Raw genomic sequence first — 265,511 nt, 5'->3', positions numbered from 1 at the left:
GGCAGGGGCACTCCACGTGGGACAAGACTCCGACACAGAGATCCAGAAGTGGGCGTGGCCAGCTCTCTGCAGGAGGGTGACTCGGCGAGGCGCCCCCCAATTCCCTCCGTGAAATCTCTGCAACCTGGAAGTCGCCCCCCCTCCTCCACCGCCCAGGATCGGACTTGAAATTGCTTGTCCGACCGGGAAGGACAGAGCCGCCTTGTCAGCCGTTTGATCTCCAGCCGGCGAGGACAAGGGGAGTTGTGGGGGCCTGCCCGTGGCCCGGGGACAAGGCCAGGCTGCAGTCCCCGAATGCACCGCCCCCTCCCGGCGCTCTCCTCCAGGAGACCAGCTGGGTCTACTGGATAACCTGGCCTCCCGCGGTCGGCGCGCCAGGCGGCTGGACCCCTCTCTCTTCCCCGGCGGCCAGGGCGGATCGGGGCCTGGTTGGGGCTGGGCTTTGCAGTGAGCCTGGCTGCACCGGCCTCACCCCGCCCCAGGCCCGGCGCCCCAGCTTCAGCCCAGGGATCGGCGAGGCTGAAGGCCTCCAGGCGAGCCGCCTCTCCCGGGGCCTGTTCCTCTGGGGGCACCTGGGCTTTTGTTCATCCTGAAAGCCATGGGTGGGGCCATGACACCAACGAAGCTGTGCTAGGAGCAAGGACAGAAGGATCTCTCTTCCCTTCCCACTTCACCCAAAATAAGCAACTGTACAATGTGCCCTAGCTTGCAGCTTCCAGCTCCGTGGGCTGCAGGGTCCACGGACGGACGCGAGGATGAGCCAAGGAGATGCTGGATGGGGGCGGGTTTGCACCTCCTTCCGCAGGCCGCGTGCAGCTGCCCACCACACACACATGCACCCCTCCACGTGGTCAAAAGTCTGGAAGCGTCTCCTCTCAACCCATCCCGCCCCACCGGAAAAAAAAATATTTCCAGGAAAGTGGCCAGAGTAGGAAAAAAAAGTAGCCCACACCCACCTTTTAATAAACCTCCCAAGAAATTAATAAACTGGCCTTACTCGCACACCCCCGCTTCAATTGGAAAGATCAATTAGCCTTCTGTTTCGTGGGCCCGCAGATGGGAAGGCAGGCCAGAGAGGGTTAGGATTTTGCCCAAAGACACACAGCACATCAGGGGCAGGTCTGGACTTGAAAACTGCGGCAGGCCAGCTGCAGCCTGCCACCTTGGGCGCGAAATTCAAACACGTGGCCCTCACCTTCTGGAGGAGGAGATGGCTACAAGGAAGCAGGACCGGGCCAGAGGCCCAGGGCGAGGAAGGAGGAGGAGCTCGCTTAGGAAACAGGGAGCTTAGGGGCCCCGGAGTCAGCTGCCTACTCGAGCACGGATAGGGACCTGGAAAGGGGCTGCGGGAAGCGGCTGCGCAGCCGGGACTGACCCTGAGCACGTCCTCCCGGACTGCGCGCTACCCCGACGGCGGGAAGGCGCGCGCACTAGTGGCCGGGTGCAGGACCCGAGCTGTCGCCGCGGCCGCGCGCTCAACCTCGCGGCGGCCGACAAGAGGCCTCCCTGCCCGGGCCTGTGCCTCCTCCTCTCCCTGGAGGCGGCCGGGCGCAGGCAGCGAGCGATCCCAGCTGCCACTCCAGTCTCCTCCTTTTCCCTCTGCCCGTCTGGCACGGCATCGTTTGCGCTGAAAGCTGTTAATGTCTGGTCTCACAGCTCCCCCTTTAGTCTGGCTGCGCTCCGTGTCTCGCGTTCCCAGCCAGATCAATAGCTGCCTCTCTGCCGACCTTGACCTCTCGCTCGACCCCACCCTGCTTAGGCTACTGGCTCCAGGCTACCGACTCTGGCTCTCCCTGTGCTTGCTAGATCAGAGGATCGGACCCGGCCTTTACTCAGGACCCGGGGTCAGGCAGGTGTATCCAAAACTCCCTCAGACCGATCTACCCATCTACGAAGCCTTGTTTAGTATAAAGGCCACTGCTCCGACTCCCCAAAACACGCACAAGCACGCACACAGAGTGCGAGAGACTAACCAAAAGAGGGAAGGTACAAACGTGGGCCTGAACCCCTTGACTATAACCTTAGGCTTACTGTGTGCTCTGCCCTTGAGACAGAACTCAATCAGTTAGAAACAAATGAGAGAAAAAGAATATACATAGAAATGTCACAACGCTTTTTAAAGTCCCAAATATTTCCCTGCTGTTTCTTCCTCGGCTTCACACCCCATTCCCAAGGCGACTCCCCAACAGCCTCCATCCCTTTAAGGATAGGGGATTCATTCTCAACAGAGGAATCTTCAGAAATTAAAATTCATTTCGCCGAATCAAAGTGCATTTTTATTAACTTGTGTAGGGTTCTAACTCCCTGTGTGTGCTTTGTGTACTGTGCCACACAGTGGGGGCCAGCTGATTGGACCAGCCCCCATTACAACCCTCCCCCCCAAAAAAGACTTTTTGCTTAAAATTCCTTGAAGGATTCTCAATCCTTAGGCACAGACTGGGGCCTGTGGAAGAGTCTGCAATGTTGTCTTTGCCTTCTGAGCTGTTACATTTCATCTTATGTCTTTACGAGAATTTGGAAAGACCTAGAAGTGTCAGTGGAAACGGGAAGTCCTGGAGTCCTTGCAGGAAGAAACTGACATTTCATTTGTTTTTGCTATTTTCTCCTACCCAGGGATCCTCCCTCTGAAATGTAGACAGATAACTTTGGAGCTGTCTGAGGACCCAACAGCACAGCTTACCAAATTACTTTGGGTTTCATTTCTGGTGCTTAAAAAAAAAAAAAATCCATGTAAAGAGAAGGCGAATCTTCTCATCTTTCACAAGTGTGGGGCAAACTCCGAAGTAAGCTATGCCTGCTGCTGCTTTCTGTTCTCCCAGGCTCTAAACCTTAGCGACTGTGAAGACTCAGAAAATTCAATAAACGCTCGGATGAGAGCACCCACGCCTTCTTCTTGAGAAGAACCGGCAGCGGAAACCCTAAGCAAGCCCGATACATATTAGGAAGGCTCCCAAGATGGTCTTGATGTCTTTCCTCGTGATTTAGAATCTTTTTAAATTAATTTATCAGGTCCAAGATGTGTGTGTGGTTTGTAGAACTGGTTCTCCCCTCCTTCCTTTATGTAGGGTCCTCAGGGATCCAAGTCAGGTCCTCAGGCTTCTCTGCAAACACCTGTGCAGGCTGAACCATCTCTCCAGTGCAGGTTTAGACCTTTCAGAGATCAAACCCAGACTCATGGGTGGCAAGAGAGGCCGTGTTAGCCTTCCTCCACACGCATGTTCTTCCTGCGTGCAGGGAAGACTTTGCAGGACCACAATGAATTTAGGCCTCAGCACCTAAAGGCTAAACAGGACCCTAAAATTTGCCTCTGAGCCTTCTTCTGTTTTTTCAATGTGTCTAGTTTAAGATCCAGGCTTTGGTTAAGATAGAAGTCACCACATCTTTTCTTTTCTATTTCTTTCAACTAAGACTCGGACTTGGTACACAGGAGATTTTCAACAATCATTCAACTGCTTGAAATAGGCTTTAATAGGCACAGGGGTGGGGGAAAACTATACAATAGAGGCATGCCTAACTGCTTTCCTTAAGTCTGCAGCCCAGAAGTCTTAAGTCAGTTTCACTGCTCCTGATTCATGGTTTATTTTCATTTAAAAACATTTTAATAAAAATAAAAAAACAAGACAAAAAAAACCTTGCCCAGCTCCAAGCTCCCTGTAGGAGAAAAAGCCTCACACCCACACTGAACGTTTCTGACTCTGCCCCTGTCATCAGAAGTGATATTGAATGGCTCAGTACGAGGGGATCTGGAACTATTTCTACAGCTTTCTCACCTCGTTTGGAATTTTCTTGCCTTGCTAATTTTAATTCTTTAGTTGAATCATCAATTCAATTTGGGTAGGGAAGCCTCCCTGTTGGGAGCAACCCAGAAGCCTGTACCCTCACCTCTCTGGCAGACCGAGGTCAGAGGGCTGGGTACTTACATCTCCATGTGTGTAGCACGCAAAGGATCTCTCTGCCGAGTTCCTCGGTCTGTCTCAGTGTGTCTGGTGTGACTTAGCATGCAGAAGGGAGGCCGCTGCCCTGAAGATTTCCGTTTCAGACACACACATGGCGCCCACCCCAGAGCCTGAGTTCAGTGGTCTGGTGACCAAGCAACCTGCCCTATTTAGGGCAGAGGCAAGGGTGTGAGGAGGTTCAGAAGAGTGAAAATAGTTCCTTTGGGGGAAACACCAGGATGCAGAAGGGAATTTTCAGTTCCGACTCTTGCTGTCAGGCTGTAGCTGTGAACTGGGGTGACAAGGAGGTGCCTGGTGATGGGGAGGGGGGAGATGGAGGCAGTGTAAGGATCACCTTCCCAACAAGGGTTTGATGAGGCTGTGAGGATTAATTAGTTTGTATCCTTAAGCAGTATGAAAAGGAGGAAGTTTCTGGAAATGTTAAGCTTGAGTTGTAGACAAGTTTGATTCAATTGAGAGCTGCCCCCACCCCCAAGGCCCAGGATGTGAAAACTCCTATCTGTTCTGTAATGCACTACAAAGGAAGTGAGGGGGAAGGAGGGCTTCGAGAAGAAAGGAGAAACATGAGTCAGGCTAGCATCCCTCCCAAAAGACGCAAGGCACAGCTAATGAGAACTCTGCAAGGGGGCGCTTATCAAAAAAAAAAAAAGAAAGAAAAAAAAAGAAAGAAAGAAAGAAAAAGAAAAGCCAGCCAACACCTTGCTTCAGCGACGCCTTCCAGAGCTGGGAAAGCAAAAGGAGAGCTCATCTGTCGTTCAGAAGCAGCCACACGCATGCTTTCTAGTGAATCCAACAAGGATAGCTTGCATCCTAGAAATACGTCGTCGGTTTTCCCCGCTGTTGAGGAGGGAAAGGTTGGCACTGCAGACCCGTTCACAAGCCATGCTGGACAGCACGGGTCCTGGGGGCAGGGGCGGGGGAGGCAGCATCTCGATGGTGTGTAGAAGTTTTCAGATGTTCCATATTCAAGCGGTGGAGGCAGGAGGATCAGGTGTTCAAGGTCATCCCCAGGCACATAGCAAGTTCAAGACCAGCCTGGACTGCCTGAAACTGTATCAAAAAGAAAAAAGAAAAGAAAAGAAAGAGAGGGAGGGAGGGAGGGAGGAAGGAAGGAAGGAAGGAAAGAGGAAAAGAAAAAAGAGAAAAAAGGAAGGAAGAAGAAAAAAGAAAGTAAATATAATACAAAATAAAGCAAAATGTACATTGGTTTGAAGATGCATTTTGGGTACCATTTACAAGGCAGACAATTTACCACAACAAAAGACGATGAATTCCACCCAAGGGAGAACTAAGATGCTGAGTTGCCGTACATTCTGATATTAGTTTAATCTGGGTCTTTAAAAAAAATGATTTCACTGTGATCTTAAGCCTTCGGGATCTTTGAAACAACAATGGCTTCTAAAATATAGATGTGGTGATAATATTCCCCATCTAAACTTGCAACAAACCCCCCTGCCTTGTGCTTGCTTTCTCCGATGAGTCTCTCAGGGAGCACTACCAGGAACAGAGGAGCCCATTTCCGGCCTGTGTCCAGCTCACCCTGAGGATCTAGAGTCTAAACAGGGCAGATTTATGGTCCACTGTTAAAATCTGCATTCAGACCCCAGATGCAGACGGTGGCTTCGTCAGCTGCTGGGATTCAGCACAGGCTTCTGCAGCTTCGTTATTTCTTTCTGCTTAACAGGGACAATTAGAGAACAGAAGAGTGGGGACGCCTGTTTAGGGACTGGTTCGGTATTGTACCCAGACCACACATTCCGGCTGGGAAGGAAGACAGTAATGGATAAAGCATTAGTGGATTTAACACTGTGCGCCGTGCTTGGGGGATCGAATTGTCAATGTTTCTGGCAAGAACTCACACTCCAATTGAAATCTATCACACACCTTAATTAGCTCCGGGTACCTAAATGCACCCAACCCAGAGGCAAGTTGGAAAGCAGAGGAAGAGGGCAGGAGCTGGCAAAGAGGCAATGCGGAACTTGCCTCTCGGGGTTTAGGGCCCCCGGGTTCAGAATGGAGTGCGCACCAGCCACGAGGCTAAGGGGACAAACGTGATTCACCACCCCGGCCCCAGAGAACACAGAGAAAGGACGCTGATGGAAGGCGGTTGGCTGGCTCGACCCTCGCTGACTAAAGAGATGAGAAGAGGCCGTGGTGACACAAAGCTGTCGCTGACAGTAACTGGAGCCTTTTTTTTTTTCCTGAGCCAACCATCCCACCTGGACCTCGGCACAAATTATTGTTTTCAATTACCACCTGTGTATTCCTTCCCATGCAACTTATTGATGTAAAATTACTGCTACAGCGGTATAAATAAGTTATACCGCAGTTGTAAAATGGAAGAAATTTTGTTGTAGCAATTATGTTCAGCAAGATGACAAAATAAATTTCCAGAGCTGTGCCTGCAGTAACCTGGGGAATTTAAACCTCATAATTTCCATTCATTTCAGATAATTTGGAGTAATTTCTATATGTAATAACTTTGTAATGAAAAACAGCAGTACTGAAGTGATTTCGCTCTGTTTTCTCCTCCTATGGTATACATGGCACAAAATAAATGATAAAAATAATATTTCCTCTTTATATGTGTGTGTGTTGAGTAATTCCTTCAGTAAAAATCATAAACGAATACCCAGACTAAATCTCTGTCCACAAAATGAAAAATAAATTGAGTTAAAGAAGTGAGAGAGAATGGTAGGCTTTGGATGTTTTATTGTGACTTTATTGAGTTGTCTGCATCTCAGGCTCTTCCTGATCTCTGAAGGTTACTGTTCCCAAGCAAGAGATGCAGAGAGGCAAGACCCCTCGGCTGTCATGGGAAACCTGCGGGGAGACCCTCCCCAAGACTGAAAGACCTCTCCCAGGTGACCACTTCTCAGCCCAAGCATGTTCCGATAGTCTCTCTCCTGCCTTGGGGAGCAGGCTCGGAGGAATGACTGACTCCCACCACAGTCTTTTTTTTTAAAAAAAGTTAATTTACTTATTCTTTATTTGTGCATACGGCTGTTCTGCCTGCATGCGTGTTTGTATACCATGTATGTAGCTGGCGCCTGCAGAGGTCAGAAAATGGCATCAGATCCCCTAGAACTGGAGTTATGGGTGGTTGTGAGCCCTGTCTGGGTGCTGGGAATGGAATCTGAGTCCTCTTAAAGAGAAGCAAAAAGCCTTAAACACCGAGCCATCTCTTTAGCCTGCGCCAAGTCTCTAACAGCAATGTTCCCTGACACTAGGAAGGACCTGTTAGGTTGGACAGTGGCCTAGTAGGTTCTGACATATTTCCTCTTTTAATTAAAGACTTGGCAAGGTGGCGTTGTGTTCCCCCACCGCTCTGGTGCCCTGCCAGACCTCTGCCAGTGACACATGCGACTGATGTGCACAGCCTCTGAACGCCACACGTTATTCATCAGAAGCTCCCACTGAGCTGTTGGAGGGTGACAGGAATTACAGCATCTGCATTAGCTCCAGGCTCCGTGCAATTAGCCTCCGCCACCACCGTGGCGTCCATCAAGAGCTTCTACTAAGTGAAAAATGGAGGCTAGGTCTAAAGTTGGACTTCAGAAGTGATGGGCAGACCTGTAGGCAGGCTTCTCCTACCAGCCCCAAGGGCTCCCTACTGCCTGGGATGAGAGATACTTCCTAGCCTGCAAACCCTGCCCTCCCCTAGGCTTCCAGGAGGCAGATGGACAGGCACCGGCTGAGCAGTGTAGGGGATACATGATTGTCTCTGAGCTAGGTTCTCCTTGACGCACAGCCTCAGTACACCTGCAAACCGGCAGTCCCGGTCTCCGCCGCACAGCAGCTCCACTCTAGGCACCCTGCGACCTCTCCTTAGACACACTTTAAGAAGCCCTCTGTGACTGAGATGGCAATTCTATTTACTGGCTAATAGCCACGATTCTAGTTCAAAGAAACCTTAACTCAATACATCACTCCAGTGACATCAAACAAAAGACAATGACAGCTGTCTAGATTGGAGACATTCCAGCCCCCCAAAATGTACATGTGCCTGTGTGTCCCTCTTACCAAGTTCACCACGGCAATCCTCCCCAGGCCTCTTGAGTCACAGAGAGACTATCTAAAAACTATGTGAGCCAGGGGTTTGTATCAGCTCATTCTGGAAAGAAAGACACCATCCCCATTAGACAGAGGATGCTAAAGACAGAACCCCAATCCCCCAGGCCTGTCTCCACAAAATCATAGCCCTGACCTCCACCCAGCCAATTCCAACCATCCTCCCAGCAAGAATAGGGTACCAGAGACATCACCAGACCTAGGACTAGAATAGGGGTACCGAAAAGTCTGCAGTTTATCAGGACATGAAGGAGAGAAAGGAAAAGTTCAAAGGTAAACCAGTTCTGGGGCCTGGAGAGATGGCTCAGAGGTTAAGAGCACTGACTGCTCTTCCAGAGGACCTGGGTTCCGTTCCCAGCACCCACATGGCAGCTCACAATGGTCTGCAACTCTAGTTCCAGAGGATCTGACGCCCTCACACAGATATACACAAAGGCAAAACACCAATTAATATGAAATGAAATCAAATAAATTTTTTTTAAAAAACAGTTCTGAACTGAGCAAGGATACCTGCTTGAGGGAAAAGACTGGGCAGGCTTACAGGTACTAAAGTCAAGGCCATGGCCAGGAGAACAAACCACAGGAAGTGGTGAGGGATGGAAGATACAAGTACCTAAGGCATCGTCTCAGACAGAACAAACCAAGGAAATAAGTGGACTTGGAGTCCATGGGGCCCAGCAGAAGATTCTGATGGTGAACTTTCAGTCAGGAAACCTCCTGCTGCTGGAATAGAGTTTGGAAGCAAGCAACGACCTTTTGCTCCTTAGGGTTTATCCTTCCTGGAAAGATGACATGCAGGGTGCGCACCAACACAGCGCCTACATACTCACAGACCTGAGTTCGAGTCCATGTTGCATCTGCCATAAACTAGGTGCCTTGGGGGCAAACAGCTGGCCTGCTAAGTACCCCAGGTTCTCCCATGTCAGGCCCCAGCCTCAGTCAGGAGTTCCTCAGGTAACCACGCAGAAAGCCCCAGTACAGGACACAGCATAGTACAGGCATTTAGCAAATTACAGATAATTCAATGGAGGTCAATGCCCAATGTTCAGTTGTACAGGAACTCACATTCAGCTCAATCCATGGCACACACCTCAACATTGCCATTCAAAATGTGAAATTTCCCCAGATCCTGTGAATACCTTCAGCTAGCGTTGATAAAGCAGCTTGCCATGGTCCGTCTGGGTTACTGTAGCAAAATACCTGGAGCTGGCAATTGACACAGAATTGAAATACACTTCTCACGGCTCTGGAGGGTAAAAGTCGAAGGTCAAAGGTCAGCGAGGATTCCCACGATGGTGCTGTGTCTGCCAGAGAAAATCAATACTACATCGCATATGGTAGAAGGCAAAGAGAAGGGCCCCCCAGTCCCTTTGTAAGGTGCTAACCATTTATGATGAGGGCGCTCTCTTGGTTCAACCCCCTCCTACCTCTTAATGTCACATAATAAGGAAGAAGAATCAATATGAATTTTGAAGGGTTCATGTATAAGCCATCCACATCTGCTCAGTACTATAGACCAGGCTGAAGTTCAAGGATATGCAGAGGAAAAATGACTCAAGTCAGTACCTCCAGCTGCCTAACCCGGCTGAGCTTCTTAAAGCAGACTGTTCAGGCTCCGCCCACTCGCCTCTGTCTGTGACTGACACATTCTGGTGTATCAAAGTCTCAGCTATCTAAGTCTTAACATAAAAGATCAAATACATCTGCAGACTGGAGAAACTATACCCATGGACAGTGGCAAGAAAGAATGTCTCTGTGGCTAGTGGGTGTCCTCTCGGACATGAGGAGGGCTGGCCACCATTATGCCTTTTCTCTTGGTCACCAAGTTTGCAAAGGGCTGCACTTGTGATTTTTATAATCCAGACCCCAAAATTAAAAATTTAAATTTACAGCAGCTGAACCATTTGGTTCAGAGAGGGAAGAACATAGAGAGAGAGAGAGAGAGAGAAAGGGGGAGAGAGAGAGAGACGAGAGACAACTACAACTATTGGGAGGGACTAGACAGAGATTTGGAAATGACAACCGCCATTTCGTTAGGATTATGGGATTAAAGGGGCTTTTGAAACAACTTTATCATCCAAGCCACCTGCCATGGTACTGAAGTCTTAAATCTTGTATGTTTTCTTTCTCTTTCTCTCTTTCTTTCTTTCTTTCTTTCTTTCTTTCTTAGACAAGATCTTTCTATATAGCCTGGGTTGGCCTCAAGTTGTCAATCCTCCTGCTTCAGCCTCCCTAGTGTTGGAGTCACAGACATGTGCCCCATGTCCAGGCTTCACCATACATTGCTGTAGTCTTGTGCAAGTTCTTCATCCAGAATCAGGCAACGGTGATTGCTCTGTGAAACAAGGGAATGTGACCTTGAGCTCCATCCTGGTGCAGAGGGGACTGCAGGACTTGGCTGGATGGGACCTCGCATAAGAAACAGCCCCCTTCCTGTCCTTGCCTTCTACACAGGGCCCTTTACCACCAAGTTGGCTGGTTTGAATGCCCTCTAGGGGACAGCGGCAGAGCCTGGTGGCCTTGCCCTCTTTCTGCACACAAAGCAGCCTGGCTGGGCTCGCTGCCGGCAAGCTCAGGGTACAGACATGCAGACACTCAAAGTGAGGAATGTCCTCCCGGGCCTCCTCCTCCTTCCCACCTTCTGTCATCCGGGGAGATAATTCATTTATGCAGTGCTCACAGAAGACTGACATTTTTAACTTTTTTAGCAGAATAAATTTATAAGGTAAATTAGGGGGTGGGAGCCCGAGTGTCCTAGGCAGATTCAAACTGGTAATTACAGAGGGCCTAATTATGCATTCTCTGCAGAGCCTTCTGGAATGGGGACGGCTACCGGGTGGCTCCTGTTCTTCCTGCAGAGGACAGTCCCCATGAATCTCCTGGAAGCTTTGCACCAAACCTTCGAGAAGCCTTTGCTTCCATCTCTGAGCTTTCTCCAGAGGCCCTCACATCCTCAACTTCCACAAGACAGCGGAACAAATTCTCACCTTCTTCAGAGGACCCTGAGGCCCTCCTCCACCCCAATGCCACCAAGAGCCAGGAGCCCAGATGCCCTTAGACCCTGAGTCTCAACTTAATAAAACAAAAGGCAAAATGGCAAGCAGGGAATCTAGATCTTCCTCTGTCCCGTCTCCCCAAGGCCCATCCTTGTTCACCGACATGTCTGCAGGACCCAGAGCACTGTGGAGACAGGATCTATGCCGTCTTCTTCTCTATCCCACAAGAGCTTGGCTTGGCCTCAGTAAGCCAATGAACAAGCAGACATGGAGGAAGGGAGAGAAAGGGAGGGAGGGAGGGAGGGATAGAGGGAGGTAAGGAGGAAGGAGTGTGGAAAGAAGAGGGGCCAGCAAAAAGTGCCTGTGATCCTCACTGAAGAACACACAAGCTAGTCTCAGCAAAGCCATTGTTTGGCTACAGGGAAGCCACGCCCTTCCCTCAATGCACAGTGCATACCAGCTTTGAAGGAGCAAATACATTTTGAACATGAAGCCCTCTTTTCTATACATCTCCCATTCATTTCCCACTATGCTCTCTGCTCCCAGGCATCTTGTCACTCACTGTGTGTCATTTTCCATCACAAACCCAGTTGTCTCCCCCCTACACCATGTGTCAAGAGTCCTAAAGCCTTTATATCTGTCACTCTCGTGATGCTGTAGCAAGACGCCTGACCTTAAAGTTAAGGGGTTCACTGTGGTCCAGCTTCACAGCTTCATCAGTCTGTCATGAAGGAACAGGACGTGTGGAGAGCGGAGACACTCAAGACACAGAAGCCTGGAAGCAGGGAGCAGAGATGCCCGTGCTTGCTCTTAGCTTCCTCTTCTATTCCACCAGGGCTCCGGCCTGAGTTCCGCATGTGTTAATCTTCTCTGGAACACCTAAGAGGACATTTGACATCTACCCGCTCACTGCCCCACACTGCCGTCCCAACATGGAAATTCATCCACACAGGATTGCAACCTGAAGCAGGCTGGCAGAAAGGAAGCTTGCCCCTGCAAGAGAACATTAACAAGAGCTGTCAGATGCCCAAGAGCAACATCAGCTAGACAGCAGACATCCTGGCCCAAGCCATTCGGACTTACCCTGATGCCCTATCCGGAACCCCACAAGAGTCCCCACACAGCCCCTGCACCTAGTTCAGGCTTCAGTTACTACCACAGGATTCTGTTTAAATAAGAACTCAGTACAGGAAACACTGGGGCTGAAGGACATTCACTGTGGTCCTCAAATCACACCCTCCCTGTGACCACATAACCAGCATCGACATGAAGCCGATTTTAAAGCAAGACTCTCAGCCCTGAACCTTTGCAGCCCCTGAGGTGTCAGCTTGGGGTGTGTGGTCAGGTTTCATTTTCATTGTATAGAACAGTGGCTCTTAACCTTCCTAACTCTGCAACCCTTTCAAACAGTTCCTCGGGTCGTGGTGACCCCCAATCATAAAACTATTTTCATTGCTACTTCATAACGGTAATTTTGCTACTGCTATGAATGGTAGTGTAAATATCGGATACGCAACCCCGGAGGGGTCGCGACCCATAGGTTGGGAACCACTGGTGTAGAGACTGAAAAGGCAAGGGCTCCAGGGCTGGAAGAGCCTCTTCACGGCAGCACGGAGTCCCACACACTGCCTTTGGTTAAGACCTGACCTACTTTCCCCTGAGAACTGCTTCAATGTAACATTCACAATCAGAGCCCTCCAACCTAGTTCCAGCAGGGACAAGGACTAAGGACACCTCTTGGTCCTTCTGGTGCTATGCAGCCTGATCCTAGTGCCCACCCAAGCAGGAGCCATTGCTTGACTCTGCCTCCTAGCAGACCAATAGAGAATTCACACTTCTGACAAGAGCTGGGGTCGCACTCCAGCCACCACCAGCCGCAGCTTTGATCAAACACAGCAGGCTGATATAGCTTAGGGGTCAGACTGTGACCTTCACAGGGAGTGGAGTGCAGGGTGTGGTTCAACAGAGTCCCCTACACAGTACGGGAGCCACGTCGGACAGCTTGCCAAGGAAGCACAGACAGCAGAGGCAGACACTGGTCCTCAGCCTGTCTACCTCCTTGGTCAGGATGAGCCGCACTGTGTTCATCAACCCCTGTATCCGCTGGACTTATGCTAGGAACATTCAAATCTTTGCTTACGCCTTTCTTTTAGGGCTCCCTACCCTGCTAGCTACATCTGATGGACTCCAGGACCACCCCCACAAGGAAGGAGTCAGGGAAGCCACAGTAGCTCTTAAACTCAGAAGTGGCACCTTGCTCTCGTGCTCACAGTCTATTGGCCAGAGATAGTCACGTGATACAATGTAACTGCAAAGGAAGCTGGGAAATGTATGCAAGCAGGTGCATATCAGAGTGTCTATATATTGCTCTACGAGTATGCTGGGATGCTCAGAAGGAAATGCAAGGGAAATAAGCCTTCACAGCTCAACTAGGGACCAGGCCATGGGTGAAGGAACAAGAGAAGGGCCAGGCTTTATCACTAACTACGTCTAAGCTTTTGCTTTCTGGGCCCCTTGGGTTTTCTCTTCCCACCCTCTATCAAGTGTGGCGGGTTTCTTTACCACACACTCACTGAGCTGCCCCCTCCCCACAGGAGAAGGCTGGGGACTTCCTGGCTGCAGAGACATCTTGGTCTAGAGGCTGCTTCCTTTCTGGTGCTTTCTGCCTCCAGGAGTGGACACACCTGAGAGATTTAAAGGTGACCTGTTCACTCCTTACGAAAAGTAGCTCACAGACAGGGCCCCTTGAATCCCAAAACTTGTCCATTAGACATGTCAATCAGGAGTCTTGAAAGTTTTGTCAGGTGGGTGTGAAAGAAAATGTAACGACATCCAGGCTTCCCTTCAAAGCCCTCCAAACAGTGTTTGATGGACAGATCTGGAACAGAAATTCTAAGCTAGAAAGAGCCAGGAGATAATGCAGTCCACCTACCTCAAGGAGGAGTTGGAGGCCAAGAAGTGGCAGAGATGGTACGCACCCAGGGCAATGTGAGCCTGGAAGCAGGCCTGATGCCCTGGTTTCCAGACCTGTGCCAGTATCTCTACCCCCCACCACACACACACACACACACACACACACACACACACACACACACATACCGCAACTTTTCCTTACCTATCTCAATCTGCCAAGGAACAAAAGGGAACCATGTTTGGGGAAGCATAGAAATCAGTCTCCAGTAAGCCTGACAAAGGTTGGAGACAGCAGGTGCAGCTACCCTGCATGACACTGGGTGATGGAATGGGAAGGGCCATTGTAGAGACTCTTCGGCCATAAAAGAGGGCCTCTGCCAGGAGGCAAGAGCTGTCCCTAGGGAAGTGCACTGTCATTGGCAGGATGGTCAGGAACCCACTGGAGAACCCAAGTTTCCCCTCTGTCACCAGTGGGGAAATAAAGGCCACCAGAATCCAGCCTTGTCACAGATTCTGCATAGAGAAATGGGGAGAGGTTGAGCAGGACTGGGGGTGCAGCCACCACGGGGAGAGGGGACCAACTGTAACTCCCTACATATTCCCCTGTGGTTGAGAGGTGAAGGGGATGGAGGGACATCTTTGAAGTTCAGTGACCAGGGAAGAATGATCATCCAGGCTCCAGGCTATGAGGGGCTGGTAGCTAGAGTATTAGACACTACATATTGATGGCAGCCATGTGGAGGTCCCTGGAGGTCTTGGAGAGGTCTTGTGTAGCTCTGAGCACAAGTAAGGATTGGTTAGACCTCTCAGTTCACACCCCCTCTTCATACATAGCAACACTACATGTAGTTTCAATCAGACTCCAATTGTGTCTGATGCCCCACCCCCAGCCTGGCCTCCACATACCCCACCGCCTGACTAAGTTCCTGCTTCTCCTCACTCTGAGCCTCAGTCTGAGATCTAAAAGTCCTTTTTATGCTGTTTGGCTTTTGACAGCTTCACACAAACCTAGACATAGCTGGGAAGAGGGACTCTCAGTTGAGGAACTGTGTCCATACTATTAGCCTGTAGGCAAGTCTACAGTGTTGCAGAAGACATGAAGATGTGTCTTTGACAAGGTGCCTTTTGATGGGTTTAATAAAGAGGTGAACTGTCAATAGCTAAGCAGGAGGTATGGGTGAGATTTCTGGACAGAGAGCACTCTGGGAAGAAGAAAGGGGGAGTTGCCAGTCAGACACAAAGGAAGTAAGGCATGTAGGAGGAGAGGTAAACACCATGAGCCACAGGGCAGCACACAGATAAACAGAAATGGGTTGATTTAAGTAATAAGAGCTTGTTAGAAACAAGCCTAGGCTTAATAAGAAGTCTCCGTGTTGTTATTTAGGAGCTGGCTGCCAGGACAGAAAGACACTCGTTACACTGTAGAGGTATTTTTAAAAATGATGATTGATGTGGGAAGGCCCAAACCACTGTGGGCAATGCTACCACTAGGGAGGTAGTCTTGGGTGCAAAACAAAGCAGGCTGAGCAAGCTGTGAGAAGCAGGACAATAAGCAGAAATCCCCCATGGCCTCTGCTTCAGTTCCTGCCTTCTTGTGATGAACTACAATTAGGACGTGTAAGATTTAACTTAATAGAGCCGAGCGGTGGTGGAGCACGCCTTTAATCCCAGCACTCGGGAGGCAGAGGCAGGCGGATCCCTGTGAGTTCGAGACCAGCCTAGTCTACAAGAGCTAGTTCCAGGACAAGCTCCAAAACCACAGAGAAACCCTGTCTCGAAAAACCAAAAAAAAAAAAAAAAAAAAGATTTTAACTTAATAGCTAATTTAATAGCTCTTCTCTCCTAAGTTACTTTTGATGCTTTTTTACAGCAATGGAAAGCAAATTAGGACACTCCCCCAAATCTGGTATTCCCTAACTCAGTGGTTATTGTTCAGACCAAACCCCGAACATCAGCCTGGCCTTTCTCTTACCCGCTCAGCCAGCATCTAACCCATCACTGCATCCTATCCTACTAATTCTTACCACCTTCCTGGACCAAGAGATTTCCTGCCTGGTGTTTCCGTTTCTGACCCTGTATCTATTCTCAAGAGGAATTAAGTCTTTGAAGTATAACACTGTCTTAAGGTTTCTATTGCTGCAATGAAATACCATGACCAAGTTTTTGCTCCAAGTTGGGGAGCAAAGAGTTTATTTAACTTATACTTCAGTATTGTTATTCATCACCAAAGGAAGTCAGGACAGGAACTCAAAACAGGGCAGGAACCTGGAGGCAGAAGCTGATGCAGAGGCCATGAAGGGGAGCTGCTTAATAACTGGCTTTTTCTAGCTTGCTCAGACTGCTTTCTTATAGAACCCAGGACCACCAGTCCAGGGATGGCACCAACCACAATAGACTAGGCCCTCCCCCATTGAATCAGAAAATGTGTTACAGCTGGATCTCATGGAGGCATTTTCTCAATGGAGGCTCCTTCCTCTCTGATGACTCTACCTTGTGTCAAGTTGACACACAAAACCAGCCGGTGCAACTCTCCCTTTGTCTGCTCGACCTGCAAACACATCGATATCAAGCCACGCCTTCCTTTCTTATTCATCCCCAGGATCTCACATTGAAGGCATAATTTTAAAAGCCCTACAGCCTTTACAAATTCAAACATATTAAAATTTTAGTCCTTAAAATACCCAATCTCTTTTAAAAGTTCAGGTCTCATCTGTGGGCTCCTTTAAAAATCAAAATTAAGTTAAATATTTTCTTCAGGAGGGAAGAACCAGGATACCGTCCGAATCTGAACCAAGCATATTCAAAAGTTATCTCAATGTCCAGTTATCTGGGATTCACTCACAATTCCCTGGGCTCCTCCACGGGGCTTGGGTCACTTCTCCAGCTCTGCCCTCTGCAGCACACATGACTTGTCTTCTAGGCTCCGACTGGTCCCACGGCTGCTACTGTTCTTGGTGGTCACACCATGGTGCTGGCATCTCCAAAATGCCGGTTCTTCTGCTGCAGCTGGGCTGTGCTTTCACCAGTAGCGTCTCCTAGGCTCTACTCACGGTGCTAAGCCTCGCTTCTCTCCATGACCCCTTCAGTCCTGGGCTTTCAACTGCTACCAAGGCTGTACCTTCACCAATGGCCTCTCCTGGCCTCTCACGGTGCCAAGCTGTTCTCAATAAAATACCATGACCAAAAAACAAGTTGGGGAGAAAAGGGTTTATTCAGCTTACACTTCAGCAATGCTGTTCATCACCAAATTCAGGACACAAACTCAAACAGGGCTGGAACAAAGAGGTAGGAGCTGATACAGAAGCCATGGAGGGATGCTGCCTACTGGCTTGCTTCCTATGGCTTGTTATAGAACCCAGGACCACACAGCCTGGGGATAGCACTACTCACAAGGGACTGGGCCCTCACACATCAGTCGCTAATTGAGAAGATGCCCTACAACTGGATCTCATGAGGCATTTCCTCAACTGAGGCTCCTCCCTCTTTGAGGACTCTACCTTGCTTCAGATTGACACATAAAACCAGCCAGTACAAATACAGATCACGTGCAACGCTATTCTAGTGGAAACTACATCATCTTCGAATATGAAATAAAGGCCAGACAACAATCTGTGTAGGAGATTGTGCCCTCATCATACCCTGCTGGCTTCACCATCACTCCCTGCTTTTCCATCACCATTCAAGGTGTGCCTCAAGGCCTTTGCACCTGCCATATCCTGTCCCTGGTCTCCTTTCTTTCAGAATTCTGCAAGCCAGTTCCACAGGTCTCTAACAAGATCTTTCTGGTCAGACTACTTTTCACTGAAATTCCAACATCTTAGATTAAGTGTGGAGATGCCTTGAAAAGGCATTTATCAAAACTGACACAAGAAGAAACAGAGAAAAACTAGAGTCATTTAGCACTGGAGAGGATTTATGACCCTCCCCTTCTTTCCCTGCCTGACCTTACCCCAAAAAGCTATTCTCAAATGTTTAGCCTGTGAATTCCTTTAAGCACTTAAGGAGGGGGTACCAATTTTACACTCATTTCTAGAAAATGGGATAAAAAGGAAACACTACTGTGCTCATTTTGTGAGAATTAACTATGATCAAAACCTAACAAGGATGCTACCAGAAAAGAAAATTGAGGAACTTTAACCCTCATGCACCTAGATGACAGAGTCTAAACAAAAAATTAAAATTTAAGTCCCAAGATGGATAGTCATGAGTAAGTGGGGTGTGTTGACTGATCACTCAACATATGATGTCCTTATGTAGAAAAGCTTCTGGAATATAGTATTAAGGGAAAGATATGAGTGTCCATAGAATATTGCATTTAGGGTAAGAGGAAAAGAAAGGAATGAAAAATAAATAATTAGGCTAGAGACATGGCTCGATAAATAAAGCATGTGCTATGCAAGCTTGAAGTCCTGAGTTTGAATCCCTAGACCTAGTAAAGTAGCAGGCATCTGTAACCCCAGTGCTGAGATGAGGAAGTGGAGGCAGGAGAATGTCTAGAAGCTTGTGGTTCAGCTATTCTGCTATACACAGCAGTGATCAGCAAAGACATCCTGTCTCAAACAAGATGGAAGGCAAGAACTGACATCTGAGGGTATTCTCTGACACAGCTCACTATGGCACACACATGTGAACACACAAAGACACCTCTTACATGTGTGTACTTGAACAAACAGAAGCAGGAAGGTACAGTGGGACGGAAGGTGAGTCAGTTTCTGGGCTAGTTGATTTCCTCTACCCTAAGAGGGAACCACAGCTGCACAGGCAGTTCCTTCCTACAGTTTCAGCCCAAGATCAAGGTGTCGGCACAGCTGGTTTCTCTGAGGCTTTGTCCCTCAACTTAGACAGCATCTTCCTTTATTCAGATACCCATCCATTTGCATGAAGCTTCACCCTTATGATCTAGTGTAAGATAGCCAAGTGTAATGATAGGTGTCTATAATCTCAGCATTGGGGAGGTGGAGGCAGGTGGAGGCAGGTGGAGGCAGGTGAATGCCTGGAACTCAATGATCAACCAGCCTAGGCTAGTTAGTGAGCTCCAGGCCAGTGAGAGACCCTACCAAGAGAGAGAGAGAGAGAGAGAGAGAGAGAGAGAGAGAGAGAGAGCCATAGCATCATAGCATCATAGCATCTGGGGAACAACAGCATGGACCACACACATGTGCACTCACACAGAGACACACAAGCTGTGTCTCCAAAAACAGCCACTATCTGAGGTAAAGAGACCTGCACTTCAGCACATGAATTGGAAGAGGCTGCAGACATTTCCTCCAACTTTGTAGGAGGCAGAGAGGGAGGCAAGGCTGTGCACTCAATACTTGTTGTTGTACATCATGTGATCCTGATCACATTCCCATTCCACATGCCTGAAAAGGAAAAGAAAGTCAACAATAAGCAGAGAGGGGCCTAAAGTTGTCTGTGGTGCAAAGCCAAATTTCAAACAAATGGCAAAGCACACTAAAAGGGAAATCCAGTAACATTTGACACAACATTTAGGTTATACACCCTCAGAAAATGGACCAAAAGCTCTAGAGAAATACTAAACGCTAGCTAGCTGGCTCCCTTTTTGCAGAGAAAGGGATTAGCAATTCTGAAACTACTGTGTGCGTCTAAGATCAGACAAACACGAGAACATGCTGTGAGAACAGAAGCCGGTGCTGTCGCTGGGGAAAAGGAAGCTGCAAATGTGAAAAGGGGGAGAGAGATGTCTATGTGGTGTTTCCGAGGATTGGAGATATCAGTGTGAAGTTACATATTTCAATACAGAGGAAAGAAAGGGGAGAAGGCAGGGAAGGTAGAAGGACGGGAGGGGAGGAGGAAGGGAAGAAGACACTAGAAGAAGAACAAATGATAGATAGACAGACAGATAGATGAAGGATGGATGGATAGATAGATGATAGATGGGTGGGTGGATAGATAGATAGATAGATAGATAGATAGATAGATGATAGATTGATGGATGGATGGATGATGGATGGGTGATGGATGGATAGATGATGGATAGATGGATAGATACATAGATGATAGATAGATAGATAGATAGATAGATAGATAGATGTGAATAGATGGATAAATAAATAGATAGTTGATAGATGATGGATGGGTAGATAGATAGATAGATAGATAGATAGATAGATAGATAGATAGATTGAAAAGGTATACCCCCAATGAACTCATGTGTTTAAATCTTTGCCTATAGGGAGTGACTCTATTAGGAGGTATGACCTTGTTGGAATAGGTGTAGCCTTGCTGTTGGGGCAGACTTTGAGGTCTCCTATGCTCAAACTACACCCAGGGTCACAGTTCACTTCCTGTTGCCTGCAGATCAAGAGGTAGCTCTCTAAGTTCCTTCTCTAGCACCATGTCTGCGTGCATGCAGCCATGTCTCATGATGAGGATAATGAACTAAACCCCTGAAAACTATAAGCTACCCCCAATTGAATGTTTTCCTTTATAAGAGTTGCCATGGTCATGGTGTTTGTTCAAATCAAAAAAAAAAGATAGATGGATAGACATAAATGATAGCTAGATAAACAGAGAAGTGATAAATATTTGATAAATTGATAGATAACAGCTATACAAATAGATGGAAAGATAATAAATGATAAATGACATCTAGATAAACCAACACATGATTGATAATGATATACAGATAGATAATAGATGATAGATAAATGGATGGATAGGTAGATAGACAGACAGGCATGGAGATAGATAATAGGCAGATAGATTATAGATAAATAGATAAATGATAGATGGTTGTTACACTGACGATAGGTAAATAAAAAGGTAGTAGTTAGATGATGGTGATATTTAGATAAAAACCACATGATTGATGATTGATGGATATAGGATGGATGGATGGATGATGGATGGATGGATGGAAGATGAACAGACAGATGCTAAACAGGTAGAGAGTGGGTAGGTAAAAACTGATTATTAGGTTAATAGTATGTTCAGAATAGCTGAGAAATTGTTCAGATTGACAACTTGAGAGGTTTATATAGCATATTTGTTGGAAAAGTGAAAGTTTTAGTTTATTAAGTATGTTACTGAATGTAAATAGCTTTAGTATTAATTTTTCCTTTTATGGCTGTTGCCTGATTATTGCAGAAATAACTTGATTGCATCGAGAGACACCGTTAAGCTGGTTTGCTTCGGGTATTGAATGTGTTAGGTATGATGGCCAATGTTAGCTGTCAACGAGGCAGACTCCAGAAACCCCCAGGAGACAGGAGTCTCAGCATCATTGGGAGAGTATCTTAGTTGTGTTGTGTGACACGCCCATAGTGGGCGGCATCATTCCCTGGCTGAGATCCTGGACTGTGTTAGTGGAGAAGAGGAGCTGAGCAGGGGCAGGTATCAGTCACTTTCCACTTCTTGAGAGAAGGATGCAATACGACCAACTCCTTCAAGTTCCTGCTGCCATGTCTCCCTCACCAGGATGGACTGTACTCTTGAATCTGCATCATAATAAATCATTTCTCCCCTTTGTCAGAGTATTTATCACAGCAACAGTAAAAGAAACTCAAACAGGAGATGTGCCACTGTCTCACAAACTGCTATGCCAATTAAATAAGGAGGCATATATGAACTTCAGGGCCCAGTGTCTAGTATACAGCCGGTGTGCAATGCATGGTTAGTTTGGCTACTGGCATCCATACCCACCTTCCTCAGCATTTGTTCTTCTAGCTACAGACTTTATTTGATAAATTGAACTTAACATTGAGATTCAAAGTCCCAAGAGTGTGCCCAGCTCGGCATCCCCTGGTGTTTAATATGCATTATCTAACTCAATTCACAAACACTGCAAACACTCTCTTCATCCCTGTTGCCTCAGACCCCCTAGCTGATAACCAGAGATCTTGCAATCAAACCTAATTGCACTGATACTATGTTTCTCCTTTCTACAAGTCACTGTGTCCGCCATTGTCAATGTTGCCATCATCTTCAGCACTATCGCTAGCGGGCACCTGAAGAACATGCGTGCTCCAGGGACCTTCACCCCGGCTTTCATATGGTCTACACGAAATGACTTAGAAGTGCACATTGAACACTTTCTTGTTCTTCTCAAACCTTCTTGGATCTGGGATTATTTTCCACCTGCTTGAAATATATTCGTTAGAATTCCTCAAGCGAGGCTCTTCATTCTCTTAAGGAATTGGTGACACAACCCAGACGCAACAGACAGAGACTATGTTAACTATACCTATATTAATCAATGTAGGTCCAATTCCTAGTATACTTACGAGACACTTGGCAAACATTAGATGATGGATGGATGGATTAGCAGATGAATAGAAAATGGATGGGTAGATGGACAGATGATTGATAGATGGGTGGGTAGGTAAATAGGAGGATGGACAGATGATGGATGAGTGGGTAGTTGGGTTAGTGGGTGGATAGTTGAATAAATGAGTAGATAGATGATGTAGGAATAGGTAGATGAGTTAGTGGATGGGTAGAGGATGGATGGATGGATGGTTGTATGGATGGATGATGGATGGGTTAGTGGATTGGTAGAAGATAGACAGACGGATGGATGGATGGATGGATGGATGGATGGATGGATGCATGGATGGGTTAGTGGATTGGTAGACAGTGGAAAGATGGGTGGAAGGATGGATGGATGGGTGGATGGATGGGTGGGTGGGTAGAGGATGAATGTGTGGCTGCATGGATAGATGAATAAATGGGTTAATGGATGGGTAGAAGATAGATGGATGGATGAAGCCTATTGTCCAAGTCCCTTTAACTGAGGAATCTAGACAACATGGTGACTGAGTCCCCTGGGTTGCTATTGGCTACTCCCTCACCCACAGGATTCCATTCTTGTCTTTTAAGGCTATCTCAGACCTTCTTGAGATGATATTCTCTGAGCACCCAGCCACTGTCCTGATGAACCCTATTTCACCACCTGAAAACCCAAACACGGCTTCCCCAGTGTGGATAGTGACTGAAGGAGGCCTGATGTCAGCTACTCCTTGACCTCACAGTGTGGAAGATTTATCATTCCTATTGGTAATGGGGACAGAAGTATCTGATTGTTTTTGTTTATTCAAGACAGTTTCTCTGTGTAGGCCTGACTGTGCTGGAACTCACTCTGTAGACCAGGCTGGCCTTGAACTCAGAGATCCCCCTGCCTCTGCCTCCCAAGTGCTAGGATTAAAAACTTGTACTACCATGCCCAACCAAAGACATGTACGACTATGCCCAAGTGTCTGGTTCTTTAGCTGCTTCTGGAAACATGCTTCCCTCCAGGCCTCCAGGCCCTTAGCCATGAAGACGACAAGTGAAGAGATGATCGGAGACAAAAGATGCAGTGAGGCCAGACACAGTGATGCATCAAGACCAGACACAGTGATGCATCAAGACCAGACACAGTGATGCAGCTAGGCCAGACACAGTGATGCATCAAGACAAGACACAGTGATGCATCAAGACCAGACACTGTGATGCATCAAGACCAGACACAGTGATGCATCAAGACCAGACACAGTGATGCAGCTAGGCCAGACACAGTGATGCATCAAGACCAGACACAGTGATGCATCAAGACCAGACACAATGATGCAGCTAGTCCAGACACAGTGATGCATCAAGACAAGACACAGTGATGCATCAAGACCAGACACGGTGATGCATCAAGACCAGACACAGTGATGTAGCTAGGCCAGACATGGTGATGCACACCTATAATCCCAGACCTCCAGGGACTGCAGCAGGAAGACCAGGAGTTTGAAGCTAGTGTGGGCCATGTGACAAGTTCTAGGCCATCCTAGAACATTGTCTCAAGACAAAACCAAAGATGGACTGAAAGAAAGAGAAAATTGATGCTATGTCATTCAGTGCCCCTGGTCTATATACACTGACATGCTCTCTGGAACTTACCCTTAGTTATTCTTCAAAATCAGATAGATCCTAGCTACCCCGGAAGCACTGCACAGTGGCACTGGGGTGAGACTAAGGAGGACCTCTTCTACCTGCCCCTCCTCAGGCACCTGGCAGGACAGGATGTCTCCGTGCCTCATCTCCACCCACCTTTTTCTTAGTTGGTCATTGCCATGACTTCTGGCCAGATTCTCTGGCTCCCAAGTGACATGGGGAAAAGGTGAGGATTGACTCACAGTCATGCGTTGCCTTAGTATGAACAAGGGACATTGGGCTTTCCCTGGCCTGCCCCACTGTAGCCACTGGCCACCGTCTCTAAGTTTGTAGGATGGGATCATCGCTCTTTCCCCTCAGGAAATGACATCCAGACTCAGTTTCAGGGTCAACCCCAAATCACACTGCCACCGGTCATGGCGCAGAAACAGTGAAGTCTGCCATTGGACCCAAGATTACTATTCCCGGGCGGGGTAAGTAGAAGACTCAGATGTGAGTGGCCTGTCTCTGCCATTGACTGGTGGGGCACTGGAGGGCATTATCCAGTCTCTATGAACGTGAGAACATACTTGGTCAGTGCATGTGGTTCCTATTACTTTAGTACTCATGCAGATGGAAAACAGATGAGCAGGACGAGCAGGCTAAGGCAAGAAGGCAGATTCTGCCGCAGGGAGACCTGAAGCAATCAGCAAGGGCCTGGGACTGAGGGAAAAGACCTGCTCTTTGGTAGGATAAGGGATCTGTGTATCAGCACGTGTGCCACACCGGCATAGAATTATCCACAGTGAAACGTAAAAATGGAGCATATGCAAACCGCAGGAAATCCCAGTTACCCTCCATTGTCCAGTTCCTAGCTTCTCAAACTGTAGGTCATGACCCCATCTGGGGTCACATTCCTGAGAATGGGTGTCTTAGTCACTGTTCTATTGCTGTGAAGAGGCACCGTGATCACGGCAGCTCGTGAAGAAAAGCATTTGATTGGGGCTGGTTTGCAGTTTCAGAAATTTAGACCATTCTCACCCTGACAGGGAGCACGGCAGCATGAGGGCAGACAGTGCCGACGAGACAGATGAGAGTTCTACATCCAGATCTGAAGGCAACAGGAAGAGAGAGAACCACTGGGCCTAGCTTGGGCTTCTAAGCCCTCAAAGTCCACCCAAAGTGGCACACTTCCTCCAACAAGGTCACACCTTCTAATCCTTTTAAACAATGCCGCTCCCAGTTGGCTAAGAATTCTAATATATGAGCCTGTGGGGCCCATTATTATTCAAATCACCACAGTGGGTATGAGGAGGTCACAAAAAACCTGGCAACAGTAAAGGGTTTCTAAATGTGTCAACAAATGAAAAGTAATTAAAAATTAAATGCATAAGGATTCCAAGGAGATGCTGGCCATGCTTGCCTGTGTGGTATCGCATGACCTCGCTGCAACCTTGCTCTGAACACAGCATGCTCACATGATGCTCATACATTGTCACACCGTACAACACCAACCTACCCTGCTGGAGACAGCTTAAGATCAGATTAAAGGCTACTGTTAGTTTCCTGTCTGCTTGTTTGCTTTTCTTCCAATACTGAGGCTTGAACCTAGGACCTCATGCATACAAAGCAAGTATTCTACCACCAAGCTGCAGCTGCAGCCCTATTGTATGTAAAGAGTTTTGCTTCTTATACACTTTTCAGCACATAACATAATGGCTAATTACAGAAAACAATGTTTCTTTACTGTCATTCCTCAACATGTAGGTATCCAGTTATTACATATGTTATAATGTTTGGTTTTAAAAATTACCATTGGAGGGGTTGGAGAGATGGCTCAGTGGATAAGAACATTGGCTGTTTTTCCAAAGGACCCAGGTTCAATGCCCAGCACCCACATGAGAGCTCACAATTGCCTTTAGCTCCAGTTCCATGGGATCTGACATTCTCACACAGACACACATGCAGGCAAAACACCAATGCACACAAAATAAAAATAAATAAATTTTAAAAAATTTACTATTTGTTGCTTAGGCATGATGATTCACACCTTTGATACCAGCAATTAGGAGGCAGAGGTAGGTGGATCTCTGTGAGTTCGAGACCAGCCTGCTCTATTTAAGGGAGTTCCAGGGCAGACAGGACTGTGTCGAAAGAACTTGTCTCAAAAAACAAAAACAAAACAAAACAAAAATTGCTGTTTGCGTTGTTGATTTGAGTTTCATTCAAAAACCTAGCGTTAAATGAATTTTGACTAAGAAAAGAATTTCTAGCAGCTTCTGAAGTGGTCCTAAACTTACTTCTGTTGTACACTGTATTGGTCACCTTTCTGTTGTCTGATAAAATGCCATGACCAAAGCAGCTTAGATTACAAAGCTTATTTGGGCTTATGGTTCCAAGAAGATGAGAATCTGTCATGGAGGAAAGGGTAGCAACAATCAGCAGCCATGGAGCAGGAGCAGGGAGCAAACTGGAAAGGGGCAAGCCTCTCTTTTTAACTCTCAAAACCCGTCCCCTGTACCATACTTCCTCCAGCAAACAGCGCCACCTACTGGGGCCTGAGTGTTCAAATACCCAAGACTATGGGGAACATTTCTCATTCAAACCACCACATATGCTATATATTTATTCAAAACAGCATTCTTAACATTAACAATTATGAAATCAAACTGCTAACCAACTCTGAAGATACTGGAGATTCTCTGCATCCTGCAAACATCCAACATTCACTCAAGATTTAAGTCTCCATGTAAAAATGAGCAAGCACACCCTTCTAATTAATATGCAACTTTGCCTTGATTTTTAACAAATGATAAAATGATATGTATACTATAGAACTATTTTATTAAATTTTTGGTGGTTTATTATTGATAAATGTTTGACTGGTATGCCTATTTTAAACAACTATACATAGGGGCTCACATTTTTAAAAAATTCATGGGTGAGGGCCAATGAGATGACTTAGGGGTAAAGGCACTTGCACCAAGCCTGAGGACCTGAGTTCAATCCCAGGAACCCACATGATGGACAGTGTCCTCCAAGGTGTCTCTGACCTCTGTACATGTACCGTAACCTCCCCACCCCTCAATTAAACAAATACATGTATTTCTGCATTTCTTGGATGAAAAGGATCACTAGTAGAAAAAACTGAGCAAGTGCACCTCTTTGTGTTGCTGTTTCTGTTTGTAAAATGGGAGCTGGGAAGCCCCCTACAAGAATGAAGCAAGGGATGTGGCCGTGGGCAAGCTTGCTTTTAACAACGTATTTGGCTATGGAGAAACATGGTAGAGGGGAAGTGGGGTTCTTCTGCTACTTTCGCAACTTCTGTATCAATAGTTGTTTCCAAAAATAATTTTTTAAACATAAGCACACATACACAAAAATCCTTCAGAAATACAGAGGTCCCTGTGGCTGGGGCAGACGCCTTGTAAAATGGCTTCCAGTCTTCACTCTTGAGAGACTGCACTTGCCGGCAGACCTGCGGCCAGATTGTTTATTGCATCCATAAAGACCCACCTGGATTAACTAAAATTTGTTTTGAAATCTGTTGATAACTATATTTCAGTATCATTAGCTTCCTTTCAATCCTTGAGCTTTGTCTAGGGGCCTCCAGAGAGCACTATTCTGGCAAGAGGCCCCCAGCTGCCCCGGGTCCAGGATGCAAAGCCTTTGACACTGCCCTGGGGCCCAGATAGTCTGTGAGCCACCTGCTTGGGTGAGGAGCTGGGGTCCGGACAGGGGGTTGGTGAGACCGTGAGGCCTCTGACTCCCAGCCCACTTGGAAGGAAGGGAGCTCTATCGGGAGGAGGAAGTTCTCATGTCCCCCTGGCCCATGGCCACCTCAAGTGCATGTTTACTCTGCCAGGTGGAGTCCACACCAAGTCCACTCTGGGGTTGCACGGTGGCCTTTGAGACTGAGAACAATGACACATTGTGGCCCAGCTACAGATAAAAGAGAAAACTTGGCCCAACTGCCAAGAAAAAGCGACTGTCCTTCGATATTAATGCCCAAGGCGTGCCTGCCCACACCCTGGCACTTTCGCCTTTCTGGCCGTTGTGTGGAAGGTGATCCCGCTGCTGCTAATGGAGGTGCAAAGGCCAGCGTGCCGGGCACTTTATTGTCAGCTGCTTCAATAATCTTTAACCTTCGCTGGCCAAAGGGCTGAAACCCAGAAAGACTAAACAAACATGGGTTGGGCTCAGAGGAGGGTGACTCAAGAAAGCCGGGCTGCAGGAGCTAGTAGGCACCCCGTCTTCCCCAAGTCCTAATGATGCCCCAAAGTCCACAAAGAGGGTCTGAACACTTGGAGCAAGGGTTGAAGCCCCACCGCCAGGATGCCGTCTGCATCTCTCTTTGCGGGTGGTGAGATACAGGATACCCTGGTAATGGCTGATAGCTATGTGTTGCAGTTGCAGACTGGGAGAGCTGATGCCACACAGGCCATATCCAGGCCAGGTCTGGAGTTGAGGCTCTGTGGGAGTATTCCATCAAGCAGGGAAAACAGAACAAGCCATCAGATATGCCCGGGGCTAGGGCTGGTCCAGCCCACCATGCAGCCTCAATTTCCTTCCCTGGGCAATGGGTACACCAGCGATTCCTCCCAGCATCAAGGCCAGCTACTGCCTCTTGGGGAGAATTTGTTATTAGCAAGGACATCCCTTGCTTGAGTTCTCTTATTGCCTGGGTAGGGGGCTTCACAGGCTGCATTTTACAAACAGGAAGTGAGACACAAAGAGACGGATTTGCCTGATGGCGATACCAAGTTCTGCAGCCAAGTCTCCATGAAGCCCAGACTGCCCTCTTTCCTCTCCATTACGTATGGAAGTACAAAGCTTGGCCAAGATGACTCAAATCCCACTCTTGGTAGCTATGCGTTCACGTCCTCTGAAACTGTGGGAGACTGTCGCCCATCCATGGTGATTATTCAGTGAAGGGTCAGAGGTCAGCATCATATACTTCCTCAATCTTCAATCACTCGCCGTCATATTTTTTGAGACAGGATCTCTCACTGAACCTGGAATCGTTGATTCGGCCAGAGTGGCTGTCCATGGAGGCCCAGAGAGCCTCCCGTCTCCACCACCGCCCCTCTGAGATTACAGGGGCATTCCACTTTTTCATGGATGCTGGGGTTCTATCTGAACTCAGGTGCTCACACTTTCAAAGCAAGCGCTTCACCCATGGAGCCGCCTCTCCAGCCTGCAGGGACTCTTCTGGCCCCGTCATTAGATGGCTCAAACACAGCACTAGGATCTGAATCCATTTTAAGACACAGAGACGGAAATTCAAGAGTCTCTCGGGGTCCCTTGTCACGTGGAAGCTCACCTTCCCATCTCGTTTCTTATGAGAATAGCTGCTGTGCAAGAGAAAGACAAGAAAAACAAATCCAAGCCCGTCCCACTCTCCAAGGAGCTAGAGCTTGCTGAGAGGGGTGAGGGGCACCAGAGGTTGACAGGGACCCTTTTAGCCTAGAATATGAATCCTCTTGTTGTAGCGCTGGTTTCTCATGCCTCAGCCTTGCTCACACAATGTCCCCTCTCTGACCACCCAGGGCTGAGCCTGCCAAACCTTCCCACCCCTACTGATAAGGTCTCCTTCCACACCTGGGGCAGAAGGTCACAAAAAAGAATCCAGCAGCGGTTGAAGAAGGGTTATGGTCCTGGGGATCTGTACAGGGTGAGGCATGGGGAGGGAGAGATAAGAGTGGACAATAAAAGACAGTCAGGAAAGGGGGGCAGGCAGAGAGTGCGGCCATGGGGTGCCATCGCTTTATGACCATAAGGGACATGCTAACAGCCAGCCACACTAGCCTTATCTCCCCGTTCTGATCTGTAAATGATCACCCAGAGCCCACCAGCGGCCTCCAGGACGACAGCTGCACTGGCCACACAATGGAACGGAGCCATAGGCCACTGGAACTCCCGGGTCAGAAAGGCAGAAAGCCTGGCTTTCCTGCCAACTACCCTGGGCTCTGTTCACAGGCTGGGAGGCTGCAATGCCTGCAGCTGCTTGGTAGCAGGTCACTAAGGAGTCTCTAGAAAGCCAAGGACTGAAGGAATCCATGGCTCACACCAGATGAGGATCCAGGAATATCACACTGCTGTACTTTATACTTATTTTTTATAGGGTTAACCATGGTTGGACCAGGCTCTGGACATCTTCATGGTATTGGCAGCATCCAAACTAGTACAAAGCATGGAGAAGAGGCAACATCATGGTGAATGAGGCATAGTGATCCCAGCAAAAGGCCTGTGAGGTATGTCCCATGTCTGAGCACCATGGGAACGCACCTCCAATTCTCAGAGCGGACCTACACTTCTTGACCCCTGCTGTGCTCTGAAGCCTGCTCAGAACTCTTGACAGTCAGGAGCTGAGCAGGACAGGGACCTTGCAGCCAGACACCTTGATCCCCTCTCCAGAGTCTTCCTAAAATGTGTGGCAAAGTCAAAGACAGGAAGAGAAGCCTCTCTTTTGTGTGCGTGTGTTCTTGTGTGTTTGCATGTGGCGGGGGTGGGGGGGGTGGGGTCTGCATGTGCTCGTGCCTGTGTACACACGTCGGGGCAAGAGAGCCACATCCAGTCTCTTCCTCCATCACTCTCCACCTTAGTTTTTGAGGCAGGGTCTCTTACAGATTAGGCTGGACTGGTGGCCAGCAAGCTTCCTCCTCCCTGCCCCAGGACCCTCCAGTCTCTGCCTCCCCAGCGTTGGGATTACACGCATACACCCCTGCGCCTGGATTTTAAATGGGTTCTGAAGATCCTCATGCCAAGCCATTCCTCTACCCTCTACAACGTGGAACCTCTCTGACACCCTAGGATCAGCAGTCTGGGCCAGAGCTCCCTGGGGCAGCTTCTATAGCCCAGTCTGCCTCGGAATTCACTCCCCTCGGTGTGACTCTGGAATCCAGGATGGAGTCAGGGCTATATTGACTCAGCAGCTTGGCCTTATCACTAGCACCGGCAGGTCCCTGCAGATGGGAACTGGAGAAGAGTCTGGCATTTCTTCTCTGCTCTCATCTTCAGGGACCTCGAAGAGCTGGTAAGAGCTGTGCCCTCCTGTAGCAACAGCTTCCACCAGGAGAATTCCTTGTCCGCCCCCCCCCCCATACACACACACACACACACAGAGAGAGAGAGAGAGAGAGAGAGAGAGAGAGAGAGAGAGAGGCAGAGACAGAACTATGCAATACAGTGTCTCTCTCTCTCTCTCTCTCTCTCTCTCTCTCTCTCTCTCTCGTGTGTGTGTGTGTGTGTGTGTGCACAGAGAGAGACAGAGACAGACAGAACGTTGCAATACAGACACATAATTTAAAAAACAAGAAGAGATGTGATAATGAAATATCTGTGGTGTGTGTGTGTGTGTGTGTGTGTGTGTGTGTGTGTGTGTGTGTATGTGTGTGTGTCTTTCAAGACAGGGTTTCTCTGTCCTGGAACTTGCTTTGTAGACCAGGCTGGTTTCGAACTCACAGAGATCCACCTACCTCTACCTCCTAAATGCTGAGATTAAAGGTGTGTGCCACTGCAGCCCGGCTCTTAATCAATGTGTTTTTAAGTTAAGTTCCTGTACTGCTTGCTTGCTTGCTTGCTTGCTTGCTTGCTTGCTTGGAATATTGCTTTACTGGGTGGCCATGACTGCCAGAGACCCCTAAGGGAGGTGGAGAAGCTGAGAGCCCAGCACCCCAGCCCCACCCTCTCTGCCAGCAACAACAGGACCAGTAGGGTTGCAGGAAGAGGCCAGCATCCTCCCTCTATCCTGTCCCACACAAGCTCACAGAGGCTAAGCTGTCCTCTCTGGCGAGTCACCTCTGTGGGTTTTCAGATCTGCCCCATCAGGTCTCTCTAGAGAGAGGCAAGAGAGTGAGAGAAGCTGCAGGGAATGGCAAAGGAGCCATGGCGCTAGACTCGGGGACCTGAGTACTCTTGCTGTTTCTACCTGAAGCAGCAGCCTGGGGGGGGGGGGGGGGCAGGCAGGAGCCCTCTGTCCCTACAGGAAGCTCCGTGGCTCCTGTACTCCCGCCTCTTCCCATGAGGGCTGTGGGGATGCCTGCAGCTCAGAGGCGCCTGGGGTCCTCCTTGAGCCGGGATCTGAACATGAGGCAGGTGGTTAGCTGCCCTGGATTTTGCCCAGGGGATCGGAAGAGTTCTATGACTCAGAGGAAAGGAGATATGTGACCCTGAGAAGGTAGAAGCAAAGCCATTTGGTTTTGAGCCCAGGCCAGACATGAGGGGTCAGAGCCGGGAAAGCTCACGTCCAAGGGTCTACAACGAGGTTTGAAAAACTGAGGGAACGCAAACAAGCGACCTAGACACACTGTGGTGACCCACACCACCTTCTTCCGTGCCCTCTTTGGAGACACATTTGCATCCATTGTCCTGTGCTAATTAATTAATATGCAGATTCTAGAGAACTACAGTTATTACCAGGGCAACTAGAATAGGAGCATAGCAGAGCCACTAAGACAAAGCGGATAGGATGCCAGGCAGATGCGCCTTGGAAGCTTAAAGATGGGGACTGGGTAACTACTCAGCAGCCTCAACCCCCACTTAAACACTAAATGTGCACCTACTGTGTGCAGAACTCCACAGACACTGTCTATTCTAATCTTCATCTTGAACTCACCTCCCACAAAGTAATTCTGCGTTCCTCTGAATCCTGGGTTTCTTCTAAAATCTCCAGACTGAGGACAGAAGGAATCCGTATTCAGAATAGAATGTGTCGTAAACTTTGTGTCTGGAAGATGGGAGTAGAAGCACACACCTTTGATCCCGGCACTTGAGAAGCAGGGGAGGGAAGATTTCTGAGTTTAAGACTAGCCTGGCCTACAAAGAGAGTTCCAGGACAACCAGGGCTACACAGAGAAACCCTGTCCTCAGGAAACAAACAACAGCAGCAACAGCTCCATGTCCCATCCACATGCTGCCGGCCTGAGTCCGTAGGACCAAGCTTGGAAAGAGAATCCCTGGAAAACAGTTCCTTGGTAATAAGTCATTTGGGTCCAATCTTATGGTATGTGGGGCGATGGCGGGGGGGGGGGGGCACTGTGATTTTTTTTTTCTTTTAACAAAAGCAGAAGGCTAGCAAGGCTCATTTTGTGGAAAGCCAGTTGATAGGGATTTATTGTGGCAACACATGCCAGTGGAAGTGAACAGCCCCTCCGTGAACCCCAGAAGTCTGAAGTCAGATAAGGCAAGCTGCCCTCCAGCACCCCATTGTAAAGTCCAGAGACCTTCCTTTATGTGTGGGGGAAGCAGAGACCATCGTGTGCAAATTACCTCTTGCCACAAGGGGGCGCCACTGAAGCTTATAAACTGGTCCTGGGCTTTGGTGACATAGCAGCAGCTGGTTTCCCCTGGCAGAGTTATGGTGAAAAGAGCTAGTGGTTGACACAAGAGGACTCGGGTGGGCTTGTAGGCCCTGGGAAGGACCTTAGGGGACCCACCTGATCAGCTGAATGGAAAGGACTAAGATGGCAATCAGTTGCCTCGGTGTTTTGGGGTGGCCTTTTAGAGACACAGGAAGGTCAAGGGTGAGCCCTCAGGATAGCTGCAGTGTGGCCTGCAGAGCTGTGCACAGAGAAGCACCCCTCCCCGCCCTGAGGCCTAGAAGCTGCAGAGAGGTCAGAGCCTGGGCCAGCTAGCTGACCACACAGGCCATGGTCAGGGACAGGCCTTTGAAGAAGTGAGAAAACACCCCCGAGCTAAGCACGGCTGAGTTCTCACCTCCTCCCACCAATGTGCCTCTGCTTCCGGGCCTGCTCTGTCCTAAGACCTCCAGACCCTGACCTGTCATGTCCAAAGGAGGACAGCCTTGGCCTCTGACAGCCAGGTAGCTGAGAGATGATCCCTTCCAGAGATTTCCTGGTGACTCTGCGGGGGTTCCACCCTGCCAGGGTTCATCCAGAGGTCAAAGTGCAGAGGTGCAAGCCCCTAGCTATCCCTCGGTGAAGGACCTTGGACTCCCTGGTACCCTCCCCTGCCAGATGTCAGGATCCCACCTAGCCCACTTGCTCAGGAGGTACCCTGGTCTGGCCTGGCCTTCTCTTCTAGAGAAAAGAGCCAAGCCAGGCATAGTAGTGAACACTGTTAGTACCAGCATTTGGGAAGCAGAGGCAGGAGGATTTCTGTGAGCCCAAGGCCAGCCTGGTCTACAGAGAAAAGAGACAGTGGACACTTCTGATGGCAGGTCAAGGACACCTGGCCTGCTTAGCCAGTGTTGCTTTGATGTCCTCCTGCCAATCTTGCCTGCCTACGGGTGTTCGGTAGGTTGCCAGGCTCAAGCCTACCACTGAGTCCTGGGAACAGAGCTGGAGCCAGAATAGCACCTGCTGCCTTGATGCCAATCAAAGTTGGTGTACAGTCTCCAAGACAGGCTGTGTTTGCCCGCCCACGGTGTGCTGGGGCTGGACAGATACACAAGCAAGCACACCTCTCACACATGCTCACACACACACCTTCCAAGCATTTTGAGAGGCCCCGGAAGATGGTCCGTGATGCTGCTGTGGAGGTGTCTGGAGCGTTCTTGTCTGTCTGTGTCTAGCCAGACCCTGGCCACAGTGATGACTGCTTCCTCCTTGGTCCAGGACTTCCTCCCCAAGATGAAACCCAGTGTGAGTCAACTACACTTTTTCCAAGCCTGTCCCTTTTGCCAGCCTGGGCTGGTCACCAAGGAAGCCCCTTCAGGAATCAAAGAAGCTTTATGAGCCAGAGGCCTGGACCCAGTGTCTAACCTCACCTGACTACCGAATCTGAGCAAGTTCAGCAAAACACAGCTTGTAGCTCTGATCCCCAAGTTCTTGTATGTTCACATCTCAGACGCATGTATGAGTGGAAACCCACCTCTACCATCCCCACCAAGCCAACCAGCCTCCAGCTGACCTCACATGCCGCTGCCTCCTAGGAGTCCTGCCTGGATCATTTCAGGAAGCCCACGCTCTCTCTGTCTGACCACTTCCCCTTGTCACCCTCCCATCTATCTACCCTTCGCCTTCAAGCCTCCCTGAGGGCAGAGGCTCGTGTGGACCTGCTGTCCATCATCGGAGCCCACCCAGAGCCGCAGCCTAGAGACAGGCGGGCGTGGATGGAAGGGGAAGGATGCAGGAAGGGCAAGCTGCCTCTGAGCTTCCGCAACAAGAGCTGCATCTCCCAGCAACGGGAGGAGGATGCTGACTTCCCCATATGTTTACCGTTCTCCTCTTCTCCCCAGCCTTAGCCTAAGGAGCAAACTTGGGGTTTGGCAGGGACCCCAGGACTCCGTGCTTCTGTGATCCTTCCAAGGCTCCAGGCGGCATCTTCTTGCTTGGGGGAGTTTGCATCCTGATTTGGGGGAGGAGGGAGCTGGAGACTCTTATGAGGGGATAGCCTCCTCTCCACACAGCCCCTCCCTCCAGACACACCTTTTCCTAGCTCCAGTCCCCTAAGGGACTGGGGGGGGGGGGGAGACAGCATTTGCAAACAGGTCTGTGAGAACCAGTCACAGTGAGCCAAGGGCCTGCTGCCTTGTTCTTGCCCAGTGAGCTGGCTTATTAAGTGGCATAACTGTCTCAGCTTCATCTGGCTGGCTGGCATCCCCAGTTCACTTCCTGTCCTTATCCTGCTCTTGACCCCGTCCTCCTGACTTCTCCCATGACTTTTACAGTCCCCACAACCCTCCAAGCTTCTACCTGCTGAGGCTCTGACCCCTCCCAGGTGCCCGTGAACATTCCTAGAGTCCACTGTGTGGGCTGGCCTCACTCTGGGCCAGACCCAGCGTACCTGGTACACGAGCTACACTGCACACATTCCTGTCCACCAAAACTGGCATGCGTCTGTAAAACCATCTAAGCCAAGCCCATTCTCCAACCCCTGGGAACCTTGGATGGATGTAGAGGTTGCAGCTGGGATCCCATGTCTTTATTGGCAGAAAGGATTGTTAGCCCCTATCCAGCAAAGACTCAGTTAACTCAGAGACCACACACTCCGGCGGCCCAGCTTGAACTGGAGAGTGACAGGCCATCTACAGTGCAGGCATTGTAGGTCCCTGTGTGTCTGTCTCCGCTGCATTCAACCCTGTCTCCAAACCAACACACTTCCAAAGAACCCAGACTCGGCGAGACCTTAATTTGAGTCCAAACTCCCCTCATATTGTCTGTGACAAGTGCTTTTACTCCTGAGTCTCAGCTCCGACATCTGCATGTTGGGGACAGTAGTAAAGACTTTTGTTTCTTTACTCGTTTGTTTTGTTCAGGAGTCACTTCCCCCCTTCCGCCATGCAGGCCCGAGGATTGGACTAAGAAGCTGAAGCGAAGCTGCTCTTCCTTCACGCACTCCTGCAGCCGGGATGCTCTGCCCCTACCACGGGACTACGACATTGCAGAAACTGAACTAAACACTCAAATATTTCGTCACATCTATGAGAAAGTAGTGAATACCCAAGGTTACCCATGGCCTTAAATGTTAATTGGAAAATTCCAGAAATAACTCGAAAGTTTTAAACTTGGTTTTTTTGTTCTATCACATTATTATAACTCTCCTATTTTGTTAGTTACTGTTCATCTCTTATTGTGCCCTGAGACATAAAGTAAACAGCATTATCAGCCCACACATATGAGAAAACACAGTGTAGACAAGGCCAGCGACTCTCTGGTTTTAGGCATCTGAGGGAAATACATCTTCCTGCAGGCTATGCATTCCCTATGGGTAAGAGAGAACTGGATGTAAAGACAATCTTATGTGAACTCAAGAACAAAGCAAAGGGGCACAGAAATGGGCTCCCTGGAGTTTTATCAATGGCCTCCCTGCCTCCCTCACCAATGGCATCCCTTGATTTTAAAAATGGCATTTGTGCCACCTAAGAAGAAACAAAAGGTACTTCTTGCAAGATTTATTTATTTTTATTTTATGTGTTTGCTTGTATATGAGTATATACACTTTGTGTGTGTAGTGCCCAAGGAGGCCAGAGAGAGCGCTGGATCCTGGGTGATTGTGAGTCACCATGTGGGTGCTAGGAACCAACTCCTCGTCCTTTACCAGAACATGTTCTTAACTTCTCGGCCATCTCTTCAGTCCTGAAACAATGAATGCACCTCCCTCCAGAAAGCTCATGTGCTTCCATCGAGCCCCCACTCTAAGGGTAGGACCCCTTAGAATCAGCACAGGCCAGTGATCAAATCCTGAATGAGGCCTGAGCTGAGTCCCACCAGAACCTTCCACTGTCCAGACTGTTGCAGCTTATGGCTACTAGAAGTGTTAGAGATGGGAGCTTCAAGTTTGTATCTGTGGCCAGTGTCAGTCCAAATCCCAGGTGAAAACAGAGGCCATGGGTCACCAGTGCTCTCAGCAGGAAGAGATGGGCAAATCCCAAGAGCCTCAGCTGAGAGATTAAGCTAGACACTGCTGCCAGCAATCTGGGCTTCCAGGCAGCTCCAGAGCCAACAAAAGGCCAAAATGCAGTTCAAAGTTCATCCGGCAAACATCCTTGACACTTTTTTTTCCCCAAGGGGTCTTCTTCACCTATTCAGGTTCTTGATGGATTCACGTATGTGGTGAAAAACCACCTGCCTATCCCTGGTCTACTCATCCAAACGCTATCCTCACCCAGAGATGCTTGGGCACCCCGGGACAGCCAAGCATCCAAGCAGACTGTTGACCGTGGCCAGCCAACAACTTTTCCTTTCTGAATTGCACTGTGCTCAGCCTGCACAGAGTTCTTGGTGTGCTCTGTGTATTGGGGATGCTGACATCACACACTTCCACCCTCTGTATGGAAGGTGCCATGCGTAGCAAGCATCCAACTCAATCTCACTTCCACATGAACAATAAACAAGATTCCAGTTCCAGGTCATCTCAGTTCAAGGTCATCTGCACAGATGCCTAACTTCCCATACCAATGGTTTCACCTCATCTTCTTACCACGGCTTTCCCTTCGATTCCCTGGATTCCTCCAGATCTGGAGGGACGAGAAGAGACTAGGAACGGGGTCTGGCTTCCTGACACACTTCCTCTCGGCACAAATCCCTTGCATGTGTTCGTCTGTGTGTGCCAGCCTCAGGGGGCTTCCCACCAAAACCTCCCCAAGGCAGAATGCCTCTACTCCATCCTCCTCCCTGGACCCACTCCCTCTGCTCTTCAGACAGGCCGTGTTAACTGCGCATGATCCAGCTTATGTGAATCCAGTGGCATGTTTCCCGACAAGTCTGGGCTACCCTGCTTTTCTCCTCTGTATTTCCATGTAGCTCCCAAAGATATCTTGAGCCAGGAGCACATGAACCTTCAGAGGATATGCCAACGTCATAAGCACCCGATAGGAAACAGAGTTCTGGTTGGGAGTTGATAAGCCCCTGAACCACCCGAGGCTACACCAACATAACCTGTGACCCAAGTAGCTGTGAGAAGCAAGCCTCCTGGACACAAAGCAAGGAATTCTGTGCTTTTGCCCATCTGCAAAAGATTACCATGAGACTCAAACATCCACTTCACCTTCGGGACTCTTTCCACAATGGCCAGGGCCCTACCTGTCAATCTGAAATTTAGTCTCCTCCCAGAACGAAGCAAGTAAGCTGGCTGGTGCTGTCGTGAGCAGAAGCTCAGCTAGGATCCAATCCACCCCAGAAGAAGCATTTGTCCTTTTGTTCAACAACAGCCAAGGTTTGCTTATTGAGGGAGCTGAGAACAACATCACCCACACACTTGAAGCTCGCACAAAAGCTAGTTTTTTAGGGATGCCAATTTAGTAGTGAGCATGCTGTAAAGAGAGATTTGCTCTTCAAAAAGCAAACAGACAAATACGAGATGGAGACAAGCAACCCGACGGATTGCCTGTGCTATACAGGATGTAGAGCGACTTTTGCCAGGCCAGCAGAGAAAGCATGTGTGATCGGGTCTTTGCATCAGCTGTGAGATCCAATGTCATCTCGTTGCTTAGGGTCCCCCAGATTGTGACAGGTTCTCTGTGCAAAGACTGTAGAAATTCTGCAGACACTCCCCAGTAGCAATCAAGTTAAACCAAGCCCTAAACTTCCAAGTTGGGAATCATTGTGACAGATCATCTGAGCTTGATAACTTTGTCCATGTTTACATTTGGGGAAACTGAGGCCCATCAAGGAAAATGACTTGTCAGAAACAGTCATGCTTAAGCAGTGGAATCAGCTGGAGAACTCTGTGGGCCTGTCATGGGGTCCCCCCACCCCGCCACAAACCTTGGGAAGCTCCCGACCCTCTGTTTACGACCACGTGTGAGATGGGTTGGCCTGGGCAAAGGAACATGACTCCATGTCTGCAGGCCCAAAGCCACATTCACCCTACTCTGGATCATGTTGGAGGTCTAGCCATCCAGGGCGGTGACACCACACCAAAAGCCATTCACCGAACAGCCCCAGGAAAACAGACCCCGTTTCAAGGGGACCACCCTTCCATTACTGAGACAAGAACAGGCAGGGGGCGGTGAAGGGGCAATTCTACATTGAAGACACGCAGAGCTGGCCTGGGTAGTGTCTGGAATCCAGGCTGTCCGGTTAAGCCCTCCAACAAGCTACAACATGCTGCTGGCATCTCCCGGGTCTCCTGTCTGATCAAGGGCTGGACCAAGGAGACAGAGGAGGTGGATTCCAGAAATTTTATCTTTCAACATCTAAGAGATGGAGCCTAGGGAGGTGGGAGGGAAATTCCTTCCTGTCTCTTTAAGTGGCTTCATTTCTTGAGCAGAACTAAGCAGTCCATTTTAATTCTTTTGAGTCTGTTCTCACCCATCAGACAGCCAGGAAGCTATGGACACCTATTGTGGGCAGACCAGCAGCCATGGGAGCACGGGACTGGATGTACACAATCGTGCATGTATCCCTGTCTCTGCTGGGGACCCCCCTAAGAGACACCTGCCTTTGCTGTATCACCCCCTCTACACACACACACACACACAGACACACAGAGACACACAGACACACACAGACACACACACACACACAGACACACAGACACACACACATACACACACAAACACACACACACACACACACCATCTGCTGAGTGCTTACAGCAGAGAACAAGCCAGCCAGACTAGGATTCTCTGCCATAAACAAGTTAAGATGAGGTCATCAGGTCTCCTGGAGGTGGGTCTCATCTAACAAAACACTGTCCTTCCAGATGGGGACATCTAGACACAGAGGCAACCTACAGGGATCGTGCCACGTCAAGATGAAATTGGGTTGGAGTGAGGCAAGCCAAGCTCTGAGGAAGAGGGCCAGAAGCCTACCTAGCACCAGACGGAGGCCCAGGCAGATCCTTCCTGAGAGGCCTGAGAACCAAGCTGACCCTCAGCTCCTGACCCCAGAACTGTGAGAGCGTCTCTGCTAAGCTGCCTGACGTGTGGCGTGGTGATATTGCAATCTTATCAAATGACTCTGAGCTAAGACGCTGGTAGGAATCGGTGATGGTGGAGCATGCGCATGGCAGGGGACACCAGCAGCTTGACCCACAAGAGGAGAGCTCTGGTGTCGAACACACGTGACAGGAGCCGCACTTCCTGGACGTTGGACGTCATCTAGACTTATGTACTTGATTGATAGGGGGAGACACAGTGGGACCAGAAAGCTGGCTGGCGTGGCGTGTGACCTGAGCCCAGGGTCCAGAACCTGTGCTCCTGGACTGCAAAGACCCCCAGCTCCGCCCCTTATCAATAATACCATTTATGCAAATATCCCACTTCTCTGGACCTCAGTTTCCCCATATGAAGACCAGAACTGTTGTCATCTTTCTCAAGAAGTAATGGAGAAGGTGAAGGACTGGGGAAGTTTCTCTATAGCCTGCAGAGGGGCCACCCTAGGCTGTGTCACTGTCTCATCTTCCAGCCCTAGAGTCCTCTTGAGTAAAACCTACCCCTGGCTCCCACTGCCTATGAGGAGACCCCATTTCCTGCAGGTTTACCCGGTACTCACTAGGCCCCACCTCTCCTTGGACCTGGACATACCTGGGTTTGATCTATATTCCCATCAAACTTTGGGCATGAGACACTGGGTCACTGGCTGTTCATTTCCCCACCTCTCCACAGGAAGGGAAGTTCAGGGACCATGGAACCCTAAAGGAAGTTCCTCATAACTTGGAAACTATACTCAGAGAGAGAGCAACCTGTGAACAGCTTGCTACAAAGCCTCACGGTGCTTGAAGGAGGTGTTAAGTACCTGCCATTGTAGAGAGACTACTGGGAGCTGGGGAAGGGCAGGCACACAGACCTGAGGTCTGCCCTGTACAACTCACAAGCAAGGTCGCCAAGAAGGTGAACGTGGAAGGCGTGTCTTCTTCCAAGCCGGTGCACTGCTCTCAAAGATCACAGGACACTTTAGACCTGAGGTGAGGCTACCTCTCCAGTTCTTGGCGTCAAATGCATTAAATAGGCAGGTGAAAGGGTGGTGCCAGCTGCTGTCAAAGTGGCAAAGCTTTCATCCACCTTTTGATGCAAGCATCTGCAGGGGGCCTGTGTGAGTGACATACTGGTATGTACACACACAGAGAGAGAGAGAGAGAGAGAGAGAGAGAGAGAGAGAGAGAGAGAGAGAGACATAAAATCCAAGAGCAGATAGCGTTACAAGGTTTCCACAGCACCCTAAAGGGCAAGGGGGGATCTAAGTGACTCCACCTTTGGGATGGGCCCTGGTGGCCATCCATGTGCCAAGACAGATGATCGCCAGAGGGCAATGGGGAAGAATACAGGCATGGCCTCAGCTCCATAAGGAGCCCAGGGCTCCTGGAAGTGGTATTTGCTCCCTGGGCAAGTAGTCAAGGAGCCACTCCTGTGCCACCCCACCCAAGGCCCAGGGCAGAGGAGGAGCCAGGCCATCTTCATGCTTGGGGAGCTGGTGGTGAGCAGCCAAGGGATGGCACGGTCACCGAAGGAGAAGGGCAGGAGGCTACCAGTACAGTTTTGGAAGTGAGGCAGAAAGAACTTCCAGGACCTAAGTGACTTGGCCAGGCTAGAGCTCTGTGGGGAGGCAGAGCGAGACGCCTGGCACTTGGGGCAGGCTTGCTTGAGTCAGGTGGGCTCCTGGCAAGGAAACCCTCTCTACTGGAGCCCCTGGCTCGGAGCACTCAGACAAGGAACCTCCCTCGCTCCCATCTCACAGTTTGCTTTCTGGGCAACCTTTACCAGCTGCGAGTTCCATGCTCACAGGAGACTCGGGGTGTCGTACTGACATTTCAACTTCTCCAAGCTGCTTGTCACCTCCATGTTTTATTTCTACGCAGCATGTTAGAGGGTGGTATCTGGCCAGCCACAGAGCCCACTGAGCAGGTCTGGCCTTTTCTTGGGGAACATTTGAAAGGTTCTTGGCAGGACCCCGAATACAAAGCTGGAAACACTCCAGAGAGGGAGGAAGAGAGCTGCAGAAAACACGGAGATTCTCCGAGCGCCTCCTCCGATCTAAGGGAGACCACCTGCTGGCAGCCTCCACCGCCACCAGGTGCATACAGGCAGTGGAACAGACCTGCAAAGACAACCAACCCACGGGAACTATGCGATCAGAAGGAAGTGGCGGGACCCGGCTAGAGAGGAGCCAAGCCCTGGTAGCACCTCTACTGTTTCTATCTCTGCGAGACGCATGTCTGATGCCGAGTGCCTCTGAGCTCCTATCTTGTCCCCTCCAGAAGGGAGGTAGTTAGAAACAGGTCACAGGGCTCTTTGCTTTGTCAAAGACACTCTCGGTAGGCTAGGAAAATGCCACCTGGACAGGAGGGATTAGTGTTGTCATGAAACCAGACACAGTGTAAGGAAAAACCCAAATCCCCGAATCACCAGCAGCAGGCTGCCCCCTGAATGGGACAGTTCCCCGACTGAGGACCCAGGCAGGGACCTACACTGGCCACCTTCCCTGACTCTGTTGCTGGAGACGTCCAGGTGAGCAAAGGCCACACTATTGAGAACTCACGTACTTGCCTGTGTTCTGCAAAGCTCACAGGACAGAGCTTTGGCCCTGGGGGAGGGGACATCACTTAGTGTGGGCTGGAACTCAAAAGTGACAAGTGGATTGGACAAGAAGCAAGTCAGCTTTTGGAGCTTGAAGAAGGGTAAAAACTCAAGTCAGGTGTAAAAGGCGGGGGAAAGATGGAGGCTTGGGATGGGAGACATGGGAACCCAGGAGAGCTTAGTCCCTAAGATATTTAAATATTTAGTGGGAAGGAGCCAGATGGGAGGAGGTGGGAGAAAGTGGAAGAGGAAGGTAACTGATGCCTTATGTAAGGTCCTGAGGACCTAGGAAGCCATGTATGGTGAAGGAACCAACCCAGTGTAGAAAACACCTCTCACACGGCTGTTCTCAAAGGATAGTTTGTGGATGGATGTGTGCGGGCACAAATACATGTGTCTGACATGTGTGGACATGTATGAGGGTATGCAACTGGAAGACCCATGAGCTCCATCCAGGTTTGCAGACAAGTGCTGCTCTGTCCAGCTTTTACGTGGGTGTTGGAGATCTGAACTCAGGCCACACGCTTGTGAAACGAGTGTCTTAGCCATCTGCATAGCCTGTGATTGAGTAGCTTTAGGTCCATTCTTTGTTTTTTGGTTGTCTTTGCGGGGGGCATTGAGACAGAGTTTGTCTGTGTGACAGTCTTAGCTGTCCTAAAACTAGCTCTATAGATCAGGCTGGCCTTGAACTCACAGAGATCTGCCTGCCTCTGCCTCCTGAGTGCTGGGATTAAAGGTGTGTGCCACCATCACCCAGCTGGGATCCTGCTTTCTTTTCTTTCTTTCTTTTTTCTTTCTTTTACTTATTTATATATTTTTTGTTTTTGTTTAGGTCTTTTCAGTGCCTTGAAAGAGTTATAATTTATGCAATTACATAGAGCTGAAAGTCATATAGGTGGCTCTGTGTGTGTGTCTGTGTGTGTGTGTGTCTGTGTGTGTGTACATGTATGTGGGTACAGTGTAGAAGAGGTCAGAGGTCAAATTTTGGGAATCAGTTCTCTCCTTCCACAATGTGGATTCTGGGTCTTCAACTTTGGTGGCAAGTACCTTTACACGTTAAACCATCTCACCGGGCCTTGTGAAAGTTTGCGGACTTTTTTTTTTTAAATAAATCTTTATTTATCTATTATGTACACAGTGTTCTGTCTGCATGTATGCCTGCAGGCCAGAAGAGGGTACCAGATCTCATTACAGATGGTTGTGAGCCACCATGTGGTTGCTGGGAATTGAACTCAGGACCTCTGGAAGAACAGTCAGTGCTCTTAACCTCTGAGCCATCTCTCCAGCCCAAGTTTGCGGACTTTTAAATGAAAATTTCAGTTTTCTATAATTTTGTCAATGGTCCTACCAGCTGGAAGATGGGAAGGGCTATGGGTGAAGGTAGTGGGAGAACGGAATGAATGAAAATAAAGTATAATATCACGTGTGTGAAAAGACGTCATGAGGAAACCCAGTACTTTGTACACTAACCTAAAAATTATTAGAATAATAATTTTGTACAATTTTGTGTAATTATTTTGCACACAAGTTCCCTGCAATCATATTCCCTCCGTGCCTAAGTGGCACTGTCAATATTGTTGGTTTTTTATTTTGTTTTGTTTTGCTTGTTGTTGTTGTTTGGTTTTGGGGTTTTTTTTTCTGAGACGGGGTTTCTCTGTGTAGCCCTGGCTGTTCTGGAACTCACTGTGTAGACCAGGCTGGCCTCACAGAGATCCACCTGCCTCTGCCTCCTAATGTTTTATTTAACTGGAGTCACAAGCCTGATGTGATGGCACAGGCCCATGACCCTAACACTCGGGAGGTGAAGGTATGAGAGTCAGGAGTTCAAACCCAGCACAGGATATATGATACCCACTCTTAAAAAAAACGAAAGCAAACAGAGTTTGCTGGAGTTGGGTTATTGGTATTTCTCTAGTGTTAGAATCAATTCACATTCATCAGCTGTCGTCCATCATGTCCTTAGGTTCTGCCATTTTGTTAGGGTGCTTCCTCCCCCTCTAAGTTACTGAGTCAAATACTTAAATAACGCCTGTCTTAGAGTTCTTTCTGATAAACTATGTATCTAATACTAAGGCTGCCTGGAAGGATAGCTTTCGTCTTACAGTATTTAGTGTTTTTATTTTATTTAACAAATTCTCAGCAAACTGCATTCTGTCCCAGGTTTCAGCAGTCATTAAGAGAAGTTTTGTAATTTAGTAACTTGTGGTTTAATCTAACGAGAAAGTCTGACCCGTGAAAAGTAGAAATATATATATATATATATATGTGTGTGTGTGTGTGTGTGTGTGTGTGTATATACATACATATATTATATAGGAGGGTCTTCTTTCTGTGTGTTGCTTTCATTGGTTAATTAATAAAGAAACTGCTTGGCCTAATAGGTCAGAACATAGGTGGGTGGAGTAGACAGAACAGAATGCTTGGAAGAAGGGAAGTGAGGCAGATGCCATGGAGCCAGCCACCAGGTCATGCTGAATCTTTCCTGGTAAGTCATCACCTCGTGGTGCTACACAGATTATTAGAAATGGGTTAATCAAGATGTGAGAATTAGCCAATAAGAGGGTAGAACTAATGGGCCAGGCAGTGTTTGAATAAATATAATTTGTGTGTTGTTATTTAGGGTGTAAAGCTAGCTGTGTGGGAGCCGGGCGGGATGAAAAGCAGGCCTGCTCACCTCATCACTACATATATATAACTTAGTAGGATTTTTGAGACCTAATATGTTCTTGGTCCTGGCCAGTATCATTGATACTTAAAGACAAGGTTGCCATGTTGCCATATTGATTGTTATTGCCTGGGCTGCTGCTTTCTTGCCGGCTGACTTCATTTCACTTAAAACAATGTATCCACTCACAATGGATTGCTGTCACTCCAGCTATGCCTAATGGTTTTTGCCTTAGAAAGTCTGAGTTTGTATTATATCAGTCTTTTCTGTCTTGTACTGGAATCTACTTAAAGTGCACTCAAAATATTTTTCATTTGAACTTGCCCAATATGATTTCTTTAAATTACTTATCTGTCATTGTGTTCTCTGTGTGTCTGAGTGGGTATGTGCATGTGGGTGCAGTGCCCAGAGAGGCCAGAAGAGGGCACCAGGTTCCCCCTGGAGCAGGAGTTACAGGTCTTATGAGCTACCCCATCAATGTGGGTGCTGGGAACTAAACTTGAGTCTTCCGTAAGAGCAGCAAGTGCTATTAACCAATGAGCCATCTCTCCAGGCCTCAGTACACATTTCTCTCTCTCTCTCTCTCTCTCTCTCTCTCTCTTTCTCTCTCTCTCTCTCTCACACACACACACACACACACACACACACACACACACACACACACACGGGAACCTGCGCCCCCCCCCCCGTCTCTTCTCATTGTGTCATACTCTCCTAAGACTGTCCTCACCTGCCATTCCTTGCCACCATTCCTCTCACCACAAGCCACACCCTTGTCTCCAGGGACAGTTGCTCCACTCAGCTCACTGTTGGTGAAGGGTCACCTCATCCAGGAAGCCCTCCCAAGCTTCCTGGCACTCCTTGCCCCCTCTATGGCATAAGTTCTTCGAAGGAAAGGTTTTGTTGTTTTGGGTTTTTTTTACAGTTGTTTTCCCCACTGCTGATACAGTTTCCGGATTTCATCTCAGTATATGGATCTTCCTGTAGCAAATGTGCTTTAGGAGAAAGAAAGGGTGTGGTGACCTTGGGCACTTAGGGGTGAGGAGAGTCTTTGCTATGTGATTCTAAATGGTTCTTCCTTCACTAAAAGAAACAAAGCAGAGCTAGGCAAGCCTTCGTCATTGGTTCCCTGAGCAAGCCATGCCCGTCCAGATCCTCATGTTCATGGCGTTAGAGTCTCCCACGTACCATTGGATGGGGGTCTATTGTGTCCTCTCAGAACCCCAAACCCTTGTCACTCTGGGAAAGTCCCCTTCATCCAGTTTTGAGTTTCTGTCTCTGCAACGTAACCACCCCACTCTCGGAGGAAAAGCAGATGGGATTAGCAGATTGCAGCCACCAGGGATCTGCATGTGCCTCGGAGCAGACAGGTTCTCCAGCTGCCCTGGGGAGGGAACTGGGAGCCTGCAATGCCCTCCTTGTTCAGAAACCATCTCGCTTGGGTCAGTGGGTAAAGATGCTTGCTGTCAAGTCTGATGACCGGAGTTCTGTCACCAGAACTCCCATAAGAAAAGAAGAGGGGAAAAGCTCCCACAGGTTGTTGACTTCTGACTTCTGCATGCTCACACACACACACAAACACACACACACGTGTGCATGTGCACACACACACACATGCACAATAAATAAATGTTTAAAAAGTCTTTAATCAATCAGCTTGCTCGACATATCAAGATAGGGTGAGGTGTCCAAGTACACATGACTAAATTCCCAGTGTGACACACTTCAGAAATGAAGGAAATACTTTACTCATGCACATGACATATACAGGGAAGTATTAAACCCAGGACTGCAATATGAAGGATATGAGGCCATCAAGAATGTGAGCTTGCGGGGGCTGGAGAGATGGCTCAGTGGTTAAGAGCATTTCCTGTTCTTCCAAAGGTCCTGAGTTCAATTCCCAGAAACCACATGGTGGCTCATAACCATCTGTAAAGAGGTCTGGTGCCCTCTTCTGGCCTTCAGGCATACACACAGAGACAGAATATTGTATACATAATAAATAAAAAAAAGAATAAGAGCTTGCCGGGAGGTGGTGAAGCACACTTTTAATTCCAGCACTTGGAAAGCAGAGGCAGGTGGATCTCTGTGAGTTTGAGGTCAACCTGGTCTACAAGAGCTAGTTCCAGGACAAGCTCCAAAGCTACAGAGAAACCCTGTCTAAAAAAAAGAGTCCCAACCATCACATTCACACTCCAAGAAGCGGGGGGGGGGGGGGGGGGGAATAAAAGATATTCCTGCTCTTTACAAAGGACTTCCCCCCGGAAGTACCACAGGACATTTCTGCTTATATTTCATTGGCTGCAAGGGAAATATGTGTGATAGCCCCACATAAGGTCAGCTGGCAAGAGATGCTCCCAGGGACTTCTAACGGGGGAAAATGTTTGGCACCAGAGTGATTCAACCACTCTGGTATAAAAAGAGAAACCTATTGATGGAGAGATGGCTCTGTGGTTAAGAGCATGTACTGCTTGCTCTTCCAGAGGATCTGAGTTCAATTCCCAGCACCCACATCAGGTAGGGCACAATCATCTGTGGCTCCAGTTCCAGTTCTAGTGCCTCTGCCCTCTGCAGACACTGCACTAGTGTACACAGATGCACACAAGCCCTCTGCAGACACTGCACTCATGTGCACAGATGCACACAAGCCCTCTGCAGACACTGCACTCGTGTGCACAGATAGATACACACAAGTGCTCTGCAGACACTGCACTCGTGTGCACAGATAGATACACACAAGCCCTCTGCAGACACTGCACTCATATGCACAGATAGATACACACAAGCCCTCTGCAGACACTGCACTCGTGTGCACAGATAGATACACACAAGCCCTCTGCAGACACTGCACTCGTGTGCACAGATAGATACACACAAGCCCTCTGCAGACACTGCACTCGTGTGCACAGATAGATGCACACAAGCCCTCTGCAGACACTGCACTCATGTGCAGAGATACACACATACCTATAACTAAAAATAATTTTAAAAATAAAATATTAAAAAAAGAAAAATCTAAAAAGATGTCCTTGTAACTACCATGATTGGGCTGTAGGACTATCCTTCTGGAATGGCTGCCACACACACAGACCTCCAACCTCGGGGAGCATGTCTGAGGCCCTCTGGTGGGGATGAGAACCCTAGGTCTTGGCAGAGTCCACTCCCGAAGCTCATGGCTCATGACCAGAAACTTTGGGAATGGAAGAACATGTTATTCTGGGACCCCCAGAAAAGAGGAAATTTGAGCCTGATTGATTTAAACACTCAAAGAGATGTGTATCTAGTATATGTTCTGATCAGCTGGGAAAGAACACGACAGCTGTATATGTAAAAGCTGGGCTCAGTCTGTGTGCCTGAACCCCTTTCCACTGGGGGATCTGAGTAGAACATGCAGAGCAGGAACTACAGCATGCCAGCGCATGAATTCTTCCTCTCTGGCCTTATACTGAGACACAGAAAGAGACAGAGCCCTAAGGTGTGGTGCTGTGAGATGATCTTTCTGGACACTGTGGGTATGTACTCCTCTCATTGGTTAATAATAAAAGCTGTTTGACCAATAGCCAGGCAGGATAAGGTTAGGGAGAACAATCAAACTGAGAACTCAGATAAAGAAGGGGGGAGTCAGAAAGCTGCCAGCCAGCCTCCAGACAAGCAGGGCATATAGAAAATGAGGTAACAAGCCTTGAGTCACATGGCAAAAAATAGCTAGAACTATGAGTTAATTTAAAAATAAGCCTGAGCTATTAGTTGAGCATTAATAATTAACATAAGCCTCTGAGTGATTATTTGGGAGCGGCTGCCAAACAGGGCGGGGCAGAGAAACTGATATACAGTATGGAGCCTGCGACACTTAGAGGCCCAACCTGTGCACATGGCACATATTCAGGGCCACCTTTCTTTGCTAGAGGAGAGGAGAAGCCACAGAGCCTCCATGAAGGCAAGTCCACCCTGGGTAAAAGGTGGAGGACAGACTCCCACTGTGGTTAAACCAGGAAGGCCCATCCCCAAGGAGGCAGGACCCATGAAGAGAATCCCAGTGACTCTCATGCCAGGCCTACCTAAACCTGGAGCACCTCAAGTCAGTCAAAGGGGAAGTTGCAGGATACAAGTAGGACCAGCCACTCCCCAAGCGCGGGAATGGGATAAAGTATGACCCGGCATGATTCAAGGTAACCCCATTTCTCAGAAGAAACACGCCAGGCAGAGTATTTTGAAGTCTTCCATGACTGCCCCATAGGCCAGTGATGGAGCCAGGCATGAGTGGACCATGAAAATGGTCCAACAACGGTGCTCAAGGACGGGGCCCTGGACACCAGGGGAGTCTTGGTTTATCTAACGTCTGGAGAGTCTATCCCCATCTACCTGAGGCTAGCTGGTCCCTGGAGCAGCCCCGTGGGAATGTCCTGTTCTGACGAGCTGACGAGGACATGGACAGGGATGAAAAAAACATGTGGGGTGTGTTATGGTGTCTAAGCTGTGTCCTAGCCTCCAAGCAACTGTCTACCCTGGGCCTGGGTTTCCTCGTCAACAAGGTGAAGGCATGGAAGCTACCTGTGACTTTCCTTGGCATGACCTCAGGCTTCTAATTATAGCACCCTGCAAAGTGCTGGCCCCTGAACCCTGGGCACACGTGAGCATTGCATTGCGTTGTATTTTTAGGTAAGTGTATAGCAGACTCCAGGGATCTGGGAGAGCCCACTGAAAGATGCTCCTTGCAGCTCAGACATTTCCATCCCTATGAGCCAAATGTGATATCACAGAGGTTTATGCAACCAGCTATTCCTGAGTACCCTGGTTGTGGTACCTGGCCTGGGCACAGAGATTCAGAAGTCTCCAATGCATCCTCTCTAACTCCATGGTGACCCTGGGACTGTAGAGAGAAGGAGATTGTGGCCTTGTGATATCTGGAGTAAAAGTAATTACTACAGGTTAGTGATTGCATGTGTGTTTGGTCTAACCCTGAGTCTGATGGAGAAATAGCCCAGGCAGGCATCTTTAGTACCTTTGTGGATACAGCTCAGATTGCTTGCATTGCAAACCATTAGGTGTGTGAGAAGCCTTCTCCCCAGTTACGACTCCATCACCCCATTTAACCCATGCGTTATACTTCACCCTGAGCGCTGTTTTCTGGGGTGCAAGATGGGGCAAGGCTGTGTAGAACACAATGAAGTTTTGTAGGGTCTTAGGACATTTGTTATGGTCGTGCGACTTTCAGTGGGGACCTCCATGGCTTCCTCATCCATAAAATATTCCATGTGATCAGGCTGGCTCTGGAGCTGTGGGAGTGTGAGGTCACTTGCTCACACGTCAGCAGAACTGTGAGCCGAGCAAAAGGGATGCTGGCCCTCAACTGGATGGCTTCCTTTCCTTTCTGTTCAGTCCAGGATCCCGCCCATGGTGCCGGCCACATTCAGGGTGGGTCAGTTAATTCTTTCCCCAAAGATACACCCAAAGGTGTGTCTCATTAACGCTCTAGGTGGTTTGTAATCTGATCAAGCTGGCAAGGGAATTTACCTAGACCCCATGTCACCCAGCAACAGCTCATCAGCCAGCACAACAGTCTGTAGCAGTGTGTCTGGGAACAACTCTTTTGACCAGGGTTTTATGCGAATGAGAAAGACAGCCGTATGTTAGTTCACTCAGACAGAGGGACAGAGCCCACCGTAGCTACAGAAAGCAGCGCTGCACTCAAAGCTTCCGCTGAGAAACATTTCTTATCAAGTCAATGTTTTTGGCTTTGTGGGTCACAGCTACACAACTTTGCCACGGCAGTGTCACAGAAGCCAGGGACAACATGAGTTCATTCCCGTAGAACTTGATCTGTAGAGGCAGGGGTGGGCTGGGTGTGGCTCCCTGACCCTTGGTTGAGGGTGACGCCAGCTGTTGCTACCATCAGGGAGTCTGTACAGCTTGATGAGAAAACCTGTGTGCCTCTGTGTGTGTGTGCATGTGTGTGTATGTGTGTGTGTGTGTGTGCGTGCGCGCATGCACACATACACGCACGAGCATACAGATATGGAGGCCAGAAGTTTATGTCAACTGTCTTCTTTCAATTCTCCATTTGTTTTGGGGGGGGTTGTTTGTTTGTTGAGACAGACTCTCACCTAACCTGGAGTTCAACCTAACCTGCAGTCCAGCCGGCTGCAAATGCCAGGAACTGCCTATCTTGGCCTCCAGAGCACGTGGTTGCAGATGCATGTACTGGGGATACGAACTCAGATCCTCAGCCTGCACAGCAAACCCTTCCCCTACTGAACCATCTCCCCCACCCCCCGCCACCCCTAAACAGGTGTTTCTGGCCAGCAGAAGCTCTCCCCAAAGTTTGAATTCAGACCCAACACCCAAGATAACTGTCACCTTAGGGCCCCATTACCACACAGGGAGGTTGCATGTGTTGATATTGAGTACGAGAAAGGGGGTCGTCCTTTGGTTCTTTGCTTGGCAATGTCCTGGGTTGCTTCCAAGAAGTCCCTGAGAAGAAGCAGTCATGGCTAACAAATGCAGAGAGAGCTTGGGTAGACACCTGACTGACAAGGGGAAGAGACATCGTAGTTTCCTCCCCTTATCTGTGGGTGACAAATCCCAAGACCCCCCCATCAAGGGATACAGAGGTACTAAACACCATAAACACCAGTCATTCCAATAACTATGATAAAACTGAACCCCTAAATCAGTCACAATACATTAAAACAGTAGCTACTAATAAAATAGCTAAATATAATAACAGACTATAATAACTTAGGAGAGCACGGCCTTTCGCTCTGCAGATAGCTAACTGTACCATCATTGCTGCAGTGACATCATGGACCTGTGTCTGAGCTGAGTTGACATGAATGACACAGGCCTTAGGGACAAGCATGGACTGCCACGGACAACCTGAAAATACATCAGCGGGAGACACAGACTGCTCCCTGCCAGTCTGGATCATCCAAGAGTGAAGCCACGGGTGGGTAGCATACACGGTGGATACACTGAATCCAGGGATCTGTTATGTCCTAGTAGGCCAGAACAGGTCCATCCAAGTATGGTGTATTGTGTGTACAAGTAAGTCCAAGGTCCTCAGAACAGCACACAACGTATATTGCTTATTTCTTTAGTTTTCCATCATCTATCTTGTTGGGTATCTGAAATCTCACAAATCAAAACTTGGAATGGGGCGTCTACTGCACCAGACACTCGGATAAGGCTTGAAAAGAAATACTCCCGCCTGGGAGGGGTCACAGAGGTTGCTGGGACCCTAGAGGGCAGAAAGGGCAAAGAGGAGCCTGGCTCCCTAGATTAAGCAGGAAGCAGGCAGGTTGGAGGACTCTCCCAGCTGGGAGCACTCGGTGAGCAGTCTCCAAGCAAAGGCTTGTCTCTAGGACTAAGGACAGCCAGAGGGAGACGTTATTAAATGTGTGCCACGGGGAGATGAGACTCTTGGCCATCTGTACAACTGTAGCACGGGTGAGAGGAGCGTCAGAGACAAGGGAATCAAAGCGTCCTGTCAACATCTTGGCAGGCAGTAGTAGGGGTGGGGGAGACACCAGAGGGAAGATTCTGGATTTCTCTGAGAGGTAAAAGCAGGCGGTTAAGGGTGGTTGGAGATGCAGAGGCTCTGAGCTGAATGACTTTGGTGGATATGAGACCATCTTAGAAAGCCGGAGAAGCAGGCCTAAGAATGGGAATGACTTTTCTGATGTGGTAAGCCTGGTGTGTCTGTGAAACACCTGGGTGGCAGGAGGATGCTGGGAAGTGAGGCCATGAGCAGCTGAGGTCATAGGTCCCGCTCTGCATCCAAAGCCAGCAGGAACCTGCATCCACCCCATCCACTGGCCTGCATGCACAGTGAGGCCATCTGGAGGGAAGCCAGGTCATGGCACAGCAACGGGACACATCACAATTTATACCCAGGAATATTAATTTCAAACAGGTGGGAAATACAGGCCGGGGGGGGTAGACAGGAAGAGACCTGGATGCCCATTCATCAGGGGTTCAGATCAGCCAGACCAGATGTTGTGAAAAAATGCAAAGAATTTCATAATTTATCCTGCAGACAAGAAGTGGAGAAGGTCGGGGCAGGCGGCCTGGAGTTTCAGGTCAGACAGGAATTCTAGGGCAAGAGGGCAGTGAGTGCTACTTCCCATTTCCAGGTGAGGACAAGCAATGCCAGACACAGCCCACCATGCCTCCTTGGAGGACAGGAACAACACTGCTATTGAAAAGCAATAACACGTGTATCCGAGGTCTCTCCATCCATCCTCAGGAGGGAACCTGATGATCACTTTGCACTCTGGGGTGCTTGTGACTAGGAAACTGTAGGTCAAGATGGGCCACCCAGCGCTCTCTGGCCAGCCCACACTCTCTAGTCAGCCCACACTCTCTGGCCAGCCCACACTCTCTGGTCAGCCTACACTCTCTGGCTAATCCATGCTCTCTGGCCAGCCCACGCTCTCTGGCCAGCCAGTGTGCCAGCCAGCCCCGCAAGCCTCCTGTGGCCCTGGCCGTGTGGTCTCACTCCCCCAAGCTCAGGTAGAAAAGCCTGGGAAGAGGTGGGCAGTGTGCTGGATCCCATGCTGTATACAGCAGAACCCAAAGGGCATCTCAACCAAGCACTGACTGAGGAACTGAGATTTAACAAGCCAGGGTGTCTGGCCAGTAAGATGGCTAAGAAAATAAAGACATTTGCTACACAAGCCTGATGGCCAAGTTCAACCCCCAGAGCCTACACAAAGGTGGACGGAGAGAACTGACACCACGAAATTGTCCTCTAACCGCCACACACACTGTGGCAACCGCGGCACACGTCTGGCCCCCGCATCACACACGTACACAACACTACATTTTTTAATCAATTTTTAAAATTTTTTATTTGTGTGTGTGGTGGGGGGTATGGTATGGGTGTGTGTGTATGTGTGATATGTTTGTGTGTGTGTGGTATGTGTGTATGTGTGTGTGTGTGTGTGTGTGTGTGTGTGTGTGTGGTGTGTGTGTGTGTATGCACATGAGTACAGTCCTCTTGAAGGCCAGCACATTGTGTCAGATCACAACTGGAGTTGTAGGCAGTTGTGAGGGTCCCAACGTGGGTGCTGGGGATCAAATTTGAGTCTTTCCTAAGAACAGTGCTTGCTCTTAACAGCTCAACTGTCTCTCCAGCCCCAGTAAATAATTTCTCAAATGTGAAATAAGTAGATAAAAGCCCTGGTTTCTGTCTCAGGTCCATCTCTTTTGCTGTCATAAAACACCATGACAAAAGGCAGCTTAGAGAGAAAGGCTTATATCTGCTCACAGTTCCAGGCTGTCATCCACGGGCACAAGAGACTGACTCCCTACCAGCCACAAGGTCAGCACTGTGGGATCCCAGCTCCTGGAAGGATGGACTCAGCCTTCAGAGCTTGCCAGGTAGGGGCCTGGTACGTGCATGCTGCCGGGTGTGGGGAAGGGATTGTTGGAAGCAGAGCGTGAAGAAGGACGAGAGGAAGAGAGCTCACAGTAAACCACTCAACCATCTTCCAGGGCGGTTTGTTTCAGGGGTCCCTAGAGGGGAGAAGTCCAAGCCCCAATTCTGTATTGAGCCTGGCCTTGCTCTCCTTAGGCCTGGAACCCCCTCATCTATAACATTGACCCCACAGAACTCACCACCTTCCTGCTAATTTGCAGACTCCTTGATCAGGTCTGGTCTCTGTGGTTTATGTGTTGTCCCTAACCCGGGGCACACGGGGGACCATTTGTTGAGCGAAAAGAACGGGTAGGTTATTCAGGATTTCAGAGCTGGCATGTTAGGGAGAGGGGGGCTGAGGCTGGGTGGGGGGAGTAGAAGTGAGGCTTCCTCCTCCTCCTCCTCTGCCCCCCACAGGCCCCCTCGTCCTGAGTGGATGGGTCCCAGCGAGGGAGCCAGCAGACCAGCAGCGTCCCGGCTGCCGGGAGCAGTGACTCAGCCGCCATCTGTTATTTAACGAGAAGATGACAAGCCAATTGGCGAGCATCCCCCCTTCTCTTTAATATGGCAAATCAAAAAATGTGACTCTCTTGATCTGTATTTCTGACTCGCTCGCTCTTACTTCTTCTTGTTCCACAGTAAACAGGGACAGGATTTGCCAGGTGACCCTCTGGAGACTCCTCGGTGCTGAGCATTGTCTTTTGCTAAAGGTGAGGCAGGTTCTGCCCAAGTCACACCCCCCCAGCGCTGCCAGGGGACTGGGTCAGCTCCAGCCTGGTGTCCATTGAGAAGTCCAAAACCGCAGCCCACTTCAAAGAGAATAGGCTGCTGTGATTGGTGACAGGCTGGTCATACAGGACAGGCAAGGTCGGAGGCTGCACCTTGGGTTAGGACAGAAGGTGGGAAGACGTTCACTCCGGGCTATTCGCATAACTGACCCTGGGTGTGCCTTTGGAAGTCCAGGTCTCCGTCTGCAGAGAGGCAAGGCTAAGCCTCAGTGTTCTGGAGTTAGCCCTGAAGCTGAGGTCCTTCCTTTGGGACAAGGTTTCCGAGGTCTGGCAGAGCTCTGTGTACCTCTTGGCAGACTGGGCATCATCGTTTAGGAAGGATGTAGCCCACTGTAGTCAAGAGCCCTATATGTTGAGTAAGCCTTGAGTCTAGGTGTGTGTGTTAGAGAGGAAGGGGGCAGCCACCAGGTGTAAGAACTATCTACCAGAGAGAAGCATCTGGAAAGGAAGTCCCCAAATTGCCTTGGGGTAATGACAGCCATCCTCTTCCTACTCAGAGGTCAGCAGTAAGTCATACACAGCTTAGCTATAGAAAATGTATTGATCCTATTGCTAGAAGGGTCCACTCTCTATCCTCTGGAGTTAGCGTTTTCTCTCTCTCTCTCTCTCTCTCTCTCTCTCTCTCTCTCTCTCTGTCTCTGTCTTGTTGTGTTTGAAATGGGGTCTTATGCAGATTGATCTCAAGCTCCCTGTGTAGACAAAGATAGATTGAACTCCTAAAGATCTTATCAACCCCCCCCCCCCAATGCTGGGATTACAGTTGTGTAACACTGTGTACCTCAACTGGGTCCCCCTTGGTCCTTCCAGGCTCCCAGTACACAGGAGCTCTAGCCCCACAGATTTTTTTTTTTTAATCATAGCTTCTAGCTCAGGGAGCCACACATAGCTTCTAGCTCAGGGAGCCACACAGTGCATCCCTAAATAGAACGTTTATTTAGGAATTGAACAAACCAGGGTCTGATTCTACGTGAATGAAGGAACCCCTTTAAAGATTCAGTTTCAGAGGCAGGTGGATCTCTATGGGTTCGAGGTTGGCCTGGTCTGCAGAGTGAGTTCCAGAATGGCCAGGACTACACAGAGAAACCCTGTCTTGAAAAACAACAAACAACAACAACAAAAGGACAAGGAGCCTCAGTTTCCCCACCGGATCAACAGGGCTCAAATGTTAACCCACAATGGCACAGTGAGACGGAACAAATGGCAGGGTTGGAGGCTACTGTCTGAGGACCCAGCCGTTTTTCCTCCTGGGTGTCAAGTCTCTTCACCCCTTAATCTGGCCACCAGCTCTCCTTCCTGCTTGGACAGAGGACCGCAGAGGACCTGGGGGGCAGGAGGGGCTGAGACACGTGCTCTGCCTCAGTCCAAAAGCCCTACTCACGTGACCATCGACAGTGGATTGATGAAATTAAGCACAGATGGTTACTTTGTTGTTGTTCTTTGAACTGGCAGCTGCTGGTATAAAAATAAATTAAATTAAATTTCACATAAGTCAGACTTTTTTTGTATTTTTTCAAAATGATCTAAGTTTCTCTGTGTTGTTGTCGTTAGATTGTTTTCTTTCTTTTTAACATACGGAGGCAGAGAAAACTCCAGGGCACTGGAAACGCGACAGGGAAGCTCACCCCTCCCTTGCACAGCCACCTCCTTGGCGTACTCAAAGGCTGGTAACTGTGCTGGCTGGGAGGCCACAGACGCCTGGTGTCAATCTGGAGGGGGCTGCCCACCAGCCTTGTGAGCTTGGGCAAGTCCAGTCCTTTAGCTTCTCTGTGCTTCCTTTACTGTTCCCCGGAGGAGATAAGAACAACGACCCCTTGGGATAAGGAATGGAGAACTGTGCCTGGTTCCCAGTGTTCCATGCTCTCAGCTGGTTATCAGTACCTGGGAAACCGTCAGCAAACACGGCATCTTTACACACGGAAGTCACCATGGGGTGCATGGAAAGACACCCCGTATGCCTACCTGGTATCCAGAATACTCTCAGAACCCACTCCCCGAAACCAGTCCTTGCCCATCCACAGTCCCCTCTGCCTCTCTGAACCTCCCTTCCACCCACAGCACCCCTGACAGGAACCCAGTATTTGCAGGCAGGGGAAGTAGGGATTTTGGCCTGGTATTCACTGCCCATCCTGTAACTGCAGTCCTCATTCATCCTCGGTCCCTAGAAACTCCTTTCTCCTTTCCACGGCCAGGCCGGGAGCCACCGGTTCTAGAGCACCTGCCTCCGGCTCCTGGTGACAGACAGGGAGCGTTTAGCCCCGGTGGCGGGTCAAAGCCCCTTAGGAGCGGCACGTGCCATGTTTGCTGGCTCCTGAGGAAAGTGGTCTGGAAAGAGACATTGTAGCCAGGAAAGGGGGAGGGGCAGTAAAGGTGGGAGAAATGCCCCAAGGCACCTTCAACTCTTCCCACAGTCCAGCTGTCCACCCGGGCTGCGCCCTTCCCTTCTGCCTACGCCAGCCCCACCCACTGCCTGCTGCTGTGACCAGATTGTTCTGTGAGTTGCTAGCTGACCGTTCCGGGAGACAGTATCACCGCATTACATGGTAGCACGCTGAGAGCGGAGAGGACGCACACCCTGAATCGCCTGAGAGAAGGGACAGGAAGGGCTGGGTGTCTGGAGATGTGAGGAGGGGGAGGGGCTCCACACGGGTGTGGAAGAGGGAGAGAGGTGGAGAAACTGATCAAGCTTGTTGAGGGGGACAGGAGCAGCAAGGGGAAAAGCCCTGGAGGCAGCAAGCAAGATTGTGGAAGCCCAAGGGTACCATGAGGACTAAAGGCTCCTGTGATCAAGAATAGCCAGAGCACTCGCTCACACACGTGCTCTTCCTCCTGGAGCCCTGGCACATGCCATCAGCCCACACAGCATGGTCCAGGCTTAAAATCATCCTGAGGATGAATACTTAGGCCTCATCCTGCTCAGCATCAGTCCCACTGCCCTCAGAGAACTGAGGTCCTGCGTAGGTTATAGTAGAGACGTTTCTGACTTCCGGGAAGAGGACAGGAAAAGTGACAGGCAGACCAGACAGGATGCTACAGTAACAAGCCAAAGGCAACCTAGGAATGTAAAAGCCGAGATGGACGGTGGAGGCAGGAGAGAAATTTGACATCCAAGGTTGTGAGAGGAGTTGGTTCTGGGCAGTTAATCGACCTATACTAGCCAGATGGAGCCCTCAGCCTCTCAGGAACATATTCTGACACCCTTTCTCATCCAGAGGGGCCCAGCACAGCCCCAAAGAGGATAGGCTAGCTCACAGAGGGTATTAAGGGTTGACAGGGAAAGAGGATTTCCTAAAAATCACCTTCCTGAGACCTGGGGTAGGAGCAGAACACTTCTCTGACCTTGGACAAGGGCCCTGTCAACAGTGGGCCTCCGGGTGGCATCACTACAAAACAAAACACCTTAGAGTGAGGGACTTACCAACAGCAAGTGCTGACCTGCCTTGGTGGCAAAAGCTAGAAGGAGTCCAGGAGCCAGGAGATTGCAAAGTCAGAGCCTGGTGAGGAGCTGTATTCTAGTCTGGAAACACCCAGCCATTTTAACCTTTAGATATATAAATCTATCTTTACTAAGACAGGGTCTATGCTTACAGCCTTCCAAGTTTTCTTTTAGTTCCTAGTTTTCTTTATTAATACCACAAGACATAATGGCATTAATAAGTAAATTTAATATTAGAAAAAAAGAAGGAAGGAAGGGTGGGAAATACCCAAGAGAGGCCTTATCATACAACAAAAGTATACGCTCTACTATGTTCATAGCAGCATTGTTTGTAATAGCCAGAACCTGGAAACAACCTAGATGCCCTTCAATGGAAGAATGGATGAAGAAAGTATTGAATATATACATATTAGAGTACTACTCAGCAGTAAAAAACAAGGACTTTGTGAATTTTGCATGCAAATGGATGGAAATAGAAAACACTATCCTGAGTGAGGTAAGCCAGACCCAAAAAGAGGAACATGGGATGTACTCACTCATATTTGGTTTCTATCCATAAACAAAGGACATTGAGCCTATAATTAGTGATCCTGGAGAAGCTAAATAAGGAGAACCCAAAGAAAAACATATAGGCATCCTCCTGAATATTAACCTTCATCAGGCGATGAAAGGAGATAGAGACAGAGACCCACATTGGAGCACTGGACAGAAATCTCAAGGTCCAAATCAGGAGCAGAAGGAGAGAGAGCACGAGCAAGGAACTCAGTACCACAAGGGGTGCACCCAAACACAGAATGGGGATGCTCTATCGGGAACTCACCAAGGCCAGCTGGCCTGGGTCTGAAAAAGCCTGGGAAAAAACTGGACTCTCTGAACATAGCGGACAATGAGGACTACTGAGAACTCAAGAACAATGGCAATGGGTTTTTGATCCTACTGCATGTACTGGCTTTGTGGGAGCCTAGGCAGTCTGGATGCTCACCTACTAGACCTGGATGGAGGTGGGTGGTCCTTGGACTTCCCACAGGGCAGGGGACTCTGATCGCTCTTTGGGCTGACGAGGGAGGGGGACCTGATTCGGGGAGGGGGAGGGAAATGGGAGGCGGTGGAGGGGGAAGAGACAGAAATCTTTAAAAAATAAATAAATTAAAAAAAAGAAAGAAGGAAGGAAGGGTGGGAAGGAAAAGGAGAGAGGGAAGGAGGGACAAAGTAAGTCGATGGACCCCCACAAGGAGGTTAATCCACACATTCGGACTCTGCTCTCAGAATGGGTCACCTGCTGAAAATAGCACCTCCACATCTCCCCTGGGAAGAGAGAGGCCAACATTCAGGTTGGGATGGGAGGATCATGACATTCAGTCTAAGGCAACATCCATAAAACGAATTACATGGCTAGGAGCCATAGATTCCAGTTTATTTCAGAAGCAGCTGGGCCTCGCTGCAAGTCTACTACACCCACTACGTGTGTGGAAATGACAGTCCGTCCTGCTCCTGTGAGAGAATCCAGAACTCCCTCTCCTGAGGGGGCAGAGCTGAGGCTGGCCCTCCTCCCCCATGTAGGCAACACCATGGTGAACACTGTCAGCCTGGAAGCCTCAAGAATCACCCAGAAGGCAAAGCAATAGGTTTGTCTGTAAGGAGCTTTCTTGATTATATTAACTGAAGTAAAGCGGTCCACCTTAAATGTTGGTGGTATCATTTGATAGGCCAGGCTCCTAGGCTGCGTAAAATGAAAGCTATCTTTGGTGTAGTGGAACACAGCTCTCATTCCAGAACCTATGAGGCAGAAGCAGGTAGACCTTTATGGGTGCTGAGGGACAATGGTCTTGCATCCTGTCACTTGTATTGTCTTTAATAAAACACTGATTGGTCGGTAGCCAGGCAGGAGGTATAGGCAGGGAGACAAGAACAGGGGAATTCTGGGAAGAGAAAAGCTAATTCTGCAGTAATTATCCAGACACAGAGGAAGCAAGACATGACTGCCTCGCCAATAAAGGTACCAAGCCACATGGCTAACACAGACAAGAATTATAAGTCATAATTATAAGAATTATAAGTTATAAGAGTTAATAAGAAGCCTAAGCTAGTAGGCCAATAAATTTATAATTAATGCAAACCTCTGGGTGTCTCCTTGGGACTGAATGACTGCAGGACTGGGTGGGACAGAAATCTCAGTCAACATATGAGTTTGAGGCCAGCCTGGTCTACATAGAGAGTTCCAGGTCGGTTGAGGACCCTGTCTCCAAAAATATAAGTAAATAAGTAATTAAAAATAAAACAAGATAAAGTGAGCCAAGTAGTCCATCTCCTCTCTGTTTCCTGTCGCTGAGGGCAGCGCAATCAGCCACCTCGAGCTGTGAGGAGGGACTGCCGATCCCCAGAGGAGGAGGAGTCCTGAAGGTGAAGAAGCACCAAAGGCCACGAGGCCAGCAGTCCTAAGTGACCAGCCAGGGCGGCAGGTTCCTTGGATGGAGACCACTGCGGGACTGAAGAGCTGAGACACAGACCTGGGGTCCAGCAACCAGAGAAAAGTTCACCGTCAACCAAATTTGGCCCAGTGAAGAGGAGCGCAGGCCTCTCTCCTCCCTTAGGGCACCTGGGACCGTCCAGGGAACCTAGGAAAGCACCCTGGACCAGCAGTCAGAAAAGACAGGGCAGCCTTACTTTTCACAGCGTTTCCCTGGCACAGCTGCCTGTTTGGTCAAAAAAATCTCACACCATTGCTGGCTAAAACAGAATCCAGTGGTGACCACTGCCCACAGAACTCTTGAAATTGTAGCTAGTACAAGGGAGGGACTAGAAAAAGCCCATACTCACATCTTATTTCATTTAAATTAGCTTTCATTGAAATAACTCCATGTGGCTAATAGCTTCCACGCTGACTGCACAGCTTCAGACTGCAAGCTTCCATTTCCCAATCTATAAACCAGGAATCCTGACCGCTCAGGGAGTTGATGGATAATAATAACTAAATAATAGTGATGATAATCATTGGCCATAAAGGAACATCGTGAAATAAAGGCCAGTCAAGAAACACTGAGGGCTCCAGAGAGTCATCTTTTGTTCATTTCTTTCACTGGGTCAGACCCGTGGGAAGTCCTGGTCATCAGGCACAGAACAGGAAGGAGCAGGGAGTCCACTAGAGGCTTGGTCACCCCACAAAACGACAGTCACCATTAGCTCAGTGAATAGAAGGACAGCCAGTAAAGTGAAAGGCAATGCCACCCGAGATGGACTTGGTGGTCCAAACTTTCTCTTGCCCACGATATTAACTCTAGCCAAGAGCCTCCTAGATGTGGAACTTCTAGAAGCCAACTTCGGGAGTCCCTACTACTGACTACAGGTAGCCAGACTAGGTAGACAGAATACTCCGAGGACAAGCCATGACTCAGCACACTTGTGCCTGATGAATCCTTTCTCAAACAGAGCTCTCTATCCAGACAGGCTCTGAAGCTGTCCGGGAAGAACATAGACACTCTATGAATTCAAAACATTATGGCTGCCTGAGCAAGACCAGCATAAAGACAACGGAAGCTGACATCAATGTGGACAAGAAAAATTGTAATGGTTATATCCCAAATGAAGAACAGTAGGTACCTGGCAAACGCCTGCTGAGAGAGGGGGGATCCATTTCCTCTAGGGCTGAGCTCTCACATAGATTTATAATCCCAAGTCAGCCTTGAACATATAAATATAGGAACAAAGCTAGAACAACCCAGTAGGTCGTATATACATGGTTGTGCATGCATGTGTATGTATACATGTGTGCACACGTGTGCATGTATATGTGTGCAAATATGTGCATGCATGTGTGTGCATGTGTATGTGCATTGTTGCATACATGTGTATATACATACATATGTATATAACAATAATAATTAAAGAAAAGATTATGAATTTAGAAGGAGAAGAGTGATAAACATGGAAGGCTAATACATGAAAAAAAATTTTTTGTTTTTGGTTTGTTGTTGCTTTGGGTTTTTGTTTTGTTTTGTTTTGGGGTCTTTGAGGCATGGTGTTTTTTTTTTTTTTTTTTTTTTTTTTGCAGCCCTGGCTGTCCCAGAACTAGCTCTTGTAGACCAGGTTGACCTCAAAACTCACAGAGATCCACCTGCCTCTGCCTCCTGAGTACTGGGATTAAAGGCGTGCGCCATTATATGACAGAGAAATTCTTTTTTTTTTTTTTTTTTGATTTTTTCGAGACAGGGTTTCTCTGTAGCTTTTTAGTTCCTGTCCTGGAACTAGCTCTTCTAGACCAGGCTGGCCTCGAACTCACAGAGATCCGCCTGCCTCGGCCTCCCGAGTGCTGGGATTAAAGGCGTGCGCCACCACCACCTGGCGACAGAGAAATTCTTTAAGAAAAAGGTACTGGCAGGGCATGGTGAGGTATGTCTATAACCTTAGTCCTTTAGAGGCAGAAGTCTGCACTACAGAGCAAGACCCTAGAAAGAGGAAAAAGGACAGAAAGGGGAAGAGAACAGAACAGGGTTGGGGGAAGGGTGAGAACAACGTGGCGCTGCACGTCTGTAGCACCAACAACCCCACACTTGGAGGTCTGAGTTAGGAAGATCTGGAATTCAAGGTCATCCTCAGTGAGTTCAAGGTCAGCTTGGGCTACACAGGCTGGAGGGAGGGGAAGATGTGAGCCCCCAGCCGCAGCTCTGAGAAGGAACTGTCTGTCTAGGTGTTCTCCTTTGTTTTCTATTGCTGTGATAAGACACTATGGCCAAAAGCAACTTGGGGAGAAAAGGGCTTATTTCACCTTACAGCTTACAGTCCACCATGAAGGGAACTCATGGACAAGAATTCACAGTAGGAACTTAGAGGCAGGAATTGAAGCAGAAGCCACGGGGGAACACGTCTTACTGGCTTGCTCTTCATGACTTGCTCAGTCTGATTTCTTACACACCCCAGGACCATCTGGGTGACCCTGCCCACAGTGGGCTGGGCCCTCCCACATCAATCATTCATCAAGAAAATGCTCCACGCGCAGGTGTGCTGGAGGCATTTCTCAGTTGTTGTTTCCGCTTCTCAGATGATCCTAGCCTGTGTCAAGTTTACCAAAATCCCAGCCAATCACAGAGGTGAGCCAGAGTCCTTTGTCTCTCGATGCACGTTTTCCAGTTCAGTGTGTGACCACACGGCCACACAGGGTGAGAAACGGGGATGCTCAGATGTCTTCGGGACTTTCCCTTGTTTCTTGTTGTTACATTTGAGCCTGTTGTCCAGGCTGACCTTGAACTTGAACAATCCTCCTGCCCCAGCTTCCCAAATATTGGGTTTGCTGGTGTGAGACACCAAGTATGATTTCTTTTCACCCTGTCCTCATTAAGCTTCAGATCCGATCACAGGGTAACCTGGATGGCTTTAACCTTTTTCATCTCCCAAAGGCCTCAGGGCTGAATGCCTGTAAAAACACATCAGCTTCGTGACAGGGACTAACCTGCAATGTGGGTTTCAGGAAGCACACACTGGCTTGTGGCCAGTGAGGACCAACACACCTGAGACAGACTTGATCAGAGAAGGGCTGTGAAGTGTTTGCCTTGCAAATACACAGACCAGATTTCAGCCGCCATCACCCACAGGAAAGAGTTGGGTGTGGCGGCAAGCACACCTGTAATCCCAACACTGGGGAGGCAGGGACTGGAGGATCTGTGGAGATTCCTGGCCTGTTGTTCTCGCTGAGTCTGTGAGCTTCAAGTTCAGTGAGAAATCCTGCCTCAAAAAATAAGATGAAGAGCTGGCAAGATGGTTCAGTGGGTAAAGACACAATCAAATCTGACAACCTGGATTTGATCCCTGGGTCCCTCATGGTAGGAAAGAGCAAGCTCCCAAAAGTTGTTCTCTGGTCTCTGACCACCATGGAACACACTCTCACACATGCATGGACAAATACACATGTGTGCACACAATATACATGCATGCATGCATACATGCACACACACACATGTACACACAATATACATGCACACACACGCACTCACAATGTACACATGTACGTGTGCACACACAGATACACTGAACAAACAGGGTAAAGCAGCAATTCTCCACCTGGGGGGGTCAAGCAACCATTTCAATAGGGGTCATATATCAGATATCCTGCACATCAGTTATTTACATTATGATTCATAACAGTAGCAAAATTACAGTTATGAAATAGCCATGAAAATAATTTTGTGGTTGGGGTCACCACAACATGAGGAACTAGATTTTTTGTTTGTTTGTTTGTTTGCTTTGTTTTTCGAGACAGGGTTTCTCTGTGGTTTTGGAGCCTGTCCTGGAACTAGCTCTTGTAGACTAGGCTGGCCTCGAACTCACAGAGATCCGCCTGCCTCTGCCTCCCGAGTGCTGGGATTAAAGGCATGCGCCACCACCGCCCGGCCGAGGAACTGGATTAAAGGGTCTCAGCATTTGGAAGGCTGAGAAGCACTGCTATCAGGAATGACTGAGGAAGGCACAAGTCATCCTCTGTCCTACACATGTGGGTTCGCACCTGTGCACACACACACAAAGAAACAAGGTCAGAGCACAGGACAAGCTCCTGTCACTTCTGATGGACTCCACACTAGTCCAGGTAGGAGGAGCTGCTGAACCCGATGCATCAACACAGAGACACACGGACGGTACATGGACACACAGATTCTGTTGTTGTACCTATGGGAGTAGACTTGCCTCAGCTCTCTGAAAATAGGGGTGACAACTGTTCCCTCCCCATCCAGGGGGCTGCAGAGGCCTGGCTAGTACAGTCATCAGTCCCAGGTACCATGCGGAGTGCACAGTCAAGGACCTTCAGTGGGTCTAGACTCAAGACCACATACCCCAGAGTCTCATAAGTCCTTGTCATCACAGAACCACGCTGACCAGAGAGTCAGTCCCTCAGGAACAACACAGTGGCTGGGACTGAGACCGAGCGTCTCCCCTACAGGGCCAGTCCTCAGGGCTGAGACCCCAGCCACGTGGCCAGAAGAGCCTGGCAGCTGCCCATCCCAGTAGCACCGAGAGAGAAGAGGGTTCCAAGTAAATGGAAAACAAGCATGTGTGTTTCTCTTTGGCCCATCTGTGGCAGTTTCTCGAAGCACCCGCTCTCGTGGGGGAGGGGGACAAAGCGGAAGTAGAATGGCTTTTGGAGAAGCTGGAAAAATTAGCAATTAGGAGGGGAAATTGTAATGAGAAAATGATCCTTAATAGGGCAAACACAATACTGCCGTGGCTTTCTTTCTTGCTCTCTCGCCGCAAACAAGAGATGACTTCATGTCTGGGTTTCTTTGCTTCCCTGTGGCAGAGCCAACTGGGAAAGAGCTGGAGAAAAATGTCTCCATTGTCCCTAGACAGTATCCCTGGCGTCTGGGAAGAGAAGTCCCCTGTAACTGTGAGGAGCCTGGACTCCTGCTCTTCCTCCCAGATGACAGGCAGATAGCATTGGTCAGGATGGGCCGCATCAGGGCGCAGTAACACATCCAGACCCTCAGAGGGCGTCTCACCCGCACTGCGTGTTGACAGCAGTTCAGCTCATCCCTGTCCTTCAGGGACCTGGGATGGTGAGATGGCTGAATGAAGAGAAGACTGAGCTTGCAGGGGACCGTCCAGGGAGGGCTGACAGTGGGCTAGTGATGCAGGGGAGGGAAGGCGTAGTAGGGGTCAGGCACCCAGATGAAGAAGAAAAAGGCAGCCTAGGGGAAAGCAGTGTGTGTGTACCTGCCTTTTCTTTTCTTCTCGGAGCAAGTGTCTATTGCTGTTGCCATGATCCTTCCCCTGATGCCAGACTCCAGCTTCTTGGGGTGTTCTGCAGGACACCTCTCCTGACTAGCAGCTCTTCAAAGAGTTTTCACATTATTGTGCCAGATCAGGACTGCTGGGGTTCCTGGGCCAAGCCAGGACCTAAATTCATTGCCTCTGAAATGTGTATAAGCCACTGTTGGACTGATTACCCAGCAGCTACAGTATGCGTCAACACACACACACACACACACACGCTCTGTTCTGTTCTTCTAGAGAACCCTGCATCACACAAGAGGCCACAGAGTCCACGTTAATTCATGCCTCCACCACGGTCATAAAGGGCACCATGACACCGACTATCTTGCTGCCCATTAAAGCTCTCACCTAGAAAAGATATTCATCACATACATCCATGTTTCATTAAACAAAGAAGTCACTTGGCCATACTTTCCTCAAGGATAGAAGCTGAGTTCTGAAGGAATCTGGGAGAAGTGTGGAGCCCTCATGATTGCTTCCTGACCATGAAGACAGCAGAGATCCTCACACTCCCCTCACAGATGGGGCGAGAGTCTCCGACTCATCTGTGTACTCATGTGCCTTCCCTCAGCCTGATCTCTTTCACTTTTCATTCAGCAATTTGCAATATCATCATGCCCGATCTATAATTCATTCAGCATGCAGCCAACACTCCTTAAGGCCCAACACCATGGATGAACTCAAAGTCCCACCTGCAATCGACCTCACTTTCCAGGGGGAAGACAAATGAGGAAGGAAGAGAGGGCCAGCAAATCAGGAAAGGATAGCCAGCTGCCACACTCCCAGGACTCAAAGACACCAGCAGAGGGAAGCGCACAGTGAAGGGGGACCCAGGGAGGGAGCCTAGAGCACCCAGCCCTGCATCCACAGCATATGGCAAAGAACGACCCTTCTCACACCTGCTCCACCCCCTCCCCAGGCCTGTTTGTTCTCCATCTGTGTTTTCAAGTGCTGGACCAGCTAGCGAGGCCGCACCGCCATACCCGCTGTAGACAGATAACTTCTCTGTGGCAGAGAGTGGCAAGCAAGCTCTACACATTAGGGCCCAGAGAAGTGGAATGCTTCACGGCCCTCCCTTGGCTGAGCCTGTCCCTTCCTGCCTGCCCCAGGAGAGGCCAGAGCAGAAGAAACAGCTGGGGTGCCTGCTCAGTGTCAGACAATGGTAGCTGTAACTCCTCCAGCGACTCCATGAAGCAGGGATGGACGATGCATCATTTATGGAGGTCCGGGTCTGTGCAGCTGGGCACCCAGCAGCAGCTAGATGTGTGTGAGATGATGAGAGCTCTGCTCTTCCGGAAACTGAGCATCGCAGGCTGGAGGAGGGACCGGGAGCTAACGTGGCTCGGGACTGCATTTGCTTCAGGTGACGAGGTGGACAGAGGCAAATTGATTTATTATTTATTAGTTTTGGTTTTGAGAGTTGAGTCATCAGCCCAGTTGAGGCCCGGGTGTCTGGGACAGCTCTGGAATCCTCTACTTGCCTCTGACTCAGATTCCTACCTGCATGGTTGGTTACACACACACACACACACACACACACACACTCTCTCACTCCTGGAATCTCTGTTCCATGAGAACAGAGATCCTTGGGTGTTCCGTTGTTAATTTGTACACGGAGACGTAAGATCTGAAAGTGGCATACATGTATGCCTATGCATGGGGTCAGGAGGGGGGAGCCATATGCTGAGCTCCAGAGCGGAGGACAAATAAAACCTCATGCTGGTTCCTCAGATTCCCTCGTGTTTGAGGCGGCTTCTCTTGCTTGTTCACTGCTGCCTACCTGACACACAAACTTTGAGGTCTTTCCTTTTCCCTCCCCCTGTCTTTCTGAGGGAGCACTGGGGCTACAGATACACCACGCTCAGCTTCACATGGGCCCTGGGGATCAGAACTTCGGTCCTCACACTTCGGTGGCAGGTGCCTTCTCCATTGATCCACCTTCCCAGCTGCCCGGGTGTTTCGGTGACCGCTGTTTGCTCAGCATCTAGAACAGGGTAAGGTCTGCAGAAGTCGCTAAGCAAATTCTGCTATCTGTTGATGCTTAGTCAGAGCTCAGGAGCTTAGCAGACACCGGTGTGGGACAGGTGAGAGAGATTGGAATCCTAATTCTCTCGCTGACCAGCAGTGTGAAAGCCAAAAACCACACTCTTTCGTGGATGTTCCAGACCTGTGTTCTCTTTTCCATGATGACGAAACTTGGGTTATTCTTCAGAGACCATAGCAGAAGCATTCTTGATAGATGGAGAGAAGGGACCAGATTCACAACTGCCACACGCCCATCTTGGGAACCAGCACAAGACCCTGAAATTTATTCCACATACTCGTAGCTCATAGATGGAGGAAACGTTTGTCCCCTCTACACAAGGAACATACAGCAAGATGCAGAGACCTTGAAGGGAAGCCAGGGATACTCCTGAGTGTCTGGACAACATAGGACAGGCCTCAGTAAAGGACTGCCCAGTTCTAAATGTAAACAGGCCTGGTGTGTACAAACCTTGGCCTGGACCAGGGAGACCACCCTGGCTTCAGCTATCCCATCGGTGAAGAGGAAGGACCATGGGGAGGTCACACACAGGCAGACTTGAACGCAAACCACAGTTGCCATGCCCCAAACCGCCCAGAGCCCAGGAGACAGATGAGGAGCAGAAGAGCAAACAGCAGCTTTCCTGGGCACAAGGCATTCTCCTGAGTTCTACAGGCAGCGGGTGATGCCAAGGGAGGGAACAGATAGCCTTATCTGTACCCCTGTAGAAAGGCAGGAGCAGTGCTGGCCCCTGAGTGCAATTCAACTGGTCACATGGCTCAAAGAATCTCTCACCATTTCTTCTTGATCTGAACCTTCAAGGACAAAAGCAAGGCCCTGCCTCACTCTTCGCAAGCCAGGCACTTTGTCTGTTGTTGGGGGCTGTGGACCCCCAGTCCCTGAATTTCTTGTAAACAACGTGTTATGCTTGCAGCTGCTCTGAGCACAAGACCCTCAGGAGTTCCTGATGGCAGCGGAGTGGTTTCTGGTGGGTTTGGCTGGGGCGTGGCTATCAGTTAAGGATCCCTATATAAGCTGCCCTGGAAAACAATAAAGGAGGCATTCTTGTTTCAAGGATGACCCGTGTTCCTGTCTCTCTGTCTGTGTGTGTGTAAATCTCCAGACCCTTTCCCGAGACTTGCAAATGGGAGTAGTACAGGTGCTATAGGACCGTAGTACACGTAGTAGCAGGGACTGTACAATCTGTAAACTGTGTTTTTCTGAATGGGCTCTGTATTAGTGACATTTCTCACTCTGTGACAAAGGCCAGCGTCAGGACAGAAAGCTTTACATAGGCTCGTGGTTTAAGGGGACACAGTCCTCTCTGGTGAAGAAGGCCTACCAGCAGGAGTGTGCAGTGTCTGGCCACAGCACAGCCGTAGCCTGGAGGCAGAGAGATGAACACTGGTGTTCACCTCACTTTCTCCTTTTGCCTTTTCATCTAATCTTGGTCCACCCCATGGAATAGCTCCACATATTCAAGACGAGCCTCCCCTCTTCAGTTAGACCTGTCTGGTCCTCACGAGTCCTGCCTGGAAGTGTATTTTCATGGTGACTCCAGTCAAGCTGGCCATGAAATGAGTCATCATGGGATATGTCCCAGAAGGGTCCAAGTGAGCTCTGTGGGAGGTATGTCCACTTTCCAGACTGGGAGTGTTAGGTTCTAGAACCTTCTCCCTGTATCCAGCAGGATCCTCATGCTGATGGTCCTGGAATTCTAGACTACTCCCCAGCATTCTGTCCCCTGAGAGACATTCCCTAGGGATCCAGAGGATGAAACTTCAAGGGACACTCATGCCCTGTTTTTGGAATTGTGGACCCTATTACTTGACATCTTGCAGGGAATCTGGTAACATTCACAACCACTGAGAACTGGGGCTGTCAACCTGGTGGGTCTGACTTGTTTGCAGTCACCTGGGTAACAAGAGTGCTAACATCAGGGTGTCCTAAATCCCAGGCTTCTCCTCCTGGAAGTGAGGTCCCCACAGGGGCTATCCACGACTGTAAAACATTTTCACAGGCCCAGTGTGCTCAGAGTTGGTTTGCTGGCACTTGGGGCCCCTACCAGTGGGGACACAGCTGGGCCATTTTGTCCAAGAGTCTAGTTGGAAAGAGGCCTTGTGCTCAATAATGCATTCCCTAAATGAAGACATCCATCAGGGGGTGGAGACAGGAGAGCCCCCTCCTGGGTCAGGACAGGATACCACATCTGGCCCAGCCTGAGGCACCGACTGCCTTTCGGAGCCTGTGGCTTCCCCAGCCCATGGGGCCGTTTTGGGAGAGAACAGCTCACCAGTGCTGACAGGCCTGTTCCTCTGCCCAGCCGCCTGAATATTCCATGGGTTTGAATAATGCAAGCCCAATGGCTTCCTATTGATCCAAACCAACTGAGGCCACAGAAGAACCGCAGAGAAAGGGTGGCCGGCTCCACCGCTTTCTAGGCTCGTGGCTGCTCTGAACAAGAGAGGCAGAGTCTATCCCAGCCAAGTCAGGAAGACGGTTGATGGCAAGGATGCTTGCTTGCTCCATCCAACCTTGGTGACATGGACCTATCAGGGTAGAGATGGCGCACTGGCTAGTTTGTGTCAACCTGATACCAACTAGGACCTCATGAGAAGAGGAAACCTCAATGGAGAAGAAGGCTCCATGGGAGTGGCGTGTAGACACATCTGTAGAGCGTTCTCTTATTGATGTGTGATGTGGGGGGGAGGACCAGTCCACTGTGGGTGGCACCCTTCCTGGGCAGGCGGTCCTGTGTCACATTAGACTGAGCAAGCCATGAGGAGCAAGTCAGGAAGCAGCATTACTCTGTGGCTTCTGTGTCAGTTCCTGCCTTGAGTCCCTGCTCTGACTCCCCTCAGTGATGGACTGGGATTGGGCTGTGGAGGCTGAAATAAGCCCTCTCCTCCCCCAAGCTGCTTCAGCTCACAGTGTTTATCTCCATAACAGAAAGCACAGTAAGACAGACGGTCACCCCCCCACACACACAACCTGTGTGACATTGGACTCCCCTGTCCTGGAGAGGAAAGGGCAGGGTGGGACTCTGGAAATCCAGGTACCAGTTCTAAACCCAAGCCTGATGACTGAAGCCTCACCCAAGCTGACGGAGCCCCAGTTCTCAAACCTGTAAACTGAAAATATCGTCTGTCAGTATTATCAGAGGCGGAGAAAGAAGAGATACACAGACTGCAAACGTCAACATGAACCGACCTGGCTCCCACCTGCCATCGCCCTCCTCTTCCTCGAGCCCCTCTCCCCCAGTCTCACACTGCTGCTGTCATGAAGTCTTCATGGCCTGAGGAGCAACTACTTCACATCCTTGCTTTCTGTGTTTTCCCTGTCTAATTTCTTATGCCCACCATGAGCCATCATTCTGTCCAATGCCAATGGGAATTTGTGGGTTTTTTAATGGTACCATGCACTGAACACCCAGGGCCAGAGGCAGCTCCCACCACGCAGAGGGCATAGACGCTCTCGTCTCCAGAGAGCCAGCTAGCGATTCAGCAGGGTTTCCTTCCACATTTCCTGGGCCAGGTCACCACACTAAGATTAGTATTTTAACCCCCAAGAAGCCCATAACTTCCACACAGGCCAGATCGAAACCCGAAGGGGATTTCAGCGGATTTGACAAGCTTCTTGCAACATCCAGAAGGAAGAGCAAACTTCCAAGGTTGGCCAAGACAGCTTGGAACAAGAAAAACACCAAAGGGGGAGAATTTGCCCGACCAGATGTCAAAGCATATTATAAAGTAATTTTAATAAATATAATGTGATATTAGCACACGAATAGATAAATATATCTCAGAAGAAAAACAGACAATTTAAAAAAACAGACACATGTATATGCTAGAATCTAGTATGTGAATAGAGATGGCATTTCAAAGCCGTAAGAAGAAAAGTGGATTATTCAACAAGGACTGGAGCAAATTTCTACCTGAAAAAAACAATAAATTAAAATTCCCTCTTTCACATCATTAACAAAAAAATAATGAAGGAATTTTTTTTTACCTGAAGGAATAGAAGACAGAAGTAGACAAATACGTCCATGACCTTGAAAAGGTTGAAATAGATTTACTGAGAGGCAAAGTTCATAAATTTAGCTCCAGAATGGACAAGTCTGTATGGAGCCAGATGTGTTGGCATACACCTGGCACCCCAGTCTCTGGAAGGCTAAGTTAAGGAAGGCAAAGGGGTCATGAGTTCAAGGCCAGCCTGGGCCTTAGTGAAATTTTGTCTTAAAAAAAAAATGAAAGGGGGAAAAAAAGGAAACAAACCACTGTCTGAAGGTAAAAGAGGAGTGGAAGACCCAGAAAAAACTTTAGCACACACACATTACACATGTATGTGTAATAGACATTTACAATATAATAAACACACACAAACAACATCCACAATGAAGAATTAATAATCACAGTATACAATTTCTTCAACAAGAAAATAAGAAAAGGCACTGAAGGGAATCATGAAGGGTTAATTCACATACTAAAAGATACTCAATTTATTAGCAGAAAAGAAAGGAAATGCAAATTAATTTGACATTTCTTTCCATCAGATTGGCAAAAAATTTAAATGTGCCAACATCAAGTATTGGAAAGCATACAGGGAAGCGGGTTCTCCCCTCCACTGTGGTGGTTTATCCACATCAGTGAGGTGCTGGCATGTTGCCATCGCGCCTTTAAGGATTTAACAAGGGGGGCCTGGGCATAGCAGAGCCAGGCAGCTCACCACAGAAGACTTGGTCCTGAGAGTGCACGCATCCCTTGACTCCTCCAGCAACTGTGCGCTCCAGGAGTGCTCACAATCTAGACCAGCCTCCACTCAACAAGAACAAAGCCAACAGACTCCATGGGCTGCCAGAGCTTAGCTGTCTGAGTCAGTGCCTGCAGCCCTGCCCTGAACCCTTGCTCATACCCTTTCCCTCTGCAGAGTTACCAGCCCCAACTCTGCCTCCTCATCCCCAGAGCCCTGTGGTGTGGACAGACATTTAACAGCCACACATAGTGGCAGATACAAGAAAGAAGCGGGGGTGAGGAGAATGCAAGCAGGCGAGCTTTGCTGGGTTTGTTGACCCCAAAACATGAAACTGACTTTGAGACAGGTCTGTCTCCATGATGCTCCTTGGGCTTAGCACCCAGCCGGGCACCCAGGCAATTATCATAAGAGTGGCCACAGGTGCTCCAGTCTCTCCTCTCTGTCAAGGACACCACAAAACTATTTGATGTAGCTCAGAAAACTATGTTATGAAGCAGGCTTTATCCCCACCCTGTTTTCTAGGTAAAGACCTCGGGATACAGGGCTGCTTGTTCTCTTGCTCAGGTAATGGCAATTGCAATTTCCCCACAGCCTCACAGAGTAACACTGAGGCTTCCAGCCACTGATGCTATGTTCTGCTGGTTTATGTTTTAGTGTGCACACATAGAAGTCAGTATGGAGGTCAGAGGACAACTCTGTGGAGCTGGCTCTCCTCTTCCACCTTTTTCTGTCAGCTCTGGGGATTGAACTCAAGTCGCTAGAGTTGGCAGCAACCGTCTTAACTTGATGAGCCTCCTCACTGGCCCCCCCGAAGGTGCCGTCTGGGGCAGATGCTGGATCTTAAGAAGCCAAAGCCTGTGTGGAGGCAGGGGGTCACTGGGAAAGTAACTGCAGGGATCCCATGGTCTGGCCCCTCCCATCTCCCTCTCTGTTTCCTGTATATCAAGAAGTAAGGAAAAGCCTCCTTCACAGGCTCCTGACACCATGCTGGCTGCACAAATGGACACTGGGACCCCCCGAAGAACACGAGCCAAAATATATCTTTGCTTGGGTTGGGTCAGTCGGGGCACAAGAGTAAGAAAGCAAACACAGCAGGTGGCATTTCTCAGTCTTCTGTGTTGTTTTCTGAGTGAATGAATGAATGAATGAATGAGCAAGCCAGCACACAAGCCATGGAAGTTTCACCCCAGCCTGTCCTGAATCCATTCTGTACCTGGCCAGCATCTGCCCACCACAGTTTCCTATGCATCCAAGAAGGTGCTGCTGGTACCCAGAGACTGCTGGTACCCAGAGACTGCCGGTACCCAGAGACTCATGTTAGCTTGTGAGAATTTACTTTTTTTTTTATTAAAAATGTCACAGGAAGTCCACTAGGAGCACATGAAGCCACTGCCAAGAGTGTACACGTTTGATATTAATTAAAGCAAAAGATGACAGCCCCCAGGAAAAGGAGTAATTCTCTTCTCTTGGATAAATGACCTTTCGGCAGACTCCGCTCCACAGCTCTGCCTGGTCATTACCAGAAATCAGAGTGTTTCTGGGAGGTGGGGCTTGTCAGCTCTGCTCACAGCTGGCTGCCTCTCAGGAAGGGTGAGGACTTCATTCCCAGGGACCTCTCACTTGGGTGTCTCCTGGCAAGCCCACAGTGATGGCAGTGATGGGAGTCCCGTCAGAGGCCCTGTCCAAAAGAGCTTTTCACGTGTATTGAGCTCTGCCCCCCGCAGCCACCCCTAGGACGAGCCATCCTTAAGCACTAACTCCTCCCTCCCCAGATCTTGCTCACCATCTCCGGCCTCTGACAAAACTTGATGGGGTGTCTCGGTCCCTCCAGTGGACTAGCATGCCTCTCGCTGGTCACCTCACCTAAGGTGAGCATCCTCACCTAAGACCTGAGGCCTTGTGGCAAGACTGAGTGAGAATTGCCTCTCTATCAGTTCCTCTCCCAGCTCACAGATCCTCAGTGCATCCCCTCCATCTGAGAACCCTGACAAACAGCACCCCCCAGAATCCAAATCCCAAGCAATTATAATTACTTGAGCTAGGGAATAAGTAGCCCTGTATCCCGAGGTCTTTACCTAGAAAACAGGGTGGGGATAAAGCCTGCTTCATAACATAGTTTTCTGAGCTACATCAAATAGTTTTGTGGTGTCCTTGACAGAGAGGAGAGACTGGAGCACCTGTGGCCACTCTTATGATAATTGCCTGGGTGCCCGGCTGGGTGCTAAGCCCAAGGAGCATCATGGAGACAGACCTGTCTCAAAGTCAGTTTCATGTTTTGGGGTCAACAAACCCAGCAAAGCTCGCCTGCTTGCATTCTCCTCACCCCCGCTTCTTTCTTGTATCTGCCACTATGTGTGGCTGTTAAATGTCTGTCCACACCACAGGGCTCTGGGGATGAGGAGGCAGAGTTGGGGCTGGTAACTCTCCAGAAGGAAAGGGTATGAGCAAGGGTTCAGGGCAGGCCTGCAGGCACTGACTCAGACAGCTAAGCTCTGGCAGCCCATGGAGTCTGTTGGCTTTGTTCTTGTTGAGTGGAGGCTGGTCTAGATTGTGAGCACTCCTGGAGCGCACAGTTGCTGGAGGAGTCAAGGGATGCGTGCACTCTCAGGACCAAGTCTTCTGTGGTGAGCTGCCTGGCTCTGCTATGCCCAGGCCCCCCCTTGTAAAATCCTTAAAAGTGTGGTGGCCACATGTCAGCACCTCACTGATGTGGATACCCCCCCCCCCCCCCACACACACACACTGCAATTGCAGCCCTTGGAGGCTGAGGCAGGGGTATTGTCATGAGTTCAAGGCCAGCAGCTTTGTGTCCACACACACCTGCAGACCCTCCCTGTTATTGCTGTCTCAGCAAGTAACCCCCACTCCCCTCTACAAGTCTTTCCTGCTCCTCACCATGAGTTCATCGGGTTGGTCCTGAAAGGGACAAGAGGTCCTTGGCTCCCCTTGTCAAGCACATCTACCTCCAGGAAACTGCTACCCTCCTTCCTCCTCAGAGGGTCCTGCAAAGTAATCCCATACCACCCTCTATGGAATGGTCACCACAACCCCTATAATGGCTAGTCTCCCCATCCCTGCCAGTCATGCTCCTTCCTGGGGTTCCTCCCCACTCATCCCTTAACAACAAGTAGATCTCCAGTATTCCCAGCCATCTCCATCAACCCCTGCAGGAGGGTGACCCCATGGCCCCTCCTGTGCTGCGGTACCTGACTCTGTACTCCTCGGTGTCAGCCTCGGGTTTGGGTTGAGGGGTGGACCGGTTTTGACTCTATCAAAGGATCCTGAGCGGCTAGAGGGACAGAACTGACCCTACAAGCAGCAAGGACATTGCTTCTTACTTGGAATTCCAACTACTGCAATGACATGGGGGGAAGGGTGTCACAGTGGACATTCAGGGAGCTTAAAGGTTCCCTAGCTAGAGCCAGTCGGGTGCCAAGTTCTATATCCATAGCCAGCTAGATGGCTACTGATTCCCACTCTCCTGCCCTTTGCCCAGCAGCCTCAAGAAATAAGGTCTAGTCAGGCATGGTGAGCCAACTTTATAAGCCCAGAACTTGGGGTTTGAGGCAGGAGAATTTCCATGAGCTCAAGGCCAGTCTGGGGTAAAATAAAGCTCTGTGCCTCTTCTGGGTTATGTGGGGGTCTGTTTCTTCTCTAACTAAGTTCATGCCTCCTGCTGTCTGAGGCTCCTTCCCTGACTCTGGGCTTTATGAGCACACCATGGACACAATCCAAATGATAGGTTGAGCATCCTTTTCTGTCTTTTTCAGGGTTACCCTGCCCTTTTGCAGGCTAAGCAGCCTGTAGAAGAGGCTCCAGTCACAGCACAACCTAGTCCTGAAGAGTGAGCAGGCCACTGCTGTACCTTATCTTCTCAAGCCAGAGGTGGGTCGATGCTCTTGGGGTCCATACCCCTGACCATTCCAGGGGGTACTGACATCATCAACTGACAAGTTTGAACATAACAAAGGTGACCCACATGGAAGGAACACTTCGACCCCTGTGGGCTGCCGTTTTCTTCCTCCAGGAAGTGGGGTGTAGCATTGCCTTTGGAGGGCCTCAGCTGAAGGGAGTCTTGTAATCTGGTGGGAAAATAAGAAAAGCTGGGGCATGAGCAGATGGGTAGGACCTCGGCAGTGTCCAGTGTGTGCTGGACATGGACTGTGTCCCTGATTCCCTGGGCAGGGCCATGGGTATAAATGTGTCTGCCCTTGAGGCAGTTTTGAGATGGAAAGCAAACACGGGAACAAAACAAGTTAAGAGCCTCTGGAAAGGCCACCAGAAGAAACAGAGGAAGGATGCTCCATCAAGTCACACCACGGAGATCCCCACTTTCTGGAAGCTGCTGCCTTCGACGTTCAGTTGAAGGAATAAACATTGCTCAGAGCCTTGTGGGATGCAGCAGGGCCTAGAGGAAGGAACGTGGCCTCTGAGGTTGAGTGGTTTTGGCTGGCCAAAGGCTTATCCCTCTTCTAGCAATGGGAAATCATGGACCCTCCCAATGTCTCTGTAAGGGACACCTTGAGGGCCCCGTTGTACCTTAACACTCTCACTTGCTCTTGTCGACACGCCTGCACACAGAAGCACACAGCCATGTTCTCATGTGCATGTTTTTACACACATGTCACATACAAACCCTTGCACATTCATATACTGACCTTCCCGGGCCTCAGTTTCTTCATCTACCCGGGTACCAGAGCCCTAGCGGTGACTTGGAAGAGAGACACTCAACATGTGGTAAGGACCACATGGAACAGCTCTGAGAAATCCATCCCATCTTTCCTTCCTCTTGTCTTCGCCCACCCCCAAGGGCAGCATCCCAGGGAGGCAGCATCCCAGGGAGACAGCATCTGCATTAGATTGGGATTCTAGTGGAGGCATCGTAGGCCCCCATGGGGAAGGGCTCATGCCCATGGTGTGGACATGGTGTGATGGAGGAGAAGTTTCTTCAGGGGGAGGCAGCAAGCAGAGGCAGGTGGTCAACAGTGGTCAGCAGTGGGGAAGTCAAGCCATGCACAGAGCTGGGTTCAGGTAAGGAGTCATCCATCCTGTCCCGTCCTGTTCCGTTCCCCACCCGTCAGAGAGGCAGCAGCAGCCTGTGAGCCTGTGTTGCTGTTGGCTGAGTTTTGTCACTTGCCTGAGAAGCCCTGTCCTTTTTCTCTTGTGTGAGCTACCAGTCTCTCAGCGTTTCATCTGAAAATCAATAGCAGGTTTTTGGACCCTTCTGTGCTGCTACAGTTGGTCTTCAATTCTTCCTGCTCTTTTCAAAAGGAAATTTAAAACCTCCCTGTGCCTGGCAACTGGCTCCCCCTGCTCGCAGAGGGCAGCTCCTCGGTCCTGGGCTATGTCCAGAGCCCTGGCATTAGCCCTGCCTTGTCCAGCAAGTGACGGGGGGGGGGGGGGGGGGGGCGGGCGGTGGGAATGGCAGGAAAAGAATCCAATCCCTGTCTGGCTTGGCCAGGATGCAAGGTGTTGAGCAAACTTAACAGAGCCATAGAAACACACTGGTGTCTGGTTCCTGACCCAGATTCGTCCCTCTGTGTCCGCAGGCCATCAGTACACAAGGGGGGGGGGGGCAGGAGGCAAGAAGTGGGACTGTTCGCTGAGCCACAGACCCCATTCCCAATCAGATTATGCCAGACTGTCCATTAACACCTTTCCCCACTCAGGGTCCCATCTAGGACTTTATCTTGCTTGCTTTGATGTCCTATCTCATGGGTCCCCTCCCATCTGAGTTTCTCGGTCGCTGCTTTTGGCTTCCCAGGTGGTGACATTCAAGTGTTATGTCCAGGTCCCTTGTGCTCGGTTGGTCTGATGTATCCTCAAGACTGAACCAGGTTGGCCATTTTTGGTCAGAAACCCCAGGGCAATGCCATGGCCTTAACATCTCATGCCACATCAAGGGTGTTGATACCCAGTTACTGGAGACATTGACCTTGATGGTTTGGTGTCTGCCTGACTTCCCCACTGTGAAGTGACAGTCTCTCTATTGTAATTATACCAGGGGGGCTGAGACCTTATGAATCTTGTGTCTTTAGACATTTTCTCACAAATACTGACACCCCTCAGCGGATCTTAATGCCAGCAGTTACCACTGTGATTATTTCCCCAGTGACTTCCCTACTTTCTCCTCCCTTGACGTAACAGCTAGAACCTACTACAAGAGACCGGCCTCTCTCCTCCTCATTTATCAAACTGATCTTTGACTTGTCCTGGTGCAGACCTGCGTTTATTTTCTCCTGGGCACCACAACCCAAACTGTATTTATCTTCTTGCACAAGTCTCCTAGTTTGGTCATTATGACTGCCTTCTTTCTGGCCCCAAAGTCCTTCCAACAGCGTGCCCCAATATCCCGCATCATCACTCAGGCCCAGAGGGACAGTTTATAGTGTCACCTCCTGTGTCTTGCAATGGTCTCCTCAGCTCAGAACCACCTTTGCTGGAGGGTGACGTCTACAGGACAAAGGGCACTTAGTGCTCTTGGTGTTCCTGACCCATCGCCGTCAGGAAACACAGGTGGGATGGAGGTACCGAAAGTCACTTCTGTGTTTATCTATCACAGAGGTAAAAACTGTCTGTCGGGATGATGCAGCGGGCAAAGGGGCTTGCTGTCAGGTCTGATTGATGACCTGTGTTCTGTCCACAGCTCAACTCCAGGGTATCTGAGTGTCACCTAGCCTGCTTGGAAAACCACTCAGCTAAACCAGCTCCTCTGCCTCTGGCTCTGGTAGTTTCTTCTTAGATGCCCAGGCTAGCCCTAATCCTATTAACTACAGGGATCTTGGCTCCACATGGGTTCAGGACAAACATGGAGGATGTATCTATTGAGAAGGGAGCTAGGGCTGGGCGGATGCAGAACAGCACCAGTGAAGGACTAGGGAGAGGGAGGTGGGCACTAGGGGGCGAGCTTGCATCCTATGGGGCAGATCCCAGGCTGGCGGGGAATGGAAACACAAGTTCAAAGTCACTTTCCTCACTGTTCCCTGGCCAGACAGCCTGTTTTGACAGTGTACCATGCCGTGGGCTCCAAGCATCAGGTGTACTCAGATTTAACAGTCTGCAGCCTGTGGGGGCTATTTCCGGCCCAGCAGATGCTGCTCGCACCCTCTCGCTCTTTCTCTCTCTTCTAAGAGTCCTGTGCAAGTGGCTTCTGCAGCACGTGGCACAGGTTCCTGGGGACTTTCTAACAGGACTCCTGCAAAAGTGAATCATGTCGGCGTCACCTGATTGCCTATCATTTATCGTTCACTTTGTGTTTGTGTGCATATGCATGCGTACAAATGTATGGGCACACATGTGGAGACCAGAGGACAAACTTAAGTGTCATTCCTCAGGGCCACGAACATTTTATTAGCATATTATTGTTGTTGTTGTTACTACTGTTATTTTGAGACAGGGTCTCTCAGTGCGCTGAGCTCACCCATTAGGATAGGCTGGCCAGTGAGCCCCAGGCATCCACCAGTGCAGGGGTAACAAGCATGTACTATCATGCCTGGATTTTCCACCTTTAAAAAAGTCTTTTACTTTAATTATATGGAATCAGGGGTATATGCCAAGGCATACATGTGGAGGTCAGAGGACAACTTTCAGGGCAGGGGACTAAACTCAGCAACAGCCTTTACCCACTAACCCGACTTGCCAGTTTCATGCTGGGCTTTTTAACATGGGTTCTGGGTATCAAACTCAGGTCCGGCTGCTTGCAGAGCAAGCACTTTACCCACTAAGCCATCTTCCCAGCTCCGTGCTTCTTAGAAGTATGTCGTCATTCTCTTCCCATCCACCACGGCATCCACACTCAATCCCAGGCAGAAGTTGGCAGAATTGTTAGAAATTAAGCATTATAGGCAAAGTCACCATTCTAACAATTTCCCAAATTGCACATTTTTATAGGCTATTTTTTAAAATTCAGTACACTCAAGCTCTTTTGGCTGAGTTAGATGAGTTGGATGTCTTGTTCAGTGTTTTCTGGTCATCTATTGTGTGGACAGAATAGTGGAGACTGGGCTGGGCTAGCCACAGCCTAGCAGAGAGGCAGACCTAGGGTGACAACTGCAAAATGAAATGGGTGCTTGCACCACAGCAAGCAGAGACCTAGAGAAGCTGGGTGAGGCGGAGAGGGCAAGGGGGCACATGTGCAGGCTCCTGGCTTACCTTTGGTACTGTGTGGGTAACAGTTGGGGCACAAACCTGGCTTTCAACTGTCTACTCAGCACAGAACACAACACGGAGAGGAGGGTTTTCCCAAAGTAGCAGCACCTATGGCCTCAAATCTCCCAGGAGGAGCCAAAAGCCCTCTCCTCAGGAGTCTGGATGGGTGAGGAAGGTGCCTGCTCTCCGGAAGTAGGATGCAAGGTTTCTCCTGGGTTCTCACAGGGCCCCACAGCAGCTGTTCTCTTCTCTCAGCCAGCACTGCCACCAGGGGGCACAAATGGAGAGGGGGGAAACACTGTCCAAGATGGGCCTTCCACAAGTCCAAAGGGAAGGTGGCTCGGGACTGGATCACGGAGGGTGGCAGACGAGGGCTCTGTGAACTGCCTTTTCCCATGCCATAGCCCTCTTTCCTGTTCCTTCCAAGGCCCAACATAGTGGGTGTCTGACAGGATAGCTGGCCAGAACTGTGGGGTGCCCACTGTTCAGTCTTTGTCCTTAGCCTTTGGTCGCTGTGGTTTGGTGTTGTAGACCACTGTCCTCCAGGAATGGCATGATTGTTGCCCTCTTGAACTGTTAGTGGCTGTGACTACCCAAAGGGGACCTGAATAAGATTGGGCTAGTTAACTTTCTGCCTCAGATGGGAGAGGCTCCAGAGGTCCCGCCCTCCTCTGGATTTACCAGCAATTAATGATTGCTGATGGTGAGGCTCACAAGTCCAGACCCCTCCCCAAGGAAATTCTGCCCATGGTTGCTAGGAGAGATAATGACATAGCTATCCATAAGCTGCCCATGCTCCTGTAATTCCAACGAAACTCATTGGTTAAACCAGGCTAGACCTGAATTGAACAGTTTCTTTGGTCTCTAGTTGGCACCCTATGTGGGGTGGATGAACGAACACTGGCTCATCTCTCCAGCAAAAGCTCACACAACTTGGCTGCATTTCTATCAGCGCATCTGTGGTTCTGTGTGAGGACTGCAGCCTGGTGGTGACATTTTGATTCTTAACCCAACTTGTACTTCACTGCTAGTTTGCAGAAATGACTTCTTTTAAAATGTACAGATCCACTAGCTGAAGGCTCAAGTCTGCGTAACTGAATGGCTAGAGCCCTGAGATGAGTTAACAAGCGCACGTACATTATCCTATTCACAGCACACATTATTTGGGCTTAATTTTTCTATTTCCCAGGCTTGTAATCTACTTTCCCTCCCATCAGATACATAGCAATTCTATTCTTCTAGGGTCAGCTGCTTCATAATCATCACCCTGACAGCAGGCTACATCCTTGTTCACTTAATAACTATTTATCATCCGCTATCTTCCCACTTTCAAGAGGGAGTAAGTTAAATGCTCCAGAAATTGGAAAAAAATTGAAATTTGACCTTTATTAACTGGGTTAATTGTCAAAATCTCTGCTTGTAAAAAAATTTAATGACCAAAAAGTGTAACTTTTAGAGTTTCAAAGATTAGGTTAATGTCCAAGGAAGTATAAACTTTGACCTTTTTGACACATGCCATGAGCAACAGCCATCCTAATAAATTGCTACCTGTGAGCAATTATAAAGCTACCCCAGTATCCAATTGGGCCATTTAATTGCTGTAGGAACCCCCGGCTTCCTCCGAGACAGCCTGCAGAGCCATCGGATGCCTGTGGGAATTGCTTTTTTAAGTTTGTTGCGGGGGAGGAATACTTCTTCATTCAATCGAATTTCTAGACTTTCAGGAAACAGTTGCTGACAAATTTGAGCAAACTGACATGGACAGCTTGGACAATAAAGAAAACTGGTCACAGAAACCAGGAAGGAAATCAAGACCAAAGGCTCAGAGAGGGTCACATGGAACTTTCCACTTCCTGAATTGCCCGTTCAAGGTGTGCTGGTGTGGGCTGTGGTTTGACCATGTGTTGAGCCCTGAGTTGGGCCGAGAGGTGGTTTTTCACATGTTCCATTTGGGGATGCATATCTGTGAGCTGCTGCCAGGGAACAAGCTGGGTCCCACAGGTCAGGGGCATTGGTTGCTTTAGTGTGGGCAAAGGAAAAGTGCTTATTAGGTCACATTAGGCAGGTCACAATTGTCTGTAACTCTAATTCCAGGGAAACTGGATACCCTCATCTGGCCTCTGAGGGCATCTGCACACACACAGTACGCATAAATTCACCCAGATATACATTTATCCACATAAAAATAGCTAGGTGTAGAGATGCATGTCTTTAATCCAGCAGTTGGGAGGCAAGCTCAGGTGGATCTCTATGAGTTTGAGGCCAGCTTTGTCTATAAAGAAGAATTACAGGCTACGCAGGGTTGAATAGTGAGACCTGCCCCCTCCCCCACAAGCATATTTTAAAAGTTATAGACAAATTATTTGTACAGAGAAGGGTAAAATTAGGTTGAGAAAGAATATACAGAATCCTGAGTGTGGTCCAGTGAACTTCCCATTAGCGCCTGAAGACTGGGGTGGCCCTTAACCTAGTGCAGGTGGAATGTCCCTCCCCTATATGATTATCTCTAGCCCGTGGAATGGGTAGGGTGACATCCTTCTCTATCATCTTCCTTGGCTACAAGAAGGTCATGTACTCCCTGGCTGGCCCAGCACATAGCAGACACCCCAGGGACTGCAGGATGACGCCAACATCACTGACTGAAAGTGTATGAAGAAAAACCTGGAATGAGACCAGCAGTGACTGAGCCTATACTTGCCACCTGTGAGACAATGCCTTGACCACCTGCTCTAACACCAGTGAGTGACAGGTCCTGAGAGCAGTAGGGGCTGGAGCCACCAGACGCCCATGGGGATCCTGAGGGAGAAACCCCTGGAGGTCGTGTCCTCCAGTGTCTAACCTGTAGCCAGAAGAATGTTTTCTTTGGATGCCCCGTGTTACTCCTTGGCCCCCAAATCTGATGCCTTCATCATCGCTGCCAACTTCAGGTTAAAGGCATGGAGTCCCCAAAGGAAGCATCCTGTTGTCTGCCACAAAATCAGAGTTTCCTGGCTTTGGGGAAATTGAGAACTTGACTTAGGTAACTGCTACAGAGAGCATACTGTTCCAAGTTGCTAATGCTGTTAGTATTTGAGTCACTGGCTCCCACAGCACCCGACACGTGTGGAGACTCACGGGCGCAGGCTGTACTCCATGCTCCTTCCCACTTGGAGCCCAACCCTGCACAAACAACGCTCAAGTGGCTTTTAGGTAAAGCTCCATCCACCTTCACTAGCAGGAGCTGACAGCTTCAGGGGGCTTCTATTTCAGCATCTGCTTTAAAAAATGTGTGTGTGTAGGGGGGGAGGGAAGGGAGGAAGGGGGAAGGACAGACAACGGTGAAAATGACAATGGTGGCATCAATTTTTTGATACATTAGATCAGGAGATAAAGTCCCATTTCCCTTTTTTCCTGAAAGAACCTTTCTAAGACACCAGCTCTGGTCCCTTTAAAGTCCAAGAAGTGTTAGGACTAAATCCCTGGCTGTAATTACCGGAGTCTTTCTGGTATCAGCACTGGGATCACTGGGTAACATATGCCCAACACTGGCTATTTCAACAAATACCAGAAAGGAACAAACGTCATGATATTTGGGGGGGGGGGGGGGGGTTAACAGGAAGTTTCCATCATTTGCCTTTTAGGACTTGCTTGACAGGATGCTCTGGTGCCAGCTGTGGTATTATTTCCAGAATTGTCCAACTGAGGTGCATACGGCTCTAACTGCCATCTCTTGCTGTGACTTGAGTCGGCTGTCATTTCCATCAACCTTTGGGGCTTATTTTGAGCTATCTGGAAGATGTGAAAGCTGAGTTCACAGTGACACTAATATGTACAAAATAATGTTTTCAGTGTACCCGGGGGATATGACAGCAGTCTCCTGAGCCAAGGCCATGTGTTAAAATCCTGGGGCTGATGGGAATTCTCTCCTGAGAGTACTGCCCTGTCCCAGGATGGGATTAGTGTCTTCAGATTATGGCATGATTCCTTCAACAGTCCAGGGAGCTGGCTACTAAATCTTACTATAATCGCTGACATTCTCCCAACAACCTATGTCCACTCCACTTTGTAGTCAAGAAAGCCAAGCCTCTTACCAAGGAGTAGGCGCATGCCTGTAATCTTAGCAATAAGGAGGCTAAGGCAGGAGCATCAGGAGTTTCAGGTCAGCCTGAACAAAACCTTTTCACAAAGCAAGAGGGGGAGGGAAGAAGAGGAAGAAGGAGAGAATGACAATAAATCCCACCCTGTGCATTAATACACTTGTTCTGTGTCACAGGCAGGGGTGAATGTGGTGGGTCAGGACTTTACTTCAGGGCTACCTGACTTCCTAGGCTATGGTCCTGCTTACAGACAGTCTGGAAAGGTATGAGTCCTGGCAGACACTGACTGCAGTAAACGTTTGCTCAGTAGCATGCTGGAGAAGGGACTTGGCATGAGTGAAAGGTGGAGAGGGCCCAAGGGAAGAAAGAATGCCGTCGCATGCTAAAGCTGACAGGGTCATCAGAGAGGCGGCCACTCTGGGATGTCCTTTGGGTGCTTTGTGGAGATTTTAAGCATACCTCAAGAACCACCTATCTATCCTAACCTTTTCACATTGGTTCTGGGATCCAAATTCAGGTCCACATGCTTTTACAACAAATACCATGCACCCAGCTATCTCTTTAGCACCCCTCGCCGGTGTTTTTACTCATTTTTAATTGGAGACAGAATCTTATGCAGTCCAGAGACCTTCTTTTCTCCACCCCCTCAGTGCTGGGATTACAGATATGTGCTACCAAACCTGATATGCAGTACCAAGGATTGGACTCAGGGTTTTGTGCACACTAGGCAAACACTCTGCCTACTGAGCTACATTCACAGCCCAATTTTCTCATTTTAAGTGAATATTTAATTCAGCAACACTGTATATAATGGGAACCTGGAGATATTAACATATTACCCCATCTCTCTTTAAAACATGAAGTGTACCTTAGTGGACCTGTTTTAGAAACTACTGGGAGAAAACAATAAATTGCCAGTGTGTAGGAAAAACTAGGCATTTTTTAGGGCAGTGAATCTCATGATGTTTACAGGCCAGGAGGTGGTAGCACTTCCAAGACTAGCAGAACCTCGTGTTCAACAGCTCTAGGGAAGAAAGAAAATTTCAACATGACCTGAGAGGAAGATCCATTTTCATGACATATGGCAATGAGGGTTCTTCAATACCACTGAATCACTTTCCCTTCGTTTCTGAACGGCGACAGTGTGGCTCCTGGGGTGCCTGTGACTAGGTAGGAGACAATGTGGTTCCTTTTGCCTGGAAAGCAGCGCTGCTCCACAGCCACTCTGCCTCTGACATCACACTCAGTGACTTGGTGCTCCAATGGCTCACAGACCTTGTGATGGAAAAGTAACTGACAGAACAGACTGCGGGGCCCCAGGAGTGGCTGTCACCATGTCTTTCAAAGGTGTTTTAGAGACTAGAACTGGAATCCTAGCTCTCTCAGCTCTATCTAATTCAAACTTCCCCAGCAAACAGTTTACAATCTACCCCATGCTATGGTGCTCTTTTACCCCAGGACTGTACACATCTATGCACAAGGCATTTTTTGCATTAGGCTTGAAAACTTTTAGTCTAGTGAAAAACTGTATTTACAGGCAAATTAATGCAAACATTGTTTCAGCAGCATTAACTAGAAAATCCAAGGAGACAGAGATCATTATGTAAGCTCCACATGGATGGTAAAGTACCTCCAGTCTAAGGCTGGCAGGAGACCTGGCATCACGTAGTTTCAGACGGCCCCTGCCTCACACAAGTACATACCAGCATCCAGTGCAGCAGGGAGTCTTTCCAGCCCATCTGAACCCAGAGCAGACAGCCATGCGATTGTCTCTGGAGCAGTGTCTTCTCTGAGCAGAGCCATGGATGCTACACAACTCCCATATCTCTACAGCTCTTATCAAACCACAGTGAATCATTTACACAGCGGTTTTCAAAATGAGCCCTGGCCGTGATAGTTCAGATGTCAGTGATGACATAAAAATGTGTGGTCAAGGAAAACTGAACATGAATCAGTACCCTGAAAACTAGATTCCTTTTGGTGGCAGATCCCATCCTTTCCTCCAGAGGGACACTGTCCTACACTCCACATCCCCTGAAAGCCAACCTGCCTTCTGTTGCCATCCTGTGGCCTGGGATCCCACTGAAGCATTGCTGGCAGCTTAAGATGGGATGGGGCTGTGCAGGCCTCTGGGCACCCAGGCATGCTCCCATCAAGTCTCTGTGTCTATGATGAACACAGCCTGTGGCGTGGCAAAGTCCCCAACGGTTAGAGAATACGTGGGATCTGCATAAAAGCTTGACTCAAAGCCTGCTCTACTTCTAACAGAACAAACAAGCAAACAAACAAGAACACCAGTCATGTTTTTCTTTTAATAAGGGGTTTTACTCAAAAGGGTAGCTTTGAAAATCTCTAGCCTGTGAAAACTGGAAAAGCCAGGGAGACACCGCCTCCTGAACCCACTGCATGAAGCTGCAGCTGCGTCTGCAACAGCCCACTGCAATCACTGGAAGTCAGTGCACCACTCTGATGAACTCAGAGCCAGCATTTAAAACTAAGGAAGAGGACTCAAGTCCTACTTTGATTTATGGAAAAGGATAAGTTTTTAATGCAGCAAAACAGAACACAAAAAGAAAACAAATCCTTAGAAATCACTAGATAGATGTGTGTATTTATATAATTAATATCACCAATATTTTAAGCCATTAAAAATTAGGTTGCCACCTTATCTTTTCTTTTGATATGGGGGATATTATTTTTGAGAAAAAAACAAAAAACAAACAAAACACTGATTTGCCCAGACCTCACTTGGCTGTCTTTGCACTGTGCCTCATTCCCACTGTCCGCTGAACACCCAGAGTTGAACCTTGGCTCCGCAGCAGAGGCAGAGCCCGCTTTCATTCTGGAGTAAGGGTAGTAGGCCTGCTGAGCACAGTTGAGCAAGGACCTCAACTCTTCCCCAGGAAGAGATGCAAGTGCCCACACAAGGTCTGCACAGTCCCCAAAGGCACCTCCTCCCTGTCACTGTTGACTAGTTTGTTCAGCCCAGAAGCAAGATGGTAATCTTAATCAAAAAGGGAAGCTAGATCTTTAAAATAACTTAAAAATCACTTTTATATAAAGCAGCAAAAACATATTTTCCTCTCTGCGAAAAGAAAAATGTTAACAAGGAACACAGATGTAGTGGGCTGTCCACAATTTCTGCTAAACTGGATTCCCAATGAGTGCACCTCAGAGTCGCTCCTTCACTTCATCCACGCTGCCCGAAGACTCTTTGGTCCCATTAGGGATCACGTTTTCCCCATTGATGAGCCCATTCTCAGCAGCCTTGGCTTTGCTGACAGTCTCCGTGAGGCTCAGAGACTCCTGCACCCCTGCCTCCTCCTCGAGCTTTCTCAGGACCAGAGGGAGCCTAGAGTCCCCCACACTGCCCTCCAAGAGTCCCAGGTCACTCTCCTCGTATCTGGGCAGTGGAGCCCTCTCCTCCATGTGTTTGCGGTAGTACTCCCGGTTCATAGCTGCGCTCTTCACCGCTTTTTCCAAAATTTCTTTTTCACCCAAGCGCAATTTGATGGCCATTGTGGCACGAACAGACAGGTCAGGGTTTTTCAAGACGATCTTATCTTCCTGGGGGGGAAGAGTGCGACACCAAGTTAAAGAAAAGAACACTAGATCAGCAAAGCTGCAAAGGGCACTGGGTCAGCCTGAGGGGGGTTAAGGGTGCTAGAAGCCATTCAGACCACCTGCCAACTCGATATGCCCATCAAAACCAGTTTGACTTATGAATCTTGTACAGTTAAGTTATATCTCTCAAAACAAAGGCCAAGTCAAATGGAGCCAACACAAAATGGAGGGCAATATTTACTTTAATCACCTTGACTGGAGCCCTCATGTTGGGCCCAGGATGAAGGACATGAACTAAAGAATTAGAGACAAAGAAATATTTTTAGCCAAGCCTGGTGCACAGTCTGTAAGCCTAGCTGGTCAGGAAGCTGAGACAGGATGGTTTTAAGACTGAGGCCTGGGTGGGCTACAGAGTTTATGGCCAGTCTTAATGAGGCTCTGTCCTGAAACTAAAGAGGACGTGGGCTTTTGTGGCACACACAAGGCTCTAGGTTTAATCCCCAGTAATGTACCACATGTTGGTACAAAAGAGAGAAAACGAGAAGGTGAGAGAGGGGTGGGGAATAAAAGGGTAATAAAAGCTTTGAAGCTAAATACAAATTCATGTTTGTGGTATCATATGAATTAAAAATAGTTTTTAAAAGTACTAAGTTTGAGTCAGACAGGTGCACCTTTAATCCCAGCACCCTGGAGGAAGAGGCAGGTGGATCTCTGAGTTTGAAGCCAGAGTTCCAGGACAGCCAGGCTACACAGAGAAACCCTATCCCAAAAAACAAACAAACAAAAAACAAAACAAAAAAACAAAGCCCCCCAAACCCAAACAAAACAAAAAAACAAAAAACAAAGCAAAAAAGCATTGAATTTGTAAAATGTACTACATTTATAAAATTTATCAGCAATGCTATTAAGTATAAACATGATAAACAGAAAAACGCTGACTGTGAATAAAGAATGTCAAATATACATTCTGCTAAGAATCAGAATATAGTAAGGACTAGAAACACATCAAAGCAGGATCTTCATTCATTGGGCTAATTACCTCAATTGTCGTTTTATATGTTTTTAAAAGAAGTGAGGCTCTATCTTCCAGAAATGTCCACAGTTTGACTTCATTGTCCCAGCTGACAGGAAACTCAGAGTTCCCCAGAGTGAAGATCCTGTCAATGGCGCTGTCCCCTAGCAAATGCTCTTTCAATTCCTCTACAAGAAGATACATAGCAATCAAACAGGAAGGAACAGCACAGCCCTCACTTTAAGGGGGTGGGGCACCCTAAGGTCCCTCACAGCACCCGCATATTCCAGACTCTTTCAGACTCTCCAGGCAGAGGCAGAGCTGAACTCCACACCAGGTGGTAACATGAGACCTCCCTGAAAGGTAGTCTCTCAAAGAGACACACTGAGAGCCTTCGGATAGGCTCACTCTTTCTGAAGACATTCTATGGCCACATCCCTCACTATCACAGAACTGTTTTCTAGACCCTGAGTGATGACCTCAGTCCTACCAACTGCACCAAAAAGTAGAGCTGAAGGAATGGTTCAGGGTTAAGAGCACTGGCTGCCCTTCCAGTGATCCCAGGTTCAATTCCCAGCACCCACATAGCAGCCCACAACAGTCTATAGCAAACAGTCCAGGGTATTCAATGCTCTCTTCTGGTCTTTGTAGTCACTGCACATACACGGTGCACAGTTACACATGCAGGCAAACAGTTCATATAAATAAATAAATTAAGATGAAAATAAAATGTCTTAAAGACACTGAGAAGAGTCACTATCACCCTGGGACCCTCCATTTGGTAATTATATACCCCATCTTGTTACAAGTAAGCCAAAGATAGGAAGGAACAAGTACATGGACTATAGAAATCTTAGTCAAGGAAAAAACGACTCTCTCACTCATCAGGAATTTAAATTACACATAAACACAACCACCTTCAAAAATATATGTAAGAAGAAAGAATTCAGCAATGGCTCTGAGCACTTATCTCCTGCCCATCCTATTCAGTTCAACAAACACACCCATGCTTCTTATGTAACTGTGAGACAGTATCTCTTTCAGAGCAAAATGCCCTACAGCTGTCACTATTTACAATTCAAATTGAGGAGCTGTGCTGCCAGCAAACCAAACTTTTATTAGTATTAGTTGGAGTAATTCAAAGAATACATCAATTGTCTTGACATGACAAATTGTCTTCTGATGACTGAAAAGAAACTAAAGAACAGCAATAGACATAAAATGATTTTTTTTTAAAAAAAAGCATGTTATCTGATGTTTAAAAAACAACTATCCAGTTCGATGGTAAAATTCAGGGTTTTAGATGCTTCACTCGTCAGTTTATAACCTTTGTTTAGAGATAAAGATCTTTTAAAAAAAAACCCCACTTCCTTAGAAATAGAAAATTCTTTCCAGAAATCTCCAATGTTAAGTCACTGCTGTCACTCTTCCTCACCCCTAGTTCACACTGCAGTGTGGAAGGCAGAGACCATGCTCTTCCTCTCCAACAGATGTGCAGAAAAGCTGGACACAAGTCATATGAAAACATACAAAGCAGCTGCTGGCCTGACCTAAACAACAAACCAGGCATCCCTTCCTCAGAGGTTCCAAGTCACTCCCCTTCCCAAGGTAGCCTAAGTCTGGCTATCCTGGGGACACTCACACACAGCCTGAGTTTCTCCCTGTGCAGAGAGGATGACACTGCTCTGCCTTTCTCCCCTCCTCCCCACATGCAAATACACTGTCTCCAGCAAGAATTGTTCCATGAATTTTATTCTCTGCACATCAGCAGGGAAGTGGGGATGTCTGTGGCATGGACTCTGGAAATAATGCGGTTGGTTCTGAGTCAAGGTCATTCATTACTGGCTGAGTAGCCCCTTCCTAAGTTTTTTGAACTGGAGACTCCATCAATGCAACAGGAAACAGCTAACAGGGCAGAAGAGATGAAAATACAGGAAGCACCATATTGAGCATGATGCACTGCACAAGCTACAGGGACAGCCATTGCCAGAATATCTTTCTCTCTCTTGCTAAATATGAAAGAAAATACCAGAGTTCATCCTACCCTGTGCTCACAAAAGGTCCTGGTGAGTGGTGGTGAATCTCTGGAAGATTCTTGCTCTCCAAGGATGGTTAGCCTGTCTTACTCTAGTTAGTTCTGCAACAGTGTCTACATTGCCTACCTACATTCTAGGACCAAGTTCTTGTACATCCAGCTTCTTGTCAAGCCCTGAACACAGAAGAGATGGGGGCGAAACAGTAAGGAACAGCCACTTCTCTGTGGCCACAATAGACTGCTCTAACCAGCTGCACTTTCCCAAATGCTCATTTATCTATTCAATCATTCACTTATTCTCTAGTCATTTTGCATCAGACTGAGGTAGCTGATAACAACAGGCCCCATCCCTTACAAATGAACCTCAGGGTCAGTGATTTGGAGCACAGTTTAGGAAGAAGAACAAAAACAGAGTAAGCTCTGATGACTTGTTCTAAGCTAATATATAAATGGGTGAGCAATACATGGATTTAATTCTTCCTGGACCTGAAATAAGAAGCTGTGGCCAGGCACATTTTGTCTAATACAGCTGTCTGCATTATTACTAACCTGCTCAGGATATCTGGACTCTGCCAGTCTAGTACACAAGATTAGTTCTTTCTCCAATATCGCCAACCTCCCTCTACCAAAAAGTGCTTCCCATTTCAAGAATTTTGTCTCTAATCTGACCCCCCATGTTTTACACTTCCACAATTTAAAAAGAAAATTTTTTTTCATCAGAAATGATTTTTACCTTCAGTCATGCAGAATACTCGGAGAAAAGCCAGAAGCTGGGCAGAGATGGGCGGTTCAGTAAAATGCAATGCAAAAACACTGGATCTGAAAAAAACAACACCTGAGGTAAGCCCCACAGCTCATCCAGAGGAAGGTGCCCAGATTTACACACAAGCAGTGGTCCTCAAGGAAAGCAGAGCTGAGCGTCACTAAACGAAGACATGCACTAGGAAAGCATGAAGCTGGTGGGTAGGAAGGCCTTGTCATGCACTGGCCACCCCTCCCAGCATGCCTGCTGCCTAATGGCCTTACTCTCGGGGCCACATGCTCATGGTGAGAGAATTAAACACACTCATAGTCCTTAAGATACAGTAACAATAATTCATGTTGAGTTCACACTTTATCATTAATCAAATATTGACACGTTCAATAAAAAAAGCCAGATAATCCATTTTCATTAAGAATAGTTCCTCTAGTCCCTGGAGGACTAATAAATCATAATTCTAATCTTCTTTACCATTTTACACCTCAAATGCAAGAAAAATTTAAAGAATCTAACCAGAAACTCATGGAATCACTGAGGATCATGACTTCATTACAGAAATTAATGGTGCCAAAGAGTTAAATAAAACAAACTGATTCAGGTCATTATAGCTTTTTCAAGGTGAAAGACATGAATGATACCAGAGCACTTATTTAACTTAACGGGGACTGCAGGCCATATCCCCTGGAACTAGCTGTGAACACTGCTAGCGACACAATTATGTCTATCTGGAAGCGCTGGTAAATCACCACACATCTCCAAGGTCTAAATTTGCTGTGTAACAGGGATAAAGGGATTAAAACACAGCACTGTGGAGAAGCTTTATTAACACACCAATTAAACACTATGCCATGGAAATACTGCACACACCACTGGAAAGAGTCAACCCATGTTTTTTTCTACTTACGTTGGGATGCCAGCGCGAGCCAAGACCTCGGCCTTCATGGCGTAGAGCCTGTCACTTTTACTTACTCCAAGCTTTATTTTTACTCTGTCGTGTGAATTATTGTCAAAGAAAAAACCACTGTGGATCACAAACTCTGCATTTGACCGAGTGCCATAAAAAATGTAAATCTAAGATGCAGTAAAACAAAAAAAAATAGAAGGACATAAACCAAACTTAGTATGTATCCTTAAAACAGCAGCGCAGAGGCTTAACACTCCTGCATTAATGCTACTTTACATCAGCAGATAGACTTCTAACTACACATCCACTTGGTACAGCACGATGCATGGAAGGTGAAGGTATGCAGTCCTTCTAACTTCCCCAATTATCTAAGGAGAGGAAAGCCAAACATATATGTCTACTACTAGATGGGAGAGAGGGAGCACATGGGTAAACAGACCCAGGACTGCCAAGCCTCTCATCCAACTCCAGCCAGCCAGCCCCCTCTTAAACTGTTAGAATGTGCCACATCTTCCTTCCTTTCAGGGTAACATTCTAGAATAGGCAACTGAATTAGTTCCTGTCAGAGACCACTTCCACAGCTCGTGCTCTTCCACACTGTCAAAGTGTTGTGAACATTTCTGAAGAACAGACCAAGTGGAAGGCAGTGTCTGTCCCTGTATTGACTTTCTATTGTATACTGGGTTGTGAAACTAATAAATGCAGATATTTATAGATGTATATTTCAAAATTGTTGGGAAACTTACCTGTGCCTCCATCCAAATTATTAGGTTAAAAAAATGGACATCTCCCAGCAAAAGTATATGAGGATAGGTATGTGTGTTCTAATTTCCTTAGGTTTTAACTACCTAAATCCCATCTCTTTTAAATATCCCCTCTTTCTAAAGAAATGCAGTTTATGACACAAAACACTTGCAAACAGAGTCTATCTGGGGTCTATATGGTATCACATAGAGTGGCTCACTGTACAAAGAGGGCACTGCTTTCTTTGTGCATGCAAAGTGTCATTCAAAGTATTTTCGGTGCCAAGATTTGGTCAGAAACAATCCTAAAGATCCGCGTTCCTACTCCTCCCTATGCCCAATAGTTCTTAGGATGACCAAAGCCACCACTCAGTGCTCACAGGTTGGCTCACAGTTAGGGAAAGAACACTGAAACCTACCTGATCTCCAGCCTGAAAGTCCTGCAGGGCTACGCACTCACAGCGGTCATCTTCCAGGTTATAACCAGTCGTGATCTAGGCAGGAGAGAAAGACAGGGTGATGAGGCAAGTGTCCCTCAGGACAAGGTGTCTAGGGGTGCTTACAGGGACAGCAAAGACTTTCAAGATTCCAGCAAAGGCCTGGTGAGGATTTCAGTCATTTCTATGTACAACATAGATTGTACAGGAAACTGCAGATCTGAAGTAAATCTCTCTTGGGAGAAGACACTGTGCATCACTTCTAGGTCTCCACCAAGCACATGATTAGAAAATTGCTGCCTTTGAGCCCCAAGTAAGGCTCCACAAATGACGAAAGTCGCATGCCCACACAGGATGCTCTGGGGTACCTGTATTTACTTAGAAGTGTTACTTTTATATAACTTTTATAGTGAAAAATCAATGTGGGGGCAGGGTCTAGTTCAGTGGTAGAGCAGTACATAAGGCCCTGGCCTCTTTCACCAGTAAAAAAAAAAAAAAGGGTGGTGGTTCTACTGCATAAGAATCAAGAGGACAAGAAAAGGGGCCACTACTACGTTACGTTCCTCTGTAATCACAAAGTCATCTAAAATTTTCAAGTAACTAAAGGCAAAGTAAATGATTATTACTTCCTCTCTTTCTGCTAAGAGACATAAATGTGAGTGTTTCTAAGCCTATATGGTACAGACAGTACAGAAAAGTCTCCTGCCCCCATCCACATCTTCTCTAGCCAACCTATCTTGGCAAGGGCCTCTGCACGCAATGCATAGAAGTGACCACCCTTACTGCCCAAGAACTCTTACATACCTTTTTGATCTTTTTATTCTGTTTCCCCTTGTGACTACAGTTCTTACCCTTCCTCTATCAGCATCTCCAAAGCCTTTCTGAGCAGTGCAAGTTCCTGTACCACAGTTGTTCTGCTGACCACACAGTGGCCCTGGACAACACCAAGTTCCCAGGAGGCCTCAGAACATGGTGTTCTCTGTCATACAGGCCACTGTCCCATTCCCTCTTGCATGGAACTACCTTTATGTAACTCCTGTTTTGCTTTGAGACTGTGAAACCTGTCTTCTTTCCAGGGCTCCTTTCCCCATTTTACCTCCTCTCATCCTCCCCTTTCTAGCTGCTACCACATGCATGTGTGCCTGCCCCATCCTCAAGGAGACCAGGAGTGTTCTTCAAATCAGAGCACCCAGTGCTTCATGGACAGTCCCTAACTCCTGACACTGCCTTCGTGCCTTGAGGCACAAACTCCAAGGGGAGGAACAAGGGCCCCCCAATGCATAAGCAGTCTGTCTTGATGCCCCATCCCTGAACACTGCCAACCTCCTAAACTGTGTCAACTTGTCTGGCTCCTTTTGGTCCTGGGGAAGCAAAGGCTCACCTATTAAGTAGCACCACAGGAGGAAGGGTGTGACATGGTTACTCCCTCCGACATACAGAGGACACCATCATTTCAATCTTTTTTCAATTCCCTCCTAGTGCATATCTATTACCTGCATTGTGTGTGAAGAAGGAATGAAGGAATGCATACTTGTTGATTCAACTTGGAAAAAGACAGTGGAAAAACTGAAGAAACAGATCACAGCTGTGTTTGTGTGTCCTGCTGTTTTTTCCTAAGCCAGAGTGTGTATGCTGGTGAATTTAAAGCACCAAACAAGAGGATATGACAGACCCAACCCCAAGCAAAAAAGAAGAAATGAATAGACCTCCCAAAATAATGGGTAGAGGCTGGCTGTGGACAAGTACAACCTGTAATCCTAGCACTCAGAGACAAATGAGTGCAAGGCCATGACTACATAGCAAGTTCAAGACTAGTCCAGGCTACAAAAGACTTGGTTGTTTTTGTTGTTGTTGTTTTAAATGAGACTATAATGCATAGGTAATGCAGGACATACAAATAGGACAAGAAGGGGGCTTATGTGACGGAAGTGATGCTTGGTTTACAAAGAATACTCAGGGTGGCCTCACTTGACAATAACTTTGAGTCTCATCAGATCTGGGGAACACATGTTCTGGGTAAGAGCAGCAGCAAACACAGAGGTCCTGAGGTGGGTTGTACTGGCTAGAAACAGCAAGAAGCCAAAGGTAGGTGACATCTATACGTGTTTATGAAAACTGGGATTCTGCTCTAAGCTTGGAATCTAAACATCTTCAACAGTTCAACGGAAGGGCCTTGAAAGATTTTTACCGCACTGACTGAGAGTCATATTATGTATACTCAACACAACGCACACCATGCCCTGTAAACCACTTAGCAGAATCCTTCTCAGGTTAAATGAATAACTTGAAGACAGGAATTCTGTCAATTCTGCTACTTTTAGTCAGATCAAGCAAGATTTAAAGATAGCATTTCCAAGATGAGGGAAATGCTCAATGGGTAAAATGTTTGCTGTGCAAGGATAAAAATCTGAGTTTGGATCTCCAGCATCCACATTATAAACAAATAAACCCAAGCATAGTGGTGAGTACCTTTAACATCATATCATCACGGTGCTGGTGGGCGGGGGGTGGCAAAGTCGGGCAAAGCTCCCAAACAGCCTAGCCAAAGCAGCAGGTTCCAGGTTTGTTTAATGTGGGAGACCTTGTCTCAAAAATACAAGGTGGGGAACAGAAGAGGAAACCATGCAACCTTGGCTTCCGGCCTTCACCCCCCCCACACACACACACACACTGACAACCCTGCAAACTTGTGCACGTGGGAAAGCACATACACATACACACTTTCTACAGCTTAGGACTGGGCCTGGTGACCTCTTAAAACCTGCTTCTCCAGGACTTCACTCCCATTTTCCAAAATTCTAAGCAGCACTGTTCCCGCTGCAGTGTCCAAAGGGCTCAGGACTACTGTTAAAAGCAGACAGCACTGGTGTATGAACCTTTCTCACGATTTCCCCTATGAGAGTCTAGTAGCCTAATAATACAAGGAGAGTCAGCATAGACACAGGGGGACTAAAAGCCTTTGTATGACAATGCGCGGAGGTCCAAGAGTCTTAAGTAAGAAAGGGAGGAGGGACTGTACCAGCCAGAGGGGGTCATGATGGGGGAACCCACAGAGACAGCTGACCTGTGCTCAGAGCTCACAGGAGCTCATGGATGCTGGACCAACCTAGGCCCTCTGCAGATGTGTGACAATCCTGTAGCTTGGTCTCTTAGTAGGGCTTCTAACAGTGAGAGCAGGACCTCTCCCTGACACTTAGGTGGCTTTTGGTAAACTATTCCCCATACTGGATTACCTGGGCCCGCCTCAATTTAAGGGGAGGAGCTCAGTCCTGCCTCAACTTGATGTGTCCTGCTTTGCTCAAGCCCCTGGGAGGCCTGCTCCTTTCTGGATGGAGATGGAGGAGGAGTGGATGGGGGAGGGGAGTAGATGGGAGAGGGGAGGGTCAAGAGCAGAGGAGGGAGGAGAAACTGGATGGTATATGAAATAAATGAAAAAATGTTATTTAAATAAAAAGATTTAAAAAAAAAACTTTGCTTGAAAAGTCAAGCCTTGAGTTCAAGCACTTCACTTTAAAAAGAAGCTAACAGTCAAATATATGATACGCAATTTTACAGTTTGAAAACTCCATTCCTTATGACAATAGAAACAAACAACAAAGGTGTCAAGTGTGTGGGGCAAGAAGATACATGGGCTTCTTGAACAAACCTCCTGAGGGTCAGCAGAGAACCACGACAGATCACAAACCACCCAAATTATATTACAGAAGATATGCCAAGAGCTGCCTGTTAGTCTTAATTTGAGAGGAACACCAATGCCCAGACTCAGCACGCCTACGAACATGTTAGGGTGGCACAAACAGTTACAGGACAGGAGAGCAGAGCCCCGAGATGTAGCAGCCTTCCATGTAGCTAGTAAACCAGAGGAGACTGGGAACGCAGAAGAACGGCTTACATTGCTAGAGACTTCTGTGTTGTTTAATTCTTTTTGATTTTTTTAACAATGGAAATGAAAATTAACTTTAATGACTGACTGAGTTTGGGAAACAGTGATCTAGTTCAATAAAGAGGGGAAAAGGAAACACACGGATCAGATATTTAAGGCTACATGAATTTTTTTTTTTAATTTCAAGCCTATCATCAGTTTTAAAATATTTCTAAAGGAGAAAAAAGGACAAAGAATGTAAAATTACATTCATTAATGAAAATGTAAAGCATGCTACTATTCCTTAGTCCTACTAATTAAATTAAGCATATCTAAATTAAGACAAAAATGTAATTATAAAAGTGTAATTCTTCTTCCTTCTATAATTTAATATTGTTAAGATCTGAAAGACTACCAGAATTAGCAGGACAGTCTGCTTTGAGTGCTTGGCACACAGCGCATGTGTTCTGGCCGCTGTATAGATGCAAAATAATCATTTTCAGCATTTCTTTAATCTATTTATAATATGACTAATAATAACAAAGCAAGCTGGCACTGAGAAGCAGGAATCAAACCCAACTAACCCTGCAGACTAGCAGTACTGAGAAATTTAGAATGATCTGTTTTTTCTTATCTCCCTACCTGTGGGGACCAGGAAGTCCTCAGCACAGAGAAAGCTTCAGCCCCACACTGCCTGGAACCCAAGAATGCAGAGGAACAGGACCTGCCTTCCTCCTTCACAGAATCAGCCACATGAAGATGCTTCCTGTCTTCATTCTCCCAGCCCTGTGCTTGTGCCCAGAACCTAGCACACAAGCCTCCCCCCACACACATGGGCTCCTGAGCAAAGCAGGTAATCAAAGTAGGCAAGGAACAGAATGGGACAAGGGGTGAAAAAGAGTCAGCAGAGGGGGAAAAAGGGCTATAAGAGAGAAAGCCAAAAAGATGGAAAGTTTTCTTCAATAAACCCATACTTGTAAGAAAAAAAGAAAAGTGGTTTGTTCAGTCTGTGATCCAGTAAGACAAGAAAATGAATGTGAGAGCTACGGTTGTGATTTCTGAACACACAAGGGCAGTCGCTGCAGTTTCTCAAAGTGGCCTAAGACTGGCATTCTTGGTTTTCAGTATGAAGAAGACACACAGCTTCTACTACAGGGAGACAGGAAGCAGCAGGGTTTGCTTCTGCTTGTCCTCCTGGTGGGAGCTGGCAAGGGGAAACAGAAGCCAAGAATATCCACCCAGAAGCTCAGCAGCCTCCAGACTCTACCCCCAGAGAAAATCTTTACCAGGCCATTGGTATGATTGCACATGTCCCATAAAGGAATCAGGGCCAAGGTCACCCGGGAGCCATCCTCTGTGGGAATTTGGTTTTGTCGTGTCATAACTGAAGAGACTGCCCACCTGTGACAAAAAGAAATAAGAGAGTTAAGAGTGAGCTATCTAAAGCCACCTGCATGAGAATGCACACAACCAAACAGCTGGGGTTACTGAAGGGCTCCCAGTTTTCAGGTGTTTTCATGCCATTTAGAACTAAATCCAGGATTGAGGGAAAGGAGGGGCAGGAAACGAAGGCAATGCAAGGAAGAATGCTAAGAGGAGGCAGGAGCAGCAGGGGCCTCAGCTCCCTTCTCACCCAAATGCTGACCCTACCCTGTTCTAAGCCTCCACTGACAAGTGGTTGCTGTCTCTCCTTTTCTAAGGTGTGTATGAGATGTAGGACATGACACTTTTATTACATTGTGTAGTGCATTAACTTTTTGTTCAAAACAAATCCCCACTTCACACTAATATGATCTGGTCAAAAGAGAAAAAGCTTCTTTAGTAATACTTAACACTAATGTTAAGCTCAAGTCACTAGCATTGCAGGTTCACAGCAGTTTCTAAGTGGCTGTCAAAATGCCAGTGCTTATCAAAGCTGCTCACAGTGGCTTCTGGGACCGCCCAATTTCAGCACCATAAGTGGTCACAGCAGGTCATTTGCTCATGAGCTTCCCTCACCAGATCCTGCATTTCCTCAGAAACCACCCTTAACACAGTGCCCCTTACACCAACCTGTAGTCCTCGTAAGTGAAAGAATCCTTCAAGGGCAGTTTGTTGGCATGAGGATGGGTCTGGGAATGAGTGGTTTTAGGAAGCAGAGGTGAAAAGAGAAAAATGGAAAACAGAAATCAGTCAGCAGAATTTCATTATTTAGTTGCTAACAGAACTAACAAGAGCCAAATGAAGCAGGAGGCGTCCAGCCGCGAGACTGAGGGATCAGCATGCTATTGTGCCCTCATACATCACTGTCAACTTAATTTGTTGTGCCCAGTGGCCGCCATAAATCTGCTCCTTCATAGTTCGATCCCGGAACCCACAGACACCACACAAAACAGTTTAAGGTGGACTGCCTTCACAAAGCAGGCACACCCACTGTTTTGAGCACCAGCTCTGAAGGAAACACCAAAGCCTGCTAAGCCAGAGGGCTTGCCTATCTTGGGGGTCTCATCCTATTACTGGATTTTAATCTCTTTATATCACAAAAGGCACCACTTATAGGTGCTATAGTGTGGGGGGGAATTTTTTCACACTCTCTAACTTATATCACTTGATGACAATCGACTTATGTGCAAATGAATTATTTACACAGTAAATGTGGATCAAACACAGGAAATCAAGCAGAGTCTCGTGAGAATGAAGTAAATCTTACAAGTAAGATAAAGATAAAACAGACCAGCATTATTTTAAATTATTCCTTTTGTCTAGACAAAAGAACATTTAATAAAATACCCCAAACTTCATACACAATAGAAAATCTTATAATTTCACATTCCCTCGTCACAAGTCTCTTCTCTTTTGACCTTTGAGCACTTAAAACTTTGTCTCAATTAAGAAATTAAAAGCTGTAACAGTGTGATTTTAATCTTTACTTTCAATTACAGTCTGATAGACAGATTGCAGCAAGTGATCAGATGAACAAATGGTCGCTTCTGAGCTTGAGACAAGATTCTGCCAGAGCTGATCCTGCGCCTGTTAATGTGGCTCCGTGCAGCACGCAGCTTTGACTCCAGGTACTGGCACCACCAGTGCACTGTAATTCATCATCGCTCCCTGAAATGTGCTTGCTGGCACTGTGTGCAGGGCAGTAGGGGATGAGGTACAAGTGGCTCAAACCGTAAATCAATTAGAAAACAAAAGCTTGTGCTCAGTGCACAATCTTAGGCAAATTATATATTACAAAAGGCAGCCAATTGGGTGTTAGCTCCCAGGTGCTGGCTTTTCTCCTCTTCTTAGCCTCATTTTAACCCTTTGGAAGAAAATTCAAAATGTAAAAATATATTCATATAACCTTTAAGATGCACGTTGGGACAGGTGTAAAGGTACACACTTGTAAATACCAGCACCTGAGAGGCAAAGTTGGGGGGATCAAGAATTTAAGAGCTGCCTATACTGCAGCTAGAATTTAGCATTAAAAAAAAAGAGAGAGAGATACAATAAATATTTGTACTAACAATGTGAAATGAAATGAGAGACTTTAAGCAATATACACAATAGTACACCACAAGGCATTTCCAGTCTGACTCAGAAAATGCCATGCCTGGGAAGGTCTGTTCCAGAGCCTGCAGACTGACAAGTAACTATATGATGTGCTCTGAGGCTACAAAGTAGATTTTCCTCTTAATCGTTAAATTTAGCAAAGACAGAGCCCAGGTTTTCCTTTAAATAGCAAATCAGCATGAGACCCTCTCTCCTCCCAAAACTAACCTGGTAAGAATTAAAAGGAAAAACTTCAAAATAGTAAAGAAAATGGATCCTATTGATAAAATTTTCCTTTCTCTTATAGTAAAATGAAATCTCACAGTATCATATTATTGAGAACTTTGCCCACCCAAGATGTGTCTTTTCCAAGTATAAAAGATGAGAAAATGTTATTTTTTAAAAAATATTTTAATTTACTTCAACTGTGACATTTACTACAGCCTACTCAAATTTTAACGCTCTCCCCCTCAAAAGTTTGATATTAACTAGGAAAAACAATGACAATTTTCAGTTTTCAAAAGAAATTAAAGACTCTACCAACAGTTGAGGATCTTCAGACAGCCTTGGATTCTTTGGGAGCATGGGTGACCACTACAGGCCAAGAGCTGGTAGTTTACACCAACGTGCTCCTGCCAACAGTTTACATACTTCCTACATTACCTGACAGCCTGATAAAAATCATCACAAGCAAAACTTCAATAAGAAAAAAACATTTTCAGATAGAGGTTGACTATTCTTTTTCTCTATGGTTATATAGTAATTTTGGAAGCCATTAGAAAATTGTTCTAAAAAAACAGGGTGTGTCTAGTACACAAAATTCTAGTATAAAAGCCAGTCTGCACTGACACATGAACTTAACAGTTAGATTGAAGCAAAATGGGACACTGAGGTGGCCCTTGGCTTCTTCCTCGGCAGGGCTCTCACTACTGTGACACTAGCGCCATCTATTGGCGACATGGAAGAATACATGCAATCCCTACCAGCAACACTACAGCAACGGGGCAATGGGGCTTTCAGCTTCACTTGAATAAAATCATGCTTCTAAAATACCAAAACAAAATCCACACCTTTCATCTAGTCATGTTTAAATAGTACTCTTCAAGGACTTAAAGGTATTCAATATCAAAAATAATTAAGCTATACTTTTTAATTTAATGTTAGAAATAAAAGGCTTCCCTTATTTTGAAAAAATGAAAAAAGACAAACGATTACGATTTTCATTTAATACTTAGACAGAGAATTTTTTTAATCAATCACTTTCACTGTTGCCTAAAATTAATTTGTAGTGAACTGAAAGCTTCTGAAATGTCCTCACATGAAAATATTCAAACTCCTAGCACATGGCAAGAATACTCTGTTCCATTCTGGGAGTAAACCACTACGAGCCCATCCTTCAACAGGAACCTCATTCTTGGTGGCCAGTTGATTTTAGTAGTTACAGTTTCCTAGACAAAGATCCATGTGGAATGGGGTCCAGAATATCCCCAAATAATACATGAGGACCAGGCCTCCAAGGCAGAGGCCTCACAGGAGCCAGCTAGGAGCCCTGATGATTCACTCACTCACTGCTCTACCCAAAACCCTAGGAAACAGTTGCTGAAACGGGACATAGGTTTTCTTAAGAATCCTCTGTAGCAAATGGTTTTTAGTTCTTGAGCAAAATAAATACTTGAGGCTGAGGAAATAAACAACTGACACCATTCTTATCAGACAGGGAGATGCCAGGCTTACTCTCTAAAGCCAGGGCTGTTGATACATACCTGTCATCCCAGTTACTTGGGAAGTGGATGCCAACCTGGGCTATATGGATGGAACTCTGCCTCAAAAATAAATGAAAACAAAAAGGATTCTAGAATCTGAATACAGGGTCAGGCAGGTGACCCTCTAAAGCACTCTCTCACTCCCTTTCCCATCCAAAGGAAGCATTCTCCTTGAGAAACAGCAATGCTGTGCCTAGTAAAAATAATCACTACGTTTGGGAAAGATTAATATCTAAAATTGTTTGTTTGGCTTCAATAAAAAGAAGCAATATTGCTAAATATGTAAGTATGACATTTTGAAGAATTTACCATATTGCATGGGTCTGGTAGTGATGCTTAAGGAAATTAAAAACCACTACAGTCAGCATAGTTGATCCTTATTAAAGTTCTGTCGTGAACTATCACTCACATAAAACAAAAATAAACCATGAAGAAATTTAAATAAAATCTATGGATTATAAGTGTTTGAAGATGGAAAAATGAATGATATTCTGGCTTTTAAAATTGATTTAGCATGCAGCTTCTCTTTATAGTCCCTTGATAAAAATGAAATCTCCCTAACAAATACTTAATAAAACCTGTCAATATCTCTGAAAAGAAAAATGACACAAATGCATTAAGTATTAAATACCCTTGGAAAAAGTCACATATTCCATGAATTTTTGATGTACTATCTTGACATTAATGTAAAACCTTGATATTTATAATTGACAGATATTTAATAAAGTATAAAAGAAGATGGTTGCTATGCAGCATGCAAATTCCTCAGGCTGATCAGAGAGGAGAGATATAGGGTGCACTTACATTAAATAAACAGTTACTGTGCGTCACACAAATCAGCTGCAGTCTTATTTTAAGCTCTTACAACAAACCTCTGTGAAGAACCAAAACAAGCATACTCCATTATTATGTGGCTCCCTAATCCAGAAGCATTTAGTATGCGAAGCAGCTTTGAAACATTAATAGTTGTGCACAGGAACAAAATGCATTTGAATTAAGGGTGTTTTTGTGTTTAACACTGGGAAATAAGAAGTTGTAAACATTTTAAAATGCACTTGTATGAATATGGCTAAGTATTTTCTAAAACAATTCTCAAATGAAACAAATTTAACCTAAAGAAAGGCTGAAAAACACTGAGGAGAAAAGAAAGATTCCAGCATTAAAGGGACTAGAGCATGAATGTTCCCCAAACCCACCAAACCTTCGCTGGAGTCTCTCGTATGTCTGAACTACTGTTTCAGGAGGCCACCCTGAATACAGTCATTCAGAGAGACATTCAATATGCTAAAAGGGAAGTTGGCCAGTCTATAAAAATGACTCCGAAATACCATATTTTAAAGAATTTACAACTGTTGCAATGCATAATCAGTCCTAAAATACACATGGCAGTCCACCAACTGCTCTTCTAAACAGCTATGAGAATGCATTTTGTAAGTTACACCTGTTTGTTCAGATTAAAAGCCATAGTATTGTGTCATCAAATTGATATGATTAAAATACATATATTTTGCATGGCTTAAACATATATTAAAAAGGACAGTTGGATTCATCTGCCAAAGACAAAGATGGTACCATTTCTCTTATAGCTAAAAGGATGAAACTAGACACAGAACTTTACATCTGATCTTGGGATGGACACAGTCATGTATGCTTCACAACTGGATGCTTTGTGGGGCTTTTGATAGAACATCATCTGATGTAACACTGATAAGTACCTCAGCAAATCAAGCAAGAAAAAAGAGAAGAAACAGATAGCCCCTGTGGGCCAGGTCCTGAGGACCTGGATGGAGCCCTTTTCTTTTCGAGAAATACCAAAGAAGGAAGAGCAATTTCCCTGGAAGGAGGCAGAATAAAGGAGAGATGCAAGATGGGAATAAAAGGGAGGCGGGAGGCCAGGGCTGGAGAGATGGCTCAGTGGTTAAGAGCACTGGCTGCTTTTCCAGAGATCCTGAGTTCAATTCCCAGTACCCATGTGGTGGCTCACAACCATCTGTAATGAGCTCTGGTGTCTTCTTCTGGCCTTCAGGCATCCATGAAGACAGAATACTGTATACATAATAAATCTTTTTTAAAAATTTTTTAAAAAGGGAGGCCAGACACTGGACATGACATTAAGTCACCAAGGCAAGCTGGAGACAGAGCACACACAGGACAGCACGTTTCTAGGAGTCAATGGACCTTCTTCTTGTACTTTATTTTCTAAGTGGATACAGCACAGTTTAACAGAGGGACAAATTATAAAATATCTATTGAATCTACAACTTAGTTCTGATGGCCATAAATCAGAATCAAAGCATGGTTCATATATTTAGCTCTTGAAGGAAAAATCAATTTTTAAGACCTTTATTTTTAAACACAGATTACATTCAACTCTTTGGGGAATTTTTTCATCATAAAGTTCTTCAAACTCACTCAATATAATCAAATAAAAATTTAACTACATCGATACACATCTAATCAAAACCTCCTGTTTTCCACTTCTATATAGTTTTTTCTAACAAATATATATCATCTTAAAATGAAATTAGAATAACACTATTGTTCATTACATTAAAAAATACTTTTTAGATAACTGAATCTATAATCTACAGGAAATTTAAATTTAATTGCAGTTGGCTAAAACATTATAAAAACTACATCTCTGCAGTATATATTAGTTAACATGCATATATACCAAAGGACAATCAACCTACACCAAACCGGACCAAAATAAACCACATATGGACTGTCAGTCACTTTTTAACTCAAATATTTACTGACTCTGAAAGAAAAAACTTGAAGGTAAGTAAACAGTAGACAATTATTAATGGGGGAGGGGATCTTAAAAAAGAAAGAAATTGATCCATCAACAAATTTTGAGTGCCTCTGATGGCAGAGGAAGACACAAAATTAACATCCTCAGAGGGTTAATACCTAGCAAAGCCAGAGGAAGGTCAAATAAGACAACCTAAGTATGAGAGGTCACAGTGCATCCCCACTGCAGAGTCACCTTCACAACCGCCCAGGTTCCCAGAGCCCTGTCATGCTAAGGTATTTCCTTTCCCTATTGGTAAGCTAGTGAGGCAGAAATACGCCTTCTAGCCACCACCAGCATGTCCCCAGGGCCTTGACAGAGCCTCAAAGACATCTTTCCTCCAAGGAAAGCCTTCTGCCAAGAGAGGACAGCTGTGACATGGCACCTGAGAAATGTCAACCTGCACAGGCCTGGACAGTAGGCAAGAACATGCCAAGTGACAACTTTCCAAAACAACACCGCTTCAAGGACCTAGAGCCTACTTTTTACACACAGAGACACACATACATATACACACAAACACATACACACACAGAGACACACAAATACACACAGAAATACACACACACAGAGACACACACATACACACAGCGGAGTCTAGTTGAATGGACTGAAGCTTCTGGAAACACCCCTTTCCCTCCCTCCTCCTTTCTTCCTTTCATTTCTCAGTAGAGTCTGTTCCTGAGCACACAGAACCTTGTCAATCTTTTTCAAATGTCTCTAAACACATCTTTATCTTAAGAATCCTGCAAGGGGCAAGACAAGACAAGCTCTCACTCTACCACCCTGTGTACACAGAACTGCTCACTCCAATCATGCCGTGCTCACCCTGGTTAAGATTAGCTGAGGAAACTGCTGTGCCATCTCAGAGCCTCCATTCAATCATCTAAAATCTACCTTTTTAAGTTTACTTTTACACCCTAGTCTCAGACATTTCTGCTGACTGACAAGAGGACTTAAGTACAATCAAGCACTATTCCTTGACCCATCAAGGGATCAGTGTTTACTCAGAAGCAGCATACATTTCCAATTCTCCACTCTCAACATAAACAACAACAACAAACACACACACACACAAAAGAAGAAATTGGCAGAATAGCAAAGTAATTGGTTTTTGTTGTTGTTTTTGGTTTCTTGAGACAGGATTTCTCTGTGTAGCCCTGGCCATTCTGGAACTAGCTATGTAGACCAGGCTGGTCTCAAACTCACAGAGACCTGCCTGCCTCTGCCTCACGAGTGCTGGGATTAAAGGCATGCATCACCAATACCCGGCCAAAGCAATTGTTTTATATAAAGATATTTTCATCAAAAAGCAGTTTAGCAGCATATGGTAGCACCTCTCTTTAATCCCAGCACTCAGGAGAGAGAGACAGGTGGATCTCTGCAAGTTCAAAGCTAGCCTGGTTCATAGAGTAAGTTCCAGAGAAGTCAGGGCTACTAAGTGAGATCCTGCCTCAAACAAAAAAACAAAACAAAACAACAACAACAACAACAAAAAACACATACTAGAAATATTTCAGCTTTCCAACTATTTTTCATTGTCTATGCTGGTGGAACAGGCCTGGTATGACCAGGGTCAGGAGTGTGCACTTTGAGCCACTTCCTTTACAGGGTGGCTGACGTCCAGAGTGTACCTCTAACTCTTGCTCTAGAAAAGGAATGGCCTAACCAGATACAGGAAAGCACCTGCCTCCAGAGGAACAGGAGTACAAACAATGACCACCAGCTCTGTATTCTGTGTAGGTGATAACAAGACCTTAACCTGTGTATATCTAATCACCAAAATTCTTCCAAAAGTTATCAAGATCAGCCTCATTCTACTGTTGAGGAAACTGAGGAACAGAGAACTTAATAGAATGGCCCAGGTTAATAATGATGAAGCTGGAATAACAACCCAGATGTCCCTATTTGGGAGTTTAAGGAAAAGCTAGCTGCCTACTCCTGTTAGTGAAGTGCTGGAGTTCTCTCTGACAGTACATGTACACTTGCTTCACCACGAGCTACAAAATGATGTGCATGGGCAAGTGTCCAGCAGTAATGACAAGACTAACAGTATGACTATTCAAACTGGAAGGAAAGGCACACATACAATACACCTCAGACCTGGAGGGTCTCTAGCTATCATGGGGCCTAATTCCCCTCACAACATATTAACAAAAAAAGAAAAAGAAAAAACAAACAAACAAAAAAAACCACTGGCTCTGGCTACAGCTCAGAAGCATGAAAGAGGCCTTGGCCTTGATGCTTAGCATAAACACAAGCATCTACCACCACCTCTACTACCACCACTACCACCACCCTGGCCAGAAAACATAAGTGTAGACACACACATACATTTACGCACATATGGCCCACTCCCCTTTTTTTTTTTTTTAACATTTTTAAAACATAGAGACCATATACACAATTCATTTTCTGGTACTTTCTTACAGAATTGTGCCACACTGGCATTCCAACCACTTCTAATATTCCATTATCTGAAACTCCTATCAACTTCATGATAGATCTGAAGAGCTCCATAGACACCCCAGTTTTATTAATCATTGAACCTATCTACTTCCAAGTTTTACACTGATGGCGTCTTTGGGCTACTTTCAACCCTCCTAGCCATATGAATAGCAAAATGGACTTTGGACCCTTAAATGTTATTCAGCCTGTAGTGGTTTAAATAATGGCCCCCATAGGTTCATATATTTGAATGTTTGTTTCTCAGATGGTGGAACTGTTTGGGAAGGATTAGGAGATGTGGCCTTGTTAGAGGAGGTATGTCACTTAAGACAGACTTTGAGGTTTCAAAGGCCCACAACAATTCCCAGTTATCTTTCTTTGCCTCCTACTTGCAGATAAGGATATAAGTTGTTACTGTTCCAGAGTCATGCTTCCTGCTGCCATGCTTCCTGCCATGTTGGGCATGGATTTGAACCCTCTGAAACCATAAGCTCACATAAACTCTTCTATAAGAGCCTTTGGTCATGGTGTCTTCACAGTAGCAAAAAAGTAACTGAGACACAGCCTTTAAGCCTAAAGGAAGTTAAGAAGCTGGAATTAATGGCCTGCCCACACTTGTAAATCCAGTACTTTGGAGGTGGTGGTATGAAGATCAGGAGTTCAAGGCCAGACTGGGCTACATGAGACGTGTTTAAAAAACAAAACAAAACAAACAAACAAACAAATGGAAATCAAATTAAGTCTATGAGTAGTTAATAAGAAATAAACTTTAGGGGTACACTGAAGAATCCAAGAACTCACAGATATCAGCTCATCAGGACTCTGAAGAGCACAAGTCACTTTGGTACAATACTTTAAGCCCTTATAAACAGCTTAGGAGGGCTGCCACACTGAGAAGGTCCCTCCATCCTCTATGTGAACCCATACATCACCAACTGGTGGAAAGACCCACTGATAACAAAGCTACAAAGTCAAGGCTCCTGCTGTACCACATCCTGCCTGTGGCTGTTGGGTGAGAACTCAGTGCTCGGCCCTCTGAGTGTTAGCCTGGGCTCAGAGAAGTCTGTAGAAAACAAAAAGTAAAACACAACTGACCTCATTTCTCATGAAGCTTCAAATTTTGAAGAGGGCAGTTTCAGAGTATCTGTATTTCTTCCCATGCCTAAAGGGCACAGAAGGCACCAAAGAGAAAATCCCCAACACGATTTCTACAGGCCAGTCAAGGCAGGACAACATGACAAACATTTTCACTCTGAGAGCTACACAGGTCTCTCAACAAGACCACAGAACTTTCCCTTGTGGCGTGAACTGTGCTGTGGAAATCTAAGCTACTGCCTTTGCATCTTCTGCAACATACTGCCCTGAGGTGTGACAAGTGACACACTTTAACACTGTTGGTGAACGTGCTTTTTAAAATCATAAAGAACTTAACAATCAAGTTAGTTCATTAGTGTCAGAACAAAATGTTACCACAGTTGAGACACTCGCCTGAATAACCACACATCATCTCAAATATTCATACCTCTAGGGGTGGTGGCTAAGAGCCTTTTGTTAATTAAGCAAAATGTATTTTATATTTCAAAATGTATTTTATATTTACTCTGTGATTATGGGTTGGATAAACATCTTTCAAAAGTTCGTGTGTTAAACAACTGGCCCCAAGAAGTGTCATGAGCTTTCAGGAAGATAAGCCTTATGGAAAATGCTTAAATTACAAGGGATATAACCTCCCATAAAGGATTTGGGAACCCAGCCCTCTTCTTTTGCTTTCTGATCACAAAGTGAGAAGTCTTCTCCAGTCATGCTCCTAACATAGTGTGCTACCTCATTAGGAACCTCACAGGGGCCCCAAACAAGAGCCCTGATCTTGGACTGGAACTGTTAAAACTAATGAGCCAAAATAAATCTTTCTCAGATTTATTTCTCAGGTGTTTCATTATGTCGACACAAACCATGACAAAGGGCTAGGGTACAGGGTATAGCAATAATGCTCACCAGGTAAGTATGAGGACTTTAAGTTTGACCCCTAGAACCTACATTTAAAAAGCAGGACATGGGCCTGCTTATAATCCCGGAGCTGAGAGACAGAGACAGGTGAATCCCTAGGGGAACACTGGCAGCCAAACTAGACAACATGGTGAGTTTGAGGCCAGTGAAAAACCCTGTTTCAAAAAACAAGGTGAATAATTTCTAAGAAGCAATAGCTGTGGCTATCCACTGCCCCAACCCCCATGCACATAAACACATATACATTTCAAAGAAGAAAGCCACCTCAACACACACTGGATAGAAATTCCCTCTCTTGGAATAGGGCTGTAGCTCAGTAGTAACACACTTGCCTTGGATGTATATGATGCCCTAGCTTCAATTGCCGGAACTATAAGAAAAAAATTCCCTCTCAATTCAGTATGAATACAAAATAGGAAGCATCTCTGCCATTATCTATGAAGAGAGGGAAGGGAGGTAGGCACCAGGATGTATGTCTCTGGTACTCACCCTCTATTTCTCTGTTAACATTAGAATTTCTTGGGGAAAGGGAGGCCTTACCTCCTCTGAGGAGTGGATGGTGGAGTGGACAGGAAGAGCTTGGAGATGGGCAGGAAAAGGGGAAGGAAGGGGAACTGGGGCTAGAATGTACAGTTTAAAAATTTTTAAATAAAAAAAATTCTTGAGGGAAAAAAATCATGAAGAAAATTTTTGAAAATGAGACTTCACCTATAAACTGATTAGGACACAAGTTCCAAAAGGAAAAAAGGAGCAGGGAGCCAAACTGCAGGGGGCACACCAAACAGGGAATATAAAAGACTGATAATTCTTTTTCCATAAAAAGTTCACTTTACCTCATATTTTCCTAATCAAATGCTTCACTGGTCAACAGCTTTGAAATGGATTTTACTCTTGCTCCCCCTCAGAGGAAATACTATGTCACATTCTAAGAGTAATCCAATCTTGTTGGGAAAGTCAATTTCTTGAAACAATTTTTTCCATGAAAGAATATTTAATTAGTGTCTGTCTTTTAAGTATGATGTAGGAGATGGATAATTGTCAATTGTTCACTTGGAACAGAATGCTAGGAAGTCAATATATTGATTTGAGCTATCTTTCAAATAAACATGATATTTGACCATAGTCACAGACAAGTAAAGATTTCAGAACTGAGTTTTGAATAGTGGTCCAGCTGATTCCTAACCCAGAGACCGTAAACTCTGGGAACACTTTGCAGTGCTGCAGGAACAGTATTGCAGTGCAGCAATGATGACATCAGAGTAAAGATATAGGCAGTGAACGGGTGGCTCTTAGAGACCTCCTGGGGGATTTCCCTGGCTTCGAGCAGGAACAGACTAGGGTGCAGGAGATGAAGAATAAATGCTATGATTAAAGATCACCAGCTCGTTATTTCAGAGGCATCAGGGACAGCCCATAAACTAAGACAACAAAGTAAAGACAGAGAACAAAATGAAGAAAAATGAAGAGACAGCAACATAAGCAATGACCAGGTCTCTCACTTAGACCATGGGTTCTGCTTTAGCTTCCAAGGGAGGACTCTGCCTCAGCAGGAGGAAAATACAAAGACACTTAAGAGGAAGGCAGGACTTCTTATCACATGGCCTTCTCTTTCTCCACAGTATAAGAATGAAGAAAGCCAGAGACAGGGACACGTGACTATGCCAATCTAAGATAACAGTAGACTCCTACAAGAACATGTGGATCTGCCAATGGTTATATATGCATCAAAGTCTAATGGGAGGTACCTGGATTGCCTGTAGTGTTCCAGGGACACAGAGATACATACCAGCCCATGGGTAGCTCAGGGACCCGTCACAGTAAGCATGGTCTTACTTTAAAAACTCCCTATTCTTTTTAATTATATGGCTCCAAACAAAGAAATAGGCTGGAAACTATTTCCATGTAGATGATTTCTGCAATACCACACTGCACCAGGTTTGTGGGGCTAACGAGTCTGCTACAAAATGAAAGATCAACAGACTGCCTTCCCAGGATAACCAGCAAGTGTTGTGAACACCTTGGTGTTTAGCTCTGTTGGGGGAGGAGCCATGGGAGCTGGTGCACTCAAGGATAAAAAGAATGCACATGGAAGGAGCTTCTGTCCAGCCCAGCAAATCCTGGTGATTGAAGTGCCCCCCTACCCACATCCAATCACCCTCAGTAAATGGGGGGGAGGGTTCCAGCTCCACAGGCAAGTGACCTGGAAACAGTATCTAGGCCTGCTGCCCTCGGAGGAGGATTCATAGCCAAGAGTGAGAGCTCAGTAAGTGTGAGTGGCTCCATTCTTCAATCACTGCCACACTTGTTCTGTGCACGTCAGTGAATCATCATCAACCCAGAACAGGCTGTGTGGTAGGGACTGTGCCTGCACCTGGGATGGACTTACGCTCAGTGGCATAAAGCAATCCAGCACAATTGGAGTTTAGTCTCAGCCTCAAACTACTCAGGCTGTTGAAGATGGTGCAGAAGAGAATCTCTTCCTAAACACTTAATGAATCTACTGCAAAAAGAAAAAAATCTGTTTCCCCATCTGCACTTCCAGACACATATAATAAAGTGACATTTTCCAACATAGGCTTTTAGATCATTGGCTGTGTCATTTAGACTCTACTTGGCAAAATGACCATTATTCTTTCTATTCACCTTTTAACCCCTGAAAAAGTTGCACAGTCTGGAAGTCATCTTAAGCCATTTATCATTTATCCCGCAAAAAACTTGATGTGGGAAAGTCTTCCTGCCCATTTTCACTTTCCAGATTGGAATAATTTCCCCCTCCCACTGATTCATTTAGCCAAATCCTACAACAAAGTTTAAGATTCGTCTTCCTTTAATCTTTCATGTGACCTCCTGTGACCTCTGAATTCTTAGCACATGCAGCCTGCAGAACACTACTGGTCTCTGACTTCACGCCATAGTGAACTTCTATTTGGTTGCTGTGTGGCATTCATTCAATCATTCTTTCACCTGGGAAATATTCATGGAGTCTATCCAGAATATGAGAGAAAATAAGGGCACAAGACAGGTCTGGTTTCCTGCCCTCGCTAAGCTTCCTGTCTGTAGAAGACAGACGCTGATCAAGACACGCATAAGGTGAGAGCTTCGAAGGGGAACAGAGCAGGACGAGTGGGCTATCAGGGAAGCCTAAAGGCCAAGGAAGGGTGGAGGAAGGACCTGAGATCTGCTGCTAGACTGTAAACAATTCAGGTGCTGGTACTACAGTCGTACCCCTTGGTCATAGCTGCCACTATCTGGCTTCCCCAGAAGTCATAACACATTTTGAACGAAAGTAAATGTCTACTCATCTTGTCATGCACACAGCCAATGTATGGATTCCTTTTCAATATTTTAAAGACATTATCTTTGGGACCAAACAAAAAGAAAAGAAAAGGACATCCTCAAAGGTTTGGGGCAATTTCAGTGAATACCAGGAGACTAGGGCAGGACAGGAGAGAGCCCCAGAGCACTTGAAGTTCAAGAACACCTTGACCTCCTGTGCCTGCTCAGAGCCCTGTTCATCAAGATGGGCAGAGGCTTTCCTTACCTGTTTCTGCACTTGGACTCCTCTCTTCAACACAGGATACTATTTGCCTCCAAAAATGACTTCCATAGGAAGAGCAGGCAGAAGCTGTGATAGTGATGTCAGCTAGACTAGGCCCACATGGTTCTGAGGGAATCTGGTGGTGGCAGGGATGTCTGGAGTGTTTCTTGTCAGTCCTTATTACAATCTGCATCAGCAAACCCCTGGGTACAGACCAGATAGCTTCTCTATTTGTTTCAGTGGAAACTTTTAGTAAAGACATTTACTAGTCATGAGAATAACCGTATCTTTCAATCTGCTATCTGCCTAAAGTATATGTCCATAAAAAAAAAAGCAGAACTTATGCCACTGGGTGTGGTGTACGCCCAAATAACAGCACGGGAGGAGGAAGGGAGATCTCTTGATTTTTTTTGGTCATTCCTGGCTATATATCAAATTTAGGTAGCCTGGATTACATGAGACAATGTCCTTTGTTTTTCCTTTTCTTTTTTTAAAAGCAAGCACTAATGAAATAAATGTAATATTTTCTGTGAAATTCTCATAAGCAAATAGGTGTGAGGACTGTAGGATGAACTACATCAGCAACAACAAAAAAAAAGGAGGAAAAAGAACAGATATAAAATCTTTTAAAAGGTTTTTATTAACCTCAGAAAAATAATCAAGTTAAAGTAACCAAATACTGCTGCAGTCAGGCCACAATAGTGCACACTTTACCTGAGATACTCCACGTCCCCTTTATTCTACCAAAACCCTCTGACGCAGAAGCTTATTTCATCAACTCAACAAAGTGGTGCTGTCTGCACCAGTCTTCATAGGAGATGGAATAGCAGAAGAGGACTTCTGCCCTCCCCAGAAATTGGCACCAAGGTTGGAGGCCAAATGCTGAAAATATCAACACTAAGATATTAGGTACATGCTGGAATTACTAAGCAGAGGCCACAGGCACTGTCAGCAGAAGCTGATCTTGCAGGTGGCAGGGGTGGGGCTCTGGAGAAGGACAAGCTCTGACATCTGGAACAGAGCAAGAGTAGCAGTGTTTGCTCAAGGACTGTACGGAGGAGAATGAAAGGTAAAAGAGGCAAAGCTGGTGGCATCCAAACACACAAAGTCCCAGAGTGGAGACATGGCCCAGGGGAGGAGCTCTGGGGACAACTCTTATCTGTGGAGCCCTGAGCAGCTCCAACTGTCTGATCTTAGTTTCTCCGTAGATAAAAAAAGACAACGCCAACCACCCACTTGTTCTGGTATCTGAGAGAAATCAAAGAATTTTATCTTTCCAGGAAAAAACAAAAAGGATTTAGAAAATACACTGGTAAGTAAAATGGAAATGAAGAAGCTCTCCTCTGAGGAAGGCAATATACCAAAGGATGAATCTAACAGACAAAATGAGAGGAGAAAGACTGCATTAATTAGTTTTCTATTGCTGTGATAAAAATAAAACACCCAGACTAAGGCAACTTATAGAAGAGAGGGAGTTATTTGGCTTATGATTCCAGAAGGTCAAAGTTTTGGTGGCTGGAGCAGCAAGATGACAGCTTACATCCTTTTTTTTTTCTGAGAGGGGGATATAGCCAGAGTTTCTCTGTCTAACAGTTCTGGCTGTTCTGGAATTCACTCTGGAGACCAGGCCAGCCTTGAACTCACAGAGATCAGCCTGCCTCTGCTTCCTGAGTGCTGGGATTGAAGGTGTGCACCACCATGCTCAACTGAGAGCTTTCACTTTAAACCACAAAAAGGAAGTAGAGAGTGAACTGGAAATGGTACAAGGCATGAAAACAACTGGGGCCCAAGAATTCAAATGCTTGAAACTTTGGGGACTATCTTAGTCAAACCACTACAGAGGGCAACAAGGTTTGAAAGTGTTTAAAAAAAAAAAAGCCTAACCAGGCCCAGTGGCACAGAGGCATAGACATATAGTCCCAGCTTCCAAGGAGGCTGATGCAGAAAAGATCTAAGTTCAAAGCCTTCTTAGGTTACAGATTGATTTCAAAGCCAGGATGGACAACTTAGTAAGATTTTATCTTAAAAAGAAAGGGGAAAGGGTGTGGGCATAACTCAATGATAGAGTGCAAGACCTGAAGTGTGCAAGACCTTGTATTCAAAAAAACCAATGGTGTGGGATTTCCTTCTGTATGCTGTGAATACCACTGGTGAATAAAAAAACTGCTTTGCCTGTTAATAGGGCAGAACTTAGGTAGGTGAGGAAAACTAAACTGAATGCTGGGAGAAAGGAGGCAGAGTCAGAGAGAAGCCATGTAGCCCCACCAGAGACAGACGCCAGAACTTTACCTAGTAAGCCACAGCCTTGTGACGATACACAGACTAATAGAAATGGGTTAAATTAAGATGTAAAAGTTAGCCAATAAAAAGCTAGAGCTAATGGGCCAAGCAGTGATTTAAATAATATAGTTTCTGTGTGATTATTTTGGGTCTGAGCTGCCAAGGAGCCAGAACGACCAAGCAGTTCTCCTTACAACATACCACCAACACCAAAAAATAAGGGCCAAATATGGCAAAGAACTGAGAGTGGCCTCCAGGTCTGTGGCCCTTTGGGTCAGCCTTTCTGTGTACTCACCTCAGATGCAGGAAGGGAACCCAAGCCACCTATACTTGACTGTATAGTCTCCAGGGGGTGTGCTAGTTGCACCATGGAGAATGTTAAGACTATGGCTGCCTTGCTGACTCCTTCCACTATAGTCCATGAGCACATTCTGCACCAAGGCTAAAGAAATGAACCCCATGCTAAGGTTCTGTGATCTGCTCTCTTGAGATTCTGACTCATCAAAACTCAACTAATTTTTTATTACATGTACACATGACTTAATTTTAAAGTTCCATTTAGAGATGGAGTTGTAGCTTGGTGGTAAAGCACTTGCCTACAGTACGTGAGGCAAGACTCTGGATTTGACCTTGAGCAGACCCTCCCTACAAAAAGTATCATTTAAAAAGGTTGGGGGGGGGGGGGGTGACAAGATGTCTCAGTGGATAAAACTGCTTGCTGACAAGCCTGAATTTAGCCCCCAAGAACCCACACGGTGGAAGAGAGAACTATCTTCCACAAGTTGTCCTATGACCTCTACATTCATGTCAGGCTAATTACCTGTGTGTGCATACTTGTTCCAGCATGTACGCGTGCATGCACATACCTATATATAGATACACAATCTATCTATATCAGAAGAGTACCAGAGACAGCAACAGTACCCCAAAAAGTAACTTGTATTTGTAAGCTTTAAAACAAAACCCAACTCTAATAAACCCACATCAACTGGTTTATTAATTATTAAATCAATCTCCCAGGGATCACCACCAACAGAACAGTTACCATCCCATAATATACACTGGACACAATGATTCTCCTCATCTGACCACCCTACAGTATTGATTCTGGTTTTAAAGTAAGTAGATTTTAATGTTAAGAATTCTATGTATCTACTCAGGCTGTGAATTGAAAGAAGCGTCTCCATACCACTCTCCCAGCACTTCCTGCTGAGCACCAGCTGCCGCAAGGTTCAATGTACTTCTCCCAGCTCTCTCCTAAGTGATCACGTGGGTAGGTTACCACAATCTGTATACCTAGACAATTTTATGACATACCTGACAGGTGGAAACACAACTGAACTACACATAAAAAAGAAAGAACAAATTCCTCCCCATCCAGCAAGCATCCAGCTACTCATCACACTTGTGTGCCAAGAACCAGATGGCAATTCTGATAAGAGCACACTTCACAGTCAAGTTGTTTCCTGGATTTACTCTTTTGTTCAGGAAAGCAATGGGAATTTCAGTTTTCATTACAGTTGTAACATTAAAGTTAAGCAACAATGAGAAATCCTGAGCTCTCAAAAAGATTTATTCTTTAAATGTGTGAGTCCTTTGCCTGCATAAAATCTGCTCCGTGGTCAGACTGGAAAGCATAAAGTCTCTAGCTACTGCAAGTCAGGTCATTTACCCTCATGTTCAGATACTACCTTTAAACCACCAAACAAACCTTAGTTTCATCTGTCAATATGACCCATACAAAGGTCTCTATCATAAACAAAACCGAGTTTTGTTTTAAACAAAAGGCTAGGAGCACACATGTTAGAAAGATCAAGATTTCTTTCCAGAAGCTGTAACACTTCCAGAAGCAAATACATAAATACGGTAACACATCTCATGGTAAGCCTGAGTCCCAACTTTCGTCTATTGATATCTGAGGCCAAATCATTCCTTGTTGCATTGTAAGACGTTTACAGCATCCATGATCCAGCTGTGACAGCCAAAAATGTCTCTTCCTCCCAAGGAACAAATCCTCAGTTGAGAACTTCTGGGCTGGATAAAACATTCTTGAGATGACTACAAAAAGCACTACCTTTAATATAAGACTGGTAGCATAAGAATATCTATTCAAAAAAAAAAAAATCCTTTGGAAAGTGACTCCAGAAATCACAAACTGAAAGACAGTCACAAAACCCAAATAAAATGAAGAACACATATTCAAGAAGAGAGGACCAAACTAAAAGCAGCCAATGGCAAGTTACTTCTTCATGATGAGACTTTCTGTACTGAGTGGTGGAAAAGCTTGAAAAATACTTAGTAAAGAAGATTACACAACACTATGAAAGTATTTATTGGTTACATATATTTTATTAAAATCAAAAAAATAGTAATGTTAAATAACCCTCCAAAAAACAGACACAGGATCTCAAATTTTTTTAAAATTATGTTTAAGTATTTAATTAATTTTATACTGATTGCATGTCTATAGGATGAACTTGAGGTCTACAGGGCTGAATAGAACATATTTTAAATGAGCAGAAGACTTGCATAGCTCTTTTAACAGAGGATGTCCATGGAGCTGGTAAGCGAACAGAAGCATGCTTACCACTTTAAGTCACCAGTGGAAATCAGAACCACAAAAACCTAAAATGTACACCAACACCAATGTCCCCAAGGACAAAGTGTTGGTGAAGAAGTAGAACAACTAGAAATGATTGCTGGTGAGAGTGCAAATTGGTTCAAGCACAGGATTGTTTAGCAATGTCTACTGAGACTAGATGAGCAAATATTCAATACTCCAGTAATCCTTCTCCCAAGAGATGCCCAGAAGAAGAGTGTGTATGTCCAAAGGGGAAGACACATATAAGGCTACTTTTAACCGTGCCAGCAAGATGGTCCAGTGGGCAAAGGTGCTTCTGTGCATGTGTGATGATCTGAGTTCAATCCTCAGGACCCATGTAAAGGTAGAAGGGAAGAACTGATTCCACAAAGTTGTCCTCTAACCTCCACATGCCCATTGTGACACATGTGCATATGCATGGGTGCACGTGTATACACGTACACATCCATTCACATTCTCTGTCTCTCTCTCCCATACCTGCCCATGATACTTTATTTGTCAGTTTGACTGGATTTAGAATCCCTCAGAAGACATGCCTCATAAGAATACCCATGAGGGTGTTTCTAGAGTTTACTAAGAGGGGGAAGACCCACACAGAATATGGACGAGAGCCCAATCAAAAGAGAGGAAACTGAGCATCAAGGGTCCTCTGTGTATCTTGACTGCAAATGCAATGTGACCAGCCACGGGGTACAGTCTCCAAGGAGCTTCTTCCCTTACGTTGCTTTATGACTGTTAAATCTGTCACAGCAATGATAAAAAGAAACTAGCACACAGCCTGAGCCCAGCAAACAACCAGTCTCCATGAGCAGAAGAAGCCAGGTATCACCTGTAATCCTAGCATCTGGGACACTGAGGCAAGAGAACTGACACTATACTCAAGTAATGGCCACAGGAAGACAGCTAATAAGGCTACTTATAACAGGACGGCACTGAGAATTACATGTTAGCCTAGGCTACAGGGTGAGACCCTATCTCAAAAGAAAGAAAGGAGAAAAAGAAAAAAAATGTAAATTTATACAAGAAAGTTTATAGAACAATGAAAAGGGGCTGACCTATTGCCATACACAACAACATGGACAAATCTCACAAACATTACACGGGGCAAGAGCAGCAGATGCAAAAGAGGCCATGGGCTCACCTCCACTTATAGGAGGTTTGGTGACAGTTAAGACACCTTGAAAAGAATGGGTGTCTACTGTCTGAGAAAGGACACTGAAGAGCTGTCATATCCTAACCTTGACTGTGGGTACTGTATTAAATTCTTGGCAACTCTACATGGTGTAGCTTAACTTTCATTTAAAACAAAAAACTAAAAGTCAAGAGGAAATTTCCCCAAAAAGGTTAACCTTTGCTATAGGGGTTATTAACTATTCCCTACCTCTTTTAAGTTACATATTATATTAACATTGGCTATTTTGAAAGTCAATGGCATCTGCTCATTATTGATAGCCATTTATCAGCTATCACGTCTTGCTCTTTTTTTTGTTATTTTCCACCTACACTGCCTGAGTAAACTGTAAACAATTCTTCAAAAAGTTTACACTTTAGACTGTGGGTGCTCAGCTCTACCTGGGACAACAAGCAGAAGAGGGACAGAAAGAATGGACGAGCTGGCAGATGGGAAGGGGTGAAAGGCTGCCTCAGCATAGGCCATGACTTAGGCCCCATCCCAGGTGAAAAGCTACTGACAGCTGATGATAGCTAGAGGAGGAAGAGTCATTTTTCTTTGGCATTGTAGCAACTGGTAGCCTATGCTCTGGGGATAGCACACCCACGTGCAAATGGGCAGCACTAACTGAACAAGGACATTCCCAACTGAAGTGGGATATTAAAAAGAAAAAATAATAAACCAGCACCCCACCGTTCAAGACAAAGTGAGCTTGGCACCTTAAACAGAAAAGGTAGTTAAAAATGCCATTAAATACAGACAAATCACTAATTAGCAGGAATCAAAGTACTCAAACAGAGGACATTTTCAATGCAAGCTCCTGACTTGCCAAACGGGAAGTCTGATGAGTTCTCACAGCTATACACAAGGCGGATCTTGACATCTAAAAAAGTATATGACCTTGCTAATGCTGTTCCCTGTTTCTAAATCCCTCCTTCACCTCCTCTGCCTACTTGCTATCTCATGACACACCAGGCTGACCTATAGTGAGAAGCCCTACCTCTGTGTCTCATTCTCTACATCTGCTGCTCCTCTCCCTGACTGTGGATGGATCCCACTCCTGCTTTGTATCGCCAGACTGGATTTAACAGACAGCTCCTTGTGGACAGAAGCACTCGGCCTCTCTGCAGAGCTAGCACTTGGCAAAGTTCCTCATGTATGAGTGACAACTTGCAATGTGGCTAGGTGGGAAGAGCCAAATCAGAAAGGCTACTAGAGGGCAACCTATTCTGCAGATCCCTCTCTGCCACAGGAAGTACTGTCACTCTTCTCAATAAAGTCTTGTTTGCCTTCCCTTCATAAAAAGGAAGCCAGATGGGTCAGAGTCACTAGACATACACAACTTTTATGTAATGAGGCACTTGCATGAGCAGAGAGACATAGTCCTTCTCTGTAGATCTTTTTTCAGTTTTTGAGCACTCCTAACATTTCAACACTAAAAGCAATACTCTGTCACTGTAGAATGAACCGACACGCTATAACTAATCAAGGGTTCACCTTCAGGTACCAGTAATCACATCATACAGGTCATAGGAGACGTAGCTATTAAAATAAAGCCAGTGTCCTTTTGGTTCAGGGGCCAGGGCCTCTAACTCACCTGAAACTTAAAAAAGACAACATAAGAGCAGGAATTTCAAGGCTGACAATATCATGTCTGATGTAAATACTAGCAAATAAAAACTGACATATTAATTTTAAACTCCTTCACAACATTTAAGAAAAAAACAAGAGACTGACACAAAAATTTCAGAACTCATTAAAGTTGGTCCTGAAATCACTGGCATATAGAAAGTGAAATCTGTTCGTTCTGACAGTTTTTCCTTCAGACACGCCCATATGTCACCATGGTAAAGGCTGGGTGAGCACTTCTATTAAACCCTCACTTGCACAAACTTACAATTTAAAAATAAAAATTTGCTCCAGACCTGATTTTTGCATGCAAAAGTCATCTATTTGAAACAATGCATTCTAAATAGAAATGAAATCCACAGGCAATACCCAGCAGGCTACTTGTGGCTACTACATCTTAAGCTTTGACAACGTAGAGTAAGATGGGAATTTAATATCACAATTTCCACTCCAGGTCTAGTAACAACAAGAAGATTAACTTGGAAACAGTACATTCCAGAAGCCTTAAGATCCTCTCTGATTCTCCCAAACTCTAAGCTTTACCAGGCAAACTGGTCTCCTGGCTGGGCTGGGCTTCACTCACTCTCACTGCAGAAGCTTATTACCCAATAGGCCCTGGTCAAGGTGACCTGCAGAATCAGAGGGCAATGACTTCTCAAGAGAGACAGGTCCCTATCCATGGTGCTCACACGAGAGAAGACACAGGTATAAAGACAAAAGCAACTCAAGATAGTAGTGGGACTATAAAGAAGTAAGTAGCACACAGCACAAATGACAGGGAATCATGTCAAGAAAATACACACTCAGAAAGACTCTAAACTAAAACCATAAAGTGAAGGAGTTGCTTTGGAAATTGGGGGAAGGCTCTTGCAGATAGCAAAGGCTTATCCAGTCCTAGGATCTCTGAGGAAAGGCCAGAAGAAAGGGAGTGGTAAGAGTGAAGGGACCAACAAGCACCACTGAGAAGTCCTGCCATTCCAATTTACTCCAAAGGTAAGCAGAGGCAGAGGAACGAAAAGATTGTCATTTATATTCCAGAAAGATCCTTGTTAGCTGTGTAGACACTGATCGGTCAAAAGCCAACCCTGGATGATGGAAAAGTGAATCTAAAGAAATGACAGCACTTCACAATCTAAATAAAAAAGCCTGACCTTGAATCTTGAGAAAGCTCATCCAGATCATCATGGAATCATTGCTCAGGATATTCTACAAATCCTGGTAACTCCAAAATGTGAACACAAGATAAAGGCAAACATCCCCATTCAGAAGAATAGAATCAACAACAGCATATTGACAACATACCTGTAATCCCAGCAGTTAGGTGGCCGAGGCAAGAAGATAACAAATTTGAAGGTAGTAAAGGCTATAATGGAGTTTGGACCAGCTTGCACTATATAACAATACCCTGTCTCAGAAAAGGAAAGAGGGGGCTGAGGGTGTAGCTCATCAGAACACGTGATTGGCAGGAATACCAGTCTGCCCCTGACCCTTTGCAGCCTGTGAAAGAGGCCATCACACAGATAATGTGAACAGTGCTGATTCTGAACTGAACTGGAAGGCCAGCAGATGACTAGGGTGCCAGCTCTGGGACCTTCCAAACTCAACTTATAGTAAGAGCAGGGCTTGTCTAAGGCTGCAGCTCAGTGGACAATGCTTGTCCAGCATCCCTAGATCCATGCAAATACTCAGTTCCTCAATGATGTCGATGTAATCACAGTTCCAGTGGGCTTCAGAATGTGGTGTCCACCAGAGTTATGTTTTACTTTGAACAACAGTTGTTGCTATTTCAGCTATGACTTTACTCAATAAATAATTACCAAGCACTAGCTCTGTGTCATCATCCCTAGCTATCCTTCTAACTGAGAATGAAACTAGGTCCCTGACTTCAGTGGTTAGCATTCTAGTTGAGGAGATAGAAAATAAGGAAACATGACATGCTATCAGATACTGATCTGCTTTTGGACAGAAACCAAGGTCAGAGGGCATGGAACATTGAAATACACCTCCAGGACACTGGGGCAGCAGCTAAAACTAAAATACCAATAAGCATTACACCATGTTCCTCCCTCTCTCCTTTTCTGGAGAGGTATCAGGCCTGAGTCCTATTACCAGGGATTTGCATATGTACTGCATCCATACAGGTGCTTCTCTAACAGGTGAACATCTGGTACTAGGAGACAATAAGTAATATGTGTGTATTACTTTGTTTGCTGAATGTCTACTCATAAACTGAGTGATAAAAGTCACAAGTTTGAATTCTGACAGGCCTGGCGGGCAGGGACTAAGGAAAGGGAGGAAGGCTGGGACCTTCCTAAGGAAGAGAGGAAATTAGAGCGTGGAGGGTAAGAGTGCTACAGGGAACAAAGCAGGCTTCACATGCGGGAGTCTAAACCTGAGCAGCTTCCACAGGACACGAGAACAGGCTACAATGTTCCAGGCTCAACGACTAAGTGTTGTCCCCTGCCCACTCTCAACACCAACATGATACGAGGTATAGCTTTACCACAGACAGAACCACGGACACAGGAAAAAAGTCTCCCAGAAGCCACCGAAAGTAAAGGCAGAAAAAATAGGAAACAAAGGGCATTGAATTCCCCAAAGATTCTAATGAAGAGTCTATCTAAATTGCAATGGCATTCACAGCGAGAAATTCAAATTAGATTTTAAAATGACACCTCCACAGTCTTTATGAAAATGGTGAACATCAGATACATGTTTTGCTGTGGGATAATGGTCTTGTATACTGTAAAGATTTGTCACTCATATTGGTTTAATAAAATGCTGAATGGCCAGTAGCCAGGCAGAAGTATAGGTGGGGTAACCAGACTAAGAATTCTGGGAAGAGGAAAAGCAGAGAGTCAGTCACTGGCCAGATGCAGAGGATGTAAGATAAGAATGCCTCACTGATAAAAGGTACCAAACCACATGGCTAAACATAGACAAGAATTATGGGTTATTTTAAGTTATAAAAGGTAGTTAGTAATAAGCCTGAACAATAGGCCAAATAGTTTGTAATTAATATAAGCCTCTGTGTGTTTCTTTGGGAAAGAACAGCTGTGGGACAAGGAGGGACAGAAACATCTGTCTACCATGTTTAAATGAGTAGTACACAAATGTGGGGCCCTCACAAAGAACAAAGGCACTCTTATACACTGAACGCACATTAGAAATGATGAGAATGCCTATCAGGGACACACAAGGACACACAGTTTAATAGGCCACTGAGCCTTGAACTTGAACAAAACTGTTCTAAACCCGATTCAAAAAGTACAGACATCACAGCACCCAGGAAGCAGCTCCCAAACTGTCTATTCCTCATGTGCACATGTGCACACATCCCTCCTTCTGGATCATTGGAGCCAAGGAGGTCTAAGGCTGTAGTTGGTGCAGAGTGCTTCTCCCATAGCACGAGGCACTAAGCTCCATCCTCAGTGCACTTCTGGAAAAACAACTAATAGACAGGGAGTCCTCTTATTGAGCTTCTCTTCCTCTCAGCAGTCACAAAGGCATGGTCACAGCTCTGTCCCACAGGGACTGCCATTTGCAGCCATGAGTTCCTGGTGATGTACACAAAAACTCTTTCTACCCACCACCCTCACCCCTGAACTTTTTCAGTACAGCCCCACAAGCATTCCATAAATGAATGTTGCTGACCTGAAGAGAAAAGGCACCCAGCAAAGTCACAGGGAAACCATGAAAGCAGAATTGTTATTGCCCTTCTACACCTCCTAACTTCCACTGTGGCTCCAAAGTTACTGAACACAAGAACCCAATGCTCACTCATCTCAGCACCTTTGGTCCGCTAACCTGGTGTTCATGGCATCATTACCCCTGACTCTGTTCCTTCACCCTCACTTCTGTTGCTCACAGCCCTCATTTAGTAGCTGTGGCATCACTATGAAGTAAGCTAAGAACAAAGCATTCCTAATGGAACCTTTGTCTCCAGAGACATGCTTAAAGAAGGATAGGCTAGAGAGTGACACTAGAAAGCACTACCCACACTACTTTCCATTCTGATGCCAAAGGAACTCTGTGATGTGTGATGCAAGATGCTGCATAGGATTTTTACCTGACATACGAAAAATGCTGCATAGGATGTTCTCCAAATAGTTCAAACTGAAAAAGAAATCAACTGTCACATGCAAAGTCATTTACAACAGTGTGTATCAAATCAACAGTGAGAGCAATGGATCATATAACCCATCAAATAAAACAAGAATCCAGGAATCCTTGTTGACATGAACCACTGAATAAATCAATAAATAGGAAAGTAGGGACAGCTATTCCTCAAAGTAAAATTCCAATACCTGAAGAATAAAAACAGAACAGAAAGTTTCCAGTTGGCACACATCATAGTCACACATGCCTAGTGCAGAGGACAGGGGCAGCACAAAAACTAGTATATGAGAATAGGGTATTTACTTGCTGTCCACTTTATTGGAACAAACATTAATAAAGCACATTAATTTATGTGTTCCCTGAGGACACACCTTGACTTCTATGATACTCTTGCCAAAAACATGATCTCAGTTTAATGTGAAAAACTTCAGATAAATATTAAATTAAAGATGTCTATAAAGTGGCTGTCAGAGTATTCTTCAAAACAATGCCAGAGTCTGAAAGGAACTGAGAAGACAGAGAAATTGTCAGCAAAAAGGAGAGCAGCTAGGGGGAGCTCTGTACCACCACTGACCTCCTGGATCATGTTTTACACTGCAGTTGTGTAAGGCATTACTAAGTCAGACTAGGCAACATGAGTGTGAGCTCTATTTTATAACTTGTCTATAAGCACAAAAGTTTTTCAAACTAAACGCTAAACAACTGGGGCTGGAGAGATGGCTCAGTGGTTAAGAGCATTGCCTGCTCTTCCAAAGGTCCTGAGTTCAATTCCCAGCAACCACATGATGGCTCACAACCATCTGTAATGAGGTCTGGTGCCCTCTTCTGGCCTGCAGGCATACACACAGACAGAATATTGTATACATAATAAATAAATAAATAAAATTAATTTTAAAAAAAAAGCTAAACAACTGAGCAGGGTATAATATGCGTTATTGCCAAAAATGCATAATCTCAACCTAACTTGAGAAATCAGATAAGTACAAATGAGTGACTTCCACAAGTACTCTCCAAAAAAAGAGTACCAGGGTCACAGAAAACCTTTGTGAAGTTGGGGGTATGGCCCAATGGCACTAGATTCAATCCCTAGCACCCCCCCCCACACACACACACAGTTGGATTCTACCTGCAGTTTCTGACCTCTCATCCTAAAAGCATCTGAAGATAGGGAACACTACAAGCTGGTGCTCAGAGTCTTCCACATAATTTCATGCATGTTCCTAAAAGGCATGTTTGTTACAGGGCTTTTGAATGACAGCAAGTGCATGTCTTGTGCTGCCAAAAGACAGATACAAGTAAAGCCACAGCAAACAGGACAAATAACTGTCTGTATTCAACCACAACTGTCATGGCACACTGAGAACCAAAAGTGGCATCTCTTTCTGCTTCTTGACAGGGTCCCAAGTTCAGAAGAGGCTGTAGCAGGTGCAGCTACAACTGCACTATGGTTGTTCATCTCTTCTGTCACCACAACACAGATTAGCTGGAGGTTGCCTGCCCAGCGAAGATACCCAATTCAAGACTGCCATACTACACTCTGAAGCAAAACTCACTATGAATGAATTCTCTCACACTGAAACAAGATACACAACTAATACACAAATCATTTTCTCCAAAAAAGGAAATCCAGGTAAACACGCAACAAGTCACCTAAACTGGGAAATGAATAAATGTTAAACCCTGTTAAGCCCGTAATCGATTTTAAAGTTTCAACACAGGAAAATGTGTGTCTTTGTGAAAATTCTTATCCTCAACATAAGCTGATGCCCCGCGTCATCAACTGACATGTTATAAAATGACTATCAGACAGCTTATTCTCAGACCTGTATCTTTTTCATTTGATCATTCAGCACAGTAAGGAGAGTAAAATCTAATTGGAGTTGATTCCACTTTCATACAAATATGTAGTTTCTAATCTGAGTTTAAGCCAAATCTTGTTTTTCCACTGATTTCTATCACAAAACTGGTTACAATGCTGCCATGTGGAAGTCTCACATGGAGCTGACCTGTGGTTACATTCTCATTTACTAGGAGCATTTTCTTAGCTGTAAAACTGCAAGTTGGAAAACCCAGGTTCTGCCTTTCCCCACCAGTCCTTTCTTCTCTGGCTCCTGTTCACTAACTGATGGAAATTTTATCCCTATTGAGGGCTCTCAACCCTTAGAAGCCTTTTCTAGCATGTAGCTTAGTCAGTTTCTAAACTTAGCTCTTAGACTTGGAGTGTTAAAATCAAGCTGCAGTACAAGGCTCCACCAGCAGGTGCTGCATCAACACCAAGTGGGCTCTCAGTGCTTGCCTGAGGCTCCTGTCATATGCTTACAACCTTGTAGAAGGATATAGTGATTGCTAAGCACCAAAGAATACAATCTCAGACAACCTATTCTCAGGTTCTCCCTGTTGCAAGAACTGTTATTCTACTTCTCAATAAAGCCTTGCTTGCCTGCTCTTCGTTGAAGGGGAAAAAAAAAAAGGAAGAAAAGATTACAGTGCAGGATCTGGAAGGACGCCTGGAAGACCAGACACCCAAGTCTCTAGTACACAAGGGAAGGGAAGAGGAGCAGAGGCCTGGCAAGACTCCATTTTAAAACAAACACTATAAAGCAAGCTAAAATCAGTTCACTTGAACTAACAAAAGTGCCCACACCAAGAAGGCCTTGACCAAAGAAATATTCTGGAAAAAGAGAACACAGGAAATAACTTTGTCTAGGTTTTAGGCAATCAAGAAATAAGTGACCAAAAAAAATAAAATAAAAAAGCAATACAAAGAAATCTAAATCTTAAAGAAGTTTCTGATTACTAGAAGTTAGTCATGTTGCATTTAGAATAAAACTCCAAACACTGGGGAACAGTGTGATGCTCTCTACTAATGGGCACAGATCTGTCAAGGACCAGGGTCACACCACAGACACACGGAGGTGTGGAGCACTTACTCTGAGCCTTGACAAAGGAACTCTCAAGCTGGCAGTCAGATGTTCTGAAGAGCTAGATACAGACACTCAGGAAGATGATTCTAAGGGGAAATCACAAGCTAGAAATGGAATATGGACATCTTTTCCCTGCGGCCTGGAAAGGGCTGTGACAGAGCTCACAAATATTTCTCTAGGGGATGGTTCTCATGTTCCTTGTAAAGATGAAGATTCTCAATGCAGAAACAAAACAAACAAACAAAACCTAGAAGGCAGATCCTGTGATAAAAATGTCAATCAGGGTGTAAATACAACACAGTGGGTGCTCTCCTCCCTCTTTCTGAGTGCTAAGGCACAGACATTGTACTGCCCCTGGAAAAGCATGAGAAAGAGCCCTTCACCGCTCCAGAAGAGAAGACAAGGACAGCAAACAAAAGTAACATCTGTATTTACTGATTTATGACTCAACACTTTCGAAAGTGATGAGACTATTCTAAAACAAGAAAAACAGCTGGACTCAAAAAATGGTTTTCAATGAGTGATATGGCTAATCTTGGTTGTCAACTTGACTGCATCTGGAATTGGCAAGGACCCATGCTGCTGGGCACTCCTATAAGAAACTTCTCTTAATTAGATTAGAAGACCTACCCAAACCTGGTCTCACCTTCTGGAGGTTGGTGGTCCACATGAAAAGACATAGAAGAAGGAAACTTTTTTTCCAGTTCGCCTTCACTCTTGCCGGCAAATTCACAATCCTGTTGCTGCAGTCGGTATTAAATCTTTAAAATTCGAACACAGACTGAAGACCAGCAACTCTCCAGGAACCCTCTAGAACATCAGCATCAGATTGCGACTGCAGAGACTTACAGCCTTATGGACCAAATAACTACCAGATTATTTACTTTTCTGTAGTGAGACAGATGCTGAACTCCTTGGATCACAGACTGTTCATTCTACCAGTTGTGTGTGTCTAGCTAATACAGGACAGATGCTCCTTAAATCTGCTACCATATTACTGATGCACACCTGAGCTCATGGGCTGGGTCTCAGGTTATGCCCCCGTTCTAAGCTGCCTAGAGTGCTTATTCCAACAGGCACTTAATTGGAAATCCTAGCTAAGAAACTTTCTACAGGCCAGACATGGTGGAGCACAATCTTAATCCTAGTATTTAGGAGGTGAGGGCAATCAAATCTCTGTGAGTTTGAGACCAACCTGGTCTATATAGCAAATTCCAAGTCAGCTGGAATTACATAATGAGACTTTAGTTTTTATTTGTTTGGTTTTTTGTTTTTGTTTATTTTTTAAAGGAAAGGAAGGAGGGAAGAAGTGAGGGAGGGAAGAAGAAAAGGAAGGAAAGAGGGAGGGAGAAAGAAAGGAAGTGGTAATGGTGGTGCACAACTTTAATCAGCACTTAGGAGACATAGGCAAGCATATCTCTGAGTTCTGAGTTCAAGGCCAGCCTGGTCAACATAGCAAGTTACAGGACACTCAGGGCTACACAGAGAAACCCTATCTTGAAAAACAAACAAATAAAGAAGACTCACAGAAAAGAAAGCAAAACTTTCTACAAACGTTCATTAGGCATTTTCAACTTGAACGGTCCCTTCTGTTCCTTCTTTTCATCATTTAGTGATGGTTATGTTTTCTTTGGAAAAAGAATTACAGCAGTTAGCTAGGCATGGTGTACAGCATGCTTGTAATCCCAGCACAGAGGCAGAAAGGTGACCATACACTCAAGGCCATCCTAGGCTACATAACAAATTCCATGCCAACCCAGGGCAATATAACAAAATTCTGTCCCCCAAAAACAAAACAAACAAACAAATAAAATAAAAAGGAATGAGAAGGAGGTTAAGGAGGAGGAAGAAAATAACCATGGTGTCAGACTGCACTGACAGGTTAACAGTGTGGCACCCTGGGTTCTGGAGAGGAGTGGCTTTTCCACCATGCCAACCTCACTTTGAAATAAGTCATTTTACACTATTTTAGATTACAGAAAACATTAAAACCTGTATGAACTTTAAAGACTAAAAACATAAGTTCCCAGACTAACCACAGGACTGTAAGGACTGGACAGTTCTGAGTTTGTGACTATCCTGTGGCTCTGGTCTCTAGGCTTTCAGGAGGCTCTTCATTATCCTTGCCCACCAGAAACTGCAGGAGAAAAGGTTAAGAAGTCTGATGTATCCCAGCACCAGGAAGAAGAAAAACAGAAAAAAAAAAAAAAAAACCCAGAAAAAAAAAACTGTAACAACCAAGTAACCTGGGCTGAAGGATTGAAGGATGCAGACAGTGACAATTACAGCAAGCCCAGGGGCTTCACACAGGTCAGCTCCTTCTGTCTACTTTCCCCTAGAAGCTGGGGCTGTATCTTCCCACCTTACAGTCAAGGAAAGCACAGCACTGCCCACTGTGGCACAGTACAGTGCTAAGTAGTGGCAAACAAAGTAAGTAAGCCCTCCCAAATCAGCACCAGAGCCCACCCTGGTTACTACATGGCACCAGCTGAGTAAAGCAGCCCATTCCAAATCCATTTCCACAGCAAGTGAGATGGACCAGAGATGTGACTTATGTCAAAGCCTATGCTCGTCCCACATGGACACTGGGCTTTTACCACACAGATTACCCTCTACTGCTTTGTTCTGCCTATACCACACTCAGGATCCTCCAGTTTGGGGCCCTTGCTAATAAGGCCTCCCAGCTAACCCACATAAGTGACTATACCCCAAACCTAAAGTTCACACACATGTGTACGTACACACACATGCATAGGGAGAGAGAGAGAAACACTCAGGGGCATACACAATGCCACATCAGAGGCATACACAATGCCAAGGTGCTCAAATAAAAACTAAGAATAAAGGCATAACACTTGCAAATGGCAAAAAGCCACACCAAATGTCAAATGTCTGGGACATTGTAAATAAAGAGGCCAAGTTTTAATCTGGCTCCATCAACAGTTTTTTAAATTAGACAAACCTGAAAGAAAAAGCTGTATTATCATTCTTCATAATGTCCTAACCTTGAGGTTTAGAAAAGCAAAGCAGTTTCTATGAGGCAAGGATCATGTGACTTGAAATAGTTGAAATATTTGGCAGGAGGGAGATGTATTTCTGAGAGGAATATTTCTATAAAGCAAGCGCATTGTAAAACTAAAACAATGAATCGACGTTGGTGGAAGAATGCTTACCTAGCAAGCACCATTTCCTAGGTTCCATCTACAGTGTGTGTACATGTACACATATACACATACACACATACACACACACACACACAGAGAGTCATCTTTAAAATGGGTAAATAAATAAGTGAAAATAAAGTAATGCATAAAACTATTCCATAAAGCAATAAAATGCAATTGCCACATCTAGAAAGCATAACAAAACACTATGGACAGATGATTTCTAAAAGAGCCACACCAGTCCAATTCAGGCTGCCAAACTGCTCAATGAAAGGGAGGGACAGCAGCTACCATTCCTGCCCTCCAGTCAGGTGAAGCAGGACAGAAGTGGACCCGAGTACTGCAAAGGAGTCCAGAGGAGACACCTGCTCAGCTCGGGGAGGGCACTGCAGCACTGGCTCTGCCCGCACTGGCTCTATCCTTTCCTGAAGCAGTGATGGGACCCCCAAACACAGAAAGCCAAAAATAAACCCTCCAAAGATTTGTGTATGACACTTCCACTTAGAACTCCCTAAAATATAATACCTCGTACACTTTGAGAAACATAAGCAAATCACCTGCAGTTTACATAACTGTCATTTTTTTCAACTAATGAATAGAGTAGAAATTAATTTTTTTAACTTTTACCAATTTGTTTCCTAATATTTTAAGTTTTTAGTTTTTATTAAATCTATCCATTTTATCTATGAATGTTTTGCCTAAATGTGTGTCCGTGTACTGTATGAGTGCCTTCTGCCCACAGAAGTCAGAAAAGGATGTCAGATTCCCTGTAACTGGAATTACAGAAGGCTGTAACACATCATGTAAGTGCTGAGAATTGAACCCTGCTCTTCTGCAAAAGCAACAACAGCTCTTAACCTCTGAGTCATCTCTCCAGCCCCTACAAATCAATTTTAATTTTCCTAGAAATACAACACACAGGGGACCTTTTTTATATCCCATGAAGTTCACAGCCTGTAAAATCTCTTGATAATCTCACTTTCAAAAAGCTCAGTGACTTTAGTCAGTGAGAAACTGCTGCTTGTATCGATCCTGGATGCTGATGAAGCCAGATACACTTAAAACTATATGGTAGTAGTTCTGCAAAAATGGAAATGATAAAAGAAAGGTACCTAAATACCCTTTAGCTTAAAAGCAAAGTGCTTAGGGACCTGTAAGAAGATGGGCACACATGCACAGGTCCATTCTTCCCCACCTGCTCACCTGGATGACTTTATAGAAATAGGCATACTGGCGTGCTGTGTTTTTATACTGGCTGAAGACATCATGGATGGCTTGTGTCGACTGAAGACATCGCACTTCCTCTTCTTCAAAGTAGAGAGGGGTGTCATATTCACTGGGGAGAGTCTGAATGTACGGCTGCCAGAAAGAGTTGGGGCTGGCTCGCTCACACAGCAGATGAAAGGCCAGTGCAATGTTTCCCATGGCTTGGAGAATTCGGTCTTGAGAATATAGGGGCCCTGAATCAATCCAGAAGTTAGCAATGTAAATGTCATGAACTCCTTTAAAAAGCCACCACTTAAACATGCAAAAAACCACAGCGCAAAACTCCAAGGTCACATGCATCCTTCTCCGGACATAAAATAGAAAACATTTAATATGGATTTGAGGACCTATATCATCAGTTGAAAAACAACCAAGCATGATCTTTTATCATTAGGAATGAAATTTTATATATTTATACAGCTTGTACATTGCCTTAAACAAATTATTCTTACCCAATACTGAATTCTTAGCAGACTCAACAGTCATCAGTAGCTTTCGTGGAACCCATAAAAACAATTCTTCTGCCTAGAGAAAAAAATAAGAAAACAGTAGACTCTCACAACATGATCTCAACCACATCTACTGTCAGAAAGCCAACCACAAGAAATACAACACAGCTATATATCAGCACTTCTAGGAATCAGGTATGTTTTAAATATTCACATGTGTACTGTAGTTAAATGAGTAGAAGAATAACATAAAATCCTATTTCTGGGAGGAAAACTGGCACTACATGGTCCTTATGCTGATGAAACAAAACAAGACTTCCAGCGTTAATTTGTGGAGTAGAACACAAAGGTATGTTTTACTGCTTGCTATACTTTCAAGTTATAAAAATGAAATAATCCTTACCCTCATATTTTACAAGTAAAGTGCTTCTTCTGCTGAGGTCATGGACCAGAGCAGAATCCCTGCTGCACAGGTACTCAAACACAACATTGGCCCAAGTACCAGCCCACAAATGTCCTTGACCTCACTATTCTGTTCCCAATATATATATGGGGATATATGACTGTGTATGTCTGTGCTTATGTCTACTGCATAACCCAGCCTAGAGCTCTATCATGGAGGACAGGACCAGGACAGGGTCAGGTGAGAACTAGGAAGAAGGGCCTCCACAGAACCCAATACACAGCACCTTATAAACCTGCACCTTCTAGCCTCTAGAATGTGAGGATACATGTTCCCAAGAAAAGCGCAAGACAGGCCACAGCTAAGATATTGGGCAGTACTGGCATGAATGAGGCTTCTTACCTGTTACATGAAAAAAGCCTGTGGCATCTTGCCTCTGACAGTGTCTAATATTTCAAAGCTTTTCTGTTTTGTTCCCTGCTGTAGATTGTAAGTATCATACAGGGAAAAAACTCATTGTTTTTCGGCAAATCTGGCATAATAACAAATGAATATCCCTTACACAGTAGGTACTCAACAGATATCTACAGTGCCAGAGTTGTGAGGACAAATGGAGAGAGCTTAGCCAAAAATCTGTTGGAGGCATAAGGGGACCAAAACAATAATATCCATTTCCTCTACCCAACTTCACCAACTGAAAGATACAACACTATAATAAAAGTGTCACTCAAAATATAACCTGCTGAGTTTGAGAAGCAGGCAGATGCTCACACCAAGTCACAGGCACACTGGCTCCCCACAGACCCCTTATGTGAGCTTGCCCTGTAAGGGACGAGGTGGAGAGCACAGAGCAGATGAACACCCTGAGCAACCAGCACCCACAGGCTAAGCCCAGTTCCTTATCCCCAACTGGCAAAGAGACTAAGTTACGCCCCTCCTCTTCAGGACAGCAGGACTGAGGAGCAGAGAGACTGTCTCAAAAGTATCTCTCCAGATGTCTAGCTCTCCTCTCCTCTCCCTACTGTTTTTGGTGCTGCCATTTCCATGAGTGGCACTTTCAGTAATCCAGAACAAGGGTCAACTTCCACACTGCCTCCCTTACCTCCATCAATCACAGGATCCCATGTGCTCTCCTCCCACAGTAAGTCCAAATCCTTTTCCTTAGTTGACTCTCAAAATCCTATCAGGCACGTTCTACCATCTCCTCGTGGAGGGTTATAAACACCTGGCTCTAAGGCTGGGCTAATGACACAATCTCAATACCATGCAATGGTTCAAACACACTTAAATCCCTTTAGACCAACAGATAATAAACTCACCTTGATGTCTCTTGTTGCTCTCAAACCAAAGCCCTCTTCTTTGAAGTTAACCATTTCAAACCCCTCGACAGAAGCCCCGTTTTCAGAGGCCCATTTCATTAGATCAGGGAAGTAATCTTCTCTTTTCCCATCAAAAGTAACAGACAGACCTATATCATCCATGTTGGAAACAAGAGCTACTTTAGGTCACATGTCATCACACAGCTCTAGAGCATACAGGTAGAGCACAGCTCACACTGGCTCTTAACACCCATACCTTGAAATAATCAAAATTAATCACCAGGTAGTCATGGTACATACCTGAGCAAGCTCCAGGAAAGGGGAATCAAAATCCCAAACTCTCTGCCAGTCACAGAGAAGTACATCCTGATACTGTGTGACAAGAACATTGAAGACAAGGTGCCTCTACTAGATAGTATTAATGGCAAAGGCAGAGAAGACTTAGTTACTACAACTGTGGCTGAGATCTGCCACATAGCTAGCGGCTTTCCTCTTAAGTCTGATATGTCATCTCGCTTGTCACAATGTCCTTAACACAAAACTTAATCCATAAGATCAGTAGTTAGTCTCTGTGCACTGGTGCTTGGGGAGAAATAAGGATGCTTTGCAGGCCTGAAACTAAGGACATAGAGATGCAGGACTAACACCAGCAACTAGAGGAATCTAGATGAGTGTGATCTGAAGGTATCCACATATAAAACACCATGAGTGTTTAAAAGCCAGGCATGTGGCTGCAGAGATGGCACAGCAATTAAGAGCACTGGCTGCTTTCAAAAAGCATCCAGGTTCGATTTCTAGCACCCAGATGGTGGCTCATAACTCCAATCCCAGAGGATCTGATCCATTCTTCTGGACTCTATGGGCACCAGACATGCACATGATGCATTTACATATATGTAAAGCAAAACACTCATACACACAAAATAATAAAGCATAACTAAAGAAAAAAGTTAAACTCAAGCACAACAGTATTTATGTAAATTTATATATAATTGTGCTTGTATTTATAGTTATATGGGCTTATGGGGAATACAAACATTCCTGGTAAAAACAAATACCTTGAAAGTAAGAGCAGTATGAAACTTTATATAGCTCTACCTGGAATATTTTATTTTTTAAACCAAATACAAAAATTAAAAGAAAGGAGGAGGGTAAAGATGAGCAAGTGGGAAGAAAGAAGGGAAGACCTAACACAATAAAGTTCAGCAAGTGTTCCATCTGGGTAGGAGAATCTCAGCCCCCTTCTTTTCTGGACTTGCCATCAAGTTTAAAATAATCAGGAAGGTGAGAAGTCAAGCACTCAAATAACCGTCACACTCTGATAAGAGTGGGGAAAGAGGCATGCTATTAGCATGGAGACAGGCACAGACCCACTTCACCTCCCTGGGAAGTTTCCTGACACATTTCTTTTCTTTTTGGCGGGGTGGGGAAGGGGTTGAGACAGGGTTTCTCTGTAGCTTTGGAGGCTGTTCTGGAACTAGCTCATGTAGACCAGTCTAGTCTCAAAGTCACAGAGATCCGCCTGTCTCTGCCTCCTGAGTGCTGGGATTAAAAGCGTGTGCCATCACTGCCCATACCTGACACACTTCTATGCCATGTCATCTGAGCTATAGAGACAAGTGTGCAGATACAACAACAGGTTGGTTACTTCAGATAAATGAAAAGCAACCATTTTATTTTCAGACTCCAAAGAAGGTTCTCATATTTTGTAATGTGCACTCCTTGTTTTCTCTGCTACCTTCCATGTAGCTGTGCATACCAATCTTCTTCTGCTTTACAGGACAACAACAACAGTTATATTGAAAAAGCTTTTCAAACCAACAGTCCATTTGCCAACTTAGCTAAGAATAGTTAAGATGGCTACCAAATATGCCCTTTGTGTTTACAAACACAGCTTAAGAGGTAGGGTGCAGAGACTAGAGAGACGACTCAGTGACTCTGCAGTTAAGAGCACTGGCTGCTCTCCCAGAGAACTCAGGTTCAATTAATTCCCAGCACCCACATGGTGAAGCACAACCTTTGTAACTCCAGTTCCTGGGGATCTGACACCCTCTTCTGGGTTCCACAGGCACTGCACTAGTACACGTACGTACATGCAGGCAAAATATTAACACAAATAAAATAAAAGCAAACCTTAAAAGAAAAAAAAGGAGTAGGGTGTAGTTCAGTGGTACAAGGGCATACTTAGAATGTACCCTGGGTTCAGTCCTCAGCAGTACAGTCCCCCCTCCCCCCCAAAAAAAATATATAAACTCACACAGCTTAAGAAATTTAACTATCTCTTAATCAAGAGGACTGGGGCTGGATGTGGTGGTTCATGCCTACAACCCCAGCAACTAGAAAGGCTGATATAAAAGGACTGCCATTAGTGCAAGGCTGGCCAGGGCTACATAGCAAGACTCTGTCTCTAAGAAACAAAAGATGGGCTAGAGTCAATCATAAGCACTTGGTAAGATACCAACCAAATCAACACCACTTGACATGTCAAAAGAAAAAGAGTTAATACAAGGCTCATACACACATCATAAAATAAAACTGAATAAAAGCCATGCCATTTTAGCTCCCAGGCACAAATGCTTCCCCCCTATAGCTCAGCACCAGCGCCTTTCACTCTCAAGTGGACAATCGTCTCTGGGGGCCTTTCAGGGTGGCTATCTCATCTTCTATAGACAGGTATGACCTGAGGCTTTACCACTCAGAAGCAACTAACCTATGCCCAGCTTCCCCTCAACAGCATCATTCCAACAATTTTACCTTTTTGCTTCTTTCTTATCTTCTCAACCAGAGACCGGATCTGAGTGTACTCTTCCCATTCTTTTCCTGGGCCTGGTGCAGGACTGCTGCATTCTGTAATGTGAAAGCCACTGAGTAAGACACTCCTCCAATTTAACCAATTAGTCTAGAGATGAAGGAAGGTTTCCATCCTGTTCTTGGCTTATGTTCAAGGACAGACCTACTGCAGTCAGGGTAATAAACGTGTGACATAGAGAGTGGGTGGGTATACTCTGTACATTTTTCAAAGCATAAAATGGCTATATCCCCAAGGATGCCCCTCACTTAACTTCAGCCCAGTGGCCTCATGTGAGTTTCCACCTGTTAATAACTCTCCTCAAAATATACCTGTAAACAGGTAAAATCTGAAAGCAAAGCTAAAATGTAAAACCATTACCCCTGATCTCTTCTAGGTGCTCAAGGAGCCTTTCTGGCTGAGTCTCAGAACAATGGCTCTCTAAGGACACCAGCTAAATTGGATATAAGGACAATTAGCTGACAAACATTTCATTCACATCCATGTGTATGTGCTGCATCGAGTACTCTGGAGGAGCTACAAAAGAGTTACGCGGTCATGTAAAAAGATGTTAAGAGCCTTCTGAAGAAGCTGAACTGCAGTGCCAACACCAACCAGTCCTGGAATACACTGGCAGCCAGCCTCCTGGCAGCATCGCCTTATTAAACATTATACCAACTTAAAGACAGTCTCCTTCCCATGCTCCTGCCAAACCCACTGTCCCCATGTCACTAAGGGAAATAACATGTGGCAAATAATTAACATGATCTGGTTATGTGCTGACGCCTAACTTTTCAGGTTAACCAGTCTGACTTCATTCTTCCCCCACCAAGTGCTGACTGAGGCCCTGAAGTGTAACAGCAAAACAGGAGTGAGGGCTGAGAGCCACCTGTGTTCTGATGGGAGAGAGGGAGAACAATGATGAGATGCACGGGCAGTGGAGCTCAAAGCACCCTGGGAGAGACTTGATAGTGGTCTGGTCTGGCTACTGGTTGCTTTCTATTTTTGAGGAAATGTTCCATTTTTACTTGAGGTTGAGCTGTCACATAACATAAACATAAGGGGTAAAGGTCAACCCAAATAGAGGGGCAAAAGATCATGGTTATGTCTAAGGCATCAGCAGTACCAGTTTTAACTTACAATTCAAGAATTATCAAAGTATTTTAGCATAAAAAAAAAAAGTGTAGGTACTGACACTTCATCTCAAACTAGGAAGCCTTGGGTTTCATGTGAAAACCAGAAACACACTTACATAAGCACACTGAAAGTAAAGGTGAGCCATTCTAGAAGGTTGGCTCCCTGGGAGGCATGCTGGGCTTGCCTAGGACTGAGAGACATGATACATCTTCACAAATCAAATCTCATGCGGTCCTTGTCAGGTGGCTGCAGACAGTGATCTGTGTTTCCTGATAGCACTGAGCCTCAGCAGTTTGTGCAGGATCACAATGGGACCTGGTCTTGTCTGTGAGTCCGTGGCTGGGATATAGAAGCTTCACAACCGACAGTTCCATGCCCTAACAGGCAGCCACATCTCAGCCTTTGCAGAGGGGACTGCGGTGAGGGAAGCTCTGCAATGCCCAGGTCCCCGGCAACAAAGAAGGGCCGAGCACAAGATGAAAGAATCTTGTCTCAGGCAGAGGAGTGAAAGGCATTGTCACATGTGGCAAGCACAGCTGGTGAGTGTGAGGGTGGGGTGGAGAACAGGACACTTACTCTGCAACAGTTCACTTGTCAGATTCAAGATTTCCTTTGGTGACACGGTGGCTGTGGCCCCAGTACCTGATTTCTGAGTTTTCACTCGACTCTTTTTACCCATTTTCTGACTATAAAAAGAGAGAAAAGACAAAGAAATGAAAGTTACGTCATCAAAGAAGAAAACCAAGAAATCAGATGTGGCATGGGGGCATCTTCATCTTTCAATGCTAAGATATTACCTCAATTACACATGTTGAATTTTCTTAAGGGTAAAAATATATGTAAGTAACCAGAATCCTCTCAAACAGAAAAGAGAATCATACAAGGCAATCTCAGGAGTCAAAGTGTACTCCTTCTCACTGATGACACCACAGCAGAGGTAGCTTCTACTCTGCAAGTTTTAGCTATCCAGAGCTTCACACTGTATACTAGAGCATTACTGCAGGACACCAAGGGGATAATGTTGATGCAAATACCACACCACCCCACATACACAGAGTATGATACGGTGAGAAATACTAGATCCTTGTTCATTCCCCCTTAAAATAACGCCTTCCCACAGTGACAGTTCAGTCTTCCCAAACACTGAAAATAAACATTTCAGACAGCTAGTCTAATATCTACATTTTGTTCCATAGAAAATCCAAGAAGCTTCAGAAAGCAAGTGCAGGCACTGAAGATAAGCTTCACAGGCCATGCAGACCTGGCCTTGAATGGGTTTCTGATGTGGGATTCCCCTCTATATGCTGTGAGTATGTTTTATTACCATTGGTTAATAAAGAAGCTGCTTCACTGCCTATGGTATGGCAGATTAAAGCCAGGCGGGAAATCCAAACAGAGATATATAGAAAGAGTACGCAGAGTCAAAGAGACACCATGTAGCTGCCAAAGCAGAAAGACGCTGGAATGCCAAAACTTATCGGTAGGCCAGTCTGGTGGTGATACACGGATAAATATAAATGGATTAATATGTAAGAGCTACCTAGGAATATGCTTGAATCACTGGCCAAATATCATTGTCATTACTATAGTTTCTGTGTGATTATTCAGATCTGGGCGGCCAGGAAACGAACAAGCAGTCTCCATTTACAGGTTTCCTGTCTGTCTAGCCTTGCACTTTAGCCACATGAACCTTGTGCCAGCAGACATATGAGAAATGACTAGTATATTTCATAGACAAATTACATACTGCGACAAAGGACATAACAATGACATTCTGGATAAAGACCTCAAGGAGCTGACATTATGTCTAAAGAAAGCAGGGCTCCGGTCATTCAGAGATGGGGCCAGGTGAAGCAAGACAGCAAAGAGAGGAGGCCTGGAAAGCTACCCACTGAGAGTGTTGGAACTTCTAAAGGAAGTATGGACCCAACCCTCTCGAAAGAAGCTCATTATAATAGCATGAACCACTCCAGTGATGTGCCCCATTCATGAAGCCCCTGGATGACAACTTACACCATCTCAAGGGAGAGATAAATGCCTACTTTGGTCATTTATTGCAATAAAGAAATGAATGGGTTGGGATAGGAATGGGCATGAGTTCAGTGGTGGAGGATACAACCTGGGTTTAATATGCAACATCAAAAAAGAAATGACTGCCTGATAGGGAGAACTGTGGTAGGACAAGGTTTAGAATGTGATTCCCCTACTAACATCACTGTCACCAAAGTCACACAAATAAGACAGGTGCTAAAATAGGAAAAAAGCATTCTTTACAAAGAAGTCCGTCTTCTCTTTCACATGTAATGTATCAAATTACATGTGACTTATCTTAAATCTTGTAAGAGCGTGAAACACTAGGTGCCAGTCACCCTGGGATATAAGGACACCAATACAAACATGTAAAATAGTTAGGAAACTAAAAGTAAGTAGTTACTTTAACATCAAAAGCTAGATGGGGTGCAGGAAGAGGAACAGCTTAAGCACCTCTTCCTATGAGTGACAGATGAAGGTAGGTGCTCCCCCTCCATTATCACTGACATCTAACTAAGAAAAAGGACATAGGTTGAACAGAGCATCAAGCCTTTCTCTGAGAATCAAGCCCACCCAGGTCCATGGAAGTACCTCTGCAGAGAGCCACAGAACTCAGCCTGCAAGAAATGAAAGTCAGTGAAGTGCCTGTAATAATAACGTTTTAATCATACTTCCAAATATAGCAGGCCTGCTGGCTGGCAAGAAGAACTGCAGAAGCAAGCTTTTGGTGACATGCAACTGGGTTCTACCTCCAGTCCTTTTGTCAAGACTTGCTATCCTGTGACTCTCTAAATGACTCAAGATCAGCACCACTGAGGAAGAGCTATTAGACCCTTCACCTACTCTTAACAGGAAAAGCCTACAAAGGCATGCTGCTCCTCCCCAAGTAGTGTGGTGATGTCAGGACTATAAAGAGGCCTTACTAGGTCCTCTATCCCTTAACTCTCCAGTTGTTCCTGGTGTTAGCCTACCTCCAAAGGATTCTTCAAGCAGCCACAGCAACCTCCCTATATTCAGTCTGCCCTCTAACAGGCACCAGATTAAGATCAGCTCCTTGGGTGCTCACATCCTTTCTCTGTCCAAAATCAGCTATCAGGTAAGAGGCTTAAGTTAGAATCTGAACTGAGCACCACTCCCACACTGCCTCCATTTATATACAGACAGGAAGCACATGGTATTTCAGGATCAAAGAGCTTGAGGTCTTTTCCAGACTAACAGGGTTAAATACTGAATGCATCAGACCACACCCCCTGCCAGTGACCACATGGCTCACACTTGAGTGTCTGCAGCAACCTGATTCTATAAATCTCCTGCTTAGGCTCTGACAACATTATGTCTCTCTCCCTGAACAAGTTCCTCTTTTGCTACTGTCTTAGTTAGGGTTTCTAATGTTGCAAAGAAATACCATAACCAAAAAGCAAGTTGGGGAGGAAAGGGTTTATACAGCTTACACTTCCATGTTGCTGTTCATCACCAAAGGAAGTCAGGACAGGAACTCAATCAGGGCAGGAACGTGGAGGCAGGAACTGATGTAAAGGTCATGGAAGGGAGCTGTTCACTGGCTTGCTTCACATGGCTTGCTCAGACTGCTTTCTTATAGAACCCTGGACTATACTATAGCCCAGGAGTGGTACCACCCACAATGGGCTGGGTCTTTACACATCAATCACTAATTGAGAAAATGCCTTTACAGCTGAATTTCATAGTGGTATTTCCTCAATGGAGGTTCCTTCCTCTCTGATGACTCCAGCTTGTGTCAAATTGACACAGGAAACTAGCCAGTACAGCTACAAAACCAACCTTCCTGTTATTACCCCATTACACAGTACCTTACAGGCCAGCCAGAGGCCTCCAGTCCTAGTGTGGATGACCTGTATCCCTGAGTACATCCCTTCACCTGCTCCCTTCCAGTCCTCACCCAACAACACTTCAGTCACTTGTTCATTAGCTGCTTTTTTCAAACTCCTATCCAGGCATCCCTGAAAGCCTTTCCAGTGTTCCAGTCACAATTTTCTGTCCTTCACAGTTCTGCCATTTCTTGAATGTCCCTCAATTACTGTGGTAAAAGACTAATGCAAACCCCACTCCTTTCTGTCTCGCCCCAGACACAAGGCTCCTTGAGGAAACACTCTATATCTTATATTCCTAACCCCAAGCCCACAGCTCAGACCTCAACACATAGCAGTTGTTCCATAGAGGACACTAAACTGAGCTCTCAAGGAAAATCCTCCCTACAGTTCTAATGAGGCAAAACCTGTGTTCCTAAAGCTGCTGGCCAAGTGTCTATTCCCTGGTGATATACAGAAAATGTCAAAGCCTGTTCCATGTGAGAGACCATGTCACAATAATGTGAAAGCATCATAGAGTTCTTTGGCAGTAAATGCTGTACAGCTAAGTACAACAATACAAACAGTTATGTTCAAAAATGACTAGCTTTTAGAAAAAGTAATAGGTACAGGTGTATAGAAGACAAAACATGGAAACCCCACCAGTAATTTAGCCACTGGAAGAGCCTGTGTGTGCGTGCGTGCCTATGTCATCTTCAATGTCCCATGGCTGTTCAGCCTTCCAAGCCTCCAGGCCAGGTTCAAGCAACCCTTCTCTCTCTGACTCCAGTCACCTCCACCATTATTCACAGCTGATAAAACTGAAGCGCAGTGCACAGCTTCACTGGCTTATCCATATGCCACACAGTCATCACCTCCAGTAAAGTCACAAGAACATCCAATGTACCCCAACCACCCACCAGGCATTTTCGGTCTACAGATATCTTGAGAATCAAAGACTTTTTACTTCTTTTTGTTTTTGTTTTGTTTTTTTGAGACAGGGTTTCTCTGTGTAGCTTTGGCGACTGTCTTGGAACTAGCTCTTGTAGACCAGGCTGGCTGCGAACTCACAAAGATCTGCCTGACTCTGCCCCCCAGTGCTGGGATTAAAGGCATACACCACCACCGCCCAGCTAACTATCTTGACTTCTATTACTCTTGATCAGTTTCTTCTTCGTTGAACTTCAGATACACAGACTTATATTCCATATGGGCTTCTTTTGCTCAGCTTAATGTCTATCCACAGCTCAAAGTTAACATCTGACCTCCCAGTAAGGTCTTGAAAGAATGAACTGCCTCACCCCTCTCTACCTGCTTGGCTTCATTCTATCCTCAAGACTACTTAGTTCCAGGGGTTTGTTTGTGTTCTGGAACACAGTAATGCCCTATCTAGACCTCTGTCTTCTGGTATAGTTTCCCACATACTTTGAGACCCTGAAAAATTGTCCTCACTGAGGTTAGATGAATTCTAAGCACTTCCTTGCAGCTGTCACTCCTTTGAAAGTCAGTGAGGAAGGTTCAAAGGCAAGGTCATTAACAGATGATAAAGGCTTCATTTGTCTTGGGATCTGGTCTCTTGTAAGTCTCTTTGGACTGCAGTCCTACAGACTCTAAGAGAGAGGAAGCAGTCAGCCCTAGTACACACACAATATCCACTTACAGAAGGGAAGGAGAGTAACTGTTGGGGTTGCCACAGAGCACACCTCCCTAGGGCACAGAATTCTAAGTTGGCCCATCTCATAATCTGTTCTATCCGAAAGATAGTTTCCAGAGCTCTCAGCCATGGGACTCTCAGCGTTCTCAGCCTGCACACCAAATCTACTGCTGAGATCATAGCTCTTAGGATCCATCACCTCTTGACACACCTTCAACACAAGAGTAGTTGGCACTTCATACCCAATCATATAAGCAGTCAGAATAAAACAAAGACTGCATGTTTAATGAGCTCCACTGAAGAATGAGGACAACTCTCATGTAAAAATATGCATTTACACAGGGTGGAGGAGAGCTTAACCATGGAACAAGAGTCAGATTTAAGAGTTTCTTCAGAAAATCATTACTTCATATACAAAAAGACTTTAGGACATTAAATAACAGAACAGCTAGAAATATTCACATTTTCTGTACGTGTGTTTAGTCTCTTTGAAGGCAGCAAAAGCAGGAAATTAGGAAATTGCTTCTGATATCAAAGGAAGAGTTGTGGCCAAACACAGCTGGAAACTCAGTGGGCACTTGCTACAAACACCACATGCATCTATCCATGTGGCCAGTACAGCCCAATAAAGCCAGTGCTGAAGAGTCCAGTTGCAAGGAAGCTTAGGAAGGGCTGTGACTTGGCCAGACACCAGAGCCACCAAGCAGCAGACTCAAGCTTGAAGCCATCGACCAGTTCCAGGTTGACTCCATAAACATAAGGGCACTTGAGTAAACAAGCTCTCCTGTCTCCCTGTTCAGGTGACACTGACCAATGGAAAGGACAACAAACTAAGAAAAGCCAGGCCTGTAGGTCTCCGAGTTGAGGCCAGAAACTAAGCCGCATCCAAAGCAAAGCTGCATGGATAATTCCCCAAATGTCCAAGTAACTAATGACCGAAGGGCAAGAAGGGAAGAGTACAGCTTAAGAAGGATGACTAAATCAGTTGGAAATGTGGTTTCCTAAATCCAATCTTCCCTTGCCAGTTTTCACTAACAAAAATGATCTATGCTGTGTGACTTCCCTAACCCTGTGGATCTGAAACGACTATCCACCCTTTATGCTTATGATTCAAAACTTTTCTACACACAATGTATAATCATAATGTATAATTTTCTTTGTGATTCGGCTGACCTTGGTGCCAATTTCAAGCTTTTAACAAAGATGTCAAAGAGGTACCATGCATATCTTTAACACTCTGAGTATGGGGAAGGGGGTACTACTCAGTCACCTATAAAGACCAAATATTTATTGCCAATATTCACTCTACATGTTCATGGAAACACATGCTAAATTAAACATCTATGCTCTCATGCTTTCTCTATCCCTCTCCCCCTCGTGCTCATTAGAAATGTTAGCTGTATGGCACACAGCTAAGTGAAAGGTACTCAGCCCTGAAGTTTAGACTGAAATTGGGTATGTACTATCTCAGGGAGAAGCAGAAGTGAGACCAAACAGCAACCACAACAGTAAGTAATACTTGAGATGAAGGAAGGAAGGAAGAAAAGGCTGCTAAGCAAACTGGCAGAACTTAACTCTCCAGAGGCACCTGCAGAAGCAGAGCTTAGCAAGTGCTCCCCAGCTGTCTCCACTTACCACCCAGAAGTTTAAAAGGTACAAGATCCTCAAGCCTAGCTCCTAAAAGCAGTACAAACTACTTGCAAGTCCATCAGCAATCTCCCTACCTTACAGACAGAAACAAACGTCTTAACTGTTAAATGGATGACTGGCAAGCAGGGGTGACTATAACAAGTTCAGACCATTTTCACCACTGAATTATGTACCATTCTAGTCTGTACAGGGAATTAAATAGACCACATCTTGGAGACCATGGCTAAAAAGGAGGAAGTAATAGGGTGGGGGACTAAACAATTAGCTCATTTTTACACAGTATAGCTCATACATAGTGATGGAAGGCATTCAGTTGCAGAAACTTAAGATTTCCATTCATAATGGAAATGGAAAGGATATAAATTTGTACTTTAATAAGTTCTTCCTGAAAATGATGCTTTGAAATAAATACAACTAGAATAACATTTTTGATGGTACTTATTTGGCAATTTTCCCAGGAACCTAGCTCAGCATCATCTGCTTTTCAATTTAGTTTGCACTGACCCAACTTCACAGCTGGACCTTCTGAAGGAGGGAAGTTCTGGTCATGTGGTTCCTCCTTCTCCAAGCTCCCAGCTGTAAAATGCACCTGAGTGGGTGAAGCCTGCCCAATGACTAGAAAGAAGAGCAAGCATGTCTTTCCCCATCTTCTCCAACATTGTGTAGGTCATGAGAATCAAACATCACAATGCAAGTATACAGACTGCAGGATGGGTTGGGAAACAGGCTGGGAAACATGCTCTGACCTGAACACAGCACTGACAAGGTGCATATGGCCTTGACTTTACCACTGCCAGGTGAAGTGGAACTCACAGTTATGAGAAGCACACTGGCTTGGCCCAGCATGCCATGCCACAATAATTTACACCAGTGTGGTACAGTTCTGTACCCACCAACTGGCACAGAACTCTTGAATCAATGGAGGTGCTGTGTGCCATAGACTCGAAGGAATCAAGAAGCCAAGGCAAGCATTTGAGAGAACTGATTTTGACCCAGTAGCTACTTAAGTACCAATACAAACATAGATTTAAATTTTAATCTCTACAAAATAATTTGGACTATCATATGTATGCATGTGAACTTGGGAACTCAAAAAAAGTTGCTTTCCAAAAAAATTCAGTATTTCTCATAAATCTAAAGTAATTCTAGATATTTTTAAACCATTCTAGTTGTTTTTCAAACAGTTTTAAGCTGTTGTTAAATTTAAGCACACTGAAATTAACGCCTGGCTTCTAGTCACTGAGTGGTTGGACCCTGAACTCAAGACTCATTGACACCATCAGTGATTAGTGATCCCTAAAGCAAGTATCAGAGGTGTGTCAGAATGGTCATCAGGAGGGGACAAACCAGACTGCCTGTCCTGGTCTAACTACTTTAATTTCAATGAGGAGCATGCTGAGAAACTGAGGCACCTGAAAAAGCAGCAAGGTATCCACAACTTCCTGACAACTGGAAAAGGAGGCTGATTACAATGGACTGTGTGTTATACTTGGGGAAAAGACTGAGTGTGTCTCTGTCAAAATTATATCAACTGGTCACTGACAAAATGTCCCTCACTGCTAAGACTTCACTGAAATCCATTATCTGAGCGAGCAGGTGACATCTGAAAAATTAGGTGACTGGGTGACCAATTTGTGCAAAGTGGAAGCCCCTGAATCCAGTCTGGCAGCATATCTCTTTGATAACTATTCATGTCCTCAGAAGCAGCAATCAAAGCTAAGCCTTGAGCTGACTTCCACTCTGCTTCCCTGCCACAGGAACAGTACCTGTGTGCTGAGATTAGCTTTACCTTTTCTATAAACTGCATCAAACACCTACGTTCTGTTATCTATATCATCCCTTCAAATAAAGAAATCTAGTCAATACCCATGAGGCCCGTATGTAAAACAAATTATCTAAAAATAATAATAATAAAGTAAGGAGTCAGGCATCATGAACAATCGCTTCTATTATCTCTCTCTAAAACAAAGATAGCAGTGTTGAATGGTGACAGGACAGCTGTAACCTGCTGCATCACCTTTAAGCCACTTACACTCCAAACATGGGATTCTGGATTCTAAAATTATAGAGCATCAGGATTGGAAGATACCATTGAGATGATTATGTAAACCCTCAGGCACAACATTGTGTCACTACTGAGTATCAATGCATCATTAGCCACCATCTGATTCTAGTCTGAAAACACGTGGAACAGGCAGGTGAGTTGTGCTTGGCTGACAAATGCACAACCTGAAGTTAATTCTGGGGATCTGACTGAAAGCATCCCACTCAGACCTGGGGTCCTATGCTCAGTGACAGGCCACCACCAGTCCTGCCTGCTCACTTCTGAAGCAGTCTCCTACTTATGAGTAACCTGTCCAAATTCTGTGAAGATTTCCATGTCCTCCTTAAACTCTTTCTTTTCCAGGTTTATAGCATGCCCCTCCCACACTTTCCAGAAGTGAACAACTTTGTACACTGCTTCCAGAGAGCAAGGCAGCAAAATCCTTCTGATACACTCTGAGGGAGTCACACTTCAATGGGACTCCTGCCTTCCTGGACTCAACTCAAGATCTTATTAGTTTCGTAAGGTTGTTCCAGGTTGTTTTTAAGCCAAGAGAATTCATTCCCTTGTCCCATGTACAATTCTTATGTCTCATCTGAAAGGCAAAGATAAATGGGATACAACCCTATAGCTTTTAAGATGAGAGATCAAATAAAGCTATTCGTTATGTAAACTCATCTACAAGAGAGATGTGCTACATACACTAAACAATGAGTGTTCAAGTGAAAGCAATAATTCTACTGTTACGTTGTTTCAGGGTAACATTTCAGGCTGCTGAAACCATACCATTCCTGCTATGTATTGTGGCAGTTTCCAACCTGACTGTCCTCATCCTAAGTGCATGGTGTGAGCATACACTGTCGTGGACTCAGGAGAGTATCTTCCACAAGTAATGAGACAAATGTCATAGGCCTCTGCAAAGCAGAGGAGAAAGCCACTGATGCTTAGAAACGTTAGTTTATACAAGATGTTAAGTTCAGCTGGTGCCAGAGCCTCATGAGTACATCTCAACCACGGAGTTATTGATAGCCAATCATATATTGAGGATTTGGCTCAAAACCAGCCATGGTTCGCTGCTATCTCTGATGTTCAAAATGAAAACATATTCTTGCAGTAGCAAAATATATGGTCATATGGGTTTTCTCTCAGGCTTTTTTCAAGGATAAGGCTATTTTGCTTGCTTTGTCCAAGTATGCAGGACATGAACAAAACCTGTAAAGGTGCTTCCCCCCATAGCCCCTACCTCCACTAGACAAATTCTATCTACATCTCTGCATTTCACTGTCTTGTTAGAGGTCAAAAAACTGCAGAAGTCAATTAGATGACATGACAATGCTAATTAACAAAGAACTTCTTTAGTCACTAGCAAATACTTCACAGTAAAAGCAACTTTAAAGAGGACTTTTTAATGCCCAATTTTTACTTTTTCTTAGTTTTACTTAATAAAGAACTGCTAACATTAAAGTCAGGCCTATTTTCTAAAATTCAAACTGTTAAAGTCTCTTAGTTGTATAGACTTGTAATATGACAACATGTCTTAATGAATTCTAATTTTAAAAATGGAAAGTGAAGCCGGGCGGTGGTGGCGCACGCCTTTAATCCCAGCACTCGGGAGGCAGAGGCAGGCGGATCTCTGTGAGTTCGAGACCAGCCTGGTCTACAAGAGCTAGTTCCAGGACAGGCTCCAAAACCACAGAGAAACCCTGTCTCGAAAAACCAAAAAAAAAAAAAAAAAAATGGAAAGTGAAATTGGGAGACTGAGGCGAGAAGACTGGAAGTTTGAAGGAGAGTATATGGTGTGGTGGAAGATCTACGTATGTTGGCATATATCTGTCATCCAGCTCCTTGGAAAACTGAAGCAAAAGGATCAAAAGTTTAAGAACAGCCAGGCAGTGGTGGCACGCACCTTTAATCCCAAGACTTGAGAAGGAGGGGCAGGCAGATCTCTAGTTTAAAGCCTACCTGATCTATAGAGAAATCAAAGACAGCCCGGGCTGTTTTGAAAAACAAACAAAAAGTCCGAGGACAACACTAATCAACCTATGAAAGCCTTACCTCAAAATTTAAAAAATTTTATTAAGGCCTAGAGATGTATACCATTTGCCTGGGAGGCACTGGGCTCAACCCAAGTATTTGAAAGAGGAAGTGAAACTCAGACTCACAGACAGTGATAAGCCTAGAACACCAAGTATTACTTCATATTAGGTATGTGATATTTTTACTTGTCAATAAAAAATAAAGTAGGAAAACATTATTGTAGACACCCAATCACTTGTATTCTCTAGAAAACCATTAGGCCTCCTTAAAGACTGTTAAAACATTTCTCCTCGTCCTGTTCATCTGCCCTCTTCTCCCCCCACCCCCACCCCATTACTGAGGCGAGACTTGCCTCATTAAACATTAAACATTCACTTTGGCCTGGTAATCAGAAATCACTCAGTTTCTTTCAAAGGCCTAACTTCAGCAAAAATTTTGTCTCCACTGACAGGAGACTACTGGGAAAGTATTCTAAATGAGAAAAGAAAGACTTTCCAAGCCGTTACATTGAACTTTATGTATAACTATTATATTCCACTTTGTTCATCTGAAACTTGTTGAAAACTATGTTTGTGCCCCTAGTCTTAATGATGTGTTTATTTCAAAAACCTAGAGGAGACTCCCAAGTGGAAATGAGGTCTATAAGGTTCATCCCTGGCTTAAGCTGCCAGACAAACTTCACACACACACCACACACACATTTAAAAAAAAAAGACTTTTATTATTGCATAGTCTTCTAATTGAAGATTCTTTTTCATAAAGCTATTAATATACTTAATGTTTTTTAAAGTCTCAACTTCTTTCTAAAAGATAAACATATTAAATGCATCAATGGGGGGCCGGAAAGATGGCTACTTATTTAAGAGCACTTTATGCTCTTTCAAAGGAGCTACATTTGGTCTCTGACATACACATCTAGCAGCTCAAAGCCTCGTGGTAAATCTAATTCTAGGTAATCCTTTTCTGACCTCCACGGCGCAGGCATGATATGCATACATAATACATTCTGGCACATGCCCACATGCACACACAAAACCAGTTAAGTTTTTTTGGTTTGGGTTTTGTTTTTTTTAGACAGGGTTTCTCTGTAACAGTCCTGGCTGTACTGGAACTCGCTCTGTAGGCCACGCTGGCCTCAAACTCACAGATATCCACCTGCCTCTGCCTCCCAAGTGCTGGCTCCCATGGCAAGCTTAAAAATAAATTTTAAGAATCAAAAAGTTGGTAGAAGGGTTTAACCAGGAGAGAAATTACTGCAGAATTAATGACATTTTCATTCAAAATAAGTAACAACTCCAATTTTTAGAACAAAAATGGAACTAATGTAGAGAAATAAATTTTGCCAAATAAGACAAAAAAAAGTGCAAACTAGAAAACCTGAAAAGCAAGAGCCCTTTACTATAATTAATAATCTCAAGAGGCTAAATACAAACCAGTATGAACTGGTTTCACTGTAGAAGGAAAAGACACACAGCAATTCCAAACATCCTTCACTAACAGAGAGTCCAAATAGAATAGTGAAAATTGTAAGCTAATAGAGAAAGCAAATAACTAACCAGAGCAACTCTATAGAACATGAGAATAATACAGTCACTGTTACACTGGAGTAATCTAATTGTAATAAATGACTACTCTGCTTCTTTAGAGCAACACAGCTTGCCTCCATTCCCAGGACTTTGGTCCAAGAGGAAGAAACACACTAAAAAACTGTCTGGGGCTGGAGAGATGGTTCAGAGGTTAAGAGCATTGCCTGCTCTTCCAAAGGTCCTGAGTTCAATTCCCAGCAACCACAAGGTGGCTCACAACCATCTGTAATGAGGCCCGCAGGAAGAATACCGTATACATAATAAACAAATAAATAAATACTAAAAAAAAAAAAACTCTCTGTTCCCGGAGAATCATCATGCTCTGTAGCCAAGATCAGGCAACCACTTTCTAAAGAGCCTTCCATCAAACTACACACAACAAAGACACAATTACATTTCAAGCAACCACTTCCATGAGTCAAAGTGAGCCAGACTTTGTAACATGTTCAGAAACCTGAAAAGCCTCATACAGCTTGCAGAAGCCATAGGCCGTTTCACTCACATTTTTACCAAAATTCCATACATCATTTAGCTATTCTCCCTTAGTTCATGTTCCATTGCAAATTCAACTAAAGATGGAAATATGCAAAGGGAGGGAAGATGACCCTTGCTGAACATGTACAAATCTTTTGTGGTGACTACTCACTGAAGGATACAGTGTAGCAGCTACTTGGCATTCAAGGGACATTGTAATTGTCATTGGAAGTAATGCACAAGCAACTCAAACTAAGAGGAAACACTACCCCATTGTATATAAGGTGTTGGAGCAGTTGGGATGGAGGTAAACCTCTGGGGACACCGGGAATCCTATTAGGTTTTCCTACAAGCAAACCTCCCCTGTTTCTGTTGCTATTTTGGTAAGCACTGTCATCTTTGCCATTCTCTTTTGAGTGTGATCAAGATTTCAGGAGGTTGCTGACTGTTCATCACAGAGCTAAACACGAAAACAGTTTTATAGTGGTTGGCCTGCAGTACCTTTTCATTGTTTCATTACCAGGTGGCTCCTAAAGAAATTGTTTAGTCATCTTTAAATGTGGTCTAAATATGTATTACATAGAAAAGATAGTCAATAATATTTTTTTTTTTTTTTGTGGTTTTTTGAGACAGGGTTTCTCTGTGGTTTTGGAGCCTGTCCTGGAACTAGCTCTTGTAGACCAGGCTGGTCTCGAACTCACAGAGATCCGCCTGGCTCTGCCTCCCGAGTGCTGGGATTAAAGGCGTGCGCCACCACCGCCCGGCTCAATAATATTTTTTTAAATGTGTGTAGTACTGAAGATGAAAGCCAAGTCTTCTCACACAGTAAGCACTCTACGACTGAGCTATATCCCCAGCCAAACAAGGTCTCACTGAGTCCAGACTGGCTTTGAACCTAAGATCCTCCTGCCTCGGGCCCTTGCGAAGCTAGGGCTACCATTAGCTATGCCACAAGGCCCAGCTAACAGCATATCTTTCTTAGTGAGACTCTCACTGGACACTTACATACAGAAAAGGAACAGGCACTCACTGCTGGCGCCCATATCAGCACAAACTTCTAAATCTCCAAGTCCAGAATCACTCTACTGAGGTGTTCATACAGTGATTGGGGTGGGGGGCAGCAATCACTTCCAACTGGACTAGAGTTCCAGATCCAAATAGTAGGAAGATCTCAAGCAAGAGAAAGGAGTACAAAGAGAAGAGATAAAGGATAAGGACCAAGGTTACTTGGAGTCCCAGAAAGGCTTTTCTGTAGCTTTCTCAGAATTTGGCTTTGCAAACTGTTTCTAGCTTACGACAAAGAAAAACTCATTCACAAATGACTGGAATTTCACCAAAATATCAATCACAGCACCCCAGAATCCAATCTAAAATGTGGGCCTCTACAGGTGGTAGCCCAGATACACACTGTGGCAATGCCTCCAATGAGTCTGGACAGACTAACTCAGAGAGGAAATGTCCGTTTATACTGCTGTATTCTTAAAGTTCACGCACTTAGGACTGACTGTCACTGTTGAAAGCATATATCCTCAGCATTACTATTGAAAGGAAAAATGGAGACAGTATCATTTTACATATGGAAATCCACACTTTGCAGTGTCCAATTCTGGGTTTTGGTTTTTGAGTTTTCCAAAGGATCTCCCTATGTAGTTCTGGTAGGCCTGGAACTCAAGCTCCCCTGCCTCAGCCTCCCCGGCTGCAGTTCAGCTACAACGGATCCAACACTCAAGAGTCAACTAACTCTTCTGAGGGTCTGCAAGGCAAAATTACTGTCAACATCCTGTTCGAGTGGTTTTGCTTTTGCAAACACCACCATGCTCGTTTAGAAATGGAATACAGCATGCCCCAAGTCTTTCTGAAACGCTCCAACGTCCTCTCCCGACTCGACGGGCGGGCGGGGGGGGGGGGGTGATGGGCCCCCCGCCCCCGCAGCCAGTGGCGCACGTCACTAATCAGCTCCTTCTCCAAGAGTGGCAACCAGGGAGAAGAGGCAAAGTCGCATCCCCAGGCTGGAGCCGCAAGAAGGAAGAGTTGGAAACCGGAATGGCAAACTCCGAGAGCACTGAATGCTTCCCCCTCGCAGCGCGCTCGTCGCGTGTGGACCTCGGCCAGGGGCGCGTGGGAAGAAACATGACCTATTTTCTACGCCTGCCTTTGCAAGCGGGCAGTGGAGGACAAGGAGCGGGGGCCGGGCTCCCGGTGGGCAACAGAGGGCTGCAGGGAGAGGCGCCTCGGCCCCCCGCCGCCACCGGAGGAAGGAAAACCAAGGCTGCAGCCGCCGCACGCAGTCCCAGCGCCACGCGCGCGTTCCGGGCCCCGGCCGCACCCGAGGGCGGCGCCCAGGCCGCGCCCTGCACCTGCCGCCTGCCCACGTCCCAGCAGCGGAGGGGAGCGGCGGGCGCGCACGAGTCCCCTCAGGGAACAGGCCTGTCTGGCCTCGGCGACTGCAGCCGCCCGGGCCCAGAGAGCCCGGCCGCAGCAGTCCGCCGGACCTCGGCGCCCGCCCGCCTACCCGCCCGGCTTCGGAAGCGGCAGAACCCTGTCCCCTCAGCTCGCGGGCCGCACGCGGGAGTCTGTCGCCCGCACTCACCTGCCCGCTTCGCCTGTGCGCAGCGGCGGCGCCACACTCCGGCCGGGACCCCACCGTCCGCCTCAACCAACCCCCCAGGCGGCGGCGGCGGTGGCGGCGGCGGCGGCGGCCGGACGGGAGGGGCGGGACGGCGGCCAGAGACAGCCCCGCCGCCCAGGCCCTACCCGGCTCCGCCCCGCCCCTCGGTCCCGCCCACAGACCGCCGCCGCCGCTCCTCATTGGCCCGCATCACACACGCCTCGGCGCAGCCCCGCCCTGCCGCCTAGCCGTCTTGCTGCCCGGGTACTGCTCAACCATTGGGCAGCAGTGACGGGGGCGGAGCCAGATTCAAGAACGCAATTGGTTAGATTTCGCCCATGATGGCGCTGTGATTGAGCGACCAGCGCCCAGGCTCCGCCTTCAGGCCCAAGTTCCGTTAACAGGTTCGGTTGCTCCCGAGCTCCATGAGGGCGGGGCAGAGGGGAGGGCCGATTCGAGTGGCTCCCTTCCCCCTCCAGGAGGCCGTCCACAGAGCTACGGGCTAGGCAGGGAGGTGACGAAAGACTTGTTACTCTTTTTTTTTTCTTTTACTCTCTTTTAATTGGTTGAAGGGCACCTGACTTTCGCCGCCCCTCCAGCCGCTTCTAGCGTCACGAGACGCAGGGTGATGACGTAGTTTGCCGACATTCTGCATCCAATATGGCTGCTATCAGGAAGGAGAGACGTCGCTAAGGGGTTTGCCCGAGGCGAAAGGTGAGTATCTAGCTGGCCGCGGGCGGCGCCGCTCACCTTCCGCGCGCCTGGTGGTCCGAGTAGGGTCTGTGCAACTTCCTGGTTTTAATGGAAGCGTCCCACTTCCCGGATTCCGCCACCCTCCTTCCTCTAATCCCTGCTGCACGTTGAAATTAGCGTGCGACGCTGGGTGGAGGCGAGGGAGCTTCGGGAGAGGGTCTGCGGCTTGCCGACCTCCCAGAGGAGAAGGTGTTTGCGATTTTTGGGGTGGGTTTTAGCAGGTGAGAAAAGGGGGAGGGGGGCTTACACGCCCAGACCCTGCCGGGGACTGACCCAATCATCTCTGCTTTCTCGCGGCGTGAAGATTCTTCTCTTAATTAAGATTGAGATTTTGGAGATCGTTTCATGGCTCTTGGAGCGTGGACAAGCGTAGCACTAAGAATGAAGAAAAGGAGACTTCCTCAGCTAGTCTCGTTCTTATCCAGCATCATCCTCTCCTGGGTGATTGGTTTGGCTTGTTGATAGGGGAATTGATCTTTAGTAAATTGCGAAATGCAGCGTTATTTTTATCTGAAATTTCTAAACAATTTACATGCATAACGTATACTTGGTAGTGTTCCTAACTTTGGACTGCCAATAAAACGGACCTTGTCATAAGTCATCCGATGTGAGAAACAGACTGATTGTAAGATCTGTTACTACAGACTGACTTTGATTTTTGTTGTTGTTTTTATTTGTTTGTTTAAATAAGGTTTCCCTCTGTAACCCTGGCTGGTGTAAAGCTCTCTCAGTAAACCAGGCTGGCCTTCTGCCCAATGAGCTCCTCCTGCGTCTGCCTTCAGAGTGCTGGGATTTTAAAAGACAGGTGCCACGAGTCTGGGCTAAAAAGACTGCTTTTTATGTTTTTAAGACAAACTTGATCCTGGTGATATCTTGATATATGTTGTTTTTTAAAGAATAACTGGGCAGCACCTTGTTATTGTGGGCATGTATAACACATTTCTATGAATGATTCCATGAAAATTTAGAGGTTTCAAGCCCCAGTACCTAGACCATTATATGACACTTAAAGTTGTTAGTGTTGCCAAGATCCTTGTTTGCTAAGGAATCATCACCTGTGGTGAATAGAATTGGTTTTAGGGGGTTTCTCCTTTTTTCTGGTATTTGCGTATTTTAATGTATTATTCAGGCATATTATTAGTTGATCATGATTTTGACATAAGTGAGTGAGCTTGTTTTAGGAGATGATGCTTGAATGCAGTGAGCTCACTAAGTATATTTAAAAGAGGAAGAAAGTTCTCTGCTGTGTTCTTTAAACTTGGATAAGGAATTAAATTGAAGAATTTTTAAACGATACCCCAGTTGGGTTAAATCTAATTTATTTATTTGTTTGTTGTTTGTTTGTTTTGCTTTGCTTTGTTTTCTTGTTTTGTTTGGGGCTTTTTTTTGTGTTTTTCAAGACAGGATTCTCTGTGTAGTTTTGGAGCCTGTTCTGGACAGGGTGGCCTTGAACTCAGTGAGATTCACCTGCCTCTGCCCCCAAGTGCTGTCATCACCACTGGGCCTGATTCATAGTACTTAAGTCAGATGAATTAGGTAGCATTTACATTATGTAGTAATATCAGTGTTGTAACATTGTTCAGAGCTTTGGAGAATATCTACAAATACAGTTCATGATGGAGAGCTACAGGAAAAGCTGGTACACTTCTGAAATTTTCTTAGGATCAGCTATCTCTTTGATGTAAGAACTGATGAGTGATTGGACTTCAGAAAGAAAAAGGGGAAGTGATGTAGATTACATTTCTTTTTTGTTAAAGGGTGGAGCTAGGACTAAAGAGATAGCTTAGCAGCTCAGAGTACTTACTGTTCTTTCAGAGCACTTGAGTTTAGTTCTTAAACACCCATGACAGGCAGTTCCTGGCAGCCTATAATCTCAGCCACAGGGAATCCAGTATCCTCTACTGGAACCTACACACATATGGCATATACAAACATACATATACACATAAATGAAAAAAATATATAAATCTTTCTAAAAATACTTATAAAAAATGGGACTGGAGAGATGGCTCTATGGTAAAGCACTTTCTATACATGCACTAAAACCAGAGTTCAGACTCCTAGCACCCATATAAAAAGTTGGGCTTCATGGTACACTTGTAAGTCCAGTGTTACAAGATAGGCAGATCCTGCTACATCAGTGGCAGGCCAGCCCACCTAGCTGAAACTGTTCTCCATGTTCAGTGAGAAACCCTGTCTCAGAGATTAAGATTGAGGAAGACATCCTTATGTCATCATCTGACCTCTACATATCCCCCACACAGGAGACCACACTCTCACACATGCATACACGGAGTTTGTTCCACTGTAGTAAATAGTGGGTGGCTGAACATAAGTGCATTTAGGTTTCATCTAAAAATAAAATAGTCTATAGCCTAGTAAGTACAAGAAGTACATATATCGTTAGATACAGTTAGGTTGATTTGTGTTCATATTACTAAACCAGACTTGTTGATTGGCAGGTTGATGTTGGCCTGAAGAAAGATCCTCAGAGGTAAGCTACGGGACTCTAGTCTTGTTCTAACTCAGATAAATATTTGAATCACAAACAAAGTATCTAAGAACCACAGTTCTCCCTTCTGGAGAAATGGCTCAGAAGTAAAGACTCAACCAGGAGCTGGAGATTGCTCAGTGGTTAAGAATACTGCTGCTCTTTCAGAGGACCCAGGTTAAATTTTGAGCATACATAAGGTGTCTCACAAATATCTGTAACTCTTAATGCCAGGGGATCTGACACCCACTTCTGACCTCCAAAGGTACCAGGCATGCACTTGGTGCACAAACAAACATGCAGATAAAACACCCATACACATAAAATTTTAAAAAAGCAAAACTTTTTCCTATGGAATGTAGGTGTTTTAAAAGAAAAAAAGAAAAAAATGCATGCTGCTCTTGCAGAGGTTTCAAGTTTGGTTCCCAGCACCCAAGTTAAGATGACTCACAACCTACTGTTAAGCTCCAGCCTCTGGCCTGTGCTGGCACCTGCACATAATCACACACAAACACATGTGCATGCACATAATTTAAAATCTTTTTTACAATAATTGTGCTTCTCAAGTTAACAAATGCACACAGACAATGTAAATATAAGTAGCATGATAGATGACACTGAGATGCTATGTTTATTTTTCTTTGCAGCAGGGCTAAGAGTTGAGTCTAAGTCTTTGGCATGCTAGACAAAACATTCCACTATAAGCTAAATCCTTAGCTCTACAGAGTTTGTAAAAGCAAATAATAGGCCCAAACTGATAGAGTGTAACTTACTAAAAATGGTTAAATTTACAGAATCTCAGCTGCTCTAAGAGGAAGAGCTGTCTTGATAAAATTATTGTATAACGATGCAGTGATGCATTTATAGAGACAAAGTAGTGTGCAGATTAAGTGTGGTATCTTAGAATCAGCAAATCAGCCTCTGCCTAATTTACTTGCTAATTCTATATGTTCTGTGCTATCTCTTTGGCTCCATTAACTTCAAATTCTCAGTGATAAATTCTGAGACTAAGAAAACATTGTGTGGGGCTGGAGAGATGACTCAGAGGTTAAGAACCAGAGCTCTGTCAGAGGTCCTGAGTTCAATTCCCAGGAACTACATGGTGGCTCAAAACCATCTGTAATGAGAGCTGGTGCCCTCTTCTGGCCTGCAGGCATACATGCAGACAGAACACTGTATACATAATAAATAAGTAAATCTTTTTTGAAAAAAAAGAAAACATTGTATGACATGGTTACTGAAAACTTTGAGCTGTGACCTACAAAGTTTCTGGATCATAGCTTCATAACCAACCAACTCAAATTCTCTCTCTCTCTCTCTCTCTCTCTCTCTCTCTCTCTCTCACACACACACACACACACACACACGTAAATTTTGAAATTAAATGTACAGTAAAGTAACAAGAGATTAAAAACAAACAACAAAAATGGAGTGGAGGCACACCCCTTTAATCTCAGCTCTTAGGAGGCAAAGGCAAGTAGCTCTATGTGTGAGTTGGAGGTCAGCCTAGTTAGTCTACATAGTAAGTTCCAGGACAACCAGGGGTTTGTAGACAGAGACCCTGTTTCAAAGAAGAGAAAGAAAAGGAGGGGTGTACAAGGTATTGCGTAACCCCAGATTGTGAATTCTGGGCCAGCCTGGGCTACATAGCTAGCTAGCTTCAAGTCAGAAGACTGTAAGAATTATGTGAACACCAGTTTCTGATGTTCGGTGGTGTATAAGCTGCTTTCTAAACTAAAGTCTGTTGGGGTTTTTTTTGTTTTGTTTTGTTTTGTTTTTGTTTTTGTTTTTCGAGACAGGGTTTCTCTGTGGTTTTGGAGCCTGTCCTGGAACTAGCTCTTGTAGACCAGGCTGGTCTCGAACTCACAGAGATCCGCCTGCCTCTGCCTCCCGAGTGCTGGGATTAAAGGCGTGCGCCACCACCGCCCGGCTCCTAAACTAAAGTCTGATTAATGAATGAAGGGTAGCAAATACTCAGTGCTGTTAGGTGCACTGTTGGTATGTAGTGTGACCAACTACATCAAGATACTATAAACCTGAACAAGTATGGTTTTTCTACATGTATTGTGAGATCTTTCCAGCCTCATCTCCCCACGGGGTTATTCCCCCACCCAACTCTGTGCTGCTTCTCATAGTTGTGCTGCTGCCCTGAGGTATTCTTTTGGGGAGCTACTTCCTCCCCCTAATGTATATCGCCTGTCACTACCTTCCTTTAACTTTTAATTTTTCTTCCCTCCTCCGGGAAAGGACTTCCTTTCTGTGTTGATTTTTCTCTTTTCCTTCCTTCCTTCCTTCCTTCCTTTTTTATTCCTTGACCAGTTTGCTCTTTCTTAAGGCTTTTTCATCATGTAGGGGTTTTCTTCAGACTGCAAATATTCTTCTCTATGCTGGAAGAGAAAACAGCAACAACAAAAGTTTCTAGCTATTTCATAGTTTGTTCATTCCGTAGTGCCCTCTTTAGGTTTCTTTCTCCCTCTTCCCATTTCTAAGAATGTTCTTTTGTGTGTTTGAATCTACCTTATTGAGGTCTTAATTCATGTCAAACAGAATTACATATTTAAAGTATACAAATCAGTAGTTCTTACTATATTCAAAGATGTGTGACCATCACCACAGAGTCTGTTTTTAGTGTTCTTAATGTATATAAGTGCTCTGTCTGCATAGACGCCTGCAGAGAGAGAAAAGAGGGCACCAGATCCCATTATAGATGGTTGTGACCCACCATGTATTTGCTGGGAATTGAACTCAGGACCTCTGGAAGAACAACCAGTGCTCTTAACTGCTGAGCTGTCTCTCTAGCCCCTTGAATACCTTGACTCTTATCCTTTAATTTTCATTCAGTGTATGCGACTCTTGATTGCTACCTCTGTTTTCAGTCTGTTTCCCCTTCATTTCTTGTGGGGTTAAAGATGAAAACTCTTTTAATTCTGCACCATCCCTTCCCTTTCTTGCTTTTGGCGACTCTTCCTAAAGCCCATCAGAGTTCTCCCCAGGCCCGTTTTGCTCTCCACTCCTCTGTCTGTCAGCAGAGCTTCACAGCTAATTCATATGTAAGTGAGAAACCCAACACATGCTCAGAGAGCAAAGGTCCCCATGAAGGATACCCTAAAGTCCAGGCTCAGTCTTTCCTCAGATCTTTTTTGTTTCTTTTGTTTTGTTTTTTGAGACAGGGTTTCTCTGTAGCTTTGGAACCTGTCCTGGAACTAGCTCTTGTAGACCAGGCTGGCCTCGAACTCACAAAGATCCGCCTGCCTCTGCCTCCTGAGGGCTGGGATTAAAGCCAAATTTCTCTTGCCTCCCAGCAAAACCAGCTTTCTCTCTTGCCCTCCGTGTTTTGTTTCTGTCTCTCCCACTAATGTAAACATGTAAGAAGAATAAAGCTTGTCTGTGTTCCTGCTGTGTTGTTGAGGTTGGCTCATAGGAAATGCTCAGCAAATGTGTAAATGGGTTTGGGCATATAGACCTGTCAGGTAAAGAAGTGCACCTGAGTAAATGAAAGAGCGCTAAGACATTGATTCCCTCAACCAGCTGGCCAGGTGCTGTGAAAATTGATCAATATCAGGACCTAGAAACATTCTAGTGTTCATCTACAGCAGAAGGCAAGTGTGTTAAAGCTATAGAGGAACTTGTTGCACAGTGGGACTGGAAAGATACTCAGTGGTTAAGAGCATTATGCTCTTACAGAGAACATGAATTCAGTTCCTAACACCTATGTAATGGCTCATAACTCCAGTTCCAGGGAATTCGACGCCTCTGGTCTTTAGAGGTATTTTATTCATGAATATACACAACAACAACAAAAATAATAATTTAAAATAATAAAAGTCTTTTCAAAAAATACCATGCAACACTTCCTCAGTGTCAGCACTGGCATGTCAAACACTTCCTAGAGAGATGGCTCAGAGGTTAGAAGCACTGGTTGCTCTTCCAAAAGTCCTGAGTTCAATTCCCAGTAACCACTTGGTAGCTCACAACCATCTATAATGAAATCTAGTGCCCCCTTCTGGCTTGCAAGCATACAGGCAGTACAGAACACTGTATATCTAATAAATCTTTAAAAAAAGAAAAGAAAGTCGGTGTGGTAGCCCACACCTTTAATCCTAGCATTTTGTAGGCAGAGGCAGGCAGATCTGGTCTACATAGCAAGTTATTCCAGAACACAGAATAATTTCCTACACAGAGGAACCCCATCTCGGGAGAGAGAATGAATTAAAAAAAAAAAAACAAAAACCTGCTTCCTCATTGGTGGTGATTCTCTGCACTGTAGGTCATCGAGCAGCATTCTTAGCTGCAGTAGTGCCCCCACAACTCTCTGAACCACTGTAATACAGTAATTATAGTTGCATCATATGATGGGGATGAGCCCACAAGTCCTGGTGTGCGAAAGAAAGCAAGTATAACCATGTTGCTGGACATCTGTACAGTCCTGAGGGCAAAAACTAAAGGGTGGCAGGCAGGCCCGTGGGTGATGACTAGGAGGAGAATGTGAAGAGCTTCTGGAACTAGGCAATTTCTGACTGGCAGTCACCAGAACTGCACTTGTCCTTTGTATGCTGTAATTCTGTTTAAGTGGTTTGGTTTGTAAACCACTGCACACAAATGTGCAGGTGTTTCTTGGCTACTGAAGGATTCCAAGCTAGTATAAGGACCCCCTAAGCACCTCACTGTCGTGTCAGAGACTAGCATGTGACTACTTGATTATGACCACGTGAGTGTTTTGCCATGTTTGCTGTGTGTTTGTACTTAAAGTACCTTGCATGGCACTTCCCCTGAAGTGCTTTAGCTTTTTGTCCCTGTGATTACAATCTAGTAAACATTTCTTGTCCCTAAGAAATAACAGTAATTATTATTCTCTATACATGGTTCATATTTTAAATTTTTCAATTTTTTATAGCTTAATAAAACAGCATTTAATCAAGGCTTACACATTGCATTTGTTTACTATATCTCCCCCCTGCCACTTTGCTTTCTCATAATAACATTTTTAAAGAGCCCAAATCATGTTTATTTTTTACTTACTTATCTTTTAAGACAGTGTCTCTCTATGTAGTCCTGGAACTCATTGGGTAGACCAGGCCAGATCATCTCTCCTGACTGCTGGGATTAAAGGTGTGCACCAGCTTGCCCAGCCTCCAAATTGTGTTTCTTCACACCCCACCTTGGGATGTGACTAATAGCTCCCTTCTGCCACTTAACTTGCTCCCACCACCACCAGCACCACTTATTTTGAGCTGGAAATTGGGTCTAAAGGCATGGTCAGGTATAGATGATACCTGTGGAGGCAAGGATACTGAGTAGGTAGACAGGTGTGGTTATTCAATCTTGCATCCCATCACAAAGTGCACAGTGGCAAAGTTCTTAGCAGTGCTAAGTTTGAACATGTTAAGATGCAATTACTTTTTTTAATGGTAGCTATTACCAGTGCTAGCAGATGGTTTATTTTATTTATAGATTTTATGTATATGAGTGTTTGCCTGGATGTGTGTCTGTGTGGCACATGCATGCAGTGCCCAAAGAGGCCAGAAGAGGGTTTTTGATCCCCTGAAACTGAAATTATAGACAGTTGTGAGCCACCATGTGAGTGCTGGGACAGCTTGAATCCCAGTATTCTGGAAGAGCAGCCATCATTAACCATCTCTTTGGGCCCTGTTTTGTTTTTGTTTTTTGTTTTTTTTTTGACCTGTTTGAGTTGTTATTTTGTGCATATATTTGCATGTTTGGGGTGGTGTGGGGTGATGTCTCCAGGAAGATTCCTAGCAGTGGGATTACTAGGTCAAAGAGCAAATACGTGTGTCTTTGTTGGATATTGCTGGTTTTCTCTCTGCGATAGTTGTACCATTTTATTCTCACACCAGCAACTTAGGAGACCACCAGCTTCTCCCTGCCTTGCCAGCAGTAAATTGCTAAACTTTCAGGTTTTTCCCAGTTGGAAGGTAAGAAGGGTGTTTCAGTAGAATGGTTTCTGAGACTTTCTTAGCTGTGTCACTGAGTCACCAGTCAGTCCCCAACACGAGCATTTGAATAACAAGCTCAAACAGATGCATTCTCCATCTATCTGCTTAATTCTTCCAGCTGGAGAAAAGGTTAGATTCCCTTTAGAACAGTCCAGGCACCAAAAACAGAATGCTCTGCCCTACCATTGTCAGCTTTCCCACCAGAGATGATACCGGCCCCGGAAGTCAGCCTCTAGATGCAATGGTGGGCCTCTGGTCTGAGCCAGAAACTGGGCTTTTGCTCACTTGACTCTCTGACTCCACCGCCTCGTTTGGAGTTCTTCTGCTGCCAGGGTTAAAACGTTGCTTTCGAGCCACTTTACAAGGCATTGACTTGTGGTAGCCTTGGGTAAGCTCCTAGAAGGATCTAAAGGAAATGCTTCCTCATGGAGCCTCCTGCCCATTCCCCACAGTACTGTACAGCTGCATGCCTGAGAGGTGTGTAGGTGTGAGTTAAACCAATCCTATGACATTCATAAGTAAAGTCAAGAAAAACTGGGGAATCTGACCAGTAGGTGCTAATTGTGGAGATGGGTAATATGGGAACATGAGCATAGCATGTCAGACAGACCCAGGTTGTACTAAAGAATGGAATCTAAACCAGCAGCAGAGGCCATGTGTCAAAAAAAAAGCAAGGCAGGAAGGAAGCAGGGTGTACTTAGTTCCTCTAAAATTGTGTTTAACTTTAACCCTTTAGAATTCAGGGTATGGAATGCTGTCCTAAACCACTATTAAGTCAGATTTATCAGTACTGGAGTTGATTAGGTTATGTGTCAAATTGCCCTTGGAAAGGATAGATACCCTGAACTGTAATCAGTAATCAGTAGCATGTTGGGGGTTGAGGAGTCCTGCATCAGCCATGTTGTATGGTTATGGATTATCTATGATTGGAATTATTAATAGTGTGGCATCTTTTTGCATCTTTTCTTCTTTCTCTTAGGATTGTAACATTCCAGAGACCCTTTTGGGAAGAACAAAACTACTTCAATAAATGAAGGAGAACAAAGAAAATTCAAGCCCTTCAGTTACATCAGCAAACCTGGACCACACAAAACCATGTTGGTACTGGGATAAGAAGGACTTGGCACATACACCTTCACAACTTGAAGGACTTGATCCAGCCACTGAAGCCCGGTACCGCCGAGAGGGGGCTCGCTTCATCTTTGATGTGGGCACACGTTTGGGGTTGTATCCTGAGTCTCTGTAGGATTTGTTGTGAATAAGCTCTCAATTAGATTAGCTGCTGTAGACAATGCCGTCATTTGTCGGAGACTAGCATGGGTCTTCAGTACCTTTGATGTCAAAGTTGTCTGATTGGCTATTAGGGATTCTGTCTCTGTCTTACCATTTAAATGTGTTGACTCAGCTGTTGAGCAAATGGTTACTGAGGAAGAAAAGCAGCCCCAGTAAAATCACATCTCAAGTATTTCTAATGGCTTGCTAAATTACAAATCTTTTTGGTACTCAGTCTGACACTAGAATTCTGATACCCTGTGATTCCCACCCATTTACTTGATGGCTGATTTTGTTGGTGTTGTCTGTCTTTATTGCATCTCTGAATTGCTAAGAACATAACGTGTAGCCATTCCTAGACAAATCCTTAACCAGAACAACAGACACTATGACACCCTGGCAACTGGAATCATTTATTTTCATCGATTCTATATGTTTCATTCCTTCAAGCAATTTCCACGATATGTAAGTGTAACTCTCATGTGCTACTATCTCTACTTACTGGCTAATGGGTCTTTCCAGCTTATTTTCAGAAAAGTGCTTATTTTTATGTGGTACATGATAAACATAAATTCCATTTTTAATTTTGTTTTTTTCCAGTTAACCTTCTTGAAATCTTTTTTCTTTTGGTCAGTCTGGACTACAATCTTAATTACAGTTTATATAACAGTTTACTTAATTGTTATCCTTTATGAGATAAACTTGGGTTTAAGTAAAACCATAGCTTAGGTGTATAAACGACAGTATTATTCAAGGGGGATATTAATTATACCTTAGAAGTTAACCGTGCAAGCGAGAGAGTGCCAGGAGAAAGCTAAGTTTTAAATGTACAAGGGCTGGTATAGGCTAGGACAGCAGTCTAAAAGAAACAGCTTGAGAAGGTGCAAAAGGAAGCACACAATCTGATAACCAGTCATCAGTCAAGAACTTCATTTGGCTGGCTAGGAGTACATGCTGCTCTTAGAGAAGACCCCATTTCAATCCCAAGCACCTGTAATTCCAGCTTCACGGGATATGACTCCCTTTTCTGACCTTCAAGGGCACCAACATGCATCTGTTAACACATACAGACATGCAGGCAAAATACTGGTATACATGAAATAAAAAACATTTAAAAATTTAAAAAAGGGACCCTAGATGAGAAAGTAAGCTGAGTCAGACCATAATAAGCCTTTAGTACCTGTTTTTCTTGTTGGCTTGTATGGTTCTTGAAGGAGGTCGTGTCAGTGTCAGCTTTATCCACTGGCAGAGTATCTAACATTTAGCGCAATCAGAATTGCATGTTGTGTGGAATTGAAGAGGCCCAGAAGCAACTGGAGGGTCTCTGGCTTGGTCCTCTCGGTTGATGTAACAGAAAACTTTAGACTAAGTGACTTATAGCAAACAAATAATTCCTCTCAGTCCTGAAGTTGGGAGTTCAAGACCAAGGTGCTGACAGATGGAGTGTTTGCTGAGAGGCCATTCTTCACAGAAAGTCTGCCTTCTTATGTGTCCTCATAGTGGTGGAGAGAAGCAGACTGCTTCAGGCCTCTTTCAGGGGGGCAGTAGTCCTAAGAGCTGCACTCTGGGGATTAGTTTCACCACGTAAGTTGGGGAGCAGAACAGGTACACACGTTAGATCACAGCAGGGAGGAAACCAAGTGTGCCTTGACAGACTGAACTTGTTTCCAGAGCAGGCTCTGCTCACTGAGCTGTTGGCCTTCCATCTAGAAGTGGGAAAGGAATGACCCAGAAGTTTGTTCCTCCAGTTATTTTCCTTGTATCATGACAATTATCTTCGAAAAATCATGTTTCTTTTTGTTGCAGGATAGAGGCTCATACCCATGGTGCCATTCATCCTAGGCAAACACACACACACACACACACACCCCACAGTCTGAAGATGGTAAATTTTAATTGATTTACAGGCCACTTGTTTTTAGGATTGTAGCATGTCCTCCCAGCTTTCAGAGTGCTGGGATTTTGCAATGAGCTATGGATAGGAGACTGAAGACTGGCTAACTGTAAAGTCAGAATGTTCTCATGTTGTCCCATGGGATCTCTGCTAACCAGTCAAGAATGTTTATTCTTTCTTTCTTCTTTTTTTTTAGGTAACAGGAGCTTGTTGTCTCTTTCTGGCTGGGAAAGTAGAGGAAACACCAAAAAAATGTAAAGATATCATCAAAACAGCTCGTAGTTTATTAAATGATGTCCAGTTCGGCCAGTTTGGAGATGACCCAAAGGTAAGAATCTGAACTTCCTGCCTTCAGATCTTACCACCTGGAATGTTGGCAAGGACTCTAGCTACTGTGCCTGCCAGTTCTTGGGTTCCTAAGAAGACCTTATGGAAAAGCCTGCCTGGCTTTGTAAAGGGAGGTCCTATGTTCTAGACTTGCCCAAGTACTCTTGATATGCAGGAGGACAGCACTTGAGAGGTCTGAAAATGGCAGCATGTCTAGTGGATTCAGCAGACTCCCATTCCTAGCTGGCTTGATTCTGACTCAGGAAAATAGGCACTGTTGTGTTTGCTTCTTTATTATATTTGTTTTGTGTGAATGCCTGTGTATGTATGTAATGAGTCTTTCTCTGTTCCACCATCCAGCTCCCAAATAACAACAATAATAACACAGAGATTTAATTATGCAAGCTCAGCCTTAGCTTAGGCTTGTTTCTGACTAGCTCTTATGACTTAAATTAGCGCATTTTTATTCATCTTTGTGTTGCCACGTGGCTTATGGCTTTTACCTCTCTTCCCACACACCCTGCTTCCTCTCTGGCTGGTGGCTCTCCCTTTCTTCTTCTTAGAGCTCTCTCTGTCCTGAAGACACAACTATACCTCCTGCCTAGCTAATGACCATTTAACTTTTAGTCACAGTAATCAAATATCTTGCACATACATGGTACGTGCACATGCCTCTCAAAGTCAGAAGACAACTTGAGGGAGTTGTTTCTCTCCGTCCACACTGGAGTACCGGGCATCAGACCCAGGTGGTCAGGCTTGGAAACAGGCACCTTTACCTGCCGAGTGTTCTGACTGCCCTATGTCTTTGCTTCTTAAGAATGTGGAAGGTGCCATATTTGTAGCACTTTTAAATCTCCAGAGTCTGATACTGCTCCAACTCTCTGTCTTGTTCTCTCCCAGCCCCTGCTGGTATTAGTAAATGGTGTTAAAATAATTGTACACATTTTTATTATATAGCAGTGGTACTTTGGGGACCAGCAGCAGTTTTCCTCTGTGCCCCATCTGACCCTCACAGCACTTGCTAATCACCTTTTTATTGCCATAACTTGGAGTTTTTTCCAAAGTTGTTTTGTTCTGTTGCTTTTTTTTTTTTTTCTTAAATTAGAGCCAGGGTCTAGCCATGGATATTAAACCCCTCATCATCCTGCTTCAGCCTACCTGCCAGGTGCTGGAATTATAGGCATGGACCACAATGGCCAGTCAAACTGGATTTTAGGTCAGTTTTAGCCTCAGAGCCAAACCACGTAGACATACCAAGAGTTATCATGTCCTCCTTCATCACGCCTCTCCTCTTGTCAGCAGTATGGAACGTCTGTTAGAGGTAACACATCCTTACCACCCAACTCTAGTTCGTATTCAAGGTTCAGGCATTGGTTTTATGCATTCTGTGGATTTTGATAAATGGGATAGGTATATACTGCCAGTATTATACTGTATACTTGATGGGTCCTGCAAATCCTCTGTGCTCTGCCTTTTGGCCTGCCGCCCCTAACAGCTACAGACTTTACTGTTTTCCCCATCTTCTGTAATGACAGTAGGAATCATACAAGTAGCCATTTTAGATTGTTTTCTTTCACTTACCACCTTGAGTTTAATTTTCTGTCCATTATATAGATTCTTACCCAGTAACCATGCAGATAACTCGTTTTCCTGTCTCAGCTGTAAGACTATGCAAGCAAAGACTGACTGTGTCTGTCTGATCAAAGACATTTAAGATACTTGTTGACTGAAGGACAAATTAATCTTTTAGAAGAAACTTAAAATCCTAGTTCAGATGAGGCTAGAGTGTTGATACTTGACATCATTAATGGTCTTTTTCCCCCAAAGTTATATTTATTTATTGGGGGTGGAGGCAAGGGGTGTGCATGTGCCATGGTGCATGTTTGGAGGTCAGTTGAACTCAGGTTGTTAGCTTGATGGCAAGCCCCTTTACCTAACGAGCTATCAAATCTGCCAGGTCTTGTCTTTCTTAACTACCTTGTAGTATCTCATAACAACTGTCTTCTCTTTTATCAAAGCAACATTTATATGTGTATATAAAACATGTATCTATTTTCCGTATAGCTTTGCAGAACTAACAAGAGTCAGATTACATATTGTGCTTATGACTAACGCTTTGTAAGGGTTGTCACTGTGGATCATTCTGACCCAAATTTAATTATATGTGTTACCCTGTTTATAAATATTTGAACCTACTCGAAACCTACATTAACAATAACCAGAAATACAATTTTATTTTTTTAAAAATGTGCCTGTGAAGAATGTGTTCTATGTTCATGGATATCTGATTTCTACAGAGCAGTGAGATCTTACATCCTTGATTTGACTAGTCATGCTAATCATGTGCTTCAGGCAAGCCTTGGCTGCAGGACAAGTGATCTTTGTGGCTAAGATGGGGTAGGGTAAGATGTCACAGATCTGGGGCCAACTGTGGGGCAAAGGCACCTGATAATAGCAACTGTGCATATTGTGTGGTGCTTTGGAGGAGCCCCCCCCCCCCCCACTTAACCTTCAACAGCATAAATATCAAAAGAAGGACCAAGTAATCAGTGCTGCCCCTTCCTATCTGTCAAGCACAGTCTCCCAGACATGATATGGGAACTAAAAGGCATACGGAAACACCCAGATCAGAGGACAGAAAAATCAGGGAAGACATTTTCCTTAGGCAGAGATGAAAGAATTGTTTTGGCAGTGTAAGTATTCAAGAAAGGTAAAGTGGTTAGCTGGGGGACTTTCTGTACTAGCTTTGCTTTAACCGGTTTTTCCCAGCAATACTAATTTTTTACATATTTAGAAGGATACTTTTTTCATCCTCTATCTTAAGACTAGACATAAAACATTTTGCAAAACAGGGTGTTGTTTTTGCTATAGTAGCTTTTACAATGGACTGGCAGGATAGATTTTAATCCCATAATCATTTACCTGACTGTTAGCTATGGTATATGCTATAAAAGATCATTTGAAGATGCCATTGAGAGTAATCTGCCCAGAGGCACAGACAAGCAGAGGCTGAATAAAGCTTCCCTGCAGAATGGTGTTTGCATGGAGACCTGTAATTACCCCATTAACTGAATATCTGAGAGACACAGGAAGAGTAGACCTGGGGCTGTCTTTGTTAGACTAAAGGGTCACAGTCTGGAAGTCATTGACATACTCAGTAAAGATGTTTTCTACATTTAGAGAAAATGCTGGTGCCTCTGGGAAGCCAGCACTGATGATAATAATAGGCAAGAAAAGGAGGTTTTACTGCAGTGTGCAAGTTGCTAAAATTTTAGAAAGCTTTCATGAGAGATCATTGGGAGCTAGGGTAGAAAACTTCAGACTTGCCATGTGATGGGGAATACTAAATGTTAGAGAATCTTCTACATTCCATGACGTAAATGCTGCAGGTGAGAACCACTTACCCATCTCCTCTTCCCAGAACTCATGCGTTTGTGGAAGTTAGTGATGAGAGATTTTCTACCCTCCACAAAGCCCTTTCTTTTGCCAAACAAGCTTCCTCTCTAATACCACAGTATCTGTAAGTGCTAGATGTCATCAGGCTGTGGGTGGGCAACTAGCTGAATAGAGTATGAAGAACAAAGGGTCAATGTATAGCGATAAAACTCTAAAGAATAAGCCTTGTAGAAAACAGAACACAGTGGAACTGTTCACAGCTGGGAACGTCTCCACTTCCCAAGTCACTCTATAAACTCAGTAAGTTCCCAGTTACAGGAGCAGAGGTGTGCATGCCGAGAGTCCTACAGTTTGTAAAGAGCAGCTGTGAGTCCTGGACCTCCTCGGATCATGACACCAGGAGAGAAAGAGTGGTGAACAAAGAATGAGCTTCCCGTGGCTAAGACTTGAGGCGGCATTTCAGACAGGAAGATCTGATTCCGCGTATTTTATAACTGAGTGAAGCTCGGAGATTTTAAGCCTGTGCACACGGGATCTCCCTGTGCACACATCTTCTGAATTGTGAACCACTAGTATCCTCTCTCGTGTTAGTATCCAGTGGAAGATCCTGAGGGGATACATTTTTTTTAGTGATCTATGAAGAAAAGGTCAAGCTGACAGAAGGGATGGATCACACCTGTAATTCGTACACGTGGGAAACTGACAGAGGAGATCACTTTGAGTTTGAGCCCAACCTGGGCTACAGAGTGAGTTCCCAGGACAGCCTGAGCTGGAGTGAGAGCCTGCCTCAAATCCCTAACGAAAGTGGAACCACTGAGATGGCTCAGTTAGAACTGTGCAACCCCAGGGACCTAAATTCAACCCCAAAACCTACATAAAGATGGGTGGAGAAAACCAGAGCTACATAGTTGTTTTCTGACCCAGGCATACACTGGCATGCACACACTCATGAGCACACACACTCACACCTTCTATGCCCATACATTTACTCAATAAATTTTAAAAATCAGGTTTTAAAGACCTGCTTTTCAAAGGTGCCTTGTGTATTTGTCATAATAATGCCTCTAAAAGCTTCTGGCTTTTTTTTTTTTTTTTTTTTAGGTTGTCTCTGACTAGTTTGTCCACCTGTTTCTCAGTTTTTAGATTTTCACTGTGCACCAAGGCTGAGTGGAGGTAGGAAGGAGCAGAGAACATGTACTGAGGTAGAACTAAGAGAGCACAGGCAGAGACGTGTGGTAGTTCTCAACCCTTTGAACATTTGCTCCGTGCAGGAAGAAGTCATGGTGCTGGAGAGGATCTTACTGCAGACCATAAAGTTTGATTTACAGGTGGAACATCCATACCAGTTCCTGCTCAAATACGCAAAGCAGCTCAAAGGTAAGGGGACAGAGGGGGTTTCTGTTGGATTGTTGGGTTTTTCTAGTGCTTCAGATGGAACCCAGGACTTTTGCATGTTAGACAAGTGCTCTACCTTGAAATCACATCCCCAAGTGTTTTTTTTTGAAAACTTTTCATTCTGAAATCAAATATTTTTAATTTCTCCATACTCAGATTATGTTTCTCAAAAGAGGAAAGAAAACAGAAAGTTCCTGTATAATGTACCAGACCATGGCTCACTCAGACAGTGCAATAATGGAGCTGTTAATGCTTTTCCTTTATGCAGAAACAGGTTCTGTCATCCTGTTGCCAAGCGATAGGAGACAGGGAAATGAGTCAGGATTTTAAATAGACTAATAAAATTAGCCGTGGAGCCACATTTCCCATAAATGGTGGTTCAGCGTAGGTCATGGAGAGAATATCAAGAGGTAGGACGTGAGCTATGTCATTTGTCATCATTTTCTAACAACAGCTCTTTGCTCTGCTGACACACAGTAGATTTTTTTTTTTTTTTTTTGGTTTTTCGAGACAGGGTTTCTCTGTGGTTTTGGAGCCTGTCCTGGAACTAGCTATGTAGACCAGGCTGGTCTCGAACTCACAGAGATCCGCCTGCCTCTGCCTCCCGAGTGCTGGGATTAAAGGCGTGCACCACCACCGCCCGGCCCACACAGTAGATTTTAAGTGAATACTTTTTACTTCCTGTGAATTATCTTTTCTACTATTCCTATTAATTTACCTCTTTTTTTCTATTTCTAGGTGATAAAAACAAAATTCAAAAATTGGTTCAAATGGCATGGACATTTGTAAATGACAGGTATGCATGTTCAGATGCTGGTTGAATTCTTGTTTTAAAGGATGCAGAGGTGTATGGGCAAACCCCTCATCTCCAAGTAGAAGAAAGTTGACTTGCCCAGAGCTGACTCCAAGTCATCTGCTTCTCCACACGGCTTTCTTTGACCCTGTTGCATTAGTGTGACGGGAGGGGAAAATGAATATGTAATGACGGGGAATGCTGTACTGCTTAGGGCCTGTTTGGCTTCTTGTGATGATTTCTGAACTTTAAATGTCCCTAATGATCCAGTGACTATAGTTGCTGGCAAGAGCACTTCTGGCCTGCAGAGAAGCATCTGGAGACTGACTTACAGGCTGCTTGAGCAACCATGAGACTTCATTTGTAGACAGTACACTGTCTGGGTTCTCGGCAGCTAGAAAGAAGACACAGCCCGATCTCATCTGTCACGTTGCTCAGCAATCTCTGAATATGCTGCAGTTCGTGCCTTTAAAAAGCAAGCCAGTCACCATGGTTTATAGCAGCTTGTTTTGGGGCTTAAATGTATAATACATTTGGCTCTTGTAGATAATTAAGCAAACTGTCTACTTGCTAAACATGACATCTAATTTCTGTGTGTTGATTTGGTCATGAATGTTAGATATCACAATGCAAACCATGGCTTTCTTTCCCTGTTGATCCAGTCTTTGCACCACCCTGTCACTGCAGTGGGAGCCAGAGATCATAGCAGTAGCAGTAATGTATCTTGCGGGACGTTTGTGCAAATTTGAAATACAAGAGTGGACTTCCAAGCCCATGTACAGAAGATGGTGGGAACAGTTTGTTCAAGATGTCCCTGTTGATGTTCTGGAAGGTACCGGGCATGCCTAGCTTCCTTTTCCTGTGGGCCCCAAGTCCTAAGAATGGACTTTCCCAGATCAGTAGCTATCCTGGTTTTTCAGTAGCATCTTTAGGTAGATTGTCTAATATGATATTCCTTTGTTGGTGCACAGAGCTTAATGAACTAAAAATAAAACCCAGTTTTGTGCACAACAAAGACAGTCCGAAATGTGATCGCTGTTTATTAGTTCTTGTAAGAATCAGAGGTGATTTTTTTTTTCCTAGGTAAAATTTGGTTTAAAATGTTGGTTTGTGGTAAATGTAATTGTTGCTGTCATTTAGACATCTGCCACCAAATCCTGGATCTTTACTCTCAAGGGAAACAACAAATGCCTCACCACACCCCTCATCAGCTGCAGCAGCCCCCATCTCTTCAGCCTACACCACAAGTGCCACAAGTACCACAGTCGCAGCCATCTCAAGGCTCTGAAGCAGCTCAACCACAGCAGAAGGACTCCCAGCAGTCGGCCCAGCAGCAGCAGCAGCAGCAGCAGCAGCAAGCACAGCAGCCCAAGAAGCCGTCCCCACAGCCTAGTCCTCCCCGTCAGGCAAAGCGGGCTGTGGTGAGTGGGCCGGCAGCATCACACTTTGATGCTTGTCCCATTTGTTTTGGTTTGGTTTAGTTTGGTTGGTTGGTTTTTTAAGACAGGGTTTCTCTGTGTAACAGCTCTGGTTGTCCTGAATCTCACTCCGTAGATCAGGCTGACCTCAAACTCACAGAGATCCGCCTGCCTCTGCCTCCCAAGTGCTGGAATTAAAGGCGTGCACCACCACAGCCCAGTGCTAGTTCTTTAAGGGCTCCCATCAACATCCAAGGCAAGTGGTGAACCCACCAAAATTTAGTGGATTGTGCATCCAGAAGTTAATGAATGACCTGAAAGAGCTAGGAGACACTGTCCTGCTGCAGCCTCATTGCTTCTCTTACCCCAGGAGGCTCTGAAACCTGTTGGAACCTGGTTGTGGTGTGGCATGCAGTGTTTATAAAAGTTCACTAGTGGTGGAGCACTGTCTTCCCCGTGTCAGCAGTCTATCAGGGGAGGAAGCCATTTGTTCCAGAGCTTCCACCAGAAGCCCCTAGGCTTAGCATGCACCAAGGGCCTGAAGACTCTGTGGGGAAGGGAAGAAGTAGAGCTGACCTCCTAGGTATCAATAGTGTACCCTGCAACTTCAGATCACAAATAATTTCTTGCCAGAGGCCATGTTTTGCCACTGTTAGTGTTCTCTTCATCACCCAAACTAGGCTCAAATCACAGTTGTGCTTCCTTTCATAACAGGTGGTTTCTCCCAAGGAAGAGAACAAAGCCGCAGGTAAGCAGGCTTCCAGTTTCACCTTTGTCTGCAGGTGTAGAGCAGCTTTAACCTTAGCGCCCATGGCTACCTTTGTCTGCCAGCTGCCAGCAGGAGTGCTTATCACCACACTGTCTATTTTTAGATTGTACTTTGATTAAAGTGGAGACATTACTGGCAGTAAAAAAAAACTGTGCTTAGAAATGCGTATAAAGGTGTAATCCTGAATGAGTGGCTTCTGCAGTGGTGTTTATTGTGAGATGAGTGGAGCCATCCTGGACGGTGAGGGGCCAGAGAGCCTGTGGGCAGCCGAGGACACAGGTGCTCCCTGGACAGATCCTAGCTGCTTAAGAAAGCCAAAGCCCTTTGTAACACTGTTTTGTTTTCTTTTTCACAAGTTGCTTAATATGCTATAATATGAGAGTAAACAGAATCTGAAGGATTGAAGAACAGGAAATTAGAGTCATTTGCCTGTGTCAGTGTCATTGCGCTCCAGAAAATCAAAGTGTTGTGAGGTCTTCAAGTTAAAACTGTATTTTCTCCCCTCTCTGGGAGAAGGATGAGTTCAGTATAGGTGAATGAATTTTAGCTCCAATGATAGGATAGGCATTGAGGGTAAGAAACAGTGTGGGCTGTGATCTGTGGCCCATGAGGTGTACGGTCAAGATAAGCAAATGTGACTCTGTTAGACAGGGAAGCTGGCCCTGGAGGAAAGACTTGTCTCTGAGCAGCCAGAGCACTGAGATGAAAGGATGCAGGAAGCAAAGAATTGAGAGAGTAGGGCTAGACACTTGGAGTCTCTTAGTGTGTGAAGAACCCTTCTATAGGATGGAAAGCATGGGTTTGCATTCCTAGGTTGGGTCAGAGACCACATGGAGAACCAGACTCTCTAGAGTTGTTGGGAGCTGTTGAGGTTTTTTATGCAGCTCATTTGAGGTCAGGTTCCTGACAGCATTAGTAGGGTAATGAATAGGATAAATAGGTGTGGAAAGATAATGGAAGCACCTTGGCACTGGCCATGAGGCCAGGAAGGGGAGATCCGGGCTGCACTGTTGACGTGGTAGTGCCCATGCTGTACAGCATGTCACATCAGCCATGTGGCCACATCCTGGAGACTGTCAGCACAAAACTAAACTTCCAAGGATTTTGTTTGTTACTTCTAGTTTTGTTTGTTGTTGTTTTGTTTTGAGACAGGGTCTCACTAGGTAGCTCTGACTGTCCTGGAACTCATTATGTAGACCAGGCTAGCCTAGATCTCAAAGAGATCCACTTGCCTCTGCCTCCTGAGTGCAGTATTTCAAAGTGTTTAAAAAAAGAGAATGGAAAAGTTATGACTAGGGTTTTATATTGAGTACATGTTGAAATAAAGAGTTGGTGTGTTAGGGTAAGTGAAGTAAAACAGCCTGTACTTTTTCACTTGGCTGTTAGAAAGGTGTGTGGCTTTCACACAGCTGTGCGGCAACTAACATGGAGACAGCTGAAATTGTCCTGGCTGTGTGGAGAGGACGATGGGAGTGATGCCAGAGTGGGAGAGGAGGTCAAGACAGGCACTTACTGGGAGTCAGGGCTGTGATTCTAGAGGAGAGGCGGGACCTAGAAGTTCAGTTAATTGTGCCCGCTGAGCCTGTTATCCCAGCCCTCTGGAGGTGGAGGCTGAAAGACTCTGAGCTTAAGGCCACCTTGGGACTGCTTGGTGATTACCACATCTAAAGCCAAGGAAAGGGAGGGAATGCACCTTTACCAAAGAGAGAGTCCCTAGGCTGAAGAAGAGGATGGGGCAGAAGAGTATCTGGGCCTAAATCCAGCCAGTGACAGTGACCAGAAACCATGAGAAAGTGATCAGCAGTGTCAGAAAGAAACCAGTAGAGAGGCTAGAACTAAGCTGCTCTTGAGTTCCAGGACAGAAGCCTCCCCAGAAACAAGCAGGATAGAGTTCAAGGTCAGCTGTGAGCTTCCTGCCTGCTTAAAGGTTAGGCTTCTGTAGCCTGTTCTGGTGACCTAGCATATACTTTGGGAACTGGTGGTGAGCTGCCCTAAGGCTCTGCAGCTGCCTCCATCCACCTGGATTGGTGCTGTTCTATCTACTCTTCTGCTTCCAGATCTCCGCTGTCCACTATTAATGCACAGCTGACAGATTGCCAGCTGGAAATCAATATTTGAGAGTGAGAAAGTAGACTTGAAGGATTCTCTTGTAGGCACCCAGGGGGGTTGGTGACATGATACTGCATTCTGAGTGCTCACTGTCCCTTTGAGTTGTTGAAGGACTTGTGACAGAGAGGCCAGTGTGCTGACAGGGAGCAGTCAGCCGGTCCTGATGTTGAGGAGGTGTCTGAGCTGTGCTGTACCTTTGAACAGGGTTGATGGGATCATTGTGGCTCTGCTGTTCTTCCTGCTCCTAGGATGTCTTGCTCTATGCTTGTGTGGTTTAGTTACCTGAGAGGGTGTAAGTGGCTTTTTTAATCCACTTTTTTCTTTTTAGAACCACCACCACCACCTAAAATTCCCAAACTTGAGACCACCCACCCACCATTGCCTCCAGCACACCCGCCTCCAGGTATGTGCTTGGTGACCACTTGCCCAGCATCTCTGGGACCACCTACTGGAGGGATGACCTGGAGGGTCCTGCAAAGATAGCTGAGCACTAGGAGCCTTCAAAACTGCTAGAGTCACATTAGGTATTTGTAGATGGTGTAAGCTTGGCGTGTCACTAACCAGCCACACCCAGAAGTACTGAACTACATGAGTAAATGAATTCTCGAGAAAACCCTACCATGTGAGAAACATTTATCCCCATCTGCACAGAGTTGTTCTCAGGCTGCAGTCTCTCTCACCTGCTTCCTGTTGGCAGGATGTCTTCCTGGTGGGTTGTGAATAATGAGCAATTGTTGAGAGTCACTGCAGTGTAACGTAAAGGATATAGAGTTCCCTGATCCCAGACAGCTTTCTTTACTTGTATACCTTTTCAGAAATGGGCGCAGGAGAGCTGCTGTATTCCAGGGGCCCTGTACTTCTGACAGTTAGCTATATTGAGAGGCAGTGGTGTGCATGACTAGCCCAGCTGTGGAGCTCATGCCTGCAGCAAACAGCTGCCAAGTAGCTTTCTCTGTGTCCACGTGCTATGAGAATGGAGGTGATGTGTTCTGTGTGGAGCACGATCCCAGGTCCCCATCTTAAAAGCCATAGCATCTCAATGAGTGGTCTGCAGCGCTGTGCTTAGCAGGGGTGGGATGTGGCACACATAGAGGGCCCAAGGTAGTTGGCAGGTTGTTACTGCCTGCACTCAAGGCAAAGAAAGCAGCTACTATAGATGCCTCAAATCCTACCCCTTCCCTTCAGAGCACAGGAATTCCCGCTCAGTTGGCTGCAGACCAGCCTGGGATAGTACCTCAGAGCCAGGTCATCTTCAGAAGGCCCTGGTTGGAGAAAGTATTACCTGGCAACCCTTGCTCTTCTGCTGGGAGATGTGGCAGCAAAGATGGGTGTGTGAGCTAGGCTACTGTCAACTCCCTCATAGAAGGTCCCTGGGATCCTGTGGTAGCTGTCTATGAAGAAGGATCAGAGGAGGAATCAGTGCTAGAGAAAGGCAGAGCTCTAGGAACTGCAGAAATGCTAAAGTCAATAGCCAGGCATAGAGGACAATATATAGCCTTATATGGAAGCAGCTTGTGACACAGAGGTGAGACCTCTACCTCAGAAGAGCACAGGGGGCAGATACTCAAGAACTGGACAAGCCAGAGCTAAGGATTGCAGTAGTCAGTTTCTCTTTTCATTTTGGGGGTTTGGTTTGGGTATGTTTTTTGAGATAGGGTTTCTCTGTATAATATTTCTGGCTGTCCTAGAACTCACTCTGTAGACCAAGCTGGCCTTGAACTCACAGAGATCTGCCTGTCTCTGTCTCCCAAGTTTGCTGGGAATAAAAGCAAGTGCTACCACCACCTGGCCTTTTTTTTTTTTTTTTAAGAGGGTATAGTTTGAATGCACACAATCACTTAGCTTCTGGAACCAAGGGGCATTTGTCTGCCTCGGACTTTAAGCAAATACATCTGGTCATCTGTTAGGGGGAAGAGTGTGGGTGCTGATCATTCCAGCTGAGGCCCTCTGACATATCTGTTGCCAAGCCAAACTTCTATTTGCCTTCACCTTGGCGGGAACAGGGTAAAGCAGGAATCAGTTCTGGGCCGTGGGAAAAGCAGTGGTGTGGCTGTGCCCTGGTGCTTGGGGCAGGCACCTTCACTATCCCATGTCCGCCTGCCTGCCCAGTTAGGGCCCAGCGTCTTTCACAGGGCTTCTTGAGGAGCTGGAAATGTTCTTCCCCTCACTTTCCTTTAGTGGGCTCCGTAGCCAGTAGGTTTGTGATTGTCCTTCTGAACGGCCTTGTAAAGGGACACTTGATTTTGTGTGTGTGGTGTTTTGCCTGCATGTATGTCTGTGCAGCATGTTCATGCCTGGTCCCCATTCGGGTTAGAAGAGGGCATTGGATCCACTAGAACTGGAGTTACTGACAGTTGTGAGCTGCTGTGTACTGGGAACTGAACCTCGATCCTCTGCAAGAGCAGCAAGTGCATTTAACCCCTGAACCATATTTCTGCTTCCCCAGAACAGTTTTTGAGTGTATATGTCATGGTGATGGGGGGGGGGGGGGGGGGATTTCTGGTATCATTTCCCAGAGGTTCAGCCATGACTCAGGACTACAGGCCAAGCCAGAGCCTTCTGGGAGGCTTTGGGGGACTAGAACCTATAGCTGTCAGCTGTGGACAGGTGTGTGGTCTGTTCTGGGCACACTTGTCCACACACCCATCCTTTGGATCTGAAATGTCAATGAGATTGGTTTTTCTTTCAGTAAAATAGAGGCAGAAATGCCACTTTTGTGGAGTGCTGGTTCTTGTTTGACTTTTATGTACAGAGCTCAGGCTTTGGGAACAGAGACAGGCAGAAAGCCCCCACCTGTCTGTGCTAGGAGAGGCTGAGCCTGCTTATTATGCCTTGTGTGTATGAGCAGGGAGGGGACCCAGCATCATTGGGATGTTGCAGAAGGCCTGTGGGAAGGGTCAGATGTAGGACCTCTAGACTTGTTGAGTCACAGAGGTGTTACTACCCCTTACTCTTCTGTAACATAGTCCTGGGGGATGGCCAGCACCCTACCTATGCTGCCAGGGGTCCCTAAAATCTGCTTGACCCTCTTGTCCCCAGGGCCTTCCTACTGACATGTCTCTCTTGTACAGATCGGAAGCCTCCTCTCGCTCCTGCCTTAGGTGAGGCTGAAGCAACTGGTCCAGTGGAAGCAAGTGACCTCCCCAAAGTCCAGATTCCTCCTCCATCCCACCCAGCCCCTGTGCACCAGCCCCCACCATTGCCGCATCGCCCTCCACCCCCGCCGCCCTCCAGCTACATGACTGGGATGTCTACCACCAGTTCCTACATGTCAGGAGAAGGCTATCAGAGCCTGCAGTCCATGATGAAGACCGAGGGTCCCTCTTATGGTGCCCTCCCCCCAGCCTATGGCCCACCTGCTCACCTTCCCTACCACCCCCATGTCTACCCCCCCAATCCACCTCCGCCTCCTGTTCCTCCACCCCCAGCTTCCTTTCCCCCACCCACCATTCCTCCCCCTACCCCAGGCTACCCTCCACCTCCCCCAACCTATAACCCCAATTTCCCACCCCCACCTCCACGCCTGCCTCCCGCTCATGCGGTCCCTCCTCACCCTCCTCCAGGTTTGGGTTTGCCACCAGCCAGCTACCCACCTCCAGCTGTTCCCCCTGGTGGGCAGCCGCCTGTCCCCCCACCCATTCCCCCACCTGGCATGCCGCCTGTTGCAGGGCTAGGGCGGGCAGCCTGGATGAGATAACGCGACGCCTTTTTCCCTTGGGCTTTTTTGTTGTTGGTTTTTTGTTTGTTTGTTTTAAAACAAGAGTTTTCCAACCAGCTTGAAGAGTAGATTGGGTGGGTAGCAGCAGGGTACCTTGTATATGACAGTAACAGTATGGGAGAGCCAGGCCTGGAATGAGAACAGTGCACCCTGGGTAGTACCTGATGTGGTGTGACCACATCCAGTCTCAGCTGCCATCTGTCCTGCACGGAGTTACTACACTAGTGAAGATAGTAAGTAGCCACATTGGCTCAGTACATAGCTTCAGTAAGGAGTGACTTTCCCTCTAGCAATCAGTGCCTATTTTTCCTGGGAACTCAACTTTTCGTAGCTGTGCCCTCCTGTTTACTGTTACCCTTCCATTCAGTGCTTCTCTCTGTGGCCCTAGTAGATGAGGTGGGCCCCACTTATCGTCTGGAGGGGGCTGCCTTGCTGGATGGCTGTCTCCTTTCCTCCAGGGGGAAAGGAGGTGTGTACTTGGAAAATAATGTATGTTTACATCTCTTTGCAAAGTCTTGTACATAGAGATATATTTTTTAAGTGTGAATGTAACAACATACTGTGAATTCCATCTTGGTTACAAATGAGAGTCAGTTACACAAATAAAACCAGTCCTGAAACTACTGTTTGTCCATGTGAGACCTGACTGAAGGACATGCAGTCCAGTGCAGAATCAGGTGTTCTGCCTATACAAGCTTCTAGAGGGATCAGGCTTGAAAACCCTCCCATTCCTGGCCTGGAAGTAAGCAAGAGTGGTCTTCAGTGTCCGCTGTAGGCCAGCCATCGGCGCACAGAGACAGGCAGCACACACCCAGCTCGCAGGCTCACAAAGAGGCCTTTATTATCTAGTTCAAATAGACACTGTCACAATCTTATTTGTTACTCCTTTTACTAAAATAGTTCAGATCAATGCTTTTACCACACTATCAAAAGTTCTATTTCTTTTTTCTCTCCACAAATCAAAGTGGTTCAATAGAAGGTAGAAACAGCCAAAGTCCACAGGCTCCAGCTCTGCACACAGCCAGGGCAGGAGGGGGCAGCTGCAGATCTCACCATCAACAAGGCAGGAACCAGGCGTTCCAGCCCCTCCCCAAAGCAGCACACTTTCCCCCACAGTATGAAAATATACACCTCTGCCACTCTGCAGCCATACATTTAGTTTGTTTCTTTAAAAAAAAAAAATCAGTAGTATGTATCTCACATCCTCTCAAGTTTCAAGAAAGAAAAATGAAAGGTCACTTTGTCTTTAAAACACTGGCTTGTGGCTGTTTAATGCAAATGAAAATGTGCTCAGCAGATTCTGACTCCAGGGTAGGTGAGGCCACCTGGAAGGAGCCTGGTGACCTCCGTCACAGTGGGAGGTGGAGCCAGTGCAAGCATCTTGTGAGCTTGAGATGGAGAGTCGGCATTGCTAAAGCTAAAGCTCCAGAAAGGGGGTGGTCCCAGAAGACCACCTGCCCTCCCCAGCCCAGGGCTCACCACGGGTTGCTGCTAGCCCCTCCTTGCTGTTAGGTCTGAGATATGACACAGACTGTCCTTAGAAAGCTAGCCCATTGCTGAAAGGGCCTAGCTTGCTCCATCCTGCGGAAGGACGGGTACTCAAAGATTTATGTTCTTTGAGTTCCCATGATGTCTCTGCAGCATTAGGGACGGGGTCGCATCTCTCCAGAAGGGATAGGTAGCTTCTAGGCTTTTCTTTCTTGGCCAGTCTTCAGATTCCAGGAGTCCTAACTTATTGCTTATGTCAGTGGTGGCTAAGCCATCCTGATACAAATGTGATTTCCTGGGACTCCCAGATGAGACTCCCACCTTGTGTGGACCCATACACCTCTGTGTTATTCTGGGATTCCTTGGCCTCAACCTGTAAGGGTCTTGCCTGCCCAGCAACCTACTTAGCAGGAATCAGCAGGACTCACCCAGTACCAGGGCCAGCAGGTGGGTACCAACAAGTTAAACACTTGACCAGGCATCAGCATTTCTAGAAAGAGCTTCCCAGTGCCCCACAGCCAGAGCGGTAGATCTGTTCCCTGCTGCCCTTGCACAACACTCCCTGGGCACACCGAAGGCCATGGGCCTTTCCCCTGAGAGCGTGGGACCCAAGGGTGCGGGCAGCAGAGGTGGTGGGAACAGCCCAAGGGGTCATGAGGCCTTGGTTGGGAGGGAAATAAGATGCTACCACCTTCTTAGCAGGTCCCCTTAGCTCACAGTGTGTGGCTGGGGCCTGAAAGAGACCTGCCTGAGGCGAGGACAAGCTCTTTGGGCTCAAGTGCTTGCTGCATGGGGCTCGAAAGTACCATTGAGTGAGGAAGTAAATACCTGGCACGGGTGATGCCAGCAGCAGGGCCTGGTCCTCCTGCAGGTCTTGAGATATCATCTATATAGTTCACAAAAGCACCCACTTCCTCATTTTCCTCACACCAAGGTAGAAACCGTCCCTATCTGTCATGCTTCGCCGTTTAGGCATGATCGTGTGCACTGACGCACTTATTTGAGCCCCCCGGGTCCCTATGGGGGGGGGGGCTGAGGCTCAGAGAGGTGACCTGTGCGGAGACAGCTAGCCACTGTTCTGCCCACCTAACATGTTCCCAGTAGGTCGCACATGAGCTCATCAGCTGTGAGAGAGGACAGAAGCCCACCGAAGCAGGGTAGCTTCTGGAGTGAGCAGAGTGAAATGGAGCCTCAGCCCATCTTCTCACTAGGCGCCTGGAGAAGCTGAGTGACTTTCTGAAGGCCACACAGAAAATTAAAGCCAGAACCAGGTCGTGCCCCTTCCTTCCCAAGGAAAACTCATCAGGGGCAGCTCCTGCAGCTCCAGCCATAGTGACCCAGGGTGCACCCGGGGGAGGCTATACCGACAGTGACCCAGTGCCATGGCCCAGTTCTTCCTATCCAGAGAGGACGCTGAGCTCATCCTAGACACTCTCCAGGACTTCCTATGTTGCTGTAAACCAGAAAACAAAACTTGAAGGAGAGACCTAAGAGATGGCTACGCCTGGCATGGGCAGGGAGACACTGCTGAGGGGGTGAGTGCTAATAAGCAGCAGCTGGCACCGGGATGGCGAGGTACCGACCCCCAAGTAGCACGGAACCCTGAGCTACCAGCCAGCCATGGACACGTGGGAGCCAGTGCTCCACAACCCAGGGTCCTGGCTATGGCAGGGTAGCAGAAAAGTGCCACCTGTGTCACAATTCAAGCTCTGGTGGCTTCTGTCCAGTGTGAGGGACAGCCAGGGTAGAAGGCTTGATGAGAGGCATCCACCAAGAGCAGGACAGCCCCAGACAGTCCCGGGCCTGGAGTCTCAGAAGCTTTTTGCAAGTGGAACACGGAGCTCAAACAGGGAGCCAGGCTGCCTGACCACTCTGCTGCAGCAAACAGCCTGTGGCTTCTCGTCTTCCCAAGGTTTGCTGGTGAGGGAGGCAGGAGGTGGAGGCCTGGCTGTCAGTGTCACACCAGGGCAGCCAGGTGGGCCATGTCCTATGTACAATTCACCACAGAGAAAGACAGTGGCTGGGCCAGAGTTTCTACCAGGTCTAGGGCCTCAGACTCCAGGCAGGGCCAGTCCACATCCATGGAGAAATGGCCCTACAAAGGCCCCTTGAACTGGTTACCAGACAGGTGCTGCCGGATGGAGGGCTTGGTGCTGGCGGCATCTCCCAGTTTCCTCCAGACCACCTATGAGGAGGCACACAGTGTTAAGTGGAGGTGGAGTGCTCACCCCAATCCTGCTCTCGGGCCTCACATACCTACTGCCTTACCACCCTGCAAAATCGCCCATGTCTTCAGAGCCATGCAGCTGAGGCCACAGGAAGGTAGAGGTGCCCACCATCACCGTTATGCCTGACCCCCAAGCAGGCCACTGCTAGGTGTGAGCTCATCTTTTCAGATGTCCAGTGGGATCCATAGTCTCAGGAAACAATATGAGGTACACCTCAGGGTATCTCACCCTGCCTAGACTCCAGGTTCAGAGCCTGTCCTAGTGGCTTCTGTGAGGGTCCAATGAAGATGACAAGTGGTAGTTGGGAGATGAAGACGAGGCTCTATCCCCCACAGGATAGAGTGCTCACTTGCAAGGCCAGGTCTGAGCACTAACTGCAAGGCCAGAGGCCACCAAGGGGCACCAGTGAGGGGGGAAAAAAAACAGGGCCCCACAATTGGGATGAAGATGAGAGCCCAGGCTCTGTCTAGAACCCCAGGCATGGCACTACTGGGAAGGGACAGATCTGGTGAGGGGTCAGGAGCCTCTCCAAAGGGGAAGTATGGTAAGTGGTAATGAACCAGGATCCCAGAGCCGGTCATCTTCCCCCAGCCATAGCGGAGCAAATGAGAAGCAGGTGGCCACGCCCCAGTGCCCAGCCCCAGCCCCAGGAAGAGCCTCACGTTGCACATCTCTCGAACGATGGCCTTCTCCTTCTCGCTCAGGTCTTCCTCACAGCTGTCCTGAAGCTGCCGGTCAAGGTTCTCGTGTACTTCTAGAACCTGAAGAAACAAGTGTCACAGGCTCAAGAGACACTCAGGAAACCAGGGAGGCTGGACAGGGACTTCAGGTGGTCTTGCTTCACAAGCCCACACCCAGCCTTGCAGAACATGGCAGTTTCTGCTAGCAGCCATTAAGACTGAGTACCCATGTACATGTGTGGGTGACAACTATGATATACATACAAAAGCAGGCAGGAGACCCTGAAGTGCTACTGTGTTCACATATGCAAGCCTACTCCAGACACTAGAGTCCCCTGAAACCTGCCTGCTGAACCTAGAGGACAAGGCTAGCCTGGACCTCCACTTCTAGCCTCACTACCACCCCAGGCCTCTCTCTGGCCTTAGGAGAACACTTGTCAGTCTCCTCAGCTGCAGCACCTCAGGCTGAGCAGACAATTGACACACTCATGACCACATTCAGCGTAAGTCCCATGGTGCTCCAGGCAACCACGTGCCCCCAGCCACCAAGAGACACAGTCTCCCACCCCCACTAAGTGCCCTGAGCTTGGAGATAAAGCACTTGAAGAGAAAGGCCCCATGATCCCATGGTCCTACTGTGTGCTCGGGAGGGGCAAACAGTGCATTTTACCTTCATGGCATGCACAACAGCCTCAGGCTTCTGTCCTGCAGAACTGTAGACAGTGGAAGGGGGTGAGGGCAGCTCAGGTACAGGGCAGGCAGGGCCCTGTGGAAAGAATGACACATGTGAGCCCCCTGGCTGGGTCCCAAATGCCTGTCACTGGGGTAAATGCTAGTTTGGGTTACATGGAATCAACACCCAGACAAGAGACAGAGGCTGGGGGCTGGAAGGACAAGGGTGGAGAAGAGGCATGGGTGAGAGCTGAGCATCCTGAAGCTGACCTTTGCCTAGCTAGTCCCATGCTTCCTGGACACACCTCTTCTGTAGATTGCATGGTGACTTACAGAGCCAAAAGTGGGGGGGGGGGGGACTCTGTATGTGGAGGGAGAGACCCTGTATGTGGTGGGGGGAGACCCTGTATATGGGGAGAAGATCCTGTATGTCGGGGGGGGAGACCCTATATGTGGGGAGAAGTCCCTGTATATGGGGAGAAGACCCTGTATGTGGGGAGAAGACCCTGTATGTGGGGGGGGAGACCCTGTATGTGGAAGGAGAAGACCCTATATGTGGTGGGGGGAGGCCCTGTATGTGGGGGGAAGACCCTGTATATGGGGAGAAGACCCTGTATGGGGGGGGGAAGACCCTATATGTGGGGAGAAGACCCTGTATGTGGGGAGAAGACCCTGTATGGGGGGGGGAAGACCCTGTATGTGGAGGGAGAAGACCCTGTATGTGGTGGGGGGAGACCCTATATGTGGGAGGAAGACCCTGTATATGGGAAGAAGATCCTGTATGTGGGGGGGAGACCCTATATGTGGGGAGAAGTCCCTGTATGTGGGGAGAAGACCCTGTATGTGGGGGAAGAAGACCCTGTATGTGGGGAGAGGACCCTGTATGTAGGGGAAGAAGACCCTGTATGTGGGGAGAGGACCCTGTATGTGGGGGAAAGACCCTGTATATGGGGAGAAGACCCTATATGTGGGGGGAGAAAAGACTGTGTATATGGGAAGACCCTGTATGTTGGGGGAAAGACCCTATATGTGGGGAGAAGACCCTGTGGGGGGGGGAAGACCCTGTATGTGGAGGGAGAAGACCCTGTATGTGGGGGGAAGACCCTGTATGTGGAAGGAGAAGACCCTGTATGTAGAGGCGGGCAGTGGAGGGAGACCACACATGCTGTTCTTCAGATGAGGCATCGCCATCTCAAAAGAGCCAGACAAAGATTCATGTTTACTCAGCCAGTTGAGGAAGGGCCAGGCTCAAACCTACCTGTCCAAGTTCAAAGCCCACCTATTCTCCCCAACTCCTGCTCCCAGTCCTTGCCCTTGGCCCAGTCCTTGCCCCCTGGGTGGTGAATTGGCCACTGGCCACATGTTCAAAGGTAAGAGTAGAAGACAGATAAGTCTGGGCCAGGAGGGGCCTCAGAAAGCTGACTGCTAGAGTACTTGGCCCAGCCTCCCTCCAGCTTCCCTTCTTCCTGCTGGTCCTGAGCAAGGTGACGGCTTCTGCCCTGGGCAATAAGAAAACTCCAAGAGGTGCTCCAGGAGCAAATGGGGAGGGACTGTTCTACAATCAGAGCTCTAGACGGCTGTACCCTGACACCTAGGGATCCACAGCACTAGACGGCTGTACCCTGACACCTGGGGATCCAGAGAACTGAACGGCTGTACCCTGGCACCTGGGGATCCAGAGCTCTAGACGGCTGTACCCTGGCACCAGGGGATCCAGAGCTCTAGACGGCTGTACCCTGGCACCTGGGGATCCAGAGAACTGGACGGTTGTACCCTGGCACCTGGGGATCCAGAGCTCTAGACAGCTGTACCCTGGCACCTGGGGATCCAGAGCTCTAGACAGCTGTACCCTGGCACCTGGGGATCCAGAGAACTGGACGGTTGTACCCTGGCACCTGGGGATCCAGAGCTCTAGACAGCTGTACCCTGGCACCTGGGGATCCAGAGCTCTAGACGGCTGTACCCTGGCACCTGGGAATCCAGAGCTCTAGACAGCTGTACCCTGGCACCTGGGGATCAGCCTGAAAACAGAGCTACTCACTCTGCAAGACATGGACCCTAAAGACTCCTCCCAACAATCAGAAAAGCTGCGAAAAGAGGGCTGAATTCTGTCTAGCCATGGTCATCATACAAGCCCAGTAGGTGCTTTGAGGTCGTCCTTATGCCCAGAGTCTTCCACTGACAGCCTGTCTACCGAGTCCATTTCCCCCGGGCTACCTGGCATGGATGATCCCCACGGCCTCACAGGCTGATCTGCTCCTGTTTCACCAACAGGTTCCAGAACAGGCATGGGGGCTCTGACCCAACAGGGCTCAGGATCTAGGAAAGTCAGCATTGGACATGGTCCCTTTAACTGACACTTGATTCATGCCTTAGCCTGCTCTGAGCCTCAGTTTCCTCCCTTGGATAAGAGAAAGGGTCCTATGTCCCAGGAAGCATACAAAGCCCTGGAAAATGCCCAGTGGGTGTGCCTCGAACTCTAGTCCAGGCTGCCTGGCTGGTAAATAGGAAAACAAATAGGGAAAGGGAGTAAGTGGGTTGGGGATATATTACCAACAGGACTGCAGCCCAAGCTAGGCTGGACTAGAGCAGAGTTCACACTTCTCCCACTGGCCAGCAGAGGGTGCCAGACAAATGAATAAAAAGAATAAGAAATGAATAAAAAGACTGGTCCCAGCACCTCGTCCTAAGTGGATACTGCCACCCTGTCCCAAGGAAGACCCTAAATCCTAGTCCACGCTGATGCCACCAGCCTCCGTCCTCATCTGTACCTGTTTCTAACTGACTGCTGTGGGCCCCTCCAGGAAGCAGCCGCAAAAGAAATGCAGGCGGCAGGTGGACAGATTGTTGCGCAGTCCAGCCCTCCTGGCTCAACTCACCCAAGCAGCGGGTATCAGGGAGGGCAGGACATGGGGCTCTGAAAAGGGTAATGGCCATTGCTCGACATTTAAAGACTGATTTAGAGTGACTGATGCACTGGGGTTAGCATCATGCGAGCCCTCCAAGGCCTCCCCATCACCAAGCACCTGCACTGGGCAGATCAATCCCGAGTGATAAAACAAACCCCTCTCCCAGACGAGGACAGTGATGTGAGCTTGCCAGAGTAGGTTAATGTACGTGAACCTGGCACATGGGTCTCTGCCACTCCAGAGTTGGTACCGAAAGTGTAGAGACCAGCTTTTCCCAAGATGCCTGTCCAAGCCCTGTCAGGAAGCTGGGATTACAAACCACCTCCTCCCTAGGCTGGCAGTCTTTTTACCTGGGGACTTTCAGTGTTTGACCTTGTTGCCCTGTTGAGCCCTAAGCACCTTAAGGAGACTGACCCCAGGACGGAGGAGGCAGCGACCCAGCAGTGCCAGTCAGGCCCACAGCCTTGACCTCTGAGCTTCAGTAGCTCCAGTAACTGCTATGGCTGGCATCCACAGGGCATTCCACCCCAAAGGCCTGCCTGTCACCTCAGCTCCCCCTGCCCTCTGCCCTCTGCCCCTTGGGTCACTATCCTAAACAGAGATGATCTGAAGATCTTAAGTTCATGGCGCCCATGGAACAGAGATATCCGCTGATCCACAACACCACACTGACCCCTGACCTCCAGGCCCATTTGGACATCAGTATGCCTTTGACCGCGAGGTCCTGTAATCCACTAGCGCCTCGGAAGGCCCACTTCCTCCTCCCCAGTGCTGTATGACAGCCCCTCTTGTGGGGTGAGACACAGAACCCCCCTCCACCCATGGCCTCGACCACGAAGCCTTCCAGAACCTTTCCTCACTCCACTAGACTTCTGTCAGCACTGCTGAAGCCTGGGGCGTGTGTGTCCTCCAGAGGCTGTGAGAAGTGGGCTGGCACCTGGGTGGCTGGCCCGTCCCCAGGCCAGCGCTGCACATCACAGGTGCAGGCCATTAGAAGACCGGTCAGCATCACTGAGTGCGCTGGGTCCCTCATCATGAAGCAATTAGAGCATCGTTTGGCCATGGGGCTCCTGGAGAAATATTTGGATTATCTGCAGTCAGTGGGCTTGACAGCCAGCACAGTGTCAACAGGTGGAGAAGGCAGCCAGGCTTCGACAGAGAAATTACAGTGGATGGTTGCCAGCGGTAGCATGAGCCCTCTTGTGCCAGCGCTGTGACCCACCAAGGCCACAGAGAGGCCAAGGCCAACCTTGCTGGTCATCATGGGGGAAGACAGGGCAGGGACGGGATCCACACACTGCCTGGGAGTCCCTCTAGATGCCCATACTGGAAGAGCCTAGCACGCAGGCGTGAAGTGTGTGACCAGCTACAGGGACTCAGCAAGGTGGGGGCCCTCACTGTCCCATGGAGCAGGTGAGAATGGCAACTACAAGGCATCCCATAACCCTCTCTGTAGTCACACAAGGGTGACAGACATGCCTGCCCACAGTGTGACCCAGAAATGGTTGGTCACTTACTGAGAGCTGGCATCCGAGGCAGGTCAGAGCCCAGGCCAGCACGCAGCAGATAATTCTGTAGGCCTGTGGTGGTCTCAGGGCAGAGGCCATCAATTTAAGAGGCTTCATCCCTCAGCTCCAAAGACAAGGTATGGACCCCAACCCTAAATCTCAGGCCAGCAGGCTCTCTCTCTCTGCTACAGACTCACACAGTGTTGGACCAGACAGCACCTGCCATGGTCATCAGACACTGCCCTTAAAATCTAGCGATATCACCTACCCCAGGCTTCACTTCTCACTTCTTCACTGGGTCCCCATAAGGTTCTAAGGATGCAGGAGCCCAGAGTCCCTGTCCCAGAAGAGTGGAGAGTAAGAAAGGTCACTAGGGGGCTGGCAGTCCAAGCCCAGGCTTTTGCCCATGGCTGTCCTAGACATGACAGGGGCTTAGCCACACAAGGGCCACTCAGAGCAATTGTAACAGTTCTGGATCAGGGACACTTACGTTCTGCAGGACTTCCTGGTAGGAGGGCGGCAGGGATGAAAGCTGGGATTCTGAGTGGTATGGAGAGAAGCCTTTCCGCAGAGTCCGGAACTCTCCAGAGCCTGCCTGCTGCAAAGGAAGGGGAGGCTGAGTCAGATCCAGGGATGGTGGAGGGGTCAAGGCCCTCCATGCCAAGACCTTGTCCTGACCCAGGCCCTGCTCTTAGTAAGCATGTCGTCCTCTGTCTGCTCAAGCACCCCCTCCTGGATACCTGAACACAGCTCACAGGCTGCCTCTGCCATCAGTTAGACAACCCCTTCTCCCCACTCATCCCAAAGTAGGCCTGGGTGTTGGTCCTCTGAATCCGCAGGAACCAGTGCACGCCAGTGCTTGAAAGGGCAATGGGAAGGAGGGAGAATGGGCACACACATGTGCTGCCCTAAGGTAGCTCTCCTAGGAGTGAAAAGAGAAATATATATATATATTTTCTGAAAGTCAGGATAGTGACCCAAGAACAGGGGCCAGAGTCCCTAAGGGCCAGGGAAACCTCATAGCTGACAAGGTTTGGTCCAGACTGTCGACCTTCTAGGTCCAGCCCCACAGAAGACAGCCTTCCTTCCTTCCTTCCTAAGCCACCAAGACTTCAAAGGAGAGGAGCGAGCAGATAAAAACTGCAGAGGAATGTCCATAAATCAGCAGGCTGCTGAGTTCCCCAAACAAACCAGAAAGGGAGGAAGCCAGGCTGGCTGACAGGAAGGGACAGCAGCCCTATAAATGGGGTCCCTCCTCCCACCCAACAGCCTGCTCATCCAGCCTGGGAGGGATCCCCACATTCCACTGCTGGCCTCCTGCCAATCACAGGGGCTAGCCCCCATTTCTCAGACCTCCCACCGCCCAACTGCCAGAGCTGCTAGCCTTTGTCACCTGCAGGTGGAGACAAGGAAAGCTCAAACAAAAGACAGAAGTGTCCAGACCACCAGATAAAACGCTAGGATTACCACTCCCCCACTATATCACCCCCAACCTGGAGAGCCCAGAGTCTAGTCAAAAGAAGTCTGTCAACCGGGCAACAGGGGGTGTACGGAGATCTGTTGGGCCATGGAGCAAGGGCAGAGGGTTGGGGCTGTTTCCTCAGCCTTGGGTATGACCCAAGTTCATGAGGGCATCCAGAAGCCTCTTGAGGTAACACCACATGGCTCTTACAATAGGCGTGGCCCCAGCAGCAGCATCTGCAAAGAGATCTCCTAAAAGACCTTGTAAAAGCAGAACTGTGATACCCGGGCCGTGGACTTGCGGAGGCCACCCCAAGGCACTAGAGACCACAAGGGCCAGATCTAGAGCAGTGCCCTGAGACTAGGTCACAAAAAAAGAGACTGGACCCAAGTACCCGGTACTCCTTAACCCCACCATGAGTGACCCCCTTCCACAGCCACCATGCCTCCCTATGGGGTTACCCCAGCTCCATTCAAAACCATAAACTAAACCACAGCCGGCTCTCTATGACCACAAAATACTCTCCATCAGAGAACACCTTCAAAGTTCTTATGAGCTCTGAATGCCCGCACATAAAAAACACCCATGGGTCCTCACGGGACCTGCCTGCTGAGGCTGTTCTGTGGAGACATGAAAACAGCACTGCTACCTTGCCACCTTTATCTGCTGGACAAAATGAAGACAAAGGCAGGTTGCCAGCCCAGTAGAGAATACACAGTGACATCCCACTTGGCCACAGACCCAGGAACAGCAACCGATTGTAGCCTGGGCTCTTTCCCGCCAGCCCAGGATCAGGATGGCAGGACCTGTCCTGTCCTGTCCTGACCCACACACAGGATTAAGCCTGGGCTGGGCCTTCCTGCCCACAGCTTCTCTGGCCCTCAATCAGAGGCTCTTAGGCAGTTAAGCACTATAACTGGCAGTCAAACACTGTAAAGTACTAAGGTTTCAAGGTTTCCTCCCCTCGGACCCCAGATTCCCCACAGCTTCCTGGATAATTTCCTTGGGTGAGGTGGGGGTTTCCAATTAGCAGCACACAACTCCCCACCCCTACTTTGGGTACGCATCTATAAATATTTGCATGTGCGTAAGACTTTATTAGCAAGCCACAGAGCCAGGCAGGAAAACGCACACACAATCTCTCATTAAGGGGCAATGTGACTAATGACGCATCAAATGAGTAACCACGGCCGCACTTAACTCCAAATTAAAAACACTGCTAGTTGCCGCCTAGATCCCTGGGCAGAACCAAATTCCTGTTTTCATCTCAGAGGGGAGGCAGGGGCTGCAGACGCCTTGAGGCGCACGGCATTTGCCATGGTTGAGCTAAAGGCCTTCTAGGAAGTTGCCTGCCCTGACATCCTAGCAGGTAGAGGGGAGGCTGAATCTCCCTGAGCCTTCTCAGGACTACAGGAAGACTCACAAGTCCCCTGCAGTTGGAGCAGCTAACTCTATGCCCCTCCAAGGCCAGCATGCCTCCTTTTGCCCTACTCCTAAGACTTCTGAGGGCAGCATGAGAATCCTGAACTAGGAGCGAGGAGGCTGCAGGGTTCCTTTGCACTGAGACTTCAGAGTGGAGAGTAGTTCTGGCTTCTACCCAACAGCATCACCTAATGCCACCCCCCTCAGGGCCTGGGAAAGCCTTGCCATGTAACCTCTGGCTACCCCACTGCACCCAACTGGGCCTTGATACTCCCAGGCTCCAGTGCCTTCCTATTCCCAGGAATCTCTGCATGTGGAGCCTTCGGGAAGTGAGCCCCACTAGAGTCGTGCTGGAGAAACCCCAGCAAGCATTGTCAGCGGGGAGGGGGGGGAGATTAGAGACAAGGAGGCTGCCAATCCCATGGCCCATCCTCCCAAGATTCCTTGATGGAGAAGGCGAATGGTCAGAGGCTGTACAGGGACCCCTTCCCGGGCTGTGCTGGAGGGAGCATGGCTCACATCTCCCTATTCCAAACTTTCATTCCCTAAGATGTGCCATCTCTAGGCAGCACTCGTGTGTTCACAAGGCACTTGGAGAGGACAAACCAAGTAGGAGGCATGACACCCTGCCACATGGATGCAGCCAGGCCTGGAGTGGAATCCTGTGTGCTAACCCAGTGGCCTGCCTGCAGGGGTCACTCGGACCTGAAGGCCCAGAGTCTCTTGCTGATCCAAGAACAACCAAGAAAAGAGCTATAGGATCAACCAAGGACCTAGAGCCCACGCCTGTTGTGCAAGCCTGCTGTGCGAAATTGGGCTTTTTAAAGGGCATGGGGACCGTGCAGACACCTCATTCCCTAGCAGCCTCCAGGACACTGAACATGTCCTGGAGAACTTGAGCACACAGTGAAACATGGCCAGAGCCCTGGGTGGCTCCTTTGAAGGGGCCACTTTTCACTGCAGATGAGAAAGATCCTGCTTCTATCTTGGAGGTGGGAGGCCACTGCTCCAGAAATTATCACTCTCCCTGCCAGGGATGTGTGCAGGACTGGAGAGGAAACCTACCCATGTCCTCCAGGCTATGGGAGGGGCTCCACAGGGAGCTCAGGCACCACTTTGCACCTCTCCCAATCCCACCAGTGGGCCTGCCTCCCAGGTCTGATGACCTACCTCTATTGTCTTTGGTAGCAAAGAGGCAGGTTGTGGGATTGGTCACCAAAGCGTAATTAGTGAGCTGGGTAATCTGAATAATACACTGGGAGCCTCAGCAGCTTGCAAGCGTCACTCCACCCAGGGAAACAAACAACTCACCATCGCACTGGCCCGGCTGGAAACAGAGGGAGGACTAACTGCAGGCGGCAGAGGGAGGACCGTGGGCAGCTGACGGAAGATTGCAGGCAGCAGGAGGACTGCAGGGCAGGCAGAGGGAGGACCAGGGGCGGCAGAGGGAGGACTGCAGGCAGCAGAGGAAGGACTGCAGGGCAGGCAGAACACGGGCCTCTAGGAAGCTGTTATCCTACCAGGACAGCCAGGGCCACAGACTGACCTGCGCTCAGTGGGCCTAATCCACAGCAAAGCCTACCAGAATCCAGGCTGTCACTTGTGTTGGGTGGAATTCCCAATGTGGGAACTCACGGGCAGAGGAAGGACATAAGCACAGTCTCCAAAGACAACTGGCCTCTGCCAGAGCCTACGGGCACTTCAGAGCATGCATTGCACCAGTCCGGTCACTCAGACCCCATAGAGGAGAGCAGGAGGATTTGGGGGGGCCGATACAAACGGCACTCCATTGCAGATATCAGTTGATGTAGAACCTGGACACTTTGTAATGGCCTGGCTGGCATGCAGTCATGTTGCTACAGATCAGTGGCTCTCAACTGGTATGACTGTCCCTGGGGACATCTGGAGAAGTCTAAGATATCTTTGGTTGCCACAACTGCTGTGAGTACAAGCCAGGGCGGCTTCCAAACCTCCAACAGTGAGCAGGACCGTCTCTATAACAAAGAGCCACCAGGCCCATGTCTCCACAGAACCAGAACTTGGACCAGAGTAGTGCAAGGCCTCCCGGACAGGAACTGTGGGGCAGGCAGCTCAGAACTGAGGGAAGAAGACAGGGGCAAAGTCACTGAAGGCCTAAAAGCTTGGGAAAGATGTCTTCCAGGGAGTCTCCCACAAAGCTGGTCACATAGGCTCAAAAGACCAAACATTATGTACAGTCCCAGCCCAGTGTCGATGGGCTGAGATTTGACCCATGACCTTTACCTCTGGGGGAGCCACCACTGTGTTGGCCAGACCTTTGCTCCACCATTCAGCCTGCGCAGAACTGGGATGTGATGGGGCAGTGTGAGAAAGAGTCGGGGAGTGAGGTCAGGAGAAGGAGGCTCCTGCCTCAGGCTGGCCAAGGGATACCACTGCAGGACTCACTGTTACACGGCAAAGCAGAGCTGAGAATCTTAAGGGAGGACTAGGACATTCTGGAAGTGGTCGGCGCCCAGGAAAAGGATGAATGTGGAGAGGAGACACAGCAGACACACCACACAGCACTTAGCAGCCCTCCTGCCCCTCAGAGCCACTGCAAACCCCTCCCCTAGCAGCTCTACCTGGAGCCGGCTTCTCTGGCAGCTGTAGGGGCGGGGCAGCTGGAAGGAAAGAAAACAGCATCACCCTGCCAGTCGATGCCATCTGCCCAGTCCCTTTCCTGGGACAGGGACTGACTAAAGCCATGAGCTCTTAGCAGTGCCAGGTAGTTTTACCACACGCAGGGCCAGAATAGAGGATGCTAAAAAGCCACCCGATGTTTGAAACAAGGGTCAACTGAGCGCGGCCCCAGCCTAAAGCTCAAATACCCTTCCGAGGGAAAGCAGCCTCCTGAAGGGCCTAAGGGCACCCCCAAAGCCCCAGCCAGTTCTGAGAGGCCAGTGGGAGACATCCAGAAATGCCAACTGGATCAGCTTTCTTTGAGCAGTGGCTTTGGCTGGGGGCCCGAGGCTTCTTTTCATTAGCACTAGATCAGGTAGAAAAGTCACTGCACCTGGCTGACTCCACCTAGTCAGTTTCATACTCAACATCCCACTGTCAGACCTGGCAGAGGGACCAGCCAGACCATGGGGCCTGACAGAGTGGCTCACCCACGGGCAGCCAGGTCCCTCGCCATGCCCAGGGACTATCACACCCTTCCAGGTCCTCTGTTGGTTCACTGAGATGAGAAAGAGATGGGCTGGAGGGGATGGGGGAACATCTGGAGGGATGCAGACTTAAGAGTGTGAAAAGCCTACTGTAGATGGGTAAGTGTGAACCAGCTCCCTAGGCCACTGTTTGCTATACATACCCTGCAGCCAGACAGGGGCTCACAAAGCTATAGAGTGGCTCCCAACATGGCTCTCACTACCAGCTGGCCCACATCTGTCTTTTCCACAATTGCCTTTTAACTCTCTGAGTGACACAGATGGCAGGCAGGTAAATCCGTGGCCTTGTTTTACAGATAAGGAAACTGAGGCAGAGAGGTTACACCAGCTGCCCAGTGCCCTCCGGCAGATAGGTGGCACTAGTTAGCCATCTTTAGGTTTTGTTCAACATGACTCCAGGTAGATGCTCCCTAAGCCTTCACTGCTGAAGCACAGAGCAAAATGCTTGGACCCTCACGGGGCCACCTGGATACCCTGCCCTTCTGCTGCGGCTGGACAGCGGGGTCCCTAGCAAGGAGCAGCCATAAAGACTTGGGTCCTTGCTAAATAGCATCTCAAGTCCTCCAGAGTCATGGAGGCACTGCTCAGGCAGGAGGCAAAATGACAGCCCAGACATCACAGGGGGAACACCAGAAGTACCCCGAGTTCCATGAGAAGTTAGTGCACCACAGCAGACGCTAGCCAGCCAAACTGAAAGGCAGCAAGAAGCCAGGAGGTGGTGACATACACGTTTAGTCCGGCACTTAGGAGGCAGAGGCAGACGGATCTAGAGAAAGTCCAGGACAATTAGGGTTGTTACACATAGAAACCCTATCTCGGAAAACCAAAAAAAAAAAAAAGCAATGACTTTATAAGGACACATGGATGGGGCAGCCCCACTCTCCTCGGTAATGTGAGAAACAAAACCGTGAGGCTTCGGATGGTGGTAGATGGTTCCAAACCCAGAAAAGGACAACACGTAACACTCCACGTAGGGACAGCTGGGGACATTTAGGAGTGCTCCCAGGGCCACAGCAGGCACTGTTTGAAGTCACCATCTTTCCTGACTCACAGGGAGGAAACTAAGGCACAAAAGACAAGAGTTTTGCCTAAAGCCACAGGTTAACAATGGGACAGAAATGGCTTGAACTCAGATCCACCCAGTGCTCAGACCCACTTCCTGATGCCACACAATGTGTCCAATTGCCCCTCCACTCACGTGGTTAAGTCCTAACCCCTTGCCCTAACCTTAGGATGACACCCCTTTTGAGGTGGAGGTCTTCTTAGGGGTGAACAGGTTAAAGTAAGGTCATTAGGGTAAGCCCTCATCCAAAGTGAATGGTGTCCTTGTGAAAGAACAATTAAGTCAAAGACAGAAGAGTATGAGGAACACAGGGAGACGTGTCAGCAACAAGCCAGAGGAAGGCTCAGGAGAACCAGCCCTGTTAGCACCCTGCTTCAACGGGCACCGCCTTAGACAAAGTTTGGTAGCCTGTGCGTTCCCCCAACTCTGGCCCTTGTATGTGGAACTCAACAGTACAAGACACTTCATTGGGCCTCCATGCCAGGAACACTCCCTCATCCAGGCTTCAATTTCTCTACCTGTGTCTGGTATAAATCACGGGCTGCATTTAGCAGCCCCGTGGTACCTGGCACTGTGTGGGAGAACGTGGAGGTTTTGGAATAGAGGAGGGCAAGGGTGCTTCCTAGCCATATGGCTGAACCACAGCCTCCCTCCACAGCCCCAGCAGCAGCTGCAGCCACCGTGGGCCCTCTGGCCTCAGTGAGAGAACACCAGGGTCGCTTGCTCTTTTGTGAGCCTGGCTTCTTGGCGGGCCTGGAGGCTTCATTTATCAGCCCAGCAGGGGGCTAACCGGAGGCCCCAGCTTCAATTACCGCTGCCCCCACCCCAGGTCCCGGCTGGGTACAGAGGATCTGCAGCAAGAATAATGTGCATGGTGTCCTGGGATGAATCATCTCGGAGGAAGCAGCTGTGTTGATGAAATTTTGAAGCCGACACGAGAAAGAAAATATGAACTGCACTACGGTAATTTAGCCTGTGAACACCCTGGCACATTTTTAATTAAAGCTATTTCGGAGTTAAATAGAGGCTGTGGGGGAGGGGTGGGAGAAGTGGGGGTAGGAGTCACGAGACTCTCTGGCCTCCCACTCCAACCCCAAGGACACATCACCTTACATTATCGTAGAGAATATTCCTCACTCCTGCTTCTCACCAGTGGGCAACTGCTCTGCTTTGCGAGGAGCTGGGGGTTTCCGCTGGATATGATTTCATGACAGAAACATGAAATTCACACACCAGAGCCCAGAGGCTGAGGAGTGAGGACTGCCGAAACTCGCCTGTTATCGCTGTCTCCTTGTCTCCTTCCTCAAGGTGCCCAAACACAGCCCCAAGCCACAGCATGGTGGGCTACACCGATGGTATTCTTGCTACCTGACATAGCAACCACCCTTATTAAGGCAATCTTCCCATGCCTGGATGAGAATCAGCTCCCTTCAGGGCCTAGGAGACTGGGTAGAGAGCGGCTGGGGCCGTCCCTGGCTCAGGCACCCAGCTCAACTATGCCAGGTGTTAGAGACGAGGCTGGGGCCACTGAGGCTCTGCAGCCCGTTCCTCAAGCAGTTGGCAGTCGTATGAGGGTAGGGATGGGAATCCACAGGAAAGAACATGACGGGATAGCATTTGCCAAAGACAGATGACAGCCCAGGGCCAAGAATACTCAGAGCAAGTGCAGACACACCAAAAGGTGTGTAGACGGTAGTGTCAGAATGTAGAGCAAATCTCTATGGAGAGATGGGACCTGGGCAGTGCTGGATGCTGCGCAGGCCTCAAGGCTCAGCCTCCTGCACAGGGGACCTGAGGGAAGTAGACACAGCTGTGGGTGGGGAAGGCCTCCTTGTGGGACTATGGCTGCTCTAGGAAGGGAGGGAGGGAAGAAGGGAGGGAGGAGGGGGCTGCTATTCCATGGCTTTCACATTCATCTATAGTACAACTCCATGGCCTGGTTCAACACTTGAAACTGGGATACAGGTTCCCAGGGACAAAGTGACCCTAACAGCAGAGACAAAAGTTCAAGAACAACCCCAATCCCTGCAGAACCAGGAGCATGAGCTGTTCTCTGTTAAGACAGTGGAGCATACTTCCTGTGGAAATGGCAATGGGAGAAGCATCCTCAACTTGAAAAGGGCTCTCCTCTCTCTCTCTCTCTCTCTCTCTCTCTCTCTCTCTCTCTCCTCTGCCTCTCTTTTTTTCTGCTGCTCCTGTCCCAAGAGGCCAGCCTTCGCCCTCCCTTCCCCCTTTTTATGTTCCCTTTTCCCTAATAAAAACCCCCTCCACGTAAAAAGAAAAAGAAAGGAAGGAAGGAAGGAAGGAAGGAAGGAAGAAAAAAAAAGGGCTCCTCGTCTGCCTTCCCCATGGGGGACAAAGGCCAGACTGAGGCTGACGCTGCCCAGAAACCACAGGTCTTGAGTTGGGGCCCTGGAACATAATGTCAGTCTTCCCTCAGCAAAGCAATGGCCCTGCCCACAGGAGAGAGCACAGGAGAGCAACTCCCTTTCCTCCAGGCTGGACATGGACCTTCTCCAAAGCAGATGCTGCCCTTCAGAGGTCCCCTGCAGTTCGAGTTCCCGGGGAGCACTGGGGTCCAGGGAGATCTGCCCCACCAGGTGAGACTAGTCCCAGCAGGGCAGCCTATAGCGATTACACAGTGGGACTAAGTTCACTGTTAGGCTATCAGTCTCCCAATAGAAACCAGTGGACAGAGGAGGTCACGGTTTTCCTATGCAGGGCAATGAGCATCAAGCCCATGGTCACATGGCAGCAGGGCCAGGCATCTGAGCTATTTCTAAGGCTGTTTCATCCAAGGATAGTCACTGATGAGATAAAAAGGTAGATTATTGAATCTACTTTTAAAAAGAAATTACTAGTTTTAAATGTTTTACATTGGATTGGACTTTTATATATTGTATACAAATTTTATATATTGATACACGAGATTGTGTTAATCTCATAGTGTATATACATTTCTACTCTTATTCAAGGTATTGTACCTATACAATTCTTTTTTTTTTTTTTTTTTTTTTTTTTTGGTTTTTCAAGACAGTGTTTCTCTGTAGCTTTGGAGCCTGTCCTGGAACTAGCTCTTGTAGACCAGGCTGGTCTCAAACTCACAGCCTGCCTCTGCCTCCCAAGTGCTGGGATTAAAGGCGTGTGCCACCACCACACCACACAACTCATTTAACAATGTAATGCAAATTTCTCGTCCTTGAAAATTATTATTACTAACTATTTAGGATGATAAAGAAATGAAGGTTGGTAGTTAATCACCTACTACAATTGAACTTATAGTCACATTAGGTGAAACAAAAATATATTTTAGATAGACAGGTCATCTTCAAACACTTCAGAGATCTACAGAATATGGCAGTTTAAGATGTTTTAAAAACATAGGTCTTTTTTATGACAATGAGACATGTCTGCTCTTAGCAGCATCAATCTACTTCAGAGAAGATAATGGGCATTAAGAAACTCAACATGGAGTTTACTTTCTCTGTAGCAAATGTAAGTCACTGGGCAAGAAGAAAATGCCCGTCTCGACTGCTGACAGTATGCTGTCCTTATGGGATAGGCAGGACACAAAAGAGAGTGACTGCCAAACATTGTCAAGAGAAGGAGAGTAAGTCCTTCAGAATATCCTGCTTCACAGAAAAGTCTGTCAGATACACCAGGCCTGTAGGCTGAAGATGGATGCCCCGACGCTGCAGAGAAACTTTGGGTGACTGTTCAGGCAACCAGCTGTTTCTGTTATTTCTCACATTTTTTGGAAGTCACTTACTGACACTTTCTGCTTATTCAGTTAATATTATTTCCTTCTTGGGTCTCTGGGGGAGTTGTAGCCTAGATAGTTATAGTTTTCCTTGTTTACCAGATGCAGAAAGCAAGTAATGATAGAAAGTAAATTAGGTACAAGACTTTGGGTTCACCAAGACAGGAGAGATATGGAGTATTTTCTCTGAATTTGTCAAATGCAAATGAACTAGACATTGTTGGTGTACTTACTGCCTATATATATTATACATAGTTATTATACTTATTGCATATAGTTTTTCTTATATTAGTTAGAGCCTTCTTTTTTAATAAATACTTTTTAAAGATTTATTTTATTAATCATATATACAGTGCTCTATCTGCATGTATGCTGTAGGCCAGAAGAGGGCATCAGATCTCATTACAGATGGTTGTGAGCCACCATGTGGTTGATAGGAATTGAACTTAGGACCTCTGCAAGAGCAGCCAGGGCTCTTAACCACTGAGCCATCTCTCCAGCCTATAGCCTTCATTTTACTTTAGACAAAAAAGGGGAAATATAGTGGTATATTATTTGTGTTTTAATAAATAAAGCTTGCCTGAAGATCAGAGGGCAAAGCAGCCATATTAATCATCAAACAGACCAGGGAGTAATGGCACACATTTAATCCCAGGACTCCTGAGACAGAGGCAGACGGACCTCTGTTAGTTCAAGGCCACCCTGGGCTACACAAGATTAAATCTGTCTAAAAGAGAAACAGCTTACACAAATCCCAGCACTAGGGAGGTGGAGACAGGAGCGATATAGCTGGGTGGAGGGAGGAAAATAAAGGGGAAGGACGGGAACTCAGTAGTGTGTGGAGTCTGAGGATTCCTGGAGACATGATCTCGCCCCTTCGGTCTGAAGATTTGGGAGAGGTAAAAGGTCTCTCTAGTGATTGGCTGCTTTTCTTTTCTGATCTTCAGCTTGAACCCCAATATCTGTTTCTGCGTTTTTATTATTCATGCTACATGGTCACTCAGAGATCAGCAGGTATAAGAGAGGAGGGAGAGGCTAAGATTAAGCCAGGGTGGGGGCTGGAGGGACTGGTCAAGCTAGCTGGGCCCAGGAACCCTAATCAGAGCATAACCTCTCATCACCTGCCATCCCCACCAACAGCAGAAATGTTTGTCACCATCTTCAAGAAGGGCGACACCCTTTCATCAAACACCTGCCATGATTACCAAGTCCCTCACCCGACATCCTAGTGCTGCTCTTTCTGCACAGACCCACAAGCCCAGCTGTCTACGTGAGCAGGGTTAGGTCTGGGAGGCAGGAAGGTAGCCCTAATGAGGAGTGGGCTAGCAGGGGATGGGGGTTTCACATGGGTCTGTCAGAGGGATAAAGTGGACCATTCTCTCTACCAATTATGTGACCATCCTCTGGCTGGGCCCAGTGCCAACCATGCGATGCCTGCCCATACTGGGGAAGGAAGCAGTCAACATGGCTGGCAAGACCCGGCCACCCCTGAGCCTGGATTAGAGTGAGGATTAGGCCTGTGACCAGGCTTTCCAGAGACAGCTGGAGAGACCACAGGGGTGGGGAGGAAGCGATGGGAGCTCCAGAGAAGCTGGAGATGGGACGGTCTCCAAAGCAGTGGTCATCAGGGTACAGTAGCCAGTACCCCTGTAGTCCACTTACCTGTGGGGGGTGCTTGTCACCCTCCAACAGCTTCACCTTGGTCTCCAGTGGCCTGATGTAGGTGGAGGAGGGATCTGAAGGACAGAGAGGAAGAAGAGGGCGTGTTAGCCACCAGTGGACCACCCCATGGGCAGACCCCAGCCTACCCTAGCACTCCCTCCAGGTAGTCCCTCAAATCTGCTTTCCAGGAAGATGATGGTGTGTTCCCCCGCCTACATGTCCCGGGGGTGATTCCTTCTGTTTCCAAAACGTTTCAGGTTCAAAAGTAGTTGGCATAAGTTAGACAAGGAGGACCTGCTCAATCATTAGTAATGGAGCCAACTTCAAACACATCCCAAGAAACAAAGTCTACCCACACTGCCCCTGCTTTTTCATCCCAGAAAAACAGGCAAAAATCTCACTACACGCAGCCCTCATTCTGCTGTGCCCGTCTCTGACTACCCCACAGCCCCAGGTCTGCTCCCCCAACTGCCCCTGCTTTTTCATCCCAGAAAAACAGGCAAAATCTCACTACACGCGGCCCTCATTCTGCTGTGCCCATCTCTGACTACCCCACAGCCCCAGGTCTGCTCCCCCAGCAGGGCAGAGTGGTAAACCCATCATCATGCAGCCTAGGCACCTGGCTTGGTGGGATCAGGGAACAGAATTAGGAAACCTGAGTCAAGCAGAAAATGGGGGGCTGCAGGGCCAATCCCAAGCACCCTGACGGGCTGACAGGATGCGACACCTCGCAGCCACATAGCCACCCACAAGAAAGACTTTGTACCTCTTGGTAGAGACCACAAGGCTAACTGGACAGCTGGGACTCTGTCCATCTGCTTAGTGAGTCACCACCTGTATCCCTACTCCCAAAAGATGGGGGATCCCCTAGGTACTTCATACTCTAACCCTTAACCTCAGAAGGCACAGGGTAGCAGGCTCTCTAACCAAAGCCAGCTACTGAATCCACCTCAGGGGACTTGGGGCCGGGGTATAAGCTCCATGGGCTTCTATAATTCCTAGGTGGACAGAAAGGGCTTAGGAGCTGCTGTGGACAGGACAGGACAGGCATACCACGTCAACCATGGGAACAACAAGACATCTGTCCACTCTAGCACAAGGCTAGCATGACCCCAGGGGAACCCACCCCTGATGTTCTCAGGTCTCACACTGGTATCTTGCCCCTCTCCTTCACCCTCAGGCTCTAATAAGAAACAGATGTGGAGGCCACCGCTGCCACTCAGGAACATAAGTCCCCAAGAGTGCCTAGGCCCACACAGGTGGACCCTGACCTGCCTGCTATGGACACCTTTTCTTCCCCAGAGGGGCCTGAAGAACCATCAGGAGTCCCCACCCACTCCTGGGTCCATAGGGCCCAGCAGAGCATCTGGTACAGTCCAGGCTAGGAAGAGATATGGGAACAGGGGTTCAGGGAGCAAGGCCCAGCCCACTTGGAGCTGGAGAACACAAACACTCCTCCTCATCCCCAGTAGTCACCTCTTAGGAATGTGGAGCCTTTCATAGAGGAGAGGAGGAGGGCAGCTCCCTGGTAAGGCCTGGCCAGCCCACCCTCAGGAATGGCAACAGTACCGGGCACAGGGTGGCTCCACTGGGGTGATGCTGCCTTGGGGCCCACGGCATTACACTGCTCCATACAAAAACTAGAGCTCCGACTTTCTAGGTCCCTCACACACAGGAGATGTAACTCAAATAAACTAGCCTTTGGGACCACCCTGGGCAGAGCTTTGGAGAGGAGCAGCTTACTCAAGTAGAGGCACGAGAATTCCTACCTACCTCTCTCCTGGATTCCCTGCTACATAAAATTCCCTGGCGGGGCTGCAAACATACACATACACACATACACACGCAATCTCTCTCTCTCTCTCTCTCTCTCTCTCTCTCTCTTTCACACACACACACACACACACACACACACACACACACACACGGGGTTCCTAGGCATGGTTCCAAATTCAGACGAAGATCCAGCAAACAGTACCAAGTGGTGGTGGTAACTGGCACCCCATCCTTTACAGCCACAGAAACGTTCAGAAAGTGAGCGTGTCACCCATCCATCTCCCTCCGTGGATTCCTGGTGGGTGGGCAAGAAGCCTCCAGCATTTAGCATCTACCCTTTCAGTCAGTGGTGTGGCTCACATGAGGAACATGTGATTTTTTTTTTTTACTTATGCTATTTCTAGTCAATTTCCAAGTAATTCTAGAGCAAGAAGAGATCTTCCTTTTAAATTAGAAGAGTGGGTTAAATTATAGTGCCTTCCCACCCCTCCCCCCCACACCAGTCACTCAACTTTGAGTTCTCCATGTGTGACCCTGTCCTCATCCTGTTCCCCAAACTAGACTCCCACCATGGGTCAGGGCAGAAAGAAAGGAAGAGAGAAAAGGGGTCCTTCCAGGCTGGGGCTGGAGAGCTGGACACTAGGTCCCTAAGAAGAGGCTCCCCTTTCTCATTGGCCCTAAAAGTCATTCATGAGCTCATCAGGTGCCTCCCAGGCTCCAGCAGATGAGCAGGTAATTAAATTAATCCCAAGGCCTGCAGTAATGAGGGCTAGGCCACAAGGGAGAGAAACACCATTTCCCAGCTAAGCCGCTTGTAGGCAAAACGAAGGAAGTGATCACGGGAGAGGCTTGTGATGAGCTGGCTGAGGTGTGCTCTGGGACCCACCTAATCCTCTTGGCACCCATCTGTCCACTCCTGGGAGGGTCCTGGTCCAGCTCACTTCCTGGGTGCAGACTCCAGCCCCTGCTTCTCCCTCCTCGGGCATCCTCTGGTCCCTAGGGAGCCTGTGGATAGACCTCTGCTCTGGCTCTGTCTGAAGAGCCCTGAGCTTGTCCTGCTGATGACCTTCAGGCCACAGGAGAGGCTGGGTCACGTGGCCCTTATGGTTTTCCCTTCCTGCCTTCTCTTCCTGGCTCTGGGGCCATGGACTCCCGCTGGCATCTGCAGCAGTGGTGACTCTCACAGGACCCAGCAGCCGGCATCCTAAGGAAGGAGGACCCACCGCAGGCACTGCCCTTGGGTTTCAGAAGGCATTTCCCATGTCTGCTTACCCAGCTGAGTCTCCAAAGTACTCAAGTCAAGGAATGGAGTCCAGAGGGCTATCTAAGTTATCTACCCCAGAAGCCTGGGGAGGGAAGTGGAGTCGCAAAAGATGGAAGAAGCCAGTTAAAGGGCAGCCATGTCAGCCAGCCCATGCACCAAGGGCTCTGAGGGGCAGGGAGGGAGCACCAAGTGCTGTCCACTTAGAGTGTGGATGGGGAGCAGGGCGGGGTGGTGGCAGAAAGCCTCAGGGGGGTCAGGTGAAGTGGGGAGGATGCTCAGAAGCTGTGAGGGCCTGAGGAGAGGGGCAGGAAGCCAGCAGGGTCCCCTGCAGCTGAAGGGAAAGTGGGAAGGAGGTGGAGGTTCAGCGGCTGCCTCCTCCCTGGGTTCCCCACCGGTGCTGCCTTTCTTCCCATCCTTCCTCCCGAGCAAGGTCCCCCAACTTTATCACCGCTTCCCTGACAACCAAACCTCACGGCAGATCATTTGCAGGTAACCTGGGCACACGATGCCGCTGGCCCCAGCCCCCTCCATGGGGACTTGTGTCCAGCAGCTATAGGGAACTGCAGAAGTCGGTTCACGGTGCCACTAAGCCAGCTGACTTAACTGTCTCCTTCCACTATTATTAGGAGGAGTCAGCAGTTCAGCGGCAGCCTGGGGCTGGCGGTTGTATAGGTAGGAAGGGTGACTTTAAGGAAGCACCTATGTCAAGCCTGGCAGTGGTGGCACATTCCTTTAATCCCAGCACTTGGGAGGCAGAAGCAGAAGAATCTCTGTGAGCTCGAGGCCATCCTGGTCTACAGAGTGAGTTCCAGGACAGCCAGGGCTACACAGACAAACCCTGTCTCGAAAATTCAAAAACAAAAACAAACAAATAAAAAGACCTATGTCATTCACAGGTTCCGTCCGTCCCTCTCTGGCCTGGCAGGATGAAGGCTGTTCCAAAGCAGTTCGCTCATCCTTCCTTCCTTCCTTCCTCCCAGCTGGACTTGCCTGTGTAGGGGAAGACACAGCTTCCATACATATCTGGCATATAACAAGTGTATAAATGGAGAGCCTGCAGCAGCCTGACATATCTGGTGCTGGGACAAAGCCCAACACACAGCCATAGTGGGTAACCAGGCCAGGTCTGGGGGCTGAACATCCCTACCCCATTACCATAGAGCAAGCCTCTGCCTGTGTTATCTACTTCCTCTCCTGGATGCACTCCTCCCAGCGTGTGCAAGTCCACTCTTCTTACAGGTTCCCCTAGATCTCACACTGCATAGGGAGGTGCCGACCCCTTCACAGAGTACAGCAACAAAGCAGGGATAGCCAGAGTCACGAAGGCAGGACAGGGCCAGTGAGGACAGGCCCAGACTCTCCTTGCAGGGCTCTTGGAACCCCAGCTCCAGCAGTTCCAAGCACCAGGGTCACCATCAAATATGACCTTTCAAGCAAGCACCAACAAAGACCACATCTACTTATGGAGTGCCAGCTACTACGCATCTCCCAGACACCAGTCTCCACTTCTCATTGGTATACACCCCCAACCTACAGATAAAAGAACTGAGGCTCTGGGAGGTAGAAAGGTAACCATAGGCCCTGGGAGCAGCAGGCTAGATCTTCCTGCAGACACCAGGGCACAGCTGTGGCCTCCTCTTCCCTGGGCAGCCTTCCTCATCCTGGGCTCCATATGGCAGCAAAGGCCACCCTGACCACACTTCCTGCAGTGCCCGCCCTGTTCAACAACAGATGGTCCTGGGATGGCATTCCGGGTAGCTGATGCCCACATGCCAGGCCAGAGAAGTCGGCGAAGCTACACGATCCTGAGGGCCCTGCTCTTTCGCTGCCAGAGCCCTTGTACATCTCCCTGGCAAGCCCCAGGGTGCTCTGCTTATACAAGACCACTGAGAAGAACTACCAAGTCTCACAACAACTCAGGCTACCAGATAGGGCAAGAGCTCCCCGATCCCTATCACTAGGGGAGAGCAACCAAATGCTGAACAGTCTCTGCAGGGTAGAAGTCTCTGGAACACAAAAGATTCCTAGCAAATCTGTGGCGAGGATACAGCCATTAAGATGGCACAGGAAGGCACCTCCCTTTCTTAATGCTAGATGGGTTCTTTTTGGCCCCTCTGTTCTGCAGCGACATGCCAGGAAGGTGGCAGAACAGATTGAGTGTTGAAGAGTGCAGAGCCAGATACCCACAGGACCAAAAAAAACACAGCATCCCTGAGAGGAGGCAAAGCAGAGTGTACCAGAGTGAAACCAGAGACTCCTTCCTGAAGAAGGTGAGCCCTGAGCTGAGCAGGACCATGACATCTAGACAAAGGAGGAGCGTACAGGAGGCTGGTGTGTATACACCACAGCTCGAGCAAATGCAGGGAGGTGGGGCCTGACGGGCCCGGGAGCACCTGCGCCAGTGCCCATGGGCATCGAAGCTGTATCAGTCCCCATTGCTTTCTGGGTGCCATTGCAGTCCTGAGAGGCTCAGGCATCATTTATGGGTAAAGCAAGTCTGGGAGAGGTGTATCAGGAAGCACCCACCAGGCAGGTCACCTAACTGTCCTCAGTCTGCCATTGAATGTGCAGGATGGTACAGGCCACCATGGCTGCTACAAAGTTCTGGTGCCCAGAAGGGCACTGAGAAGAGAATCATTTTTCCCTACTCACATCCACGAGTTTCAGGGTGCCCACTGTGTCCCAAGCTTGAGGTTCTTCTGGGCCACGCACTGGGGCGTGATGGGGGTTCCCGGAGCCACTCGCCTTTCCTGGCCTCTCCTCCCTGCTGTCTCACAGCAAAATTATCTTCACAATACGAGGAGACTTTCAACTCTAGTGGAACCCCGGGCTCTAGGGGCCCTACTCTGGATTAGCCTTGGTTCCTCTCTCCACCTGCTCAGAACACCAGGTGACCATGCTCTGAGGGGTGCAAGCTTTTAGTGGGTCCAGCCTGTCCTCCACACAGCTCCACAACTTTCTCCTGCAGTGCAGTCAACACAGAGACCCTCAGCGGACCCCAGAGTCGCACTGCCCAGTCTTACTGCCCAACTGGACATGTTCTGGTTTTCGCTGCCTCAGTGAAGCCCTGTCTATCAGGATCTGCCTGGAGCCCCCTCTTTATCTTGTTGCAGGGCATTTGATCCCCACTACTGTTGTTGTCTCAAGGGGCAAGGTTCCAGCTGCCCCTCGCCTCCCCCATACTGTTCAGCCAGCAAACAATTCTTCTCTGAGCCTTTTTACTGTTTCAGAGAGAAAAGTTTTTCTTAACTAAGAAAACAACAAAAAGTCAAAGACTGCCCAACAAACTGTATGAAAATTAAAAACAAACTTCATTACACTTGAACACATTGGCACAGCAGACCACTTCCTAAATATAACCCCAGTAGCAGAGACACCGAGAGAAACAATTAATAAATGGGACCTCCTGAAACAGAGAATCTTCTGCAAAGCAAAGGACATGGTCAACAAGACAAAACAGCAGTCTACAGAGTAGGAAAAGATCTTCACCAACACATTGGACAGAGGGCTGAACTCCAAATATACAAAGAACTCAAGAAATTGGTCATCAAAAGAACAAATAATAAAAAAATGGGGTACAGACCTAAACAGAGAACTCTCAACAGATGAATCTAAAATGGCTGAAAGACACTTAAGGAAATGCTCAACATCCTTACCCATCAGAGAAATTCAAATCAAAACAACTCTGAGATTCCATCTTATACCTATAATGGACAGGATCAAAAACACCGATGACAGCTTATGATAGAGAGGTTGTGGGGTAAAGGGAACAGTCCTGCAATGCTGGTGGGAGTGCAAACTGGTACAGCTGATTTGGATATCAGTATGGCAATTTCTCAGAAAACTAGGAAACAACTTTCCTTAAGATCCAGCAATACCACTTTTGGGTATATACCCAAAGGATGCTCAATCATACCACAAGGACATGTGCTCAACTATGTTCATAGCAGCATTATCTGTCATAGCCAGAACCTGGAAACAATCTAAATGCCCCTCAACTGAAGAATGGACAAGGAAAATGTGGTACGTTTACACGATGGAGTACTATACAGCGGAAAAAAATAATGACATCTTGAAATCTGCAGGCAAATGGATGGATCTAGAAAACATCATATTAAGTAAAGTAACTCAGACCCAGAAAGGCAAATATAATATCTACTCACTCATAAGTGGCTTTTAGACACAAAGCAAAGAAAAACCAGTCTACAACTCACAATCCCAGAGAACCTAGACAACAATGAGGACCCTAAGAGAGATATGCGTTGAGCTAATCTACATGGGAAGTAGAAAAAGACATGATCTCCTGAGTAAATTGGGAGCATGGGAGAAGGGAGAAGAGGGGGGGGGAGGGACAATTAAAAAGTAAAAGAAGAAAAAGAAACATACTTCACCAAGGTCAGAACCAAGTGACCTCATGGTAACGTTAGGTATAACCTCACTTGAGGATGACCAACATACAGATTCCCTCTACCCCACAAAAACAGAACAGAGGGTCACCAAAGAGAGGCCAAGAAGGTGAGAAGATACCCAGCTACCCATCTGGAGACAGCCCATGCTAGAGAGAGGTGGCCTGTCAGTCACAGAGGTGGGAAGGACGATGCCAGCCATGAGCCACAGGGGGCGGCAGAAGGGCTACTGACTGCCCAGCAGGACAGAGGACCTGGCTGTCTTTCTGTGGCTGAAAGGCTCAGCCCTTCCAGAAACTGAGGCACAGGTGGACACCTACCAGCATGGCCTCCGCAGGGGGCCAAACAAACAGCGGTCAAATGATGATAAAAATAAATGCATTTGGGTCACACATCTAACAAGGGCACATTTCAGAAACAAGATGGTGGTGGGGAGCAGGTCCCTGAAGGACACCATTTACGTCAGGCTCTGGAACCCTGTGAGCACAGTCACATAACATACTGTTTACAGACAAGCTGCCAGACAGGAAGAATGAAAAGCCATACACAAGAAGGAAAAGTGCCAGACGGTGGTGCTTTGGGGGAAGAGAAGGTGGTAGAAGAGGCAGAGGATGGGGCAGAACATACAGGCCGTCCTCCGCTCTGCCTGCGGAGCCTGCTTCTTAAGAAGAAAAGGTCTGGGGTCAATGCCCATCTTGTTCTCCAAGCTTACTGTTCCATACATGTGTTGACAGGGAAGCACATTCCTAGCCTGCCTCCAGGCAGTCCTGAAGAAGTCCCTAACAAAGGCCTCTTGTAGGTGCCTCTGGTCCTGCAGGGAGCCTGCAGGAGCAGGGAAGCAGGTGAGAATGGGCCTGGGGGGCAGGAAGTCTTCCTGACAGTAGGAAGCCACTTGCCACCAGCCGCTCTCAGTTCCACCTGCTTTGAGAACTTGAACAAGTAAGTCCCTTGATATTCCCAATCCTCTACCCCCTGCAAGAAATGAGGGCAGAAGGCCAAGACAATCCAGAGGGCATGACAGGGCTGTGACTCGGTCTCCCTGGAGACAGCATCCCTATAATTAATTAAGCAAGACAGTGAAGATCTGCCCAGGGAGGACAGAGGCAAGCGCTGTAAGTAGTGTCTAAACAACAGGAGGGTGGTGGAAAAGATTAGGGACAAGCCCAGCCTGATGGAGCTGCCCTGGCCAAGGTTCCTGTTGGGGAGGCATTCTCCAGCTACTGGGGTGAGGAACAGTAGGGAGTCGTGGCAGAAGGGGGAGTGCAGGGGCTGAGGAGAAGGCTCAGTTGGTAAAGTGCCTGCGGGGCAAGCAGGAGAACCTGAACTTGGATCCCAGAACCCACGAGAAAAGTCATTCACAGTAGTGTGTGCCTTGTAACCTGGCACGGGTGCAGAGGCCCACAGGAAAACTCCCCGGCCTGCCAGGAAAGCTGAATTCATAAGCCTCAAGTTCAGCAGAGACCCTGCCTCAAAAACTAAACAAACTAAAGAGAGTGATCAAGAGAGACACACACATGTGCACACACAAGCACATATGACCACACATACAGCACACACAGGTACACCGAAAAGGAAGAGGCATAGCAGTGTGGCCGAGGCCCAGAATCCCAGCACTGGCCTCCAGGCACCCTCGTGCTTCAGTCTCCCCGGTAACAACACAACAGATATCAGCAGAACAGCATTACCCGCAAAGGGACTCTTTCTAGCTGAGATTACGGTGACAATGGGACATGAGCCTGTCAGAGTCAAGGAATCCGACACTCTGGCATGAGTGTCACAGAACCGGAACTTCTGAAAGCCAGGAAAGGTGGGAAAAGGGGCTCCCTCAAATCATCCAGCTAACCTGCTCAGCATTTCTGACCTCAAGAAAGTCAATGAACTTACTAATCTTTGGGCCTCCAAATTTGTAGTTAGTGGAGGAAGCCATGGGAAACCAACACAGAAACTCAGAGTCAAGGCTGTGTGTCTTTAAGTTACTCTCACACACCTTCTGAGTCGTCCCTCCCCCCCCAACCTGCTCCATTTCACTTACAACTGAGATAAAACGTCCACCCTGAAAGATGCTGTGGAGACTGAGAGGTCTGAATTCCCTAGCACAATGCTCTGCTGTGGGAAGGCTGTACAGGGCTAACCTGAACTCAGCTGAGCATTTGCCTCCCTCCACCAGGGCACTGTGAGGGCCTGCTGAACAGTGCCACAGATGCAGGAAAGGGAGGAGCTAAGTCCCAGAAAAAGGGTGGCACCCGCCAGTCTGAAGGTGAGTCTGCATGCCTATGTGTGCAAGGTGGGGACATGTCTGCAGGGCTCTCAGCAGTGGGGACCTGCAGCCTCCCCGAGACATGCGGGAACACCTGTATAAGGCCCTTTTCGGGGAAGAGTGCTAGCCACAGCAGGTGCTGGCACAGCATAGGGCTGCCAACCAGCTCACTCAGTGGCCCTTTGGCCAGAGGCCTCCTTCATCCAGAAATGTAGCTGGAACCTTTGGACCCAAAGTTCTCCCCACAACAAGGAGGGAGAGTCATAAGTTCCCAGGCCTCAAAGGTCACCTTCTGGCTTTCGGCATGGCCTGGAAACCCTCAGCTTCCTGAGTGGCTTCTGGTACTCTTCTAGTCACAGAAAAGCTTGTCCTACTTTACGGGTAAATGACCTTGTACCAGTGCCTAGTCATTTCTGAATCCCTCAGGGTCATCATCTGTAAGCAAGAAGGCGGTGTCCCCACCTGCGGCTGCTGGACAGACCTGAAAGAGGGGGCAAGAGCCCTGTGGGAAGGGAGGGGTCATAATCTTCTCCCAGCTCCTCCAAGTCTCCACCAGCACAAGCTATGGGTTTGAATCTCCACGTGGCACTGACCTCAGCATGGTCTCCACAGAGAGAGGGCCCTTTGCAGAGGAGATGAGCAATGTAAATCTGGACGTTGGAAGGGTGACTTTCACTGCTGCCCAGGCCTATGGGTATGGGCAGGAAGGGGCAGGCCGGGCTGGGTCCCTGCCAACAGGGCAAGGTCGTAGTATAAGGGGTCAGGGTTTACCCAGGCAGGAGCAGTTTCCCTGGACGGTGTCCTTCAGTCCATCCTCTTAGAGGCTGGCCAGGCTTGTGGGACAGTGGGACCACAGTTCTGGCCTCTTCGGCCACAGTTTGGCACTGTGGTTAAGTGTGGCTGGCTGCCAGAGGGTCGGGGCAGGTACTTCAGAGCTGCAGATGGCACCCCTATCATCGCTTCCTGTAGGACAGTTACCAACCCGCCTCCTGGGATCTGCTCACGGCTTCCCCAGCAGCTCGGGCCCCAGATGCCAAACCTTCACTCCCAGAGGCACTTGCCCCTCAACCACCGCTTCTGTGACCAGAGAGGACTGCTCGTCTCAGCACACGAACTGCAGCAGAGCTGCCCACCCGGAGCCACAGCCGCAGCTTCTGAGGAGCCCTTCCACTATCCCCTGCCTGCCCCGAGGCTGACAGCCGTCTGCTGCTGCTGGACTGGGCCAACATGGACCACTTCTGACCCAGGAACAAACATGCCTCATGCCAGGCTCCCCAAGCTGTGTCCACGACCATATCCTGGCATCTGTGGCAGTGGGGACAGCCGGCCACCATCATTTTTCTGTGCTGCAAGCTTCTCTCACCCCATGAGGCCCACACAGGAACAGAGAGGGAGCGAGGAGTAAGTACCCGGCTACTCAGTGAGGACCCCACCCCCAGACTCAAAGCTCCTGGTCTCAGAGGGTTCCAGCCTTTCCCAGGCTCTCAGCAAGGTGAGGGGTGCACCTGAGGTCCACTCTAAGGGAGCACCCAAGTGCCTGCAGTCACAGTCCCTGTGCTGAGGGCCTGTGTTCAAGGCCTGGCCCCGCCACCACCTTACTATGTGCTGCTGGACCCTTCTCTGCGCCCCGGGACAGCCCTCCGTCAGCAAGGGAGCTGACAGCTTCTGAAAACCCTCCAGCACAGGTGGCCATCTGTGGGTGGTACAGGTGGGTATGGCTCAGTCTGGCAGTATGCCACAGCACCTGCCAACAACGCTGTGCTTCTTTAAGGGAGATGTGAACCAGAACAGACCCAAAGGTTAGACAAGAGCCAGTGCAGAGTGAGGTCAATATTTGGTTACTATGGAGAGTAAATAGGCCTTGGTCCTCCAGGAGGACCTAGCAGGAGGGGCAGGGTGTGAGGGATCCACCCTCTGTGTCACCACTCAAGTGACAAGTAACAACCACCTCCTAGTCCCAGCAGGGAAATGGCACAAGGCCCTGAGAGGGAACCCTCAGAGCCTGGGAGCACAGAACAGAGGGCCTTATTGGCAGCTGGCACCTGCCAAAGGTAGTCACCAACTGGTCCAAGGTCACGGGGGAAGGGAACGGTATGGCCAGGACAAGAGCAAGCACCCCAGCACCCGGACCCCACAACAGCCTATGAGAACACACACCTAGGCCTTAAGTCCCTTTTTCTCCCTGGCACAAGGCCAGTCGCTTGTCCCCACCCAAGGGACAATGATATTGATAATGAGGGACAGGAATTACAATCTCACTGAGAGAAATAAAATGCTTATTTCATAAGAGTCTACACTGAGGAAGAAAAGAAGGAGGAAGGGAGAAACGAAAGGAGGGGAGAAGGGAGAGAGAGGAGGACTCCATTTACAGTGTGCATGTAGTCACCCACTCTAAAGGATCACGTGTTGAAGGCCTGGCTTCCCACTGGAAGCTCCAGTCACTACCAACGTGACTGAACTGTGAGGTTCTGTCATAATCAATAGATGAATCCATTAACGGACTTGCTGAGACTCTCGGGAGGGTGGAGAATCTTCTGGACAGAGGGCATCTAGGTGGAGGCGTGCCCTGTCCTGAACCTCTCCCTCTGACTCTCCCTGTTCCCCAGTGCCATGCTATATGCAGCCTTCCCTACCACACAATCCTTCCACCATGATGCATCTCCTGCTTCAGACCTACATGGCCAAAGCCACCCCTTGCTCCTTGAACCTGTCAGCTACTCTGCCACAGCAATGGCAGGCTTACTAATCTGGGAACAGGTCGCTGTCTCCTAAGAGAATGCCAACAATTAAGTGTGAGATTAGAAAATCATCGCCGCCGCCAGCAGCACCCGTCCGTCAGCAAACATCAAAGTGTGCATGAGTGTCTGGTGGAGGCTGAGATAATGCACAGAGGTCAGCCTGGGGCTCCAAGGCAGGGTGCTTGCTGGCATTTGCTCTGAAGGAAATAAAATAAAATCAGTGTCCCTCCACCCTCCCAAAAAGTGGCTGTGTCCAGCTCTCCACCATGTCTCTCTGGGGCTCAGCAGAGAAGTGGGGCTGAGCTAGGAGGTGCTGGCCCAGCCAGGTGTTCATGTCCATGCTGACCACATACCAGTCACTAGCAGCAGACACACCCTTGCACTAGAAGCAAACAACAACCCTGAGAACTCTTTCCAAAAAGACCGGGCTGTGTAAGTTATGCTTGCTTTTTTTCTTTCTTTCTTTCTTTCTTTCTTTCTTTCTTCCTTCCTTCCTACCTTCCTTCCTTTCTTTCCTTCCTTTCTTCCTTCCCTTCTTTTCTTCCTTCCCTTCCTTTCTTCTTCTCCTTCCTCTTCTTCCTCCTCCTTTTCTTCCTTCTTCTATTTTTTTTTTTTTTACTTTTCTCAAGTTTCTCTTGTGAACAACCACCCACTGAGAAACGCTCTGCCTGGCACCCCTCCACCTGCCAGGTTCTTCCTTCACTTAGCCAGCTGCTGCCTGGGCTCATAAGCGCCAAACTCTAGGCACAAGTGCCCAAGGCTTCTCGGCCTAAAGCAGGTACCAAAAGGGGATGCACCAAGGTCTGCCCTCTTGCCTGGTGGTCAGGGGACTCATCTGAAGAGCCACACGTAGGGAAGGCGGTAACTTGTTTTGTCCAGGCACGTGTGTAGGCACACGTGTGTGCGAGTGTACACACACATGGGCACGTGGAGGCCACAGGTTCATGTTAGGCATCTTCCCTGCTCACTCTCCAAACCTTACATACTGAAACAGAGTCTCTCATCTGAACCCAGAGTTTGCAGATTCGGCTAGTCTAGCCAGTCAGCCAGCTTGCCCCAGGGGATCTGGTCTCCAGGGAAACCATCTCTCCCTCTGGAGCACTGGGCTACCACAGCCACATGGCATTTCTGTGGGTGCTGGGGATTTGAACTCTGGTCCTCACACTGACACAGCAAGCACTTTACCCACGGAGCCATTCTCTCTAGTCCCCAAGCCTGGGAAGTTTCTGGTTTCAGTTTCCCTGCCTGTAAGAGTCATAACTAGTCGCATGGCAAGACTGCCAGGAGGATGTCAGGTTTAAGGAGGATGAGGCAGGAGGATTGCCTCAAGTTCCATGCCAACCTGATCAAACAAAACAAAACAGAACAGAACAAATAAGACAGTCAGATGAAAAGTGGTGGCAGGACCACCTAGAACAAAGCCTCAGGGCGGGAAGGAGGATCAGCCGCCACCTCACATGACTCCTCGGTGCCAGGAGACAGGCATGGCTCTGCACTGCACATCTGGATGACAGGAATGCCACACCCTCCAACCCCCAGGGAGAAAAGAAGTTGAGTTTCAAAGAAGCTTGGCAGGTGACTCCAAGCACCTTCTATGCAGTATTTCAATTCCATCAGTGAGAACCAAGAGGGGAGTTGTACTCTCAGGAGGTACCCATGGAACTCAGGACACTCAAAATGGCCCGTGTCCTGAAGAAAAGTCTCAGGGACAGGGAACTGAGCTGAGAAAGTTTCCGGATTCCAACCACAACCCACCTCCCCTGAGCAAGCAGCCTCAAGGCAGCTCCGATGGGACACCAAGTGCATGGGATCCTGGGACAAACACCTAAGTCTGGAAACACAGGGTGACACAGGAACCCCTGACCAAGGGGAGAAGCCAGGCCTTTTTCCAGGGACACCTACAGCTACTACAGTGCACTGGGAAGCCAGCTGTGCTACGCAGGCCAACAGCTCCCCTGGGCTAGGGCCAATGCAGGCAGAGGGAACATGCCCGGCCCTAGTCCCTATCTCTACTTGACCAGAGGCTATCCTGCCAGGGACAGCTCTTCACATCAGCTGGCACACCAGGCATGTGCAGACCTCTATGCTAGACCAGGTGATTCTGGTCCACTGGCCCTGGCTGTGAGACTTCAACCTATACAGTGAGTGGAACCAACAACTTCCCATCTTGGTTGCAAGGACTTCCTCCCACATTGAGGTTGGAACAAAGCCTTACCAGAGTGAGGCTGACTATGGGCCAGAAGCCTAGGCCAGAGCATGGGACAGCATTGCTACCCCTCCCCTGTGACCCTGGAGGAAGGGGAGCATTTACAAAAGTGGGTGGGTCTCCTCTTTTTTTTTTTTTTTTTTTTTGGTAGGGGGTGAGTGTCTGAGACAGGGTTTCTCTGCATAGCCCTGTAGATCAGACTGGCCTCAAATTCAGATCTGCCTGCCTCTGCGTCTACTGAGATCAAAGGCATTAGTCACCACTGCCTGGCTCTACTCCCGTTTCCAATGGCCCTAAAGTCACAGGGAGCCAAGATCTCTACTCAATGTACCAAATGACAATGTGAACCTCAGTCCAGACCCCTGAATCAAGGGGCTAGAGACAAGCAGTCGTCAGGAAACTCCTCTGGGACCCCCAGTAGATACCTGAGGCTGAAGAGTCTCAGGAAGAGCAGTGTAAAGACCCCAAGTTGGATGGACAGACACAATCTCCAGGGGGACCAGCTGCTACCTCATCCCTCCTGCCTGCAATACTGGTCCTGTTGTTATTAAGAGTAGGTGCTTCTTGCACATTAGGGCAGCAGACAGGACTGTGCCACCACCCAGTCATCTGCAGTGGGCACAGGGTACTCGGCCCACACCTCATTCCCCTTCACAGTACACTGACTGGGCAGCCCCTTGCTCTGCTCAGGAAATCAGGGTGTAGGGCAGTAAGACAAGACACCATAAGCAGCTCCCATGTGACATTCCTGAAGCTTCTCATAAACATTCCCGGCTTCCCAGTTTGTAGCTAAGGACATGGCCCCCAGAAGCCCAGGAGTCAGGCACAGCCCCAAATCCCTTGGGCTCAGCCGGCCACTCTGGTCAACAGCACATAAGCATAGGCCAACCTCAGGTCCTATCTTCTCAGCTACAGGGGGGGCTCTGGGACTTACTCGGCCCCTCCTGAAGACTACAAAGTCTGACCCCATTATGTCTTTCTCAGTTGGTCACTGTAAGACTCGGTCTATCTCACACCGCACAGAAGCCAGCGGGCACCATACGCAACGGTTTGGTTCCTCTCGCTCCTCTTTGATATCAAGTGGCACATGACTGAACTCTGAAGCCGAGGAAGCTCACAGAGGAAGCGACTGGAGAAAGGGCACAAAATCACAACTCATAGCCCTGTGGGCAGCCCAGTCTCCCCTGCCCTATAATCCACAGGCTCCTAAGAGCCCACCCCCACTATATCAGACCCAGCCAGAGGCTCTAGAAGAATCTCGATTCCATCCCAATCTGTGCCCTTCTCCCCCATTAGAATAAGAGAGCAGCCAAGGCAGGACCAGTCCAAAGGCAGCTTGAGAGGAAGACAAGCCTCATGCCTCCCTGCCGGGGTCAGGCACTGGCCTGTATCTTCAGAAAGATGTGCAACACCAAGCCCCTACTGCCACCCCCACCTCAGGATAGTCATAGGATCCCACAAGATGGGGCAGATCCTGGCCAGGTCAGCCTTGGGCCCTCCTCTCTCCCGGACCTAGAGTGTTTCTCTTTCCCCCACAGGGCAGTTGAGGAGTAGTGCTACACAGACAAGGAGTACACATGCATCAAGCCAGGGGCTGTGTCCCAGACCTGCCTAGTGACCAACTCCAAACGCTGAAGTCATTCAAAAAACAAGATTGCCCAAGGGCAACCTTCCCACGGTCATTGCTGTTGTGATGGGCAGAATTAAGTATGTCTGGATCTAAGAGCTGGAATAGTGCAAGCTTGGGCAAGTTACCCTGGCAACCAAATAACTCTGGCAGTATTCCATTTAGGCGGCTTAAAAATACACAGACATGCCATGCTGGCAGGGACAGCAAAGAGGGATTTCAAATCATAGAGCCCAGAGACCCACACCCATCCTACACAAGTGAGCCCAGGTACCCACATCCTTAGGAGCCTCTGGGCTTGGCCTTATAGTCACAGACACCAGGACAAAAGGCTGCCTCGGTGTTCCAGCAGCCAGGAGGCACTAAGGCCACACGAGGGGTGACACACCTTCTGAGAAACTGATGTGCCAGGCTGGACAAGACATGCAGCCTAGCCACTTGCTTGGCCATCCTCTCCAGCTCACAGAACAATGTGGCTAGGCACAGCAAAGGCTTGCGAGATTGCCTCAGAACTCCCCAATTTTCTGAAGAAATAACCGTGGCCCAGGATGGGGAAGGTGCTTGGCTGGTCACATAGGCATGGCCAGAGTGCCCAGGCCGTACACCCAACACTGCAACCCTGCACTAGGCCAGGCAGCAGCCACTCAAACTGAAGAGCTACCTCCAGGTACCATGCACAGTCCACACAGGACCAGAGTGGTTCGAATCAGGACAACGAATCAATATCATTAACCTCCTGGAAGTCAGCCTGGTCTCAAGAATGGAAGGTAAGTTTATGCAGAGCAAGCCCCTCCACTTGAGAAACATGTGTCCTGGAGTTCTACTACAAGCAGTCACAGCAGAGCCAGCTCAGGCTCTTTCCCCCTTGCACACCTTACACACACATGTGCATATAAATGTACATACTAGTACATATGTGTACATATCTATATGTGTAGAATGCTCCCAAAGACATCTCTATGCACATACATGCATCCATGTGCATATACACACATATGTACACATACAAGGTATATGCACATGTGTACATGCACATTCAGGTATGCACGACCATGTATATACACATATGCACACACAGGTATGTAGACACTGCTTCATCAGGGTCTTAGCACTGAGGGAAAACAGTATCGAGTTGGGAAGCTGTCAAGGGGTCATTTATTTCAATTATTAAAACAGCAGCCACTTACTCTCTGAGCCTTCTATAATGCCACTTAATTACCTAGTACATAAAACTGCCCTCGAATCTTAGCAGAGTAATAAATCAGGTCAGAACCAAGTGGTCTAAGGAATTCTAGCTGGACACTCTGGGGATGGAGTCAACCCTTACCTTCTCGCCCTCAGCCCATGAACACACGCCAAGCCTCAACTGTGATAGGGACAATGTGCGGCTCTGGAGGCAGAGAGTGCACTGGAGCACCAAGCATCCCTCCGCCCACTCCTCTGTCCACTCCTTTGGCCTGGGCCCCTGCCCCTGCCCTGCTGAGACCCATCCTTTGTGTGGTCAACAATAGCTCTGCCAGATGGCGTGGCGTGGTGGGCAACCCCTGCGAACCAATCGCTCATGCTGTCGGCCCCTGCAGGGCTTTGGGCAGGAGGCCTGGGAACTGGCCCAAACCACACACACACATCCTGCCCCTGCCCTGTGGCCTCTGCTTCCTCGAACTCATGAGCACAGGCAGCTTTAGACATGGCTGGCCAAATGGAATACCTGGGGCAGCTACAGCCCACAAGGGGAGCAGGTGAAACTACGGGGTGACTGCATGACCAATGCATCTGTGAGACTCCAGGAGGAAGGGGGAGGGTGAGAGAGTGGGTAGGAAGACGCCAGGCACCGCACTTCCCACAAAGCTGGCAGAAGGCAGCAGTACAGAACTCACCAGCCGGCAGACAAACATCACCCCCACCCGTGGGCCGCGCTCGTCTCTATGTGCCAGCAACCCCAGTAGGCTTCTCCATGAACAAGGGAGACTGTGAAATGGCACACTCCAAGCAGGTGCACTGAGCTCATCCTGGGCTCCCAAACCAGTCATCTGGTGGTGGCCTTCAGGGCTGCCTCCAAGTTTGGTCCTTCCAAGCCCTCCTTCCCAGGTGCAGCCTATAAGGGCAACCATCCTGCAGCGTTACCAGCTTGCTTGCAGGATAAAGTCCCCAGCAGTGATCATGCTATACCAGAGGGTCCACACCTCTGTATTTGTTCTAAAAATTACCAAAATGCCTTTGGCAGACACTGTTCCTATCGGCCATGGAAGACAGCATCTGTCTTCCCATAGGAGACTTCTGTGGAAAACCAGAGAAGCCAGCAGGTCACAGAAGAGCCAGGACTCCCTGTAGATGACTCTCCAGGATTTTGACACTGCAGCTGGGTACACATGTGCATGGCTTGCACTGCGCTTTTCTGCAGGAACCTGTTCTGCAGAGCCCAGCAAGGTTGCCCTGTGCGCTGCATGGCACAGCAAGTCTCCCCTCTACCCCAGCATGCTTCAACCATCTCACCTCAAAATCTATGTGCTCCCAGAGACCATGTAGCCTGTGCGCATCTTTAAGGGTCTAGGACAGGGTCTTGGTGGCAGAAAGGGTCAAGTTAGACGGGAGGAACAGCTGAGGTGTAGCAGATATTCCAGGGTTCATCTCTGAACCCTAAAAACAAAGTCTGATCTATGAAGCCCCCCTGGTGCCCATGCAAATTAGATTTCCCTTACAGAATACAGACTGATTTGAACTTAAGACACTGGACAGGCCTGGGGAAAGACGTAGGGCACAGTAGGAAGGACCACTGAGTGGTGAACAGGCACCTGTATACAGAATTCTCTAGACCACTGGGGGCTACTAGCCACCTTGACGGGAGCTGGGGAGACTGCCCCTCTCTGGGTGGCCTCTAGCCTCACATCACCAGTCAACCGGCTGCGCTTAGGATTTAGTCACAGGCCACCAAGCACACTGTTCACAACCGATTCTGCCAACCACAGCCAGTTAGAAGTAAAGCACAGGCATCTGGAACAATGGGGTCTAATCCTGTCCTTGGGGGTGCCTGGTCCTCATATCCCTACACTAACTCCAGCTACACGCACATGCACACTCACACACACACACACGCACACACAACACTCACACACACACACTCACACACACTCACACACACACACTCACACACACACACTCACACACACGCACACACACTCACACACACACACTCACACACACACACTCACACACACAAACACACATGCACACACCACAGTCCACTGGGCACACTATCTTCTCACCATTCCCAGTGGATCGTTTTCTTCACTAAGAAGCACGGCTGCCCAGGTCACAGAGATGTGGCACTGGGGTGGAGAGGAGGGACATCAGGCCTGGTGGTGGATGCCCCAGCACTATACCCAGAAAGAGGAGCCTGGAGAAGGGGTTTCAATTTCACTCTAACAGTTATGCACCTGAGTGACCGGCATGGCACAAATGTGAATTCTAGAATAAAAGGGGGGCTCCAGATGGGGCTGGTGACACACACCAAGTGCATCAGCCCCAGAGCAGCACACTGCTCCCTGAGATGTGCCCACAGGACAGGCCCCGGGCAACTAACCTTGCCAGGTACTTCTGTCAGTAAAGGGGTCTACGATCACATGGCCAGATCACACGGCTACCGTGCCGGCCTCTTGGGCCTCTACCCAGAGGTATGATGCACTGTGGAAACGCAGTGTCCTGAGTGTTGATGACAGTGAGGCCGGACACCCAAGTGTCCCAAAGGAGCTAAAGGGGTTCCATGCTCGCCCAGCCCTCATCCTGAAAGCCACTCTAAAGGGAAACAGGTCCACTGACGCCTCCCGCCAGTATCTACTTAGAATTTGCTTTGTGCCAGCAGATGTGCAAAGCATGCCACCTGCATCATCTTAACCCTAAGGAATAAATGCCATTATGGCCCCATTTTATAGATGGGAAAGCCAAGGCTCTGGACAGAATGGTCCCTGACAGCCTAAGATTTTTTTAAACCAAGGCTGATCCAAGACTCAGCAGTTTACACTCACCTCCTGTCCCCACCCGCTGCTGGGAGACAGGCCTTCTTGTTCTCCTTGGCATGGAGAAGGGGCAAATGACCAGGTCTTAGTGCTTCAATATCCCTTCTCTCCACCTGGTTCTGGGTCAGCTGCAGACAAGCTGAGGATCCACAAAGACTCAGGGTGTGACCTGAGGCTTACAGCCTGCCAGGGACCGCCTGCTCCTAAAGGTGCTGGTTCAAACCCGGCCAACTGGACAGGCACCTAGCCCAGCACTGCCTTGCTCCCCCACTTGCAGGCGGGAGGTGGCTCCCAAATGCAGTAGTAGTTTCTCCGGGAGATCAAACCCCGGTCCCTTCACTCGGCCTCCACCAGAAAAGGAAAAGCACACCGAGATAGCTCTGACCCTTGAGCTAACAGAGAAGCAGATGGGCAGAGGCAATCCCAAGCACTTTCAAGATTGGCAGCCTCAAAGGTCAGTAAGATCAATACACCAAGGATATGATACACCTTTCAGTCCTTCGGGGCCAGCCTCAGAGCTGCCTTGTGTCTCCAAGCTGGTTTCCCTCTAGCTCAGCCCATCCTGCTTTCCCATCTGGGTCTGCAGGTGAGGTGGATCAGGTGAATATACCTACAGGGCTCCTCACAGCCTGTCCTGGCCCAGCACTGGGACACACCCTGTTTGTGGTGACAAGCCCATGAGGTAACTTCTAAGACAGTCACGTGCACATGGATCTCCTGAAGTGTAGAGGGTGTGGAGACTGGAAGGAAAGATGGGAGTGTGTATGGCAGGTAAGGGAGGGCTCCTGTGCTCCCCAACACCTGGGTCTTTGCTGAACAAGGACCACTGGACTAGGCCAGTTCAAACTTGGACAACTGAGCCAGTCTCATCCTCTCCTTTGCTGCCTCAGACTGGGAACTCTGCCTGAGACTAGAATCCACTATCTTCCACTAGAGGTGAGGTTTATAACTTGGAGGCAACCCCCTGTGCTCAACACTCCACAGAAAAGGGGCTCTAGCTTCTTTGGGGGGCTGTATCAGTCTTTGGATTTGGGTCCCTACCCTTAAGTGTGGCAGGTGACAGACAAGATGGCATTTTTCTGGAAGGCCAGAGAAGCTGGGCTTGGCCTTAGAAGACTGGGGCAAGCTTTGGGTCCCTTGTCTATGAACCTCTTGAGTGCTCCTGACTGGGTGACAGAAGAGCCTGGGTAAGACCTAAGGAGCATGATTGGAAAGAAATGCTCACTGAACCTTGTGCCAATGCTAAGGTCTGCAGAGGGGCTTACAAAGGACATGGCAGTGGGGGGATCCCTCTGGGAACACTGCAGCAGGGCCCTTCTTCAAGGCAGAAGCATAGGGCAGACCAGGCCACATATCCCACAATGTAAGCATTACTCTGAGTTGCGTTATTATTAGTGGTTTGGCCGGAAGCCAGACACAGACTGGGAGAAAAGGGCAGATAAAATGTGACTCCCGACAGGCTGCCAGCCAGCCAGCCCTCTGATCTCAGCAGAACTCAAACGGTGGGGGCAGGGACCACAACAGCCCTCTCTGCAGGATCTACATCCTCACCTCACCTGGAACACAGGTCCTAGAGGCAGGGAAGGCCTCTTTCCCAGAGAACCTGCTACCACCCTGCATAACCCTAGATTCATGGACCTCAGAAATGCAAGGGGCTAACTGAGGGTCCCTAGGGCTGGACAGGGTTGGGAATATTGTACAGAAAGAAGGTACTAGAATCAGTCAGGTGCCAAAGACGAGAGGTTAGATTCCAACTTCGCCCTGACTCTGTCCTCACTATCTGTCCAGCCTTTACACCAGGGCCTTCCCAGACTCTGCCATTCCGGGTAGCTGGAACTCCAGATGTGCACCAGGACACCCAACAGCTGAACTCACTCCAGATGCGCACCAGGATGCCCAGCAGCTGAAACTCCAAATGTGCACCAGGACGCCCAGCAGCACCCTTTAGGAAAGAATCAAGGAATGAGGTTTCTATCAGCCCCTCATCTTTATTCCTAGAGATCCAAGTTGTTATTCCTGGGAGCACCAACTGTACGTCATATTCTGGAGATGGCACTACCCACAGGATGGTGAAAACTGGGGATCAGGAAACCCAGAACCTGACATCAGCCAAGGAGCCAGCAGGTGTTTGCTCAGCTGCACTGGGAAATTCAAACATGGTTCCCAGAACATCTGGGCCTGCATCCCCAGATGCCATAAGGATAGCCCTGTCATACTGCCAGAGGGTCTAAGCAGTTACAGTCTGACCCTGGCACTGGGTCAAAACCCACAGCCATGAAAATCAACCCCTACCCACCCAGGGAGGCTCCATGAAGATAAGAGACAGTGATTCAACAGCCCTGAGACACACAGTTGGGACACTCCAAAGCCAAGAAGTGACCAGTTCAAGGTGGAAACCCTGTCACAGAGTGTGGGGTACGTGTTCGCCCTCCACCTCACACCTCACTTAGATAGGCCCGGGGTGCGGTGGGCAGAGTGTGCTGAGATGCAGTGCGGGTGGGTGCAGGGAGTATGGCAGACCCCCGGGAGTCAGCTCAGAGAGCACCTGCACTCAGGCCAGCTACAACATGGGACCTGGGCATGTGTTGTGTGCGTGCATGTGTGCACGCAATGCACACGTGGAGGTGAGAGGGCAACCTACGAGAGTCAGTTCTCTCCTTCCACCATGCAGGTCTCAGAAGCAAACTCGGGTCATGGGACTTGGCTACAGCTGCCTTACCTGCTGAGTCCTCTCTACAGCCCCGAAGTGGGCATTTTTGATTTAGGACTCATAACAGGATCTTCCTGATACCAAATCACTCCCTTGGGACAGTAGTCGCCATGACACGCAGTCCTCAGTCAGTTCTAAGCATCTGTCTGCTCACCCCACAGCCTCCTGCTGAAAGGGAAGTGTCGCCATTTCTGCCCTGTGCTACCAAGGAAAAGAAGGAACAAGCCCAAGGCTCCCCGCGGTGGTGTCCTCTTTGCTTGGCTTAGGTTCGGGACAGTGGCAAGTGCCCTAGAACCCTGCAAGCTGCAGGCCCTCAGCTGGGGGGACTCCTTCACGCAGGCGCCCGTCGGCGATTCTATTGATAAAGAACCACAGCGGAAGTCATGAGGAGCAGAGAGCACAGCCAGGCCTAGGAGCTCCTTGTTGTTAAGTCCCCGAAAATGCTTTGTAAGACTGAGGCTTTTGGGGAGGTAACAGCCAACAGGACAGAGTCAGTCATGTGACCAAGGCTGTAATTGACCAAGCCAGACAGAAGAAGTGACGATATATTGCAGGACCCAGGAGACTGCAAATGGACTCCAGTTGCCGCGATCCTCCATTGCCAAGGTCACCCTATCTAGATGCTAAACTTTTCGATTGCTAGCCAAAATAGAACACTTAGTCCTGGGATTTGGGGGAACAGACAGAAAGCTCCAGAGCCTACTACAAACAAAGGGGCAGCTGAGCCCCAGATGGGCAGGCCCAGAGGACACTAAAGGTTCCTTACCTTCCCTGGAGTGAGTCAGCTACCTCTCCATTCCCAGTCCCACTAGGTGTTTCTCCAACTGGGGCCAATGCAAAGCTAGGCCCCACCCACTGTGTACAGGGACTTGCCTCCCCCTATACCCATGGGGCCCACCTGCCAGGCCTCTATCTCTAGACAACCCAAACAGCCAACCAGAAAGCAGGAATCACCAAAGACGGGGGAAGACAAAAGAAGCCCACCAGTGACCTCTAGACTTCCTGATCAGAGTCTAAGGGCTGGTAGCCACGAAAGCACTAACTGGGCCAGATCTCTTCCTGGGCCACCTCACCCAGGTCTGCCAGGACAGTCATATGATAACAACAGCAACAATACCAGTAAACGCCCAGCTCCAACTGCTATGATGGCTGAGTGCCAACACTGCAGAGGTGTCCCATGGGCGCCACTGGAAAGGCTCTCGAGAAGCAGCAAGACTCGGGGCAGAGACGGCGGTGACAGGTGCTGCGACCAGGAGGCTGAGATACCACCAGCAGGTCAGGGTGCATGCCAGGCCTCCACTGGCAGGAAGATCACCTAAGGCCATGGGGATTAAGTGAGCTCTGAGGCACCTCCGGTTCTGGCCTTCCAACCCCTTGAATGATGATTTACGGTGCTGGGAAGTCCCCAGAGGAAAAGCTGGATGGAAATTGAATCACACACACGCTAACTGGGTCTGGTGACTGATGATATGAGTATTTCAAGCAAGCAGATGCAATTTAAAGTCGTACGATCACCTCCAGAGCATACGATGCAAGTGCCCAGGCTGCTGTAACACTGAGAGGTCAGTGGCAGAGCTCAGAGTCCCCCAATACCCTCGTAACTACAGCTCTCACATTCATGGAGCGGGAGCACCTGAGGTTTGTGACAGGCTGTGGTCCTCTCATAAACTCCTTTATGCCCAGCAAACAGCTGAAGCACCTTCAAAAATGAACTGCTAAGGGCTGGTAAGATGGCTTCATGGGTAAAAGACATATGCTCCCAGGCTGACAAACCAGAGCTCAATTCCTGCAACCGACAGGGTAGAAGGAGTTGTCCCCCAATCTGCACATGCGCAAATGACAAAGAGTAAGCAGAAAGTAAGATTTAATGGCCTGCTTTTCCCAACAGCACGTGAGTCCTAGGGCCAGGAAGTAAGGTGATGCCTGTCCATCATAGTCATCTCCTCTTGTGGGAAGGAGACTACTCCTAGTCTTCCCAAGGACACTTTTCTGTCCTGCTCACAGTATCCCAGGCACCAGGGCACTGCAAGGCTCCTGACTCAGCCCGGAGGCCAGCAGCAGTCACGTGCTAACCACATCCTCCACAAGAAACCAGAGGACTTAATATGAGACACACAATGGAATGATTCCACTCCCAGCAGCTTTGGAGACGCTCTTGCCCAAGGGCTAGGAGGACCTGCGTCCCATTCCTGCAACCTCACCCTCCCACACTCCACTAGAAAGCTCCAAGGGCAGCTTCAAGTCTCCTCAGCCCCGTCCGCCTGGCTCCTCTTCCAAGACCACACCCACTGTCACCTGTTTTGTTCTTCTGAACATCAGGAATCTTATCCAGAGTTGGTTGAGTGGCTGGTTGATTTACTCCCTAGTCTTCCCAAGGATGCCTCACTCTGTCCTGCTTACCGGATCCCTGGAGCCCAGAAGTAGGCCCTGGAATGCAACAGGCACTCAACAAACACACGATGAGATGACAGCAATGGCAGGGGCATCCTGATGACCGTGAGAGACACCACAAGTCAAAGCCCAGGACAGGGCTTGGTGCCCACCACGAGGAGCAGTAAGGAAAGCGGCCAGCACACCCGGAAGCATCCGAGGACCCAGGAAAGACACCACAGTTCACACTGCTGACTTGTCCTGCAGTCATGGAATCCCCAGCCAGCCCAGCACTGTCCAGAGCACCCCCAGCACAGCCGTCATTTGCAGGGAACCTTGGAAAGCTCTTGGGACAGTACACTACTGGATGGCCCTGTCAAGCACTTAGATTCTGGAAACATGAAAGCTAACCGCAAACCTGCAGTGTGACCCTGAGTCTCTCCAAATACAGCAGCACAGCTTCAACAAGGGGCAGTGCTGGGGACAGTGTCCAGGTCCCCTTCATAGAACTCTCCTCTATGCCATCTAGGGGTAGGAGAGCTGGAAGCAATGTGGAACTCTTGGCCAGACATCCTTGGTGACAGAAGGGCATCAGGTACATGCAGGAGGGCAATGCTAAAACCGGAGGGTCTGCACCCTCTCTTCCTGCTTCCTCACCTCTGTAATCATGGGATTGAGCTGCCCCCTGCCCCGTGAAGGGCTAGAAAGATCCAGCCCAGGGTAACTGAAATTTCCACATCTGCAAAATGGGACTAGCCAAAGTTCTCATCCCAGGGATGGGCCTGGAAAAGCATCGGGAGGGACGCTGGCCATCCCGTGGTCATCGTCATTTTCACAAGCAGGGATTCTGAGAAGAAGAGACTGGCGAAGGTCATTGCACAGGTGCCATCATGGAAAGGCAACACTACCTACCGCCAGAAGACGGCCTTTCCAGCCTCTCTTGTGGACACCAGTGCTGTCCCCTCCTGTTTAACCAGTTCCACTCCGGGATCCTTTCCACCTGGTGGGACCACTTCCCACCCTCAGCAGTAGCGGTTGTCCTCCAACAGCAGGGCATGCAGGGGCATGTGGAGACCACCAGAGACTTGAAGAAGCACCAGGACTCCCCTCAGTCATCTACAGCACAAACTCTCCCTGAAGGGCCAGCAGCCTCTGTGTGACATTCAGGGCTCAGCTGTCACCAACACCCAGACTCTATCTAGAGAGCCTTATCCTCTCCGGTCACATGCTTCCAAGGGTGACACAGAGACCTCGCCCTCAAAGATCTACAGAATGTACATAAACTGCCAGGGGCTGGTGAGATGGCTCAGTCAGTAAAGCTTGCCTTGCAAGCTTGAGGACCTAAGTTTGATCTCCAGAACCCACATAAAAAGTTGGCCTGGCCGGGCGGTGGTGGCGCACGCCTTTAATCCCAGCCCTCAGGAGACAGAGGCAGGCAGATCTCTGTGAGTTCAAGACTAGCCTGGTCTACAAGAGCTAGTTCCAGGACAGGCTCCAAAGCCACAGAGAAACCCTGTCTCAAAAAAAAAAAAAAAAAAAAAAAAAGAAGTTGGCCTGGTGGCACACCAGCATGGGGAGACAGCCTAGCTTGCCCACCAAGCTCCAGGCCTATGAGAGATACTCTCCCCCAAAACCAAGAAGGGAGACTGGAGAGAAGTATGGCTCAGTGGCTGAGAACGCATGTTGTTCTTGCAGAGGACCTGAGTTCAAGTCCCAACAACTACACTGGGCAGCCAACAACTGCCTGTAAGTCCAGCTTTAAGAAGACCCAGTGCCTTTGGCCTCGAGGGCACCTACACTCACACGCACACAGGTGACCCCAAGGCACCTGGAGCACTGGGAAGTCTCACCCCAGCATCACGGATAACGACTTGTCTATAGCTGCGTAGATGAAGTCTCCCCCTCAGCTGCTCTTCCACAGTCTAGAGGCTCTAGCAGCTCCTGAGACCGTGCAACCATGTGCAGTTAGGGCAGAATTGTATACACATGGCTGGGAAGTGTAGGAGGGAGCAGCCGGAATCTCAGAGGGTCCAGTGATGCCTCTCATCCCCTCCTGTGAGGGAGCACCAACAGCCAGTCGGCCCATCCTGAGGGGCTCCTGCAAACTGTCTGTAGCGGCTGTTCCGATGAAGACGACATCTGTTAAGCTCAGAGGATAGCATTCTGCAACATGCTCCCGTTTGTCTTATTTGGCCTCTGACAGTCAGTGACTGCCCAGTGACTCAGAGCAAGGTGGAGAAACCTGGAGTGGTGTGACCTCAAGACCCAGGGTCCCTAGTAGTCAGTGGTAGGGCCCAATGTACAAAGGCTTGCCATGCAGGGGAAGAGCTTCAAAGGCCCTGCAGCAGGTGTGGAGAAGGGGGCCTGCCTCACTGTGGTTGGTTTGGTGATGTGTAAAGTTCTGTCTACAAAAGTCTGAACCATTTCCTCTAGAGTTGGCACTTCGCACGTGTCCTTCCTCAGGTGCCATCTGTCTTTGGTTTGTTTTAGTCAAAAAACTTTTATTAGTACTTTTTGTTCAAGATAGGTTCTTACCATGTAACTCTGGCTGGCCAAGGTGTTATGTGACCACCTGCAGACCTAAAAGCTCATGGTTCAGAAGCCATGGGGCAGGGAGATGAGTTGTTCCTGAGACAGCTGACCTGCACTAGTGCTGAACTGTGGATCAGAACACCGGGAAGCGGTTTGTTCTGAGCAGACTTTCTCAGAGAAAGCTAAGCAATTCTCCCAGCGAGCTGTGGGAATCCGAGATGACAGATCAAACCCAAGGTAAGCTGTGGCATCAACATAACCATGGCACACTCGCAAACAGAAAGACTGCAGTGCAATGAGATACAGCAGGATTCTTCTCCTGATACTCCGCTCTCAGGAACTCACAGTGTAGACCTCATTCGCACTCTGCAAATCGGCCCAATAAACTCACAGGTTCCCCAAGCTGGACTTTGGTTTGTAGTCGGAGCACTATAGAGGGAGGGCAAGCATTTGTTTACATCTCCTTTCATGGAAGAGACACTGACAGAATAACCTCATAAATAGTCTCTTTCGGGGCTGCTGGCTAGGAAGGGGACAGCAGAACTCCGAATCACCTCCCAGACCACAGCAGGTGCCCCTCTCTTCTTGCCAGAGCTCAGCTGCACCCAGCCCACCCTGATCCCACATCTGCCACAGAGTGCTCCACATTGACTTCGCATCTCCCTCTGTCCCCACAGAATAACCTCAAAACCACAACGTGAACTACAAAAGGAAGCCGGCCACCCAGCTCAAGGCTTCCTGCTGTGACGTTCAGAACCACATAAGCAGTGACACACTGACCTGTCATCCATGAGCTTCTCATGAGCCACACCCACGGCCTCACTACTGAGAGTTTACAGTACTGACACCAGTGAGCACCCGTGGACAGAGACTGGTCCCCCAACACACATTCTCGCCTCCCTGGCCGGCCCTGCAGCAGGCGGGAGGACTTGAAGGCCAGAGTGAGAGAGGCCCTCCTGGTTCTGCTGTCCTTTGGTCTTGAGTCTGTGTCTCTCCCCTCACACAACTCCCCACCAAGACTAAAGCGCTGACTGCAGCCCCTGGCACACAGAACACAGCTCGGAGGGAGGGTGAGGGAAAGAAGCTGAGGCTCAGGGGCAAACTGAGTCTCCCTGGGATATCTCCAAAACTCCACTTCCTCAGCAGATTCAACAGACATACCATATCGTGGATGCTACTACCATGAGGAAGGCGACAGCCTCTCCAACACTGGAGTACATGGCTGGGTACTGAGGAGAGGGAAGAACTTCAGCCCTTACAGATGCCTTTACAGATGCATGCTCTGGAGGCTTAGGGGACTGTCTACCACAGAGAGGCACCTCTGGGTTGATGTAGGGCCATTCCCTCGGTGGGGGGAGGGAGTGGAGCTATGCCTCATCTTCATCTGCAATAAGAGTTTCATAAGCAATGGAGAAGGGCTGTGAGTTCTAAGCATGGACCCTTATGGGATGCATTGTTGGGGTACATGGTCAGAAAGCAGCTCCTCCACATTCTCAGGAGCTATGGGTTGATGGGAGAGCTCACTCAGGGAGCTAATAAGCACCCACAGGGTCACACTGCAGCACCTGCTACCTCAAACCCACGGCCCAGAAACACCTCCTAGCCTATTAGTAAATGCTCACCCTGGGAAATGCTTGGAGAAGTCATTCATCCTAAAGGAAATATAGTTGTCTTCTCTCCCAATTACACGAGGGAAACTCCCAGCCGTGCCAATAGCCCAGCAATCACAAGCATTTATCAAAAGGTCAACAAAAAAATAGAAGCAATGGGGAGGGATGATTTTAGCCACTGCACATGACAAAGAGGTGTGTGTGTGCGTGCACGTGTGTGTATGTGTGTGTGCGTGTGTATGTGTGTGTGTGTGCGTGTGTGTGTGCACAGGCCGTGGGGTGACAGCACATATGTGAATAGACTTTATACACATGCAGCAACAGAGGCAGGTGGAGCTACAGATATGTAGATCAGGGGATTCCTATGCACACTCACACACATATCAAGGTGGGTGGAGGTGTAAACTACATGGATATCAAGACTCTAATCCACACAGCAAACAGGCATAGCTGTGCTGTGTAGGTGTCAGAACTACAACACACACACAACCTGCCTCTCCTTTACTGTCCCACATCCCCCTAAAATCAAGCCCCACAGCATCCTGGCAGTCCACAGCCAAACTCTTCATTCCTGTTTTTGCCTCGTACTGAGCCAAGAGAAGTCCCAGGTCCCTAGCCACTAGGACCCGCTAAGGCAATGTGTATACTCGCCGTGTCTACATCTTCAGCGAGTACACCAGTCCTGATCCCACAGTTAGGAGAAACTGGGGTGGGGCATGGCAAAGGGAATCCCAAGCCTCAACTCAGCTCTAAGCCCAGAGCACCCACCCAGGTTCCAGGGCAATCCCACCCCTTTGCCCTCAGAACCCAGCCTCAATGCACCTAGACAAGGAACACAGAGAGAAAGGCTGGCTGATTTGAGGACTCTTGTAGGCAAGCGAGGAGAACAGGCTGCCTAGGAAGGCATGGGATGGTCCAGCCAGTTGTCTAGCATGCTTGTGGGTCTTCACTGGTCTGGAGACTCCCACCGCTGAGTCCAGAGTGACTGGAGAGAAACCCCACATACTGGCTCCTGCCGACCCCATACCTTGTTTCTCTGACAAAGGAGGAAATGGAGGTACACAGACCAGTTTGGCTACTGACCTGGGCTGGTCTGATGCTAGACACCACAACCACCACACCACTTGCCCTGCCCACACCCATGGTCCATCTGACTCAGTCCCTCTACACTGGAGATTCAGAAGGGAAGATTACATAGTGACCCTAGCCTTGGGCTCACCCTAGCCTGGAGCCCCTATGCCAAGACAGACAGACAGATACACACGCACACACACACACGCACGCACACACACACACGCACACACACATGCACACACACGCACACACACACGCACACACACATACACACACGCACACACACGCACACACACGCACACACACGCACACACACGCACACACACGCACACACACACGCACACACACATACACACACGCGCACACACGCACACACACACGCACACACACGCACACACACGCACACACACATGCACACACACACACATACACACACGCACACACACATACGCACACACGCACACACACACGCACGCACACACACACACACACACACACACACAGAGTGAGCCATTTAGGCAGGGCTTGGTCCTTTTGTCTCAGTTGCACATTCCTGCTGGAAAGCAGAGAACTTCCAGGAACTCAGTCAGCAAAGTGGCCACAGCCCTGGAACAGGAAGTGCCCAGCCTGTCCTAGGGACCCAGAAGGAAGGACAGCAGGGACAGCTTGGATTCAGCACCAAAGCTCAGCAGCCCAGCCACTCTCAGGGTCACCCCTGAGGACAGGGTGACAGACCAATTACAAGCGACATTGCCACCCTGGGAGTTCAGGACAGGGGCTTATAGAAACACAGCACAACAGACACTTGTCTCAAAGAGGTCTGTGACAGGCACTGAGGGAAAAGAAGGACTTTGGAGACACCAGTGGAAGAGGGTGGCTGGAAAAGTGACAAGAGGTGACCATGTTGGTCAAAGCTTAAAAACAAATGAGAATTTGAACACGGTGGTGCTCGACACATGGGAGGCAGATGCAGGCAGATGCTCTGTGAGTGAGGCCAGCCTGGTCTACACAGTGAGGGCCAGGACACCCAGGGCTAAGTAGCAAGATCCAGTCTTTAAAAAAAAAAAAAAAAAAAAAAAAGTGATACTCTCTAGCAAGAGGAGAGAACTAGAGGTAGAAGAGATGGGAAAGGCCAGACCAGAGGGGAAAGGAGAACAGGGCTAGACAGTTCTTAGTTGTACTGGCATGGGGTCAGAGAAGCCTCTGTGGGGGAGAAGAGCTTGAGGCAGATGGAAGATGGCCTCCAACCTTGTTCCTGGGTCTCTGAACTGATGCTGAGGGATCCTGGAAGGGTCAGGTGCAGAGTGAGCCTCTGTTTCAGAAAGAACACTCTGGAAGGGTGAAATGAGGACTGTGGGTAGCCATCCCAGGAAAACAGTGACCCACGTAGAGGGTAGGCATGAAGGGTGAAAACGCACTCTCAGTCTAGAAAGAGGGATACAGTCACACAAGTTCACAGAGGACCACACTGGCATGGGTTCTCCATGAGCTACCTGGATTGAAGAGAGGGAGGGGAGGGTAAAAACCCTGGGCAAGGCAGGGTAGTAGAGTCCAATCACCCTGCAGCCCAGGGGCAGACCACCAACTGCACACTGGCAAGGTCCTTGATGTCTGTACCTTCCCACATGGATGCAGCTCCTGAATATAAATGCTGAAGCTCTTCCTGAGAAGACGGGGGAAGGGAACAAGGAGGACAGAGTGGAGCCTTGGATCTAGGTCAGCTCTTCCCCTCCCCCATAGGGCTGAGGGCCAAGCCCAGGGAAGCAGAAATCCATGGCCTAGGCGTGGGTCTGCCTGTCCTGGGTAGGCACCCACTGACCCCAGCCTAGGCAGCCTGAACAATGGTGCCTTTTGTTCCATGTTTCCCATTGTCTCCAATTCTCTCACCCGCCTGCGCCAGGGCCAAAGGAGGATTTCCAGGCGGGATTTCTCAATGGGCTCACAGAGAAACATCCTGTCATTGGGGCCTCCTGTTCATGGCCTTCCCTAGAAAGGCCACGAGGGGGGGAGGGGGGCCAGGACCCTCTGGAAATGGCCCCAGATAGGAGCAGCTATTTTAAACACAACAGTCTTTGACCTGAGAAGGTGACGGAGCCTGGGCTGTGGCTAAGTGGTAAAGGGCACACTTAGCAGACACCAGCCCTGGAGCCCAACTCTGGCACCAAAAATTCTTCCCAAAGGTTGTTCAGTCCTCACCTGGCTTTCTTCATTACTATCAATCAGTGAAGATTCACAAATGGTCACAAGCCATCGATATCCTGAAAATCCTTGCTGGCTTCTCCCAACATGCCCAAGGATACCTGAGGATACCCAACATCTCCAGGGGGAAACTGAGGCTCACAGAAGTGGTGGACCTAGATCCAGATTACAGGGCCAGCACAAGTGCACGTGCACATGCGCGTGCACACACACACTGAGAGAGACAGAGAGAGACAGAGAGAGAGAGAGAGAGAGAGAGAGAGAGAGAGAGAGAATATGAGAAACGGCCTGCTGCTCTACCGGAAGCTCTGTCCACTGGGTCAGGCTGCTTCAGACACAGAACCTCATGTGTGCTCCAGTTTAGGTAGCTCAGTCAGGTAAGCCCAGCCAGTGACTTAGAGAATGCCTGGGGACACTGGTGCGCCACAAGGTAGTGACCATACATAAAAACAGGTACCAGCCCTGCCAGTAACCCGCTGTATCAAGCTGCCTAGCTGCAACTTAGCAAGTCCAGGTACTTCTCACTACATCCTAGGTGCAGCTTCTCTTCTGATCACCCCAAGGTGCCCAGGACGTGGTCCATTTACGTAACAGGACAAGAAGGTCACCCAGCATGGTGTGCAAAAACAGTCATTCTAGCCAGGCGATTAATCCCAGCACTTGAGAGACAGGGTTAGGCAGATCTCTATGAGTTCAAGGCCAACCTAATCTACAGAGTGAGTTCCAGGACAGCCAAGGTTACACAGAGAAACTGTCTCAGAAAAACCAAACAAACAAAAACAATTCCCCTGACATGCTCATGTGAAAACAAACAGGGTGAAAACCATAACCAGCCCATGCGGCAAAATCTGTACCTTTAAAAAAGATCATGAAGTAAAAACTAAGGAAAACCAGAGCAGGAACCCTAGCTGATACTACCTCATCAGTGTGGGCTTATTCCCCGAAGCAAACGGACCACTCTGATGTGAAAGCTAATAATAGAATCTGGGAGGAGAGACACTGGGGACGCTTGGTACACTACCCTTTCAATTCTTCTACAGGTCTAAAAACCGCTCTGAGAAATAAAGTTTATTTTTAAGAGTGCTTCCTGGACAAGCATGAGGGCATGAGTTCAAATCTCCAGAGCCCACAGAAAAAGATGGGCGCAGCTGAACGCCCTGTCAGCCCAGCACCAGGGGAGGACGGGAGGACGGCTGGGTGGACTTGCTGACCATCCATCTTGCTCCAGCTTCAGTAGGAGACCCTGTCTCAAGAGAATAAGGCAGAGAGTGACAGAGCAGGACACCGGCGTCCTCCCCTGGCCTCTGTGCACATGCAAACACACACATTCAAAATTAAAATAAAATAGCATGTATAACAAACCTATTACATATGATAAAATCTCATACAACATGGAGGGCAGGTGCAAGGTCAGATTCTCTGCACTGTGCTAGAGTCTGTAATTCTGACTTTGATGATACGCTATGTGCCCAACGAAGGTGGCATACGCCTTTAATCCCAGCACTTGGGAGGTGGAGGTAGGCGGATCTCTGTGAGTTCGAGACTAGCCTGGGCTACAAGAGCTAGTTCTAGGACAGGCTCCGAAGCTACAGAGAAACCTGTCTTGACAAAAACCAAACCTAAACAAAACAAAAACAAAAACCCACTATGCTTGCATGAGATGTTGCCATTGGTTGGATGGGGCTGGGGGATGGAGGGATCACACGGGTGGTGTCACTCTTAAGGACAGGAAGGATTATCAATGACTTCTAATTTCCATTACAAACATTTTCACATCTTCCAAGCTTTTCTATGTGAGCGCTGCGCTCCAGAGGGGAAGATGACCCCATAGGTGATAAATCACAGGTGTGGGATAGGTGAGAGCCTGAGCAGGTAAAGGGGGAGTTGGCAGGTCCACCCCACCTGGGAGGTTTGTCCAGCATAATGCCCTGAGCATCTGATCATCAGACCACACCACCCTGCGTGCACCACTTCACACAGAGTTCAGACATGGAAGCATGACGCTTGTCACCCCACAGCCCAGACTGTGGCCCACCACACCAGCAGAGGTTCCGGCAACCCTGAAGCACCTACTAAATAAGCAAGACATGTGCTCATTTTGGTGAAGAGACGGGCACTGCCCTTCACAGAGCCAAACAAAAGCAAAGCCAACAGCTGGGGTATATGATGTACCAGGAAGAATGGGCCATATGGGTTTCAGAGTCAAGAAACTTCTGAGTTCTCTCGGGTCTTCCTGGGCTAAATAGAGATCCAGGCTAACTGGCCATCACAGGGTTACCACAACCACACCAGAGCAGCACAGAGGCTGTCGGGTGCTGATGCAGGAGACGGCTACTGCTTTAGTGTTCATAGACAGCTATGGTTTAAGAATAAGCTAAGTCGGGGTTGTGAAAAAGGAGCTTAACCATGTACGGAAGCGGAATGGGTAGGGCTAGGGAAGAGAAAATCATCAAGTTTCTCAGCCTTGAAAGGTTGATGGCACCACACACACACATCTTATTCATGGCCCTCATCAGCCCAACAGAACAATGTGCAGAGATGGAAACTGAGGCACGCAGCTTTATGTGACTTGTCTGGGGCCACACCAGCAGACCCACAACCCGAGATCAGGTGCAAGGGCCCTCTCTACCTGGGTGGCAGCCTCAGACTGTCAACCAAGTCACCACCTCTTTCCTGGGACCTGCCCAGCAAGTCAGCATGACAAAACCAAGCCAAGAGAAGGCAGCTGAGTCACAGATTTGGGGTCTCCAGTCGGCGGTGGATCGTGGGCAGCAGTTGGACAGAATCTTGTTCCCAGTTCACTCTTCCATGCCTTGAATGACACCCACACCATGTGTCAACACTGACTCCCATGGTTTTGAAGCCCAGGAAGGGAACAGACTGGTCTGCAGGCAATGTCAGAACCTACAAATAAACCTCAAAGACAACAGACTCCTGGTGAGTCCACAGCCTACTTGATTAGACCAGGTCCCTAACTCCTCCAGGGCTCCAACAGAGAACTGTGCCCTGCTCTTCCTGCAGTGGAGACAGCCCTCCATCTGTCTCCCACACACAGCCAAGTGAGATGCAGCTTTGGGACTAGAGAACCAGACCACAGCAAGCGCCCGGGGCACACAGGTCCCATCTGCCACTAATGGCCTTCACAGCAGGTGGTATGGCCACTGGAGCAAGCTTGACCCAGAATCTGGAAAGTCAGGGTATTGAGCCACTAAAGCTCTCTCTCATAGCGGGGACACTGAGGCATGTGGTATGGGGACACACGATGAAGACCCACACCTGGGAACTCACCACAGCAAACGAGAGTAGCACAGAGAGTGAGATGAAAAACATGGCCCCTTGTGGGAACATTCCCAAGACCAAGGTAGGTGTTGAGCCCTCCTCCCAGAGGCCCTGCTTGGAAAGGAGGCCCTCGCGCACCACACATGGTCTCTGCCGCCTGTGCCACCGAGGCGCAACTAGCTCTGAGGACAGGTTGGCAAGGCTGCTCCTTCCACCACCCATGCTGTGGCCATCAAGACCCTGTGACTAAGGAAAGCGGTAGCCTTGGGCCTGCAGAGGGTCCCTACCCTTTTAAACCAGGGGTCTGCCTGTTCCCATAGACAAAAGTAGGGTGGGATAATGCCAACAGTAGAGGAATAGGCAGAGCAAGAAACAATACCCACTCCTCCTGCCCCACAAATTCTCCATCGGGGCTGCTACGGGCTGTATGGCTCCTAGGGCTCTAAATGGGTCAAACCAACGTGGAGAAGCAATGGGTATTGGGATGACTTACCTTACACAGCCCTGCGTCAGGACAGCCGGGTTCCAGGCAGGACTCCCTGGGTGACACCCCAAATTCTCCAGGCCCCACCAGTCTCCCCCTCAAAGGCCCCAGCTCCCCACCCTTTGGAAATCAAGAAAGCGCCTGCTACAGTCCACAGAACCTGCTTCTGCACCCAAGGCTAACCGTCAGAACAAAGTCTCCTCCAACGCCTCAGGTGGAGCTCTTGCTTGTCAATCCCTTTATTAGTTTTTAAAAGGCGGGAGGGGGAATCAAGAAACTGCATGCATGTACTCCATGACCTAGACCCTCAGAAATCTCAGCCGGGCAGTGGTGGCGCACGCCTTTAATCCCAGCACTAGGAAGGCAGAGGCAGGCAGATCTCTGTGAGTTCAAGGCCAGCCTGGTCTACAAGAGCTAGTTCCAGGACAGGAACCAAAAGCTACAGAGAAACCCTGTCTCGAAAAATCCATAGATAGATAGATAGATAGATAGATAGATAGATAGATAGATAGATAGATGAAAAAGAAAAGAAATCTCTTAAGAGTACAGTTCACCCAGGAGTGGTGGTGCTCGCTCTCCTTTAGGCAGGAGGATCTGTGAGTTCAAGACCAGCCTGCTCTACATAGTGAGTTCCAGGACAATAAGTAGACCTTGTCTCGAAAAAGAACAAATAAACAAACAACAGAAAAAAAACAGTACACATCAGAGATGGAACGAGGACGCAGAAGTTAAGAGCAATGACTGCTCTTCCAGAGGACCTATGTTAGGGTCCCAGCACCCACACTGAGCTGTCAAGTGGTTCACAACTCCCTGAAACTCCAGTTTCAAGGGATCCTACAACCTTTTCTGACCTCCACAGGCTCCTACTCACACAGACACATACACATAATACAAAAATAATAAAAACAAATCTTAAGGGAAAAAATGAGTCCACTATGGGTGACAGAACTGACCAGAACCAGGGACAGGAAGAGAGCTCCCAGCTCAATATGGCTGCACCGTTTGCTTCCCAGTTTGCTTGTGAAATACTGCCTTGGAGGTTCCAGAGGACAGGCTTGGGGTGAAAAAGACCACAGACTCTAGAGGTCTGGACAGACAAATCCAGGCAGCTCTGGTTCTCAGAACAACAAGGTCGGAGGCAAACGGAGGCCCACAGGGCCTGAGGATCCAAATGTCTGTTCCAGCTTCCCCAGAATGACAAAGGGTCTGCTTCCAGCTCTCCCACAGGCTCATCCAAACACACAAAAGCAGGACAGCGTAGCAGGCAGGCAGCCACTCTAGCCTAGAGTCCCTTACACTCAGCAGTCTCAGAGATCATCAGCCTCCCTAAGAGGCCCTCCCAGCTGCCTCTGCCCGCAAGGCTACACGCCGCACCCACCTTCCCAAGGCAAGACCTGTCACTGTACTCCTCTGGTTGCCAATCGGCAGTCCCTGAAAGGCAAACAGGGATAAGAGTGCCTATGCTGAACACAGAAGGAGAGCAGGGGAGAGCAGGGCAGGCAGGACAAGACAGCCTTCCTCATGCATGAGGAGGCCAAAAAATGCATATGGCCCCTGGGTACGATCGTCCCACTTATTCATGGTCATATTTTCCCCAGTTTTAGTCATTCACAGTTGACCAGGGCCTAAGGACATTACGTGGAAAATCCCCCAAATAATTAGCAAGTTTTAAACTGAACTTGGCTCTGAGCAGTGTGATGAAATAGTACCCACTATCTTGTCTCCCTCATCAGTATGATACACTTAGTTCAGTACTAGCTGAGGCTTTAGGGACCTGCTAGGGGTCCTGTAAGCCCCAGAGGAGATGGGTGTACACGTCACCATTTGGAGTCCAAAGTGTCTATGCACATATCACAGCCACGCCCCTCCCAAGCCTGTCTTTTTCACTGAGTTAAACAACAGCCAGGGCAGGTTCATATAACCAGAGAAAGAGAGCCTATAAACTATAAACACATTCAAAAGTTACCAGAGGCCAGGGGCACAGGAGCAAGATCACCATCCAATAGAAAGGGCCAGTAGGACGTCTCAGCAGGTAGAGGTGCTTGTCCTGGAAAGCCTGAAGACCTGAGTTTAATCCTGAAACCCCATGGTGGCAGAAGGAAACTCCTGAAAGTTGTCCTCAGCCTCCACGGTGTGCCATGGTACAAGCATGACATACACACACACAAATGATGTGCAGAAAAAAAACAATGTTTCTTAAAAAGAAGCAGTGAATTTCCCATTTTTATTCTCCCCTTGCCCTCCATGGCTGCTTGGCGGCAGTGATGGGGTACTGGCAGATGATGCTGTGGCGGGAAGAGCAGAGGAAATCAAATCCTCCATGGATGTGGGTGCACGAGCAAATGATCCTGTGGTTGCTACTTCTGATTCTGGGTCAGACCAGGTTCCCACCTGGCTAAGCACTTGGAAAGTGACAGCCCAAGGCCAGGAAGTCAGCCCTAGCTACTATAGGCCTGTAAAGCCCCAAAACAACAAGAATGGGGCACGGGGGGAGGGGGGAGATACTACTGTACTACTGGTTTGTCTGGACAGGGAATGTGGCTAATCTGGGAGCAACCTAAGTGAGGCTCAAACCAAGAAAGGCTTGGAATTCTAGATCTTTCTCTAGTTCCTCAAGGGTCTCTGGGTACCAAAGACCTGATGCAACTACCTCAGCCCACAGATTAGTAAAGTGAGACCAGGGAAATTGGGGAGACCAAGGGAGAAATAAACCATCATGAGAAAGAAACTCATGGTGAAACTGGGATGAAAACAGTCTAATGCTAAAGCCTCCTACACACATGCACACACTTAGTGATACACCCCTACACGCACACACACTCATTCACACACCCTACACATACACACTCACTTGCACACACACCCATTCACACACCCCTACACACATTCCCCTACACACACTCACTCACACACATCCCACTACACACACCACTACACACATCCCTACACACATTTACTCACACACACTCACATATCACTACACACACAAACCACTACACACTCACACACCACTACACACACATTCACTCAATGACACAACCCCTACACACACACTCATTTCACACACACTCACATACCACTACACACATACACACAAGGTCACCAGGGTAGCCTCCAAAGACAGAAGTGGTAAGGGGCACACGTCAGTAACAGGCATACATGAGGCCTGCTGGGATATCCAGGATGCTCAGCCGGCTCAGGACACCTGGCGGCTCCACTCTACCGCCCTCTTCCCACCCTGTGTTCTGTGGGGTTTCCTGAGTGTGAGCTGATTTCTGTTTTTCCCAGGCCTTGGGCTCACTAACCCAACACCTGTGGTCTTCATCTGTTCTGAGCCACAGGCCATGATGAAAGCTGTTGGCTGTGTCCCTGGGACAAGGAAGGAGTGCACAGTCTTTACAGAAGCTTGAGGTGTGTGTGTGGGGGGGGGGGTCCCTGAAGCCTGTCATTCCCCCAACAAAGGGTCTCTGAGGTTGACCCAGCTGACAAGCTACAGAGGCCACTGAGCAATTGGTCAATGCACACAGATTCAGACAAGGAAGACAAGGAGCAGCAGGGTAACCCCAAAAGTTAAGGAAGATTCCAGTATCCCTGACTACCAAAGGAGTGCCAGGAATGCAAGGACCATTGGCAACCATCAGGAGGTCAGTCTTGCCCTTCCCCACTCCCAATCCCACCCCTGCCTCTTCCTGTTCACAAAAACCAAGGGGCTCTTTTTCATACAGGAATCTGACAGCATTCAGCTTCCCTCATTCTGCGGCTGGTCACAATGCCCACAACCAGGCCAGCACCCAAGAGACAAGCTCCTAACTGGTGGGAAGGGGTGAGGGGGGTCTGTGGATCAAAGAGTTGTCAGCTTTAGAAACTACCTCCCAAGGTGAAGATGCTGGAGGACGGATGGGGCATCTGCCCACATTCCTGGAGAGGCTCCCCCAGACTCTCATGAGAAACCCCCACACTTAATGCCAGCAGCACTGGTCATTCTCAGGAAACTCTGCAGAGGGGGCCAGCTGAGCAGGGCAATGCCCTCAGGGAGAAGGAGAATCATGAGGGAGGGTGTGCAGTAGAGAGTACTAGAGGCCTCCAGGGCCACCAACACCAAGGAGCCATCCCCCTGCTCCCACCAGGTTCCCTCCACTTCCACAGAGCAACTATATACACAAAGTGTCCCACTCACCCCTAGTCTGTAGGATCCTGTGTCCAGTCTCTCTCTACGCTACATCACTGAGATCAGATCAATGTCACCCTGAAACACAGGCACACACACACACGCATACATGCGCACACACACACACTCACACACACAGCAGGCCCAGCAGAGCCCCAGGTGTGGAGTCTAATGGACTCATCACCAGAGAAAAGATAGAGAAATGGCCACAGCTGGACCCTGGGAGCTCATCTAACCCCAAGAGGGGTATGCCCACTTGCCAGTCACAGCCTTGGCCACCACGGGTAATCAATCAACGGCAGTGAGAGCCAGCGACAGTGTGTCCAGGACACACTCTCCTCTAAAAGGGAAAACTGGGCAGGCAGCATGCCACTGGCCTGTGTCCACCCCTTACCCCGTCAGTTTACAAACCATTTTCTTTATTTTCTGATACTGCACCCTTCTTGGCCTCCTTTGAAAAATAAAAAGTTGGCAGCTGGGGATCAGTTGGCTGAGTTCTGGAGGGGACCCCGGGAGCCAGGGGACCCTCTCAGTGCTTGAGCTTCCTGCAGACATATGGCCCCCAGCCACGACCTACACATGGGCAAGCCTGGCACCCACTACCACATGGTGCCTGCCCTGACCCTGGCTCAGGACACAAAGGCTTCCCATGAGCACATATCCTGTGCCCGGCCGCCTCAAGGACCAACCTAAGCCTCTATGAAAAGCGTGCAGGAGCAGAAAAGAGACATCATAGAAGGGTCTGAGGTGTACCCGAACAGTGAACAGGCTTAAGACCAGGACCCAGGATGACAAGTCACTGAAGTCCCCAAGTCCAAGCTCAGATGTCCCAATTTGTGTGGCAAGTGAGAGTCACAGAACCCAGGAAGAACGATCTCCACCAGCACAGTCCTGCAGAGCCGTCCAGGGCAGGCTGTTCTCTATCTCCATGTAAACGGGGCTCGGCGCACACAGGTGCACTGCTCACTAGATTGACGCTGCCACCTGGGGCAATGATCAGCTCAGGGCCACAGCTGAGAGACCTTGAAGCAAAGCTGGCCAAGGTTCCGGCAGGGAGTACGGGGACACAGGTCAGAGGCTGGGGCCCAAATCCACAGGATACAGGTGGCCAGGAGGGTGGCCAGCTACCCCAGAATGGACAACCAGAAGCAAAAACTCAGACTGGACAGAGAGAACCGCTATTGCTGCCGGGAAGCCGGGGAAGGGTAACTGGCACACCCTGAGTCCCAGGGGATATCTGTCAGAGGGGCATCAAACGCTACAGGATGGAGAATACTAACTCGAGCCACCTTTCCCAGGGTCGGCTACATAGAGCAGCAGAAACTCCAGTCCATGGTGAGCTGAGCTTTCCCCCCACCCTAGAGAGGAGAGCAGGATAGTAGAAGGGCGGGTTTTGTTTTATTGCTTTGGACAAGGAAACACTAGCCTGTTTGCAGAAAAGGATCTGGGAGAGACCCAAAAGGAACAAAAGGAAGGAGACATTGGGGGTGGGAGGGGTGTCCCCACAGGAGGAGCTGACCTAAGGGCAGAGGAAGGGAGGCTTGTTGTGCCAGCTAAGACAGAAGGGGCTGGAAAAGAAAGACCTCCTTACTCCTGGACGCGCACAAAGCTGAGGTGGCACACACATTGCTCAAATATGGGACACAGAAGAGAGCAGGCGTATGGGGAGCTTCCCATTGTCCCACCAGCTACAGAGCGGCATTAAAGCAGCCAAGTGGCTGGAAAATGGAGCCTTGGCCCAGGCGGTGTGGCCGGAACCTGCCACAAAGGGCCACTCCCAGAGAGGGCTCATTAGGGAGGCCAGCCGGTGCCGCACATGGTGACAGGCGGGTGCATTCAGGGCCCGGACACAATCAAGCCCTTGTGACGGGGAGGGGAGCAGGGTGCTTGCTGGAGCCTCTGGTTCCTAGACAAGAGCAAGCCTCCTTCTTGCCTTACAACGTGGAAGACAGATTTGGGGAGACAAAGAAAGAGATGAATCCCCTGACAGTGAATGTTCTATTTCTGGAAATGGGTCGACTCCTCTCAATAGCTGCCATCTCGGTGCCACCGGCCCTGCCTGCATCTGTCCCCTTGAATATAGCCTAGAAGCCATTACCACTCCCTTCAGGGCAGGCCTGTCCTGAGCATTCGAGAGGCAGAGCATCTGTGCACAGCTATAACTTAGAGATGTTGGGAGGGGGCGGTTACAAGCTGACCTATGTATAGAGTGAGAAATGGTCCTGGCTTTCTGCAGCTGCTTTCAAGCCCTCAGCTTGGGGACCCACACAGCACAGGTCAGTGAGGGGGCAGCACAAATCAGCTTGCCTCCACCTTGAACTAACACTGGCCTCTGCCCCACCCACACCCACCCACCATGTCCCGGCCTGGGATGCCTCACCATAGGCCAGTACTCTCCGGTGACTGACCAACAGACAGAACCCAGCTCAGTGGCCCCTGTGAGTCCTACAGGACTCTCCAGAGTCTCCCATAAGGACTCAAAAGCTGCAGCAACTACCAAAGCCCTGGTACCTGTTCTGAGACCAGACCCAAATAAGAGGTTCTGTTTGTTTGCTTGTTTGTTATTCAGACAGGTAAAATGGCTGGCGCACGCCTTTAATCCCAGCAGAGGCAAGCAGATCCCTGCAAAATCAAGGTGGCCTGGTCTACGTAGTGAGTTCCAGGGCAGCCAGAGATACATAGTGCGACCCTGTCTAAAAAAAGAAAGAAAGAAAAGAGAGATGGGTGAGGAACCACAGACGAAAGCAAAGAGTGCAACATTACAAAGCAAAGGTATGCTTGTACACACACAACAACCTTGGCAGGTTTCATTTTTTGGAAAGAGATAAAGACCATTTGGTGCCAAGAACAGTAAATGCAAGGGGGAAAAAAAGGTAGGTGACCAAAGTGGCTTGGCCTCTATCCAATTTAGAATATGAGAGGGTGCTCGCCAGCCTTTCTACCTGGCCCCTCATCCCTGGCTCCAGCACTGAGTGCACACCTGTCTGTACTCCCAAGGACTAGACAGTGCCCATGGCTGCACTCTACTCTCAGGAGGGCTGCAACTGCGGGGAGGGGAGCAGAAGCAGGCTTCTCAGCCCCAGCAAACAAACCTGCGCCAGAATGGAAGTCAGTGTTGCCCTAAACTGGATACCTTAACGCCTTTCAGCAGAGTGCGTCAGAGAGCAGAGGTCAGAAATTCCATCAGGCCCTCAGGAGTGGTGACCCAGAGTCCTCCTGGCAGCCTGAGTCCTGTCCCAAACTGAGGACCCCTAGGGCCCAGCTGTTGTAGGGGCAAGTAAATCATCTTCTCTTCGCATCACAGGGGCACTAATTTGTAGCCAAAACACAGTTTGAGAGCCAGCCCCATATCCTCAGTGCTAAGTCTGAGTCAAAAGGACGGGGACCCCAGGCTCCCAAATAGACAGACAGGCCCAAGGGTGGGTCCCCTTTCCTCCCAGCTTTCTCCTTAGAGCCAGAGGATTCCACACAGCTTGCTCAGGGTTTCCGGCTCTTGCTGCCGAGGCATTTCCTCCACTCCAAGGCGCCAGCACTCTGAGTGACATCTGCTCTAGGACAGCACTGATGGACAGGGGGGGGGGAGGGTGGCAGGGAGAAATGACCCAGCAGCAAGGCACAGAGTGCACCCAGCATTCTGAGTGGCATCTGCTCTAGGACAGCACTGATGGACAGGTGGGGGGGGGGCAGGGAGAAATGACCCAGCAGCAAGGCACAGAGTGCACCCCGCCCTGCACCCACAGTGCCAGGGAGAAGGGAAGGAGCTGAGAAGACAGTAATGCCAGCCTGACAGGCCATCTGAGACCCAGAATGAAGGACCAGGAGGTAGGATGCCGCCTCTAGGGTGGGGCCTGTACGTTAGTGAAGTGGTGGGGCTATCCCTGACTTTAAGATCACGAGAACAGAGGCTGGAGGGATGGCTTAGTGGTTAAGAGCACCTGTTGCTCTGCAGGGGACTCTGGTTGGGTTCCCAACACCGGCATGGTGGCCTACGACCAACTCTAACTTCAGTCCCCGGGGGTCCGACACACTTTTTTGACTTGCACTAACACACAGCACACATGTGGTACACTTACACACTATGTAGCCCTGGCCGGCCTGAGCCCCCAGGGATCTGCCTGAATCGGCCTCCAGACTGCTGAGAAGACAGCCTTTATCACCACATCCATTGAAAAGCTTTAAAAAAAAAAAATCCATCCCTTTAGGAAAGAATTCTGTTCCCATCTCCAAGCCTTGTGACTTCAATTGGGGTCACCTTGTCCCCAAGCCTCAGGAAAATGAGAACGAGCTACCTATGTTTCTGAAATGTCCCCGCCCCCAAGACAGCCCCTGCATAGGTCACAGACCTTGATCCTAGCATAAGCTTGGTCATGCATCCTAATCATTCTGTAATGGGGAGAGTTCCGGTTGAGATGTAGATATAGCATCTCCCACAAGTGTCTGACCCGATGTCCCTGGAACCTAGGACCACCTAACACTACACGTCAGAGGTCCAAGGAGGCGGGGGGGGGGGGGGGGGGGCTTGGAGCAGACAGCCTAAAGCAGAGGTTCTTTCCTATGGCCACTGCTAGAGTCATGGCCATCCTGGGGGTCCCGAGCTTCTTGCTCCTGCCCTTAGCCTAGCCTACAGGACATCACCAGATGGACGCTACTTAACTACTAGTCCCAGGCCAGATGACATGAATCACTGTGGAGGCACCAAGAACTTCAGAGTATAGATGCTCATTAAAGGTATACTAATGTTTCTCTTCCTGCTTAAAGGGCCAGCTATGAGGTCAGCTCCCACTCTCGGTTGCCCTCCTACCCCTCACAGCCCTTCTGTGGCACAACCCAATGCGTGGGCATCTACAAGTGCCACCAACAGGAAAGCTCGTCACCAGTGTCCAGGTAGTTGATCACACACCTCCCCTAACAGAGGGCTCCTCGCTCTAGAGGGCACAAGACTATTCATTTTCCTGATTGACCTAGGAATCACTGGAACTTTAGAGCTTCACCTGCAGGGCTGCACACAGCACCAAGCCCAGCCCCTCTGAGGTGATTTTTCCCATGATGCTCTAGTTGCCACCTTCAGAACTTAGCCATTCTGCTCCTTCTTGACTATAAGCCATTTTTCTTCTGTTCTCTAAGACAGGACTGGCCACAGAGGCTCCACTCACAAGCGTAGGTTAAGGGGTTCCCTACACACACACCCAAGTAGTACTTCCTAGCATGAAAATGGGATCCAAACAAAAACAGAAGCCAAAGACTCCTCCTTTAAAGGCCCAGTTACAGGAGCAAGATATCACAAAAGAGGAGACTGAGACCGAGAGGGTCAGTAAGTTATTAAGGTCTCCGATCAGGAAGGACAGAGCTCATTCCACTCTCTTGACCCTGGAGCTGGAGCCCTAGGCAGCAGGTTGCACAGAGATGCCTTAAGGTCGGCACTGGGAGTTCCAGCTCAGAAACAGTCCTTTCAGGCTGCCACACAAGGACACTTTCCCACCCTCAAAAGTCAGTCATGTTTCCCATTATGCAGATGAATGGTTCAGGGACTTGCCTAAGGGTTTCAAGGAACTGTCTAAATGACTGCCATCACAGGCAAGGTATATGCAGAACACAAAGCAGGTATATGAGCCTGGGCAGTGCACACACCTGTAATCCCAGCATTTGGGAGGTAGAGGCAGGCAGAGCTCTTGAGTTCCAGGACAGCCAGAGCTACACAGAGAAACCCTGTCTTGGAAAAAAGAAAAGAAAGCAGGTATGTGTAGGAGCTGGCTTCTCAAAAAATACTCCGGTCATGGAGCAATATTCCACAAAGTTCATGTCCCAGGAGCTCAGAGACCTCACTCGGGCCATCGCTGTGGTAGGCTAACCTCTGCGATGGGAGCCAGACTGATGTAGGAAGTGAGAAGGAAAGAGGAAGCCAGGTGGAGGAAAACCGTGCAGAGGAGCCTTCTCTCCAAAAGGGAGGGCAGAAAGCACCCCAGAGAACTGATCTTTTACTGCATGTGCCCTCCCCCAACATGGAGCTCACACATGGGCTGCACCAGCTAACACAGAAGACCCGGGACTCACTCCAGTCACCTTGAGAGAACCAAAGCAATGCCCAACACCTCTTCAGGCCTCAGTTTGCCAAAAAAGCCTCCTGGAAGCACACGGTAGCCCTCAACAACTAGCGAGTTCTTCTTTGTGGTGCATGTGACCTGCTGAGTGGGTCACCTGCCTGTGAATGCCTGGGGCCCTGAGGGCCTAGCACCCCAAACCTGTGGACAATCAACCTCACAAACTCCCCTACCAGAGTCAGGCTGGGAGAAAAGGGAAAGCTTGCATAACCCGCCCATTATCGCCTCTGACCTTCGCTCCGGGCTGGCAGGCTCATTAGTAGAGCCCAGAGGCCTCCTGGGGGAAAAAAAGACCTATTCACTACCAGCTTGCTCTGTCTTTTTTTAAAGGCCCAGACCACCCCCTACTCCACCCTCCCAAAACCAACAAAAGCACAAATGGAAGAACAAACCCTGCTCATTTTGAGGGATTCAGAATTTTACCCCAAACATGGAAAGATAAATGGCTCACTCACTCACAGGTTTGCTGGGGGTTCTGAGTTAGCTGCAGGGGAGCAGCTAAGTGCTGCTGGCGAGGGGGGGGGGGGGCACGCCCAAGGGCAGGGCATGGGCAGCTAGGCTAGAAGGATGCGACTGAAAAGGCTCTCTTTTCTGACGTATGTGTATGTGTGTTGTTGTTGTTGCTGCTGCTGTTGTCCTCATGTTGAACAAATGTTCTACCCCTGAGCTACACCCCTAGAGGGAAAATGTCTGAAACCATTTCACTTGGGGAAAGAAAAGGGGGCTGAATTTCTGACGTTTACATCGTCTCACCTACAGGACAAGATTAGAATGCCAGCAAGGCACCCTACACCTTCAGCCAGACAGGAACCAGCCTCTCTAAAGCAGCCTAGCGCCCAACTGCCCAGTGCCCGCCCAGCGTCAGCCACTGCCTGCCTGAGAGACCTATTTGCATATGCATTCAGAGACTGGCCAAGCCCACCTCAGCCAGAACTGCCTTGAATACAGATGATCATCTCTACCAGGACCACTCGAAGCCTTCCAGACACCCTACAGGGCTGTGGGCACAGCAATACTGGTCCCCCAGAGAAGACTGTAGAGCCTCGGTTCCCCAGTTCAGCAGCAGGTGCCGTTTACACACCACACACGGAGCTCGGAGGCGAATAAGCCCACAAGCAGTCTCAAAGACAAGGAGAGTTTGGAAGAGAAGCCAAATTGTGCTGGCAGGACTTCCACGGCAGATTCTTCCAACCACTGCTGGGACCACTGTGGGCAGGCGTCAACCTCACTGGCTTTCATGGAGTCCAGGGTTCTGTGGGCTTCTCTAACCTTCTAGAAGGACAGAGAGGCAAAATTAACCAAGTTGCCCAAGATACACGAGGGAGTCAAGATGTCTAGACCCTGTGGATAACTGGGTTCTCAATAAGCCACTCTGTGGTCACTGATAAGGAAGTAACACTTCCCAGCATGGGAGAGAAGAGGCACAGCCAGGTCAGGAATCCCAAACAGGGAGGCATCCCTGCTATCTAACTAACAGGAAAGCAAAAATGACAACCACAAGGGCCTCAAGTCATTCTTGGCAGAAACTTCGATGGCCCTGGTAGAGATCCCAGCAAGACAGGGCTGGGGTCCTCTCTGTGTGCCACCCCACATATCTGTAAAGCAGGGCTGATGCAAACTGCCCCGGGTTGCTGGGAATACGTGTCAAGATCAGGCACTAAGCCCAGTGTGACTCTACTCTGGCACCACCTGAACTCTCTATCTCTCTCAGCTCAGTCCGGCTCTTCAAAGCCAATGCAAGGCTTAGGTACCAGCAGAGAGAAGCCCAGCTTTCCTTGTTTCCTGGAATTCTGCGCACATTAGAGGGAGGATATCTCATGGCCACCCACTGACTTCAAGAGACAAAACGGAAAAGAACAATCCGGTGTGTGACTGAAATTTGTAACAATAATGCTGAGTTTTCATTTCCGTGTCAAAGCAAAGCTTGGCTACTACGGAAACCTGCAGCAGTTTTGCTGCAAGGAGACTGGGGGGCAGGGAGGATGAGGTCTGTAGGAAACTGGACACTTCAGCCCCTACCCATCCCCAGAGGGGTGGAAAACCTGCAGGCTGGCCAGGTCCTTCGGTGTGGCTGCATTATTCACTACTGCAACTGGAACTCTGGGCCAGCCCCACATCTCCTAGATCATCTGCAAAGAGGTGGAGACACAAGCAAGGCAGTGTCCTGCGGAGAATCGCTCTGGTCAAGTGCTACTGCTCGATTTCCCTAACTGCAAAGACTCCCCTCCTTTATGATGCACTTGAGAAAATCAAGACCCAGAACACTGGCCCTCCTAGAGTCCCTAAGAGAGGGGGAAACGAAAGAGATACAAGCACTGTAAGGAGGGGCAGGCATCCCCAACAAATTGAGCTGTAACTCTGCAGATGGAATTGACAGAGTAGGTGAGGACCTGTGGATGAAGTGTTACAAAAAGAAACAGGAGTTGCAGGGGTAGATTGCTAATCAGTAACAAAGTATCCATCTAGACCCAATCCTTTCCTGAACTCAAATGTTCTAGATAGTAAATAAGGAGGAAACCTCCCCCTGTCCTGCACCCGGAATGCAACGTGACCTGTCCCCACCCCAACATGCCTGCAGAGGGCTTGGCCAGGAAACTAAGAAAAAGCTTGGTCCTCAGCTCTAGCTGTCAGGTTGGGGGAAGAGTTCTTCGAAGCTTTGATAGTGCCTGGACAGAGAGAGGCTTTGAGGAGAACAGAAAAGGTGGGTTATTCTCCACCACCAGGCAAACAGTTCAGGCAGAAGCAGGTGCCACCAACACCGGGAACTAAGCTTTCAAACACTGTGAGGAAACAGGGAAGGGCAGTATCTGGCAGTCAGGAGAGGAGGGAAGCTTCAGGGTAGGGATGGCTAGGACACAGGGCCTATGGCGGAGACACCCTCGGCACCGGCAGAGCTGAGCTCCCCCCACACTCCAGCCACATATGACCCGGGCACTTCCTGTAAGACGATCAAGCTTATAAATCTCTTCAGGGGCATTATCTATCTCCACCTCACACCCACCCTGGTGAGGCAGGAATCAGCCTCTCCGGCTTAGAAGAAGGGAAGCAAGGAAACTGAGGCACACTAAGAAGTCGATCCACTCCAACTATATCCCCTGGGGAACATTGTAGAGACCAAGTTGAAAAAGGTGTCCCAACCAGTAGTGCAGGATTTATGGGAAGCCAGGAAGCCTCTAAGCCCAGGGCACTCTGGCTCAGCTGCCTCAAGGTCTTACCACCAGTGCCAGTGGGCCGGGCCAGCCCAGTCCAGGATGAGATAGGACTACAAGGAAGCAGGGGAGGAAACTGGGCTGGAAGAAAGCACAAACCTACAGTGCAGCTGTGGGCGCTGCCTGGGTTTGAGGAACATCTGTGGTTCCAAGCAGAAGGGAAAATTCACTTGCTTCAGCTCAGGAGTCTTTCATAGCCTTCCAAGAAAAACTTCCCTCTGCCCACAAGTGTTTTCAGGGTGGGATGAGAGACACCCTTAGACAGAACAGGAGTGCCAGACACACTAATACAAAAAGCTGTAGATACAAAACTTTTCTGCGGTATCAGCTAGGCAGGGGCACCACCACGCCGGATGCTCCATTTGCTATGCCCGCTGCGGAGGGGTCTGGAGGCGGGTCCCCACAATCCCGAACCTGTGAGGTGTTCAGGAACTATAGTTTCACAATACCCCTAGGCTTCCGATCCGGGCGCGGTGCTTACCGTGCAGGCCGTTAGGGATGCTTCGGTGGTGCGGCGGCGCCGACAGGTCATCCAGAGACCGGTGCGTGGCTCCGGCCTTGCCGTCTGGACCCTTGTGCGGCCCGGGGGGCAGCAGCGCGGGTGGGACGTGGTGATGGTGGTCCGGGCTGCCGCCGCTGCCCGCACTGGACGTACTGCTGCCGTCGCCAACGTCGCGGGCCCCTGAGCCCGCCGCGCTGCCCGCCAGCGGCCCGCTCAGGCTAGCCTGGCTGTCTATAGAGCTGCGGGAACCCGCGCCGCCGCCGCCGCCAGCGCCCCCCGCCGCCGCCAGAGCCGCGCGCTCCTCGTCCAGCAACAGCACCAGCTCCTTCAGCTCCAGGTTCTCGCGAAGCAGGGCCTCCTGGCGCGCCTCGAGCTCCCGCAGCTTCTGCTGCGAGCGGGCCACCTCGTGCCACACAGCGCCGGCCGCGTGGCGCCCAAAGCGCTGCCACTCGCGCGCTAGCTTGCGCCCCTTCTGCCGGTCGTCGTCCAGGAAACAGCAGAGCTCGCGCAGCTCCTGATTGTCGTCCTGCAGCCGCTGGTTCACGTCCTTGAGGCCGCGGATCTCCAGCAGGTGCTGCTGCAGCCGCCGGTTCACGTCGCGCATCAGGCCGCCGTGCTCCAGCATGAGGCCCACCTTCTCGCCCTCGGCGCGCCGCAGCCGCCGCGCCAGCTCCTCCTTGCTCCAGCGCAGCAGTTCTTCGTCCGGCACCTGGCTCAGCTCCTCCGACGCCGCCGCTGCAGCCGCCGCCGCCACCGCCGCCGGGGGCTTCGCCATGGCGGGGCCGTCACCGCGACATCGCCCTCGCCCGCGCCGGGCCGGCGCTCCCCGCGCCGGGGCTTCTCTGGGCCCGGCCACGCGCGCGCGGGGGGCGGCCGGGGACGCGTGCGGCCCTCCCCGCGCTGCCTCGCGCTCCCTCCCGCAGCCCCCGCTTGGGTCACCCGGGAGCCCGCGCGTGCCTCAGGGCTCGGGAACGGGGAGGGTGGCTGCGTCGGCGGCAGCGGTGCCCGGGCTCTCCCGGCTCGGGTGCAGCAGGCGGAGGCCCGCCCCCGGCCCCGCTCCCGGAGCCCCAGCCGCCCCGCCCACCTCGGGCGGAGAGGGGGCGGGGCGCCGCAATCGGACCCCGCCTCCGAGAGGGAGGTGAGCAGCGGCACAGCCGGCCCCCGAGGTTCCTCTACGCGGTGCGACGGCCCGCCGGGCGCCCTGCCAGAGGCGCGTTCGAGCCGTGGTCCCGCCCTCCCACCGGTTTGATTGGACCGGTCCGGGGGTGTGCTGGAGGGGCGGGGCGCGCGCGGGGGATGCAGCAACGATGGTTTCGTCCAACCGTGAGGCCAAGCCCCCTCCTCCACCGGTTCAAGTTTCTGCGCCCGGAGGACGCGGCCTGGGCCAATCCCAGGACTACAAGGCGGTTTTAAAATGCAGGTAGGGCTGGGGGGTGGCGGGGACCGGTGGGAAAGGTAGGGCAGGGCTTCCCTTAAAGGAGACGCGCGAAAATGAGCGTGCCCCCCCCCCCATCAGACCCGCGTCCCTGATCCTCCTTTTCTCATTCTTAATAAACAAATGCCCACCGGGTGGGCGCAGCTCCCTTCTTTTTTCCCGGGAGCACCAGAGTTCGGTATAGTCCGAGAGAGGAGGAACAATAGGACCCTGATGTAGGGGTCGGACAGAGCTGCTCTTTGTCCCTTTCAGGGCCACCGACCTCCTCCGCCCCAATCTCTACCTGGGTTCCCCTGCCTAAACTCTCAGCGGGACTGTCTTTCCGCTCCTAGCTAAGGATTGTAGAGCCTTGCCAGTCTTTTCTCTCCCCTCTTCCCCAGGCCTGTTGAGGCAAGGGGACCGGGGACCTGCCCATTTCCTGCAGCGGCTCTCAGAGCCCTGCTCCTTCGCACACTCAACCACTAAATCCCTGGGATTGGAGGACCGTCTTTGGTTCGCTAGGTGGAAACCCTTGTGAAAGCCCAGGGAAGGTCTTCCACCCCGGCCATAAAGCTGGGGTCCAGAGGCGCACAGCAACGGGAGAACCTTCCCCCGCCCCGCATCATTGCAGGGGATTCAGATCTTCCTACAGCCTGTAAGTCCGGTCCCCAAAGCGCATTTACGGCGCTTCTGCAGTCGGCAGACCGAGGGAAGAGTGCGTTTCCCCTGGACCTGCCAGGAGATAACCCACCCCGGGCGCACGCACACCGGGGTAAGCTACCCAGGTCCTGGAGCGCGTGCCCGCGCAGCAGCTGACGTCCCCTTTTACAGTTACTCAGCCGTTTACTGAACCACTGCGTGTATCCTCTCACACCTTCCCCAGCGTGGGGGAATTCTACCCGGGCAAGACTACAGAGACCACTGCCCTCTGAGGGTACTTAGCGTTCTTGGGAGAAGGGACAGTAGAATATGAGAAGATATTGTGAGGCTGTCTGCAGCGCAATGCAGGGAAATCAGTCCCTGTAGTCTCTGGGAGGGACTAGGCTGTGGGAGCTTGGATCTGAGCCAGAGCAATAAGGACAAAGGTAAGGGGCGTAGGCTGTTCAGGTGGAGGGAACAGCTAGTGGAGTGGCCTTAGGGGTTGACCTGTTAGCGGAAGGTTCAAAAGAGAGGAGGGACCCGTGAGATGACTCAGTAGGTAAAATAACCTGATGCCCAGTCTGACAACCTGAATTGACTCCCAGGACCCACGTGATGGCAGGAAAGACCCTACTCCCTCAAGTTGTCCTCTGACCCCTATACGTGGGCCATAGCATGCATAAACCCTCACACACAAATAAATAAATGTAATAGTATTTGAAGAAAGAGAGAGAGATGGATGGAAGGAAGGAAAGAAGGAAGAAAGGAAGGAAGGGAAAGAGAGAGAGAGAGAGAGAGAGAGAACAAAAGAGAGCCACGGGTGGTGCAGGTCACCAGTCCTAAAACTTGAAGATAGAGGCTGGGGGAATCTCTGGGAATTCCAGGCAAGTCTGGGCTACAGAGTGAGATTCTTCTCAATAGAAGAAAAAGAAGGATGAACATGAGGTCTGAAGTCAAAGGGCAGTCCCAGGTGTGACTTGAAGCAGGAGAGCTGTCTTGACTGTCTTAGATCACCTTAAGAGACTGTGGCTCTTGTGTCAGGGTTGGGAACCACACAGGTTGGGCTTGATTCAGTCCTTTTACACACATGCGTGCGCGCACGCGCACACACACACACACACACACACACACACACACACACACACGGCACTTGGAGATGAGCTGGAGAAAGGGATGGGGAAACGATGAGCCCCAGGGGTGCTGAGGCCAGCAGCACACTCAGTATGGGTGAGTCAGCTGAGTGTTCTGCAGGTCCAGCCCAGTACAGTTTGGCTTTAGAAAGGAAGGGACTTAAAACAGCTTGTGCCTGGGGAAGCTGCAGATCTGTAGCAAGATAGTAGGCTCCCCGGAGGCTCCCCACAGAGCAAAGACTATGTTGGGGAGTTGCTCCAGGGAGAGAATGGGGGGAATGAGCAGAGCACACACCCAGGGGAACACTTCTGCTCACCAAGGAAATTGCTGAGACAATTCAGTTTGTCCTGGGCTTTGTGGAAGCCGTTTGTCTCCTTGTGGTGTTCCTATGTTCCTCTGTCTTCTGTTTCTCCAGGGTGACTGTTTCAGCTGAGAAAAATGAAACCTTTATCCAAGCAGTGGTTCAGATCATCTACACCCTACTGGCTGGGAAGTCTTCCTCCAGGACCTTGAGTACCTCCCTGGAGAGCTTGGGGAAGGCTCTAGCTTTGGTGTTGCTGGGTGGTTTCAAAGAGACTTGCTGTTCCCCTTTGCTCCACATGGTTGGTAAGAAGAGGATCCCAGGACTGAACTAGCATCCCGAAGCAAGAGGAGATCTCCAGGACAAATGTGCTGTGTCCCCCTAGAACACTCCGAATCCAGTATAGCCACAGAGCAATTTCAAGGCCAGCCAGGGCTACACAATGAGATCCTCACCAGGCCTACAGCTCTAAGCTCAGACTCCAGCTCTGACAGCCCTAGCTCTTTGCTAAGCAAATGATTGACTCCAGTGCATGTCCCATTGGGTTTGAGGCCCTTGTTTTAAAGGGGGGAAAGTGAGTTCCAGAAAGGAAACACTTTGTCCAGGGTCGTTTTCATTCATTGGTTTACCAGACACATGCGTGTGCTCCAATACATAAGTACCACCAACAAGCAAAGCAAAAATACCACTCATAGCTTCCTGGGGCCCTGAGAAAAGCTTTCCTGGGGAAGCTGAACCCTGAAAGCTGAGGGGTGATTGACCGAGATTGGGGGTGCATCAAGTGGATGAAGCAGCAGAAGCAGGGGCCAGGTGAGTCACGGAAGAGCCCGGGTGTGGAGCAGGGGAGGGAGGCACAGGCAGTGGAGCTGAGGGGAGGAGATGGTAAGTTTGTTAGCACCATACTTTCCTGGGGGCTCTGAGAAGCAACCATAGCAGCAATAATAATCAGCAGGAATAGCTGCATAGATTACCTGCCCCTTCAGTAAACCAACTCTGTAGGTACTCTAGTACTAACCAACCAAGCCAGGAGTAACTTGGACAGTTAGCAATGGGAAGGAGGTACAGGAGGGAGTGGCTGGAATCTCAGGTGGGGTGGGGTATCTAATTACCCTCCCTAGCCCTCCTCTTCTGAGGCAATGTCAAGCCTTAAGTATCATGGCAGTGGCTGTCAGGCTCAGAGGGCAGTGTCCCACAGCAGGGTTTGCTTGGGCATTAAGTTCTAGGCTCCAAATACAGCCTTTGAGTCCTGCTATGTATATCTCTGTGACAGCTGTCAGCTGCTCCTACCACCCAGTCCTGCAGCTTGCAGATGCTCTGCATGCCAGGCCTTGGGTGCTACCTCAAGCCCCAGGTCTACAACTAGCGGCCTCACACATGCGCACACTCATGGCAGAGATCGGAGACCCAGCTCCTCCGGTGTCTGAATATTTCATGCAGTGAGGGTGGAATGAAAGTAGCAAAGACCTTAATTGTTAATGTGACTTCTGCTGGCTCTAGGCCCAGCCCTCCTGGCCCCTCCTGTTTGAAATAGCAACAGTGGATCACGATAACTCCTCTAACACCCCAGGTCTTACGCCCCGCCCTGTGTGAGGCTGGGCTAGAAAGAAGCTGACCCCCTGACCATCACCCTCCTACAGAGTGGGACACTCTCAAAGCACACATGAAGACTCATGGAGACCATGAGGCAAGTGTTGCTTGCCCAGAAAAGGGGGTGGGGCAGAGAGAGAGGCCCGACTAGTGAATGTTCTAGAGCCTGGACTGGAAGTTGTGTTCATGAAACTCTGAAAACCTTCACTACCAGACAAAGATGCAGTGACCAACACCAGACCAGGATGCGATGAAGCCTTCCATCTTGGCATCCCAGGTGCCCACAACCCGTGTCAGCAAATCAAGGTCCCAAGGCAGCAAGGTCAGAGCAGCCCCAAAGTCTCAGCCCTGAAAAGTCCATGAAACGCAGCCCCCAACCCCTACCCAGACCCATGTCACTTGAAAATCTGGGAATAATTCCAATCTGGAGGACTGGGATGCTCTAGGCAGGCTTGTTCCCTGGCATCAGACCAAGATGGAAGAAGACACACCCATGTGTATGGGACAAGCCCTAAGTGTCTGGCGTTAGAGCAGCATTTTCAACCTGTGGGTCTTGACATCTTTGGATAAAAAAAAAAAAAAAAAAAAACTTTCACAGGGGTCACCTAAGACCATCAGAAAACCCCTTTCCGTTAGATCCACAGCGGTAGCTGAACTGTAGTTATGGAGTAGCAATGAAAATTCTGTGATTGGGGTTACAACATGAGGGGTTGTTAAACAACTGCTCTAGAACACTTTGCCTAAAGGTGTTCACATTGCCTCCAGCGGTCCTAATATACGCTACCCAGGATGCAAATCTTTAGTAATAAGGGAGGGACTAGGGTTGGTAGCGTTGGCTGCCATCTTTTTCACAGTCCTTTATTTGTTGCTCCATAGCCAGTGTGGTGACATGAAAAGTAATAACACTACCCGGGACTCGTGGACACAGACTCCCAAAGAAAGAGGCCAGCACAAAAGAAAAGAGCATCTTGGGCATATTGCAGAGCTTCAGAGCATCGGGGTTGAGGAGATCCTGGAAGTGGAGCAGAGGAATGGGAAATAAGGGGAAAATACAAAGGTCAAGAGTGAGAATGAGGGCTGGAGAGATGGCTCAGAGGTTGAGACTGCCCTTCCAGAGGTCCTGAGTCCAATTCCCAGCACCCACATGGTGGCTCCCAACCATCTGTAATGAGATCTGGCGCCCTCTTGGAGCACACAGGTATACGTGCAGAGCGCTCAAAAAGGAAGACCACCTTCTCCAGCCAGCTACACGATCTACAGGACACCAGGATAATGGGATCCTCAGCTGAAGGAACCTTTTTCATACCCATGTGATCAGAGGGATGAGGGAGAGTAAGACATTTGTGCACACTTTTAACAATTACATCTATTGAGTATGCATACCTGCATGGACATCAGAGGAGCTTGCAGGAGTGGATTCTCCCACAATGTGGGTCCACGGGATTGAATTTCGGTGGCCAGGCTTGGTAGCAAGTAACTTTACCCACTGAGCTCTCTCTCACATGCGCACACACAAGCGCCAAGCTGGAAATGAGGCTCAGTTAAATAGAGCACTTGCCTGGCACACATACACAAAGTCCCTGGCTTCAGTCCCCAGCACCACACAAACTGGCATGGTATTGATGGTATTGCGGAGACTGCAGAATCTGAAGTTCAAGATCATTCTGGGCTACATTGTTTGAGGCCAGCCTGGGATACATGAGGACCCTGTTCCCTGTCTCAGACAAAAAAGTTATCTCCCATGCCACCTTCCTCTAAAATGAGGAATTTAGGGCCAGGTGTTATGCCTCACACTTATAATCCCAACCCCCAAAAGGTCATCAATGCAAGTTCTGGGGCAGTCTAGGATACAGGGTAAGACTATTTCTGGAAATACATAAATATGGGAATTCAGAGTGTGGCTCAGTGGCAGAGTACTCAGAGTACTTTAGTGTTTAGAAGCCCCTGGGTTTCTGGGGTTTTCCTACTAGCACGCATGTGTACAGAAATGTGGACAAATTAATCCCAAGAAATAGGAGGTCATGCCTCCTGAGATGGTTCCCGAGGACAGGGCTTGGAAAGAAGGAACCAGGGCAGAGGAATGAATGGAATGACTGAGGTTCCAGTTAGAGGAGCCAGGGAAGAGAACACACAGATGAGTAGAGAGATAAATTCCACTGGTTGTGGTGGCGCACGCTGGAAGGATTTGCTGAAGTGGGTGGAGGCAGGAGGATCACGAGAGACAAATTGAACAGTCAGACTTCACCCAGGGAATAAAGACCCAGCACAGCGCAGCTCAGGTGGGCACACACGTTATATAGTGTAACATACACCAGTCTAACCAATAAATTGTGACATTAGCTGCACTGAGGGGGTGTGGAGAGGGTGGCATGGGGGACACAGAACGCAGAAAGGCAGCAGATGAGTAGTGCTGGAAAGGCAGGAAAAGGGCAGTCAGGCCAGGTAAGGTGGTGCACATCTTTAATCCCAGCTCCTGGAAGAGGCAGGTGGATCTCTGAGTTCAAAGCTAACCTGGTCTACAGAGCAGCTCCAGGACAGCCAGGGCCACACAGAGAAACTGGCTTGGCGGGGTGGAGGGCAGCTAGTTGGGAACACTCCAGCGGAAAGCACTGAGGGATCCAGGGATCAGATAAACTGCTCTGGTCCAGAAGCAGAACACCAGGCTGGAGGGAAAGAAGGGTTTTTTTTTTTTTTTTAACTTGTTTTGTAAACCAGGCTATCCTCAAACTCAGAGATCTGCCTGCCTGGTTTCCAGAATGCTGGGACTAAAGGCATCCACCACCATGCCAGTCTGTCTAATTTCACTCTTGAAACATTGCAAGTGATTTAAAATGTATAAAGTGTGGCATTGTCTCAAGGACACTGGAAGCTGGGTGACCACCGATCAGTCAGTTGCCTTGAAAATGTGAGAAAAAGATTTCCTGCATGCATTTGGCTCCTGGAAAGTGTCAGCCTAGTAGAAGATAGCAGATAAGCATTTTCAGTCATACAAGGTCCCAGAAAAATAAAAAGCACCTCTTTCAGGAAGCTTTTGGAGGGCACACTCCTCTAGGAGTTGAAAGTCAAGGTCAAGGAGAACCCCTTCCTGGGGCAGCAAAGGAACCACAGAAGGCTGGAACAGAGGCCAGGGTGAAGAGGGGAGACAGCTCAGATTAGTGAGTGCTCGGGCAGTTGGCAGTACCAAGACTTAAAGCCTAAATACTGTTAAAGAGTAAGTGAATGCATTCGCCTTCGAGCAGACACTGGATTGTATAAGAAACTGTCCCCATGCCAGGCGGTGGAGGCACACATCTTTAATCCCAGCATTCGGGAGGCAGAGGCAGGGGGATCGCTGTGAGTTCTAGGCAAGCCTGGTCTACAGAGTGAATTCTGGGACAGCCGAGGCCGTTACACAGAGAAACCATGTCTTGAAAAACAAAACAAAAAAATTGTACCCAGCTATTTCACGGCTGCCATGAATAACTTTCCTATTCATAATCTCCTGGCCAGCTGCTGACTGACACTTGGAGAAAGCCTTCTGGAGAGGCATGGAGCAGGAGAGGTGAGAGGAGACAGGGCTAGGAATGCACAGAAAGGAAAGGCAGGAAAAATACTACGTTATATACAAAGGTCCTTATGCTTTTGGAGAAGCACTAGGGAAAACAGGAATGTTAAAACACAGGGTTGTCTCTTCCAAGAGAGGGCTGGGAATGGAGGTGACTAAAGGCTTAGATGACCCTTGGGCTATCTGTAGAGCCCAGCCAGACCTGGCTCCCCTAGGCTCCCACAGGCAGAACCGGAGGTGGCTAATATCCTAGCTGACCTCTGCACTACCTGTATAACTGAGACCACACCAGATCCTCTCCTAGGCCCTTAGAACACACGTCGTCTATCTATAGAACCCATCTCCATGGAAGAAGAAGTGAGAAGAGTTTCGATGTATTTATGCCTCATTATGCACGCAGGGTTGTGTTACACCAGGAAACAAACTGTACAGTACTTAGAGATGCCTGGAATACACTGCGCATGACAGACTCTGAAAGTCTGACCATACCAGCTACTGGGCTGTGATGGATTGTGTCTTGCTCGGATGGTTACACTACTGGTGCTGGGGATTGCAGAGACTCCCACATTTTACACACACACACACACACACACACACACACACACGCTAGGAATGGATCCCAAGATTTGACTCTATGTTAGGAAGTGATCTACCACTGAGCTGTATCCATTGCCATTTTTGTTATTTTTATTTTTTTAACTTTATTTTATGTGCATTGGTGTGAAGGTGTCAGATCCCCTGCAACTGGATCTTTGACAGTTGTGAGCTGCCATGTGGGAGCTGGGAATTGAACCCAGGTCCTCTGGAAGAGCAGTCAGTGCTCTTAACCATTGAGCCATCTCTCCAGCCCCCCATTGCCATTTTTAAAACTGTTCTGAGACAGTCTTGTACTGTAGCCCAGCCTGATCTTGTAAATCCCCTGCCTCAGCCTGCTGAGTGTTAGATTGCAATCTTGCACCAACACGCCCAGCTAAATAAGTTTTATTTTGCTCTTTTGGAGTGCTGGGGCTTACAAGTGTGGCTTTGGGCAAGTTAGGGAAGTGCTATGTCAAGCTACATCCTCAGCCTTGTATATACATAATTTATACCTATATTGTACATATAAATCATATGCATACATAAAACATATAACTTAATAACAAAACCTAGCTCTGGGCTTAGATATGTGAATCAAATGAGGACTAGGGACTTCTGAAAATGGGAAACCTTGAGTTTCACTCCCAGTCAGACCCAGAAAGCACCCTGCTGAAGGGTTCCACCACCTGGACAGCTATGCAAATCTGAGAAAGTATTCTCAATATGCAATCAAAAGTCCCAGGTAGATGAAGCTATGCTCAATCATGTCCCCATAGAAACTGATCGTAATAGTCCAGCCTTAGAAATGTCCTTAGTGCTCAGCAGCAGGACACAGAGAAAGCAGGGCTCAGCTGGGTGTCTGGGGACCTAGGACAGGTCTCCCCCACTCACATGTTCAAAACAGGCAGGGGCAGGCAGAGAGTACAGCTCAGAACGAGTGAGAACTGGAGGCCCCCTCTCCTGCATCTGCTGAGGCGTGCTGGCAACCCCACAATTCCGTCCTGGGAGCCTGAGGTGGTGGAGATGGTGGAGAACTGGAAAGCCCACCATCTCTGGGAAGCACCATCCTGGTGTAGCTCCTGCAGTGGGCACGCTGATGTTGAGCCTCACTAAGAAGGGACCTCTCCCAGGAAAGATCCCCGGCTTCA

The 265,511-nt window shown here is 48.1% G+C and overlaps 3 protein-coding genes across 6 annotated transcripts; 1 reads left to right on the top strand and 2 right to left on the bottom strand.

The window, feature by feature from the left end:
- Window positions 1–88,301: 88,301 nt before the first annotated feature.
- On the bottom strand, window positions 88,302–156,483 carry Setd3 (SET domain containing 3, actin histidine methyltransferase). Its single transcript, XM_041633311.1, has 13 exons — window positions 156,304–156,483; window positions 140,988–141,097; window positions 139,241–139,333; window positions 136,487–136,635; window positions 134,768–134,840; window positions 134,253–134,509; window positions 101,147–101,205; window positions 100,381–100,495; window positions 95,215–95,289; window positions 94,053–94,219; window positions 93,122–93,207; window positions 90,381–90,541; window positions 88,302–89,344 (listed from the first exon to the last, which is right to left on the bottom strand). The coding sequence occupies exons 2-13, from the start codon at window positions 141,088–141,090 to the stop codon at window positions 88,949–88,951; spliced, it is 1,734 nt and encodes a 577-aa protein (XP_041489245.1). The 5' UTR covers window positions 141,091–141,097; window positions 156,304–156,483; the 3' UTR covers window positions 88,302–88,948.
- A 292-nt stretch (window positions 156,484–156,775) lies between these two features.
- Ccnk (cyclin K) lies at window positions 156,776–183,233 on the top strand. Of its 3 annotated transcripts, XM_041633109.1 has the most exons (12): window positions 156,776–157,035; window positions 159,537–159,568; window positions 166,499–166,746; window positions 167,175–167,256; window positions 168,882–169,013; window positions 173,680–173,785; window positions 174,542–174,599; window positions 175,259–175,428; window positions 175,737–176,017; window positions 176,729–176,762; window positions 179,221–179,295; window positions 181,964–183,233. In XM_041633109.1, the coding sequence occupies exons 3-12, from the start codon at window positions 166,550–166,552 to the stop codon at window positions 182,587–182,589; spliced, it is 1,761 nt and encodes a 586-aa protein (XP_041489043.1). In that variant the 5' UTR covers window positions 156,776–157,035; window positions 159,537–159,568; window positions 166,499–166,549; the 3' UTR covers window positions 182,590–183,233. The 3 variants fall into 3 exon arrangements, with proteins under 3 accessions (XP_041489043.1, XP_041489044.1, XP_041489045.1); XM_041633110.1 differs by lacking the exon at window positions 159,537–159,568; XM_041633111.1 differs by lacking the exon at window positions 179,221–179,295.
- A 196-nt stretch (window positions 183,234–183,429) lies between these two features.
- On the bottom strand, window positions 183,430–256,288 carry Ccdc85c (coiled-coil domain containing 85C). Of its 2 annotated transcripts, none has more exons than XM_041633113.1 (6): window positions 255,151–256,288; window positions 204,650–204,723; window positions 192,586–192,690; window positions 187,677–187,772; window positions 186,989–187,087; window positions 183,430–186,283 (listed from the first exon to the last, which is right to left on the bottom strand). In XM_041633113.1, the coding sequence occupies exons 1-6, from the start codon at window positions 255,944–255,946 to the stop codon at window positions 186,194–186,196; spliced, it is 1,260 nt and encodes a 419-aa protein (XP_041489047.1). In that variant the 5' UTR covers window positions 255,947–256,288; the 3' UTR covers window positions 183,430–186,193. The 2 variants fall into 2 exon arrangements, with proteins under 2 accessions (XP_041489047.1, XP_041489046.1); XM_041633112.1 differs by having other exon boundaries at window positions 192,586–192,693; window positions 255,151–256,285.
- Window positions 256,289–265,511: the final 9,223 nt, after the last annotated feature.

This window comes from Microtus oregoni, unplaced genomic scaffold, assembly GCF_018167655.1.
Source record: "Microtus oregoni isolate MIOR12 unplaced genomic scaffold, Mior012 000043F_ref0000047, whole genome shotgun sequence".
Classification (NCBI taxonomy): domain Eukaryota; kingdom Metazoa; phylum Chordata; class Mammalia; order Rodentia; family Cricetidae; genus Microtus; species Microtus oregoni.
The sequence above is the reverse complement of the archived record's forward strand: the minus strand, read 5'-3'. Positions and strand labels throughout refer to the sequence as shown.

Bases quoted from the DNA above. Each gene is read 5' to 3' on its own strand.
- Setd3 (XM_041633311.1), bottom strand. From the start codon at position 141,090: ATGGGTAAAAAGAGTCGAGTGAAAACTCAGAAATCAGGTACTGGGGCC. The intron at 134,510-134,767 runs GTAAGAATAATT...GGATTGATTCAG, and splicing joins TGCTAAGAATTCAGTATTGG to GGCCCCTATATTCTCAAGAC. The intron at 89,345-90,380 runs GTAATTAGCCCA...CTTCCCCCCCAG, and splicing joins CATATAAAACGACAATTGAG to GAAGATAAGATCGTCTTGAA.
- Ccnk (XM_041633110.1), top strand. From the start codon at position 166,550: ATGAAGGAGAACAAAGAAAATTCAAGCCCTTCAGTTACATCAGCAAAC. The intron at 166,747-167,174 runs GTATCCTGAGTC...CCAGAACAACAG, and splicing joins GTGGGCACACGTTTGGGGTT to ACACTATGACACCCTGGCAA. The intron at 169,014-173,679 runs GTAAGAATCTGA...TGCTCCGTGCAG, and splicing joins AGTTTGGAGATGACCCAAAG to GAAGAAGTCATGGTGCTGGA.
- Ccdc85c (XM_041633112.1), bottom strand. From the start codon at position 255,946: ATGGCGAAGCCCCCGGCGGCGGTGGCGGCGGCGGCTGCAGCGGCGGCG. The intron at 204,724-255,150 runs GTAAGCACCGCG...TCTGTCCTTCAG, and splicing joins CATCCCTAACGGCCTGCACG to ATCCCTCCTCCACCTACATC. The intron at 187,088-187,676 runs GTAAAATGCACT...TTGTTTCTTCAG, and splicing joins CTGTTGTGCATGCCATGAAG to GTTCTAGAAGTACACGAGAA.